At 37.1% G+C, this 229,724-nt stretch overlaps 4 protein-coding genes across 9 annotated transcripts; 1 reads left to right on the top strand and 3 right to left on the bottom strand.

Annotated features, from left to right (window-relative positions):
* Positions 1-8,525: 8,525 nt before the first annotated feature.
* treh (trehalase (brush-border membrane glycoprotein)) lies at positions 8,526-35,211 on the bottom strand. The gene is made up of 15 exons (XM_056478979.1): positions 35,112-35,211; positions 34,569-34,669; positions 34,334-34,481; positions 30,631-30,718; positions 30,432-30,532; positions 25,471-25,563; positions 23,725-23,841; positions 23,505-23,627; positions 21,466-21,515; positions 21,119-21,319; positions 18,418-18,635; positions 15,430-15,541; positions 11,651-11,763; positions 9,301-9,354; positions 8,526-8,892 (listed from the first exon to the last, which is right to left on the bottom strand). The coding sequence occupies exons 1-15, from the start codon at positions 35,189-35,191 to the stop codon at positions 8,752-8,754; spliced, it is 1,740 nt and encodes a 579-aa protein (XP_056334954.1). The 5' UTR covers positions 35,192-35,211; the 3' UTR covers positions 8,526-8,751.
* Positions 35,212-35,860: 649 nt separating this feature from the next.
* On the bottom strand, positions 35,861-52,671 carry ddx6 (DEAD (Asp-Glu-Ala-Asp) box helicase 6). Its single transcript, XM_056477925.1, has 14 exons — positions 52,560-52,671; positions 46,105-46,729; positions 45,963-46,026; positions 45,766-45,870; positions 43,452-43,581; positions 43,203-43,349; positions 43,016-43,110; positions 42,803-42,925; positions 41,772-41,900; positions 41,561-41,677; positions 41,335-41,398; positions 41,126-41,227; positions 39,702-39,886; positions 35,861-39,615 (listed from the first exon to the last, which is right to left on the bottom strand). The coding sequence occupies exons 2-13, from the start codon at positions 46,305-46,307 to the stop codon at positions 39,711-39,713; spliced, it is 1,455 nt and encodes a 484-aa protein (XP_056333900.1). The 5' UTR covers positions 46,308-46,729; positions 52,560-52,671; the 3' UTR covers positions 35,861-39,615; positions 39,702-39,710.
* A 15,524-nt stretch (positions 52,672-68,195) lies between these two features.
* Positions 68,196-72,945, top strand: LOC130245225 (C-X-C chemokine receptor type 5). Its single transcript, XM_056477846.1, has 2 exons — positions 68,196-68,313; positions 71,673-72,945. The coding sequence occupies exons 1-2, from the start codon at positions 68,281-68,283 to the stop codon at positions 72,747-72,749; spliced, it is 1,110 nt and encodes a 369-aa protein (XP_056333821.1). The 5' UTR covers positions 68,196-68,280; the 3' UTR covers positions 72,750-72,945.
* Positions 72,946-73,076: 131 nt separating this feature from the next.
* On the bottom strand, positions 73,077-177,678 carry bcl9l (bcl9 like). 6 transcript variants are annotated; one of them, XM_056477841.1, is made up of 10 exons: positions 177,329-177,678; positions 162,138-162,312; positions 107,339-107,403; positions 101,617-102,007; positions 85,676-85,801; positions 78,473-78,647; positions 78,096-78,180; positions 75,371-77,783; positions 75,007-75,264; positions 73,077-74,808 (listed from the first exon to the last, which is right to left on the bottom strand). In XM_056477841.1, exons 4-10 carry the CDS (start codon positions 101,927-101,929, stop codon positions 73,577-73,579), a joined length of 4,602 nt encoding a protein of 1,533 aa, XP_056333816.1. In that variant the 5' UTR covers positions 101,930-102,007; positions 107,339-107,403; positions 162,138-162,312; positions 177,329-177,678; the 3' UTR covers positions 73,077-73,576. The 6 variants fall into 6 exon arrangements, with proteins under 6 accessions (XP_056333816.1, XP_056333820.1, XP_056333819.1 ...); XM_056477845.1 differs by lacking the exon at positions 162,138-162,312 and having other exon boundaries at positions 75,371-77,780; positions 85,676-85,798; XM_056477844.1 differs by lacking the exon at positions 162,138-162,312 and having other exon boundaries at positions 85,676-85,798.
* Between the last annotated feature and the right edge of the window lie 52,046 nt (positions 177,679-229,724).

The following is a 229,724-nucleotide window of genomic DNA, read 5'->3' on the forward strand; positions in this document are numbered from 1 at the left end:
ATTTGGAACCTCACCTGAGGTGGTACTAAAAAAGTACACGGTACAAAACACCCCCAAAAGTGAGCCGAACTGAACTGCAGTGGAAAATATAGTGAAGTCTACTGAGGAATTAACTTCAGTAACTGACAAATTTCAGCAAATGATGTTTTTTTTTTTTTTTTTTAAGTTTTTCCAAAAGTTCCCACTTAGATATGCTTCGCGTTAATAGCAGGTTTGGCATGCTGTCCCGGGAGAGAACCCTGAGCTTGGGGATACTTGAGCCCAAGGCTCCCGCTCAGTCAATAAGCATATAAGGGGATCTGAGATCAGGTAGGTCTCAAGAGCCCCCCTTAGAAAAGGGAGGAAAAGGAGGAGATGGGGTTGAAGGGGGGATTCTTCCAAAATGAAGATAGAGCAGTAGGGAGAAAATGATCCATTTATAGTGAGCTTGGGTCACTCTGATTGGATTATTACTGATTACAGATGAGAAGCCAGGGGGCTCAATCATATCATGTGCTCCTCTCGAAATTAGTTTGTGAAACTTCACTTAGTGACATGCTAAATATTCTTATTCTACCTTAACATTTAACTGAAGTTCAAGAGTCTCAGCTCAACACATACTGGCTCTCAGCCCTGGTGTTTTGCTCATCTAACATAAAGCAATAGCCGAGACAAAGTGGCCTTTGGAATATCAATGTTTCCAATTCAGACTCAGCCTAAAAGCCTCAAAACGAGAAAAGCAGGTCGAAAACAGACACCATGCATGTCAATGGCCACAACACAAACATATTGATATTTTAAAAACTGAACAAACCCATGATGAATGTGACAACAAACTTTAGAACAATGGTCTTCGGGTGAACAGATGCAGATGAAAACCGATCTGAAGGACTTGAATTATTTTCCCGATCAATGCGGTTTTATTTAGTGCGTGTGTTTAGATTAAAATTGGTTTTCAGAATCTACTTTTTCATCCATTATCTCTTCTCTAATTCTTCTATTGTAATGAATACGAAATGGTTCACAGGCCACGGTCAATCGATGCAGCTCTGCCTGATCTTTTAGCACCAGTGGGCTTTATTCAAACACATTTGAGGTCAAAGCACTTAAAGCAAACTAGTGCTCAAAAGAATGGCCGATGCACAGGTATGTTTAAACAGGACTCTATTAGTAAACTCAGTGTATTCAGCAGCTCTCGTGTATTCATGCTAAAAGAGAGAACTATTGATCAGATTAGCCTGTGCATGGAAGAACATAGCGATTGGTTTTCCTTATACGCATCTCGCGCGCACATACATCCTCTCTCTTTTGAATGAGGATGTACTTCCTGTAACACTTGAGACAACACGCTGTATGTAATGACCTCCATATAGGATAACTTATATATACACTGCCAGTATATTTCAGGCCTTATTCCATTTACTTCCTGAAACTGGAATGACATACAACAAATGTATAATTTTACCTGGATTCATTAATAATGTAAAATATAATCAAATAATGCAAAATATGTACATGTAATAGGGAACAGTTGACATTTTTCACCATTTTGTGTTTAAGCTTAAAGGTGCAGGATGTAAGTTTGACACCCAGTGGTTGAACTAGGTATTGCACTCCTGTTTTAAAACACATTTTCACTCCACCCCTCCTCTGACAACTACGCGCAAGTGCAGGTTGCCAGATTGACAACACCAACAGGAGCGAGCCTGACTATCAAGCCTAAAGGCTGATTTAAGCCATGTTCTAAATAAAAGCTACAGCATGCGATAAGAGTTTTTGTCCTAATCAACACCTGAAATGTATATTTTAGAAACGGCTTCTGTGTCTTGCAGCTGAACAATAGGATAAACTGACAATGATCACCTCAGGTACACCTTATGTGCTTTATTCAGTGTTGAATGCTAACAATGTGAGTTTGAATGCCATTTTATATGACATTTATTGCCATACTACTGAAAGCAGCAGCAGATCATTCACCTCAGATCTTAAAAAAAATAATAAAATAAAAAAAACGTTTGAAATTGAACTTCAGAACTGTGACTTAGTGCAAGCCAACACATATCAGTGATTCAGAATGTTCATTTAATAAAGTTAAAGTGGTTTAATATGTATTAATTACATTAGAAACCTTACCATTTCATTAGAGTGCAGTGAGTGCACTATTCTGTGTTTGTGAATGGCTGTTTTTTTAATGTCTATCGTGTTGCGTCTGGTGCAAACAGCCAAATTAATTATCACTGCAAATCTCGTCACGTAGCATGTTGTTAGGACACAGGTTTACAATGTAACCTGCTCACCTAATGTTTACGTTCGTAATATTTATATTATTTGCTAATTAACAATCACCTCATGAGGAACTCTAAATCTGCGTCTCATTTCACCATCTGCTGTCAACTGGAGGTCACATTTTGGTAGCAGACGCATACTTTGAGAGCCTTCATGACTGAATAAATGAAATTCGCTGTTTTCCAGCAAGGCAACAGGGGCTGCTGAAATATAATTGACTAAACTGGCATTGGGCGGGTTAAAGGGACCAAAACAAAGACAGCCATTCCGGCACGTGACGCACATGTTCAAAGCAGAATATCTGACTTCAGCATTGTTTTTCAGTGAAACAAGAATGTGCACTCAGCATGTTTCTTAAATATCTGCTAACATATTATGGTATTTTTATGCTTTAAAACAGTCAAAAACAAATACAGCATCTTTAAAGATGAAAGCAATCGGGAGCAGTAATATAGTGTACTGTCGCTTTAAGAGCCACTTCAGCATTGTATTTCAGATAAGCAAGAATGTTCACTTGTTTCTGAAATATCTGTGAACATATTGTGGTATTTTTATACTTTAGAAGAGTACATACAGCACCTTTAAGATGTTAACCTCAAGCTAGATAACACATGCCAGGTCTAAAACAGAAATAAAAATTATAATGCTTTAAAAATAGGTTTGACTTTTTATAACTAATATAACAGGGTTGACCATAACATAGGAACTGACACAAAATGTTTATAACTGAAATCACAAATAATACAGAAGTAGATGTTTAATGCAAATGTTCATATAGCTTAACCACAAAAGAAAGATGAATTGTGAATCTCATATACTTTTAGAAACTGGTGGGCAGCTCCGCACAGTTTTGTTCCAACCCTAATCAAACACCTCTGATCCCAGTAATCAAGTTGTTCATGACTAGAGACTATTAGGCAGGTGTGAGTTGAAGGTGGTTGGAGCTAAAGTGCGCAGAGCTGTGGCCCTCCAGGAATTGAGTTTGAGACCATTGTTCTACAAATAACAAAAATGTTTAACATGTAAAATGGCAAATTACTCTGAAATTATCAGAGTATCATCAGTTATCATCTCTGAAATTTATTTTAATAACCTGTTGTTTAGATTTTACCTTCATTGAAGTCTACATGCAAGCCTCACTATCAGATAAAAATGTGTGAATCCCAAGTGAACTCACACTCTCAACTCTTCTGCGAGGTATTTCTATTTACAGCATTAGCATGATTATACTTAAAACATGAATTAATGATAAAGTGAGTTCACTTTAAATAGCAGTTTAATTTTGTCATGTCATTCAGATTCAGTGTGGACAGAATCAGTGGCTACATTAACATCGACATCTTTTAGTTCACTTATTTCAAATTATTTGCCTTAATCTGAATAAGACAATAATATGATTAAGGTGTTTACATGAGTTTCTTTTTGAATGTTCCTTTCATGATCCCGTGTTACATGTAATAGTACATTATTCGATTAATGTCATTGCGTAACCATGTTATCCACATTTCCTCCGGAGTTTTATATAATTTGGGTGTTTCAAATTTGATTTGTCGACTTTAAATGCAGTTCAGCACCTTCACTTCCATTCAGGAACATTTCATGCATGCCCCCTGTGACAAACCAGATATTGGATGTGAATATGAAGTAAATGCGGTGAAAAGTCCTACACGACAGTAATAGTTTGATTGCAGTGTTTACATGTCTGTACTGCACTTCAATAATGTGACTAAAATCGGCATACTCCACGTCCATGTCTTAATCCGATTATGACTTTAATGGGATTAATCAAAAATTGCTGTTTACATGGTCGACTCTTAATCAGAGTATTGCCGTAATTGTATTCAAATCAGATTATTGGTGTCCGTGTAACAGTACTCCTTGATACATCCAATTGTAATGTTTAGATGAACGCTAAATAATACTATTACATAATTATAAGCTGTTTATCAACTCTTTAGAGGCATTTATGTAACTGGTTTTATAAAACCTGCACATGTTTGTTTGTATATATCTTGTTATACACATTTTAAAACGGGCTCCACTGTATTAAGCTTTCAGCATCTGTCAGTGCTGATGCACAATTATTTGACAGGACCATGAACAAGCACTAAACATGATGGAGAATTGTTTTTCTGGTTTGGCTAATATGCTTCTGTAATCTAGAATTTTCAACATTAAATACCCTAAAATGTCTGACTTCAAGGGCTTCAGTGTGTGTGATGGTGTGAGAACAGCGTGCAGCCATCTTTGATAAAAGGATCCATTTGGCAATGAAATACACAGCGATATGATCAGACATGGTTTGAACTCTCCACATTAAAGCATAATGGTGCCTCACAGGCAGCTCAATTCTTATTCTCCCCACATTTCAGGGATTGGTTACTCTAATAATGTTCCCACAAAGAAAAACTGCCCCCCTCCTCAGCTCTTTCCCTCCCTTGCAGACAGATCCGCCTTCTCTCGACGCTCTGATTAGGTTTTCCTTGTGCTGAAGATGCTCATAATGTGTGACTTATCACAAAGGGCTGGCTCTAAACGCGAGCCGCCGCAGACAACTAGTGAATGGAAAATGGAATCATAACGCAGACCGTCAGGCTTTGACTATCAATTTAATTACAGGAATATTGATACACTGGTATGATCTCAGAAAGCCCACTGCACTCATTGACTTACTGACCTCTGGAGTGGCATAAAATTACTTTTCAAATGGGTACTATTAGTGTAAGTGTGTAAAGTGGGTACTCTCTGCCCCGATAGCGGCACTAAACAGTATATAACTTAATTTCAAAAGCAAATCTTAGTCTGGTGGGATGCTAGCATGTTGGTGTGGGTTGCTATGGAGTTGCTCTGTTTTAGTTTTAGCTATATTGTTTTATTTGCTCACTCACTTTCCTATTTTTTTAATTCTCTCTCAATTTATATCATCCAATACACCCATACCACAACTTTGGACTGTGGAGAATACCAGAGCACCAGGAGGAAACCCACACAGACATGGGAAGATAATACAAACTCCACAGAAAGGCCAGCCAAGACTCAAAGCAGGGACCCTCTGCCGTGTTTACTCACCAGTCTAAATCAAGAGTCCAACTACAAAGTAAGTCTTTTATTTATAGGTACAGGGCATGCACCACTGCAGTCACAATCACTGTTAGCAGCCAATTTATGATGAAAAGCTTGCATATGTGTGTGTATTGTATGTACACAAAATAGGTATACATGCAAACACAGATGCATGTACACTAACATGCATGCATACATACAACCCACACATAGATACGTGCATACACATGTATATACAAACGCATACAAACATATATGTGCGCATATAAGTATACATACACACACAGTGCAATCACGAACATGCATGCTTTCATGCATGAATGTGTATACACACAAATATATGCAAACACACGTATGCATACATACACAGACATGCATGTACACATACACACAAATACATCCATATATACAAATATGCACAGACATATATGCACATACACATGTATTTATGCATCAATGTTTATTTATATGCATGTACACACAAATACATGCATATAACATATACATTCATAATATTTATAGCTGTACCATGACTATATTTAACATATGCATTAATGATAACATTTGTTTATACAAGGTGTGTCATGATATTTCTTGTTGTATGATATATTTCAAGAAATGATATCATTGTCATTTAAACATCCCTATTATATAATAATATAACAACATCACGGTGCAAGTGCACTCTTCCAAAAAAAGAATATTTCATTCAATTATACTCAATTAGGCACTGGAATCGGAATGTGAAAACGCATATCCTAAATAAATAAAGGTTAACAAAAAAAGTGCAAGATAAAAAAATATCAGAGGCTGTGATATCTGCTGCCAGATCTATTTTCTGTTGTCAGACACCAACATGAAAATATACTATAGTAATTTATAGTAAATACTACAGTTTAAGTACACACACACAAACGCACATATACTGTATGTGCACACACGCATAGCACATACATTTACAAACACACACATGCAGGCATTTACACAGACTTATATGCACATACACATACATACAGGCAAGCATAAATACATGCCCACACACAGACCAACATGCATACAAAACTGTATATGTACAAGCACACACATACACATGTATGCAGACATACACAAAAACAAACATGCGTGCACAGATACATACATGCTCACACAAAGATATGCAGATACACACAATGCATACATACACATACAACACATGCACACAAACAAAAGTACATGCACACGCATTCACACATGCATACATATACATGCATGAATGTGTACGCACATTTACAATACACAGACATATACATGTGTACACAAACAAATACATGTGTTATACATAGCGCATGTGCACAAACATACACGTTTGCATGCATACATACACCAAAACAGATGCGTTCACACACAAACAAAACTGCATGCTTACACACCCATATGCATACATGCACACACACAGAGAAAGGCACAAACATATGTATGTGCATGCATGCATGAGTGTGTATACATGTACAGTATACATGCATATACAAATACAAACACACACGTATCCATACATACATGTACACAAACGCATGCATACAAATATGCATATTTGTCTGTGTGTGGGCATGTATTCATGCATGCATGCATGCATGCACACAAAAACACATTTATACATTCCTGCATGCTCACACACAAACATTTGCATAGATACACAGATGCATCCAAACAACACACACATGCATATACACACACACACACACACACACACACACACATATACTGTATACACATGTACACATAGCATATACATGTGCATACATGCTTTCATGCATGAATGTGTGTATATTCACGTATATACATACAAGTACACACATACATAACTCTACATTTTTAGATGCATACAAATCTACACTACCTGACAAAAGTCTTGTCGCCCATTCAAGTTGTAGGAACAACAAATAATAACTTGCTTCAGGTTGATCATTTGGTATCTGAAGTGGTTTATATCAAAGGCCTAATGCATACACAAGCATCCATGCATACTTTGACGCATAATGTAAACATACATGCACACATACATGCATACAGAATGTGCGCACACATTCATGCATGTATAAGCCATACAGTTCATGACTGATCCTACGTGTATAAACAGATAAGATAAATGAAAACACTTCACCCATCATTGTGTTCCTGCAGGTATGACGATGAGCAATTCCTGCAGAATCAATCACTTCATCTTTCCTCTTTCTTTCTTTGGCTCTTCTGGGACATGTTTTCGTGATAATAAAAGAAAGGAAGGAGAAATCTGACAGGTTAGCCATTCTTTTGATTTGGCCTGTGTGACCTTCACACACACTACATTGCAGAAGACGACCCGAAGAAAGCCCAGAGACTAAAAAGAAAGCAAATGTCAACACGTGCACACTAGCACAAACACACACTCGATCACACTCACGCATGCACCCCCACACACACGACCTCCAAAAACAAGTTCACTTTAATGACCACACTTCTCATAAGCATCATGTGCAAAGTTCCGATCAGCATAAGTCTTCTAATTGGATTAGAGCAAATTACCATTTGTAATGTCAGCTCAGTTTTAGTTATGATGATAATCTTCTGATCCTGCCGGAGTAGAGACATTAATTATAACCCAAGACAATGAACATGAAGAAAAAAAACACTATCTACTGTGTATAGTATTATCAGATGCACATTAATAGCACAGCCTTTCAGATCTGATGGAAACATGCAGCCTACATGAAGCGGACATCATCTAAAGCAGTGTTTCTCAACCACGTTCCTGAAGGACCGCCAACTCTGCACATTTTCCGTGTCTCCTTAACTAAACACACCTGATTAAGATCATCAGCTCATTAGCAGAGACTGAAATGCATGTAATGTGTGCGACAGACAAAGGAGACATCCAAAACATGCAGTGTTGGTGGTCCTCCAGAAACGTGGTTGAGAAACATTGATCTAAAAGCAACTGCTTATCAAAAGGAAAAAAATAAAAGATGTAGTTTTGACCCTAAGCCCATCCAAGATGATGTTGGCGACTTTAATCAATAGTATCAGAGTCAAAAAATAAAATACAGGCAAAACAAAACTAATACCCAAGGCTCCTAACAATAGACTGACATCTTATGAAGATCATGTCAAATAAATCTATGTTAAATTAACAAAAGTCTAATTATTCTATTGTTAGTTTGTGTGAAAAAAAGGACTCAGTGCACCTTTAAGTACAGTTTAATGTTGAAATACGCAAGACTGGGCCTTGAAGTACACTCAGAGAAAGGTGAATTGATTCTGCAAATAAATGGCACACCAGGAGGCCAAAAGGCTTGAAAATAAAACAGAAAGTCATTGATTGAACTCAGCTTCAACTGTTGAATAGCAATGCTGGGTTTTCTCATGTGTTTTTTCTTGTTCAGCCTCCAGACATATCACAGATGAGGATCAGAATAGAGATTTTAAGACAGGATAGACCAGTCCAATTAGAGCGCATGAACACACCGGGACACGCCCTCCAGAGCTCAGCCTATCACCATACTGATCCAACAGCTGCAGAGCAACCCCATTGGTCCATCCAAATCCCAACTATGACCAATAAAAAAAAAAAAAGTCAGGTCAGGTGTGGGTTATCATTCTTGTCTCTTCACAAACCGTGCGGGACAAGTTATCCACCAAAGTTTTGAGGGTCCAGCAACAGCCTGCAACACTAATGTCAGCCTGATAGAAAGATCTTTTGAGGTGTACTCTATGAACTTGCAATTTGATGATCTGAGCTTCTATTAATTTGCCGTTTCTTCTCTAGACACTCTATTGGTCCTTGGGGTCTGGGAGAAAATGAGATTCTACATTTCAAGAATGGTTCTGCTGGGCTGAAGAACTCTAATTTACCCCTAATTCCTCCAGAGATTAAAATGTCTCGGAAGCTCTGTGCCCGGCCTCGGAAAAAGCAGATTTATGAATTTGAATATGTAAATATGAACAGACCATTAATACCTGAACTTCATACTCGCCACCTCCTCCGGGCTTTCCATCACCGTTGACATCGTACTGTAACAAGGACAAGGCATGAAGAGGATCGCAGTGAAAAAGAGAGAGGGAAATAGAGGGAGTTTTGAAAACCAAATCATAACTGAAATAAAAATACATCACAATAAATGGAAAAATAAAATGAAACTAACGACAATCACTGTAAAAACTGAAAAGTTGGGACCTTTTTTTAATGCAAAAAAATCAATAATATGCAATTTGCTGATTTTCTTAAACATTTAATTGACAATAGTACAAACAAAAAGATGTCTAGTGTTTTCAGTGAGCAACTTATATTATTATATTAATTGTATTCTGGAAATAAAAACAAATTTACACTACCTGAAAAAAGTTGTCGCCTATACAAGTTTTAGGAACAACAAATAATAACTTGACTTCTAGTTGATCATTTGGTATCAGATGTGGCTTATATGAAAGGCAAAGGCCTTAAGATTATGCTTCTTTTACCTAAATAAAATACGATCATGCCTTGATTTTTTATTATTTAATTAGGACAGTAAAGTCTGACTTTGCTTAGACAAAAGTCTTGTCACTTAACAGAAATAATGTACAGTACAGAATATAAAGTCATGGTGCAGTGGAAAAAGAATAATATTGTATATGACTCCCGTGAGCTTAGAGGACTGAATCCATACATCTCTGGAATGACTCAAATAACTTCATATAAAGTAACTCAAAAAAGTCATCTGGAATGGCAAAGAAAGCATTCTTGCAGGACTCCCAGTGTTCATCAAGATTCTTTAGATTCATCTTCAATGCCTCCAGCTTACCTCAGACATGCTCAATAATGTTCATTTCTGGTGACTGGGTTGGCCAATCCTGAAGCACTTTGACCTTCTTTGCTTTCAGGAACTTTGATGTGGAGGCTGAAGTATGAGAAGGAGCACTATCCTGCTGATGAATTTGCCCTCTCCTGGGGTTTGTAATGTAATGGGCAGCACAAATGTCTTGATACCTCAGGCTGTTGCCATCCACTCTGCAGATCTCTTGCATGCCCCATACTGAATGTAACCATGGCTGTTTCTCAATTCCAAGAATGCTGAAAACGGACTTGCGTTCTTGTGGAGACCGGTCTTGCCAAGTTACCTCGGGAGACCACGAGAACAGAGAACACTTCCTGTGAGAAATGAGATGCTGCATTCTTTCCTGGTATAACACGCACAAAAAACCTTACAAATATACTTTGCACAAAACAAATAAAACCGATTTTAATACTAATTTCAGCAAATAAACACCCTTTATGATTTTCATGGTAAATGTTTACTTCTGTCTGTCAGTCTTTGTTACAGAGACAAATAGATCTCTGAACTTTAATAATAAATCTATATTAAATGCTGCGCTTCCTACCTCTTTATTCGGCCGCAATGACTTCTGGGACTTAAAGCGAGTTTTGTGCTCAAGTCTGCATTCACGCAAACTCGATAACAACAACACATCTGAAAACTTTCACACATCCTCCGTCCTTGCGGTCTTAAGTTTTGGAACTGATCTTTGGCACTTGATGACGTTACACAAGAATACAAGATTGCTGAAGAACACGTGTTGAAAAACAGCCCATGATTTCTTTCCTTCACCAAACTTGACCGAATACTGTGAGAATCTTGGGTTCATGTGGTTTTCAGTAGGTCTTCTGCAGTATTTGTGATGATTGGGACGCAGTTTAACAGGTGATTCATCGGAAAAATCGACCTTCTGCCACTTTTCCAAACGATCAACTAGAAGTCAAGTTATTTGTAGCTCTTACAACTGTGATCGACGACACTTTTGTCAGGTGTTGTAGATTTGGTGCAAACACAAAAATTAGCTCTGGTCAACACTGAATGTGTTCAGTTTAAATAGAATTACTAAAACAAACTAAATATATAAGAACTAAATAGAAATTGTGATCATAAATCTAATGAAACCATTAATGAAACAAACAAATATTAAACTAAAATATACAGAACATGTTATAATATCAAATAAAAACAAATTTATAAAAATGCATGTTTTATTATAGTTTTAGATTTGTGAATTAGTGTTCATTTACAGACAGTTTTGTTGTTGACCTTTTTGGCAGTAAATAGGTATTTATTAAGTGCGACCCTAACAGTAAATGGATTTTCTCTAGCAATTGCCAATTTACGGTTCATTGGTTGTACACTCACTACTGAGTTTCATTATGGGATTCAATGAGTACATTGGATTTTGACCACAATGATTCCAGATAAAGCTATAGATGGATTTTCCCCTCAAACACTACATAAAAGGTAATGTTTGACAGCCCAGAGATTTGGAAAATTATTGAATTTCTCACCTTCTCAAACATGGCTTCATATTTGATGAATGCCCGCCAGTTGGTCTGAATCCACCGCTGGGCCAAGCTGAAGGCGAGCTCTTGAGCGTGGGCTGAATGGAGCCCGGAGAGACCTGCAAACACATGATGGATGGGCGAGAAGTGGGAGGGTCATTTAAATGGCAAATTCACCAACTACTGAGAATCATTAATCACGTCCTAATAGTCACTTCCCAAACTCGCAGACAAGATTTGACAGCAGGTAAATTGAATTTTGAAGCAAATGATGTGATTTAGCGAACAGACTGAAGAATCTTCAGATGCACCGCTTCAAGTTATAGCTGAAGTGGCTGATGTGCAAAATGCTGATGTATTAGTGCCAACCTGCGCCTTTGGATAAACAGTAAACATGCTGTTAGAAATTGGAAGAAAACCAAACTGTTATTGTCTGCAGGATCACACCGTTCCCTTTTCTCAAGGATGTTCTCTCCCAATAATTCGGCTTCCAGGATTTTCAGAGAGAAAAATAAAAATTGCCACTTCATAGAAGCTTGCCAACTTCGGCAGATGCCAACAAATTTGCACAACATGCCCTCATCCTCAATAACAAAATATGCAGAGAAGTAAAAGAATATTTAAAACTGTCATTTTAATGTCGTACTACCAATTTATATCCAAAGTAATATGTAATAAGCAATGGTCTGGCCAGCAGGAGATCAACGTATTCTTGTTCAGATGACCAGATGACCTTGTGTTCTTACAATTAGCCTGGATGTTTGGAAATGTTTAGCCCAACAGATGTAGCTCTTTATTTAAGGTTTCAGTTCTATTTATAGGGCACAGTCCACCCACTCTTATTACATAAGGCCGCACATCACACTGCTGCTGGCTTTTCATGAGAGTAAAAGTGTGAATCACAGTGATGCTGAGTTAAGATGATTAGTTAGTCAAATATACTAGAAGATAAGGACAATCTTCCCAGTGGAACAATAAAAATAGTGACTTATTTTGTGGACAACCTTTGTAAAAAAAATATGTGCAACCCTATACCCATGCATAGAGTGTGCTCAAGAAAAGACATATATTTGAGCAATATCACACAAAAACCTGTGCGATAAGGCTGTATTTTGGAACTGGTGGGAGGTGTGCATTGGCTCAAGGCCGCAGACCGAGTGTTCCTCCAGTGACAATATACAGCCATATTGCACTGCTACGAGTGTGACATTGCATTTATACAACAGTTCGACGGCATAATCGTGTATATAAAAAAGAAAATCAAACACAAAAATCCTTTTTTACAAGGAACTACTTTCTTCCACCATTCATTCACATCTGCAGCTGACTTTAGAACAGCAGAAACCGTTGCTTTAAAACACATCACTTTAGAGCTTGTATTTGAATGATTCTCTTGCGTAATGTCTAAAGTGATGACAAAACAGTTTTACTCACATTTTAAGATTATAGGGCTGAACAGCATAAAATGCCATCAGTTTACAGAGATTTCCCAGCATTTCTCTGTTGCTATCGGGAGATCACAATAATTAACCCCGAAAAAGCCAAAACCAACAAACACCAGCAAATTACTATGTTATAAATACAGCACTACAACATACAAAAGAGAGAGATCAACTTAGAATGTCACTTACCAGATTCATAATGATTTGGTCAGCTGTAGTTTGAAATTACACTGAGGTTTTTCTCCTCTGAGAACTTATTCAGTCTCTGTCGCCATCTTGTGGTGCAACAGTCTTTGCTCTGCTCAGTATGACAGGCCAATAGCCGTTGATGTGAGGTCTCTCCGAAATTATAGATATTTAAAATATATATTAAATATATTATTTATATATAAATATATTAAATATAAAATATATATTATATATTAAATTAAAATATATATTTATAATTAAAATGCATCGTTGAGATCTTAACAACTACATTCTTGTCCAAAAAAGCCTCAAAAGTACATTATGTTGTCCAACAGCTGCAATATTTGTCAAATTATAGTGAGTTTATTGATTTGCTTTTATTGATACACGAGCGTGAAGAGGCTGTACGAATGCTGTTATTGCAGAATATTGCACCGCTATCAGCCAATCGGAATCAAGAACCAGACAGAACTGTTGTATCAACTCGTATATAGAGAGAGGAAGATAGAAGAGATGTGCAATATTTACTATCTATGACAATATCAATTGTTGTTTAATGATATGCAAGCTGATATTTGTGTCACTCGTTTTGCAAGAAATAAAAGCCAAATATCTTGATAGTTCAGAAGTATTGACTGCATGGTGAAACCTAATGAAATTAAAATAGAATTTTGAAAGCCAAAAAATAAATGATGTGTGGGCTTGTTTTATAATATTTATAAGATATAGAGGTTAATTTGATGTGTTAAGTAGAATCAAACAAGCAAGAGTGCGGTTTCTCTGAATATCTACCTGATATTCGCAAATATAACATTGATTTTAGTGAGTAATATTTTGGACAGAGAATTGTCATTTTTCTCTGTTTGCTCAATGAAAGTGGTTCCAAACAAAACCAGAACAAAACGTATAATTTGTTCAAATTCAGATAAGTCAATGATTGATCCATAAAGTGACATGGCCCAGTTTCTAAATGAATCAGTAGTTTTGAATGAATCATTTAAATGTATGGCTCAGTGAATCACTCATTTTAACAATTTTAACAAATGTATCCCTGACAGGTCTAAACCAGCCAAGTTAATAGTACAGAAACACATGTAAATAAAATGTAGCTAATAATCATTAAAATCCCAGCTCTTTACGCAAGAGTTGAATGGATATAAATATTACATTTTATGATTTTCTGGAAAGTACCACAACACAAGCCACAATGTAGGGTTTTTTTTAAGAGCAGAGGTGCCCAAAGTAGGGCCTGCAGGCCAAAGTTGGCCCATGGCAAACTTTGGTTTGACCCGCCATCCCATCTGAAATTAGAGGAAAGGAGAATGATGGGGAGTTGGTTGGGGTGCATGCCTTTGACAGAGATCGTCATTTCGAATTTAATGTATACCCCTTTGTTTCTTTAACAAAAATCAAGTTTGGTATTTGGCCCTTCATAAGAAAAAGTTTGGGCACCCCTGTTTAAGAGAATGAGCCCCCTTTTTAAGGTCATGCCATAGCATCTCAATTGGAGTCAGAAGAGGACTTAGAGCGGGCCACTCCAAAGTCTTCCTCTTGTTTTTCTTCAGCCATTCAGAAAGTGGACTTGCTTGTTATCATTGTCTTGCTGCAGAACCCAAGTTTGCTTCAGCTTGAGGTCAGAAACAGACAGCTGGCCATTCTCCTTCAGCATATTTTTGTATACAGCATAACTCATGGTTCACAGCAAGTCTTTCAAATCCTGAAGCAGCAAATCAGCCCCAGACCATCACACTTACACAACCACATTTTACTGTTAGTATGGTGTTCTTTAGGGTGTTTGAAATGCAGTGTTACTTTTTTCACCACACATAATGTGGGACACACCTTTCAGAAAGGTTAAATATAATATATAATAGTATGGTGAGGAGTTCAAAACACTCAAAACTATATACCAAATAACCTGTTTGATTATTACATCATCTTTAAATGTAAACTATATTAATCCTCCTGCTCTAATGTGCTTAATACCTAGACTACAGCATGAAGATATAAATATTAATTGTATGATTTTCTATAAAGCAGCTTTACTGGGGAAAAAATGTGCATCATGAAAAGCATTGCTCAAAAAAATAAATAGACTTGACTGAGTCGGAGTCATGAGTTTGTTCATATTTATGCCACGAGAATCCAGATTACCTTCAATAATGATGTGCTGGAGTGGAGGCCAAGCGTTGGGCATGTCCCACTGCTGACCACTGTCACTGAGAGAGGTGGGAATCCCATTAGGATAATCCAGACCTCCACTATCCTATACACACAGAATAAAAGACCAGCATGAGGAGATGGATGTGAAAAGTTAAATACTGTGCAAAGACTGCCATCTGCTGCTAAACATGAAGTTTGCATCTGTACCAAGTAGGGAATTGCAGCCTCGCTCTATTTGATTTCTCACCTTCTCTGTGAAAGCTAAAAATATTCTTCTCTTGAAGATTTAGGAACCATTTGCGATTCAACAGGGAACAAATGGTGAAGAACAGTGGTGTTTCTCAAGTGGGAATACATTAGATATGAAGGCATTGCAATATTAATTTACCGAGAGTGTGCACGGGAGGTGATAATTAAAGCAGCATTAGGTCAGATGCAGAGACATCTGGAGATTATCTGCAGGAAAAAGGAATTGTTTTAAATAAAAAAACATGAATTCACAATTAAGTTATTTGTGTGAACATGCGAGACTTCAGGTTCATTAGCCACTATATGTAAATAACTAGACGATTATTATGTGCAGGAAAGTAAACTATTTGCTACAAACCAATGTGCTTCAGGGTTATTATAGAAACTAAAATGTCATAAAGAAAGTTACATAACATTAATTCTCACTTGAAAAATGGGGGAAAGCATAAGAGCAAAATTAAAATGAGGATTAAAAGGAGGAAACAAATGTATGTAAATACTATTCCTTACTGTTAATAAAAATTACAGGTCACACTTTATTTTGATGGTCCGTTTGATGAATTGAAGTTACATTGCATCTACATGCTAACTGATTCTCAGATTATAAGCAGACTGTTAGGGTTAGTGTAAGTTGACATGTACTTGCGGTTTCTTTTAGTCTGGTAAATGTCTGTTAAAGGAGCAGTATCAACAGATATTAAGCAGACAGTCTACTAATACTCAAATGGACCATCAAAATAAAGTGTTAACAAATTACAAGCTACTCAATCACACTTAACCTAAACTGCAATTAAGTAAAAAAAAAAAATTAAAATTATAAACACCTAGTTGTTTTGACCATACTTCCACACTTTTGCAAAACATTATTGTACTTTTAGTTCTGAAATCGTATATTTAAATATGCAAATAATGCATTATTTAACCAAATATGCACTCATTTGCATATATTTCTACAAATCAGACTTAAAGTCTTGTTCTTTTGATTATTTGTTTTTATTTAGATGTGTTTTTATTTATAGGGCACCCGTTGAAATACTCGTCAGAGAAAAGTGTTTCTGGGGGGTTTAAGACTTTTGAACATGACTTTTTTTTTTTTACTATTTTAATCAATAGCTATGTTTCCATCTAAAGATGCAAATTAAATTCATACGCAAAACTGTAATATCGCATAAAAGACGTGCGAATAAAGCAGAGTTTCCATCCAACGAATCAGAGAACAAAAATCATCACTTCCTGATTATCTGGCACCAAATATCACAAGTAAAACGGAATTTGCAGCAATAAGAGAAGCTGCCTCAATCTTTTCTTTATTTAATAAATGACTTGCGCCTCAGAAGACGATACCGATACGCAATGAACACATGGTGGCATTTGAAGGCGTGAGACGCGGAGCACAGACACTCTCTTGAGAGTTCTGGAGGACATTAATAATATAATAACACTAATACTGAGATGGTTAAGGCATCTTAAAAATGTCCAAAACAACATTTCAGATGTTTTACAATGTGCTCAGCCTGCTGGATTGTCCATTCACACACACATTATCATCACATCATCGCTCATAACAAAATCACATGACTTGCGCATACTGGAATTTGTACGATAAAAGTGTTTCCATCATAGTTTATGTGCATCTTTTCTTATCGAATAAAAAGTTTATCCTACTTAGTTATGTGCTTATGTTTTAAGCGCATTTTTTAAAAATTGATGCGCTTGGCGTTTCCATCAACTGATTTTTATGTGCATATCCAAAATACAGATAAAAATAGGTGAATGGAAGCATAGATAGTGTCAATGAAGTTATATATGTTTTTTCAGGTTAAAGTAGGAACCTTTTTGTAGAATAAAATGTTCATACTATTTTGTGTTAAGACCTTTAAAATTCTTTAAAGTGTATATATATATATAAACAAAACTGAAGTCTGATGAAGAGTGCTGCTGAAGAGGAGAAAAAAAATAATTTTGACAAAAGAAAATGTGTATTATATTTGAGAAGTCCCTATAAAATGAACACTTTAGTGTATATTTTTGATGTTTTCTTTCCAATAGACTGAAAAAAAGCACTTTATTAAAACCCCAAAAGCCTCAGATGCATTAATGACAGATGCATTAACAGGCTGTCCACAGTGTCTTAACAAATATTAAAAGTTGATAAATTTAGATTCATTTAAGGCCCTTAAAATGTCTTAAATTCTATTTTACAAAGTATTACATTTTGCATCATTTTTGATTATGTAATGTCTAGTTGTATGCAACATTTTGCCTGAATATAATCTGTAAATATTGGGATGCCGTGTTGTTTATGAAATCAATTAAATCTCGCTAGATTTGAGGTCACATTGCTTTACTGCAGTAGACAATATGATGCCATTATTTCTGCTGTTCTATAGATCCCAACTGCTGGATTAGCATTTTTATTCATGATATGAATAATGTTTTAGTTTAGAATTAGTTTCTTACAGTCAGAATTTAGTAAATATACTGCAAGTTAAAATGTGGCCAATGTTATGTGGCGATGAGGTCTTAAAATGTATGGAAAGAGTCTTAAAAGGTATTGAATTTCACTCTCTGATTCTAGCATATACCCTCATTAAAATAAAATGTTTTCTCACCTAAAATGACCCTTGTGTGTTTATGATTAAAATATAAGTAGCTGTTTGCACATTTTAATACAAATAGCCAGAGGAGCTCTAACACTAAGGTTGATGAAGTGTCTGGAATTTTGCTCACCTGCAGGTAGTGGACAGCCTGATCGCTCATCTCCGGCTTAGAGTAACACTGTGCCCAGAGAGGTGCTAGGTTAGACGGGTAGAAGGAGTGGTGACGGGTCTTGTTCACCAGGTTGTAATCAAACCAGGCCCCTTTCTCTGCATCCCACAGCAGACTCTCCACAGCTTTAATTCTAGCAGAAAGAGCCTTCTCGTATTCCAGTGCCTTCTCTTCATTACCTACAGGAAAATATTGCACAGTGCTTATAATATACACACAAACCACATCGTTCACTATTTATCAATTTTACACAATCACTGAAATGTTTGGGACCAATTCATGTACTGTCCTAATTTTTTTTTAAATGAATACATCGACCACAAAAAACAAATAAATAAATAGTATAGCGGCAAGTAAGGGCCTTTATGACACTTATGTCTTTGACAACACACAATTTAAGGCTGACACTAAAACACATCCAAGAAGGAATGTAATAACTGGAAAAATATAATGCATGTTAGCTTGAGTATACATCGATTTAATCGCACAACACTTGGATATTACCTCAGTCATTTTTGGTGATGCAAATATAAATATAAATGCAAATATAAATTATATATATATGTATATATATATATATATATATATATATATATATATATATATATATATATATATATATATATATATATATATATATATATATATATATCTCATACATAAAACCAATTCTAGCAACATTTCAGCTGATTGTGCAACATCTCTGTTTCTATTGGAGGTGTCAGTGTCAGTATGGTTAATAAAACACACTATAGAATTTACTATAAATTACTATAGTATATTTTCATGTGGGTGTCTGAAAACTGAAAATAGATCTGGTAGCAAATCTTGCAGCCTCGGTTCCATTTTCCCCTTCAATTTTTTGTTAACATTATTATTTATTTAGGATATGCATTTCCACAATTTGATTCCAATACCCGATTATTAAAATGACAAATTAAATTTAATATTCTTAAGAATAAAATATGATATGTGATATCAGGCATTATATGAGTGGCATAAAAGGGTTTAAAAATGACAATAATAGTCGGCGCCAATAGCCTGGTGGTATTGTGTGCTGACATATAGCACTGACATGCTCACGGCGACCCACGTTCGATTCCCGGCTCGAGGTCCTTTGCCGATCCTTCCCCTCTCTCTCTCTCTCTCTCTCTCTCTCTATCTATCTATCTATATGACAATAATATCATTTATCACAATATATTTTGGTGCAATATATCATATGACAAAAAATAGATATTGTGACAGGCCTAGACAATATGTGATTCAGAATGATCTTAACTGCAATGTCAGTGACTTCAAACTCTGAGGAAAAAAAAACAACTCTACAAATGCAGTAACCAACAATAAGTGGTATTATGCTGCCATCTAGTGGCCAAGTTAAAAACTGAAAACCTGTGTTTTGGTAAATAATAAAATTTAATAATAAATGCTGTTGATTTGCTTTTTAAAGATACCTAAATAAATATCGGCAACTGTTTTCAACTGTAAACATCATAAGAACAAAATTTAGATATTTGAATGATTCCTGTATGATCGCTAAATGATTTAGTTTTTAAAATATCCCCTTTAAAATCTAAGTATTTTTATTCTAATAATATTTCACACAGTTACTGCTGGGGGCTTAATGTCGCCTCACAGCAAGAAGGTCACTGGTTCAAGCCTCAACTGGGTCAGTTGGCATTCCTATGTGGAGTTTGCATGTTCTCCCTATGTTCATGTGGGTGCTCCGGTTTCCCCCACAAGTCCAAAGACATGCGCTATAGGTGAATTGGGTAAGCTAAAATTGTCCGTAGTGCATGAGTGTGAATGAGAGTGTATGGGTGTTTCCCAGCAGTTGGAAGGGCATTTGTTGCGTAAAACATATACTGGATAAGCTGGTGGATCATTCTGCTGTGGCAACCCCTGATTAATAAAGGGACTAAGCCAAAAAGAAAATGAATAAATGACAGTTACTGCTGGTAGAATTTGGTTGGCTTCTGAATTATGAAAAGCAGATACATATAAAACAAAAATTTGAACTTCATTTACTCAGAGTAAATACCCACATATATAAATATCCTGAATAAAGTGCCCAGAGACAGATGTCCATCATCCATCCTTAAACTAATAACTTAGAATTATTATTCGTTAATTACATTTATTAAGATAAACACATTAACTACAAGTAAAATACAAATATTCAAAACCAAAGTATAATTTAGAGCATATGTTTAATCTTCTGACTTTTAAATAATGTTACCTTAGTAAATCTAAAGGATAAAACGCTAAGATTAAAATAATAACTACAAAAAAAAGTAAAAGAAAAAAAGACCAGCATGACGAAATACTGCAGATAAACAAAGCAATGTGGGTTTAAAAGAAAACTGCTGACTCAATTGACAGTGAATTCAGACAACTGCAAAATGACTGATTGAGTAAATTATGTAATAAAAATAATAATTTTGCATGCGATTTTCTGAAAAACACCAATTTCAAAAATGTTTAAACAATAAATACTTTGTTCATTTAAACACATTTTCTTAGTTCATAATACAGTAATGCTAAAAAAAGGAAATTGCATAAAATGGAGAATCAAGTGAATGCTTACTTTACTAATCAGTATTTCGAGATGACTATAAGTGTGTGTAAATGCACACAAGTGTGTTTTTGTCTCTTTTACCCAGACTCCTGTGGAAGGAGGCCAGCAGACGCTCATTGCGGCACATGATGGCGTTGAGGTCAGCAGGCAGGATGGCGCTCGTCTGTGTGTCTCTTAGGCTGCCGTTGTTTCTGCCTGTGTCGTCAATAAACCAGCGAGAGGAGAAATCCCAGCCAGACTCCGCACCAGACGTCAAGTCCATCCAGAGTTGCTTCTGAGCCTCTGAAACACAAACATTTTTGATATTGATATTTGATATATTGAGATAAAAATAGCCTTTTATATATGCCATTTTAAATAAATATTCATCTTATTGTGATACATGTCACTATTAAATATGAATCATTGAAAAACAGCTGGATTCCTACCTGTTGGCAGACCCTCAGCCAGCTCTACATCGTCACTGTAGGACTCAGGCCTGAAAATAGTTTTACACTGAAATGCATTACAATGATTAGCAGAAATAAATAAAATATACTTTGAAAATTGAAGTATTTTTTATTCTAATAATATTACACACGGTTACTGTTGGTTGAATTTGCTTAGCTTCTGTAACAAAAAAAAAACAAGCAGATAATAAACAAATAATGTTCACTTTATGCTGATTAGTGAGTGGCACATTATTAAAAGGTCAGATATCTTATGCTACCTTATATTAATGCAGACTTTTAAAACAGATTGTAAACAGGACTGTGACTTTCACAAATTATATTGTTTTTATCGGGAATAATATAATAATAAAGACAACAACCCACTGAGTGATAAAGCCTAACATATAGAATGACATTAAGCAGCAAATTCAAGATAGTTGTGGTGAGACAAATGATGCCAGAACTGTCACTTGAGGGTTTTTTCTGAGGGGTTTTTCTGAAGTTCGTCCTCCAAAATGCTGCTTTTTGTGTTTATTTATCAAACAGTTTGTACGGTTGCATTTCTTCTCACAGTTCTACCTTATCACGCACTCAGGAACCACAAAGAAAGGTTTCTTATCTTGCTTTTCAACGCTCATTCACTGTCACGAACAATAAGTTGTACTCGCCTTGATTACACACACCTGTGTGTGCCTCTCTTCATGCTTGCCCATATCTATTCGCCATTCAGAGCTTCATCCAGTGGTCAAGAGAAGAATTACATTACAAAAGAATACAAAACCGCTCTTACAATACTGGAACAATGCAATTATTATTATTTATTTATCATTTGATAGTATTAAACAATTTGAAAAAAGAGCAACCATTTATATCTGACTTTTTTTTTGTCCTGAACAGAAAATCAGTCAATCAATTAAAGTTAATTCTGTTATATTTTAGACACAATATTGTCTTTATAAGCATAAATATTAAGCACCAGCAAGACTGTTGTATTTCTGAATGAATCCAAATTATGAGTTTATCAAAATGATTCAAAAGTACATTTATAAAGACAGCCATATTTAATTTAAACCTAAAATATTTGATGTATTTGGTTTAGTAGCCAAATTCAATGTAATTCATTAGATAAATAATAAATAAAAGCATTTCCAGCCTGGTTTCCAGCCATTTCCAGCTTGGTCTTAGCTGGTCAGACTGGAAAATGACCAGATAAAGCAGCTTGACCAGCCTGGTTTAAGCTGGACATAGCTGGTTTGGCTGGGCTCCCAGCCTGGCTAGGCCGGTCAAGCTGGTTTTAGCATGCATTGTTTTGCATAATTTCCACTACAACAGTGTAACTATGCAATATAATACTACTACTACTACTACTACTACTACTACTACTACTACTAATAATAATAATAATAATAATAATAATAAGGTGACGCAGTGGGTAGCGCTGTTGCCTCACAGCAAGAAGGTCACTGGTTCGAGTCTCGGCTGGGTCAGTTGGCATTTCTGTGTGGAGTTTGCATGTTCTCCCCGTGTTCATGTGGGTTTTCTCCGGGTGCTCCGGTTTCCCCCACAGTCCAAAGACATGCAATAAAGGTGAATTGGGAAGGCTAAACTGGTAGTAGTGCATGTTTGAATGAGTGTGTATGGGTGTTTTCCAGTGATGGGTTGCAGCTGGAAGAGTTTCCGCTGTGTAAAACATATGCTGGATAAGTTGGTGGTTCATTTCGCTGTGACAACCCCTGATTAATAAAGGGACTTAGCCAAAAAGAAAATGAATTATTATTAATAATAATAATAATAATAATAATAATAATAATAATAATAAAGTATTAAAAATCAAATAATAATAGACAATGATAAGTCAAATTATTTGGGCAAAAGTGTTGATTGAAGCTCTTGAACTTGAAGTCAAGCTTTTTGAATAATATTTCAAAGTTTTTAAAGAGGCTTACAAACTGCCATTATTTTAACATGCAAGTTATAGTTTCTCATTATTAACGTTTTCTTTTAGCGTGACCGTGAGTGTTAACAAGTGCTCTCACCTGGGATGGTCCACCGGCACGTTATATCGATTCAGGATGTGAGTCAGTTCACTCGTCACCACATTAACCGAGCGGTTCTGCATCCAAAAGCTGTACTCTCTTTCCAGCGCTGGCAAAACCTGCCTGAACCACCGAGCACATGCAGAGCAGAGGTGTTATTCAGCGCAGCAACTCAATATTCAACAGACCTGCAGGAGGCCAATTTAGCTGGAAAGGTTACCTGAGGAAGTCTTTGTCTCCGGTGGCCTCGTAGAAGCTTTCCACCATTAGAGGAAGAAATGGAGGCTGACTGCGCCGCTCATAATAAACACGACCACCGTTTGGGACAATGCCGTATCTGAATGGAGACGGAGAGGACAAATGTAACAAAATTAATGACGATGATATAGAATTTAATATCATAAACTGATGCAATAATTTGTCAAGAAAATGACTTTGGGAAATGAGCATATGATTGTGAGGTTATTTTCATTCAGTCTTTTTTGTGCTATTTAATGGTTTATTTTTGAAACTGTTGTACAGTTCAAGTCAAAATTATTAGTGATTTTTTTTTAATATTTCCCAAATTATGTTAAACAGAGCAAGGAAATTTTCGCAGTATGTCTGATAATATTTTTTCTTCTGGAGAAAGTCTTGTTTGTTTTATTTCAGCTAGAATAAAAGCAGTTTTTGATTTTTTTATAAACCATTTTAAGGTCAATATTATTAGCCCCCTTAAGCAATAATGTTATCGATTGTGTAAAGAACAATCCATTAATGATTTGCCTAATTACCCTAACTTGCCTAACTAACCTAGTTAAGCCTTTAAAATGTCATTTTAAGCTAAATACCAGTATCCTGAAAAATATCTAGCAAAATATTATGTATCATGTCAAAGATAAAAGAAATCAGTTATTAGAAAACTATTATGTTTAGAAATGTGTTGAAAAAAAACTGTCCGTTAAACAGAAATATACAGAGGGGCTAATAATTCAGGAGGGCTAATAAATCTGACTTCAACTGCATAGGCTCTATTTAATGATCTAGGTGCAAAGTCTAAAGCGTAGGTGCAAAAGCATTAAGGGCATCTCCGAATCCACTTTTTCCATTTTAAAGATGGAAAAATACGCTCTGCGCCCCGGGGCATAGTCTAACAGGGTTGTGCATATTCTCTAAATGTGATATGGGTGTGCTTTCAGCATAATGTGCATTAAACCAATCAGAGTCTCATCTTCCATTCCTTTTAAGAGTCAGTTGCGTCACGCTGTGGCACATTTGCTATTTACATGGCGTACTCCATAAGTGGAAAAACTGAATGCTTCACTAGCAAGAAAACAGTTAAACAGATCTGCAGAGCAAGGATAAAGAATGAGCCTCCACCATTCGGCCTCTTTACTTTCTTTTTACTTTAACTCTTCTTTTTACTACTTTCGGTGAAAAGGAAACAGTGAAAACTCAGTTCACTGAAGACTCCATTAGCCTACATATTTAATTTTTTTTTGTCAAGCGCAAATGTTTGTTTTAAAACCATTTCTAAATTCAGTTCTAATTTCCAGCAAACGAATGAATGAAGAATAATAACGAAGTATGGTCAAAAAAACAAGTTATATCCAAACATACATCCTATTCTTATGCTGCAAATGGTGATGCAGATGTCTCCAAAACCCGACAGGTGGACAAATCTGAACTTGTTTTTATTCAAACAAATATAAATATGCATATAATAAATAATACTCACAATAATAACAACATTACACAAATTCAAATTGTCATGAATAAACTGAAAAAAGCCCCAGCTCAGATTGGAACACCCAGGGCCCACAAAGTGCAATAGATTTAATATTTAAACAACATGAAAAATTAAAGTTGCGCTGGTCTGAAAATAGCAATAAATCGCACCAAACACGTCTTGCGCCTTATTGCGCTGGGTGTATGATAGGCCCCAATATGTCCGTAAGCATTTGAAAACAGGAGACAATAAAAGTACCTTTCCACCAGGTACGCAAAGTTGAGAATCATTCCTCTGGCTGTCTCAGTCATCTCAGATAAAAGGAGGCCATTAATTACCCAATAGGAGTCCCTGAGAGAGGAAGAAGAAAAAAAAGAGATATTAACCAAATTGTATTGCTTTTTCCCAGCACAGAGCTCAGGATTAAGATGTTACAGTAGTTGTCAGGCTGCTGTGTTGTTGTTGTTGTTTTAAGTCATTATGACCATGTGTGCACCAGAGTGAAGGTGCTGTCACACTTTTCAGTCCACTGACTTCCATGATCTCTGCAATAGCAAGTGACAATCATCCTGTCAATATCCATTAGACAAATGTCTTCACTTTTTCTTGTTCAAGCAGTTAAACTGAGATCAAATGTTTTGGGACTATTTTAAACTACAGTCGTGTCGTTTTTTTAAACAGTCGAATTCAGTATTGCCACCTTGTGCGCATATTACTAAGTACAAATTTGTTAGTAAGACAATAGGTTCAATCAGGTTTTAAGGCATATCATAGTACTGCGTCTGCACTGCTACACGTGATGAATGACATTTTGTTATTTAGGAATTCGGAGCACTCTGTGATCCTTATGCTTCTTGGCTTTACTTCAGCTTTTGACACTATAGACCATGAGATCCTCATTTCCAGTCTTGAGAAATTGGTGGGCATTTAGGGCTCTGCTCTTGAATGGTTTAGATCTTATTTGTCAAACAGAAGCTTCTGTATTAATGTTGGTCAGATCTTTTCATCCTCCAGACCCCTGATGTGTGGAGTTCCGCAAGGGTCCATCCTTGGACCCATTTTATTGTCTTGACATATTTTACCTTTAGGATCTATTTTCCGAAAATATGGGGTGGCTTTTTATTTTTATGCTGATGACACTCAGATTTATGTCGCACTTTAAAATAATGATGAAAATGGCCTTGACTCCCTTATGAGATGTCTAATTGGGGTTAAGACCTGGCTGTTGTCAAATTTTTTAAATTTCAATGAGGGAAAACAGCTGGTCTGGTTCGGAGATCCTGTCTTACTGGAATTATTAGGTTTTGGTGAGCTATCAACTTACCAAAAACCTGTTGTTAGAAACTTAATGTTTCATTTCGATGATATTCTGAAATTTAACAAATTTGTTAAATCCAGGTTTTTTTTTTTTCCCATTTACGACTTGTGGCAAAAGTGAAGACATTTCTTTCTTTTAAATGACCTTGAGAAGGTGATTCGTGCTTTTATTTTGGGGAGACTTGATTATTGCATCTCTTTGTAAGTGGGTATCAGTCAAAATGCCCTGAATAGAATACAGTTATGCAAAATGCAGCTGTAAGACTTCTGACAAGGACTCACAAGCATGAACACATCTCCCCAGTTCTTTTCTATATGGGCTGGCTGCCTGTTAGGTCACGGATTGATTTTAAATGATTAAATTTTGCTTAGAAATCCTTAAATGGTCTGGCATATAGTCTTATTTATCAGATCTCCTATAATCCTGGGAGGTCACAAAGGTCTTCTGATCAGTTTATTCTTTCTGTACCAAGGTCCCACTGTAAGCGACGTGGGGATTGGGCTTTTGTCGTTATCAACCCAAAATACTGGAACAAGCTTCCACCCCACATTAGACACACACCAACTTTATCTGTTTTTTAAAACCTTCTGAAACGGCATCTTTGTTCTTTAGCATTTGAGTGTTTTCATGTTGAGCGGTTTGTCTTTTGTTTTAATTGTTATGTATGTGCTGTATGACGTGTTATTTTACTTAGTATTGATTGTGTACTGCACTTTGGACAATGTTGTGTTGTAAAAAATGTGCTATATAAATAACCTAATTAACAATATGCAGTTGGAATATGCACCATATACATGACAAAGACAATATTTAAAATAATATACCTTAGCGGATAAAATCATATCTGATATACATACAGTTGGGGTCAGAATTATTAGCCCTCCTGACTTATTAGCCCCCCTGTTTATTGTATTCCCAATTTCTGTTTAAAGAAAACACATTTGTGAACATAATAGTTTTAATAACTCATTTCTAATAACCGATTTATTTTATCTTTTTCATTATGACTGTAAATGATATTTTACTAGATATGTTTCAAGACGCTTCTATACAGCTTAGTGACATTTAAAGGCTTAACTAGGTTAATTAGGTTAACTAGGCAGGTTAGGGTAATTAGGCAAGTTATTGTATAACGATGGTTTGTTCTGTAGACAAATCAAAAAAAATTGGCTTAAAGGGGCTAATATTTTTGACCTTAAAATGGTTCATAAAAAAATAAAATCTGCTTTCATTCTAGCCGAAATAAAACAAATTAGACTTTCTCCAGAAGGAAAAAAATGATCAGACATACTGTGAAAATGTCCTTGCTGTTAAACAACATTAAAAAAATATATATTCAAAAAAGAAAAAAATGCTTATGTAAATGCTGTCAATGGAATTGTCTGTATCTAATAGACAAGTAGACTGTAGTCAGTGTTGGGCAAGCTACTTGAAAAATGTAGTGAGCTAAGCTATTAGCTTCTCTACTCAAAATGTAGCTTAACTACACTAAAACTAGCCCCTGAGAAATGTAGCAAGCTAAGCTAAAAGCTACATGGCAAAAGTAGCTTAGCTACATCGAAGCTATTTTTACAATTTTCATTTTTAAAATCGAAGCAACTTAAATCCAAGTCAATTATATCTTAGTGATCAATAAAACTGTCAATGAATCATGAGGCAGAATAGTTCAGTTCAGTTATTTACTGTAAATTATATGCTGTACTAAACAGAAACGCATTATAGTATATAATAGCTAAAACAAAAAAAACAAAAAAAAAAAACAGATGTTACACAAAGTAATATAGTAATTTATAGTAAAGGGAAATATTTTGGAATAAGCATTATATTTGTATAATAATATAAGTTATTGCATCTTAACGTACTTCTTGAGGTATGGTCATGAGGAGTCCTGCTTAATAAATATCTCTCTCCCTCAGTCATCTTTCCATCAAGCAAGTTTTGGTTGGTGACGTCGGCAGTAATGCACCAAAAACTTTGAACACCGTATAACAGGTAGAAGAAGAAATCGTCCATCTCGCCATCATATGGATTTACTTTCATCGGCTAGACACCGGCCTCACAGCTCCGTAAATGTCGGTGCAGTCACTTCTTGATCCGCGATCAATAAATGTAGCTTTAATGCGCTTCTTGACTAATAAAATAACTTCCCTACTAAAAAGCTATTTGATTTAGAATGTAGCGACACTACCGCCACGCTACTGAGAAATGTAGTTAAGCTAGTAGCGTCACTTCTTGTAGCGATGCTTCTGCCCAACACTGACTGTAGTACTAGACAAGGCACACAAAAAAAGGAAATAATTGAGCTGTTGTGATGCCAAACCCCTCGTCAAAGAAAGATGGTGTTTAAAATGTGACAATAGCGACTTTTTCATTGGAGGAACCTTATTACTAGAACTATTGGTGGAAGCACATGTTTTTTGGTTGTTGGTTTTTTTTGTTTTTTTTTTTTGAACAGTGAATATTTTAGTTCTCAGAAGAAAACTTGATGGATAAATGGATGGATGAGTTTGACGTATGGATGGATGGATGGATGGATGGGTTTGACTGTTGTTTGGTTGGATGGATGGATGGATGGATGGGTTTGACTGTTGTTTGAGTGGGTTTGACTGTTGTTTGGTTGGGGATGGGTGGGTTTGACTGTTGTTTGGTTGGGATGGGTGGGTTTGACTGTTGTTTGGTTGGGGATGGGTGGGTTTGACGGTTGTTTGGATGGATGGATGGGTTTGACGGATGGATGGATGGTTTGACGGATGGATGGATGGTTTGACGGATGGATAGATGGGTTTGACAGATGGTTGGGTGGTTTCGACTGTTGTTTGGTTGGATGGATGGATATATGGGTTTGACTGTTGTTAGGTTAGATAGATGGATGGTTGGGTGGGTTTGACTATTTGGTTGGATGGATGGATGGATAGATGGATGGGTTTGACGGTTTGGATGGATGGAAGGATGGATTTGACTGTTTGATTGGATGGATGGATGGATGGATGGATTTGACTGTTTGATTGGATGGATGGATTTGACTGTTTGATTGGATGGATGGATGGATGGATGGATGGGTTTGACTGCTGTTTGGTTTGTTGAATGGATGGGTGGATGTGTTTGACTGCTGTTTGGTTGGATGGATGGATGGGTGGATGGGTGGGTTTGACTGTTGTTTACTTGCATGGATGGATGGATGGATGGATGGATGGGTTTGACTGTTTGATTGGATGGATTGATGGGTTTGACTGCTGTTTGGTTCGTTGGATGGATGGGTGGATGTGTTTGACTGCTGTTTGGTTGGATGGATGGATGGATGGATGGTTTGACTGTTGTTTAGTTGGATAGATGGTTGGATGGATGGATGGTTTGACTGTTGTTTAGTTGGATAGATGGTTGGATGGATGGATGGATGGATGGGTGGGTTTGACTGTTGTTTGGATGGATAGATGGATGGATGGATGGGTGGGTTTGACTGTTGTTTGGATGGATGGATGGGTTTGACTTGTTTGGTTGGATGGATGGATGGATGGATGGATGGGTTTGACTTGTTTGGTTGGATGGATGGATTAATCTGTGGTTTGGTTAGGGTTAGATGGATGGATGGAAAGACAGACAGTGAGATGGATGGATGGATGGAAGTGTTTTATGAGTCCAGGCTTTGTAGTTGCCAAGAGTAGCATGATGCTAACTAACGAGTTGGCTAAAATATGTAGCGCAGTGCTCTATTTAGCAGCACACAAAACCCAGCTATCTGCTGTGTGGCTATGACACATTGCTGATCACTTGTTTAGACAAGCACTTGGTTAAGACACAGTGCGAGTATGAGCCATAATAATAGTGATATTGGCATTAGCAAGTCCCACTAATTCTTGTGCAAATACTTCTATGTGTGTATGTGGTAAAGGGAAGCACTAACCAGTAATAAAGTTCCCTAAAGCGCCCCCCAGGCACAACCACTGGGTGTGGGGTATAAATCTGCGAGTACAGCTCTGGGTGGTCTCTGACATCATCACGGATCTACACAGCCACACACATATATATATATATATATATAAGCAACAAGATAAAGATTAGTTAGCACTACACAGTGTACATTCATGAAAATGAATATTTACCTTTCGACCAAGCGACTTCCACAAACTGTGGAGCTCTTCAGCCCAGCTGCGATATTTTGAGTCAGACACCTTAGATAAGAATTTTGGCCTGTGGAACAGGAAATAATACATTGTCACGTCTTCATAAACTAGCTTGACTGCTGCTTGTATTTCTTCATACTGACAGAGAATGTTGACTGAGGCTTTAAACATGCTAAATTTATCCTTTACTGTTCCAAAAAACTAATGCAGGCTAATTTTACAAGTCCCCAATCTCCGGGTCTGGCGATTTTAGCTTAGCATTGATCATTGAATTCAATTAGACCATTAGCATCTCACTCAAAAATTAACAAAGAATTTTAAATATTTTTCCCATTGCTTGACTCTTCTGTAGTTACACTGTGTACTATGAACAATACTCTATTTCTGGTGTAATAATAAAGAAAATGTGCTTCTGTGCCATGGCAATGATATAACTGTGCAGTTACTCAGCTGGGGACTACATTTAGGCAGTCGTGTAATATCATAGTGCCTGCTGCAGCCACGATATGGCAGCAAAGATCCTTGAACATTACGCTAAAATGAGAGTATTGTTCAGGGGTTCTCAATGTCGACATCAAATGGTCCGAATCTGAATTTTTATTAAGGTCAAAGGTCTGGAACAATCTATATTACATAACTTGTTTTAATAAACTTCCACAACATGCATCACTGGTCAACACTATTCATTTCTCTTTAAATAAAGTGGCATTTGCATTCAAAACATATTAAATACAATGTAAATGTGGCAAAACCACTAATATGCTGTACAGCAGGGGTTCCCAAACTTTTCAGCTCACGACCCCCAAAATAAAAATGCCAGTGACTCGCGACTCCTAATATCCTCTGATGTGGTTTTAAATACACAAACGCGCACACACCAATAGGCCCAAATAAACTAGATATTGGATAAATATGGTAATTATAATAGTTTAATTAAAGGAATTAGATTTTTGGAAATCACCAAGTGACCCTTCTTGATTGTCCTGCGACCTCGTGGGGGTTCCCGACGTTTTTATAGTGCATTTTTATAAACAAAAAAACAACAAAAGGTAGGCCCAATAGTATTTGGGTGCAGACATGATAATACAAGCTGAGATTAAATATCTTAGAGATGCACTGTCAGACACAATTCATTTAATGGAGCTAGTGACGTCACTGTGAGGGGTAGGGTTAGGTGTGGGCTGCACCAGGTCTGCATCCAGACCTTTCTCCAAAAAAAAAAAAAAAAAAAAGTGAAAAATACAAGGTGTGTAATAAAACTTTAGTAGTTGTCATTTTGTGGTCCTTATATCTAAATTTTGTGGATGCTGTCATTTAAAATGTTATGTTTCTTTTCACATTTTCCACTCTTTACAACTCCAATAGTCTCATTACAAATCAAGCAGGATGGCTTTGTGCTGGCTTGTGGCATAATAAATGCATATTAGTCTCTCCATTCAACTTTGAATGGTCTATTCTCTTCATCAAGTTTTCTTCTCAGTGAGACTGACATCATCCATTCAAATGATCGTTTTGCTGCAGCATGTTAAAGCAGGCACGCACAATTAGCCACTCGAGAAAGTGAAGCCTTGTATGATCACATGACAACAGCGTCACTAGTTATTTTTGGAGGCTTCTAAGCTGTTCTCTGATGCCTCAGATCTATTAAGTTAATCAATCCAAAAGTGAAATAATGGCCATACACCAAATAGACGATATAAGTATGGTGGGAATACAAGTTAAAAAGGCAAGATATTAGGTATTGCAGTTAGCAAATCAACCTCAGAACAGATTACAAGAAAATTTCACAAAGGCTACAAAAGACAAAAAATATCTTTAATTGTTGGCTCCAAAGGAGTTTATCTGTTCAAGGTAGAGTGCTGATCTCAAAAGCTGAAGGTATTTCCAGACTTGTATACCCTGCACTGTCCGTTCATGTAGATGTGTACCACAATTGACAATGTTATGCAAGTTTATTCGGAGAGGCAAAACGGAGTATGTTAAAAGAAGAGCAATAGGAATACATCAGGAGGAGGATTAAATGCATTAGATTTTGAAACTATTAACAAAATCTTTAAAATCAATTGGATCAAGAATTGCCTTTATAGCAACAATTCCTTTAATAAATTCCTTTACAGCAATAATTCTTTATCACTAATTTTATCTTTAACAATGTGGCCTCTGCTTTTTCTAACTTGTGATTTCCTAACTGAAAATCCTAACTGCAGATAAAAGTGTTCTTCCAATAGCAATGGTTAAATGGAAACAAGCCTTCCCTTTATTCACCCCCCCAAAAAAAATCTGGTCAGATATTAAAAAATACATAATTCCTAAAAAAGTAAAAGAAACATTTTTTAAAATATTAAATAGATATCATCCTTGTAATGATTTTATTAGCACATTTAGGCAAGGTTTTTCACTCTTGTGTTGTCTTGATAAATTGGAGCCGGAAACAATTCTTCATTTATGAATTGCAGTTACACAAAATGGTTTTGGTCCAAAAGTTTATTATAAATTTATTAATATAACTGATGAAATGGTTTTATTTATGGATTGTATCTCTGGATTATTGAAAACGGACAAAAATAACAAAAACCACAAAACCTTTGCTGACTGTACCAAATTGTACACTTTTTCATTGATCTAAATATTTTTTGATTCCCTGACTTCTATACAGAGTAATACCAAAGCTATTAAGACATCCCAACTCCTAAAAAATACTTAATGTACATGATTAAGTTTTGTTGTTAATTCCCTTGTATACTGTTTTATGTAAAATTCTGTACTCCCGTTTAAATCAATAAAAAAAAGACGAGTCGCGCAGGAAAACTTTAAATATTTGGCTTCGATTTTAGTTCGGCCTGTATTTTATTTTTTAAACAAAATTACAAACAAGTAAAGAGTTAATTTACAAGGTTTATGCATTTATCAAAGAAGGAACTCCACAATTAGAATCCTTTACGCATGGTTTTGCAATATGAAATGGTGTCTGGTCTGGATTGAATACCTTCACAATCTGGATGCGAACCGGAGTCCGACTTGGAGAAGCCCTGGTATAGTTCCTTATAGTTTTTGCATTAAGCAAGATTCTAATCCGATTCATTGATCTATATTGTAAGGTAGGCTAAATGTGTTCCCACCAGACCCAGTAATCAGCCGAATTAATTCAAAAATAGTGAAAAATATGGTTTAACTCTAGGGAAGTGTTTTCCAACTCTGTTCCTGAAGGCACACCAACAGTACATATTATTGATGTCTACCTTATCGGACCCATTCAATTCAGGTTTTGGATTATCTTCAAATGTTCTGATCTGTTGATTCAGGTGTGTTTGATTAGAGGTTGAAATTTTGTACTGCTGGTGTGCCTTCAGGAACAGTGTTGGAAAACACTGCACTAGGACAGGGTTTCTCAACCACGTTCCTGGAGGCCCACCATCACTATGTTATGGCTGTCTTCTTTGTTACACCCATTATGGGTCTTTTAGTCTTGGCTGATGATCGGAACCAGGTGTGCTTGGTTAAGGAGAGCCTTGGAAAATGTGCAGAGCTGATGGTCCTCCAGGAACGTAGTTGAGAACCAGTGCTCTGGGGGAGTTAAAAAATGAGCCTATTTGTAAGTGTCCCTTTAAGATTTTAGAATTAACTACTCTTGTATTCCCTATTTAACATGACAACAACTCAATTTCTGTATCAATGTTCTCACTTTGAGTGCCAGTCTGAAGGTGTCCACTGCTCAAATTCATTGCCCGGCTCTTCAAAGTATGTTTGCAGGAACGTCTTTATCTCGGAAGATGGTACAGCCTTGTCTGGGAATTCTGAACTCAGATTGGCAAAAGCCTCCAACACGACCTCTATGGGCAAGCAGGGGGAAAAACTCAGGAAGTCACTGATTGGCTTCTCAGACATGCATCAAAACAAATCAAACATGTTCGACTCACCGGGAGCTGTAGTTAACTTCATATCTACAAAGTACTTGTCATCATCAAACAGTTTAGCCATCTGGACCTGTCGGAGGACTTCTCCGGTGCAGTAGATCTGACTGGTGGCAACAAAAACATGTCAGACAGCTGATGCGCACAGTAACAGAGAAGCTTGTTAACCAGCCCACTTCTTGTCTGGCACTCACAGGTTAAGCTCATAAAACCAAGATCAATAACACTCTCTCTACTAGGGTTCTTTGATGAAGGTTCAAAGCTCAGCTTCGCAACATTCAACACTCCACCTGCTTTGTCACGGACTCAAAGTTCAGTCATAATGAAAATACCATCTGGTGGCTCTTGAAGTCTTTTGTAACACATTGAGGACCATCTTTAAAAGGTCAATGAAATGCAGAAGACATTAGGCAAGTTATAAAAAGATATTCGCAAGGGTGTTTTGTAGGAACTAATAACAACCTCAATATTTTAATGGTGCAATTTCATTGGCTAATTTAGAAAAGCATGATGAAACCCTGACCATGAAGGCTGGTTATGGGAACTAACCTGTCACAGGGAGCAAGGAGTGCATCGCCGAATGAGAAGAGAAGGGTGGACGAAATGATTGTCACAATTAAGCAGTGCATCTTGGTGAGCTGAACTATAGTCAGTAGTAATGAAGTCAGTAAACTGTCACCAGAGATTTAAAGCTTGAGCTGTTTTTCAATGATAGGAGGGTTAGAGGTCAGCTGTACTACACCAATGAATCATTTTCAATGGCGCATAAGCCTATCAGTATGCAGATTGCTGGAAGCAGCAGCATTAAAAGGTTACATAAGGGCAATGTTTACTCTGACATTCAATCCTGAACTCAAGAACAAGCACATTACTAGCTTTTACTACAGCATACAAAGATAAAACAGATGTGGTTACCAACTCTCCATGTATAAAACAAATATTTTATATTGTCAATAGTCCAAGTGTCTAACGCATTATGGAGGGTAACTGTCCTTTTTGGCTCCAACAAAACAAAGTTTACATATTCAGAGTCTATTAACTGTTCTGCAAATACTTATGTGGTAAAGAGAAGAAATGAGGAGTTAGAGTGCCCTAAAGCAGCCACCGGGCACAACCACTGGGTATAAATTAGTGATTACCACTCTGGGTGGTCCAGAAATGGTGCTGGATCTACTTCATCCCAAACTCTGCAGGACACTGACCCTCCATGAGCAGTAGTTTCACAAGTGCAAAATGTTTTGTATTTGACAGTACATTCAAACATTTTCTACAAAATAAAGACACCTTAAAGACATACATGGAACTTCAGTGAGCTTTATTATCAAACAAAAACCATGACAGATGTTAACCATTGCATTCACACATCTCAACTCTTTAAAAATGCAGCATCACTGAGAAACAAAAGAAAGCCAATTGAAACGGTCCAAATTGAAAAAGGAGAAACAAAACAATACTTTGGATTTCTCTTGAGTTTAGTTGTTCATTTGCAATATCCAAACAGAAAGAAAACAAACATCTCAAATTTAAGGGCAAAGGTTAGAGATTGAATTTTCCTCACCCTGAACTCCTGTGTGTTCATTTTTAATTTTTCTTTTAAGCCAAATTTAACCCCATCCCTCCCACCCACTAACCCAAACTGATGTATTCAAATACTTCCAACACTGAACACATGGGAATGGTAAAGTGCTGGAATTAGAACAATACATCAGAGCAGCCAAAAAAATAAATAAAAAACCTTCCCACCCAACCAAATACAAAAAATAAATACAAATAAATAAAATAATACACTGAAGAATGAGTGGATTTCCATTATGAAATTTGCTGAAGCTTCCGAAAACAACTCTTAAACAGGTGAGATGTTCTCCAACTCTATTCTTCGAAATGAAAGGGAAAAACAAAGCTTAAAATGAAAATCAAAACCCCAACCACCATTGCAAAGACCACAGCACATCCAATCACATGCTGATTTACAGCATCACAAGAACGAACTGTGATTTCCACAGCAAGTGGTTACTGAAAAACACTGGGCTGCTGCCAAATGCCCAGAAACTCACATTCTCCTCTCTAGAGCAGATCTGTTTTAAAAAGCCCCCAGAAGAAACTAAAGCGGATTAGTTGGGTGAACAATCTGTGCACACCAGAGGGGAACGCTATAGAGAAGAGAATATGAGGCCGGATTCAAGCATGGCTACTGTGGAAAAGGCTGCATTTTGAGGATTGTGAGAAATTATAATCTTGGCCAAAATTTGGGTAACCAACCACACGGTTGGCACAAATGTCCTTAATTGTATCAATAGCCTTCACAGTCGGCAATGCCAATCCAAAAATGGAAAGAAAACAAAACATCTCACCTGTATTTGACTTTCTAACGGGGACGTTGGTGATGTTTAAGTCCAACGTAAAAAATTCAAAGCAAATTGTGCTAATAATCACAAAAAGGCATAAATTGTATCCCTCCCAACCTTCAACCCACCCCATATAAAAGAACACCCTCAAAACATCACGGGTCAAATGCATAACTTAGTGAAAAAGCAGCAGAAGGGCTAAGGCAGGGGTGTCCAAACTCAGTCCTGGAGGGCCGGTGTCCTGGAGAGTTTAGCTCCAACCCTAATCAAACACACCTGAAGCAGCCAATCAAGCTCTTACGAGATATACTGGAAACTTCCTGCAGGTGTGTTGAACCAAGTTGGAGCTAAACTCAGCAGGACCCCGGCCCTCCAGGACAGAGTTTGGACACCCCTGAGCTAAAGTGTCTCAAGCAAGCCCATTTCAATCCCCAGAGAGGGGGAAAAAAATAAATCACTCAAATCTTTAAAGGCTATTAGTGTTTAGGGGTGATGGGGATGAATATTCTGCTGCAAAGAAACAAAAATAATAAATCATTTGGTTATCAGCACCCATGAAATACCCACATCCCACATTAAATACCCTCATCCCTGCCACAATTCTTCCTCAAAAAAAATAAAATTTAAACTCCCCTATGGTCTTTACACCTCTAGCCTAAATGAGGAAGTGCTCCAAGCCTGTGTGCAGCCTGTATTATTGCCCAACCCTTGAACTAAGTTCAAACTTAAGTGCAGCTCACACTGCAAAGATTTAGATTCTTCTGTTAAGTCTGTGCAGCATCTTAAGATCATGGTCTTTTTACAAAACGAGAAAAAAAAAAAAGCCTGCTGACTCACAATGCACTGCATGTTTCTGCCGCTACATTATGTCAGTCCATCAAGTCTTGGCATCCAGTTGAGTATTTTTTTGTCCATTTTTTTCCTTTTTCCAATGGGAACCACCAAGTCTTTCAATCCTCCCACCCCTAATGGTCTGTTTGAAGTCATGTCCTAGTGCCGATGGCAGTGAACACAGACCCATGTAACAGCTACACATCTCGCTTAGAAATTCTAGATTTTTGCACGTTGCCAATTTGAGCTGCACTGCAGCGAGTAGCACTATTACATGATGAAAATATTAAATTATCTCTATGATTAGAGTCACCCAGGCTCAGGGACCCCGCTGAGTGCTCATAAGTCAGTGTTACAAGCAAAAGGCTGGAAAGCAATTAAGCCTCATGTTTTCACAACGCATAAATGAGGCTATTTATTTGAGCGACCCATGTCAGGAAACATGTCAACACTGGAAAACGGATGAGTTAATAACTGCAAATCTGAACAACTGCACCACCTGCTGAAACCACCAGAGAACGACACTCAAAACCATTGAACAGAGTTTTGAGTTTTAAAATAAAAATAAAGCAAGTGTGAACTCATTTCTTGCGATAACAAAACAACGGTGGCGCATTACCTGGAAGGTTTAAACTTCAAACTTATTTCCCCATGAAGGGGGATGGAAAAGGGGAAATAAGCAAACAAAATGGTGCCAACCAGTGCTGACAGGATCCTGGATTTTAAATATCTTTCCAACATTCTGCTCAAATGTTCATCCAGCCTTTTAGCTTGTTTTAAAACAATCCATTTAAAAAAAAATAAATGAAGTATTTACAAAATGTTTACAAATGTGCCAGATCTGTATAAATGGCACATTTAGGACAGAGTGCCTACCCAAGAATGCAAAACTGCACCGAAATCAGGATGAAATTGGAAGAGGATAGAAAAAAAGAAATGAGGGAGGGGTCAAAAAAAGAGAAAGAAATCCACATTAGTCTCAAAGAGAGATTCCTCATGGCCAATGAGAAAGGCTGGTCTGAGTCTGGTCTAGTCTTAGTGTTGGCCCGCTGAAGACAGAGGGAAAGAGTTATGGGTCTCTAGAGGCATGGCATGTTCCATGAGCAGATGAAGGGGAAAAACAAAATCCTTGTGAATCCTTGAGCCGTGTGGGACTTTTGAAAGCTTGCCACAAGAAGATCAGACCCCATCATTGTCATTATGCTCACTGATATCATCTCAGTTCTCCTGCAAGGGGCTTCTTTTTACAACATAGTCAAAGTACAGCACAATTTGCTGCCTCATCCTTTCTCCCACTGTGCAATCCTTTTCTTTGCTGCCCCAATAAACTACAGGTGACAAATGCAAAATTATTCTTCTGATGCCAAACGTGTTGGGGCAGACAAGCAATACTAAAAGCCAAAGAAGGGGAGTTAAAAAAAGCGATGTCTTATGAGGGGAGAAAAAAAAATCATCAGGTTATTACTTTTTGAACAAGTTAGACTGTTAAGGCACTTGTTTCAAATGACTAGAAACATGAATATGAGCAGAGGGACAGAGAGACTGTGGGGTGTGGATGTGCTTAAAGGCGATGAATTGTTTCTTTTCTTGGGTGATAAATCCTCATGTCCCCTCTTTCCCTCCTCATCATGTGATCTGAAGTCTTCAGGATGAAAATATTGGTGCAGCAGTCCTTTAGTGGGCCATGAGTCCTTCCCGAATATTGGGCCATCGAAACATTCCTTGTGGTGGCACAAAACAGAAGAAAAAAAAAAAAAAAAGGAGGGGGAAGAGGAAGACAGAAAGAAGATATAGTTGAAAGAAAAAAAAAAATCCCCTATTCCCTTGACACAGTAGGGAAGGAAAAGGGTTGGGATAGGGGACAAAGGATTGGTGATCTGGAGAGAGTAAAAAATAAAAAGAAATGATTAATATCAAACATGTATGCATCACAAATGCTGATTCATCCTAGCTCTGAACTCACCTCTCCTGCTCACAGTTTAACCTCCTCTCCGCTCTCACTGTGGTACTCGGCCACATATAGACTCTTGTCAATACTGCTGGGAATGGGCTTGATTTCAGTACCCAGCTGTTCTTCAATACCTTTCAGGTTAAAGCGGTCATCATAAGTGATCAAGTTAATGGCAAGACCCAAGTGTCCAAATCGGCCTGTGGGAAGAGGGCAGTTATATACACAGATACTTTTTCCAAGTCAAACAGCAAGATATAAGATGCAACATTAGATCTCAGGCCTCATTAACATCTAATATTAACATGCGCGTTTATTAAAACCAATCAGGCTGTCATTTATGGTCCATTTAAATTGTGTTTGGATTTAGTTGATTCCCTTCCCTCTTTTTTCCCTCACTCTATACATCACTTTCAGAAGAGTATTCAGTGGAGACTAGGGCCAGACCGATAAACTATTATATCGAATTATAGAAAAAAAAAATAAATAAATAAATAAATAAAAAAAAATGTACTTTTTTTTTTTTTTTTTTTTAAATAAGATTTGGACGTTTTTACCCTATAATGAACAGAGCCAATCACATAGCAGAAATGAGCAACAACGGCAATCTAGATATTAGAGATGTACTGAATTTTCGGCCAATGAAAATGTATCAACAGTATGAATGACCTCATGTTACTATGGCGTGGGTAAAGATACAGATGTACAGTTCAATTACAGCAACTTATGTTATAAACAGTTAGTTCATCCAAAAATTAAGACTGACCATCATGTTGTAACCAAAGAGATAGACACCATATGGGCTCATTGGGGGGAAGGGGGGGGGGCATTCTTGATCATCTGTGAGGTTTAAGGGGGCAAGATGGGAGTCCAGCTAGAAGAGCATTGCAGTAGTCCACCCTCTCAGGTTTCTGTGATTCCCAGAAGAGAGGGTGGACAGTAGAATCTGATGATTCACCTTTATCAAAATCAGCAGACCGGTCCAGTAAAAGCAGAAGAGATGAATTAGCACCTGCTTTGGAAATCAGCAGGGCTTCAGAGACGGAGTAGTGCAGTCTCAGTGGGATGTCCACATTTGAAGCCTGATTGGTTTGCATCCAGCAGGTTATTAAAAGGTGTTAAAACATGGATATTTGGTTGCAAACAGCCCTTTCAAGTGTTTTGGCAATATTCTAATAGTTTAAGGATATCCAGATTGAACCGCTGAAGGCATATGATCTGTTTTGAGGATGGCTTTGTTTGGTATTTTTTTGAATATTGAACACGTCAGAACTACTAGGGGATGGGGGGGGGGGGGGGGGGGGTTTGCACTGAAAATTGTAATCTAAAATCACTCCAATAACAGAAGCATGCCTAAGCAGTTTGTAACAATAGGAAGGTGAGTAATAAGGAGAGTAATAACAGGAGCTAGGGGGAGATCGAAACTAAACACTACTCACCAGATCTGCCAATGCGATGGAGGTACGTCTCCCCAAGTTTGGGAAAATCGAAGTTGATCACCACATTCACAGCTTGAATATCAATTCCTCTCGTGAAGAGATCTAATCAAAAGTTTACAAGCCTCAAAAAGCTGATGCAATCCAGCCAACGAATGCATGTTTATACTATGATTTAACTAAGCAAAGCACTGATTTTCAATTTTGCTTACCAGTGCAGACGAGATTTCGACATAAGCCGTTTCTGAAGTCATGGAACACGCGGTTTCGGTGTTCCTAAATAAATAAATAGATAGAAACATGTTGGCAAAAACCACAAGACACAGAAGCCCCAAATCATTTTAAATTCCATACACACTTCAGAAATCAAACACTTGCTCAGTTTCAGAATTGTGCCAACAGCAGTGCAGTCACACCACATGCCCTCTTTATACCCACCTGCCTCATCTTGGCATGAATGTAGAAACAGGAGTACCCAAGCTGTGAGATCTTTTTAGCCAGGAGTTCCACTCGCTGGGACGAATTGCAGAAGATTATGGACTGATTGATCTGGAGCTGAAAAGAAAACATTAAAGAGATCAGATCTGCATGTTCTGAAATGATTAGTAGTAATGAATCAGATGAGGTATTGCATGCACAGCGCTTTTACCCTAGAGAATAGAGTATTAAGACAATGGACTTTCTGCCTTTCAGTCACATAGGCGTAATACTGAGTAACCCCCTTCAGGGTCAGCTCCTCCATCAGGTTTATCTCATAGGGCTTCTGGAGATGAGAGTTCTGTTCACAAAAATAGAGAATGCATTATTTCAGAAATCTAATGATGGAGTACAATTACATTCAACATTTCATTATAGCCAAAAGAATTAAGATGTTAGAGTTTTCTGTAAAAAACTAAAGCAACATGTTATTATGGTGGCTTGAATGGCTTAATTATTTAGCATTTTTGTTCGTTTACGTTTATGACGCAAGTGAAAAATGTTATGCAAAAAACAATAGATATTAGGGTTTGATCAATAGAAGATGCCATCAATCAATCGCTGATAGACATCACGATTCTCTGCCCCACAACCATGCCCACTCGCTAAAAATACACACTTGGGCCCAGTTTACACTAACAAAAATGATCCACACTGGCGTTTCACCTAGAGTTTCTGAACAGCCCTCAGTCCACACTATAACGCTGAAAATGCACATCACTTGACCAAGCACAGATGCCTGAGCTCCAGGCAGTCAGCGGGTCAGTACAATGCTTCAATCTTTCACGCTTACAGTTAGTAATTTTAGCGAAAACCTCAGATAATGTTGGTTGGTTCCTGTGGGTTGTGCACCTTTTTTACCAACCAAGTTTGTCAATGCCATAATAATAATAATAATAATAATAATAATACAGATCACTCTGCCTATTCATGCCCACGAAAAAAATGACTGACAGGTGATAATTTGTGTGTAACTTATCTTTATTTATCATTTGGTTATTGGTAAAACAAAGACTATGCAGGTCAGGTAGTTGAAACGGTAGTCTACAAATAATTAATTATGAATTAATTAGTTATTCATAATTAATTAAATCACTGCCACCTACGAGGACACTATTGTCCATCACAATGTTTCACATTAGACATCGCACGATACCAAATTGATCATCAGCCAACCCTAATAGATAATAGAAGTGAGCTTACCATGAACTTTTGCACACTCAGTGGGAATGTGGCCGAGTACAGCAAAATTTGCCTTTGTTTGGACAAAGAGCTCAGCATCTCCTCCATCATCTGTACAAAATCCTGTGACAAGAGCTTATCTGCCTACTCAAAACAAGAGCAAAACACCCATGAGATGTGAGAATTGCTTTCAGCAATTAGCCTAACCACAAGATAAAGCTCTTATTCACACACCTCATCCAACACGATCATCTGTACTTGACCGACTTTGGCCACTCCCTTTTTGATGAGGTCTAAAATTCTTCCTGGAGTGGCGATGACGACGTGCACTACAAATAGAAGAACCCAAGTAGTTCCAAGAGCAATTCAAACAGAATATCAACATTTAATAACCAGTGCCCTCAATTAAATGATCACTTACCCGTTTCGTCAAGTCTCATGATGTCATCACGAAGGTTGGTGCCACCTGTAGTTGCCATGACCTTGACCCCGCCCATGTGTTTGCTGACCTGGATACAGATCTGGCTCACTTGAAGAGCCAGTTCTCTAGTGGGCACAATGACCACCGCTGCGAAAAAGCAATGAAAGGATGAAGTCACTTACAACGAGTAGAGAAATCTCATATGAAAGCTAATAAAGCTCAAACCAAATGCAAGACCTTCCCACTGACCTTGTATGCTGTCTTTCTTCAGGTCTATGCGTTCAAGTAAGGGAATGAGGTAGGCGCCACTTTTTCCTGTGCCGTTCTTGGCTCTGGCCAGAATGTCCCTCCCAGACAACGCAATGGGAATGCTCTCCTCCTGCAGGAACGGTAGAGCACAGCATAATGAGCAGATGGGTCTGATTAAACACACTTCTCTAGTATGTGGATGGAAAACTCATGGTGACTGATAAAACAAAGTCAATTTTCTTGTTTTAAAAACAAGTCAATTTTATTCACTAAAATGACCATTGATAAATCATTAAATTCAGACTTAGACAGCCACTACAAAAAGTGACATTTACACAAGTACTCAGATATGCATGAATGGGAAGTGAGGTTTGATCTGCCACACAAAGAATTTTCATTTTTGAGTGAACAACCGTTTTATTTCTTCTCTTGATCACAAAAGCAGATATAGAGAAATACTGATAGTTGGCAACCTATGACGTACATGACTATGGACATCAATACGTGGCAGCTACCAAAATATCTACTTTGATGATTAATAGAAGAAACTCAAAAGGTTTAAAACCACATGAGTAAATGATTGTTTAATACATTGCCAGCTTCTATGGCCATTTTCATAGTGAGAAATGGTATACTTGAGAGAGTTATATTAAGGCTTTTTAATTTATTTAACGGTGTTAAAAATTGCTTTAAAGAATGAATGGAATAAAGAAAAATGAATCATTCTCACAGAATTAAAACCAACACAATATGCTTCAAGTTTAAAGTAATTTTACAAATAAAACAATGTGGGAAGATCTTAAAGTATTAAAAACTCGTGCCATCCTGGAGTGACCAATTCTACAATGAGTAAAAACAATCTGGTCCCACTGTATGGAACATTTATATAAAGTTTCTTTCATCAACATTAAGCCAATTTCATGCAGATCTCATTGTTTGTCATTAATGTATGAACAAATTGTTTTTTTTTAGATTCAAAGGAGGTACTGGGCAAATTCTCATTTTAGATGAACTATCACTTTAAGCATCCACTGCCTCACTATGAGGACACGCATCATCTCCAGAGCTGCTCCAAGAGTCACTACGCAAGCATTTCACAATTTCATGTGATAAAAACACTCATCACAATCACTCAGCTAAAAATGTCTTCATTAGTCAAACAGTTTGGTTTAGCTTTATATAAAAAAGTAAGCATTTCCAGAATTTAAATTTGAAAAAAATGGGAATGGGAATTTTTTACATTGAAATCAACAATAAACCAGTTGCAAAGTAGCTTTACATTTGTTGGACTACTGGGTGTATGCGGAAGTATGTGGAAAGACTTTTAATTTGTCAGTAACCTGGGTTAAGCGCTTCTGGTGAACTCTATGCCATTACAAAATCATTGCATTTAAGGTCTGTTTTCTTTAAAAATCAGCAATCTCCACTGGCTGAGTGATATCCAATATAAACTGAGTCTCATATTGTACAAGAAGCACTCATTAAATTACATTTTCCCCTGCCATGTCTTTAAAATATGAAGATTTTTTTTCTCCAGTATATTCAATGGAGCGTCTGCGATAGCCTGCTAAACCTGATGGGCACGTGCGAGTAAACTGCTTTTAGTCACGTTTTACACTAGAGCAACTAAATGAATGCCAAAGTCTATTTAACTGATTATATTTTAATTGCATTACAACATCGTTACGGTAAAAGGAACCGTATAAAAATGGAAAGTCAATTTTTGGTCAATTAACCGTTCACCAGAAGTTTATCAGTATGGGAAGGAACACTAGCTCTGCATATACACTATTGCAAGGTCAGGCTCTCATTCGATTATGTCATTTCTACCAATAAATTGATTGAATGTCTATAAAAGACAGCTTACAAAAAAAATCTAAACGTGCACATGGTTTGAAAACTTAAGCTTTAAAATGATTGATAAATTAAATAGATTTAATTAAAAAAAAAAAAAAAAAAAAAATTTAAAATTAGGACTACAAAAAAGATAAAATAAATTTTTAAAAAGGCCCTACACATAGCATTAGTGTTAAAAATGCTTAACCCTTTAACTGGCTGCTCTACTAAATGGTTGACCATATTTTTACTTTTGAATGATGTTAAAGTCACTTAAAGAATGACTGTTTTAAATAATAGTTTACACGCAGCATTGTTGGTTTACCAAAAAAATAATAATAGTAAAAAAAAAACTAGCGACATTAAAGTTAAGAAATGCAATTTTTCTTAGTGGCCCAGTTTAAAGGGTTAAGATGAAGACTGCTCCCTTCAAATAAGAGGAAATCCTATCATCCAGTGTGCTCATTTTGTCTCTTGCCTGTATAGGTGACGGTTTCTCCCAGCCCATTTCAAAGATGCCCATAAGCAGCTCTCGTTTTAGGCAATAATCTTCAAACTCATTTCCCTTGGTCGCCGTCACGTCCTGCAAAATTCACAATTATTGAGATTTCTAGAAATGGGCCAGAAATCAAAATTGCATTGCGTTTCACACAAACAAACTACAGAGGGACGTACTGATGTTTTCATCCGCAAATCTTTTGGAGGAAGCTTTAGATTCTTCTTCCAGTCATCCCCAGGCCTGATACAAGTGAGAAAAAAGAAAAAAGTTAAATCCCAAATCATCCCTATAAAGCAGCACACTGTCATTAGAACTTACTTGATGATAGTGTTGGCTGTGGGTACAGGCTGGGAGTTGCCATTGTTGACTGTGCTAGAGGCTTTGACCTGGGCAGGCTGCGTTGTTTGGGACCCTCCTCCACCTCCACCGGGACCCCCTGCTGGCTTTACAGAGCCTCGCATTTGGCCGTTCTGATTTGACAGTCCCAGAATCACTGGGTTCTCCATTCTGGCTGTACTCATGACTTAAATATTCTCTCTTGAAACAGTGAGCGACAAGAAACAACAGTGGAGATAATCCTTTCTCTTGATGGTCTTGCAAAAAAATTTGCAAGTCGTCCTTCCCACAGCTTTCTCAGTGTCCAAAGCGCACGAAAGCAAAAAAAAAGTTAAAGCAATATTTTTTTTCACCAGTTGCTTGTTCCTCAATATGAAAGTCTCTTGTGGAACATCTCAATATGAATGTCACTCAAGCAACAGGTCACAGATGTTACAAGCAGGAAGCTTAGCGTCAATTATCCTTCCATTAATGAGCAAATTTCTTTTCTGCAAAAGGAAAGTTTCACAGACAAGGGGCCAGGAAGCCAGTGTTAGTCTTTTCAATTGTTCTGTCCATTCCGTTCTTTCAAATTAGTTAACATAGGCAATTTCAAAAGGTTTTCCACCTGTGTGCGAGAGAGAAGAGCATTATCATGTGAAATGTCAGACCAAACCACTACTCCATTTCAGTCAACGAAAACACCAGTTCTGAAGAATTGGGGTTTTCGCAGTTAGAGGATTTTCCAAAAACAACAAAACTGCTATTATGCCACATCTTACCATGGCCGAGAGAGCTTAACGTGCTGCAATTTAAGCAAGCATGTGCAATGTAAACACATTAAACGCACTGCATTCACAACACTTGCAAAAATATCAGAACACAACAGAAATGTTTCAATGGGACCCTAAAATGTGACGGATGCCACTGAGTCTTGACTATTGCTTAGTAAAGTAATAGGTGATCTTTAAAAGGTTTTTTGTGTTTATTTTAACATCCTGATTCCCTTGTCTTTTGTATTTTATTAACCTAAATAACCACAGCCTAAATAGCCAGGTCTAACATGTTTTAGAGTCCTCTTGGAACATTTACCATCTGAAAGTGTCGTAAGAAAATGCAGACGTTTTCGTAAATTGTTTGCGTTGTGACGAAATGCAGCACGTTTTATTCATTTGTTTGCGTTGTGAGAAAATGCAGCAGGTTATATTAAATTGTTTGCATTGAAAAAAATGCAGTGTGTTTTTTGTGTGAAATTTGCAGCTTGTGCTGTCAAATGGATGAGGAGCTTTCTCTTTATCGGCCACCGTTATATCTAGCAAAAAACTTAATCGTTTATTTAAGTTTTAGGTTTTCTGAGTGGCTAATATGACACTGTATGCAAATTGGCAAACATGGACAGATTTTGTAATATACAAAGGGATATTAAAGTGCATTATTGAAGTGCAGTACAGACATGTAAACACCTTAAACTTCTACCAGGGCTCAAAATTGCAACCTTTTATCTGTGCGACCTCAAAATATATTTAGGAGCATTTGTGCAAGCATAAAATTGCTGCCGTGCGACGGTCACCACATGCGCAGATTTAGAAGACATTCACGCAGAATGAATCTTTGCTCGTAAAAATGTTAAAACGCAGCACACAGGAATAGTTTAAAACAGTTGTCATGTCAATTTACTACAGTAAAAAAATCCTGCAATGCTTGCCCCGCCGTCAACCTCTTCTGATTGGCGTACTGCTCTAGCACCGAACACGAATGGATTGGTTAATATCAGAGCAACAGCCACGAAAATGTAAAGTGCTGCAGATGAGAGAATGAAAAGCACACTGACAGATTTTGCTTTAGAAACCACTTAAGTTACAAATAATGGACCATGATACACTTTAAGAGTGGATAGGACTCAAAGCCATTCACCGTAAAGTCTGAGCTTTCAGGTAACAGCGTTTGCCACTAAATAGTCACATTTTAAGCGTGAGAGGATTCTATTTAATCCTTCATTTAATCATCAGAATGCTGTCAGTCATGCAAGTGGCAGCTATAAGTGAAATTTAACACCACCTACACCTTCGCAAAAAGGCTTGCATTCATGTCAAGCAGGGTCGGTGGGCGCATGCCGATTTAAATTTTTTTTTGTTTGTTAGCGTTGATTTCCAATGCAATAAATCTGTTAATATAGAATTTGTAGTAACGGTGCACATAATTCTTGGTGGGTGCGACTATATTCTGGCTGGTGCACCAATGTTTTTAAAGTTAGGAGCACCAGTGATAGCAAAGTAAAAATGTTTATTTCGAGCCCTGACTACCGTTGTGTAGGATTTGCGACAGGACATTCCATACACACAGGGCTGTTTGACACTATTCTCTGCACCTACCAAGTCAGTGAAGGACCACAGACACCTGCATTGTGAAATGTGCTTTTTCTTTGTTAGTTTATTCCCTTGTGCAATATCAGACTCCATTAAAACAACACTCTTCCAGCAGTTCATACTCGCATCCAATATCTCGTTTCTCACGGGGGGCATGCAGAAAATGTTCATGAATGAAAGTGCCAAACTGCAGTTAAAGTTGACAATTAAAAATTAAAAACCTGAATTTACATGAAACTTGAGGAAATGTAGATAGCGCAGTGACGCAATGATGTAAATTGAATTGTGCCATAACATTTAAAACAGGATCATGAAAGGAACATTCAATAAGCAACTCATGTAAACGCCTTAATTATATTATTGCCTTATTCTTATTAAGGCAAATAATTTGATTACTGATGTCCATATAAACAGTCATTGACTGCTTGGATCGAGCAATGTCGACCAATAAGGCATCTTATGATGTCTAATGTGAAACTTTGTGATGCAAGATGAGATCAGAGTTAAGGGGTATGGTTAATGAAAGTAAATGCTGAATCTTATACTGGCCAATGTCTAGTCGAGACACCTCTCAAAAAAAAATAACTACACATTGCAATGATGCATAGTGCAAGCTCTGTGATTGGTTAGTTTGGTATCGTTGAGGAGTGTGGGCAGGGCAGAGAGAGTGGTGCGAGCCTGTTGAAGCGAGTGTTTACAAGTGTCGAGTTTTGCGGAGGACTTTTGTTTTGGGTTTACCTTATGATTAAAGTTATTGCACGTCCGCCGGTTTCCGCCTCTGAATGAGAGTTTGAGCTACTTCTACATTAAGGGTCGCGTTCAGAAAACAAACACCCGTGAAGAGGCATGCGTTTGAAAATATTCTTTACAGGACATAAATGTGCTATTTTATTTAAAAAATATATATACTGCTTATATTCTAATTTTAAAATGAATAACATTTAAAAGTATTTTGTTCACAAAAGCCCAAGTTATTCATTTTCACTTTTTATAAGAAAAAGGTGACTGTTGGTTTTAGACAACATGCGTTTTAATTTCAGTTGTTCAAAGTTGATGTTCAAGAAATAATCAAAGATAGTAGATAGTGCGCGTTTTCTTCAATTATTTTAAAATAAAGTAATGCACCATTCATTTAAAAATCTCTCACTTGTAATGTGTGTGCATAATTACTGTACCAAACCTGTCAGTGAACTATGAGGGGGAAAAAATTAATAAAATAATCATTCATTAATCATAATAGATTAATCATAATAAAATGTTCAATTCATCGATATTTAGAGTTTAGGCCAAATAGCAGAGCCCTAATTTACAGTATATGAATGCAATATTACATGTCATCGCAGCGATGCATATAGAAACAAATATGATCATCATCATCATCATCGTGAGACAGCTGCAATCTTGAAAGTAAATTTTTTATTTTGCAATTTTATACCTTTTGTTCAGCAATATTTTATGTTGGACCTGTAATACTTGGTTTTTGGAGTGTTTAGCCATTTGTACATTTTTAATCAAACATTTGCCCTGAAGCTCTTAATAGTGTGAATATCACATGAATGAAGTTGGAGTATAGGTTGTTTTCAATCACGCGGTTCTGGTAATGCGCAAAATTCAGACGGACGACAGGAAGTAAAAAACTGAATGGGAGACAGAGGAAAGTCCATACTTTTGCGATTTATACCATATTTCAAAGGCGATACTGTTGGGCATGACCCTATCATGAAGAGGGCCAAGTTTTCTACTGAACTAAAACATATTTGACTGTCATCAAGATACTGTATAAGCGATTACATTACATGAAAAATATTATAGTAAATACTATAGTGTTTGGAAGCATACTATAGATAATTACTTGAATTAAACGGTCTCAGTAATTATATTGTTGCTGTGGTTCAACAACTGTAGTAATAAATTATTCATTAGGCTTCAGTTGTCTACGCTATAATTATACACCATCACAATGCACTACAGTTTACACTGATGTTATCAAAGTATAACAGAGTTATACACATTACTCACTTTACTATGTGGTTTAAAACATGTTTATTATAAATTAAATTAATTAAGTTTTTCCCCCATGCAGATATCTTCCAGACATCACGAAATAACAGATGAAAGCATTCAAAAGCATGGACGAATAGTCTACATTATTATTCATTCATATCTGTAAGGGGTAAGAGTGCTCCACAATAATAACAGTCTAGTTGTCGAAAGGGTTGCATTTTTTTTTTGTTCTGTCGATGAACTTAACCATTAACAAACCTTCACCACTGCTGTGCATCTCAATGTTCACATTAGGGTTGTTTATTCCATCAAAACACCAGTAAAGAAATGGATTGCAAAACGAGACATATTTGATTTCAGTGATTACATGACAGGGTAAGTTATATTCATCTAGATTTTGTATATTTTTGGTGGTGTTTGTATCTGATTTTTTGTTAACATTAATATATTTCTACACATAGCCTGTATATAATCTTTATTGGTGCGGTCAATCGTCAAATTATCGCATTCAAAAAATAAATAAATTGTTTGTACACACGAATGTTTTGGAATAAAAATAGTTTATTATGCCACCTTTTCTTCCATTTTTCAGCCAGTTTCTTGAATTTCCCCCCTTTATGAGCAAATACTTTTGGAAATCTATAAACGCTGTTCTGCCTTTCTTATTTTGGCTGATTTAAACAATTATAAACAAAACCGAAACATTTTGACACTTCCTAAGCAGAAGAATAACTTCCTGCCCTCCATCTGAATTTTGCACATCATCTGAAAACCATATATATATATATATTTTTTTTTTTTTTTTTTTTATATTTATTTATTTATGCACACAGGCATACACACACACACACACACACACACACACACACACACACGTGTATCAGGATGAGAACAAATCTTGATATGAGACTTTTGTCATTTGCACAACCAGCTTCAAATTCGGTTTGATAAAAGGTTGTCATTTTTTTTTTTTTTTTTAACAAAAAGTGTGCCAATTGTTGTGTGCATCTTTAACACAAAACCAAAGACGACATTAATTTAGCACTAATGCTAATAATGCTGAACTTTCACAATAAACTGCAATGTTACAGCGTCAAAAGAGTTAACACACTAGTGCAGAAATTACACAGTCAAGCTCTGGTAGAAGTGTCAAGATAAAAGTCTGTTGAATTCGTAACTAATTAAAACGTTAAACAATTTTAGCGCTCTAAATATAGATCATAAAAGTTATTAGATGTCAAATGCAAGTTCAATAATGATGGCAGCAGCACCTGGCACAATGTCAACACGACAGGCCTCATTTTAAAACAGCCTCGCGTGTATTTTAAAGTATTTACAGATGACAAACTTCAATAAATGTGAATTCAGTGTTGTTATGCATCTATAAAAAAACAGGTGAAGTTGCACGTTGACTAAACAGCTGTGGAGCTTAAAATTAGACTTAAGAAATGTTTAGCTAGCTTAAGTTAACCGAAAGGCTATAGTTCATTAAACTCACTCTATGAACACTGAAAAACAATGTAATGGTATACGTTATAACCAATGTCACGCTGTAGTTGTTAAGCTAAAACTTACATTTTAACGTTAACCATGTTGATTCCACAACGTGAAACTCGGCGTCACGCAGCTAACGTTAATGCTAAAGTTTAGCTACGCAGCTACCGCTGACGGCTTCATGTCAAACACATATTAATAGTCGGCTACATTTTAAATATTTAGCAAACACTGTTATGTTGATATGATTTGAATATGTGGCTTTTATTATGAGCAAATCTGAATATTTGAGCTGTTAGGAAGGAAAATATTAGCAGTGCTCAAGCTCGTTAGCTTTTGCCTTGCACACAGGCCGCACGCGCATTTACCTCAGATTCACAATTGTCGGCATCGACAACCAAACACTCGTTTTAAAAAGGATAAGACATAGGCTAGAAAATGTGTAACTCGTACAAAAGCAACTACACAAACGTTGTAAGTGAGCCAAAAATAAGACAACAGACAAATATGTAAACACTAAGACACAAAGAAACCCACAAAACCGATTTAAAACCACAAAACACAACACGTAGATTTGACGTTCAGCAAACTTACCAAACGTGGCAGAGAATATCTTTCAGTGTGTTTGTGTTTGTGAATTATAGGTGTAGAGTTCTGACATATATTTCGGGGTGTAAAGCGAGTGTGTAAGATGGCTTCCAGTCATCTTTAAACCCTCCCATAATCAGTCACATGAGACAGAGCCCTGTCTAATCCACACAAACGCAACGCATATGACGATTGTTTAGAAAACGCTATTTAATGCTGCTGTCATTTAAAATGCGTTGTTAAACAGTTTACACGTTTATTTTCTTAATAATACATATATTAATAGCTCTTAGAATTTCGTTTTATTTGTTTGCAGGCGGTTGAGGTCGTCACAAATATACATTTAGCTTTAAAAATGTCCTAATTACACAGCAGCGCAGTTTAATTCTTACCTGAGCTTGTTTTAGTCTTGGCTGAATCACGGCATGTGAAGGGTGTCATTTAATTAGCTCAACGTGTTTATACTTGACTAATTGGTGTAAGGACTCGTGGTTTAGATATGTTATTTTTTATTTGGATCTTTAAAAACATATTTATTATTAAGAGTTATGCTTGTTTTATGATTATTAAAGAGACTTGAAGTGCACAAAGTAGGTATCTGCTGATAGGCACACCTGTGGTGTTTAGAGGTAGTTGATTAATTGCCTTAAGTAGTTGAATGACTAATTAGACTTACTTATGTGGGTCAAAGAAAGTTGTTTCAACGCAGTGGTTCTCAAACTTTTTTCTTCAAGTAGGCTACTACCATCTCAGAAATAATTGTCTCTCCAAGTACCACCATAATGACCAGTATTGAAATACAGTTGCATAGGAGTTAAGCAGCTACAGCTCTGCACAGTTTAAAAACAGATTAACTACTATTATTAAGAATGTTTATTATTATCAGCCACTTTAAACCTTATAGTTTGAACATTAACACTGTACTGTACTTATATGTAAAATAAATAAAATGTCAACGTTTAAATTAAAATGTGCTTTTAAAATTGTAGTGTCCTGTACTTAAATGTAAAGTGTTAACCTATAGTATCCTATTCATCAAAATCTGGAAATGTTGCTTGGACCTCATATATATAGGCTATATGTAGGGCCAGACGGAATCTGCAGACATTTTTTGCTATTTCTGCACACAATTGTGTTAGAAATCTGCAGATTTATGCTTAATTATTTTGGGAGTATCATAACTAAAACCTTAATATAATAAAAGCAAAAAAACAATACCTTTTAGACTTTTATTTAATGTCCACAATGCAAATCCAATTAGATCCACTTTATTTGGTAAAGAAAGCAAGTCTCTAATATAATATATCAACTAAAAGACAGAAAATATTACTTTACAAAACTGTATTGTAAATAAATCAAATGAATATTTTATATTAGTCAATAATATTACTGAAATTAATTTAAAAACTGAATAAATATACATTTACACACAATTACTCAAGTAAATAAACAGAATCAATGATGGGCTAAAAATCTGCTGAATTCTGTGAAAGCGGATTCCGTGTGGGCCTAGCCTATATGTCATCATATTCATATATGAACCATTTCTAATTAATTTTGAAATATACGTTGCCTGTACATATGACATTGGATTACTCTGCGTACCACTAGAAGGCAGCCCGTGTTCCACTTGTAGTACACGTACCACAGTTTAAGAACCACTGTTTTAACATAAAAACAATTCAGTTTACCTAGTATTCAATAGTATGTGTCCTGTTATTTACATAGTTTTCATAGCAGGTAAAAAAACATTAATTTTGAGCACAATGACGCAGACCTAAGTGTCCTTAAGTTTGACATATATTTAATATACATTAATAATAATAATTCATTTGTTCATTTTCCTTCAGCTTAGTCCCTTTATTCATCATGGGTCGCCACAGCAGAATGAACTGCCAACTTATCCAGCATATGTTTTACACAGCAGATGCCCTTCCAGTTGCAACCCAGTACTGGGAAACATCCATGTACACTAAGGCCAATTTCATTCATTTATTCAGTTTCTTTTCGTCTTAGTCCCTTTATTAATCAGGGGTCACCACAGCAGAATGAACCGCCAAGTTATCCAGCGGATGGCCTTTCAGCTGCAACCCAACACTGGGAAACACCCATACACTATGGCCAATTTAGCTTATTCAATTCACCTATCGCGCATGTCTTTGGACTGTGGGGGAAACCGGAGCACCTGGAGGAAACCTCCTGCGCGGGGAGAACACGCAAACTCCACACAGAAAGATGAACTGACAAAGCCTGGGTTTGAACCAGCGACCTTTTTGCTATGAAGCGATTGTGCTTCACAGCAAAAAGTGCCCACTGTGCCACCGTGATGCCCAATATATATATATATATATATATATATATATATATATATATATATATATATATATATATATATATATATATATATATAAATATACTTATACATATTACTTTTATCATATATCATATGATAAAGATTTTTTTCATATATCATAACAAAGAGGGAATCTGGAACTAGAATAGGAACTGCCTATTAAGGTAGTCTATAGTCATTTATTAAGCAAATAACAAACTAGCTAGCACATTGTACTTTCCTCAGTCAGAATTTAGCGATTTGAATAATACATTTTTTTTTACATGATAATAATAATAATAATAATAATAATAATAATAATAATAATAATCTAGCCTCTCTTGTAAAAAAGTAATAAAAGTAATAAAAAAATAATTAGTATTAAAATGAACTTTTATATGCTTTAAAATTGACATTTGGTGCTTCACACCTCATTTTCTTTAAAGAATAAGGTCCAAAATGTAGAATAAAAGGTATTTGTAAAATGTTTTCTCTGTATAATAACAAAAAGGTCAGTAGTGAGAGATGATGCTACTTTTGTCAGATTCTTCTCGGTCCTATGGCTCGTTTCCACTGACTGGTACGGTACGGTACGGTACGGTTCGGTTTGGTACGGGTCATGGGACATAGGACAAATAAAGGGTCATAGGACAAATGAGCTCATGTATGACCAGTGGTGTAAAGTAACTAATTACAAATCCTCAAATGACTGTAATTGAGTAGTTTTTCTCAGAAATTGTAATGTACTAAGTAGTTTTAAGAATGTGTACTTTTACTTTCCCTTGAGTACATTTTTAGTGCTGTATCGGCACTTTTACTTCTCTACTTTTCTTAAAACTCCAGTCACTACTTTATTTTTTCTTGTCTATGGGGATTGGCTGAGTAGTCTTGTGATTCCTGTCCAATTAAATCACACATAGAAGGTAAATCACATCATAATGAACTACCTCAAGACATGGGTGCTTTGTAATTTCAGCAAACTGTTTGGAAGCATTAAAAGTTTCCAAGAAGATGTCCAAAGTCTTTACACGCATTGACCCAGAGACTGTTTAGATGCATGTCACTGATGACAAGATGATGGATGTTTACTGTATGATGACCAAAATGGCCTTAAACACCTAGCAAGCACAAGGCGTCAACATGACTTCTGATTGACATTGTACAGCATTGTGGGGACGTTGCATTTTGGAAATAAAAATAGGGTTAACATCAGAACCCAACGTCAGGCCGACGTCAATGTCCAACGTCCAACCTAAAATCAAGCACATGTCAACGTCTAATGATGTAACAGCTGGACGTTGTGTGGACGATACTACTATGATCTCTATCAGCCGTTGGATTTTGGTTGCCATACTGATGAATAGATGTCAGTATTTACGTCAATGACGTTGGTTTAAGATGTTGGCTCGACGTTGGATTTTGGTCACTTTCTAACATAATCTAAATCCTTAGACGCTGGCTAGACATTGAATTTTGGTCACCTGACGTCACAACTTAAATCTAACCTAATATTAACGTCTTATGACGTTGTGTATCTGCTGGGCAATAACTGAATTCACTACAGAATGTTACACTTACACACATCCACAAAATACATGTAAACGCATAAACTTTTTACAACGTAATACTCACTATTCACTACTCTTGAGTACCTTTGAAAGGGCTACTTTTTACTCATACATTGAGTAATATTTACAACAGATACTTTTACTCTACATTTTATAGGCAAGTAATGGTACTTTTACTTAAGCATGAATTTTCAGTACTCTTTCCACCAGTATGTATGAGACAAATTCTGGATCTTTGTCTGTGGGTGGGTGGGTCTTTCGTTTTTTTCCCTTCACTTTCGTCAATAGGTGAAGCCTGTTCCTCGTCACTGTTGCCACTGGCTTGCTTGATTTAGGACTTGTGGACAGTGGCGCCCCCAGAAAATTTTCTTAGGGGTGGCCAGAAGAGGCCACTCCAAATCTTGGGGTGGCACACAAAAAATTATGTATTCAGTGTTATATTCTGTATGAATTCAGTGTTCATATCATATCGTATCATATATATATATATATATATATATATATACAGTGTTATATTTTTGTTTCTGGTAAATGAAATGTGGTTTTAATTCATTTAATTAATTACTCTTGAAATATTGCAATTTATTGCTTGAAATAATTCAGCAAGTGCATGTGCAAACCAAATAAAAATCAATATTTAGTTTAAAAAACACTTTTTATATACATAAATAACTTTTCAGCTATTTTCACATACTTTTATTGTACAGCATACAGTATGCCATGTCTAAAATGTATGAAGATTAATGAGTTATTAATGGGTTAATATTATTAGATTAATAAAACAAATGAACAAACTGAACAAAATGCATTACTATATACACACACACTCACTATACAGACCCTAATAATATAATTTATCCATATTCCTTTTTGAGCCACAATATTACTAATACAGCTTCTTCTGTTGATGTACCTGAGGGTAAATATTAAATCGCCATTGCTGTCTATTGAAGGTGTGTGTGCTGTCAACAAGTAAGTATAACAATTTATCTATATTTATTCTATATATGTATTTATATATTATATTTATTCTAAATAAATACAATTATTATTAATATTATTATACAATTATTATTCTAAATAAATAACAGAAATCAAACCTAAATGTTACTAGAAAGTAACAACTGGAGTGACATGCTAAGATCACTTAAGAAACCTTTTGCATGAATATTAATTATGACAATTCTATAGAATACTAAAAAATATTTTATAGAATTATCTGTTGTCTTAGACCCGACTCATGGCCGACAATTAATGTTATGAAGTCTTACCTCCCTGACTCTTTATCCCTCCTTTCTTTATAGCCATGCTTAGTGAACGTAACATCATCGTCATATTATATAAACTTTAGTTTTGTCGACTTGCAAAACTCCCTGAATGCCGACACCTCTGCATAAAAAGGCTATTACTCCGGTTTCACAGAGCATTAGCGGCGCGTATTTTATCGGCGTGCATGCAAACAACCGGGATTCACACAGAAGTGCGTGAGGCGCACGGGAATGGTTTTCTGCGCGCATGCGTCAGTTTGCTTTCACCAGCGTTGAACCAGCGCTGATGGGGAGAGGTAGTGAATCAGCTACATAAACATTGTACGTCAGTGGCACCAACAATAATTTTATATATTTATTTATTTATTGAAATATTGGGAATTTACGTAAGTACATTTAAATTAATAAGATCAAAAGCAAAATCATATTGGGGCCAGAATTTACCCAGGGGTGGCAGTGGCCACCCCTGGCCACCCCTTGGGGGCGCCCCTGCTTGTGGAGCTGTGCATTGATGGATTGCTCTGCAGTGTTTGGACTTTCAGCAGTGAAATTTAAACCACATTGAACTGAACTGAAAACTGGACTGACACATTAAATTTACTAGAACTTCTATAGAAATAAACATGAATCTTTAAAACCCCCAGAACCCTTCCTACGGCCCTGTATACCTACTATCCTTTGAACCGCTGGGTTTTACCCATTTAGCAAGAAGTTTTTAATGAATTTACTGATTCTTTTTTGTTTGTCATGTCACATATACTGTAACATTTTTCTTTGCCCACATTTTTTTTTATTTCCAAAAGTAATTTGAAATACTAAAGCAGACCTTTTACTATTATGCTTTCTATGTAAAGTCTGTTTAAAATTTGAAGCAGACATCAAAATTGGATGTCTCTGTCTGAATTTAGACTCAAGATTTGTTCAAAGACAACAGATGGATGGTCTTTAAAATTCAAAGTAATAGTAACATTGAGCACTTCTGCATTTTTATTGGCAGGGAACTGAGAATGATTCAGATGAATGAATATTTTTTAACAACTCAGTGATCTTGAATCCTTCCGTTGTATAAATTTATTTAAAAAAAAAACACGTATTTGGTTTTACACTGTCTGTGTCCAAAAAGTAACAGCTTTCGCAAAAAAATGTTCAATCTTTTTTTCAGGACATCTTTATACCTCAGCTTGGGCCTTTTTTGCAGACAGACTCCCTCCTGTGCTGAATTGCATTGCATATGCAGCAGAAGAAGGTTTCTGCTATCAATAATAAGCCCTTGAAGAAATGTCTTCATGTGAAATGGAACCACTCCAGCAAACTTCACACACTCGAGCATTTTCACAAGTAGGTTTTAAAGAGGGGGAAAAAATAAGAAGTGCGTGCCTTTGAAAACTTGCTGCCACAATGGAAGAGTTTTGTAGGTGGTTCCCTGATATTTACATTTCTAAGGTACATCCAGCAGACAGATATGACTAATACTGAAAGTGTGTCTGCTTGTTGACATTTATTGAACCTAGATTTAACATTTATGAATTGAAATTCATTTTGTCTTGTAAACATGAGAATTTCAAGAGTTACACGTCTTAAAGGGACAGATTTGGACACGTTACTAACCTTTACTCACACACCTGTTGACTTCCTTTTTTCTGTTGGACACAAAAGAAGATAGTTTGAAGAAAGCTGGAAACCAGTAACCTTTGACTTTCATAGTATTTGTTTTCCCTACTATTAGTGTCAATGGTTGCAGGTTTCTTCAAAATATTTACTTAAATGATCAACAGAATAAAGAAACTAATAAAAGATTTGGAACTACTTGAGAAGGAGCAAATAGTAGGCCTAAGTAAACTAACCCTTTAAATGTGTGTATTTGTTATATTAGGACTCAATGCTTCATTAACTGTTAACTGCATTACACAATATATTTAACTAACAAAGGAAATACTTCTAAATCGGTTAATCTTAACATTACTGTATTAATTTTTAAAAGATGTATATGTTATAGTTGGCATTTCTGTGTGGAGTTTGCATGTTCTCCCCATGTTCGTGTGGGTTTCCTGCGGGTGCTCCGGTTTCCCCCACAAGTCCAAAGACATGTGCTATACGTGAATTGGGTATGCTAAAATTGACCAAAGTGTATGAGTGTGAATGAGTGTGTATATTCTTACAAGATGGCGCCGATGACGATGGCCGCCTTCGTGTCGTGCTCTGCAGAAGTGTTTGTGTTTTTGTTAGTTTGTCCTGTCTTGAGTCACATTCAACTTGAGTCACAACAACCTTCTCCCTATACACGAATGACTGCACTTCAAAAGACTCCTCTGTGAAGCTCTTGAAGTTTGCAGACGACACCACACTTATCGGCCTCATTCAGGACGGTGATGAGTCTGCTTACAGACAGGAGGTTAAGGAGTTGGCTGTCTGGTGTAGTCACAATAACCTGGAGCTCAACACGCTCAAAACAGTGGAGATGTTAGTGGACTTCAGGAGAAACCCCCCTGCTCTCCCCCCACTGAGCATCATGGACAGCATTGTGGCAGCAGTGGAGTCATTCAGGTTCCTGGGCACCACCATCTCTCAGGACCTGAAGTGGGACACTCACATTGACTCCATTGTCAAAAAAGCTCAACAGAGGCTGTACTTTCTTCGTCAGCTGAGGAAGTTTAACCTTCCAAAGGAGCTGCTGAAACAGTTCTACACCTCCATCACTGAATCAGTCATCTGCACATCAATAACTGTCTGGTTTAGCTCAGCTACTAAATACGACCTCCAAAGACTACGTCGAAAAGTTCTAACTCTGCAGTAGTGTTGTAGAGACAAATTGTTGGACATTCGGGCACATACACCACCAAATATTTTTCCATACCTGGATTTATCTGATGTTCTGTTGGACATTGTAGTCGGAGGAGCCGCAGTGCTGCTCAAACGCTTTCAAGCGCGCAGACGAGGAAAGCGTGCAGGTGCGCTTGTGAAACTCAGACAGCGTGGATTTCGGACCGCGTTGCCTAGCATCCATCTGGCAAATCTCCGCTCTCTACCCAACAAAATAGACGAACTCATTCTGCTCTCTCAGACAAACAGGGATTTTCTGCATTCAGCTGCTCTGTGTTTCACGGAAACCTGGCTGAACGACACCATACCGGACAACGCGCTTCACCTACCGGGCTATCAGCTGTTCAGAGCGGATCGCGACGAAGAATCAACGCGGAAATCACACGGTGGTGGGACGTGCTTTTACATAAATGAAAGGTGGTGTACAGATGTAACAGTTTTAAAGAAGATGTGCTGTCCAGATCTCGAAGCACTGTTTATTAACTGTAAGCCTTTTTACTCCCCGCGCAAGTTTTGCTCGTTCATCCTCGTCAGTGTTTACATTCCTCCGCAAGCGAGCCTGGCGATACAGAAACAAGCTGATCAGATCACGGTGATAGAGCAACAACACCCGGAGTCTGTCTTAATCATTCTCGGGGATTTTAACAAAGCAAAACTGTCCAAAATATAGACAGCATGTTACATGTCCCACAAGAGACAGTAATATACTGGATCACTGCTATACTACAATAAAGGATGCATACCGCTCCGTCCAACAAGCAGCTTTGGGACACTCTGACCATTGTTTGATTCATCTCATTCCAACCTACAGGCAGAAACTGAAAACAGCCAAACCTGTATTAAGATCTGTGAAAAGATGGACTAACGAAACAGAGCGGGATCTACAAGCCTGTTTCGACCTCACTGACTGGAGTGTTTTTGAAGCTGCTGCAAACGATCTGGATGAGCTCACAGAGACTGTAACATCTTATATCAGTTTCTGTGAAGACGTGTGCATTTCTACCAGGACGCAACTAACATACAATAATGACAAACCATGGTTCACTGTAAAACTCAGACAGCTACGTCAGGCCAAGGAGTTTGCTAACAGGCATGGGGAGGGGGCCTTGTATAAGCAGGCCAAATACACACTGGAAAAGGAGATCAGATTCGCAAAAAGGAACTATTCTGAGAAACTAAGGAGTCAGTTCTCTTCCAGCGACTCAGCATCCGTGTGGAAAAGTCTGAAAAACATCACAAACTACAAGACACCATCCCCCAGCACTGTAGACAATGAACGACTTGCAAACGACCTGAATGAGTTTTACTGTCAGTTTGAGAAAACCCCCCACACCCACTCTGAACTGCTCTTTACGCCACCATTAACACCTCCTCCACCCCCGCCTCCCCCATACCTGCACTTCAGTTCAGTGAAGATGAGGTGTGCCAGGTCTTCCGGAAGCAGAAGAGGAAAAAAGCACCAGGCCCAGATTTTATGACACCAGCCTGTTTAAAATCCTGTGCTGACCAACTGGCCCCCATCTTCACCCTGATCTTCAACAGATCACTGGAGCTGTGTGAAGTGCCCTCCAGCCTCAAACGCTCTACCATCATCCCCATCCCAAAGAAACCCAAACTTACAGGACTAAATGACTACAGACCGGTGGCGCTAACATCTGTGGTCATGAAGTCTTTTGAAAAACTGATGCTGGCCCACCTGAAGAACATCACTGAACCCTCACTGGACTCTCTTCAGTTTGCCTACAGAGCAAACAGGTCTGTGGATGATGCAGTAATTATGGGACTGCATTATCTTCTGCAACACCTAGACAGACCAGGGACCTATGTGAGGATCTTGTTTGTTGACTTCGGCGTTTAACACTATCATCCCAAAACTTCTCCTGCCCAAATTAACTCAGCTCTCTGTGCCCACCTCTGTATGTCAGTGGATCAACAGCTTCCTAACGGACAGGCAGCAGCTGGTGAAGCTGGGAAAATTCTCATCTAGTATCCGCACAATCAGCACTGGCGCCCCCCAGGGGTGTGTCCTCTCCCCACTGCTCGTCTCCCTGTACACGAATGACTGCACTTCAAAAGACTCCTCTGTGAAGCTCTTGAAGTTTGCAGACGACACCACACTTTTCGGCCTCATTCAGGACGGTGACGAGTCTGCTTACAGACAGGAGGTTAAGGAGTTGGCTGTCTGGTGTAGTCACAACAACCTGGAGCTCAACACGCTCAAAACAGTGGAGATGATAGTGGACTTCAGGAGAAACCCCCCTGCTCTCCCCCCACTGAGCATCATGGACAGCATTGTGGCAGCAGTGGAGTCATTCAGGTTCCTGGGCACCGCCATCTCTCAGGACCTGAAGTGGGACACTCACATTGACGCCATTGTCAAAAAATCTCAACAGAGGCTGTACTTTCTTCGTCAGCCGAGGAAGTTTAACCTACCAAAGGAGCTGCTGAAACAGTTCTACACCTCCATCATTGAATCAGTCATCTGCACATCAATAACTGTCTGGTTTAGCTCAGCTACTAAATACGATCTCCAAGGACTACATCGAATAGTTCGGACTGCTGAGCGAATCACTGGTACAACCCTTCCTACTGCCCAAGAACTGTACTTATCCAGAGCGAGCAGAAGGTCTGCCAAAATCACTCTGGACTCCTCACACCCAGCACACTGCCTCTTTGAACTGTTACCTTCTGGTCGACGCTACAGAGCACTGCGCACCAGAACAGCCCGACACAGAAACAGTTTCTTCCCTCAGGCAATCCATCTCTTGAACACTTGATAATAATTGTGGAACCAACATCACTACTTGCTATACACTTTTATACACATATACACTTATTTAACAACACACTTTACATGCCAGTTTGCACATAACAGCTGCTCATATAACATTGTATATAGTAATATAGCTGTACATACACTTGTCAATTTGTATATTTGCATTCACTACTTACTTATATATATTTTTAAAATATATTTATTATCTGTTTTTTGTCTTGTCTCTGTAATCCTGTTGCACTGTAGAAGCTCTGTCACGAAAACAAATTCCTCGTATGTGTGAACATACCTGGCAATAAAGCTCTTTCTGATTCTGATTCTGTATAGATGTTTCCCAGTGATGGGTTGCGGCTGGAAGGGCATCCGCTGTGTAAAACATTTGCTGGCTAAGTGTTCAGCGGTTCATTCCGCTGTGGCGACCCCAGATTAATAAATGGACTAAGCCAAAAAGAAAGTGAACAAATGAATGAATATGTTGATATTATTTAACAGACCTAAACCTATCATAAACTAAAGATAAATATCTGTATATTTTATGAACTATTCATTAAGAGATATATAAAATAAAGCCACCGAATTCCAAATTGCACTGTAAAAAGCTGACTTTGTTTAAAAAAGGTAGTAAAATTTGCATAATTATACAAATTAAGTTAAGCCATGTTACAGTGGGTAGGTGGAGCGCGGGGCACAAAGTAACGCAGGGTTAAATGGAACACGAAGTTTTAAGGTATTTGCTCAGGGTTAACCATGGCATGCTTCCGAGGTTTTCACCACAGTGTTGCCAGACGTCTTCCAGCCAATTATTGTAAAAGTTTGGCGAAATTTGGATGAGAAACACAGGAGAAACCATTTTTGCTGCATGTATTTTTTATTAAAGTCACTATTTTTTTATTTTTTAAAAATCTGTGTAAGTATGACTGTAAAATCTTATATTGTTGTGACCACCGTCTTCTAGGCTAAAAGTTGAAACCATTTTGAAAGATGTAAGAAGTTTTGAAGAAAACACGACAGAGCGGGGTTAGTTGTAACAGGGTGTTAAAATTAAAGGGCCCATAGTTTACCTCTTTTTTATGATTTAATATTAATATTATGGTTCTTCTGAGTGTGCCAGTTTAGGTTCAGTTCAAAACACAATTCAGATTGTTTTATTATAATGTGTTAAAGAGTGTCATGTTGGGGGCGTGTCCACAGTTCGCTGATTTATGGGTGTGTTGCTTCACATGTAGATTAGTTTCGACTTCCCGCCAACGTAACAAGGGGGCGGGGCCATGAGCTCACCCGCTCTGCGTTTGCAACAGAGTCTGACAGGCACACTGCGAGAACGAGCTGAAGTGAGAGGATCAGCAATCAGTCGTACCTGTACATGTACGACTCGGACACAGACCAAGCAGAGAGTACAAAATCATTTGTATCTTTGTACAGTTTTACAGCCAACTGTGTGCTAGTTTCAAGTGCCGAGCTTGTACACAGAAACTAATAACCACGCACACTGAATTAACTTTGACTGAGGCACCGGATGCGCCGCTCGAAGCCGCGACACGGCACACCAGACACTCTCTGTGGCGCGGCAGAAACATGAAGTGTCCCGAATCGTTGGGCCACACATTTTTGAATTCTAAACATAGGTTTCTGCAGCGGTCTGCGGCGCCCAGCCGTCGACTTGAGTGTACCCTGATAGAAACCTGTGTTTAGAATTCTAAAACGCATGCTAGTTAAGATCATAGGGAGCTTCTGGGATCGCGAGAAATGCAAACGGCTGAAGTATAAGGTAGACTCAATGAGAAGTACACATGTTTGCAAACCTACCTAAAGATACAACCAATAATTCCGATTAGAGCGATAATGTGGAGAATATTGATCTTGTGTTGAGCCCAATGAGCCTTGCATCTAAAAATAGAGCAAGGGTGTTTCTTTAGTGATATCGCTTCGACTCACGCTGAAAATGGCGGACGTGAATCAACAAACTGAGGATATGATGACGCGCCTGTCAATCAATATTGGTGGGCAGGGGGACCGATCTCCTACGTAAAGTTGCGGTCGATCTGAAAACCGCTCCAATTGGTCCACCGTTTTTTATGTTGTTAAATAAAAAAAAAAAAAACTGGGTGTGCTTACATCACCCAAATATGACAGTCTATACACCATACATGCACATATGTCTGTCCAAACAGCTTGAAAAGTAGATTTTTTACCATAGGTGCCCTTTAAGCCACACACTGTTGGACACCAATTAAACTAACAGAATATTTTCTTTAATTTTGAGTGTAATGTTGAGAACTTTTTAAATAAAATTATTTTTTAATACAATTTTCTTTGATAGACAACAGGCAAACAAAGGCATTGTATAATAATGGATAATAATCCAAATAAATCCAAATGTGTTTATCCAATAAATAAATAAACATACTGTGCTATGTAGAATAAAAAATAAATTAAGCTAGGTACAGAGAAAATATAGCTACTATTTAAGTAAACTGGATTTAATTAATTGTGTGTAATCTGCCTTTTTAAGCATGTGTTACAACTAACCGTCGTCTGTTACAACTTGCCCCGCAGGTGGGGTAAAAAGTAACATTTTTACTCCTGGCACTTTTGGCAACACTGCACAGGAACTATAGGTCCGGCGATCATACTTTCAGTGCTCATTTGTAGGAGAGGCTTGTGTTTTGTTGGTAAAAAAACAAATGGTTTGTCTAACCCCATTACTTTGTTCATTATTTGACCAAAACCAAAAAGTGTTACTTAGTGCCCCGCTCTCCCCTACACTGTAAAAAATTATATGATCATTAGTCACAACAACATATGTTTTTAGTTCATTGTAACTTATCAAACTAAGTTAATCCTGTTCTAACCTAATTATATCAGTTACTCAAGCTGCTTTAAGTCAGTTTAACATAATATAAATTCAATAGTCTCATAGGGCCCTATCATACACCTGGTGCAATAAGGTGCAAGACGTGTTTGGCGCAATTTGTTGCTATTTTTAGACAAGCGCAACCCTAATGTTCTTGCTTTGCACTACGTTGTTTAAATAGCAAATCCATTTGCGCCGCATTGTGGACTCATGGGTGTTCTGGTCTAGAAAGGAGGTGTGTTAAGGCACATTAGGTAGTTAGTTGAGTGCCTTAATTTTACACATTGCTTAATACACACAGGATGTGCAGCATTATACAAATATCTTTACAAATAAAAAAATTAAAGGTTTAAAATATTACGAAAAATATTATTTTCTATACATAAATATTAAAAAACCACTGCCTCCATGCCTTCTTCAGGTCGGGGAGCTTTTTTCAGTTTATTCATGGCAATTTGCATTTGTATAATGTTATATTTATTAGCAGTATTATTTATTATATGCATATTTATATTTGTTTCAATAATAACAAGTTTAGATTTGTCCACCTGTCGGGTTTTGGAGAAGTCTGCATCCCCATATGGGGCATAAGAATACGACGTGTGTTTGGATATGACTGCATATTGTTCATTTATTAGTTTGCTGGAAATTAGAAATTAATTCATAAATATTTTTAAAACAAACCTTTGCGCTTAACAAACAAAATTAATATGTAGGCTAATGGAGTCTTCAGTGGAGTGCGTACAACACTGTTTCCTTAACCACGAAAGTAAAGGAGTAAAGAGTAAAAGTAAAGTAAAGAGAAAGTAAAGAGGCCGAAAGGAGGAGGCTTGTTCTTTATCCTCGTGCTGCAGATGGTCTGTTTAATTGTTTTCTCGCTTGTGAAGCATTCAGTTTTTCCACTTACAATGTCCGCCATTAAAATAGCAAATGCGGCATGGCATGACGCAAGTGACTCTTAAAGGGAATAGGAGATGAGACTCTGATTGGTTTAATGCATGTTATGCTCAAAACACACCCATAACTCATTAAAAAAATAAGCACAACCCTGTTAGACCATGCGCCGAGGCGTAGAGCATATTTTTCCATCCTTAAAATAGCAAAAGTCGATTCAGACATATCCTTAATGCTTTTGCGCCATGTGCTTTAGACTTTGCGCCTAGATCATTAAATAGAGCCCATGAGGTTAATTTGATTCAGCTTAAAAATTTAAGGCAGCCAGTATTTTTTTTTACAGTGTACTTTATTTTTAATTAAAGTCAACTCGTAACTTTTAAGGCACACACTTTTTTACACACTTTAAGTAACTAATAACTTTTTAGGATTATTTGAACATTTGCCTGTTTTTTTAATTGAATTAAATTAACTTTTCTAGTAATCTCAACTTACATCAATTAAACTGACTAAAATATTAAGGTAAACTTTGTATAACTTAAAGAGTTGAAACCTGATAACTTAATAAAATAAGTTCAAGCAACATAAATATTTTTGTTTTTGTGTACAGCGTGGTAAACATTAATTAAATGCAAATGTGCGGTGACTAAAGGGCATTGTATTGTAATGACATTTAAAAAAAGTTAAAATATACATAATTAATTAACAAATTCTTCATGTTATATTTATGTGCAGCATAGATACTTCCCAGAACAAAAAGTAGGTTACTTCAGTAAAGAATTCTGAATAGGTTTCTGTAAGCAGGCCATTTTGCTGAGAAAGTAGCTAAGGTGCCAAGTTTTGGTTAACCAAGTGCTAAAATGAAAAGAAGGAAGGACCACTGTTACTTTCATCAAGAAATAAAGACTATTCTATATGCCACTTTCACTCAATAAAGAAAAATCATGCCAAGTCTTAATACTGTAAATCTGATTAAACTGCAGGATTGTGGGTGATGTGTTTGTTCTGTAAAGGAAATGTGTGGGTTCTTTGTTTTCGTACAGAATTCAAATAAGGTAAATGCGAGTCCTTGAGGAGGTAAATTTCAGAGGTGTGTCTTGACACTGTGAGCGCATTCATGGGTCGGTCGTTCTGAGGGGTTTCAGCATTGAGACGCTGCTGGAGTTTAAGGTGCATCTCTGTTTCTAATGCATTGCCATCCACATCAGGACAAATATGAATTATGAAACAGAGAAAATTACTTTAGAGGTGAGCATTTCCAAACTCTTAACTCACTTTGAATGATTTGATTTATTTGAAAATTCTGGTTATTCTGAATATTCTGTACACTGTAAAAATGTATATGAAAAATTAGTCATGACAGCATATGTTTTAAATTCACTGTACCTTATTAAGCTAAGTTAATCATGTTCTAATTTAATTTTATAAGTTATGCAAGCAGTTTTAAGTGAGTTGAACGTAAGATAAGTTCAGTGGACTCATAAGGTTAATTTGATTCAGCTTAAACATTTAAGGCAACCAGGATTTTTTTGTAGTGTGGTATCAATCTGAATCGTGTGAAAAAAAGTTTGAACATGTTTAATGTTGCAGTTATATCAATGATGATAATAATAATTGTAAATATCGATATGACAAATATTGTGAACAAAATTAAAAATGTATTAGTATTATTGATATCACTGCTAAAATACTGCAGTCAACATTAAACATCTTCATATTCTTTGGTAATAACTGTCAATAATGTTTTATTTGTTAACAACTAAACTGGTTAACATAAAACAAATGTTTACTAAAACTTTAATTAAAAATGAACGTTAATAAAGATTAATAATTGCAGTAAAATATAAATTGTTCAGTTTTATATGCAATTTTAACAAATGAAACCTTGTGAAGAGTCACCTGTGAATCATTTTGTTTTAATATGTGCTACTACTACTAATTATTATTAATTATTATTTTCGTGTAACACATACAGAAAAAAAAAAAACAGGAAGTGATACTTCCTTTAAATAACTTCCTGTGAACACCACAGGTGGACAAACTTTTTTTTTTAATTGCAAATGAACAAGCAATATGATTTCATTATGCAATATATATATATATATATATATATATATATATATATATATATATATATATATATATATATATATATATATATATATATATATATTTTTTTTTTTTGTTGTTGTTAAATATTTCCCAAATTATGTTTAACAGAGCAAGGAGATTTTCACAGTAATTCCTATAATATTTTTTCTTCTGGAGAAAGTCTTATTTGTTTTATTTCGGCTAGAATAAAAGCAGTTTTAAATTTTTTTAAAACCATTTTAAGGTCAATATTATTAGCCCCTTTAAGTTTTTTATTTTTTCGATAGTCTACAGAACAAACCATCATTATTCAATAACTTGCCTAATTATCCTATCCTGCCTAGTTAACCTAATTAACCTAGTTAAGCCTTTAAATGTCACTTTAAGCTGTATAGAAGCATCTTGAAAAATATCTAGTCAAATATTATTTACTGTCATCATGGCAAAGATAAAATTATTCAGTTATTAGAGATGAGGTATTAAAACTATTATGTTTAGAAATGTGTTGCAGAAAATCTTCTCTTCGTTAAACAGAAATTGTGGAAAAAATAAACAAGGGGCTAATATATATATATATATATATATATATATATATATATATATATATATATATATATATATATATATATATATATATATATAAAATTACTGTATATATACAGTGCTCGTGATAATTGAGTACAATATTTTTAGTTAATATTTTAAATATTAAAACAAAAACAAAACAGAATTCCAAGAGATATATTTATTAAAATAACATTTTAGTGACCAAACATATTTAAAATATGAAAGTTAACACATTTAAAATATTGCTAAAAAATAAAATTAAATTACAACCTACAACATTTAAACGTTTTTGCAAATTACCAACAAAATAGTTTTTGCTTCTCTTGATTTTTCCTCTTTTTTAAATTTGTATTTAATATTTTTCTATAACATAAATTTGGCTGTACTAGTTTTTGGACCGTTATCGTAAATTATTTAGTTAGATAAGCTCCAGATTTGGCTTCAGTATTGACTAATCTAATGTAAATGCAAAAATGTAATATTGTATAGCTTCCTATTAAAAATATGAATTTAAAAGATAAATCTGTGAGGGGGGTACTTGTATTTGTGTTATAACTTAATTTTATCTTTGCCATGATGACAGTAAATAATATTTGACTAGATATTTTTCAAGACACTTCTATACAGCTTAAAGTGACATTTGAAGGCTTAACTAGGTTAATTAGGTTAACTAGGCAGGTTAGGGTAATTAGGCAAGTTATTGTACAACTGTTTTTTTCTGAAGACAAACGAAAACAACTAAGCTTAAAGGAGCTTATACTTTTTACCTTAAAATGTATAAACAAAAAAATAAATAAATAAAATCAGCTTTTATTCTAGCCGAAATAAAACAAATGAGACTTTCCCCATAAGAAAAAATATTATCAGACATACTGTGAAAATTTCCTTGCTCTCTTAAACATCATTTGGGAAATACTTAAAAAAAAGAACAAAAAAATTCAATGGGGGGCTAATAATTCTGACTTCAACTGTATATTGTCTGGGTTGGTGTTGTAAATTATGTTTAAAAAATCATCTAATAAGCTGCCAGTTATTAAACTTATTTTTACAGACTTATTTCTCTCTATATGTTTTCTTATACATAATATTTTTTAATTACTAAAATGTCAATAAAAGTCTTTTACATTTTTTTCTTAAACTGAACAGAGCAGAGATCAAGATTTATGACCATAAAATAAACGTAAAACACTTGTGAGTCACAAAGTGATTCACAAATAACAGAAACTGTTAATTAACCAATATGTTTTACAGTGGCTGTGTCTCAATATACTTTCTTGTCTGTACTTGCGACTTTCTGTACTTTCTTGTCATCACCCGTCGCCAAAGAACTGTTCCAATTCAAAAGTTCACATCATGCCAAGATCAGATAAAATTCCCGCATGTGTACTTGCTCTGCCCCTTTTGCCAAGGGGCTGTGCGAACTTGCGAAGCGTAGGTATCGCAGAATGCTTTGCAGCCCAAGCACGGAAAGCTAATGTTGGAGGTGAAAACACGCACGCTTTTAAAAATACTCCTCTGTTGTGTCCCAAAATAAAGTTTTTAGAGTTTTTCAGGTGAGAATGTAGCAGTTTTAAACTTTAATCGGCAGTTTATTCACAAAGATAGCACATCTTTGATGATGTGCCTCAGCTTATGCGGACTCTGACCCCCAGCCTCTCAGCGGAAGCCTCATCCTTACCTCCCCCACCGAGAGCAGCTTTAATCGGCCAGTTCATCTCGGATATACCGCTGGATCTCACCTCTCCATTGTAGTTAAAACGTGCTATTTAATCCATCTTGTGTATATCTAACAGACAGTTTTTGGTCATTTATATCTATTATTTGTTCTCAGGTGTATTATTTTAGCAGTGTTATTTTGTTACGTTTTATAATCATCTAGTGTGTATTGGAAGAAACATGCTGCAAATATTCAAATGTCTCAAGTTAATAAAACTCAATTGTATTTTCAGAATTTGGACTTCTCAAACTACTACTACGGTGAAAATATGACAGAAGGACCTTCTGATGAAACACAATACATCTGCGAAGTCAAAAAGGACCCACTGCTTCTGTTTCGCACCGTGTTCCAACCGCTTATATTTGGTGTCGTTTTTATCACCGGCCTAACAGGCAATGGTCTGCTTTTGATAGTCCTGTTAAAGCGGCGACACAACCTCCGCATTACAGAGATCTACCTGCTACATCTGGCAGTGGCTGACCTGCTCCTCCTCTTCACTTTCCCATTCGCAGTAACCCAAAGCATAGCCGGATGGCTTTTTGGAACCTTCCTGTGCAAGCTAGTGGGTCTTGCTAATCGCTTAAATCTGGTGTGTGGCTGTCTCCTTTTGGCGTGCATCAGCTTCGACCGCTACCTTGCCATCGTGCATGCCATCCCAAGTCTCCAAACCCGCCGGCCCAGGACTGTCCACCTTACCTGTGGACTGCTCTGGCTCCTCTGCCTACTTGTGACCATTCCCAACTTGGTGTTCTTGTCTGTGGAGAAGGACAGCAACTCAACTAGGCTCTCTTGTTATTACAACAGCTACGGCCTCCATGGTAGTAACTGGAAGCTGACCAGCCACTTCATCACACACCTGTGCTTCTTCCTGCCTCTGGTGATCATGGGCTACTGCTACACCTTTGTAGTCATCACCCTTCGCCAAAGCCATAGAAGCCTGGAGAAACAGGGAGCAATTCGGCTGGCCCTACTGGTTACAGTGGTTTTCTGTCTGTGCTGGCTACCATATAACCTCGCCATTCTGATGAATACCCTTGTGGACCTGGAGGCTATGCCTAAGCTGAGCTGCCCTGCGCAGGACTCACTGAATCGGGCAATTATAGTGACCGAGAGCATTGGCTTTTCCCATTGTTGTCTGAATCCAATCCTGTATGCCTTCATAGGGGTCCGTTTCCGAAGAGACCTGCTGCAGTTGCTTGCGAAAACAAAGTGTCTGCGTGTTTGCTTTTCAGGTGTGCGCATTAATAATCTGAACAGGGTGTCTGTCACAGATGCTGTAACTACAACAACGAGTAGCCAATACATCTAATAGCGGATGAATATTTCTGTACATATATATATATTTTTATCCCAGCTTTATAGAAATACCTGCATACTGAGCCAGGAACTGGACAACTGCAAATAATGCAAGTGTGTGAGACCAGATATTTGGACAATCAGTTAAACATTCATACCTGATCTGCATTCTGCTTTGGATTGTTGTCTTTTGGTTGTCTTATATTAAATTCAATGCAAATGACATGTGATTCTTTTGAAAAATAAAAAAAGCTCAAAATTATTCTTGACGTCTTGATTCTTCCTTTGTGATGTGACTGTCGCTGAAAATGTCTCCTCACACACATCAAAACAAAGCCAACACCATTCATATTTGTTATTAGATTTCTAATAAAACACAGTATACAGAACAGTTGCAAACAAACACAAATTGCATCTTATTTACAGCAACTATGTATATATATATGTATGTATGTATGCATATATATATACATATATATTATATTTATATATAGATATTTATATATTACCTTCCACAACAGTTTGGTAGCCAGAATGTAATTAGAACATAGAAACCCAGATGCTTTTTCCTTTCACCTTTGCAATCAAACACAATGATCTGAAATGTACATATTTTACAAATATTTTAAAAAATGGCTTCAGATTTTGTTACTTAACGGTAATGTTAACCCTCAATAATTTCAGCATCTCCCAAAGTTAAATTCAGCATCGAGATTATTACTAAAACCAATATTTTTTAGCATTTGATCAACACAGTTAGTCAATGGCATTAAAAACATGTCCAAAATGAGAAAAAGCCAATAAGAAACAAGGTTTTTACAGTCTTTTAGAGAAACCGGATTAAAAGGGCATGTTGGCCATACTACCAGGTCCGTAGCCCAATGGGCTGTCCAATGACATGCTCCGTTGTCTAAGACTCTGGGGACCCATCATGCCAGTCTGTGAATGTGGAGGCCCCATCATAGGCCCCTGAGGGGACATGAGGGCACCCTGCTGGCCAAAGTGCTCCCCAGGGAGAGCCATGCCTCTCTGCTTAGCCTGCATCATCATTAGATTCTGCTGAGCGATGAGATTATGAGGATGCTGCTGTGGAGACAGCATGCCACGAGGAGGGTGGGACGGGTGTTGTAAAAGGTTATTGGCCATCATGGCCTGTTGCTGCTGATGGTGGTGTTGTTGCTGGAGCTGCTGTTGTGGAGACATGCCTGTCCTGCCCATCATGTGCCCTGGGTGGCATATGGGCCCCATCCCACCTCCTGATCCCATGCCCCTTGAGCCGATCTGAGGCATGCCCATGCCTGGACGCATCCCACAGTGCGAGTGTGAAGGATGTAGGGGCAGCTGTTGCTCAGCCATCATGTTCTGTAGGTTAGCAATATGAGGGTTGGAGGAGGGGATGTTGCCGTGGGGAGGTCCAGACGAGGAGAGTTGTTTGAGAAGTTGAGCGGAAGAAACCTGTGGAGGAGGCTGGCCCTGGTGAGGATTCTGCTGTGGCTGGGACATGGTTTCACTTTTAGGAAAGTACTGTAGGGTGCTGCTCGGCTTGTCTGCAGGAATGATACGGGAAAGATCAAACTCAGGAATGCCTGTATGTGTGGGCCTGATGACCTCACTCAGGTCTGGACCATCACCCATGGGCATTGACGGAAAAGATTCTGGTTGATGAGGTGGCCGCTGGTGAGACATGCCTTTGCTTAAAAGATGCATCTGTTGGGGTGGTAACACATCATCAGGACGTGGTGGGTACTGTTGCCCCATACCACCAATAGGGGAGTGTAGAGGTCCCTGAATGCGAGGGAATCCTCCCATTTGGTTTTGTGTATGCATTGGAGAAACATTACAGGGTCCTATTCCATCTGGAGGGCCCCCTCCACCACCCATTATTTCTGAGGGCATTCCTGGTATCCCCATAGGGTTAGGGGATGGGAGCATAGGTCCAGGATGATCATGGGATAACGGCGGGCCTCCTTGAAGTACCATTCCCATCGGACTTTGTGGACCACTGTGAGGTCCCATTGCACCCTGTGAGGAAAGGAGCATCTGCGCAGACTGGTGGTTTCCCATGCCGCCTACTGTAAAAAAGGTTAAATTAGATATTTTTAAATGAATCATTTTGATTTTATTTAATCATGTCTATATCTTAAATAGTCATTTGTCTATACAAATAGGCAATTTTACCAGTAAAATTACAGAATTGGTCATAAAATGATGAACTGAAAGGGACAAAAAATATTTATTTTATTCTGTTCTGGATTTTAAAAAATCTGTACCTGACATGTTGGTTCCAGGTAGAAGGGGTCTATCAGGTAGCATCTCATCGTCTGATGTGGCGATTGTCTTGATAGCGTCATGGTAAAGTGGAGTGGAACTAGGCATGGCATATTTTGACATCTGAGACATTATAAGCGACAGAGGATTTTGGGAGGGAGGTGCATCTGGTGATGATGTGAAAGGCATGCTAGGATTGATAGAGTTGGAAGGCTGACTGATTGGTGTTGAGTTGGAACTCCTAGGTGGCAAGGACATACCTAATGTAAATAAAAATGGTGACATGTAAATATGTAAAAGAATAATTATACACAACATTTTAAAATTTATATATATTTTTTAAATACATTTCAGTAAACCTTTTACCTGTATCAGTGGAGCTGCTGCCTCCGTTGCCTGTGACCTTGACACTAGGAGGCCCACCAGGGCTTGGCATAGCAGTCTTGGGTGAGGCAGTCCAGCCAGGTGAAGCGACAGGCATGGATGGAGATTTAAGATGTCCCGGGGAGCCAGATGGTGAGCGAAGACCAAGCGAAGGTCCCATTACCTGGGGGGACTTGATTGAGGTTGAAGAGGGTGTTCCAGCCCCAGAGGCTGCTGGTAGGGGAGGGTGAGTTGGACCACTCTGTGGTAACTGGCTGGGTGATTTCAGTCCTGCTGCAGAGGGTGAGGGCATGAGAGGCGATGGCTCCTGACTAAGAGAGGGGGATTTGAGCTGGTGAGATGGTGGAATAGCTGGAGAACCCATTGGATTAACACTAATAGGCAGGTCAGGAGGGTGTCGAGCCCCAAGGTCTGTAACCCTTGATCCAGTGTTCATGGGAATGTGACTAAGTCTCGAGGTGCTGCTCAGATGGTGAGGACCTGGCTGGTCTGGTCCATACATATCAGGGCCTGGCTGCTGTAAAAATGAGCCATCAACTTGACCGCCAGAAAAGGAGCTCTGGTTTGGGAACTGAAGAGGTCCCTCTGGGCCAGGGATCATTGCTTTGTTAGCACCACCCCGGCCATTTTGTGAAGCCCTAATGCGGGAGATGTCTTCAGCATTTAACATCTCCCCAAGAACACCAGGACCTCCCCTCAACTTCTGAGCCAACAACTGTTGCTGTGGATTCATATTCATTCCCATATTCATATTGAGGTTACCCCCTAAAGGAGAATCAACAATGTCTCTCATTGTGGGGCCCCCGTCACCACCCACTCCACCAATAGGAGAACCCATTATAGTCCGAGAAACAGGAAAGTCCATTGGATCACCACGAGAGGTCGGGCCTCCAGTCATGCCAGGATTAGGGAAGCCCGGTCCCCCAGGGTTATCCATCATTCTGGGGCCTCCAAGCCCTGCTTGCTGTTGCTGTCTAGACATTTGCTGCAAGTCTAGTCGATGAAGTCTGCGGTACATTTCTTCCCGCGTCATAGGGCGATCTAAATCACCCTGGAAGTGCTGGGGAGGCCCCCCAGGTCCCCCTGGAGGATAGCACCCGTGAAATGGACCTCCACCACCCATGTTTGGAGGAATTTCCTCTAACCAGCCCATGCCTGGTCTTGGAGGTCTTTGAGGCCCCAACCCTTCTACACCTAGAACACCTCCTGGGCTTTCTGGATAACCCCCACCCCCTGAAGGACCTCTCATCTGTCCAAGAAACCTTGGCCCGCGAGGACCCTCCTGATTCATGTCCATCATTCGTGCATTCCCTCCCATTCCTCCCCCTACCATTGGACCAGGCCCCCACTGCTGATCACCAGGTTTACTATGGTATGGTGGTGGGGGACCCCTCATCAGCATTGGAGGTCCCCCAGGCATGCCCATCTCTGGCATCATGCGGAAATGCTGGGGATGCTGGTGGGGGTTCATCTCATGTTGTCGCCTTTTCTCCTGATAGTATTCTTCTTGTAGCTTCCTCCATGCTAGCTGCTCTGGTGTTACACCTTCAGGTCCAAGAAGGGGCACCATGTCTAATCCTGAGGGTGAGGAGAGGTGGTGGGAATGTGGTGGCATACCATGGTGTGGGCCCATCAGAGAGTCATCCAGTCCAGGCCCACCAAGATTCTGTGTCTGTGAAATAATGGACTGTAATGGCTCTTCATACTTTTTCATTCCACCAACAGGGGGCATACCAGGCATACCAGTATTGTTGATATGGCAATTACCAGGAAGGCCCCCACCAATTTCACCATCTTCCAACCCCCTACCTTCATCATTACTATTATTGTTATTAACATTAGTGCCATTAGGATTGCCATTAGGACCTCTTGGATCCTCTTGGGCAACACCAGCTCCACTACGAAGAAGTAGCCTCTCAATGTCTCGAAGAGTCTGCAGAGAGCGTTCACGATGTTCCAGTTGCTCCTTAGAGAGCCCATCTGTGTTTCCCGGTCCTCCACGTTGGCTTAGTTCACTCTGACGAAGTGCAGATAATGTGGAGGGACTTGTGGAAGGAGACACACCAGCACCATGGTGGGGAATTGTACCTGGCCTATCTACTCCTTCTGTTCCAGAAACCCCTACAGACTGTGGGCCTGAATTTCCTGGGCCCAGTGTATGAACTGCAGCGCGGCTGTTGCTGCTGGATGTTCCTCCTCCTCTGTGGGTTTGAGCTGGTTCACTGTCTGGATGGCCAGTGGAAGAAGGAGTACTGGTACCAGGAAGGTGTCCAACTCCACCAACAGAAGCTGGCCTGGGAGTACCACTTTGAGATTTAGGTGTGCCAATAGGAGGACTGTGACTAGAGCTGATGTGCTCTGCTAGATTGGAGAGTTTTCCAACACCAGTAGACTGCTAAACAGAAACAAAAAAGAAGATAAAAGAGAGAGAAAGATGTGTACTCTTAGTTCAATACATCAGAAAAGACTTCAACTTTCTCATCAACACAGAAACAGGAACAAAGATGAGCATTGTGATTTAAATAGCCATTTAAACAAATGCACTGCCTCACGCCATGCAGCACCTGCAAGTGTGGATGCTTTGTTATATAACCGCGTCTGTGCTGCAGACATAAACAAATCCCTCCAGCCTAAACATTTTATAATAAAGTATCACAAATATATGCAGGCATTTATGTACACTATGTACTCCTGTATAAAGATATACCTGGTCGAGCTTGGTACGAGGGACATTCTGCTGGTGATACAAGAGGATGGAGTCTGTGTGGCCATGCATCACTGCCTCTGCAGCACTGCAGAAAATAAAAATAGATTGTTGAATCAAATTTCCAAAATGAATATTAAAAAGAAAATATTAGTTTTCACTTTGATGATAATGGCGGGTAAAAGCACACTGCTAAAAGTGTGTGGTGGAAAATTGGCAGCTTAGTTAATGCAGCATATTAGTCAACTCCTTTGTTGTGGTTTTCACAAACATTTCCGGCTTAGACATGGCAATATATGGTAAATATCCTATCTGTTCATTTAAAAACAGGATATTAAGCTGCAAATCCTATTTGAACAAAATAGAGAAACCATACTGACCTATTAGCTAGGCTGGTGGTGAAGACATACACTACTTGCTGAGGGGGCCGAGAATGCAAATCTGTGCGAATGCCAGGTCCGTGGCCAGAACCTAATCCTGGACCTCCCGGATCACTTACGTGGCCTGTGGTGGATGAACCAGAGTGGCCCTGACTAGGACACATCACATGCTCACCTGCAAAATAAGGAGAATGATACAAAGTTAATAAGTAAAAGAACTTTTAAGTTTTACATAAGTCACCTGAAGCTATTTATCAGTGTTTTAGTATTTTATCAGTGTTCAAGTTAACATTAAAAACCCTTTTTATTCATAACTGACAGTTATACAGCAAACAAGCAATAATTTAAAAAAGAGAGTAATATCAAATAATATATTTAAATAAATAAATCATTTATTATTAATAATTGTATAGATAATAATAATTAATAGATGCACTGTACAACCCAAGAGTCAACTTTATCAAATGAAATGAGTGTAGTTAACTCTAAATTTACTGAAAGTTAATTCTACTCATTTGAAAAGAGTTTTGAATTCAATGTTGAAAATAATGAGTTAATTAAATACCTCATTACTTCAACTTAAATGGAGTAAGTTCACAGTACTCATTTGGATTCGTTTTTTTAACTTAAATGGTTTGTTGCAATCGGTTTCCTCAAACGGTTTGAGTTGACCAAACTTATTAAGTTTTACAATACTCGGTTGGTTTGAGTTTTCTTTATTTATTGGGTTTTACTGTGCTCAATTAGATATAGTTAATTAAAATAATGAGTTAATTAAATACCTCATTCCTTCAACTTAAATGAAGTTCATAGTACTCATTTGGATTAGTTTTTGAACTTAAATGGTTTGTTGCAATTAGTTTCCTCAAATGGTTTGAGTTACCTTAACTTTTGGGATTTTACAGTGTAATAAATCAATATCCAAACCTGTAACACGATTTTCTTAAGTGAGAAATTTGGATGCTTGAAGCTATAGTTTTATAGCTAAAATAGGATGGCTTTGGCTGGTAAAATAAAATGATGAATTAACAATTGTTACACAATATGCCAACCTGAAGAATCACTTGTTTATTATATAAGACTTTTAAATCCATTATCCATTTTTTATCCATTCAGCAGGTATTAATAAATAAATCTGTAGTTTCACTAATACATTCAAACTTTACAATGATAACATGATCAGGTTCAAGAACGTAATGATACTGAATGGTAAAATGTAGTACTACAGTACTGAGTAATTACCATATATACACTGTAAAACCCACAAATTTAAGGTAACTCAAACCATTTGAGGAAACCAATTGCAACAAACCATTTAAGTTCAAAAACTAATCCTAATGAGTACTGTGAACTTAATCCATTTGAGAAAACGAAGCAATCTGAGCACAGTAAAACCCAATAAATGAGAACTCAAACCAACTGAGTCCTGTAATACTCAGTACATTAAGACTCAAACCGTTTGAGGAAACAGATTGCTACAAACCATTTGAGTTACAAAAACTAATCTAAATGAGTACTGTGAACTTAAGTTGAAGTAATGAGGTATTTAATTAACTCATTACCTTCAACATTGAGTTCAAAACTCTTTTCAAATGAGTAGAATTATCTTTTAGTCAATTTTGAGTTAACTACACTCATTTCATTTGATAAAGTTGACTGTTGGCGTATAAAATAAATTTCCTCATTCTTAGCGTTAATAATAAATTTGAAACGAACAATTGTTTTAAGAATAAAAATGTAAATCCAAAAACCTACATGTCCATTTCTAAACAAAAAAAGGGGGAAAATCTTCTGTAAAACCACAAGGAGGAGCTAAATCCCACAGAAAACTTCCCAGAGCGTCAGTTCCATTATGAATATCTGATAGACGTCATCAATTTATGTGGGCAGATATAAAACGCTCAAGATAAACCAACAACCAGGCGCCTCATGTGAATTTTACACAAAATTAATGCATATGAGCAGTCACAGCACTAAATATAATACCTAGATTTACCCTAAAGTCTAAAATTCGGATTTACAGGAAATTTTCCTTAAAGGGCAATCCAAAGCCTGCAGAGGGTGTCGTGTTGCCCTTGTAGAGATAGGTTCACTACACACCTTCAGTCAGGTCTATGCACAGTTAAAAAAAGCAGAGCTTGTTACAAAAGGGAACAATAGATCTGAAAGCTCAACAATTGTGCTGCTTACACAATTAATGAGCAGTTCACAGTGAAATGCGAACATTACATTATTAAAGTTATACTTTTTTAAGCTAATACATGTCTGAGAAATAAATAATAAAGCATTTTTAATAATACTTTGATATGACTGTTTATGTCTACACTGTAAAAAATGCTGGCTTCCACACAATTCCTTCATGTTGATCCAACACAGATTAAGCTAACTCAATTGTTTTTACAAATTTAATTAGACTGAATATAAAACACTTAAGTTGTCCCCCCAAAAATCTTAACAATTGTGTTGTTCCAACTCATTTTAATTAAGCAGTTTAATCAAGAAAAAGTAATTGTTTGAGTAGTATTATGAATATGCAAACTGCATCAAGCATACAGTTTAAAGGCATATTTTACCATAACTTAAAATGTTATTTACTTAATTTATTTATTATTGATTACTTGCTCCAAACATCCATCAGATGACATGTTAGCATGTTTTTAGACATGAGGGTTTGTAATTATAGTAATAGGAGAGAAAAGAAAGTAGGGATGCATGATATGAATATCAATAATAACTGACAATTAAGTCCTCCTCAAGACTGATTCCAATATAGATACAGTGTACAAGTTTTTTTTGTCTTTGATTATACACCCACCGGCCACTTTATTAGGTACACCTGTCCAACTGCTCGTTAACGCAAATTTCAAATCAGCCAATTACATGGCATCAACTCAATACATTTAGGCATGTAGACATGGTCAAGTCAATCTGGTGCAGTTCAAACCGAGCATCAGAATGAGGAAGAAAGGTGATTTAAGGGACTTTGACCGTGGCATGGTTGTTGGTGCCAGACGGGCTGGTCTGAGTATTTCAGAAACTGCTGATCTACTTGGAGTTTCACACACAACCATCTCTAAGGTTTACAGAGAATGGTCCAATTGTGGGTGGAAATGCCTTGTTGATGCCAGAGGTCAGAGGAGAATGGCCAGACTGGTTCCAGCTGATAGAAAGGCAACAGTAACTCAAATAACTAGTTGTTACAACTGAGGTCTGTAGAAGCACAACACGTCAAACCTTGAGGTGGATGGGCTACAGCAGCAGAAGACACAACGGGTGCCACTTCTGTCAGCGAAGAACAGGAAACTGAAGCTACAATTCACACAGGCTCACCAATTTGGCGTCAGAATTTGGCGTCAACAAAATGAAAGCATGGATCCATCCTGACTTGTATTAATGGTTCAGGCTGGTGGTGGTGGTGGTGCAATGGTGTGGCCCACTTTTCTTGGCACACATTAGACCCATTAGTACCAATTGAACATCTTGTCAATGCCACAGCACGCAGAGTATTGTTACTGGCCATGTCCATCCCTTTATGACCACAGTGTACCCATCTTCTGATGGCTACTTCCAGCAGGATAACACACCATGACATAAAGCCTGAATCATCTCAGACTGGTTTCTTGAACATGACAATGAGTTCACTGTACTAAAATGGCCTCAACAGTCACCGGATCTCAATCCAATAGAGCACCTTTGGGATGTGGTGGAATGGGAGATTCACATCATGGATGTGCAGCCAACAAATCTGCAGCAACTGTGTGATGCTATCATGTCAATGAGGACCAAAATCTCAGAGGAATATTTCCAGTACCTTGTTGAATCTATGCCACGTAGGATTAAGGCAATTCTGAAGGTAAAAGTGGGTCCAACCCGCTACTAGTAAGGGGTATCTAATAAAGTGGCCGGTAAGTATAAATACGTTGAGAGTTGGCTTATTTTGTTTGGGTTTTTTTTTTTTTTTTGCAGTAAAAACAATAAATGCTTCTTTCTCAACTATTCTCTAGTTCAAAATAGCAAGTAGTATAAGGTGCAAACAAACACACACAGGATTTGTGGTCACCAACTGTCAGATGCAGCACCACCTCGCAGACACAAACACAGAGAATACAAGGCTTTGATGAAGTGGCCTGTGTGGTTTGTAGAGGAAGGAGAATGACACCTGATGGATAGCCAACATTTTAACGGTGTGCAATTATTCTTTCTTTTCCTGTGTGAGATTTATTATCAATGCATTTAGCCGTTTAATTACATCAATATCAAACAATACTTGTACAGCATTTAACAATCATAGTTCAACATTTATAATGCAGTATTAACATCCACATTCATGCTTGTTAACATGAGTTAATGCACTGTGAGTTAACATGAACTAACAATGAACACCTTATTTTTATTAACCAACGTTAACTTCAGGGATCTTAAAAAGTCAAATTTAAGACCTTTTTAAGACCATTATGAATGAAATTTCAGACTTACACAAGGCTAAACGTGAAGGTATTTATCTGATGGCCCAGTGAAAACATTTTAATAACCATTAAAAACTAATGTTTTTGTAAAGAAGTATTATCAATAAATAATCTTTTGTTAAAATGTTTATTGAGATGGAATGTAAGTGATTGGATGGGTGTTGGCCTGATTATGTAGCTTTATATGAACAGAGAAAAATTAGGACCTGATTAGAATGATTTAAAGAGCCCCTATTATGGGTTTATGAAAATGACCTCCATTCAGTGTGTAACACAGCTCTAAGAGAAGTGAAATATCCAGCTAAGGCTTAAATCTAAGTGCAGCGTTTTTAAAACTATTTATTCATCTATAAAAGAGTCAACTCATAGCGCTTCAAATGAATCGTGTCGATAACGAGTCTTTAGCCAGGCTGGTGTGATGTCGATACGAAACTCAAGCCCCGCCTATTTGTTGCACACGCAGACCCAGGAAAATTGAAAACCCCAGCCCCGCCCACAAACACAGTGAAAAGAAAAAGAGGAAGACAAACACTTTAGCAGATCCCGTTTGAATCATGTCGTAAAGATGCTGTGCTCTGAAGTGTGAGGGAAAGTTTGTGTTATTTTCCAGACCCAAAGATGAGGCTGTGAAGAGTCAGTGGTCGAAGTTTATTTTTGCAAAAATACCTCAGCATTATAGCCCCAGCCCTGTGCTGTGTTCATGCCATTTTTCTGACGAGTGCTTCAGCAATCTACGCACTTACAACCTGGCATTCGTCTGCCGTTATTTAAAGGAAGGATCAGAAAAGACTATGGATGTATGGGACTTTGTCAGACCTTGACAGGAACTTCACAGTACACAGTTCATGGATCAGACTGTTGTCGGAGACCCCTAAAACAAAAATATGACCTTTTGCATAATGCATAATAGGGGCTCTTTAGGTAAAATAAAATTCAGTCTACAATTACTTTTTATGTTTAAAATATGCCATTTTGTGTGTTTTTTTTTCACCAAATTAGTGACATCATTTATAAAACTGGCAATCAATGAGTTAAAATCTAGCAACTTTCAAAGCAATTTAGTCGTTTTGATTAGGAATGAGATTGATAATAAGATTTATGCAAAAAAAAAAAATGTATATATTTATTTGATGCATTTTTCAGCAGTTTAATTCAGTGGATGTTTTTATCCTGGACATAACAAAAGGGTAGTAAATTTGCCCAGAGTGTATTGTTGAGTTTTTCACCAAAAAATATTCTTTTTGGCTTCGTTTTGGCTTAATGAAAACTCAAAATCACCATGAAAACATCCCCAACAGTACATAAGGATTAATAATATTGAGTTATTCATATGATGAAGACTTTGCAGTGTTATTTTACATTTTATTTTTCAATTTCTGTGCCTGAACAAAGTTAGACTCTCCCCAGAAAACCATCAAGCACTGTTTGTTTCACTTTAATATTTGCTCCATTGTGTTTATGACTGTGTTTTATGATATGTATATAATAAATGACATAAAACGATATGTGAGCAATTCCAGCGTTATGGATGTGACATTTGCAGTAAAATCTCAAAACATAAATTGACAGAGGAAGTATATGTTAACATTATATTGAAACATCTCTTTATATTTTTCAAAACAACTAACCACAGAGTTATGGGAGCAGAAAAATATCAATCTGACAACATTTTTTATATAAACGCATTATGGGTGTGATGAAAAAAGTCTGCAAGTTTACAGTATACAACATGCTTTGTAGAAATTCTGTGAATTGAACTGCACAACCCAAAAGAAGTGATGCTAATTAAAAGGATAAGAGTTGGATCACTATAGAACAAACATGACTGATTTTATGCATTTATGAAGAAAAAGCTCCGTTATGGATGTGACGGATGTGAAATTGCCACTTGTGTGATTTTGGTAACTTGAATATAATTGTTTAAAACCACTGATAGAGAGATTTTTGAGTATTTTTAAAGCACTGTAAAATACAAGCCTACACAAAAAATGCAGAAAAAGTTTTGCTAATTTGCCGAAAACTAAATTTTTTTCATGGCAATGTTTATATTTGCATGGAATTGCTCATTTATATTTTAGCCCCCTATAAAAACCATCCCAATCAAGCTAAATTAATGACTTTTCAAATAGAGCTATTTACTGTACGTATCTGGTGAAATTATACATCATACATATACATATAATTATACATTATACATATATACATATACATCGCAGAGCAAAAAAATAACGCAATGTCAAATTTATCCAATATCGTGCAGCCCTACTAACTCTCTCATTGGTTGAATTTTCTGTACACTATCATAAGTTATGTATTTTTCCCTCACAATAACAAAAATAAATTAGCTGAACTAATATTTTACCCTTTATTAACAACCTCAGAGCTCAGCAAATCTACAAGATCACAAGTTCAAACTCAAGTTTCCCTATGAAGAGAGTATACAAGTGTGCACTTGCTACTTCTCCAAACCTGACTACTGTACTCTATTCCGTTTAGAATTCATATTTTTTTCTGAAATATATGTGAGGCGAATTACATTTAGCAACTTTTTTTCCTTACTGAATCAACAGCACTGCGTGTTTTTACGACAACGACGTCAACCAGACGTTTGTGTAAACAGTCTACAGGAAGAAACATTCATTAGGGTTTATAAAACCGTGTTTATGTACAGAGAGTCAGTTCCAGACTGGAAGGGGCTACTGTATGTGTGTGTGTGTGTGTGTGTGTGTGGACTCACGGTGTGTGGCAGAAAGGGGTTTCTCATCCTCTTCTTCAGTTTCGGCTCCTGAACACCATTCATCACCGCTGTACGGCTGCTTTCTCTCCAGCACACACCGGCGTTTGCTGCGCATCACACCCTCTACTGGACACCAGCAAGAAAAACACACACAGACAAGAACATAACCATCAACTTCAGGTCAACTATCACATCAGCTCCACAAGGGCATTGCAGGATAATCTTTTTCAGATTGATCAAGTCTAATAACTATTTATTTAATCATTCATTTATTCATTTATCTATTCATTCATTATTTTCCATCCATCTATTTATTCATTCATTCATTCATTCAATCATTTAGAATTTTCTATTTATTTATTTATTCATCCATTCATCTATTTATTTATCTACTTATTAATTAATTAATTTATTTATTTATTCATTCATTCTTTCACTTAATATTTTCCATTTATTTATTTATTTATTCATCCATTTATTTATCTACTTATTTATTAATTAATTAATTCATTAATTTATTCATTCATTCTTTCACTTAATATTTTCCATTTATTTATTTATACATTCATCCATTCATCTATTTATTTATTTACTTATTAATTAATTAATTAATTAAGTTATTCATCCATTCTTTCACCCAATATTTTCCATTTATTTATTTATTTATCTATTATTAATTAATTAATTATTTAATTCATTCATTCATTCGTTCATTCATTTAGTATTTTTCATCTATTTATTTATTTATTTATTTATTAATGGATCTACTTAATTATTTATTCATTTATTTATTCATTTATCTATTTATTCATTCATTCATTATTAATTTTTTTTTTTAGGGGTTTTTAACCTTTAATGGATAGAATAGTGCAGAGAATTGACAGGAAATAGTTGGGAGCAGAGAGAGGGGAAGGGTCGGCAAAGCACCTCGAGCTGGGAATCGAACTCTGGTCGCCGTGAGCACCATGGTGCTATATGTCAGCGCACTTAACCACTAGGCTATTGGCGCTGACCATTTATTTATTTATATATATATATTTATTTCATTTATATATTTTATTCCTTTATTCATTCATTCATTCATTTTCTTTTCGGCTTAGTCCCCTTATTAATCCGGGGTCGCCACAGTGGAATGAAAATGTTCAGCCCATGTTTTACGCAGCGGATGCCCTTCCGGCCACAACCCATCTCTGGGAAACATCCATACACACTCACTCACACTCATACACTACAGACAATTTAGCCTACCCAATTCACCTGTCTTTGGACTGTGGGGGGAAACCAGAGCACTCGGAAGAAACCCACGCGAACGCAGGGAGAACATGCAAACTCCACACAGAAACGCCAACTGACCCAGCCAAGGCTCAAACCAGTGACCTTCTTGCTGTGAGGCGACAGCACTACCTACTGCGCCACTGCGTCGCCCCATTCATTCATTATTTATTTATTTATTCATCCATTCATTATTTTCTATATATTTAGTATTCAGTGTTTACCTCTTAACCCCACATAGTATAAAGATATCTACTGTACCCACTAAATATCATACAGATACCTACTGTCTCATATTTGATACACAGTACTCTAAATGATCAAAATATGTGATCAGTGACAGACAGTACGCTTTTTGCCATGTTGGGGATGTGTCCATCCACTCTGGGGTGAATTTGAGTCTTAATTTGGCTTAACTTTTTTGTGTTTCAGCTAGCAGAATGATTTTGGGTGACAAATTGACATATTTTGGAAAAATGCTTTGGGAAATACAAAGCATAAATGTATACACAGTCTTTGTTTTTGCTTACTACATGTAGTTCTGAGAGATGAGGTACATATTTTGATTTTCTCAGACACATCGAGGTAAGTGCGCAAAGGTCACACTCACACACTTTAATTTGCTGTTATACGCCATATAACTTCATAAAAAAATCAAGAAACTAAGCTTTTTTTTGCTCATCTAAAAGGTTAATGGTGCGATCTGATGATCAACTGTAAAAATGACATATTTACACTTTCCCAACAGGGAAAACCACCAACAATCAAAAATGCATGATTATATGATGTAATGGCTTTTAAATCAAAAAAATTTTGTTATAATGGAAGCCAATGGGGCAAAAACAGCAAGCAACAGTATTAGGGAGAAAAAAAAATTGAAAATCTTATGCTGCACAAAAACTAACAATGCATCAAAGGCAGTGTTGCTACTAATCTTTCACATGTCCAAGACTGTGATACAAAGTAAAAGAAAATCCAGTCCACAATTCCTTTCTATATTGAAAATAAGTCATTTTGTGTGTTTTTTTCACCAAATCAGTGACATCATTTGTAAACTTGCCAATTAAAGAGTTAAAAATCCTGTAATTATTTAAACATTTAGTAGTTTTGATCAGGACTGTGGTTGATTAACAGATTTATGCAAAAAAAAAATGTATCTGACGTATTTTTACAGCAGTTTAATTTAGTGGATGTTTTCATCCCGAACATAACATAAGGGTAGTAAATTTGAACAGTGCACAAGAGTTAAGCAAATACCACAAGCTGTCTCATAAAGCACATTTAAAACTGCCGTCGTCTCACACACTCCAGAAATGTTTTGGAATTTCAATGGTGTGATCAGACACAAGGCCTCCAAAGCCTTGAAACCTGCCCCAACCTTGAACGGCAGACACAGTGAGGGCGAGCGAGTGAAAACGAGAGGTTGTGGTGGCGGCCGGAGATAAAGAGGTGACCTTTTCTGCATCCTCTTTTGTTCCCAGCAGACATGAGTTTACGTAAATGAGTGAGTCAGCTCTCAGTCTCTGTGTCTCTGCTTTCTCTTTAATCATCGGCCTCTCCAGGTGTGCCCATCGAGAGCATGGGGGCGACTCGCGTGGCATTTCATTTCAATTCTTTCTGTTTGCTTTTCTACAGGGTGAACAATATTTACAGAGAAAGAGATAGAGAGAAAGACTGAGGAAAGCTTCCCGGAAATGAGCTGGATAGGGATGGAAGGGTTATTGTCCTTTTGATTTCTGATCCTATTCACTGTGTGCACTGCTTTTATTGGCTACTTATAAGCGAACTAACTAGAATTAGCAGTTCCTTAACACTTTTACCACTGAATTCTATTAATTGACAGCTTTCTATCATTACTGTTTTGATCTTAAATATTAAACTAAAAAAGTTTAGGTGATCGTGTAGTAGTTTAGATTGCAACTATGTACTTTATTTATAAGGAGAGTGTCTATTTTAAAATATGTTTGCATAATTTCGAAGATTCGGCAACCATCAGGCTGTCATATTGAGCAGAGCAAATCAATTGACGGTTGACGTTTCACCACAAGATGGCGACAAAGACAGCATAATAAATCCTTAGAGGGAGATTTTCTCCAACTCCACTGAACAAATCATTATAGAGCCGGTAAGTGACATTCTAGGACGATCTCTCTTTTGTATGTTGTAGTGCTGTATGCCATAGTAATCTGGTGATGTTTGCTTTGATTTGGGTTTTTTCAGGGTTAATTATTGTGATATCCCAATTGCAACAGAAAAATAGTGGAAAATCTCTGTAGACTGATGGCATTTCATGCTCTTCAGCCTTATAATCTTAAAATGTGAGCAAAACCACCTGTTTTGTCATCACTTCAGACATTACGCAAGAGAATCATTCAAATACTAGCTCTAAAGTAAATTAGTAATGGCTTCTGCTGTTCTGATGTCAGCTGCAGATGTGAATGAATGGTGGAAAAAAGTGGTTCCTCATACAAAAGGGTTTTTGAGACTCTCCATGTTTGATTTTCTTTATTATATACACGATTATGCCGTCAAACTGTTGTTTAAATGCAATATCACACTCGCAGTGCGATATTGGCTGTATATCGGCACTCCTGCATGGCCTGCGGCCTCAAGCCAATGCATGCCTCCAAGCAGAGATACTGCCATATCGCACTGCTACCTGTATGATATATATATATATATATATATATATATATATATATATATATATATATATATATATATATATATATATATTTCTGGCGAATATAAATTGCCAAACTAATATGATAATACTATACTATAATATACAACTATACTATAATATTTATTAGTGTACTCAATATTTAAACTGTAAAAATTAAATAAATTGTAAAAGTATAATCTTAGTTTTTATTTAATAATAATGCCTTACATTCATATTGTGCTTTTCTGGACACTCAAAGCTTTACACAATGTGGGGAATCTCCTCATCCACCAGCAGTGTGCAGCATCCACCTGGATGACGCAACGGCAGCCATACTGCGCCAGACCACACACCACACACCAGCTGATTGGTGGAGAGGAGATGGAGTGATGAAGCCAATTATGATATGGGGCTGGTTAGGAGGCCATGATAGACAGGCCAGTGGGCAAATTTGGCCAGGATGCCGGGGTTAAACTACTCTTTTTCGAAGGACATGGCCCTGCTTAGCTTCAGTGGGTGACCATGTGAGAGTTGCACAGAGCTAGCACTATCATTGGCTAAAAATCTAAATCGTATTTTTTAAAGTCTTTTTTTAAACACACGTTAAAATAATAATATAAATTAGCACTGCAATAAGTAGGGAATATTTAGTCACCTAGTACATTTATTTTATAATAATTAAACAGATGGGAGTAAAATTCTCCACTTGTACTATAAACATATAGTTAAGCATTTTGTTCTGTTTTGATTTGACTGCTGAATGATGTACAATAACTGAATGAATAACTGAAATCCCTCAGCATAGTGATATGGAGCAAGAATTTATTTAAGACCTGCCCGGAGTTACTTTAGCCCTTCACTTATCTAAAAATGATTGCATGCTTTCTAAAAATTAATAATAGTTTTTAAAATATTTGAAAAAATAAGAAAAAAAAAAATAACATCAATGTAAAATCATATTTTCAAAACTATAATAACCCCACCATTCACACTATTATAAAGACAAACTGGTGTGAGCGTTTGTATACACACACACTGAAGAGCTTCAGTGTTATTACAGGAAGCCCAGATGACTCAGTTTCTCAAAATCACACCATTGCTCCGTTATTTCCCCTGATCTCTCTCTCTCTCACTCTCTCTAATACACGCATGACATACACAAAGCACCAGGCAAATGGAAATAAAATAAGAAATGGCACAATGAACCAAACAAAAAGAAATTACACACACACACACACATACACACTGTAAAAGAAAAACACGCCTCCGCAATCCAGGAAGAGCAGGCCTGTTATTGCCTTTATATTGGCCAGACGCTGTTCGGGTGAAGCTCACGAGACCTGTCAGGAACACACACTCCGATCGTATTTCATCTCCAAATCATAACACAGAAATAAGAAAGGATACTTTGCAGAGATGATGTGTTTTTCATGACAATTATGTGAAGATGCACCAATAGACTGGCCCGGAATTAAATATGCACAGCCTCACAATTATTTTATAGTACAAAGCTTTAAAGAGAGCGCTAACACTGGAATGGCTGATCACTCACAGAAAAAAAACAAACAAATAAAAAATAAATGTATTAAATGCTTTCAAAAACAGTAAGAAAATAGCAGCATATTTGTTAATTTCATGTGTAAAAAGCTCTATCTAAAGCTAGAGTAAAACAAAACAAAACAAAAAAATCCTTCAATAGTATGTTGACGTTCTTGATTCTGATTGGTTGGAAGGTGTGCAATAAGTTAGGGTACAGTATATCCAGGAGGTTGTTATCGCAGAATAAATCACCACAGGATTATCGGCAGGCCAACGCAAAACATAACACCACTGAATAAGACTGAAGGGCTTTGTTCTGCAAAACAACTATCCCTGATGTACTTTATCCAGCTTATTACATGGCTACTTGCCACAAAACATTAAAATTAGACACAAAACATTGTTCTGAGACATTATAGTTTATCAATTCTTATATTAAACACATAGCTTGACCTAAGCAGCTGACTGAAGATGATGAAGCATACAATAAACTGCACATTATTCAGTCACAAGATGGTGTTAAACAGTCAATAACGCAAAGCTGACAGAGACTAAATCATCTCAATAAAGCATATACTAACCTACTTAATTACTCATTCACAAGACGGCACTTTATTCTGTGAAAACAATCATCCTGGATGTACTTTATCCCATTTTTTGCATGACTACTCGCCACAAAACATTAATATTAGACACAAAACATTGTTTTGAGCCATCCCTGCAGGCACAGGATGTCAACATGACTCACATATTGACGTTGTACCTCAATATACCCCAACGTCGTGAGACTTTGTTTGGAAATGAAAATCGGGTTGACGTCAGAACCCAATGCCAGGCCAACCTCAATGTCCAACATCCAATCTAAAATCAACCTAAAATCAACCAAATATCACAGTTTAATCATGTTACACCTTGACATTGTGTGGACGTTACCACTATGACATCTATAAGACTTTGGATTCTGGTCACTTTCCAACACAACCTAAAAGCTACCAAATATCAACGTAATTTGACGTCGTTATTGGACGTCAAATTAATGTTGCCCTTAGATGCTGGCTAGACATTGAATTTTGGCTACCTGACGTCATGACTTAAATCTACCAGCTGAGTGAAGATGAAGCATTCAATAACCTGCACATTACTCAGTCACAAGATGGCGTCAAACAGTCAATAACGCAAAGCTGACAGAAACTTAACCACTTCAATAAAACATAAACTAACCTACTTATTACTCATTCACAAGATGGCATTTTATTCTGCGAAAACAATCATACTAGATGTACTCACTGATACTGGATGTATCCCACGTTTTACATGACTACTTGCCACAAAAAATAATAATTAGACACAAAACTTAACTGTTAATAAAACATAATAGTTTATCAACTATTTATTTAAATGCAAAGCTCACAAAAACGAAACAGCTGAATGAACCTAAATGGAATATACACTAATCTGTGCATTATTCAGTCACTAGATGGCGCCAAACAGTCAAAAATGTGAAACTGACTGAAACTAAAGGCTGGTTTATACATCTGCGTCAAGTGATCGGCGTTACCCACGGCGCATGCCTTGTGCGTAGTCGTGCATTTATACTTCTGCATGCTGTTTGTATTGCTTTGCATTACCACTTACGAAATGCTAGTTTCTTCGCTGGTGTTTTGTTTTTTCTAAACACTACCTTAATGCACAAGTAGCATTCTGAGGCGGAAACCGGCGGATGTGCAACAACTTTGATCATAAGGTAAACACAAAAAAAGTTTCCGTCTGGAGTTCCTTCATGGGACTCCACACTTGTAAACACTCGCTCCTATAGGCCCGCGGATCTCATCCCCGCCAGCACAATCAAGCGGACCAATCACAGAGCTTGTGCTAAACGTCGTTGTGACGTGTAGTTAAATTTTTTTGAGAGGTGCACGTCAGCCACGGTGAGGGGTATGTGATCCCACGAAGGCAATTGAAGTATAAATCAGCCTGAATGGAGCATATACTAACCTACGTACTATTCATACACAAGATGGCGCCAAACACTGAAAAACTGTCAACAACTGTGGTGTGACAGGGAAGCTGATCCATATGAATGTGGATGTAAGTATATGGATATGAACATATTTTCTGATGGTTAAAGTCATTCAAAGTTCCCGAATGAGCCTGTGTTATTCAGCAGTTGTTATCTCAGAAAAACACTTGGAATGTCTCGACTGACCAATCAGAATCAAGTATTTCAGACAGCTATGTAATAAAATTGTTTATACAACAGTTCTGTCTGGTTCTCAAATCTGATTGGCTGATAGCCGTGCAATATTCTTCAATAAGATCACTCGTTCAGCCTCTTCACCCGTCTGTATTACTCCACCCACCAAACAAACACGCCACCAATTCGCCCTCGTTTCTTGCCTAAATTTAAAATAAGAGGGAAAATTTCAGAAAGCTGTTTCAGAATTGGCTAACTTTAATCGCTTTCAAAAAAACAACAATAGTGCATTTCTACATTTAAGCACAAGTGGCACCCTTTCATGCTTATATGGTCTCAGACAGACGGACACAATGGTGAACAGCTCAGCACATGTTGACTCCTGCTTCTCACATGGCGGCATTTCATATACAATAGCTCTTTCAGAAAATACTTTTTAGTGGCATAAAACGAGTTAGCCTGGCATAATGCTGAACAACATCTTAGCGCTAGGGACATTGTGTTACTATGGCAACCAGAATTCGAAGCGCAGACTAGCATCCGATCAGAACAACGACTGCTGACATGCAGAGGTGAAGTCAGTGGTGGAGTGAAGAGGGCTTAAATCAGGATTTTGGGGAACGATTTACAAAAGCAGTTTTATAATACATCAAATACATTTTTAAGAAAAAAATATTATTTCACACGTACATTGGTGTAAGAATATATTATACTTTAAATACATTCACCGGCTACTTTATTAGGTACACCTTACTAGTATCGGGTTGCACCTTATTTTGCCTTCAGAATTGCCTTAATCCTCCGTGGCATAGATTCAACAAGGCACTGGAAATATTCATCAGAGATTTTGGTCCATATTGACATGATAGCATCACGCAGTCACTGCAGTTTTGTCGACTGCACATCTATGATGTGAACCTCCTGTTCCACCAAATCCCAAAGGTGCTCTATTGGATTGAGTTCCGGTGACTGTGGAGGCCATTTGAGTACAGTGAACTTATTGTTATGTTCAAGAAACCAGTCTGAGATGATTCAGGCTTTATGACATGGTGTGTTATCCTGCTGGAAGTAGGCATAAGAAGATGCATACACTGTGGTCATAAAAGGATGGACATGTTCAGCAACAATACTCAAGTAGGCTGTGGCATTGACACGATGCTCAATTAGTACTAATGGGCCCAAAGTGTGCCAAGAAAATATCCCCATCATCCTTACACCACCACTCTCTGTAAACCCTAGAGATGGTTGTGCGTTAAAATCCCAGTAGATCAGCAGTTTCTGAAATACTCAGACCAGCCTGTCTGGCACCAACAACTATGCCACTTTTAAAGTCACTTAAATCACCTTTCTTCCCCATTGCTTGGTTCGAACTGCAGTGGATCGTCTTGAACCATGTCTACATGCCTAAATGCACTGAGTTGCTGCCATGTGATTGGCTTTTAGTGAGCAGTTGGACAGCTAATAAACTGTACCTAATAAAGTGGCCGGTGAGTGTATATGCAACTTCAAACTGTTTTGACAGGATTTTCGAGTAGGTGCACACCAAATGTAATCCTTTGTTTACGACCAGATCAAATATAGTTGGGTAACACTTTACAATAAGGTTGTATTAGTTAATGCATGTACTAACATGAACAAACAAGGAAAATACATTATTGCAGTGTTTGTTAATGTTATTTAATGTTAATGGACTAACCCGAAGGAAAATGAAATAATAAATTAATAATATTATCAAGCATGAATTTGGATTTTAACAAGGCAATAGTACATTTTGAACTATGATTAATTAATATTGTACAAGCATTATTTAAACTTAGGTCATGTTTTTAAATACATTAACTAATGAAACCTTATTGTAAAGTGTGACCCATAGTGTGAACCAACGCAAACACATTAAGAAAAAGTACACAAGATTCATGTCTGTCTCACTGTTTGAGTGCACCACAGATACAGTTAACTGAGTGGAGCCTACATCTGCAAATGTTAATAACAATAAAAAAATGACATTCATTTCATTCCTCTAACTGTACCAAAACTGAACCAAACCATCAGTTAAAAACCAAGATGTGTACCGAACCATGAATTGTGTGTACCAGTGCACTGCCAATTTATAAAGTTAACACATATAAAAATGATCTAAGACATATACTTTGCAAAGTTTAGCATAATATCTTGCAGTTATTATAATATATTGGGAAAAATTATGATTATCTATACTTAGTTACTTACTCCTAGGGCCGTTTATATATCGAAGTTGATACTTAGGTGAACCATGTTGGTGTTTTGTAACATCTGATTTTTACGAGGTGGGTTGTTATCCCAACGCTCAACCCCTAACCTGGAGGACCAGGACATACCCCATACGCTACAGACAATTTAGCTTACCAAATTCACATATAGGACATGTCTTTGGACTGTGGGGGAAACCGGAGCACCTGGAGGAAACCCACACCAACGTAAGGAGAACATGCAAACTCCACACAGAAATGCCAACTGACCCGGCCGGGACTCGAACCAGCGACCTTCTTGTTGTGAGGGGATTGTGCTAACCACTGTGCCACCATGACAGCCAATAATAATAATATTAATAATAATAAGAATAACAATAATAATTAATATTAAAGTGATTTCTGAAGGCTGAAAGTCATTAAAGTCACTGGAATAAATTATTAAATTTAATTAAATTAAACTACTTTTGAACAGTTATTTTCTAGTGCATATTTTCTTGTTTATATATATATATATATATATATATATATATATATATATATATATATATATATATATATATATATATATATATATATATATATATATATATATATATATATATATATATATATATATACATATATACATACATACACACACACACACACACAGTTGAAATCATAATAATTAGCCCCCCTTAGAATTTTTTTTCTTTTTTAAATATTTCCCAAATGATGTTTAACAGAGCAAGGAAATTTTCACAGTATGTCTGATTATATTTTTTCTTCTGGAGAAAGTCTTATTTGTTTTATTTCAGCTAGAATAAAATCAGTTTTTAATTTTTTTAAATCCATTTTAAGGTCAAAATTATTAGCCCCTTAAAGCTATATATTTTTTTTAACTGTCTCAAGAATAAACCATCATTATACAATAACTTGCCTAATTATCCTAACCTGACTAGTTAACCTAATTAACCTAGTTAAGCCTTTAAATGTCATTTTAAGCTGTATAGAAGTGTCTTGAAAAATATGCAGTAAAATATTATTTACTGTCATCATGGCAAAGATAAAATAAATCAGTTATTAGAAATAAGTTAATTAAAACTATTACGTTTAGAAATGAAAAAATCTTCTCTCCATTAAACAGAAATTAGGGAAAAAAATAAACAGGGGGCTAATAATTCAGGGGGGCTAATAATTCTGACTTCAACTATATATATATATATATATATATATATATATATATATATATATATATATATATATATATATATATATATATATATATATATATATATATATATATATATATATATATTTACTTATTTATTACACGTGTTTTATAAACACATATGTGTTTATACATAAATGCATAAATATATACAGTACATCTGTATATATTATGTAAATACAACCTTTTGTCTGGGATGCGATTAGTCAATTTTATTCATTTGACAGCACATTATAAACAAACAAATAGTTTTTTAGTCTCTCTTGAGTCACACTGGAGATCAAATAAAACTGTACATATTCCAAACACTTCTATTTAAACTATAACAGTTTAAAGCTAATGATGTTTAAAGCTGATGTTTATTATCTACAATTTTAAGTTCATAAAAAGCGCATTTACCACACATATATTGCTGTTGAGAACATTATAATCTTGATTTTAAGCAAGTAAATAAATAAACAAACAAATCAAGAGTAAAAAAAAGTTTTATATATTTATATATAATATATTGTATGGTTTAAATATTTATATATTTGCACTATTAATGTACAGCCTTGAATTTTACTACATATACATATAAAAACAGACCCAAAGACCCATGACATTATTAATAATTGAACTAGTTTGAAATTATAAATTATATTATTGTTTCTTTTTTTTTTTTTGCCAATTTCTTGCTTTGGTTTTGGCATGAAACTGAGCAGGACATATTCAGTCAGAATTACAAAACCACACATGGGAACTTGAGCATGAGTGTGTGTATGTGCATATTTACGTGTGTGTATACATGTGTGCTCTAGGGGACCTGTTGACATTCAGGAACCTGTTGGCGTTAAGCCTCCCTCCCCCTCAGTCTCTATTCTACTTCCTGTCTGAGTGTCAATGTCGCTCTGCCTCCTCTCAACTGACACACACACACAAAAGGACAACTAACAGGAAAACACACACACACACACTCGCGTACACGCGCATTCCAGGAGCGCGCACAAAAACACAAATACACACACTCAGAAAGGTCAGGGCATTTTGGGGTTGTGGAAAACCTGCAGTTTCATCTTTACTGTGTTTCCAGTTGAAAGGGGGATTCCAGAAGTGTAGCCTTTTCTAGAGCGTCAATTCATGTAAATTAGTCAAATGAATGCGTGTAGTGCTGACCTTAGTTAGCATAACCGGACAGCAATTTTATTATTAACAATTTTTTTAGGTTTTCTGCTTTCAGGTAATGGAGGGAATTTGGCCAGAACAACCTACTCTTTACGAGAAGTGCCATGGCATGAAATAAAACATTTACAAAACTGTATTTCTGGAGAGAATGAACACAGTCCTATTTGAAATATATTATTCACCAAATACTTGTATTTTGATGAAAGAAAAACAAACATATAGCTATCATTTTTAGCCCAAATTTAGAAATTTTAGGCATTTAAATGTACTTTACTGTTTTTTCCGCACCACTTTATAGTGATATGTAGAGATTTTATGAAGATAGCATATTGTTACAGATGCAGTATGTAGTATTAAAGGCCTCATTTAAAACATTGATTAGGGCTGCTCGATTATGGAAAAATTGGAAATAATTGTAATCACGATTATCAGATGAAGTCAAAATTATTCGCCCTCCTGTGAATTTTTTTAATAAACATTTCCCAAATGATGTTTAACAGAGCAAGGAAATTTTCCCAGTATTTCCTATAATATTTTTTCTTCTGGAGAAAGGCTTATTTGTTTTATTTCGGCTAGAATGAAAGCAGGTTTAAATATTTTGAAACCTATTTTAAAAGCTTGATATTATTAGCCCCCTTAAGCAATATTTTGATTGTCTGCAGAAGAAACTACTGTTATACAATGACTTGCCTAATTATACTAATTAAGCCTTTGAAGCGCACTTTAAGCTAAATACTACTATCTTGAAAAATATCTAGTAAAATATAATGTACTGTCATCATAGTAAAGATAAAACAAATCAGTTATTAGAAATGAGTTATTAAAATCATTGTTTAGAAATGTGCTGAAAAAAAACGTTCCATTAAACAGAAATTGGGGGAAGAGAGTCGCTAATAATTCAGGAGGGCTAACAATTCTGACTTCAACTTTATAGATACAGTTATTTTCCTCCCTGTAAATAAGTAAAGGGAAATAAATACAATAGAATAAAAATATGAAACAAACTGTGCTTAAGGCATCTTCACTGTAGAAAAAAAACTTTAAATAAAGCTACAAAAGTCCTTCAGTCAAGAGCAGTGAGTGATTTTCTCCTTTGGTTGTTTTGATTAGTGATAAAAACAGTCGGCAGCAAGAGTATAGCGCGCTGTCACTTTAAGAAGAGTGCAGTTCAGATATGGTTTCCCTTTCACATGTCTTTTGATTCTCAACTTGTTTGTTTATTACACAAATGAGGGTTTATATGAATAATTGAGGGTTAATATGAATAATGCATGCATTTGACCATTAAAGTGCTCGCATTAAGATGCGTCTCTGAGGCTGAGCACACACACACACACACACACAACAGCATGCGATCTCTTTCGCGCTTTTGAAAACATGAATGATTCGAACGTACATCAATGAATGATGCGCATATCGTGCTGTAAAAGTTACATCACAGTACATGCTTTTAGTAATTTTCATGTGAAACTGAGCTTTGCAGAGCAACAAATGTGTACAACTAGAAAGGGGGCGGTATATGATGCAATAATCCTTTTATCTCGATTAATGCTTTTTCATAATCGTTAGAAGCCAAAATCGAAACCGAATTTTCGATTAATTGCACACCCCTATAGGAGATGTTTTTTTCCACCTAGCTCCTTTAACGGATTCAGGTTGCCAGATTGAAGACGCCAACAGATCGAGAGCATGCCTGAAGATCAAGCCTTATAGACCCTGTTTACACTAATACGTTTTAGTTTTAAAACAGAGTTTTAGAATGAAAACTATCTGTGACCACACTGGCGTTTCATCTAACATTTCTGAAAAGATCTCCGTCCACACTATACCACTGAAAACGCACATCATGTGACCACACACTGTCATGCGCTGTACCGTATGTCTGAGCTCCAGGCAGTCAGCAGGTGCTTTGAACACATCTACCCAGATGAGAGCAGCGCACGTCAGACAGTTAATCAAGGAACTACCGCTAGATCTCATCTCGCTATAGTTGTTAAACATGAGATTTTACTCTTTGGTCTTTTCAGTCTATCAGGTAACGTGTTTTGGCTGAGCGCAAAGATAAGTTATATTAATTTATGTAAACCTGTACAAAGATTCTGCAAATTTGACTGATTGCTTGCCTTTTATTCCATATATTGTATAAACTTATTGTATATTATTCTTTTAAAAGGGCCATTATTGATTATTAAAATTGATATTCAGCAAAAGAGACAGGGTATGTTTCAGATTTTTCAATAAAAATGAAAGGGGGCAGTTATGTTATGTTATGTTATAAATATGCATACAGTGAAGATGACGGTCATATAAATATGTAGCTACACATTTTTGGTGTCTGTTAAGTTAATATTAAAATGAAAATAGGCAGTTTCTTATATCAGATTTTATTGTTAAGAAAGTGAAACAACGTAACCTGAGTGATGTAAACTATAAAGTACACTGTTCCCTTTGAAGATTTACCCGACGTGTCCTCGGGAGTTTGTTTTCCATATCAAACTTGCGGAGTCTGAACTTACAAGGAGAGGATGCAGGACTGAACTGTGTGCACTTAATATTGAGAAAAAGCTCCAATCAGATAGGCGGATGTCTGCAGCCACCCCTTCATTTTCAGATGTCTTTGTTTTCCCCATCCAAACTGACACGGAGCAGCAGATTTTAAAACCAAAAACAGCCTCTTCAGTGTTTCCAAAACGCTCCATTTTCAGGGCTCAAAAACTCTGGGGTAATGTGAATGGAAGGCATAATCGTAACAAACCTTATGTATTTTAAAGCTTAAACATATTAGTGTAAAACAGTGTCTTACACTATAAGCTGATAAGCAAATGTTTATCATGCTAATATTCGAATTGTTTACAAAATATAAAACACCTTGGATTTTTATAACTCTGAATTGCATCTCCAGAGCTCACATTTTGGACCATGTCCACATATATTGAGGCAGCTGAAATGAAATACTCTGTCTTTTCCACCAAGGCAACAGGTTTGCTTAAATATAATTAGGTAAACTGGCAGTGGGCTGGTTATAGAGGCCAAAACAATAACAGACATTCCTACGTAAAACTTACATTTTCAAAGGAGAATATCTGACTTTAGCATTGTTTTTCAGATAAACAAGTACTGTATGTTCACTTAGCATATTTAGCATCCTTTTTGCAGATATTTAAGATATGCAGAGATTTTATGAAGATAGCCTATTGTTAAAGGTGCAGTATATACCATTGAAGTCCAAATTGAAAACATTCAAGGTTTTTTCCATCCAACCCCTTCGACGACGAGGACAGATTGAGCAAACGCAGGTTGCAAGATTGAAGACACCAAAGATCGTGAGCATGCCTGAAGATCAAGCTTTTCACAATAAGCTGATCAGCTGATGTTTATCTTCGTAATATTTGAATTATTTGCAAAATAAGAAACACCTTGGGTTTTTATAACTCTGAATCGCATCTCCAGAGGTTACATTTTCGGCCACATCCACATTCATTAAGAGAGTTGAAATGAAACAGTCTATCTTTTCCACCAAGCCAAAAGGTATGCTAAAACATAATTACATAAACTGGCAGTGGGCTGGTTATAGAGGCCATAACAATGACAGACATTCTGAAACAAAATGCACCAATGCAAGTCGCTGAACTTTTTTGTAAACATAAACATGAAAGGAAAACCTACCTTTAGCATCTGGCTCCAAAACCGGGGTGAGTGACTCTCTCTGGTCTCCCGTGTCGATGGAGACGCTCCGCTCCCTCTTCGCTTTGGTCTTCATCATTCCACCACCGCCGCCTGACTGGTTGAGGCTCTTCAGTCCAGGGTTTCCAGGTGAAATCTGGTTGGCTTTGACTCCATGATTTCCAGACGCGCCGCCCTTTGACCCTTGGTTGCCAGCAGGTGCTTGCTGCTGCGCCTGGTTTACATTGGGGAGCTGTGATTGGGCCCCGCTTGTCACTTGCTTTCCATGATTGGATAGTTTATTTTCAGAGTGCATTTGATTGGCTGGTGATGGAGTGGAAACGGCGGGGGTTGGGTTGCGGCAATATGTCGTGTCTGCCTGTCAGTGAGACAGCTGAAAAGAGAGAGATGACAGAGTCAGAGTTTGGCTTGTAGATTTATTAGCTACGTCATCTCATATGATAAACATTTATTAGGGCTGAGCGGAATAACATTTAGTAACTAGATGTGGACATTCATTCATTCATTTTCTTTTCGGCTTAGTCCCTTTAATCATCCAGGGTCACCACAGCGGAATGAACCACCAACTTATCAGCACGTTTTACACAGTGGATGCCCTTCCAGCCACAACCCATCTCTGGGAAGCATCCATACACACTCATTCACACACATACACTACGGACAATTTAGCCTACCCAATTCACCTATAGCGCATGTATAGCACATATTTCCAGTCAAATGTAATGTAATGTGTGTATTTATATAGCGCATTTATCGTGTATGGCCATACACCCAAATCGCTTCACAATCATGAGGGGGTCTCTCCATACCACCACCAGTGTACAGCATGTTGTGACGGCAGCCATAGGACAACGCCGCCAGTGCGCTCACCATACACCTGCTATAAGTGGGGTGGAGAGACAGGGATAGAGCCAATTCAGTGGATGGGGATGATTGGAGGCAATGATGGGGAATTTGGCCAGGACACCGGGATTACACCCCTACACTTTACGAGAAGTGCCATGTAATTTTTAATGACCACAGTGAAACAGGACCTCGGGTAAACGTCTCATCCAAAAGAGGGCGCTCACTGACAGTATAGTGTCCCGTTCACTATACTGGGGGCGTTAGAACTCACACAGACCGCAGGTTGAGCACCCCTGCTACCTAACATCACCTAGTTTTTTCATGTGGTCTGCCATTCAAGTACTGACCAGGCTCAGCTCTGCTTTGCTTCAGTCTCAGGCTGCAGAGTGATACAGCTGTGGCAAAGACAATAGAATACACAAGACATGTGACTCGTGTAGTTGAATGGGGAAAAGTGTAACGGTAAATACGGCTAATGAAGTCCCGTCTTCTAGTACAGGAGCCAATCATCGATCACTGACTGATGATTCTCAGTGTAATAGGCTCAAACCAGACGCTAGTCTCCGTAGATTTTGTGTGATTCGAATGTTTAAAAATGAAGCTAGAGACAGTTGTTGTTTTATTTTATTGGTTATTCCTAATATGACATTTCATAGTAAGCTTGGCAAGCAATTTTGGAGAATTTGATGTTTCCCAATTCAAACAGAATGCCAGAGAGGTATTTCAAAGATGGCTGCTGAGTGAAATGACTTGCCTTAAAGGGTCACGAAACACCAAAACACATTTTTTTGAGATGTTGACAGTCATATATATGTTCCACGTTGCTAAAAACAGTATTAGAACACATATATTTAGCTTAGGTTATTATTTTTGCGTGTTTAGAGCAAATTCGTTCTTACAGTTTAAAAAGAATTTTTCAAGCAACGTCACGGTGATGAGATCCTTGTGTAAATTCCAGCGTAGTGATTGGTTATCTGTTCCGGCTGATACAAAGTGACGTCATTGAGTTTTCAGCATATCTGTTCATTAATTCGTGAGAAAGTCTTAGTTCGAACCAATCAGCGCGGTCTATTGTGAACAAGTCGATGCAACTTCATTAATTTGCATGAAGCTTTGAAGACTCCTTTTACCTGTTACAGTGTTCAAAGAGACGCCACATTCTGTTGCCAACAGTAATTCAAACAAGTACAAGAAGAAAAATTGTTCGGAGACATGGGGTGTTGTGTTTATAAATGTGCCGCAACAAAGGTTTTGTTTCCATTTTCCGGTGATTAGAGCACAGCTTGCATGTGGACCCACAAGTGTGGATTACAGTGGTCTGCTAACATGCGAGAAAATGATGTTTGTAAGGAACATTCTGTACCCAAACTTTTTCGAATCTGGAGATGGTGAAATCCAGATTTGCTACTCGTCTTCTTTTAAAAAAAGACGCAGTTCTAGTTTATGTTAACTGTCTTGTCTCTACGAATTTGGTAATTGTGTGATCAGTGTTCTTTGTTTATGTTTTTTCAGATGGCAAATTTAGTTTCGTCAGCAGTACTCTTTCAGTTTTTAAAGACATACCTTAGTCAAAATCATTCAGTTACTAAGTTTACAGTAATATCTTTACAATATTATGGACTGAAAATCCTTCACTTCCACACAGCGCTCAGAACCGCTGCTCTCCGAATCATTCTCTATCTCCCCTGCATCTGTGTTTGTGTTGCCACTGTAGTGCTTGTAATGAAACTCTCCTTTTCATGCTGGGTTTCACAGCCCTTTTAAGGCACTTTGGTTACAGTATTGCTAGCATGATGCTAACATGATTTAAAATTAGTTGCTAACTTCACCATCATGAAGTCATAAACATTTTAAATGTTATGTTTAATAGCAAGATACTCACATTTACCATCACTCAAACACTGTGTCCTAACTACACATGACGTCACAAGATTCCATTGACAAACAATTTGGCTGTCTGCACCAAACGCAATGCTACATTTAACTATAGCCATTCAGAAGCCCAGAATAGTGCATTGCACTCCCAATGAAATTGGTGTGGTTATAATTAATACAGGTGGTGTGGTGGTGCAGTGGGTAGCGGTGTCACCTCACAGCAGGTGGTCACTGGTTCGAGCCTCAACTGTGTCAGTTAGCATTTTTCATTACATGTTCTCCCCGTGTTGGCGTGGGATTCCTCCGGGTGCTCTGGTTTCCCCCACAAGTCCAAACACATGCGCTATAGGTGAATTGGGTAGGCTAAATTGTCCGTAGTGTGTGTATGTGAATTAGTATGTATGGGTGTTTCCCAGTACTGGGTTGTGGCTGGAAAGGCATCCGCTGCGTAAAACATATGCTGGATAAGTTAGTGGTTTATTCCGCTGTGGCGACCCCAGATTAATAAAGAGACTAAGCCAAAAAGAAAATGAATGAATGAATAATCAATACATGTTAAGCCTCTTTTAACGTTATACAAAGTACATAGGTTACTGAGTGACTGATGTTGCTAGTTTGTTGAGTCACAGTTCTGACTTTCACTTTCAAACTGTTTGCTAGTTATTTTGAGATCTCCTTCCGCTCCTTCAGTATGGAAATAACTGTCACGTATGTGGTATTCAAACTCACACTGGTAGTATTTAACAATGAACATGCACTTAATCAGCGGCTGAGGCGATTTGCATTGCAGTTTATGCTGTTGTACTGCCGCGACGTCGTTTATATTGATCTGCTATTTATACAGCATTTACAATAACTTATATACAGTAACTAAAGGTCTGGTGAATGTTTTTATAGACCATTTGTTGTCATTATAATATTACATAAAAAAATGTTAGACAGTATATTTATATTTATCAAGGTGGTTACTATTGCATAGTAATAAACAGATGTCTGTTATTTATAGTCATAGCCTTGCTTTCTAATTTTTTTTTACTATCTGTATTTTTTTACTATCTGAAACATGTATTGTACGCTGATGAGTCCACCTTCATTGTCTTTGCCACATCTGAGAGAGTTATGGTGTGGAGAAGCCCCAAAAAAGCATACCACTCTGACTGTTGCATGCCAATTGTGAAGCATGGGGTGGATCAGTAATGGTCTGGGCTGCAATATCATGGCATTCCCTACACCCAATACTTGTGCTAGATGGGTGCATCACTGCAAAGCACTACCAAACCACTCTGGAGGACAACGTGCACCTAATAGTTCAAACATTGTATCCTGAAGGTGGTACCAAGTATCAATATGATAATGCACCAATACACGCAATGCTGCATTTAACATTAGTAAATAAAAGAATGAATGAATGAATGAATGAATGAATGAATGAATGAAGCAAGTTCACTAACACCATCTAGCTGCAAGCCAAATTCTGAACTTTAACAACCATATGCCCCTTATATTTCTTTCTTGTGATTTTAATATCAACATTAACAACCATTTCATCCATGAGATAATTCACCTAATAAAATAAACACATCCTGAACTTTGAGTTGTGACAAGCCACAGCAGGACAGAATTCAAAACTCTGTTTATTAAAATGTAAATGATCCAGTTTTGCATGTCAGCACATTAATGTCTCCTTTGTATGGGGTGTAACAAAAAAATTCCAGTCATAATACTCAACTCACAACATGGTATCACAAAATTTCAAGCCAAAGTAAAGAAAACAACATTTGCTAAGAATTAGGGTGGTCAACTTGAATAGACTTAAACTTGGTTCTGTTCCCAGTTAACAGTGCAGTGGTGATATCAGAATACAAATTCTCATGAGTCTGAAGCTGTGTTATTAATCATGTTAATCATTAGGCACTATCACTAACAACTGCATATACTGTGAATAAGCAATTTTACATGTAAAACCAGACATTCGTCCACTATTAAAACAGTAAATTCAAATTTAATGAAATAAACCTTATAAGATACAGTAAACTGACCTCTGGATAAAACCAACTCTTTATAATGAATCATATTGGGAAACACTTTATTTTGATGGTCCTTTTGAGTATTAGTAGACTGTCTGCTTAATATCTGTTGATACTGCTCCTTCAACAGACATTTAATTGACTATAAGAAACTTTGCAAGTACATTTCAACTTACACTAACCGCAACCCCAACCCCAACCTAAAAGTCTACTTATAATCTAATGAGAATTAGTTGGCATGTACAGTACAGTTGAAGTCAGAATTATTAGCCACCCTGAATTATTAGCCCTTCTGTTTATTGTTTCCCTAATTTCTGTTTTACAGAGAGCAGATTTCTAATCTTAATAGTTTTATTAACCCATTTCTAATAAATTTCTAATATTTTATCTTTGCCATGATGACAGTAAATAATATTTGACTAGATATTTTTCAAGATATATACAGCTTAAAGTGACATTTAGGTTAAAGCTTAACTAGGTTAATTAGGTTAACTAGGCAGGTTAGGGTAATTAGGCAAGTTATTGTATAACGATGGTTTGTTCTGTAGAAAATCCAAACAAAAAATTAGCTTAAAGGGGCTAATAATTTTGACTATAAAATAGATTTAAAAAAATTAAAAACTGCTTTTATTCTACCTGAAATAAAACAAATAAATTTCTCCAGATGCAAAAATATTATCAGACATACTGTGAAAATTTCCTTGCTCTGTTAAACATCATTTGGGAAATATTTAAAAAAGAAAAGAAAAAAAAGGAGGAGGAGGGGAGGGGCTAATAATTCTGACTTCAGCTGTACATGCAATGTAACTTAAATTCAACAAAAGGACCATCAAAATAAAGTGTGACCCCATATTGTTTACCACATTGCCTTACAACATCACAAGACGTAAATAATGATGATGTATCGTTATAGCCCTATTGATTTGCATTGGATGCTGTGGGTTTGATTTACGCACCTCACTGGGTGGAAGATGCAACAGACGAGTGCATTTCGACGTCTCGTCACTGCACACACACTGATCTGTAACACAAACACAAGACAGAGGTTTAATTAGGCTTTAATTAAATATAATCATGACCACAGTCACATAAAAACAACATAATTAGCTATTTGTAGTATAATGACTAAAGAGAAATGAAAACCTATGAAAGAACTTCTATAATAATAATAATAATAATATTTATTAGATGGTCTATATATATATATATATATATATATATATATATATATATATATATATACATATATATATATATATATATATATATATATATATATATATATATATATATATATATATATATATATATATATATATATATATATATATATATATATATATATATATATGGTTTAATTTTTCAACAAACTACTCTTATTCTCTGCTTTTTCTCATTTTCTACTCCCATTCTTTCTTTTATAGTCATTCATCTGTGTTTACAAATGTGTGAAGTGGCAGACACTTTGTGATATTTGCGATATTTACATATATTTGCATCTACTTCTAATATTTACATAGGACCTAAAAAGGTCTTTGTGGTGTACTTAAAACAACAACTCTAAATACGCTTAGCAAATGGGTTAAAGATGACAGGTGTTTACAACAATTTAAATTTACAAAAGTGATCTTGTGTACATTTATATACAAGTCAGTCCCAGCAGGATTGGGTCAGTCAAAAACATTTAACAAGATTTTTGTACACTGTAAAATAATCCAACACGAAGGAATTAGGTTAACTTACTCGTTTTTAAAAATTTAAGTGGATTGAACATAAAACAATTAAGTTGTCCCCTAAAAAAACAAGAAATGTGCTGTTTCACCTCATTTCAAACAAGTAGTTTCAACAATCAGTAAACATCACTTCTTGAATCTTCACAGCAAAACAAAAATTTAAGCAAGTTTTGAGAGAAGCTATCACAAACTCATTTTAGTCTGCAGATATATACATAAAAAAGTCAACATGCAGTATCCTCTCAGCAGGCACAGGACATCAACATGACGCCAGATTGAAGTTGTACCCCAATGTCGTGAGGACGTCGCATTTTGTTTGGAAATGAAGATCTGGTTGACGTCAGAACCCAACGTCAGACTGACGTCAAAGTCCAACCTAAATTCAAACAAATATTTATGTCTAATGATGTTACAGCTTGACGTAGCGTGGATGTTACCACTATGACGTCTATCAGTCGTTGGATTTTGGTTGCTATAACTGACAAATAATGTCAGTATTTCACGTCAATATGACGTTGGTTTAATATGTTGGCTCGACGTTATATGTTAGTCACTTTCCAACACAACCTAAAATCAACCAAATATCAATTATTGGACGTCAGAATAACGTTTTCCTTAGATGCTAGCTAGACATAAAATTTTTGTCACCTGACGTCACAACCTAAATCTAACCTAATATTAACGTCTAGTGATGGTACAGGTTGATGTTGTGTGGACATCACCACTCAGATCAGATGTTGGAGTTTGGTTTCTATACCTGACGAATAAATGTCAGTATTTGACATCAATATGACGTTGGTTTAAGATGGATTTTGGTCACCAACACAACTTAAAATCAACCAAATATCATTGTTGGAAGTCAAAATAACGTTGTCCTTAGCCGCTGGCTAGACATTGAATTTTGGTCACCTGACGTCACAACCTAAATCTAACCTTATATTACCGTTATATGATGTTGTGTGCCTGCTAGGCTAAAGTACATGTAAGGTGTCTACTTTAATATCTCAAATAATGTTTTACTGTATTTCAAGTTAAAAATATGGCTGAAAACAATTTATTTTTCACTAAATACCATTTTAGTTGTATGTATTCTGTAAATTGCGCTAAAAATGTGAGAAAAATTGTTCTATCATAAAAAGGCGCAAGACTTGTTGAAATTTTCAGACCAGCCCAACCCTAATTTTCACGTTTTGCGCCATGTTGTTTAAATAGCAAATCCATAAGGACCACTTCGTGGACTTATTAGTATTATTTATTATATGCATATTTATACTTGTTTTAATAAAATCAAACTTAGATTTGTCCACCTATCTGGATTTGGATGTGTGTTTGGATATAGCTCTATTCAATGTTTTTTGACCACACTTCGTTATTATTGTTCATTTATTCGTTTGCTGGAAATTAGAACTGAATTTAGAAATAGTTTTAAAACAAATCTTTGCGCTTAACAAATCAAATTAAATATGTAGGCTAATGGAGTCTTCAGTGGAGTGAGTTTCCTTATCCATGAAAGTAAAGGAGTAAAGTAAGGAGTAAAAGTAAAGAGAAAGTAAAGAGGACGAATGGAGGAGGCTCGTTCTTTATCCTCGCGTTGCAGATTTGTTTAGCTGTTTTTTCGCTAGTGAAGCGTTCAGTTTTTACACTTATAAAGTCCGCCATGTAGATAGCAAACGCGCCATGGTGCGACACAACTGACTCTTAAAGGGAATGAGAGACAAGACTCGGTTTAATGCACGTTACGCTCAAAACACATCCATAACTCATTAAGAGAATAAGCACAACCCTGTTAGACCATGCTCCAGGGCGCAGAGCGTCTTTTTCCGTCCTTAAAATAATAATAAAAAATTGGATTCATACATCTCCTTAATGCTTTACACTTTGCGCCTTGATCTTTTGAAATAGAGCCCAAAAAGTGTATTTCAATTCTGGGAGTAGACTGATGACTCAGCTCGCACTAAGGGGCGTGTCTATTTTATTTTCTATTGTTTCAATCAAATTATTTTTGGTATAGAGACTGTCTCTCCATCGTATACTACTTATAAATGACTAGAAAAAGCAAATGCACTATATGCAAAAGGCAATTAAAAAAAAAGAGACAAGTCACTTCTTGTTTCAATGAGGAATTCAAGATAGGAAAGAAACACTGCATTCGTCAAACCGTGTCATGGGCTCTTTGCGATATATTTACAGAGTTTTATCAGAGGGAAAACAGAGCTGAAACGAACTCACCACATTCCAAGAGTTACCGGAGAGACCCAAACAAACACACACTCACACACACACACACACACACACACACAGAGACACACAGACGCAAACACACACCTCATAGATCTCAGCACAGCTGCCAGGGCTGAAATGTGTGAAGGATTGGGTTTCTCTCATGTCAATGAAAGAGAAACTACACACAATACCAGCAGCCACCTGTCTGTGTCCGTAACCTGCAGAGTCAGACCTGTCGTGTGTTTATGTGTGTGTGTGTTGAGGGAGTTCCCATGCTGTCGTTGCAGGTCTGTCATGTAGGAGAGACATGCTGTAGATGTCACACATACAGGTCTGAACAGGACACCCTGACACCTGTTGCACAAGACCCATTCATACACACACACACACACACACACACACACACCCAGTGACACCATGCAAATGGTTGAAAGAAACAGGCCTTATTTTACATATTCTAAAAGTACAAGAGCAAAAAAAGGGGTTTGTTGTGCTTGCAATGCTGCGTACTTTGTCAAAATGGAATGCCAATATAGTTATAAAATAGTAGTTTTGGTAATAAATAAATAAATAATAATAATAATAATATCATTCATTTGTTCATTTTCTTTTCGGCTTAGTCCCTTTATTAAACTGTGGTCACCACAGCAGATTGAACCGCTAACTTATCCAGCATGTTTTACGCAGCGGATGCCCTTCCAGCCGCAACCCATCACTGGGAAACATCCATACACACTCATTCACACACACTCATAGACTACGGTCAATTTTTAGCATACACAATTCACCTGTAGCGCATGTCTTTGGACTTGTGGGGAAAATCGGAGCACCTAGAGGAGACCCATGCAAACACGGAGAGAACATGCAAACTCCACACAAAAACGGCAACTGACCCAGCCGAGGCTCGAACCAGTGACCTTCTTGCTGTGAGGCGAACAGGTGACCCACTGCGCCACCGCATCGCCAATAATATAATAATAATTATTATTATTATTAATAATATTATTAAATGAACGAATAAATAAATATTATTATTATTATTATTATTATTATTATTATTATTATTATTATTAAATAAACACATAAATAAATAAATAAATATTATTATTATTATTAAATAAACTAATAAATAAATAATAATAATAATTATTATTATTATCATTAAATAAACACATAAATAAATCAATATTATTATTATTATTATTATTAAATAAATAAAATAATAATAATTGTTATTATTATTACTATTATTAAATAAACACATAAATAAATATTATTATTATTAAATAAACACATAAATAAATACATATTATTATTATTATTAAATAAATAAACTAATAAATATTATTATTATTAAATAAACTAATAAATAAATAAATAATAATATTATTATTATTATTATTATTATTATTATTAAATAAACACATAAATAAATAAATATTATTATTATTAAATAAATAAAATAATAAATATTATTATTGTTACTATTATTAAATAAACACATAAATAAATAAATATTATTATTATTATTAAATAAATAAACTAATAAATATTATTATTATTAAATAAACTAATAAATAAATAAATATTATTATTATTATTGTTAAATAAATAATAATAATAATAATTATTATTATTATTATTAAATAAACAAATAATAATAATAATAATAATAATAATAATAATAATAATAATTATTATTATTATTATTATTATTATTATTATTATTATTAAATAATATTGTTGTTATTAGTATTATTATTATTCATTCATTTTTCTTCAGCTTAGTCCCTTATTTATCAGGGGTCATCACAACGGAATGAACCGCCAACTATTCCTGCATATGTTTTACGCAGCGGATGTCCTTCCAGTCACAACCCAGTACTGGGAAACATCCATACACTCTTACATTCACACACTTAGCCCAATTTAGTTTATGCAATTCACCTATAGCAATTGTACTCAAGACACCCAAACGTGTAGATTCTGTATTGTATAATAAATAATCTGATGAGTATTTTGAGCTGAAACTTTACAGACACATTCTGGAGACACCAAATGTTTTTCTTACATCTTATAAAAGGGGTCAAATTTGTGCCCTTTAATATTGATTCCCATTTACTTTGATAATATTATTAAGCCATCCTACAATTTTTGGATTTATTTTGATTGATTGTGCAGCCCTGAAAGCTCCTATTTTACATCTTTATTTTACAAAAACGCGAAACTAAAATGTAAAATCATCAATAGGCGGTTTATTTTACACACAAACACTTCCAGTCAGAAATGAAGCTAACGGGGTCCCACACATATTTCCATCCCGGAGGCATTGAAGCTATTGACCTCAAAAACAAAAGACACATTATTGGTTCTTCTCACACCCCCTCAGCAGCACCTCTGCTCCATCACGCTCTCCGTCTCTCTTTTCCACTTACAAACACCCTCACCTTCCTCCAACAAGACTTATTTACACACTTTCGTCCTCTCAGGCTCAAACAACACACTCTTTCCCTCTTATTCTCTGAGAGGGGTGTCATTTCTGAGCCACAGCGGCACCAAACGGATGCCAAAATAGTTTGATATCTGTATCTTCTGAAGGATTTGTGAGTATTGTTGGTTACACTTTATACCGATAATGTCAAGCAGGCTCTTTGGAAATACATTTGACTTATTAGCCCTCCTGAATTATTAGCCCCCCTGTATATTTTTCCCCCAATTTCTGATTTTTTCAACACATTCCTAAACATAATAGTTTTAGTAACTCATTTCTAATAACTGATTTATTTTATCTTTGCCATGATGACAGAACATAATATTTGATTATATTTTCTTCAAGATACCTGTATTCAGCTTACAGTGACATTTAAAGGCTTAAGCAAGTTACGATAATTAGGCAAGTCAATGTATAACGATGGTTTGTTCTGTAAAAATGACACATTTTAACTCTTCCCAACAGGGAAACCCACCAACAATCACGAATACATAATTATGTGTGGTCATGGCTTTGCAATCAAAACATGTTGTTATAATGGAAGTCAAAGGGGCAAAAACAGCCACCAACATAATGAGAGGGTAGTCAATTTGGACAGTACAAATCCCCTGAGACCTTTGTTCCTCTTCAGAAAACAAATGAAGATATTTTAGGTGAATTCTGAGAGCTCCCTCATCCTCCACAGACAGCAATGGCCCCTTTCCAAGTCCAGAAATATACCAAAAACATCCTCAAAACAGACCATAAGTCTTCAGTGGTTCACTCAGAATATTATCAAGCTATGAGAAAACTTATGTACATAAAAAACTACTTTATTTAACAGTTTCTTTTCCTCAGTGTCAGTATATTGCGCATGCCACAATCATGAGCACTGTGCAGTGACATCAATATTTTTATGAATATAGTACTTCGACGAACTGTAGATTTGATTGTAGTTTCTATGTCAAATTAACGCTTAGGGGCAGTATGATGCCAACAACTTTTATTCCTTTTCACGGTTGAACAAAAAAAGCAATGTAAAATCAAGGTAAACTATCAGTCGCAGTGCACTTTTCTCTTACATTTGCTTTGAAAACACTATTGGTTGGGTTTAGGGAAGGATTTAAATCAGTGGTTCGCTACCGCCAACCTGATTTCACCAAGTAGGACATGTTCCTGGATTAACATCTATGTTGATCCTGAAACAACATTCCAATCAGCCCATCAGAATTAAGGGATACGTTTACAGTTTATGTTAAGTTTATGCACTTCGACATGAGTGTTATCCAGCTATCATTCCCCTCTAATTTTGGGAATAATTTACAATTATGGTTGGGTTTAGGGGTAGGGAATAGAATTACATTTTCCAACACAAATTATGTTCCAGGATCAACATAGATGTTATTCATGACGTATGATTCGCTACACTGTAAAAAAATGAACATGAAATTGACAAAAAGTCATGACAACAAATGATTTAATGTTATTTTAACTTATTTTAATAAGTTAATCAGGATTCGACTGCATTTTAACTTAATATAAAACTTAACTTAATTTGTTTAGTCAGTTTGATGTAAGTTGAGATGACTTAAAAAATAATTTATTCATCTAAAAGCTGCAACATTTTAAGGCTTAAGGCTGATTTATACCTGTGCATCAAGTGGTCGGTGTGACCCACGATGTGCACATGCCTTGCGCATAGTAGTGCATTTATACTTCTGCGTGCTGTTTGTGTTGCTCTACAATAACACTTCCGAAATGCTAGCTGGCAGTGGGTTTTATATTCCTCTGTGTCAAGTTTCTTCGCAGATGTTTTGTTTTTTTCTGGATGCTACAAGTAGCTAAAACTCGCTCATTCAGAAGTGGGAATGCAACAACTTTAATCATGAGGTAAACACAAACAAAAGTTTCCATCTAGAGCTCCTTCACAGAACTTAGGACTTGAAAACACTCGCTCCATCAGGCTCGCGGTTCTCAGCACCGCCCATGCTCCTCACCACTACCAAGCCAACCAATCACACAGCTTGCGCTACGTGTTGTTGCGACGTGTGGTTACATTTTTTAAGAGGAGCGTGTCAGCGTAGGTGAGGGCTATCCGACCACATGAAGGTTGCGCCAGACCATATGCGTGCGCTAACATAAGTATAAATCAGACTTTAGGTGATCTGTAAGACAAGCTTCGCCTTCTCATGAATGTGTGGAAGAAGGACGTGTATCTGATAGGGGCTGAATGACTTTTGAACGTCAACTTTTACGTTTTTAAAGTTGACATCGACTAGTCTCTGGTGACGTCATCAATAAAACACAAGATGCAAATGTTTTGCTAGGACAATTTCTATTTATTTGCAGGAAAAAATATATATATATACATGATGTTTCCCAATTGAATACAATTTTAGTGCGACTCGGCGACGTCAATCAAAAAGCGTCATGGCAGAGCATTAAGTGAAGTTTATTTATAAACTAATTTCGAGAGGATCAGGTGCTTAAGATTGCTTCCCGCATTATCCAACTTATGATTCACCAATCAGATGATTCCTAAGCCATTACAAACACCCTAAGTTACTAATAACAGCCATCTTCGTTTTGAAGAATCCCCCCTTCCACTCCTCTTCTTCCTCCTTTCCTAGATAAGAGACATGGTGGCCCAGAGGTTAGTACTGTTGCCTCACAGCAAGAACGTCACTGGTTCTAGTCCTTACCAAGCCAGCCGACGCTTAGAGGATTTTACACGTTCTCCCCGGTGCTCACAAGGGTTTCGCCCAGGTCCCCTGGTTTCCTCTCACCGTCCAAAAATGTGCTACTTAAGTTAATTGACTAATCCAAATCGGCACCATAGACATGCTCCAAGTAAGTAGTTATCTCTTAAGAGCAATCACTATCTGTTCATTAGCTACTACAGCAGGGGAGTTCTCGAGAACTACCTAAGCTCAAACTCCCCTCTCGCCTTGCAAACGGGAGGGAGCCCCGGACTCGAGGATCTTATGAGCTCAGGGCACTCTCCCAGGACAGCATGCCAAACAAGCTTTATAATCTATCGTCAGCTAAGTGTGAACTCTTGAAAGTCAACTTTAAAGTCAAGTATTCTGTGCTACACCTAGTATCTGAAACGTATGACAAAACACACCCCAAGTAACGCATTTCAGATTCACAAAAACATAGACCTCTAGTGTATTTTTTATCTGAAATGTGCAACAAAACATACCCAGATCAATGTATGTTACATTTTGCAAAAACACATATTCCCAATGAAATTAGGTTGCAACATTTTATTCATAGATGAAAAGCTCCTAGTAAAGGGACATATACAGTAACTGTAGATAAAATAAAATAAAACCTTGTATAGTTTCTTTAGAGAACCTCCATTTGGATTTCGAAACATTTCGGGACATAGAGTAGCCCCTCCCATTTTTGCATTTTGTTTTTATTGAGAGAGTGAGAGTGGTTGAGCTTAAGCGTATCAAATGAAAAAGCAAATGAGGAGCTTATTGAAGGGGGCGGGGCATGTCAGACACTAGAGAGCATTTGATTGGTCAAGATTTGATGAGAAACTGAAGCATGAGGTGATGAATGAGGTGGAAGTGACAAACTACCAGCTTTCAATGTTTATATTAATATATCTGTATATGTATATTTGTTTATAATGGTATATCTTATAAGCGCAATTTTGTCATTGTTTTGTAGCACACTAGCTAATAGATAACCTTAAAACTAACACATTGATAACATCTAATAAGCGTTTTATTTTCACTGGACCTTTAAATACTTCATGTCTTTAAATGAATTCTCATTGGCTGTATTTTTTTATTATTCATCACCTGTTCAAAAAACGATTCCAATGTGTCATTATAGTTGTGGCTTTGACTTTGCTATGCTTGACGAATTAGAGCTAGTATTAATAGTTTTACACTAGTAAACATTCTAGTTATCCTCCGTGTGAACGGGCCTTTAGCCAGATTGTTATTGTGCAATGATTAAGATGCTATGAGTGTTTTTGTGCTGTTGCTAGGTTTTCGGTGGAGATTACACTTGTTTTAGTTGGTATACATTGTTGTGTGGTTGCTAAGGTGTTCTGAGCTGTTTGTATGCATTAGTGTGAGGTTACTAAGGTGCTTTGAATCGGCTCATGTTTACTGCTGTTGCTAAGCTTTTGTGAGCAGTTTTTACACTTTGTACAGTTATTCTGACTGTTGTTAAGGCACCGGTTTCCGGTTGCTAAGGTATTCTAAGAGGTAGTATGTTGGTGCATACATAGTTTTTTGCTAACCAAGGTCAGACAGATAGGTCAGTGCTCCAAATTTTCAGAGAAAATGGAAATCTCTGGACAGAAAACTGTAAAAAATGTAAGCATCATACACTGTAGAAAATACCTGGTAAGTTTCTGTATGTTGTGTTTTCCATTTATTTGCAGTTATGAACATGAACATTTATGTCACACATTTGCTCTAAATGGGGGAATTTATGTAATACATATATATATTTCATATCGCAGCCTCTTGCAATTAGCTAATTGCAACGTTTCAAATTTCCATTCAATTAATTGCACAGCCCTAATACCACACTGTAAAAATATCCGTAAATTAGCAGCTAGAATCGGCAGCTAGGATGCTGCCAGAAGTGGAATTAGTGAGGCCAGCAGGGGGCACTCAACCTGCAGTCTGTGTGGGTCCTAATACCCCAGTATATTGATTGGGACTCTATACTGCTCAGTGAGCACCGTCTTTCGGACGAAACTTTAACCGAGGTCCTGACTCTCTGTGGTCATTAAAAATCCCAGAATGTACTTCAAAAAAAGAGTAGGGGTTTACACCCGGCATCCTGACCAAATTTTTCCATCATGGCCTCCTAACGATCCCCATATCAAAATTGGCTTCATCGCTCTGTCTCCTCTCCACCAATCAGCTGGTGTGTGGTGTGCGGTTTGGCGCAATATGGCTGCCGTCACGTCATCCAGGTGGATGCTGCACACTGGTGGTGGATAAGGAGATTCCTCTCAAAAATGTGTGAAAAGCACAACATTAATGTAAGAAATTATTGTTATTGTTATTACTTTAAACTATTTAAAATGTCAATAAAAGTCACTTTTTAAAACTTTTTGAGGTTAAAAGTTGTTAACGAAAGATCAAGGTCCCATTACGCAATTTAAAAGCATAAATAAATAGGGAAAAAAATAAATAAATAAAACATGAATCATAAAATACGGAAAACTACTAATTTACGGATATTTTTACAGTGTAGTATTAAGGCTGTGCGATTAATCGGAATCGAATTGCAATTTGAAATGTTGTGATTAGCTAATCACAAAAGGCTGCGATATGAAATATATATGTATTATATAATTTCCCCCACACAGAGCAAACGCGTGACTGACGTCTGTGTGTGACAGTCTTACTAGCCAATTGAGTGAGCACACTTTCTTTCCGCCCAATCAGAATTGAGCAACCAAACTTTGCGGAAAGCCCACAATAAAGTAAACAAACAGGAACGCGCGGACAAGTGGGATAATGGCATCTGCTGCTTCAGAAGCATTAATAGACGAATTCATAATATTGGTATATTTTAGGTTTCAAAGTCACAGACAGCGAACAAAAACAGGTAATTTTCACCATGAGGAAATACAACAACCAGCACCAAAAAAGCACCACAGGTGGCTATATTAGGAATGTCCTGCTAAAAAGTCAACTAAAAGTATTGCCAGTGACACTCAATCTAGTAGCAAGCAACAGCAAAGTACAATTTCAGAGTTGTTCACGGCTGTTACACCATATGAAAAAACATCATGAAGGCACCAGGAGATAACTAATGCCATAGCTCACTACGGTTTGCTCTAGAGAACAATTAGTGTTTAACTTCTGAATATTTAAAAACTTATTTGAATAAATGTTTAAGTAAGTCAATATTTTTTTAGTTAATTTTTGTAAATAACACTCACTGCATTTTAGCAGTAAGAAGCTACTATACAGAATATTGAGCTGAAGCTTGACTGCGAAATTAAATCAAAAATCCAATAGAAATCACAATATCTTTTTAAAAAAAATTCACAATTAGATATTTTCCCAAAATCGCACAGCCCTATGTAGTATAGACCAGTGTTTCCCAACTCTGTTCCTGAAGGCACACCAACAGTACACATTTTCAACCATTTACTGCCGCTGCACTGATGCCCCTATCAGTATCACGTTCCATCTTTCCCTCACTCTTGAACAAAACCCCAAGATACTTGAACTCCTTCACCTGGAGTAAGGACTTTCCTCCAACCTGGAGATGGCAAGCCACCTTTTTCTGGTGGAGCACCATGGCCTCGGACTTGGAGGTGCTGATTCTCATCCCAGCTGTGTTACACTTGGCAGCAAACCGCCCCAGTGCATGCTGAAGGTCCATGTCTGATGAAGCCAACAGAACAACATCATCTGCGAATAATGCCTCAGTCACAATAGCAGCGACTTTATAGCTCGACACGACCACCTGGTCACCAACGGTCAGTGTCGCTTGCATAGACGGAGGTCACCTGAACTCGCTCACTCTCCATTGAAATGACTGGTCTCTTGGTGCCTTACGGATGCGAGTTGCTCGTAGTGTGAATGAGGCTTAAGGGTGCGCCCAGCCACCTAGTGAAGGAAACTCATTTCGACCACTTATATCAGAGATCTTGTCCTTTCGGTCATGACCCAAAGCTCGTGACCATAGGTGAAAGTAGGAACGTAGATTGTCAGGTAAATAGAGAGCTTTGCCTTTCGGCTCAGCTCCTTCTTCACCACAACTGTATGTCGACCACATTACAGTTGCCGCTGCACAGATCCGCCTGTCAATCTCACGTTCTATCCTTCACTCACTTGTGAACAAAACCCAAGATACTTGAACTCTTCCACCTGGAGTAAGGACTTTCATTCAATCTGGAGATGGCATGCCACCTTTTTCCAGTGGACCACCATGACCTCGGACTTGGATGCGCTGATTCTCATCCCAGCCAAGTCACACTCGGCAGCAAATCACCCCATGCATGCTGGTCCATGTCCGATGAAGCCAACAGAACAACATCATCTGCCAATAACAGAGATGAAATCCTGTGCTCCCCGAACTGAACCCCCTGCGGCCCAAGGCTGCACATAGAAATTCTTTCCATAAAAATTATGAACAAAATTGGTGATAAAGGGCAGCCCTGCCAGAGTTGCACTGGAAACAAGTCTGACTTATTGCCGGCAATGTGAACCAAACTCCTACTCTGTTCAAACAGGGATGAGACAGCCCTTAACAGAGCTTAACAGGGGCTAATAATATTGACCTTAAAATGGTTTTTAAAAAAAATTCTTCTACCCGAAATAAAACAAATAAGACTTCCTCCAAAAGAAAAAATATTATAGGAAATACTGTGATCTGCAAACTCCGATAAAGAAGTGAATGGTTCACTTGTGGTGAGAAAGCAATCCAACCCAAAGGACTAACTAACCAGGTTTTATTACACTGTGTGATGAATTACATACACGGTGTAAAAATAGTCGCACTTGTTTTTCTAACACCTCTCAGAATAAAACGTGGGTTAACCTGGAGCAAAGATGATAGAAATGTCTAACTGAACTGACAAGCATATTTCAAAACATCAATCTACATGAAAATACAGACAGAGCCTTGACTTTCACTCAAAATAATAAGGTAATATAAGCAATAGGTCTATAATATAATATAAAAGCCCACAATAAGCATAAGGAGACGCTGTCTATGTAATTTGGTGGATCATTAACATGAGCAAAGTCCTGAAACATAAACAGTTGTGTCCTGACCAGTGAGATGAGGGTTTACCAGCACATTACAAATTATGATCAGTTTATAAATAATAATGCCTTGTAAAAGTGAACTGAACATAGAACTACAACGCAGTAAGAGTTTTCCTCCCTGAAGTCTCCTGCTATTACATTCAACAAGTGTTTGAGTACTCACTATTCATCTACACAGGAACTAAGCATTTAGTACCATACCATACCAACCTGATTTCACCAAGTAGGGCATGTTCCTGGATTAACATCTATGTTGATCCTGGAACAACATTCCAATCAGCCAATCAGAAATTGTGCACAGTTTCTGCATTTTTAAGTAGTTGGAGTGTTGTAAATACTCGTGCTCTCCTCCCTCACCTTAGTAAGCTAAGCGACATAGCGCATATGAGATAAATGACGTCAGTACACAATAACCGGTTAAGATTATTACTGAAACGATACCGAATTGTCCGTGTCTGCATCGCGGTGCACCGAAGAAACAATTAATTTTGACACCCCTAGTGGTCACAGGTCACAATGCACTTTTCAGCCCATAAACTTCCATTCATACGCATGCGAATGAAGTAGACCAAAACACAAACTTGCTCAATAAGTTTAGCTGCAAACTTAATGTTTGCTTTTTAGGTTATGTCAATTTATGTTTATTAAATATATTTATTTATTTATTTAATTATTTAGGTTATGTCAGGTTAAATTGGCATAACCTAAAAACCAAACATATGGTTTGCAGCTAAAAATCAACAACAAATGAAACTGAAAGTGAAACTGAAAGTGAAATTGCGGCGAGTTGTAAAACCATAACAAAATGCTTCAATCGAGTGCAGTTGGTATCAGTGTATCGAGACTGATAAAAGTGATCCTGTATCGGTTCAAATACTTCAGATAACACTAAACAGTAGTGTTATCTAAAATATTTGAACCGATACAGGATCACTGTACATTTTTTCTTTAAGCGAGTGGTTTGATATTTCCCACCTAAACTTCCTCAGTGAAATTTTTCTTTGCGTTAGTCATTGTTTGTGTGTGTGTTAAGCCTCTAAAGCAGTAATTACATCAGTGTGTCTGAATAACTGTCTTAGAAGAACACAAGTACACATCATTGAACTGTGTGTGTGAAAGAGAAAGATTAGCGAGAGAGAAAGTGAGACGTGGGAGAGAGCAAAAGAAAGACAGACACAGAAAAACTGAGAACATCTTAAGAGAATGACCCAGAGAACCCTGTGAAAAGCATGATTTTTTTTCCCAACCGCTTCTTCTCAATACTCGGCTATTACCGCTTGCCACTTTGATCCCATTTAGTCCAGAAGAAATGGGAAAGAGACTGATATGAGAAAACGAGAGCTCAAAATGGGAGTTTGTCTTTAGCAAATGGCATCTGAATTGAGAACATGAAGGTGACGTCAGATGAAGAAACTTTCCAGAGATTCAAAGTTTTGTTTGAAAGAAGCAAAATGAACATCTGAGATGATTGATTTTGGAGGGGAAATTTGGAGCACATGTTTGATGCTCACAAAACAGAGGGAAGCTGATGTCATGGGGGACCACCAGCACATAAAACCACAATATCGCAGAATAGACAGAGTCAGAATTCCCAATTGTGCATATGTGTGTGTGTGTGTGTGTACATGTATATTTGCTTTATGAGGACACATTCAAAATTTGCCACGTTTCCTATGATGGTTGGGTTTGGGGTAAGAGTAGGGCCACACAAATATGTGTTAGTGTGTGTATGAGTGTGTGTACGTGTTTTTGTGACATATTAGGACATTTTGTGACCAATCTGAATAACTACATGGGCATGACACAGGTATTACAAGAAGGTGGTGAATTATGGAGACATTGCAATGTCCTCATTTCTCAAAAAGCTTATAAATCATACAGCAAGAGTTTTTTTTTTCAGAAAGTAAACGTGTACACAGTTCACAGACTTGACTGTGAGGGTTGGGTTTAGGGGTAGGGTGATAGAAAATATAGTTTGTACAGTATAGAACAGGGGTGCGTTTCCCAAAACCATGGTTAGCCAACTAAGATCGCAAGTTCCGTTGTTACAAACATAGTTTGTTGATTTGGCATTTCCCAAATCCGTCGTTTCAACGAACATTCGCAAACCGCGTCGCCAAATTTTACGCTTGCAATTACACCTCTCAAGAATAGTTCCTGGCTGTGTTCTATTTCCAGTTATCCCCCCTATGCCCTATGCCTTTCGAACATTCCAACATTTAAACTTAGAATGATTAAAAAAAAATTAAAGTCATCTCTCTATGGTTTAATTTGCTTTCAAAGTATTTTTTACAGTTCATTTTTAGTGATCTTCATATTGACAATGGCGCACCCTTCATAGTGCACTTTGAAAATATTAGCCATTTTGAACGCAGCCGTGGCTTATGACGAAAGCTAAAGGTGGCCTATTATTAAAAAGCGGAATTTAGTCCTACGTTATGTCTCCAAAGCTTGTAAAAAAACAAAAATATATAGCATAGTAATGGTTTTAATCTATAGTAGGCTGTTTATTAAGAAATGTGTCTGTAGCCTACTGTATATGACATGAGCCTGTTGGTTAGAACATTTATGCAGTGGTTTGAATGTGGCACAGTTGTAAAAGTAGACTTAAAAAAAGTAATAAATAAAATAAAAAGTAAATAAACAAAATTCTACTTAATAATAATAATAATAATAAAAATATTAATAATAATTATTATTATTAATATTATTATTATTATAACTTTTCTTAATAAATAGCCTTATGTAAATTACAACAATTCACAATTTATATGATTTATATATACAATTAGAGTGTTAGCTAAGTAGTTTTATGTTTTAGCATAGAATATGGAATATTCACACTAATATTTGTAAAGGAAACATAAGCCCTGTATGTGCCATTTACATACTGTATATTTCAATTAATATGGAAAACTAGTGCATGTTTTGACCAAAATTAATATTGGATTTTTTAAGTGGGTGTGCTGTTAAAACAATGTAATTTTATATAAAAATGATGGTCATTTTCTCGAAACAAGTTGTTACTCCGCCCCGTTTAGAGTGTCATTATGGAGGTTTTACATAATAACTAACATGGTACAAACGATAAATCTGAGACAAAAAACTACGGGTTTTGAGAAAACACTCGTCACTACATTGTTCATTTCCCAAATGATGCATCGTACTATGATGGTTCAGTCATGAGTTATGTCGTTGTTTGGGAAACACACCCCAGGGCTATTTAATTGGTGGCCTGCGGACCGAACTTGGCTCTTAAGGCAATTTGTTCCGGCCCTCCAAATAGTGTGACCAAGACATCAAAAATAAATTTAGTTCAGTCGAAAAACGACTACAGTTACAGTTATGAAGTGACGTGCGTCTGTTCAATACAGCACGAGCTGCAGTTGAAGGCTGTGCAGAGCGTGAGTCACCTGATATTAAACGAGTGATTGGTGCGAGCAGCCGAAAACATTTGGATACTTAATCGTAAAGGCTTCTCAACGTCGCGTTTCTGTTGCACGGAATGAAACTGCTGCAACTAAACAAAGTTATGCCACCTGTGCGCTAGTTTAAAGTTCCGAGCTTATACACCGAGGCTAATACACACACACACTGGATTAACTATACACATAGTTAAAGACACATTTCGCATCTTTTCCGTGCGCAAGTTCATTATTTCCAATATTAGAATATATGCCAATATGTGTGCGCAAGCAGAGCGATTCGCTTGTGTCTCCCAGACGCACCAAATAGAAAACATCTCACGCCGAGGCAGTGAGAGTTGTGTGTGGCTTTCAGTGTAAACAACAGATTCGTTAGAAGAATTATTACAAATTAAATGATTATGTATGTATGAATGCAGATGATAACAACAGTTCATTTAAATACTTACCTAATATAAAGCTTAAATTTACAGTAGATATGATAACTGCGAAACCATCATTATTCTTTAGACTATATAATCGTACAACCAAAATCTATAATTGTTGCATCCATAATTGTTATGCAGTTCAAAACAACATATGAATGTGTCTGAATGTAGAAGTCTACTTAAGCTATGCACTGCTTTTGTTGTGTTTTGAAATACAACATTTGAATGTTTGTAAAAAAAAGCCACATTGTACAATATGCACTAATGTTATGTAGTTTCAAAATACAATATATTAACATTTTAATGTAGAAAAATAGAACGTGTGTGTCTTAAGGAGCAAAAATACAACATACGGGCTCTTATATGCTGTTGTGTCATCACTCATATTGCAAGTCTTATCTCTCCGGCCCCTCAATTGGGATGCTTTTTATGAACTGGCCGCCATGACAAACAAATTGAATAGCCCTGGTGTAGAACAATGGAAACCTATGTAGTGTCTCCAAAATTCACAATTTTGTGATTGTGTGCTTGTAAAAAAAAGAACAGAGTAAACTAGACCAACTACACAAACAAGCTTGAAGTTAAAGGGATGTAAAAGTTAAAGGTGGTTCTAAAACCTAATATGTTGTCTTGTGTTTTTCATATATATAGATTTTTTTTTGTGAACGATCCCTATTGACAACTACAACTCTACATATTCTTTATAATTATGTGAGAACAGGGAGGTTTACACCTATAATGATAACAACACAAAGGAACAGATATCTCTATGATCCTTCTCAGAAGGCTGCTATACAGTGGGGGTAGTAAGTATTGAATATGTCATGTTTTTTTAGTGGGAATAATATTTCTAAAAGGAGCTGTTGACATGGAACTGAAACAGATTTTGGTCAAAACCCAAACAATACAAACATAAACATAAAACAAAAGCAAAAAAAATCTGACAAATGAGTTATGTGTAATAATAAAATGACACAAAGAGAAAGTACTGACCTACTTTATTTTGTATTCTCTATTAGATTCAGATCAGGTGATTGGCTGGGCCATTCCACAGCTTAATTTTCTTTCTCTGAAAGCATTTGAGAGTTCCCTTGGCTGTGTTTTGGATCATTGTCTTGCTGAAATGTCCACCCTGGTTTCATCTACATCATCCTGCTAATACAGATGTTGGACTGAAGCAGCTAATATTCATTTATAATGAGGAAGGGCAGAGGGTTGCTGAAGAACTTCTGAGATTTCAGCTGCTGTCTGGGCTTTCCTGCCTTTCTACACCTCCCTTTCTTCATGTGTTTCAGATTCAGATCAGGTGATTGGCTGGGCCATTCCACAGCTTAATTTTCTTTCTCTGATAGCATTTGAGAGTTCCCTTGGCTGTGTTTTGGATCATTGTCTTGCTGAAATGTCCACTCTGGTTTAATCTTCATCTGCTAATGTAGATGTTGGACTGAAGCAGCTGATATTTGTTTACAATAATGAAGGTCAGAGGGTTGCTGAATAACTACTGAGAGATTTCAGCTGCTGTCTGGGATTTCCATGCCTTTCTACACTTCCCTTTCTTCATATGTTCAACACTTTTTTCCTGTGTCCTATCATTTTACTACATGTAAGTTAATTAATAAACTAATTAGATTGGTTTTCTTTGCAAATATGGATTTATTTGGTTGTTACCAACATCCGGTGCACATTTCAAGTCAACAGTATCTTTAGAACTATGTTTTCTGAGAAAAATGGTGACATATTCAATACTTCCCCCACCATATGTTAAAATATGGAATATAATTGTAAGTGACAGAAGACTGCAGCATGTGTATCTATAATAAGAAGCTTATTATTGTGCATTGGTGTGGTCTGTGGACGCTAATGCAATTATTGTTATGGTCATCATTCTTTGTGTGGATGGTCTTTAAATCTAACCTTTTCTGCCACATATTATTGATAAACAGAGTAAGCGAACAGAAAATCAAAGCAGGAGATGAAAAGGAACATGACCAGGGCCAGACTCAAATCCAGGTCTCCCATGAGCACCATCACTCAATATGTCGGAGCACTTTCACTGACCACAAGGACACCACTCGGATCCATTCGGTATTTATTTATTCATTTGTTATTTGTTGTTAGTAGCTATACGTCAGTGGATGTAGATAAGTGGGGGTGTAAGTGAGTGGAAGTGAGCATCATATGTTGTGATATTACTGGAACAAATCAAATCAGCAATTGTGAATCACTGAGTCATATAAATTGTCAATTGAATCGATTTACAGTACTATGATTAACACGGTTTTCTTAATTCATTTTTTAAATTGAGTTAGTGTCTATGTCCTGAAATTAATTTATTAATAGCAATTCCGATGCATATTTTGATTAAATAAAGTTCTTTTTTTTTAAAGATTTATTTTTGGCCTTTTTGCCTCTATTAGATAGGGCAGTAATGAGGCAGGATACAAAGTGGGAGAGAGAGGGGGGGGGGGGTTAAGGTTGGGAAATGTCCTCGAGTTGGGATTCGAACTGAGGATGCCCTGACGTGCTACTGCACTATATGTCGGCGCGCTAACCACTAGGCTATTGCACCGACAAAGTTCTATTTTTGATCATTTTTTATGCATATGGTGTGTTTTGACAGCCATATCTCACCTTATATTATCAGGATATATTGTATTATAAGCCATGTATATGTATTAAATAAACACTCTCATTGTGCTCTATTTACAGAGGTTTGAACTGACTTATGGTCCAGGGTTACAATGGGCTATATGCATAGCTAGTGTTTTTCAGCCAACGATATACTTCTGGTGAAAGGTTTATGTGACTATTTTCAATTTCATAAGGCTCCTTTTACAGCTTTGATGTTGTAATGCAATTAAAATACAATCAGTTAAGTAAACTTAGGCATTCATTTAGTTGTTCAATCACAAAAGAAGATCAAGCACTGTCAGGGTAGTGCAGAAACTCCATTGAATTTCTTCTCCATGACACTTTAATGGTGTGACTGGAAACGCTTGGGCTGGCTAACTTGAAATAAGAAGTCCTTCTCCATATACACCATTGCAAAAAAAATGAAAATAAATAAAAATAGAATAAATTAAATAGCCAGCCCATATAAATCTCATTTTAAGCCCTTATTATATATATATAATGACTTGCATTATTTGAATAGAGAAAACTAAACCAATCAATCATACTCTGGAATATTAAATGACAGACAGCCACTGTCTAGGACAGATGTGCCCAAACTATTTCTTATAAAGGGCCAAAAACCAAACTTGACTGAGGCTAGTGGGCCGGTAGTAAATATAGTTGCCATGAGTGATTTCCTAATTTACTTAGTAATGTTTAAAAATGACTAGAAACATGCTTTATATTAACTAATACAGCATTTTTTTTACATCATATAATGAACTCATTACAGTAAATAAAAATAAAAATCTCATTTATAACAGAGTTACATTAGTTTTTGCCTTGATGATGTCTTCTGCATAGTCCTCTATGCGTGACATTTATAAAAAAGCAGGTTCATTTACAACATTTAATTCAAACATTTAATTTCAGTTTGCTTTTTCGTGGCTTAAAAGGTTACGTCAAATTAGAAATGACGATCTCTGTGTTAAAGGCATTCACCCCAACCCTCTCCATCATATTCACTCTCCTCTCAGATGAAATGGTGGGCCAAATCAAAGGTTACAATGGGACAACTTTGGGCATCTCTGGTCTAGGACAGCAAGATTCTATAATCACTGACTAAACATAACAAATGTTTTTAAATCAGTGATTGGGATAATTTTATTCATAAATTATTATTCAAAATATTGCAATGTTTAGCTCATTTAATTTTATATTTATTTATTTATTTATTTATTTATTTATTTATTTATTTATTTATTTATTTATTTATTTATTTATTTACTTATTTATTTATTTATTTATTTATTTTGTTATGTTATATTATACTTTAAATTATTATTATTTTCATTTTATTTTATTTAAATAATTTTGTTTTGTTTTGTTTTGTTTTGCTTTGCTTTGCTTTGCTTTGCTTTGCTTTGCTTTGCTTTGCTTTGCTTTGCTTTGCTTTGCTTTGCTTTGCTTTGCTTTGCTTTGCTTTGCTTTGCTTTGTTTTGTTTTGTTTTGTTTTGTTTTGTTTTGTTTTGTTGATGTACGGTTGCCTTTACATCTGCAAAAATGTCTTAGGCTACATTGGGGCTACACAACACTGGAAAACAATACAATATGCCATGTTATTGCTTGTTGCAATAACGATATTTCTTACGATATAACCAACGACCAAAGCGTTACTTCATCAGCAATTTAAAAAAAATTATGTTATGACTAACATACTATAAAAAACACGCAATTAATATTTTTCTGAGCCACTTAAACTGTCAAAGTGCAAACAATCCTGATTCTTATTGTTTGTGAATGAAGATAGTAAAGGCGCCCAGATCTAATTAGCCAGAATTGGATGAACAACCTATGCATGCAGCGCACAAATGCTTGCCACATAAAACTGATTTCTTATATTGCACTATACTTTTCTCTAAAACAGATATTGCATATACTATTAACATGATTATAATGATAACGTTCCAATATACAGTATTACGCAGCCCTAGGCTACATCATCAAATACAAGTTAAACAACCTACAGAAAACAGAAACATACTTATTTGATGTTAAATAAACACCCACACTCTTATCCATGTAGTTTTGCAATCTAACAGCAAGCTTAAGTCAGCAGACAAGCACACACACACACACACAACTTACACTGTTGCACATTTTTAGCATGCTAAAGTATATTTATAGCCTCAATGCCCAAAGGAGAGCAGGAGAAAGTAATAGGAAAATTCTAGGCCCTCTCCTAAGACACACACACACATACACACACACACACTTTGCATTTGCGTCCTCCTTTATACTTGCGTAAACACATAAATCTCTCGCACACATGCACATAGAGCCGTACTGTAGGCAATACAGGGTCAATACTGTGACCAAAGTGTGTGACAGAGGAGTTAAACGTTAACAACACACACACAGACGCACACACAGTGAAGGCTTTATGACACTGGCCCCGGCTTAACAAACTACATTTGAGCACGGCGCCAGTGGAAATGCGGGGAGGGGAAAGACAGATGAAGAATGAAAGGGTCTGACGGCCGTCTCTGTCCCAGCCTGTCCACTTAGACTCGCTCTCTCTGGCAGACCAAATTGTTTGTTTCCAAAACAACAAGCTCTTTGACTTTTGCAGCTTAACCTCGTCAACGTTTCTGCCAGATTTAATTCGGCTGAGAAAATGGTGTGAGATGAGAGCTGCTCTCCAGTCCAATGATGAACGTGTATTGACTGGGGTATGCGTTGATGCAAGGACGTGATTGGACGTTGATGCAAGGACATAAATGTCTAGCAGCAACCAAAACAACAACGACAAAAACGTAAATTTAATGACCATTTTCACTGTTAACTATTGGCTTATTGGTATTACATTAAACGTGAAATAGTTTTGTGTATATATAGTCAGTAAAACATGTTCCAGTGTTTATTAAACTCACTTGCTCATTGTCTGTTTTCTTTTAAAGTCTTTAAATTTGATATTAAGCCTTGAATGGCAAATACTTAATTTAATTCCTGGGGCATAAAATTCAATAAATAAAGGTCAATAGTTCTTTTAAAGCAGGGGTCACCAAACTTGTTCCTGGAGGGCCGGTGTCCTGCAGATTTTAGCTCCAACTCTAATCAAACACACCTGAACAAGCTAATCAAGGTCTTACTAGGTATACTTGAAACACCCAGGCAGGTGTTTTGAGGCAAGTTGGAGCTAAACCCTGGAGGGACACCGGCCCTCCAGGACCTAGATTGGAGACCCCTGTTCTAAAGCATATTATTCAATAAACATTACCATATTAATAACATAAAATCTGCATTGGACAAAATATTTCGCACAGCCTTGTATGCTTAATTCCAACAAGAAAATGTGTATCCTAAACATTAAATAAATGTTATAGAAAGCAAAACATTATTTTCTCAAGCATCAACATATTGTTATTGTTTTTTATTGTATTTCTTGAAAAGTAATGCTTTAATCAATGATCTGCCAGATAGAACCTTATAATTCCAAGCGGAAAATGACTGTTTAGAATTAAAAGGTTCTATCTGGACTTAAAAAAATTGGAAAAAATCTGCAAATGTAAGAGAATTTTGATAATTTACATTTCAAGAGTTCACACTTAGCTGATGATTGATTTTAAAGCTTGTTTGGCATGCTGTCCTGGGAGAGTGCCCTGAGCTCATAAGATCCTCGAGCCCGGGGCTCCCTCTCATTTGCAAGGCGAGAGGGGAGTTTGAGCTCAGGTAGATCTTGAGAACTCACCTGCTGTAGTAGCTAATAAACAGATAGTGATTGCTCTTAAGCGTTAACTACTTACTAGGTGCATGTCTATGGTGCCTATTTGGATTAGTCAGTTAACTAAAGTTGCATGTTTTTGGACGGTGAGAGGAAACCGGGGAACCCAGGGGAAACTCACGTGAGCACGGGAAGAACGTGTAAACTCTGCACAGAAACGTCGAATGGCTTGGTAAGGACTAGAACCAGTGACGTTCTTGCCGTGAGGCAACAGTGCTAACCACTGGGCCACCGGAAAAGAGGAGGAGTAGGGGTGGAAGGGGGGACTTTTCAAAACGAAGAAGGCTTTTATATGGAACTTAGGGTGTTTATAGTGGCTTAGGAATCGTATGATTGGTGAATCATAAACTGAATGATGCAGGGCCGAATGCAAGCAATCATAAGCACGTGATCCTCTCAAACATAGTATATAAATAAACTTCACGTAGAGTACAATTGGGGTCTCTGTAATGTTAATGTATGAAAGAGACACATACTGTTTACACACATATTGTTTGCTATATGAAATGCAAAAACTTTGAAGCTCAATATCTCAAAATCATTTAGAACGCAGATAGATCCGTATAATTCCAAGGTCACGAAATTCCAAGGTCACCAAATTTTTTTTTTACATTAAGACCTAAACCTATGAAAAAAAAAAAAAATTAAAAATTAAATAATTAAAAGTAAAAAAAATTCCAGTAAACTATTTCAACAAACCCCTGGCAAATATATTCAGCAAACAGTTTTGCTTCTCACAAATTATGCGCAAGATTCCTGCAAATAAACACATTTTGCCAGGCTATTACACATAGAGTACATTTAATCAATACAAATCACAGACATACTGTAGGGCTAGTACCTGTGACAAAAGTGTATGTACACACACGTTGTCAACTGTGTCCTATCTGGCATTGAGTTCAAAGGGTCAGCGGCACTGTACTTAATCCCACTCCATCACCTGATGGCACGACCTTTGCTCACGCTACCGAGCGCAGTAAAGGAAAGTTAAACACACTCAAGCCAGCTACCATGCTGAAAGCTCTAATCATTCACCTGCTACTGGCATTTAAAAGCCTATAAGCACACGGGTCACAACTGAGCATTCGCCGCCGCCAATCAGGTCTTTCCACTACTGCATGCTCGGCTAAGCCTAGAAATGGCAGTGTGAGATTAATTAAAGACACAACATGTAAGGTTCTCAAGCTAGAGGTCGCTTATTCAAAACACAAACAATAACGTTAGCTTGATTAAGCCATGAAAAAGTGGAATCCTGGGAATTGTCATAATCATTTGATAATATTAAAGTCATATAAATTTGCTACATGTTATGAATTGATCTTTTAAATTCACATTAATTGATTATCTAATCACTAACTTTATTTGACAAGTTATATTTTTTGTAGTAATGCAGTTGTTTTATGTGGCTGAAGCAATTATAATGATATAAATAAATAGAATTAAGAAAAAATGTAATTAAATTATATTAAAATTATAAATAAATAAATAAATAAAATAGAAATAAAATAAAAAATAATTTAAATTTAAAATAAAACAAAAAATTTAATTAAATAATAAACAAATAAAAATAGAAATTAAATGAAATAAAAAAATAAAATAGAAATAATATAGAAATAAAACAAAATGTAATTAAATTAAAATTAAAATTAAACAAAAAATAAATTATATTAAGCTAAATAAATAAAATAAAATAAGAATAAAGAAATGTAATTAAATTAAAATTAAACAAAATGTAAATAAAATAAAATAAATTAATTAATTAATTAATTAATTAAATATAGAAATAAAATAAAACTAAAACTAAATTAAAATAAAACAAAACATTTTATTAAATTAAAATAAATACATAAACAAATAAATAGAATTAAAATAAAAATTCAAATCAATTACATGAAAATGATAAATAAATAAATAAATAAAAATAGAAATTAATTAAAATTAAATAAAAATTCAAATAAAGCAAAATATTAAATAAAATAATAAATAAGTAAATAAATAAAAATAGAAATAAATTAAAATTAATTAAAACTAAATTTACAATTACATAAATAAATAAAATAACACTTAAATAAAATTAAAATAAAACAAAAAAAAATTATTAAATTGAAATAAATAAATAAATAAAATAGAAATAAAATGAAAATTAAATAAAATTCAAAATAAAACAAAAAATGAAATTAAAATAAATAAATTTAAATTAAAACTAAAACTTAAATTAATGTAAAATAAATAAATAAATAAATCTAAAAAATATTAACATTGAATTTAAACATTGTTGGAAACATTTAGAATAATACAAGTACACGTCAAGAAAATATATCAAATTATTCTAGTGGCTTTTGAAATTTCCATGAAAAAATCATCTATATTGTGCCTTTAAAGCAGATTCATTCATTCATTTTCTTTTCGGCTCAGTCCCTTTATTAATCCGGGGTCACCACTGCGGAATAAACCGGCAACTTATCCAGCACATGTTTTATGCAGCGGATGCCCTTCCAGCTGCAACCCATCGCAGGGAAACATCCATACACACTCATACACTACGGACAATTTTAGCGTTCCCAATTCACCTATACCGCATGTCTATGGACTGTGGGGGAAACCGGAGCACCCGGAGGAAACCCACGTGAACGCAGGGAGAACATGCACACAGAAACGCCAACTGACCCAGCCGAGGCTCGAACCAGCGACCTTCTTGCTGTGAGGTGACAGCACTACCTACTGCGTAACTGCGTTGCCCCTTTAAAGCAGATATATAATTGTATTCTCATTGCTGACCTATTTTTTATAAAGGTCACATTAAATTATTTCTTATCATGTCTTTGATTATGACTCAAGAATTTGGGTGGGGAATTGTAATACTAAAGGCTCTGTTCTCTCTTTCTAACACACACACAGGCACAAATGCAAACAAACACACACTTGTACAGCTATCTTCATGAAGACTTCCGCTATAACGTCCGTCATAACGATTTTATACTGTACAAACTGTATTTCAACCCCCTACCCAAACCCTACCCCTAAACCCAACCATGACATACAATCTGCTTTATAACAGTTTTCAAAATAATTCATTCTGTCTGATTTATGAGCTGTTTTCCTCACCAGAAAGTTCCAAATGTACTAGTTTTGCTATACTTGTGGGGACATCTGGGCCCTACAACATGAGGAATACAAGATATAGCACATCCACACACATAAAATTCTGTCACCACTCACCTTCATATCTTTTGTAAGCTGTGTGACTTTCCCTCTTCCATAGAGCTCCTGATATTTACTGATAGGCAAACTTGTTAACCACTGTGACTGGATCAGTGAGTCAGCTGGTAGATCTCAAGAAATATTCAGCTACAGGTTTAGTAGTATTAGTTGGTTTAAGGATTGGTAAGAGGTAAAATGTAGGTCAACAGAATAATCACAGAAGTAGTTACAGAAACTACAGCTTTTTAAAGTGGATATTTTGTTTTATTTGTTTGTACATTTAGTATGAGCACCATTTATTTTTAATTTGCTAGCAAAAAAATTATGACTATAACACATTTTTATCATGATTTACAGAAAATGTTTCTTAAAATGTGAGTTTTTATATATACAAAAATCTTGTTAACAATATTTTGAAAAAGAATCATGTGATGACCCATTAAAAGACTCACAATTCAGCCCTAAAATACTACTAAAAGGGGACCTATTATGCAAAAATCACTTTTATAAGAGGTTTAAACACAGTTGTGTGGCAACAGTGTGTGAATATAGCCGTAAAAATGTATAAATTCTATTTTTTATAATCACACAGACCGTCAAAAGCAGTCTGCGGAAACACTGATTGACATTCTCCCTTTGTTCATGTCATCGCAAAGGGAAAGCCCCGCCTATTAGTGATGATCTTTCCCTCATTAGCATAAACAGCCCTGAGTGAGAAGCAGCCATTCGCCATTAGAGTTTTGAATCTACCAGTATGCTAACACATTTGTAGCTCCACCCTCTTTTGAAAAGAACACAATCTCATTTGAATTTAAAGCGACAGTCACCACAATGCCACAATTTGGATCAAAGCCTAAAAGGGGCAGATTCAAAGAGTTATAAAACATTATTTGTGGGTTATTTTGGGCTGAAAACTCACATACACGCTCATCAGACATCAAAGACTTATTTTACATCTTGTAATAAGGGGCATAATAGGTCCCCTTTAACAGTCAATTTAAATCTTTATATCTTGCAAATATTTTTTAAATCACTACGTTTTACTCGTTTTTATTATTTCAAATGCAAATGTGGTTTAGTAATAAGCGTATAAAATCAGGATGAATTCATATTTTATATCTTTGCAATGCAATCAAATAGAAGTCACCAGGGGCCACATGTTTCAACGCTACGTACGCACAAAAACTTTTCGTACGCCAGATTTGACGCTCACGTTTGGATTTACTAACGATGAAATTAACGTGAAAATGTGTGTTGGTCTACGCCAACTTCATGTCTGGCATACGTGTATTTCTTGTGTGTTTGTTTTATTTCTACTGGCAACTCCTAGTGGCAATTATGTTGAATTGCACACTACAAAGTATCTTTGAGCCGTGCAATGCCAGCTGTATGGGACAGGATCATCCGCATGTCTAGCAGGTTTATAAGGTTTTCATACCATGCAGTTGACCAGCCAAACATTAAAGCTCAATTGCAGCGATCGCCGGATTTCCCAATGTAATCGGAGCGATCGACTGGATGCACATTGCTATAAAGATGCCATCTGAAGACAAATTTGCATACGTGAATCGGAAACATTTCCATTCAATAAATGTGCAAATAATATGTGATGCTCAAATGCGCTTAACAAATATTGTAGCAATGTGGACTTGGTCAACCCATGATTAATCCATCCTCACAAACAACATGGTTGGAATGAGGCTCCAAGGTGATTGGGCAGCTGAAAAGCCGGTGACGCTGCCTTGATAAGAGCGGAGGGGTGCTGCTATACCGCCCTAACAAAGTGTTCTTCTAACACATCTGTGACCAGTTCTCTTTTTATTCACTCACAGTGCGATGTTCAGACCCCACTGTGTTAACCGTGTCAGCTAAACTCTCCCACTCTATTTTTTTTCTTTTTTTATTAATTCCGGAGGACAAACTTGCAAATAACAGTTTTTCTCCAGTCTACCTCCGATAGGAGCACCTCCAATTCACAATCTGTAAAGTTTCTCTTTTTGCTTGCTTTTGGCATCACTTTTTCGTCATTACCATATTTATTCGGGGGAGGAGGCAGGGAGGGGTTTTGCGCTTGTGCACGTGCGCTCAGTTACACGTTAATTCGGATGTACAAAGAGAATATGCGTGTTTCATACATCTGAATTTTTAAGTTTGACACCCAGTGGTTGAACTAGGTAGTGCATTCCTAGATCAAAACAAATGCTAATAATGCGAGTATAAATGCTATTTTACATGACATTTATTGCTATACTACTGAAAGCAGCAGGAGATCTTGAAAATAAAATAAACCATCTGAAATTTAGAACTGTGAATCAGTGCAAACCAACACATATCAGTGATTCAGCATGTTCATTTAATAATGTTAAACAGGTTTAAAATGTATTAATTCGACAATAAACCTTACGGTTTCATTGGAGTGCAGTCAGTGCACTATTCTGTGCTTCTGAATGGCTGCATTTAAATCATGTTGCGTCTGGTGCAAACAGCCCAATTTCTTATCACTGCAAATATTGTCACGTAGCATGTTGTTTGGACACGGAGTAACCTGCTCACCTAATGTTTACATTTCTAATATTTATATTATTTGCTAAATAATAACCTCATGTCGAAAACTGAAACTGCGTCTCATATCAGAGTCTGCTACAGTCCACCGGAGGTTGCATTTCGATCGCGGACGCATACTTTGAGAGTCTATCTGAATGAATGAAATATGTGGTTTTCAAACAAGGCAACGAGAGGTGCTAAAATATAATTGGCTAAACTGTCAGTGGGCGGGTTAAAGAAACCAAAACAAAGACAGATGTTCCGGAACTGGAAACACATCAAAGCAGAATATCTGACTTCAGCATTGTTTTTCAGCTAAACAAGAATGTTCACTTAGCATGTTTCTTAAATATCTGCTAACATATTATGGTATTTTTATGCTTTAGAAGAGTTAAAACCTTACATACAGCACCTATAAACGCTGTGTATATTACACAATCAACAAAAGACAAGCATACAGGTAAGATGTACTGAAATTAGCCTGCTTTCTAACACCTTCGACAACTTGAAATATAATACTTTGTATGTGATCCTTCTTAGGTTTCTTTTGTGACTGAATGGAATAAAAAAAGATCCTTTTAGAATCAACAAGGAATAGATGACATGGCAGAATTAACAACATGATGAAAGTAAATGAAGATTATCATCAGAGGGACAAACAACAAATTTGGTGTACTCTACAAATGGTTCAGAATCGAGCACACTTATGGCACTACCATAAAAAGCACTCGCCCCACACCCAGATTAGAACCGATGACTCAGCATTCGAGAGAAACACACAGAAGCGCAATTGTTGGGATCGTGTCTTGTCCGAACATGAAACTTGCCGAGCAGAAACCCAATTTCCCACACGTCACCTGAAACCACCTGAGTCCAACACGCTTTCATCCTGTGCCTGACTAATATGGCCACAAACGGTGACTATCTCACTTTCTTACTTTCCTTAATTTCTTGCCTTCCTCAGCAGCGGGGACTACTTCACACACATATCCACCGTCGGCACACTTTTCCCCCTCCCCGGCGCTCTCTATTTCTGTCTCGGTATGTGTTCCGCTCATTCCCTAATGAAGTGTGTGAAGAGGGAGCCATTAAACACATTTTAAACCATGTTCAAACCCATTATTCATGCTGCCTGTAGGATTGCGCTTGACATTTGACTGAGCATCAATTATGTTTGACAGCTCTATAAACGATACACAAAGGACTTGTTGGTGGGGGCGAGCGCTACAATTACGATTGCTCACACTTACGGTTCGAGCTTCATTCAGAATTCCAACTTTCAACATAAATTACACATTAGAATTACACATGCTATTTCTAAATGCTAAAAATGGGCATAGAAAATGTGGGAGTTAAAAATTTACAGGTTTATACTTGATATTAAAGGGAACATAGTTTACCTCTTTTTTATGATTTAATGATAATATTATGGTTCTTCTGAGTGTGCCAGTTTAGGTTCAGTTTAAAACAAAATTCAGATTTTTTTATTATAATGTGTTAAAAAGTGTCATGTTGGGGGCGTGTCCACAGTTCGCTGATTTATGGGTGTGTTGCTTCACATGTAAATTAGTTTTGGCTTCCCGCCAACGTAACATGGGGGCGGGGCCATGAGCTCACCCGCTCTGCGTTTGCAAAAGTCTGACAGACAGATGGAGAAGAGAGAGGATCACAATTCAGTCGTACATGTACGACTCTGACACAGACCAATCAGAGAGTACAAAATCATTTGTGTCTTTGTACAGTTTTACAGCCAACTGTGTGCTAGTTTCAAGTGCCGAGCTTGTACACAGAAACTAATAACCACGCACACTGAATTAACTTTGACTGAGGCACCGGATGCGTCGCTCGAAGCCGCGACACGGCACACCAGACACTCTCTGTAGCGCGGCAGAAACATGAAGTGTCCCGAATCGTCGCGCCACGCATTTTTGAATTCTAAACATAGGTTTCTGCAGCGGTCCGCGGCGCCCAGCCGTCGACTTGAGTGTACCCTGATAGAAACCGATGTTTAGAATTCTAAAACGCATGCTAGTTAAGATCACAGGGAACTTCTGGGATCGCGAGAAATGCAAACGGCTGAAGTATAAGGTAGACTCAATGAGAAGTACACATGTTTGCAAACCTACCTAAAGATACAACCAATAATTCCGATTAGAGCGATAATGTGGAGAATATTGCTCTTGTGTTGAGCCCAATGAGCCTTGCATCTAAAAATAGAGCTAGGGTGTTCCTTTAGTGATATTGCTTCGACTCACGCTGAAAATGGCGGACGTGAATTAACAAACTGAGGATATGATGACGCGCTTGTCAATCAATATTGGTGGGCGGGGGACCGCTCTCCTACGTCAGGTAGCGGTCGATTTGAAAACAGCTCCAATAGGTCCACCGTTTTTTTATGTTGTTAAATTGAAAAAAAAGCACTGGGTGTGCTTAAATCACCCCAATATGACAGTCTATACACCATACATGCACATATGGCTGTCCAAACAGCTTAAAAAGTAGATTTTTTGCCATAGGTGCCCTTTAATGTCTTTGCTGTGATGCAATCACAGGTGATCGACTGAGATACATTACTATTTCTTTGGTATACAATGGTGTTAAAGGGATAGTTCACCCAAATGAACATTTATGAAAATTATTTCAATGGAAATACATGTATATCACAAAAAAACAAATATCGCAATGTCCGATGTCGTGCAACCTTAATATGACCATCTTAATATAAAAAAGCTTGCATAAATAACAACATATACTCTCAAATTACTTACTTTTTAAAAAGTAACTTAAGATTGCGATATATTACTTTTAAACATAACTGACCTCTTCTGTTTTGCCGGCTACTTTTAAATGTAAAACTTTACCCAACAAGTACCCAAGTCAAATATTTTACATTTACATATTAATAATATTAGCATGACACTAAAAAAACATTTCTTGTCACTATATTTGAATCTTTAAAGTCTACAGCTTCCCTTAAAAAGACAATCCTTTTGTATTCCACTGCGAAAATAACAGCAGGTTTGGGATGACATGAGGATGCCTAAATAATGATTCCATTTTTGACTTTTCCTCGGGTTGTATCTGTAGCGAGGGTGTTTATATTGTCTCCTTTCCCTTTGATTGCTCCACACGTTCTCCTTCAGACTGCAGTCCATCTTCTGGTCCTCTTAAATAAACAGTATTCTTTCATTTTATTGTGCCCCTGTTTCTTGGCGCAGAGTTTTCAAACAAACCCGGCTATGAGATCATTTCCCCCTGACTGTGTCCGTTCTTGCCGGCTGTTTGTTGTTGTGTCATCATCCAGTCTGCTTTTCAGGCCTTGCGTTTTTCTGTCCTCTCTAATGCTGCTTTCAATCGTTGAGACCTGTGTCATGCGTAGCCACAACATTAACCTGTTTCAACCCTCAACAGGCTAATGTTTTGACTTTCACCTGTGCAACGTCGCCACAATGCACTGCGCTCACAACAAGTTGTCTACATAATGCACTCTCTTTCAGCTCCTTTTTTTGTTTCGTGAATGCCAATCATGTTTATTACAACATGATTATGATTAGTTTGCATTTGCAAATATCCTGGCATGAGGCGCACATATCCAACTGATTCTGAAAAAACTGGAAGAGAAGCTTTCAGTAATTATGGATAATTACCAAATTGGCTTTTGAGAAAAGTAATCACCTGACGATGACGGAAAAAAAAGTGATTATAATTTGTCGCGAGTTGATGTTGATTATGTTATTTATGAATATTTTTCAGCGGGGTGTCTCGGATGTTCACCACACACTCGTGTAATGATGTTATTCTTTTTTTAAAAGGCCAGAATTATTATTTACACAAATATAAAAATGCAGATCATACATTTATTGGTAACATTTTAGTTTAGGTCACAGTTCATGATATTTGCTGGATTATTATTACATGCCTATTATTTAGATATTATAAACTGTTCATTAGTAGTCTTATTCTGCATCCCTAGTCCTACCCAAAACTTAACCCAACTTCTACCTTACTAACTACTAATAAACAGCTAATTAGTAGTTTATTAAGCTACACTCTCAAAAAAAAGGTACACAATGGTAGAAATAATATTCCTTGAGGAACAGTTTTGTACCTTTGTAAAAGTTGTGCCTTATATGGTACAGAAAAGATCTCTTATGATACTGTTCTGTATTTTATGGTACAATTGAATGAAGGTACAGAATTGTTCTCATAAAAAGGTACATGAGTGTTGGACAACTCCTCCTTTATTACAATATCTATGAAAATAAATATGACTGGAAAGGCAAAGTGATTTTATGAATAATTTCCATATTAAAACATGAATCATCTTTTAAAAGCATTTTTAAAGAAACTCATTAACATTAATTTTTAGGTTCTATAATACAAAACAACTGGTAAAACAAACTACAGGAATTGTGAACTAAACATTTAAGGCATTTTTAATAAACATTTGGTACGCATTTTCAGATAAGTGAAGTTTATTTATAAACTAATTTCGAGAGGATCACGTGATTAGGATTGAACACGGCTGGTTCTGCATTAGCTATGTATGATCCACCAATCAGGCCAGTCCTAACCCACTATAAAGAGCCAGGGTTTCTCACTACAGCCATCTTCGATTTGAAGCATCCCCCCTTCCACCCCTACTTCTCCACCTTTCCCTTCATAGGCGGCACGGTGGCCCAGTGGTTAGCACTGTTGCCTCACAGCAAAAACGTCACCGGTTCTAGCCTTTTAACAGGCCGGCTGTCGTTTCTGTGCGTAGTTTGCATGTTCTTCCTGTGCTCGGGTTGGTTTTCCCCGGGTTCTCCGGTTTCCTCCCACATTCTAAAAACATGCACAACAAGTGAATTGATCAATCTAAATTTAGCACTACAGTCAAACTCTCATCCTGCAGCATATCGCTTCATAGCATTCATTTTAGTCATCAGCTCTTATCAAAGGGGGAGTTGTCGACATCTACCTGAGCCCAAGGCTCCCCTCTCGCCCAGCAAACGGGAGGGAGCCCAGGGCTCAAGGACCTCTTGGGCTCAGGACTCTCTCCCGGGACAGCATGCCAAACTTGCTTATAATCAATCATCAGCTAAGTGTGAACTCTTGAAATACATTTTCATTATTGATATTCACACCTTTTGGCGTTTGCCTTCCTCTACGCATGTGAGCTGTCAAAAGTCCTGCATATGCAAAGTGTTCATGCAGACATTTTAGTATTGTAAAACTAATCAAACATTGTGCATATCTCGTTACAATACTTTTGCATTATTCTATTTCTATTTTAAAATTAAGTAAATTAAATGAACTGTTAGGTGATTACAAAGGTATTGTGTGAAAATCGGAGACATTTTTTATATTGTACGTGGGAGAATGTGTTTCTGTAACATTTTTGTGGAAAGTGTTGTGAAATGTTTAGCGAAAAAAATTGATCTTCTGATTTATGTTAAAGTAATATTTATACTTTATTGTAAATGGAAAAGGTGACTTTACACAAAAATAAACTTTAAAACATTGTATAATAAATGTATTTGATGTTTAATATTTACTAAAAATAAATTGACACATTTTGGATACAGCAAATGCCTTTAAATAGTTCTTGAAGGCACACAATTGACACTGTTAAGGTACAAAGTGTCTTGTCACTGTAGTGGTACCTTCATGGATCAGATTTGTACCTCTGATGAAGGTACAATATTGTATCTGAAGGTTTTAAAAACTGAAGGTACATTTTGGTTTCCCATGGTACAAATCATGTCCTTAAAGCTACAAACTGCAATGGTACAAATTCATTTCTTTGTCTTAAGGTACAGTTTTGTTCCATTAAAAGGTACTGCCCCAGTGACAAGGCTTTTGTACCTTCTTTGGTACAACATTGTACCATTTTTTCTGAGAGTAGAGTTAGTTAATGGTTTGTTAATACCGTACATTGTGACCTAAACTAAAATGTTTCCGATTTATTTTCTGTGCAGACGCTGAATTGTGTGTTATAAGTTCGGAATTGTTTAATATGAACTCGCAATTTGGATTTTTCTCTTAAAATTTCTAATTATGTCTTGCAGTTCTAACTTTATACTATGCAATTCACAATTCTAAAAATATAAACTTGCAGTCATTGAAAGAATTACAGTTGGTTTCGGAACTGGACTTCATAAAATATAGCTGTGAAATCAGTTTTTGTCTAAAAATTCTAAGAGGGAAAAGTGAGAATTATGAGTACAATAATGGAGATATTGTATTCTAATATAAGATTATCTAAAAATATATATTTATATTTATACACATTACCTGACAAAAGTCTTGTCGCCTATTCAAGCTTTAGGAACATCAAATAATAACTTGACTTCTAGTTGATTATTTGGAAGTGGCTTATATGAAAGAGCCTCTAGATACACTTATTTTACCTAAATAAAACATGATCATGCCTTTATTTTTAATTATTTATTTAGGACAGTTGTCACTTAATATGGCAGTCACAAATGTATGACTCCCATGAGCTTGGAGGGCTGCATCCATACATACTCTGCAAAGACTCAAATAACTTATTAATAAAGTCATCTGGAATGGCAAAGAAAGCATTCTTGCAGGACTCCCAGAGTTCATCAAGACTCTTTGGATTCAAGCAAGGTTATTGTAGTGAACGAAAAATTTTATATCATTTTCTTTAACTGAAACAAACATAAAAATGAGAGTTTATTAAAAAACTAGAACTAACTGAAATTGAAGATAAAAAACTAACTGAGACTAACAAAAAGGGCTTTTTCATCTTTGTAAATGTATTTAATACACACTGTAAGCCTTTTGAAAGTAAATCTATATACTTCACACTGCCAGGTATTTGACCCGTACGGCACCCCAGAGTAGGTAATCCTCTGCCATTGGCTAGATCAGCCGATCCTCGCTGTTGCTCCAGTGACAAAAACAACAACTGGACATGAATGTAAAAAAAATCTTAAATATACCGTAGTAAGGGTATAGCAGAAAATTGAGGCGGTTTTAATACCTTGACTATTCCAAACCGTGTTATACCTTGAAAAAGGTTATCGTTCCATGCCTAGTGTTCTCTGGATACATGTTTCAAAAAATGTATCTTCGGTTGAGTTTTTATTATACAATATCTATACTGATGATTTTGAAAATTGCACCTAACAAATATCCTAATTTACTAAACAACATCAACAAATAATACCGAAACAAAAAAAAATGGTCGTGCCCAACTGAGTCTGGTTTCTCTCAAGGTTTTTTTTCTTCACTTTCACCAATAAGTAAAGTTTTTTTTTTCCCTCTCCGCTGTCGCCTCTATCTACGGTAGAGCTGCACATCGATGGATCTGCTCTTCAGTGTTTGGACTCTCAGTAGTGATTATTAAACCACACTGAACTGAGCTAAACTGAACTTAAACTCTGAAAACTGAACTACACTGTTCCAATTTACTATGACCTTTTATGTGAAGCTGCTTTGACACAATCTACATTGTAAAAGCGCTATACAAATAAAGGTGAATTGAATTGAATTGATAAACACTAAACTAAAACTAAACAATTTTAAAATATAGAAAATAATAAAAACTAGTAAATCTCCCTCTAAAAACTAAATAAAACTAACTGAATTTGAAAACAAAAGATCAAAACAACATAAAATAAACAAACTAAAACTAATTAAAAATATAAAACTATTGGATTAGATTCAAGTGGGCAAATTTGGCCAGGATGCCAGGGTTAAACTCCAACTCTTTTTCGAAGGACATCCCGGAATTTTTAATGACCACAGAGAATCAGGACCACGGTTTAATGTTTCATCCAAAAAAACGCTGTTCACTGAGCAGTATAGTGTCCCCTTCACTATACTGGGGCAATAAGACCCACACAGACCACAGGTTGAGCACCCCCTGCTGGTCTCACTAACACAACTTCTGGCAGCAACCTAGCTTTCCCATGTGGGCTCCAATCCAGGTACGAACCGGGTGCAGCCCTGCTTTGCTTCAGTGGGCGAACATCACAAATAAACAAACAAACAAACAAACAAACAACTGTATCATAAAAACCATTTGGTCAAAAGTCTTTCAGATTAGATTTCACACCCAGATTGTGATGCAAAAACTTCAGCCGGTGACATAATTAAAAGAAAATGAGATCCGTGTAAGCGAGCAAGTTCTTGATGCATGCAGTCCTAAAGTCTAAACGTTGACCAAACATCTCCAGGAGGATAGAAGTAAAGTCTGGTTCATTTCTGCTAAGGTCCCTCACCTGCAGAATCACTGTAGCTCCACATACAGTATGACTGTTGCACTCTTGTAACCTTTTGTTCTCCTCGAGACTGCACTGCACTCACTCCCACGACCGACAACATGCGACTGAAAAACAAACGGCCTGTTGCAGCGGAAGAACAATGGACTGAGTGAAGACCGAAGACACACAGCTGAACAGAGAGAGAAAATTACTAGATAGACACACGTTTGTAGGTAAACCTTCTATTGTGGTGAAAACAGCATGTGACGATCTAACCCGGTTTTCACGAAAAGTCAGACTGGGAGTGTCCAGCTCCATTATTTTCCATATTTACTCAACTCTTAGTTGTATAACATTCATTTTTAAAGCCTACATGCACTAAAGTATGTATTGAACCAGTTGTGCTCGAACATGATTCAGCAGGAAAGAGATTTCTGTGACCTACTGACCTCCTCTTTACTCAAGCACGTTGATTTCCCATCAAAGTGACTACACTTCTGTATGCAAAACTTTCCATGTTGAAGGCAGCGTGTTGCTGTGTGGTTTTAGCATAACTGACTAAAATGAAAACGGTGCATTACCCAAAACATGGTTTAGCTGAAAGAAAATACAAAATGCTAAGTAAATTACAAAGGAAAAGTACTTGCAGTTGAAGTCAGAATTATTAGCCCTTCTGAATATTAACCCCCTGTATATTTTCCCCCAATTTCTATTTAACCTGTTAGCCAGCACTCACTTTTGGGTGACTTTTTCCCAGTTAAACTAGAAAGTAAGTTACTGGCTAAAAGTTGACTGACAGATAGCATACAATGCATCTGGAAAGTATTTATAGCGCTTCACTTTTTCCACATTTTTTTTGTTACAGCCTTATTTCAAAATGGATTAAACTCATTTATTTCCTTAAAATTCTACACACAATACACCATAATGACAATGTGAAAAAAGAGTTTTTGAAATTGTTGCGAATTCATTAAAAATAAAAAACTGGAAAATCACATGTACATCAGTATTCACAGCCTTTGCTCAATACTTTGCTGATGCACTTTTGGCAGCAATTACAGCCTCAAGTCTTTTTGATATGATGCCACAAGCTTGGCACACCGGTCTTTGGGAATTTTTGCCCATTCCTCTTTGCAGTACCTCTCAATCTGGTTGGATGGGAAGCGTCGGTGTACAGCCATTTTCAGATCTCTCCAGAGGTGTTCAATAGGATTTAGGTCTGGGCTCTGGCTGGGCCACTCAAGGACATTCACCAGGTTGTTGTGAAGCCACTCCATTGATATTTTGGTGGTGTGCTTTGGGTCATTGTCCTGCTGGAAGATGAACCGTCACCCCAGTTTAAAGTCAAGAGCACTCTGAAGCAGTTTTTCATTCAGGATGTCTCTGTACATTGCTGCATTCATCTTTCCCTCTATCCTGACTAGTGTTCCAGTTCCTGCTGCTGAAAAACATCCCCACAGCATGATGCTGCCACCACCATGCTTCCCTGTAGGGATGGTATTAGCCTGCTGATGAGTGGTGCCTGGTTTTCTCCAAACGTTACGCCTGGAATTCACTCTAAAGAGTTCAATTTTAGTTTCATCAGACCAGAGAATTTTGTTTCTTATGGTCTGAGAGTCCTTCAGATGCCTTTTGGCAAATTCCAGGCGGGGAGGGGCTTCCTTCTGGCCACTCTACCATACAGGCCTGATTGGTGGATTGCTGCACAGATGGTTGTCCTTCTGTAAGGTTCTCCTCTCTCCATAGAAGAACGGTGGAGCTCAGACAGAGTGACCATCAGGTTATTGATCACCTCCCTGACTAAGTCCCTTCTCCTCCGATCACTAAGCTTAGATGGCCGGTCAGCTCTAGGAAGAGTCTTGGTGGTTCCAAACATCTTCCACTTATGGATGATGGAGGCCACTGTGCAACTTTCAGAGCAGCAGAAATTTTTCTGTATCCTTCCCCAGCCTTGTGCCTCGAGACAATCCTGTCTTGGAAGTCCACAGACAATTCCTTTGTCTTTATGCTTGGTTTGTGCTTTGACATGCACTGTCAATCCTGGGACCTTATATAGACGGGTGTATGCCTTTTCAAATCATGGCCAATCAACTGAATTTACCACAGGTGAACTCCAATGAAGCTGCTGAAACATCAGAAGAATAATCAGTGGAAACAGAATGTACCTGAGCTCGATTTAGAGCTTCATGGCAAAGGCTGTGAATACTGATGTACATGTGATTTTTCAGGTTTTTTATTTTTAATAAATTTGCAACAATTTCCAAAAATCTTTTTCACATTGTCATTATAGGGTATTGTGTGTAGAATTTTGAGGAAATAAATTAATTTAATTTTGGAATAAGGCTGTAACATGAAAAAAATGTGTAAAAATGAATACTTTCCAGATGCCCTGTATATATATATTGTATCAAAATAATACAATATTTATATAGTGTGTGTATACATATATATATATATATATATATATATATATATATATATACACATAGTATATAAATATATAAATTATATAAATAGTCTTTTTTTTGCCCTTGACCTGTATATATAAATTAAGATGTGAAACACAATGCAAACAATATACCTCTGTGTTCTACAGCTATGTAATGTGAAATTTTTTAGGTGTATGATTCCATTTCACTAACATCACCAATACAACTTAAAAAGGACTCTGCAATCTTTCTAGATTTACCAAACACCCTCTCTTGAATGTCATTGGACAGACATACGAAAACAAATCGTGCCCCAAACTCAGCCGATTGGTTAAAGCAGTGTTGCTGTGTCAGCCAGGCAGAGGCATTTTTTCATACCCAAATCTTTTTGCAAAAAATGACTACAGAGGGTGTGAGGTAAACACGTATGCACTGGCTTACATGCATACAAACTGACCAGAGTTTCTTGGCGCACAAGCCATGTGACCCTCATGAGAACTGAAAAACAGAGAGAGAGAGAGGACGAGTGACACTGCATACAGCATAAACAGATTGTCATGGCCACAGAACAGCAGTGTGTATGTGTGTGTGTGTGTGTGTGTGTGTGTGTGTGTGTGTGTGTGTGAAGCCGCAGTCCCTTGGTGAGCTCTGCAGTCTCTTTCTCGGTTTCATTCTCTCTGTGTAAAGACAGGGAAGAGCTGGGCTCACTTTGCACGAGGGTCAAGGGTTGTATCTTTTCCAACACACTCTGGGCCTTCAGCCAACTAGAGCAAGGAAAAAACAGCAAACTGCAAGCAGGAGATGGAGAGAGTGAGACGGAGAATAGCTGTTCTGTACATGTGCAGTGTGAAAGACATGCAGGAAAGCGAGAAGTGCATGTGAAGATTACATTTGTACATTGACTCGCAGAAAATGCGAGTGCGGTTTTTGCCTGGGTAAAGGTTGTTGCTATAATGCCAGGATGACCTAGGGGTCAAAAGAACCCACTGCTGGGACTCTACAATGTTATGGTGTGTGGATATAACTTAAAACTTTTAAGTAAAAAATAAAATGCAATGCTGCAAGAGCAATCAGTTCAAGAAGATTTTAGAGATGATTTTAAAGTGTTTAAAGTGGAAATGAACTCTCTGTAGAGATGCACGATATATCGGCGGGCATATTGTTATCGGCCGATAAGTGCTATTTTTAAAGTTATCGTTATCGGTCCAATGTCAAAATTAGGCTGATATCTTTAAGCCGATAGATTACGTAATTGTATGAAACTGCCTGCCTTGCGCAAGCGTGAGTGGAACTTCTTCAGATTTGTGCTCTATAGCGAAGCTTTCCTCACATTGTTTATTCCTTCAAAGTCCGTTCTTTCTTTGCGTGGTATTGCTGTGCGTTAATAACTCAGTAAGTAACCATGTTCTTACCACTATAGATATGTTTGATATAGTGTCGTTGTGTATTTTGCTTTAAATCGCCTCAGGAAAAATATTACATGTGTAAACATAATAGCAGCGAAGCACACGTGCTAAACAACTCGTTGGGTTGTTTGTTATCTAATATGATTATTTCTTATTATTATCAACGCTTTGCCTACCATGTTGGTGTAAGATTGTATTCAGTTTGACTGGTATATTCATACTGATTATAACGAGTGCTAGAGCTGCATGATTCTGGCTAAAATGAGAATCGTGATTTTTTTGCTTAAAATAAAGATCACGATTTTCTCACGATTCTGTAGATGTAAAATAAAGCTTAATATGAGTCTGCAATTATTATTGTTTTTTTCTCAAACATATGGTAAAACAACAATAATAATATTATGTCTAGGTCTACTGGTTTCTATAAATAATTCTATTGTACTTATAATAATTCTGATGTTGAATTGTGTTTGAAATATAGACCTATGCTTGCAATCTGTCATTGACAACATTATTAGACCATTTAATTCACTGGAAAAATCAACATTATATAGGCTAGAGTAGTTATACTGACACTGTAAACATTTATTTTCATGCACAACTGTGTGTTTGCTATGAAAGAAAAAACATATCAAACGCTTGTGGCAATCATAACTCTAAAATGCGATATGATCATTTAAATGATGTGCACTCTTTGCGTTTCATTTTCACTGCTAAGTGCTGTTCATACTTCGCGCGCGGCTCTCAAACGATCACTCTGTGCCACAAACTGAATATTATTTACAACTTTATTACCTGTTACTCACAGCCTATGCAGGTTCTGTTCACTAAAGTAGACGCGCGCGCGTCTATCATTAAGTAGGTTGCCCGCCCACCCTCTCTGTGATAACAGCTCACGGTCAGCAGCTCACGTCACGTGTGATTTCCTGGCCGCAAATACAGCAATATATGAAGCCAAAAATGACATTTTTAGGAGAATTATACCTTATAAATACAGTATGTGACACTTTCAACATCATTTGGAGGTGTCCATGTCGCTGAGCAATGTATGTGAAATAATGAAAAGACTCGTGCAGCCGCCTTTGCTTCTCTCCTGAACTTGAAAATATGATTGGAAGAATCGTAGAAATGCTGGATTAAGATCGTCTAGGGGGTCGAATCGAGATCACGATCTTTTTCTGATTAATTGTGCGACTCTAACGAGCACACGTGAGGGCTATCACCGCGCACACACACACACACACACACACGTGATCTGACAGCCTTCACAGCAGCAGGGGGAGAGGTATGCCAGTCACTGAATCCAGCATAGGGGTTCTCAACGTCCGCCACATACTATCTTTATATTCTACTCTGTGTTTGTCATAAATTCTCAGGTGTTCTATCAAAATCTGACTCTGAGAACAAATCTGACTCCGCTTCGTGTGTACGTGTGTGACATGTTACACAGCACCTACAGTTAGTTTGAAACTCACACTGGTTTATCATAAACCTTTCATCGATCTTTTTTTCCTCAATTGTCTGAGAAAAAGACACTGAATTGTCCTCAGTGTCTGACTGAAAAGCAGTACCTACATGTGTTCAAAAGAATCTAAAATGTGAAATGGGACGAATTTATGCAGAATTTTCTAAAGTAATCCTATCTGTATTTAGCTTTTAGCTTGTACAGTGGCTCTGAACTGTCAAAACCCCTCTCAAAACGCTTTTTCAGGACAATACATATTTCTACATGTGTACATGACTGTAACATGTTTTATTCAAGAACATTTGAGCTGGTTTCAGTCCTTAGCTGTTTCATTTTCATTTTATTTAAAATATATTTAACTTGCTTGTTAATTAAATCCCGTTTTGTTATTTAACAAAATTATTTTTATGCAACAGTCAAGTTGCATGTTAATTAGCTATGCGAAGAAAAGGAAATCGTTTATTTTTGGCATGCTGATATATCTGAAGTCATGAATATAGGTCTATATAATCACCTTGCTATTTTTAAATTATAGCTTTTTTTTGCTTCGAGTACACTATTCAGTTCATAAGTCAGTTCAAACTTTTTAAAGTTTTCAAAATAAAATCAGTCGCTCACTTTATAAAAATATAACATTTGAAATATATACATTTTGGCCTATATACAGTTGAAGTCAGAATTATTAGCCCCCCTGAATTATTAGCCCCCATTTATTTTATTTTTTTTGGCAATTTCTGTTTAGCGGAGAGGAGATTTTTAACACATTTTTAAACATAAAAGTTTTAGTAACTCATCTCTAATAACTGATTTATTTTATCTTTGCCATGATGACAGTAATAATATTTTACTAGACATTTTTAAGACACTTCTATACAGCTTAAAGTGACATTTAAAAGCTTAACTAGGTTTATTTGGTAAACTAAGCAGGTTAGGATAATTACGCAAGTTATTGTATAACGATGGTTTGTTGTGTAGACAGTCAGAAAAAAAACTTAAAGGGGCGAAAAATTTTGACCTTAAAATGGTTCAGAAAAAATTCAAAACTGCTTTCATTCTAGCCGAAATAAAACAAATAAGACTTTCTCCAGAAGAAAAAATATTATCAGACATACTGTGAAAATTTCCTTGCTTTGTTAAACATCATTTGGGAAATATTTAAAATGAAAAAAAATTCAATAATTCTGACTTCAACTGTATACATATATATGGCTTTTAAGTCAATATATATTTCATATCAAGAAACAAACATGTTATCTAAACAAAAACCTATGTTTTGTTGTTTCCAAGTTATTACATCACATTTGATATTAAACATTAAAGGTCCTATGAAGTGCTTTGAAACATGCATTTTTATTCGAAGGTTTGACGTAATCTCGACCGAAACATGAAGAGAGGGTGGGACATAGTGTAGCTCCTCCCCTTTAAAAAAAACAGCCAATTGCGTTTTGTTTTATCACTGCTTTGCCAGTGACAGCGGTTGAGCTCAAGCATATCAAATGAAAAGCGAATGAAAAGTGGAAGAGGCATGTGAGATACCGGAGAGCTTTTGATTGGTTATGATTTGAGGAGAATCTGAAGTATGATGTGACGTAAAAAAAGTCCATTTAGGCGGAAGTGACAAACAACAAGCTTTACATGTTTATATCAGTTTTATGTCTTCTGAACATGAATTTTGTCACATGAATTTAGAGCACAATAGCTTATAGATAACTTAAAAACTATCAATACTGATCCTAACATCTAACAAACTTCATTTTAATTTCATGGGACCTTTAAAAGTTTTACTGTTTTTGTTATTCTACTCTAAGAATAGTACACACCAAGGTTTTTGTAAATTTATATCAACAACTTGATTATCTACAATCACCATGAGTAAAAGAATACAGTAAATTTTCTATAATGAGAGATGTTGCACTCCTTCATTGGTACGTAAAGCAAAATATTTAAGTGTTAAATTAAGCCAGTGTACACACACTCCTCCATGCAGCCAACAGCAGCTCTGGAGGAACACACTCAACAAGAACACACAATAATTTCCATCGCACCTCAAATGTAGGGCAAAGTTCTACCTCGATTCAGCCAAAGAGTTTGTACAAAAGGAGAAAAAAAAGGCCTGTGTGTTTAGCCTGGATCTCACAGCTGGGTGCTGTTGTTTTCGGCGTGCTGAAAGCTTCTCGATATCACATTATTCTTTCATAGCTCACCTTCGCACCGCCACTTGTAACTCATCTGGAAGCTCTCAGATCACCTGACCAGATAAGAAACACTTTGTTCCAAATGCAGGATCTTATTGTCCTTGCAGCGCACTACAAACGGCCTTTAATAGACCCAAAACACAGATCTACAACCGATGACACTCCTCACCTTCCTCTGCATTCGTCTGGCCAATGATAAGATAAAGTTGCTGCCTCGTAAAACCATCACTAAATTGCTGTTGATTTTATGATGGGCTCAAAGAGTTTTTTTGCATAACATAAGCTCCATCCTAAGATTTTTGTGATGAGATTTTAGTCTATATGTCATAATTTTCTTGTAATAACATTTGTTTTGCCAATGAGTAAACAATTTTTTTTTTGAAAAACGAGATCTTCCCCAACTTTGGTAAGTCTATATGCCCCAGTGCTCCATAGAGAGTTTTAGAAGATCCTTTATTCCAACTGCTGTCAGGTTTTTAATGTAGTGGAGTAATTTAATTTTAATGTGGTTAATTTAAGTGGTGTAATTTGTATGTGTAGCTTTTTGCGATAGCAATAACAACAACAACAACTTTTTAGGTTGTTTATGAAAGCATGAGGACTGTTTTTTATGTGAAGGACAAAAAAGGCGGGAAAATGAAAAGGTGGCAAATGTGTTTCCCCTCACAGGGATTAAGTTCTCTATTATTATTTTTACTACTACTACTTCTACTACTACTACTACAACAATGTCCTAGGTTGTTTATGAAAGCATGTTGGCTGATTTTTATGTTTCTTCTTCTTCTTCTTCTTCTTCTTCTTCTTCTTCTTCTTCTTCTTCTACTACTACTACTACTACTACAAGTTCCTCAGTTGTTTATAAGTGAAGTTTATTTATAAACTAATTTCGAGAGGATCACATGCTTATGATTGCTTGCGGTTGGTCCCGGATTATCAAATTTATGATTTACCAATCAGACAATTCCTAAACCACTATAAACACCCTACGTTCCATATAACAGCCATCTTCGTTTTGAAGAATCCCCCCTTCCACCCCTACTCCTCCTCCTTTCCTAGATGGGTGGCACGGTGGCCCAGTGGTTAGCACTGTTGCCTCACAGCAAGAACGTCACTGGTTCTAGTCCTTACCAAGCCAGTTGACGTTTCAGTGCGGTTTTCACTATCTGTTCATTAGCTACCACAGCAGGGGAGTTCTCCAGATCTACCTGAGCACAAACTCCTCTTTCGCCTTGCAAACAGGTGGGAGCCCCGGGCTCGAGGATCTTATGAGCTCAGGGCACTCTCCCAGGACAGCATGCCAAACACGCTTTATAATCAATCATCAGCTAAGTGTGAACTCTTGAAAAGCAAGTTGACTGATTTTTATGTGAAGGATTTTGAGAAGAAAAAAGGCGGGAAAATGTGGCAAATGAGTTTCCCCTCATAGGGATTAATAAAGTTGTCTACTATTACTGCTACTACTACAACTTCTTAGGTTGTTTATGAAAGCATGTTGACTTATTTGTATGTGAAGGACTTTGAGGAGAAAAAAGGCGGGAAATGAAAAGGTGGCACATGAGTTTTCCATCACAGGGATTGATAAAGTTCTCTATTACTCCTATACTACTACTACTACTACTACTACTTCCTGAGTTGTTTATAAAAGCATGTTGACTGATTTTATCTGAAGGACTTTGAGGAGAAAAAAACGTGGGAAAATTAAAAGGTGGTAAAGGAGTTTCACGTCAAAGGGATTAAAAAAGTTCTCTATTACTACTACTACTACAACTACAACTTCCTAGGTTGTTTATGAAAGCATGTTGACTGATTTTTATCTAAAGGACTTTGAGGTGAGAAAAGGCGGGAAAATAAAAAAATTGGCAAATGAGTTTCCCTTCACAGGAACTAATAAAGTTATATGCTATTACTACTACTACTACTACAACAACTACTATTATTGCTATTACTACAATGTGCATGAATGCATGTTGACTGATTTTAATGTGAAGGACTTTCAGGAGAAAAAAGGCAGCAAAATGAAAAGTGACTGCATGTGATTCTGTCTTCTGTTTTACGATACAAGAAATAAATGCTCAGAGAGAGCTTAGGACAATACAGAACAAAGTCGTTTGAAGTGAAATCTGTTTTCTATTTTTCCACAAATCCTATTTTCTTTCCTGTATTTTTTTTTATATACATAAATACTCCATTTAAAATAGCGTCATAACCCATTCATTAAAATTCAGAGTTTAACTAAATTAAAACTTTAGGAACCCTATAAAATTATAACATTTTTTTTCTCAAATTAAACAAAAATTAACCTAAACTTTTATTTTGATGGGCCGTCACAAGGAAGCTGTGAGTTTCCATGTGTATGAACTGATGATGGCTTTTCTACATAAAATAGTAAAATATCTGTGAAGTGACCCAACTGAAGTTGTTTAAATGTGTTTATATCCTCAAACAGTAAGTGCTTGCTTGTCAGTGTCCTAAACCAAACTGTGCCATTCATTCACAAATTCTAAAAATTGCTAAATGCTAAAAATTCATATTTAATTAAATAGCAACCTCTTGCTTTTTAACATTTAAAGACGATCATAAATCCACATTGTTACTGGATTAAATATAAAACAATTTTTTATGTATTCATCCAAAATTTTACAATAGTTCTGTTTTAGGATCAGATCCACAAATCTTAGAATCTTTCAACACATCAGTCAGCCATATTGGAAGCACAGAATGTAAACAATTCTACTGAAATAACCATAAACGTTCATATTATGCTGATTATTGCTGCTGAAAATTATGAATTATTGTCATGTTTAGGCTTTACTAATCGATAGAATCTGAAAACAAAAAACATTTAGAGTCCTAAAGACTGACAAAAGTTCTAACAAATCAAGCAGAAAATCTGTCTAAGGAACAAAATGTGTGTGTGGTTTGCCAAACTGAAGCAAAAATCTTGATGTCTGTTCTAACCTCTAGTCAAGTAAGTAAAATATTAGGCTAATATCTTAATCAATGCTGCTCATAGATATTTTTGACCATTTATTTAAATTCAGTTTGCCAAAATACCTCCCTTTCCTGCTTTACTAAAGCTGATTATCGTACCGAACCACTCTAAGAACAGTCAATATAGTTCTAGTTGTGTTTCTTTGTAGGTCTGGAACAGCGCGGCATGCTTAAAGACAGTTCTCTGCAAGGTTAGACAACCATGCTGGACTGGTGTGTATTCATGAAATTGCCACTCTATTGCATAGCACCGGTTTCTTCATAACTGGCTTGACAGATTTTTTACTTAAATTATGCTTATTTTGATTAACAACAAAAAATGAGTCCCAAAAACATAAATATTAGATAATTGTCCATATCGCATTTTATTTACATTACTATTGAATCACCAAGGCAACAACTGGCGCATTTGTATTGCATTCTAAAGCTTTCATTTTCAGTGGAAAACGAAACCATTTTCATGCTGACTGGACCGGATCGGCATGGAATAGATTGGTTAAGCAAACAGTACCGTTCGGCCCGATAGTGGAAAGACAGCTTAAGTCCCTATATGCATGACCTATCAGCTTCTACACACTTTTCCTCTTGAGTTAGATGTCATAAATAAGCATAAAACATGTTCAGTAGTACATTAAACACGCAATTCATGCTGTTATTTACATCCGAGTATTGCCAGTATGGCAGCACATAAGGGTAACCTGAACAAATCTTGACGTAAATGAAAACCCTCAATTCAGTCCATATTGTAGTTGTACACATTACAAAAGAAAAATAGGGCCCTAATTTTGACTGAAAAATTGGTCTGCATATCTATCAAGCAGTAGAAATGCCCCACATCCCCCTTTTAAAACACTGACATTTTAATGAACTCATGCAGTGCAGAGCATGTGTAAACATGTCCATATCAGTACGATCAGAAGCTTTCTGAACTGTGGTTTTCTCACCTGTCATTTGTGTGTGTGGTGTGTATGTGTGTTTGTGTGTGTAGGGACAGTATCCGCATGTTTATTAATAGTATGTCACTGCAAAGGTATTTTCAATTCTTTTTAGCTAGAACTATAATAACTACACTGCATCCTAACAACATGCAACATCTGGCGACATGCGATAAAAGGTTTATTTTCCATGTTAAAAAGAGATTTGTCTATCCATCCATAACACCAGGTTCTATTTTAGAAATGATTTTTATTTTTACTATGTTCCAGTTGAAGACCAGCATATCGTACTATGGCAATAATGACCTCAGGTACTGATTATGGGCTTTATTCTGTGTTAAATGTTAGTATTCAGTATACACTAGTATTCAGCTTAAAGTGCAATTTAAAGGCTTAACTAGGCTAATTAGGCAAGTCATTGTATAACAGTGGTTTGTTCTGTAGACCAGGGGTTTTCAAACTGTGGGGAGCGCCCCACCATGGAGGCGCCAGCAACTTTTAAAGCGGTCGCGAGACATTAAGGCGTGCACATGAGTAAATTATGATGATGATTTTTTTGCGTTCACTAGAGGGAATAATATGATCAACGTTAGCTCCACAGCTAACTATCAGGCACCTGTAAAGTTAATGCGTTGCAGTAAAATATGTACAAATAAAATGGACCGGGTGCTTTTTAAAACGAATGACGGTGAATGAGTGAAACCGGTCAAACCGGTGAGCCGTCTGACAAAAAAGTGCCCTTCTGAATCAAATCAGCATGAAGCCCATCTGGATCATTCACTTACTTTGAAGACTACTGACTACGTTTACATGGACATCAGAAATAGTTATTTGCCTTAATCTGAATTAGACAATAATATAATTACGTGAAGTGCTTTTTGAATGTTGCGTCACCAGGCTATTCACGTCTGCAGAGTCTCATGTAATTTTGGGTGTATCATCTTTAATTTCTCGACTTTAACTGCAGTTCGGCAGTTAAACTTTCACTCATGAACATTTCATTCATGCCCCCGTGACAAACTGGGGTATTCGACGTGAATAAGGACTGGTGGAAGAGTTGTTTTTATTGATACCGCATGTCGAATGGAAAGAAAAAAACTTCCGCATTTCGTGATGTGGCGGCAAAAGGTTCTACATGACGGCATGACGGTAATAATTTGATTGCAGTGTTAACTTCAATAATGCCACTAATATATGCATACTCTACGTCTTAATTCCATTTCTGTTTAGTTCAATTATGACTTTTGTCAGATTAAGGTAATCAAAAATCACTGTGTACAAGGTCGATTCTTAATCAGAGTATTGTCTTAATTATATTAAAATCGTATTAAGTATTGTTGCCCATGTAAACATACTCAATGTTCAACTCAACCACACCATCAGGGCTCTGCGAACTTAACTTTGCGAAGCAGCATTTTCTGTATGTACGTATACATCAAAAGCAAGTATGCTATGGCTCATGCTTATTGACAGTGTTAGATGATTTAAAGTTAGTCATGTCAGGAATCCGACCACAGATTAGCAGGTTGTCCTCACAGAAAAAGCCACCAATCTGAATCAGGTAAGCTGTATATTTATGTTGTAATGTAATTAATTCTACGCACTTAAAACGCAGTAATATGTGAATGATGTTAACGCATGCATTATAATTTTGGCTCGAGGGAGGGGTGCCTAGGGTGGCGCGAGTGAAATAGAACATGGGATGGAGAGGGTGGGTGAGTCCTAAAAGTTTGAAAACCCCTGCTGTAGACAATCGAAAAAAAATGTAGCTTAAGGGGGCTAATAATATTGACCCTAAAATGTTTTTTTATTAATAAAAACTGCTTTTATTCTAGAAAAAATTAAACAAATAAGACTTTCTCTAGAAGAAAAAATATTATAGGGAATACTGTGAAAGATTCCATGCTCTATTAAACATAATTTGGCAAATATTTGAAAGAGAAAACAATTCACAGGAGGGCTAATAATTTTGACTTCAGTATATTTTTTTCAAGTAACGCTTCACAAATCCATCACTTCCTAGAAAGCTGGTACAAATCAACAATAATATAAGAAGAAGCTACTCCAACAAACAAACTCTTGACCCAAATAATAAAGAAAAACGTTTCATCCTCTTGTGCAGCAGCAGTAATGGTGATCCTGTTATAATGCTACATAATATAAAAACCTTAACTTTACTGCAGATATGTAGGCAGTACTCTTTCTCAATTGTTTATGATTTAATAAACATGAAAACTAACATGGAAAATTAACCAAGAAATAACCAGATTTATTAATAAAGTCTTGTAAGGGGTTTACTTGCATTGTAAGGTTATTTGGTTTGCATGTAAACCGGGACAACAGGTTATTTCAGTAAGCTGATTTCTGTTAACAGCCACTGTGCATGCATATAAACCGTGCACTCGCTTTTTTACCTGTTGTTACCAGGCAATAAGCAACTGCTGGATGATGCGGCTGACCAATCAGATTTAAGTATTCAGATGACCATGTAACAAGACACTCGGATCCATGCAGCACGGCCTCGCTCTGTGACTGGAATAATCAGCTGACGCCTATCATAGCTGTTGTTTTTAATTTCCCCAAGTCTGTTATGAATATACATTCCCTGAACGCTTGTCTGTGTGCCTGAGAGAATGTACAATTATTCAAATGACATGGAAACAGATGGAAGCGTAGGGACAATCACTGTGCTTTAGCAGAGGTGATCTGAAGTGTAGCATCACACAGTTTCAGGTGAGAGGACATATGTTTATGTTACGCTAAAATCTGCACAGGACGGCATGAAGCTTCGGCTCTACGGCAGAGGAAATTAAGAGGCATTAAAAATGACACACAATGAAACTAAAAGCAGTTGAATTCTGACCTCATAACATGGCAAATCATGCCAATTACACTCATTTATAATCAATGGAGATGAATGTGTGTATACTGAGCCGTTTAGCTTAAAAGGGACCTATTATTCCCCTTTTTACGAGATGCAAAATAAGACGTCCCTAAAATGTGCATGTGAAGATTCAGCTCAAAATACCCCACGAATAATGTACCCAACGAAAAACTCTTTGAAACTGCCCCTTTTAGGCTTTGATCCTAATTGTGCTATTTTGGTCTATTTTGACTGTCACTTTAAATTTAAATGAGACTGTGCTCTTTTCAAAAGAGGGTGGAGCTACAGATGCTATGGCTGCTTCCCAAACCGCATACTTCCATACTATACAGTATGCTAAAATCAGAATGCAAGCTGAGTAGTACGTCCGAATTCATAGAATTCGAAAATCAGTATGCGAGAAGTACGCGGATGACCTACTACTTCCAGTGAGATTCTGAATTGCGCATCCCATATATGCTGCGCCATCCCATGATGCCCCACGAGAGAATTCATGAATGGGAGTGAAGCAACGCAACTGACGCAGGTAGGTCACAATGTCCATGATAAAATGGCAAATGTAGTACGTCCGAATTCCATTCATATTTCTTCCATTCATACTGTATTGAGCATACTTTTCTAACGGCCGAGTAGTACGTTTAAATTCAAATGCAGTACCTACTGAGTAGTAGGCGGTTTCGGTCGCAGCCTATGTGTCAGCATAGTGGCAGATTCAAAAACAAGACTAACATCGTCCTTTGCTAATGAGGGAGAGATGGTTACTAATGGGCGGGGCTTTCCCCCTTTAATGACACGTACAAAGGAAAAATGTCAATCAAAGTGTTTCTGCAGACTGTTTTTATCAAATGTGATTATTAAAATAAAGAAATTGTACATTTTTACCATTCAAAGCTGGTTAAATTCACACACAGTTACCACACAACTTTGTTTAAACTCCTTATAAAGGGTATTTTTGCATAATAGGTCCCCTATAACTCATCCACATGCCTCAGAGTTACTCCAGCTACTGTATTTTGTGGACAGCTACAATATTAGACTCTTTCCTGTTAGGGTTAAGGTTAGGGTTATGGTTAGGTCAGTCCATTGTTCATTTAGGTTAATGTGAATTTAATTGTTATATATAATTTTTAAATATATATATGTTACTATTAGATCATAGCTAACTCATGTTTTTAATCGTATATTGATTTATTTTTATTATTGTAATCAGGTTAAGTAACAATACTAAATAAAAATAAGTATTCAATACAAACGTTAACGTTAAGTTAAAATTAACTGTTCTATTCTAATCCTTCACACGCAGTCTTAAAAGGATAGTTCACCCAAAAATGAATATTTTCATTATTTTCTCACCCTTCCCTTGTCAGAAACTGGTTTAAGGTTTTTTATTCTATTGAACAGAAGTTTTTTTAAATATTTTGAAAACCGGTAACCATTGACTTCCATAGCATTTGTTTTTCCTACAATGGAAGTCAATAGTTACAGGTTTTTAACATTCTTCGAAATATCTTAAAAACAAACTCAAATTGGTTTGGAACAAGTCAAAGTTGAGTAAAAGGCCTTGTTTACACTGTCAGGTCTTGATGCCCAATTTAAATGTGTTGCCTATATCTGATTTTTTTTGCCTGTCCGTTTACACGTCCTTTTAATTGTGACCCATATCTGATTCATGGGTTTACACTTGCCATACAATTTACGGCGTCGTGTATGCGTAAAGGCGGGTTCTAGCATCTGCACCACACTAGCCACGATGGAAGAAATTGTCTTGCTTTTAGCTCTGCGAAATATGCGAAGTTCGCCCAACTTTAAAATGATTTTGAGGTGGAGGCGGAGGGAAAGGGCCATCTTTTCAGCTTGCATCTATGGTTTATATATGTGTCCTCCACCAATCAGAGGAATTTGTGGCTACGAGAGAGATCTCAGGTCTGGTGGAAACAAATTGTGGAGACTGACCAATTTCCTCCTCCATGTTTCCTCTGTTGTTGTTGTTTACAGAGTCTGCGTCAACACACACGCTCCTCCTTCTACGTCATTAAACCGCAGAGAAGTACCACAATGTCACAAGTTTAATGACGTACAAAACTGAATGCCTCAATAAATCCGATCTGCCTGTTTACATGATAGTTGCATTGTCACATATTGATATCTGCTTCATTTCCACATATGAAGGAGGCCTGAAACCGATCTCTGAATTTCCAAATACATGTGTTTTTTTCATGTTTACACCTTCATAGAACAGATCCGATCTGTGTCACATATGAGCAAAGAATCTGAATTGGGTTTAACTGGCAGTGTAAACGGGGCCAAAGAGTACATTTCATTTTTGGGTGAACTATACCTTTAAAAATGTGTCGATTAAAGTTGGTTTGAAGTTTGTATATGGTTTATTAAGGATGAATTAAATAATTAAAAAGTTAGCACACACACACACACACACACACACAAAAATAATCACTTAAATGACGCATTTACCTTCAAATCACAAATGAAAACACATTAAAAGGGGCTACATACAAAATGTTTTCTTTTCTCCATGCACCAAAAAGGATGATGCTTCAATAAAGTCAGATAGTAAAGTAAAGATATTCACATAAACTGATTGACTTACTCTGCTGATTCATCCATAAACTATGTTTGACGCACATACCTCGACATACCTATGGCAAACCAAACCTTGAAGTTCAACTGTGCTTTCTTGACACACTAATTAAAGACAAAGCAGCAGCCTTTGCCAACAGGTTGGTTTGGCCGCAGGCTAAATGAATGTGTAAACTGTAGATTACAATCCCACTGCACTGTATCTAACACTCACCTACCAAATTGTGCCTTTCAGCAAATCAGTTAAGATGAATGTAACAATTAATATTGAACATTAGTAGCTGATATGTAAACTTCCTGAGAGCTGAAGACGTGAAGAGCAAAAGAAAAAACTAAAAGTGTTGCAATGTATGTAGATTTTAACCCTTAAATGCATACCTTGTGTGTTTAGCCTCCCAAAACACCATTCACAACTCTCAGCACAATTCATTTTGTATACTTACACTTATATTGGTTGTACTTTGTTTTAAGGTGTCCTCATTACAGTCCTCATTAGACTTAAAATGCTGGTTAGGTTTAGGGTTGCTCTTTGACGTTCGGTTTGAATCCAGATTGCGTCATTCAGTGATCTCACTTCCTGCTGTTTTCCCTCTCATTTCCTTATTCATCTCTCTCTCTCTGTAAAAAAGTTAGAAATAATCTCAAGAACTCATAGGCATTATCAGATAAATGCTCCTTCTTGCTAAAACGTGATGTCACAATGTAGTCTAGTTTAGTTCCTTAAAGCGTTTGTTTGTCTGTTTCTGCAGAGGGGGAAGTGAATTGAAGATTTTAAATTGAGGTTTACTGTAGTCACTCCAACCACACTCATGTCCTCAGTTAACTCACAATTGTCCTGAGAAAAAGTTGCTGTTTTTTTCTGTAACACACAATCCAGTTAATGAATACTGCTAATTTTACAAATATAGGCAGATTATGGTTATTAGCTTATGCTTTGCTGAATTAAAAATGCAATAATTTATTATATGAAGCTAAATGTTCTATACAGTTTAAATGTTAATAATTTTTAAATAATTTTTACATTTTTATGCTTTACACAGTAAGAACATTTCACAGTATTTCACATAATATATTTATTCTGCAGAAAGTCTTATTTCTTTTAGTGTGGCTCCAATAAAAGCAGTTTTATTTATTTTTTTAATAATTATTAATTATTAAGAAAATTATATATATTTTTCAATTGGCTAGAGCAATCACTGTCCTCATTAACCTAATGTAACCTTGTTAAACCTATATGTATATCTATCTATCTATCTATCTATCTATCTATCTATCTATCTATCTATCTATCTATCTATATATATATATATATATATATATATATATATATATATATATATATATATATATATAGTGAGTAATAAGTATTGAACACGTCACCATTTTTCTCAGGAAACATATTTCTAAAGATGTCGGATGTTGATAACAACCAAATAAATTCATATATGCAAAGAAAACAATATTAATTAGTTTACAAATGAAGTTATGTGTAATAAAATCAAATGACGCAGGAAAAAATTATTGAACACATAAAGAAAGGGAGGTGTAGAAAGGCAGTAAAAGCCCAGACAGCAGCTGAAATCTCAGTAGTTCTTCAGCAACCCTCTGCCTTTAGTCAGTGTAAATGAATATTCGCTGCTTTAGTACAACATCTACATTAGCAGGATGATGATGATGAAACCAGGGAGGAAATTTCAGCAAGACAATTATCTAAAACACAGCCGAGGAAACTCTTAAATGCTTTCAGAGAAAGAAAATCAAGCTGTAGAATGGCGAGACTCTGTAAGAGAAGTCTGTGAAAAACTCACACCTAAGCAATGCATGTGACTTCATTTGACTTCATTCTCTCTCTCTCTCTCTCTCTCTCTCTCTCTCTCTCTCTCTCTCTCTCTCTCTCTCTCTCTCTCTCTCTCTCTCTCTCTCTCTCTCTCTCTCTCTCTCTCTCTCTCTCTCTCTCTCTCTCTCTCTCTCTATATATATATATAGTCACAATCACGAGCGATCTAATCCTGGCAGATAGCTGGTAAAAACACATATAGCTAAAAAACTACAAATCCGCCGTCACATGGACTAGAGATCCAGTCATGCACCATACACTCACACCTGTTCCGGTTGTCTGCTGATTAACACACACATCTGAAGCTGTTCAGAACTGATGACATGGATTTTAAAAGCAGCACAGACACACACACTAGTTGCTGAGTCTTGTTTACCTGTTTATTGTGAACATTACGACGCGTTTGCCTTGCCTTGCCTTTCCTGACCCTCGCTTTGTTTTGTTTGTTTACGTTGCTTGCTGCCTGCCTTTTGACCATCCGCCTGTTTTATGACCACGACTCTGGAATGCCTGTATACAACTGTTTGCCCCTGTTGGCCTAAGTTGGCTGTTCATTCCGCTATGGCGACCGTTGATCAATAAAAGGACTAAGCCGAAAAGAAAACGAATGAACTAAATAAACTGCATTTGTAGAAGAGGAAATTCAAAGTAATAAAAAAAAAAAAAAAATATATATATATATATATATGTGTGTGTGTGTGTGTGTGTGTGTGTGCGTGCGTGCGTGCGTGCGTGCGTGCGTGTGTGTGTGCGTGTGTGTGTGCGTGTGTGTGTGCGTGTGTGTGTGTGTGTGTATTATAATATTTATATATGTTTTTTTTTCCTTTTATTAAAGAGAATTTTTGTGATATCAGCACCATTTTACCACCCTGGCTTTTTATTATTATTATTTTATATACACCTTAATGTATAAGAAAGATTATTTTAATTCAGAAATAAAATTATCCATAAGATTATTCAAGTCACTGATTTGTATGTGTGTAATTTAAAGGAATAAAACCAAGTCAAATGTTTTATTTATTTATTATTATCATCATTATTATCATCACATACAGGGTAAGGTATAAATTAAATGTTCAATGAGATCCTGTTTTCATGGAACTGGTTTTCAGTTTAATTTACATTCAGATTATTTCTTCTATCCAGAGTCTGCAGAGAACTGCAAGTATGGAATTTCTAGGTCGATTCCTCTGAAAAAGTGTAAACACTGTGACTCTGTGGCGCTATGAAAACATTGCTCTGTTTATCTAAGAATCCCAAGCAGCCACGACGCAGCAGTGTTGACTGCACCAATGGGTTGGGTTCGAGTGGACAATCTGTTTGCTCAGCCAATCACAGATGGAGGGAGTGTTCAAGAAACCTGTTTGCTAAAAGCATTGAATGACAGCACTGGAAAGAGTTTGCAGGAAACCCTTATATGGAAATGGTGTTGACACGTATTATGCTACTGAACTAATTGGTGACATTCTCCCTCACTAAGAGGAGCAATCTCGATTTGACAACTTGGTGATTTAACATGAGGATTTTGATTGCGCAAATATACATTGTGAATTCACCAAGAGTTTTAAACAAATGACAGGAAATACATATATTTCAATCTAGTTTAAAAATGTGTCAAGGTCTGATGAAGGATAAGAGTGTAATTTTCTTGTTTTAATGTTTTGGTTTCTTAAGGTTTAAAAACTTTTAGATAATTTTAACATATTACAAGTGATTGAAAAAATGAAATAAAATTTCCTTGAATTTTTCAACGTCTCTACACATCTTATTCTGTTCCTAATATCGTTAAGATATTTAAAATATATCTTATTGCTATAATATTGCTAAAATATGTTTCATTGTAATGTTTTTAGTGATTTTTATAATTGAGTTTATTTTACAGATTTATTTAATATATATTGAATAATTCATTTATTATATTATCTATTATTTATAAAATAATATTAGTTTTTAATAATAATTTAAATAAAATAAATAATAGATATTTTTATGAATTATATTTAAGCATTTTGAAGAATAAGTTGGCACTGAAACTGAAGCCATGTCACTGATCATGCTGGATTTTAGAAATCTTAATATTATATTTGTTTTGGGGCGACATGGTGGCTCAGTGGTTAGCACTGTCGCCTCACAGCAAGAAGGTCACTGGTTCAAGTCCAGACTGGGCCAGTTAGCATTTCTGTGTGGAGTTTGCATGTTTCCCCCACAGTCCAAAGACATGTGGTATAGGTGAATTCATTCATTCATTTTCTTTTCGGTTTAGTCCCTTTATTAATCCGGGGTGGACACCGCGGAATGAACCGGCAACTTGGTAAAGGTGAATTGAATAAAACTAAATTGGGCGGAGAGTATATGTGTGAATGTGAGAGTGTATGGGTGTTTCCCAGTATTGGGTTGCAGCAGGAAGGGCATCTGCTGGCAAAACATATGCTGGATAAGTTGGCGGTTCATTCCGCTGTGGCGACCCCTGATGAATAAAGGGACTAAGCCGAAGGGAAATGAATGAATGATTATTTATTTGTTACGTTTAATAAACTTTCAGTGTTTACTTACTTTACATACTTTATGTTTAACATTTAATTAATACTTTATATTAAATTAACAATTTTAACCTTTTTTTCTAATATTTTAAATTTTAATATATACTGTGCACAAATAGAAATTTCTGTAGCATAAGCAAATAAACAAACAAATAGAATAATATTATTGTATTTGTAATTGTATTAAATTGTATTGTATAAATCGACAGTAGTGTCTGTGAATGTGTGTGTGTGTTGGGTGTGTGTGAATGAGTTTGTGTGGGTGTTTCCCAGCACTGGATTGCAGCTGGAAAGGCATCCACTGTGTAAAACATCTGCTGCATAAGTTGGCGGTTCATTCTGCTGTGGCGACCCCTGATGAATAAAGGGACTAAGCCGAAGGAAAATGAATGAATGAATGAAAATAACACTGTATAGTCTTCATTGTGTGTATATATACATAAATAGAATGAATCTTTCTCAAAGTACTTTCCTAAAAGCCTCATTTCTTATGCCTGAATACTGACTTAAATGATAAAAACCACACAGAAATGATCAATGTTTTGGTAACTTTATGATTTAAAGGTTGCAATGACTCCACAATCATGAGCGTTTTCAAACATGACTCAATTATGATCAATTATAATAGTGATTCCACATTCAGATTCAGACTATTGCGGATGAACACACTGCGATACCTATGCTGAAACTATATATTGTGCAGCACTAATGCTAATTGATAAATTAGATGAAACTGCCAAGCAAGCATTTTTTGTTTTTATAGATGTCTAATAGATGCCTAATAGACGTCTAAACATAGTCGTGTTGGCTAAAACAAGGCTAAATTTGGGCTGTCAGTGAAAATCTAATAGACGTCTAAGAATAGGCCAAAACTAAACTAGTCCTCAAATAAACAGAAATGAATGACTATACATATAAAGTATGTTTAATCTGTCTATTTGACGACTAGTCTAGTTTTGGGCTATTCTTAGATGTCTATTAGATTTTCACTGACAGCCCAAGTTTAGCCTTGTTTAAAACAAGCTGTCTACGTTCAGATGTCTATTAGATGTCTATTAAACACAAAATTGTTTGCTGGGTAGCATCACGTCATTGATCTATGAGTAACTCCATTTCCATACAGTCACTTTAAATGTAGATTAAAAAAACTGAACGGGGTAAACACCTAAATATTATCTCCTGCATGGTAAAATCCCTCCAACATGATGATAAAGAGTCTAAAGGGTCAGACAAGGGTGGGCGAATTTCCCCCATGCAGCAATCAGAGATTGACGTCACGTTCCCCTGATCTCTGTGACGTCAAAAGACATTATAGATGATCCAGATCACGGTAAAAGCACATCTCTTGGGCGGATCGCTCTAAAACATTCGCTGATGTCTACGAGGTGTTGAGCCAATGTGGGGCAGAGCGCACAGAGAGCCTTGGGCCTCAAAGACAATTCAGATCAAGTTGCAAACTCTGTGAGCTGCTAAAAATAGCGTGCTAGGATATCACGCTCGCAGCTACAGCTAATGGCTTGTGTGGCCAGTGGGCTAAAGAGCAGCCAAAATACTGCCAGAATACACTTCACACATTCTCCCTCTAAACTCGCACTATACTGACGGTCGGTAGGCGTCTTATGATGGAGCGGATTTGGGGGGAAAAGATGCGTTTAATTGAAAGCGACCGCGGTGCCGAAACTATCAGGAGAAAACATTATCAGCTCTGTCTGATCTGGGGTCAGCTCATAGTATCACTATCTCTGCCTCTATCACACGCACTGCACTAACTTAATCAGCTTGCGTCACTGAGGCCCTGGAGATCTGACAGGAAAAAAAGAATTATGTGAGCGTTTCAGTGTACACAGTGAACAAACAGAGATTTCTGTCGCATAAGCAAATAAACAAACAATTAAAATAATATTGATAACAATTAACAACATGAGGGCTTATTAAAAAAATCTATTTGAGTTAAGGTGTAACAATACATTTTTTAACGTACATATATTTTAATATAATATATGTAATATATTACATACATTATTTATTCAAACATTAATAAGACATTAATAATAAGTTTTATTAATAATAAGTTTATTTTTCAATGAAATAACAAGTATTTAAGTAAGTAAAAAAGTTTTTAAAAATAATAAAAGTTAAAAATAATTGTTTTAATAATTTATTACGTTTTTTTGGACAACCAAATTGTTTTATGTTCAATACACTTAAATTTGTAAAAACAATTAAGTATCTTAATCGGTTTATGTTGCGACAACATGAAGGAATTGTATGACATTTTTTCAGAATAGTTTTTATAGACTGGGTTCCACACAATTAATAATGATAATAATAATAATTCCTTATATTTATATAGTGCTTTTTCAGACAAAACGCTTTACACATTTACACAATCTCCTCATCCATCACCATGGTTAGGAGGCTATGATGAACAGAGGCCAGTGGGCAAATTAGCCAGGATGCCAGGGTTAAACCCCTACTCTTTTCGAAGGAAATCCTGGGATTTTTAACGACCACAGAGAGTCAGGACCTCGGTTAACGTCTCAGCGCTCAGAAAGACAGCGCTCAGAGCAGAATAAATTCCCCTTCACTATACTGGGGCATTAGGACCCACAGAGACCACAGGTTAAGCACCTCCTGCTGGTCTTACTTACACCACTTCCAGCAGCAACCTAGCTTTCCTATGTGGTCTCCCATCCAGGTACTGACCGGCTGCAGCCCTGTTTAGCTTCAGTGGGCGACCATGTAAAAGTTGCAGAGAGCTAGCTACCAGCCTTTATGTTGTCCCAACACAAATTAATTAGGTTGACTTAAATGTTTTTCACAAATTTAAGTTGGTTGAACATAAAACAATGAATTTGTCCCACCAAAAAACCTCAATAATTGTGTAAACTCAACTCATTATAAATATATAGTTTGAACAAGCAGCAAAAAAATTTTTTGCAACATAGGCTCATTCTGAAAACAGACCCTGTTTACATTTCTGGAGATTGCAAATTATGTAGCCAGAAGTACGTATGGATTTCGTCTTTAAAACGAACGCTACGGGGCGGTATTACTATGGTATTGCTACGGGACGCCGTTCCTTTTCGCCCTTACCTCCCGTTTCCAGTTTGTCCAGAAAGCAGGTGAGACAAAAACAAAAGTCCCTGAAGGCTGTGAGAGCTTTTCTTTTTCTGAATTGGTTTTTAAAACACTGTTCATCAGGTTTAGGGAAGTGTGTGGGTGCTAGAAATTGGACGATAACCAGTTTCAAGGTTTACAGCCATTTTGAAAAGTCAAGGTTTCTAAGGTACTTGTATTTTTTTACATGTTTTTTAACAACTATTTTATTGAGTTTTGTTTAGAGCAACACGATCTCCAGCAGAAAAGAACCCTTCACGTCAAAAGCTATGGGTCAGTCCATGACTCAGGAAACATTTGAGTGACAAATCGCTTATAAACCAACATCCAAGCATGCTATAGACTTGAACATTGCAGTGACTTAATTTATATCCAAAGAAAAGAAAGATATCCAAAGATGCCTTTTCAAGTTGTAAAGAAATCAGTGTTTTTGAAATTAATGAAGACAGCAGAAGTCAATGACTTACTTTAATTATTTACCCTGGCATGTTTATTGTTTCAAAATATTTTAAATGTTAAAATTAAATATACCGTGTTCAGTGGGGGGAAAAGGTTGCTGTTTTTACCCACACATTTAAAAGGAATATATTTTAGAGCAGTAATTATAATATCGTGAAATCGTGAAAATCGGGATTTTTATTGAAACGAGGGTCGGGGATCAGTTGGTCAGTCAATCAGTCAGTCAACAGTGGCCTCTGGTGGATTTACGCAAGAACAGCAGGCACGAATGACACTCACAAGAGAATTTTGAGCTTTAAAAAAGCATACACAGCGGCCTCTGGTGAATTTGCAAAAACAAAAACTGCAAAAAAATATAGCTCCTGGGACGTATTTGGTGCTCTCCAGAAATGTATATAGGAGTATGTATTCAGAATGAGCCTGGGTTGTTTTTTTTTTTGTGTAGTGCACGTGATGGGAACTTTTATTCAAATGAAAAGACTACATTACTAAATATCACTTTAAATGTTCCTGATTTGCTAAAAAAAATTGTATGATTTTGCCGTTTCTCTAAAGAAGCAAAAACTACCCTTTCCATGTGGTGATGTCATCAAGTCCCACTTTCTCAATCCAATCAATTCTCAGCAGATAAAAACATCAAGCTTCCATATGCACCATTCTCACCATATACACTTTCATGCAGAAATATCGACTTTTAATGCACATTTCAGACCAGAAATGTATATTATTTATGTATATTATGTATAAAACTACATATTAAGAAAAAAATCTGTGTACACATCTAAGAAATTCTTGAAGTCGGGTGCTCGATCAAGCCAAACACAACAGAAAAAGAAAAAAAAAAAAAAATCGGCCACTTTAACTCTCAAAAGACAAATTTAATAGGACTATTTCTATTAAAACAGCATATTAACTATATATATATATATATATATATATATATATATATATATATATATATATATATATATATATATAATGTATATTATTTAACTGATGTATATAATTTATTTAATAATGTATATCATTTAACTTGCTGTTACAATCTTCCATGATTCTTTCTGTAAAATAAAAAAACAGATGTTTTGCAAAACGTCACAGCCACTCATTTCCATAAAGCAAAATAAATAAAGGTGTTATGTGCCATATTTAAATGCATGCAAGTTTAGAAGAAAAGCTGTCATATAATTCAAATTGAGTCAAATATTCATTTGAAATGGACTACTGAAACTTAATGGACTACTCATATGCTAGTTATGTATCTTATGCATATTATATATGATTTACAAAACAATAATATCGATGGGCTTCTGAAACTACAACTGTTTTGTGGGATGTCTACAAGCTCCCTATTTCACAATCCAATCAATCCTCAAGAAAACCGAAACCAGCCCCAATCTGCACTATCCCCAACGAAATACACCGTTTCAAGAAGAATTCTTAATTCTCCATAACTTCTCTCCGTACAAAACAATACATATATATATTGCAAAAGGTCTCAGCTGCTCATTTCATACAGCGAATATAAATGAGGGTTTCCATGTGCCATATTTAAACACAAGCAAGTTTCAGAAATAAAGCTGTCATATATATATAGCTTCCAATATAGTGCACAAGTTTCATGGACTATTTTATGGTGTCATGTCGGAAGCTTGAGTGGCACTAACCAATTTTGCAAAACAATTGTGCTCCAAGGATGAACGCTTTTGGTTAAATTACTCCTTCAAGACTGTTATTTGCCATGCCAAAGTCAAAAAAAAGAAGCTAGTGCTGCAGTCAGGATGAATACGGCTGCCAAGGACACAATCATGTCTTCAATAATAGAGAACCATATTTTTAAGCATAAAGAAATAAAGCAGTAAAGGAAATTCTATGACTTAGGCCCAATCCCAATTCTATGCCTTAGCCCTTACCCCTGGTTTCCGTGTTCACATGAAGAGGTAGGGGTGTCTCAATTCTATTCAGTTTGAAGGCGTAGGGCTAAGGGGAAGGGCTAGATCAGGCATGTCCAAGCTCGGTCCTGGAGGGCCGGTGTCCTGCAAAGTTTAGCTCCAACCCCAATCAGACACACCTGGGCTAGCTAATCAAGCACTTACTAGGCTTTCTAGAAACATCCATGCAGGTGTGTTGAGGCAAGTTGGAGCTAAAATCTGCAGGACACCGGCCCTCCAGGACAGAGTTTGGACACCCCTGGGCTAGATGGTCCTCCAAGGGGTAAGAAAATTTCCCAGAATACAACATTTATAACGGCAACATGGCTGCACACGGAAGTAAGGAGATTAGCATTTTTGTGATTATTGCGAATTTTTACAACAAACAAGCACATGTTTTAATATATTCATAACCGCGTTCGTTTCACCAACATGCTTTAAAAAAAAAGCTAAAATAAAAACCGATAAATTTTATTTATTTTAATGTTATTATCTTTAATCCATAGTAACTGCTGTACAGCAGTCCCACAACATTCTGTCACTCGATGACACTTGAATACCCTGTCAGAAAAGTCTAGTGGCTGGGAATGAGCTTTTTACAGTGTCTGGTATAATGTTAATGTTGTTTTCGTGTGTTTAGATCAGGGGTGGGCAAACTCGGTCCTGGAGGGCCGGTGTCCTGCACAGTTTAGCTCCAACTCTGATCAAACACACCTGCTTATAGATAATTAGTGATCTTGGAGACACTGATTAGCATGTTCAGGTGTGTTTGATCAGAGTTGAAGCTAAACTATGCAGGACACTGGCCCTCCAGGACCGAGTTTGCCCACCCCTGGTTTAGATGAATATGGCCACGGTGTAAATGCACAGTACAGTTACAAACTTATTGCAACATTATATCCTTATGATAACATGATATTGTTGCCTTCAGTGATTTCCTCAAGATAAATACTGTACCCACACATAACACAACTGGAATAACTACAGCAGTCGCGATTAGGCATGGGCCGGTATAGGATTCTGACGGTGTGATAACCTTGGATAAAAACATCATGGTTTGACGGTATTGTGATTACTGCTCTAAAATATATTATTTTTAAATGTCTGGGTCAAAAACAAACACTTTTTCCCCCTAAACAGTAAACATGTCAGGCTAAATAATTCAAAATGAATCATCTTTGGATATATTTTCTGCTGGAGATACAATACTCTTGTGCTAAAAAACAAAATGAAAAAAGTATATAAAATATCTAACATATACCCTAGGAGGGCGACGCAGTGGCGCAGTAGGTAGTTCGAACCTCGGCTGGGTCAGTTGGCGTTTCAGTGTGGAGTTTGCATGTTCTCCCTGCGTTCGCGTGGGTTTCCTCCGGGTGCTCCGGTTTCCCCCACAGTCCAAAGACATGCGGTACAGGTAAATTGGGTAAGCTAAATTGTCCATAGTGTGGGTGAGTGTGTATGGATATTTCCCAGAGATGGGTTGCGGCTGGAAGGGCATCCACTGCGTAAAACATGTGCTGGATAAGTTGACGGTTCACTCCGCTGTGGCGACTCCAGATTAATAAAGGGACTAAGCCGAAAAGAAAATGGATGAATGAATGAATGAATATACCTTAAGAACGGTATAGCAGAAAATTTTGGCGGTTTTAAAACCTTGACTTTTTCAAACTGCGGTATACCTTGAAAACGGTTATCGTCCCATGCTTAGTTGCGATCGTCGATCTCATACGAAAAAGAGATCGTAATGATATATGTTGACGTATGATGAGGTGTTGTAGTGCTGTCCCATTTCTTAGGGGTCAATTTTGAAGCCGTTCCCCTTCACACGTTGTTTCAAGGGCCAAGGGGAAGGGGTAGGAGTACAAGAAGAGAATTGGGATTGGGCCTTATGTCAGGGCTTGGCCAATAAACGATATTATATCGAATCATGATCAAATGTATGTCAATAACTATGATAAGCTCTGGACTTCTTTACTCTTTATTGATCTAAGAGCCAATTACATAGCAGAAATGTGCAATAATGGGAATCTAAAAGAGTGCTGATATTAGAGTTTCCCGAATTTTCAGCCACCGATAATTTATCGGATGAAAATATGTTATGCCATTTAATGGACCCTCTAATTTTTATGGCTTCAGCCATTTTTGGGGTACTCTTTTAAATCTGGAAGCATTAACAACTTCTAGGCCTGTGTGATTAATCGAAATCGCAATTTGAAATGTTGCGATTAGTTAATCGCAAGAAATTTTCTGCTTCAGAAAATTAAACATGCTAGATTTCTGCGATGGTGTCGTGATGCAGCGCAGACATGGTATCTATCGGTTGTCGTGAACTAAGCATGGGACGATAACGGTTTTCAAGGTATACCGCGGTTTGGAAAAGTCAAGGTTTTAAAACCGACAACATTTTCTGCTATACTGTTCCTTCGGTATATGTAAGATTTTTAATTTACGTTTTTTAGGACAACAGTGTCTCCAGCAGAAAAGATATCCAAAGATGTCCTTTTAAATTGTAATGAAATCTGTTCCAAAATATTTTAAAGTTTTCTCAAAATAAGATCAATGGTGTTCAAAGGGGAAAAGAGTTTTGTTTTTGACCCAGACATTTAAAAAGAATATATTTTAAAGCAGTAATCACAATACCGTCAAACCGTGATATTTTTATCCAAGGTTATCATACCGTCAGAATCTTATACCGACCCATGCCTATCGTGAACTATGCCACATTACACAAGAAGAAATGATTGAATCTTGACGTCCATTTGTCATTTACGACTCCCCACGACTTCCCTACGTCAAGGAAATTGTGTGATCTGACTAGGGCTTTATAACTAACCAATTGAGTGAGCCAACTGAACTATGCCCATAATAAAAAAAGAAAACAAACAGGAAAACACTGACAACTGGGATTATGGAGCTTCAGAAGCATTAATAGACGAATTCATATCAAAGAAAAACAGAATTTGTAATAGGTGAATATTTTGGTTTCAAAGTCACATACACTGAACAAAAACAGGTAATTTTTTATTTCTAGAGTTAAAGCTTAAGAGCTGAAGGCTCGAATAAACTAAAATCAGCTTGAATTAAATCGTAAACCAAATCGCAATATCTGTCCAAAAAAAAAAAATCACAATTAGATATTTTCCCCAAATCGCACAGCCCTAACAACTTCTATCGAAATACATATGGTTATCGTTCAATATAGAAAATAATTAATGAGATTGCATTTTGGCCATATCGCCCAGCCATAACTAATATTAATAGCAAGTGTTATATGCATGCATGGACTTTTATTTGATATGTTTTACATGCAAAGCACAGCTTGTCTCATTAAATACAGTTATGACATGATTAATGTAAATGTTATTATATTTTCAGTAATCAGTTTGTATTAGTATTGTTTATATATATATATATATATATATATATATATATATATATATATATATATATATATATATATATATATATATATATTTCAGTCATTTTTGTAGTTTTGTACTTTAATCTTTGCTCTCTTTCGACATTAAAACTGATCCTTTGAGCTGGAATTTGTGCTCTGCTACTGTAAACAGTAAACCTGTCCACTTTGATTTGATTGGTCATCGCAATCATTTCAATCACTCAATCAATTTTTTTAGACAGCTAATGCAGAGCAACATACAAATCCTTTTTGGTGATCATAACAACAAACAAGCCACTGTATAATGACAATTTGGCCACATGTAAATATTGGGGGATGACACACCCCCTCAATGTCTATAGTGTTTACTAAATCATCATGAACATCCATAAAGCTTGCATCTTTATCAATTAATCAATCAAGCATGTGCTTTTTCATAGGAATATCTGATAATATATTGAGGTAAACAAATCTAAAGTGATCCAGAAAATCATTGGAACACTTGTACTTTAATTCAAGTCTATTAGAAACTAAAAACATCAACGGAAAGGTCATTCTCAAACAAGAAATGCACTTTACTAAATCGTTTCGCAGTTATTTTCCTGGTCAACCACCAATTAAGAGTCATTTTAATTGACTTTCCCTCACATTCACAAAGGTGTAGTTAGTATTAATTCAGCCAAAACATCAATTTTGACATTACTTTCAAATCTATATGACTTACATCTTCAATGCAGTATGTGCTGATCACTTTATGAATAACTAGGCATGCCAAGCAGCAAGATTGCAAACGAATCTGGATAAAAGTACCATAAAAGTGGCCTATACAAATTCCATTATTGGTCTTCTGAAACTATACAACAAACTTGTGTGGCTAAAAGAATACGATTTAAGCCACTGCTTATTGAATATCTCCACATCTGCCCTAGTTCTCCTTGGCACATTCACAAAACTTCATGAATGAATTATTCCTTTGAGTGAATGAATCTGCTGATCGAGTTCACAAAACCAGTTTGAATGATTCGAAAATTGAGACTTGATTTGAACTCAATGATCCCTTCGCAGAGCTTCACTGGTGGTAAATTTGATGCATTTCCTCACATAAATCTGTTTAAAGGGATAGTTCACCCAAAAATGAACATTTACTCACTGTTTACTCATCCTCAAGTGGTCCAAACCTTTTATAACTTTCTGTTGAACACAAAAGAAGATATTTTGAAGAATGCTGAAGACCTGTGATGACTGACTTATAAACAAATACCATGAAAGTCAGTGGTTACAAGTTTCCTTCTAAATAATTCCTTTTGTTTTGAACAGAATAAAGAAGGTTCACACATCTTTGGTAAGTTTTGGTGAGTAAACGATGACAGAATTTGTAGTTTTGGGTGAACTATCCCTTTTGTAAGGGCTTCAGAACATCATCCATGTGTCGTACAGTATATGAATCACTTTTACAATATTTTGGTCTCCTTTTCTAGCTCACAAGCTTCAATCCCCATTCATTACTATTGCACAGAAAGGAGCGAGCGCTTCAGCTGAACTCCAAAAATCTGCTTTTGTTTTTCCAAGGATGAACGTAAGTTTATAATGACATAAATGAGGACTCTAAATCTGAAAATGCTCATTATTAAGCTATGAACATTCACATTCAAAACAGTTTACGTATTTTGTGTCTGTGTTTGGCTTACAAACAGTGCTTGTGCTCTCTTTGTTTACAGTAAATGCTTCTTGGATTAATATTTTGTTATGTGATGCAACGGCCACTGTGTGTGTGTGTGTGTGTATGTGTGTGTGCACAACACTCATTTGCACAATATTCAAAATGCAAAGAGAAACAAATATTCGGCATGCATGCCCTGACAGTTCGCAACGCACTTTCCACAATAAGAAAAGCTAACGCCTGACAGTATTACTACCGCTTCTCTATTGACTTGATGGAGAGCAGCGGCCACATTCACCGTCACATTCTTCAAGTGCCTGCCTCTTTCTGCCAATCAGTCGCGACATTGTAACAGCCTCGCGCGTTTTCCTCAAACCCAGACCTTCAAACGACAGTCGAAAAGCCCTAACTCGCTCTAAAGCAGCAGCTACAAGTCTTTCCTGTCTTTTTACGGTCACATGGAGACGGGCCCGAGCCTATCGTCAGCTCATTAGCATCCATTGCACTGAAGAGGCAGTTAGCAGGCGAGGCTAACTCCAGGATCCCCTACAGCTGCTGCTGTGACGGCGAGTTCAGCGCCGGAGCGCAACGCTACCGACGCGCCGCCATACGTGACAGTTCGACGCGGTCTGTCAGGGCATTTTTACGCCGAGCTTGTGTGGGTGCGTGACCGCGGAGCTTTCCTACCCCATTCCGCCGTGCGTCCTGCGAGCAGAGGCCGATGTCAAGAGTGACGGCCAGCCGACATCACCCGAAGTGTCCGCCGCCACTGCGCAAGATCCTCCCCGGCTGCGTTAAAGCGACCAATGCGATGGCCCGAAGTAAAGCCGCTGGTTCAATATCAGATGCCTCACAATGGTGTGTCGGTGGTTCTCCGAGCGGAAGACGAGTCCCGGGGAAGACGGCGGATCATGACTCCGCTGCTGGAGACGCTGTCTGCTTATTCCAGCCTGTACTGTAGAGGTAGCAGAAGGCGCTCAGACAGACAGCCGTGCTCGCGCTCATTACTCAACTCACTGTACACACATATGAGTGACACACTCTCTCTCTCTCTCGCTCTCTCCCCCCCTCTCTCTCTCACGCACGCACACACTCACACACACAGAGCTGCTTCCTGCCGTTTCAATGAGCTGCTTTCTTATTAGATCATAATAATATTCCATCACCTAAAAAGAATAAGTACTATTATATTTTGTAATCATTTTTACAATCAGAATTTTTATATTTACATAATATAATACTATTATTATTATATTATTATTATTATTATTATTATTATTATTATTATTATTATTGTTGTTGTTGTCATTTAAATATTATTCTGAAAATTGTTGTTTACAATAGTTTTGCAGCAATTGTGTTAATAAAATCATAATAAAGATTGTAAATAATATATACTGAAGAAAACATTACGCAAAATGTACTTGCATATTTATAACAAGAATATATATATATATATATATATATATATATATATATATATATATATATATATATATATATATATATATATATATATATATGAAGTCAGAATTATTAGCCCCCCTTTGAATTTTTTTTATATTTCCCAAATGGTCTTTAACAGAGCAAGGAAATTTTCACAGTACTTCCTATAATATTTTTTCTTCTGGAGAAAGTCTTATTTCTTTTATTTTGGCTAGAATTTAAGCAGTTTTACATTTTTTAAAAACCATTTTAAGGTCAAAATTATTAGCCCCTTTCAGCTGCTTTTTATTCAATAGTCTACAGAACAAACCATAGTTATACAATAACTTGCCTAATTACCCTAACCTGCCTAGTTAACCTAATTAACCTAGTTAAGCCTTTAAATGTCACTTTAAGCTGTATAGAAGTCTCTTGAAATATGTTTAATAAAATATTATTTACTGTCATCATGGCAAAGGTAAAATAAATCAGTTATTAGAAATGGGTTATTAAAACTATTATGATTAGAAATGTGTTGGAAAAAATCTTCTCTTCATTAAACACAAATTGGGGAAAAAAATAAATGGGTCTAATAATTCAACAGACTTCAACTGTATATATATACATTCATTTATTTTCTTTTTGGCTTAGTCCCTTTATTAATCCGGGGTTGCCACAGCGGAATGAACCGCCAACTTATCCAGCATATGTTTTACGCAGCGGATGCCCTTCCAGCTGTAACCCATCATTGGGAAACACCCATACACTCTCCTTCACACACATACACTTAGGACAATTTTTTAGCTTACCCAAGGAAACCCGAGGAAACCCATGCGAATGTGGGGAGAACATGCAAACTCCACACAGAAATGCCAACTGACCCAACCGAGGCTCGAACCAGTTACCTTCTTGCTGTGAGGCGACAGTACTCCCTACTGCGCCACCACGTCCCCATATATATATATATATATATATATATATATATATATATATATATATATATATATATATATATATATATATATATATATATATATATATACGCCTAAATCTAAATATTACCCTATATGCTTGTTTATAATAATTATAATATAAAGTAATGATTAAAATAATTAATTGAGTGACATATAAACTCACTCTCTCTTTCACGCAAACACACAGAGAGAGAGAACTATATAAGTACTGCTTCCTGCTTTTTCAATGAGCTATACTTTCAATTTAGATCATAATAACACACCATCACTTAAAAAGAGTAGTATATAAAATTATATTAATTATTTAGGCATTATCCTGTTGTAATAAACATTTTAAACATTTTTTTTTTACAATCAGAATTATAACAATATCAAGAAATAAAACAATAAAATAACGGGTCCCACTTTATATTAAATGGCCTTAACTAATATGTAATTGCATCAAAAATAATTACAATGTTATTACTGTGTTTATAATGTATTGCAGTACACATCTGGTGCTCTTGAGGTAGGATACAGCGATTAGGGACAGGTTTAGGGGTATGGGTAAGGGTATGGGTGAAATAAGATTCAAGGAATGGTCAACAGTGTAATTAAAGATGTAAATGAATTACAGATGCAATTACATGCATGTATATAATCAGTCATAAGCAGGGCCAGACGGAATCTGCGGATGTTTTTTTGCTATTTCTGCAGGAGAATTTGGGTAAAAATCTGCAGATTTTTGTGGAATTATTTTGGGAGTATCATAACTAAAACCTTAATATATGAAACAAAAAATAATACCTTTTTAACTTTTATTTAATGCTTAAATTGCAAATCCAATTAGACTCACTTCATTTGGTAAACAAAGCTAGTCTCTCATATAATATCTCTACTAAAAGACAGAAAATATTACTTTACAAACTGTATTGTAAATAAATCAAATGAATATTTTCATATTAGTCAATAATATTACTGTACTTAATTTAAAAACTGAATAAATTTAGATTTACACACATTTACACAAGTAAATAAACAGAATTAATGATGGGCTAAAAATCTGCGTAATTCTGCGAAAAATTTGCGGAAAATCTGGGGAATTCTGCGCGCGCAGATTCTGTGTGAGCCTAGTCATAAGTAAAGACAGGTATTTACACAATAAGTACATTGTAACAAATTATTAATTTCGGTATAGGTACAAATCAGTTAAGACCAATTAATAGAAAAGTGATACCAAATAACGATTAATACATAAATACAAGAAATGAACATGTACATGTATATTTGTTCTGGCTCTCGAATCTGATTGGCTGAGATATATATACACACACACACAGTTGTTTATTTTTTTCCCCATTTTCTGTTTAACAGAGAGAAGATTTTTTCAACACATTTCTAAACATAATAGTTTTAATAACTCATCTCTAATAACTGATTTATTTTATTTTTGCCATGATGACAGTAAATAATATTTGGCCAGATATTTTTCAAGAGACTTCTATACAGCTTGAAGTGACATATAAAGGCTTAACTAGGTTAATTAGGTTAACTAGGCAGGTTAGGGTAATTAGGGTTATATATAGGTAAATATAGCTTAAAGGGGCTAATAATATTGACCTTAAAACGTTTTTTATTTTATTTAAAACTGCTTTTATTCTAGCCAAAATAAAACAAGTAAGAATTTCTCCAGAAGAAAAAATATTATCAGACATACTGTGAAAATTTTCTTGCTCTGTTAAACATCATTTGGGAAATATTTTTAAAATGAAAAAAAAAAATAAATAAATAAATTCAAAGGTGGGCTAATACTTCTGACTTCAACTGTATATATGTATATATATATATATATATATATATATATATATATATATATATATATATATATATATATATATATATATATATATATATATATATATATATATATATATTTATTTATTTATTTATTTATTTATAGGGGGGTAATAGTAAGTGTTTACTTTTTGACCTACAATTAAATCTAAAATAACGTTGGACTAGCATAAGTGCAACTGATCAAATGTGCCTGCTTTCTGACCAAAACTTTGAGGAACACAGTTCTGTGGTTTGCTGAATGGAGCTCACTTAGACATCAGACACATAACCTGATCTGACAACAGAGGTATCAGATGCATCAACCCTCTTAGATCACTCCTTACCTGGCATATGCCTGATCAGGGCGCTGTCCCTGGGAGGCACGAGACCCTCTGAAACATTTGGACCCTCAACTGCTGGTTATTCAGTCATCATTTCACAGGTGAGTACTCCCTCTGGTGGTGCACCAAACTGTTCAAAGTCCAAAAAGTCCCTTTAGTGAAGCCCTGATGAATTTACTCATTTACGGATATGTCGTCAAACCATCCAAAACAACACTAGGATTAGTCCTGAAGTGAATTAACCACAGTTTCATATCCGACAGGCAACCAAAAGTTGCACCACCGAGAAATCAACCACTTTTTAAGCTGAAATACAAGCTAATCTAATTGTGCGCATACAAATAGCTCCTTTATGAGCTGCTTGTGTTTATATTTTTGCACCCCAAGGAAGTGTGTGTTATAATCTCATATACATGATGAAACTAAGAGAAATGCAGCGATCTAATTATGCTGTTAAATTTGTGTAGTAAACCCTGCTGAAGGACAGAGTGAAAAAAAAAAGATATTTTGTACTGGCAAGAGTGTATTCCTGAAAAGAACTGGGCTCTTTCTTTGTCTCCCAGATCGGGTGTTGTGTTACACTCTCCAATGCCAAGCCTGAAGGAGAAAGTGGCAAAGAGAGAGAGAGAGAGAGAAGAGAGAGAGAGAGAGAGAGAGAGAGAGAGAGAGATTATAATTGTTATATTTATATATTTATATTTATCAAATATATTATCTGTTTGTTTGTTTTTTTTTTTTCATTTATGTCTTATTTACTGTATTATTATAATTTTTATATTATTATTTAATGATTTTAATATACTACATACTTGAAGTGCTTTGGCAATACTGTATTGAATGTCATGCCAATAAAGCAACTTGAACTTGAGAGTAGGGGAGAGAGCGAGAGAGAGATGAATGAATGAATGAATGAATGAATGTACTAAGCATCTTCATAGAGATACAAAATTGTGTCTGTTTAGTGGACTCAAAATAATGTGTTTTTGCTGCTTGTTCAACTTAATTCCTTCATGTTTTCCCTACACAAATCAATTGTGTGAAATCCAGCATTTATTACAGTGTGTCCGCTGCTTAAAAACACTTAAATGGGTAGTTCTGACATAGTTTACTCACCCTTGTATACTCTATAAAAGAGTACACTATAAATTTTATTTTTTTGCTGCTTGTTTAAACTACTTATTTAAAATGAGCTGAAACAACACAATTCTTTTTTGGGTGAGACAATTTTATTGTTTTAATCAACTTCAGTTTTTATTTTTCATGTGTTTGTATGTGTTTTTCTCATTACTTCATAATGTCTAACTTTTTTTTATCATGAAACTTTCTAGACCATAGTAAAGAAAGTAAAGAAGTGTCTTCTTTCCAGTGATGCCTAATTTTTGTTTGTAGCTCACTGGGGTGAAGACCTGTTACTATTTAAAATTAGGTAGGTGTAAATCCCCACAAGTAAGTGCTGACTAACAGGTTAAACATAATTTGGGAAATATTTGGAAAAGAAAAATCGCAGGAGGCCTAATAATTTTGACTTCAACTGTATATGCAATTAAATCTAAAATTATTCTAATAAAAAGTCAATAAAAAATCATACCGCCTCAGAGTTAATTGCTGATTTTTTTTGTGAACTATTCCATTAAAGGCAAACCAGGCTCATTCTGAAAACGTACCTCCATGGACGGTTCTGGAGACCGCGAAATACGTCCCGGCGGCACGTTTTTCAGCAGTTTTTGTTTTCGCGAATCTGCCAGAGGTGGCTGTGTACGCTTTTTGAGATCTCAAATTTCCCTCGCGAGTGCCATTCGCGCCTGCTGTTCTCGCGTAAACCTACCAGAGGCCGCTGTCGACTCACTTTTTGACAGACTTTCTGACTGACTGAGCGAACGATCGGCTGACCCACCCTCTCCCTAAACCCAACCAATTTTATCGATTGACCCGCCCACCCACTTCCCTAAACCCAACCAACACGTTTCAAAACCGATCCAAAAAATAAAAGCCTTAAATTTTTTTTATTTAACACGTTTTCAGATTTTACCACATTCTCACCCTGCTATTCACCTGTTTGTTTTATATTTTGGATTCTGTTTTTGTCTTACCTGCTTTCTGGAACCGCTCTTCACCGGACTTGAACCCCCGTCTTCGTGGTCAACTCCTCTCTGCATCTCAAATCCGCCGACGTACATGGCGCGTTAACGGGACAAACTGGTTGCAGCCGGAATGCCGTCAATATGGAGGTAAGCGGTCAGCTGGTAAGCATGAAAAGTCACACCGCCCCGTAGCGTTCGTTTAAAAAAATTAAATGCAGCCATACATATCTCCGCCTACGTAATTCGCTGTCTCCAGAAACGTCCACAGGGCTACGTTTTCACAATGAGCCTGTGTTGATTAGAGGATAAGTATACATCAAAATGAAATCTCTGTCAATTGTTTACTCAACCTTACGACAGTCTGTATCTCCAGTACAAAAGCAATTAATTCAAATGTCTGGTCAAAAAGTGCTCTGAATGAATTGCTTTATATCATGAGCCATTTAATGCACTTTTGAAATATCGCATGAAACAGAAATGTCAAGATGCGCATCAATTTTGAAAATTTGCATATAAAATATAGGTGCTCAACTGAGTACAAAAAAACTTTATCCGATAAAAATGATGTGCATAAACTTCAATGGAAAAAACATTTACAGAATAAATTACAGCATGCACATAAAAAAGTTATGTGATTTTGTTTTAACAGATCATGTGATGATAAAAAAGGGTGCAATGGGATGGTATTCATGAACAAACCAGGAAACCAACTACTGTACATTGTAAAACATCTGAAATGTTGTTTTGATCATTGTAAAATCCCTCAGCCAAAGTCCATCATCAAAGTGGTTCAGTATTATTACCTCCAGAACTGTCTTGAGATTCTGCGCTCACAAAGAGCGTCTCAGACCTCTAAAAGCCACCAAATCATTCACTGCATTTCGTTATTGTCTTCTAAGATGCGAGTTATTTACAACCCGAAATCAGAAAAAGTTGGTACAGTATGGAAAACGCAAATAAAAAAAAAGAAGTGATTTCTAAATTTACTTTGACTTGCATTTCATTGCAGACAATACAACAGACATTATTTAATGTGTTCCTCATGATTTTATTCCAAATAAACACATATTCCGGTCACACTTTATTTTGATGGTGCGTTTGTTGAATTAAAGTTACACTGCAACTAGTTCTCATAAGCAGACTGTTAGCTTGGGGTTAGGGTTGGGGTTAGGGGTAGGGTTAGTGTAAGTTGACATGTACTTGCAAAGTTTCTTATAGTCAGTTAAATGTCTGTTAAATGTCTGTATTAACAGATATTAAGCAGACAGTATACTAATAATACTCAAATAGAACATCAAAATAAAGTGTTAACATATTCCAATTGTGGTTAAACAGTAAAGCAGTGCTTCCCACAGGTTTGAAATATACTTGCGTTGATAGCCGGATTGAAACACTTTTACCCACAGCACATAAGTGGTCAACTATGTGACAAACCAAAAAATAATGTGATTTTTAACTGTATTTTTATTTTTCATGACACTGTTATACACCTTTTTTTCAATGGGTTAAAGTTATTTAAAAAAGGTTGTTGAAATAAAAGAAATGCACTATATACTTCTCTTTTTTGCTATTTAGGAGCCATGTGCACCCGCTGACCAAGAAAGGATCTCTCTCTCTCTCTCTCTCTCTCTCTCTCTCTCTCTCTCTCTCTCTCTCTCTCTCTCTCTCTCTCTCTCTCTCTAAAGTTGGAATGACATTTAGTACAATATTGATAAAGCATTTTAGATGTGTATAAAGAATGTAATATATTAACATCTCAAATGAAAAAAATATACAGCAAATGAGAAATAAATGACAGAAAAAGGGAATAAAAATAGACAATATTGCTAAAAAATTATAATAATTACAAGAATAAAAAGTGTAGATTATTTAAATGAGGCAAATTAGTTAATTAATCATTTCTAATGGTGTACAAATATTTTGAAGCCAGTATAGATGTCATTTTGTTCTCACCGTGTATATAGAGTCATTTACTAAGTAATAAATCATATAATGGTTCTCTCATGGCTGTGCGTGCACAATCAGCTGTGAAAATGTAATGCAAAAACTCATTCAAATAAGGGCAACTTTAGAAAGTGAAAGCAAAAGCTCAGTTCCGGACATTTTAGGAGATTCAGAAACTACGGCCTGATGCATTTTGGCGCAAAAGGCACGTATGCAGAGCACAAGATGGTGTGTGTGAGTGTTGACGGTTCTCGCGCTCACAGAAACAGCAGTAGAAACCTTGCAGACTGAAAGAAGATTTTCAACTAGTTAATCGATCGTGAATGTTTGAATCAGAATCAGAAAGAGCTTTATTGCCAGGTATGTTCACACATACGAGGAATTTGTTTTCGTGACAGAGCTTCTACAGTGCAACAGGATTACAGAGACAGGACAAAAAACAGATAATAAATATATTTAAAAAAATAGAAGTAAGTAGTGAAAGCAAATATACAAATTGACAAGTGTATGTACATGTTTATTACTATATACAACGTTATATGTGCAGCTGTTATGTGCAAATTGGCATGTAAGTGTGTGGGTAAATAAGTGTATATGTGTATAAAAGTGTATGGCAAGTAGTGATGTTGGTTCCACAATTATTATCATCAAGTGTTCATGAGATGGATTGCCTGAGGGAAGAAACTGTTTCTGTGTCGGGCTGTTCTAGTGCGCAGTGCTCTGTAGCGTCGACCAGAAGGTAAAAGTTCAAAGAGGCAGTGTTCTGGGTGTGAGGGGTCCAGAGTGATTTTGGCAGCCCTCCTGCTCGCTCTGGATAAGTACAGTTCTTGAGGAGTAGGAAGGGTTGTACCAGTGATTCGCTCAGCAGTCCGAACTATTCGACGTAGTTTGGCTTTCTTGGGCAGATTCAAAGAGTGTAAATGGATGATAATAAAAGTGTTATTCATGTGTCACCACCAAATATACTTGGGCGACCGTTAAAATACCTGGGCAGCCCGCCCAAGTAAAGTCTATGTGTGGGAAGCACTGAGTAAAGCATTTATCACTTCGTAATGTTCCCATTCTTTCTCACAACAGTTAAAAGACGTTTTGGGACTGAAGTACATCAAGTGGTTAAGTGTTTCAGGTGTAATTTTCATCCCATTCTTGCGAACAAGTCTTAAGACTACAAAGTTCTGGCTGCGGAGGAAAAGGATACAGGTACTTGACTGGCCTGCCTGCAGTCCAGACCTGTCACCAATAGAGAATGTGTGGTACATTTTGATGCGCAAAATGCGACAATGAAGACCCCATAATGTATAAGACATTAAGACTTGCCTTCATACCCTAAAAGTGTTGTGATATGGAATGGCAACATTGCAAAGTGGTAAATACTTTACTGTTCCAACTTTTTTCAAATGTTTGGCAAGAACCAAAATTGCAATATCTGAAAAACAATAAAAATCATGTGGAACATATTAAATAACGTTAGTTGTATTGTTTGCAATGAGATCCAAAGTCAAAGGCGAAGAGTGATTTATCCTATCGCAGCAAATGCCCTTTTTTTATATTTGACACCAGTTTACCAGAAAGTGACGATTCTGTTTTTTTAACTAAATAAATGCAAAGGCTGCTTTAATCACAATGTTTATTCCAGTTTTGCGAAAAAGTTTGCATCTTTGATAGAAACATAATGACTAAATTCAAATGCTGTACATTGATCAGTAATCAGTGTTCAAAGAGTTTTGGAGGAAACTACTTTCAATAGAGGAACAAAATTTGCGTTCTGAAGATGAACACGGGAGTTTGCATGTTCTCCCCATGTTGGCGTGGGTTTCCAGGTGCTCCGGTTTCCCCCACAGTCCAAAGACATGCGCTATAGGTGAATTGGATGAATTAAATTGGCCCTAGTGTATGAGTTTGTGTGAATGCGAGGGTGTATGGGTGTTTTTCAGTACTGGGTTGCGGCTGCAAGGGTATCCGCTGTGGAAAACATATGCTGGAATAGTTGGCGGTTCATTCTGCTGTGGCGACCCCTGATAAATAAGGACTAAGCCAAAGAAAAATGAATGAATGAATGAAGATGAACACATTTGTTATGGGTTTAGAGAGACTGAATGAATTTGAGTAAAACTACCCAGGTAGCAAAGATATCTGGCCCAGATATGGCATAAAACTGGCACAGCATTCATTCGGCATTGGCATACATCATGTGGGCAAAATCTGACCCAGGTTGTGAAAAATGTGAAGCGCTATGAATACTTTCATAGTAAAAGGTACCAACAAACTTGGATGAAGCTAATGTATAGCTGAGGTTATGAGGTTATAAAAAAATGACCCTAAACCGCACGAAAGATATTAATATAGAATAATGTACAGCCAGTCGGTCATCATCATAAAATAAACACAAACAGAGTAGTCTTGTATCATCCCTAAGAGGTTCATTTCGCAATAACGACCAGCTAAATGGATATTACCATGCTTATTACATGGCTATTTATCAAATAAAAAACAGAAATTGACATGAAGTATTGACTTAATTTAAAAGAATTGTAATATGTGGGACGAAGGAGACCACAATGCAACATGAGCCGTTTAGGAAATTGGTTGCTAGGGATAATTAAATAGTTAGCAGCCATTAAACACAAATATTTGACCACAGAATGCAACTTAGACCAATCAGATTCAAGCACTCCAGAGAGCAATGCAATGATATTAAATGAACAGGGTCAAATTTCTGGAAAGTGCATATTAAAGACATGAGGGTTTGTTTTAAAATGTCTTCCCAAGATGTCTGTGTGCATTTTTGTGAGTAGTTTATATGGCCGTACCCAACAAATGTGATGATTAATATCATTCGCACAGTTATTTAATTATATCACTCATTTAAACTGATCCTTGGTCGGCAGACAGCAGCAAATAAAAGCGTCAGAGACCAGACAGCCTTTTTGAAAGAGAGACAGAGAGACGCCCAAATGATTTCCTCCTGGCACTGATCATTTAACACACAGAGAGCATGATGTGTGTTAATACAGACGTTTGAGATGCATCTCCCTCCTGCACGTCTCACTTCCTCGCCGTTACCGTGCCACGGCGGCAAGCACATCAATTAGGCAAGGAAATGAGAGTTAGACGCTAGAACCAAACAGAATATAAAGAGAAGGAAAATGAGACAGAAGAGGAAGGTCAAGAGTAAAGAAGGAGAGCGAAACAGTGGGGAATGAAAGATCCCGAGGAGGAGAAAGGGGAGAAAGAGTGCGAAAGCAGTGTTGTCATGGAAACTGGCAAGGATCTGAAGACCAAAACAAGAATGTAAATTGGTTTACCCTCCGCGAGTCTGATGGAATTGGATAACAAGAGCAGAGAAAAAGAGTAGGGGAATGATAAAAAAGGAGGAGTGATGTATGATCGAGGCAGAAGGGAAATGGTTATGAGCGTCAAAGTCGCGTATTAATCATTCATTCATTCATTTTCCTTCGGCTTAGTCCCTTTATTCATCAGGGGTCACCACAGCGGAATGAACCGACAACTTTTCCAGCATATGTTTTACACAGCGGATGCTCTTCCAGCTGCAACCCCAACCTAGGCTCATTCTGAAAACGTACCCCTATATACATTTCTGGAGAGCGCCAAATACGTCCCAGGAGCTACGTTTTTTGTAGGGGTTTTTTTGCGAATCCACCAGAGGCTGCTGTTGACTAACTGACTGACCAACCGACCGATATCCCACACCCCCTTCCCTAAACCCAACCAAAAGTGTTTTAAAAAAGCACCGATTGGCCCACCCATAGGGTTGGGCGATGTTGACTATTTTGACATTGTACGATGTCTAATGTGAAACATCATGATGGACGATGGCATCGGCGTCGTAGGCGGCAGTGAATTAATTATTTATGAATAATAAATTAATTCATAACGAATTTATTATTTAGGGGTGACGCAGTGGCGCAGTAGGTAGTGCTGACGCCTCACAGCAAGAAGGTCGCTGGTTCGAGCCTTGGCTGGGTCAGTTGGCGTTTCTGTGTGGAGTTTGCATGTTCTCCCTGCGTTCGCGTGGGTTTCCTCTGGGTGCTCCGGTTTCCGGAGTCCAAAGACATGCGGTACAGGTGAATTGGGTAGGCTAAATTGTCCGTAGTGTATGTGTGTGTGAATAAGTGTTTATATGTTTCCCAGTGATGGGTTGCAGCTGGAAGGGCATCCGCTGCATAAAACAAAGGCTGGATAAGTTGGCGGTTCATTCCGCTGTTGCGACCCCGGATTAATAAAGGGACTAAGCAGAAAATGAATGAATTTATTATTTGTAGCTTACCATTTCAACTATCTGACCCGCATGGTCTTTGTTTTACCCATAACCAGAGATGTATTGTAACGAAGTAGAAGTACTTCACTACTGTACTTAGGTACTAAAAGGCAGTATCTGTACTTTACTGGAGTATTGTTTATTTCTCCTACTTCCACTTTTACTTCAGTACATATTTTCGATGAGTTTAATACTTTTACTCCGATTTTTTTATGCGCTGCATCGTTACTAGGGGTGTCAAAATTATTGATTTCGGTTCAGTAATAGATCATAACTGGTTTTTACGTACTGATGTCATTTATCTCCTATGCGCGATTGTCGCAGTAGAATACTATGGCGAAGGAGACGAGGGCGAGTAAATAACGCTCTTACTACAATAAAGGCGGCACAGCACACGAGCCGCTATTTCACTACTACGGAGAAATGCTGTGAAACTCCATCTTTACCTCTTTCACTCTCACTTTGGACGTTTGACCTGCTGGCGTGTTTGTGAGTTAACTTTTCCTCTCCTCTTGGCTGTTAAAGCGATACTTGTGGAATTCTGACACGCGCGTGCCTGAGGTGCAAGTTTTCTTCACTGTGTCTATTATGGATTACCTGTGATAACCGCACATTATGCGCATATAGGCTCTAACCGCGGCTGTTCTCTCCGCCATCGGTGAAGAGCGCTTTCATTTCTGATCGCAGCCCTTCTGTTGCACATGGTGAAGAAAATAACCAATCATAGGGGTGTCTTCCAGTAGAATGTTTAGAACTTCCGTTTACAGCATGTACAAAAGGTAATTTGCGATCCAAAAATGGGTTTCAGTAGCGTTTTGAGTGGATTACGGAGTGTTTTAGTGACACACAACTTTGAAAGGTGTGTGTTCAAGCTGTTATAATCTGTCAGATCTGTGGTTCAAGCGCAAGAGAAACCAACAGGAACCAACCAATTGTATCTGAGGTTTTTGCCAAAATTTCTAAGTACAAGCGTGAAAGCAAAAGATTGAAGCGGTAAACTGATGCTGTGACACATTACCTGATAGATTCAAAAGACCGAAGAATCGTTAGATAGAGAAAAGATTAATTAAATATCACGTTTAACATCTATAGTGAGACGTGATCCAGCGGTACATCCTTGATAAACTGTCCGACGTGCACTGCTCTCTGGGGTTTGTGCTCAAAGCACCTGCTGATTGCCTGGAGCTCAGACGTGCGCACAAGCTGCTGCAGCGCATGCCAGAGTCTCTGTGTGTGTGTGTGATCACATGATGTGCGTTTTCAGCGGTGTAGTGTGAACAGAGGGCTTTTTAGAAATGCTAGATAAAACACCAGTGTGGACGGGGATCGTTTTCATTCCAAAATGCCATTTTTAAACTATGATGTATTAGTGTAACCGTGTCCTAAGTGTGTGTTTTTAGTGAGCGGGTTGCTGCTGCGACGGGAGTGGGGCAGAGGATCATCATGCCGGCTCAGCATCTACCCAACCCTACCCGCACACCCACTTCCCTAAATCCAACCACAGTGTTTGAAAAGCAATCCAGAAAAAGAAAAGCTCTCGCCGGATTTTTACCTCGATTTCTGATTTTACCACATTCTCACCGTGTTATTTACTTGTTGGTTTTATTTTTTGGCTTTTGTTTTTGTCTTACCTGCTTTCTGGAACTGTTGGGTTCTGGAAGTGTTTGGGTGTTCTGTGTTTGTCTGAGGTAATTAGTTTACTGAAATCTGTATATTCTATACAAGCTGAAGCTGATCGGCCATTTGTAACAAGACTCCCGCCATTCAGTCAACTGCGTGTGTGAATCTGGAAGGCGCAAGTGCGTCACGTCGCCTCGATTGGAAATAACAAACTTGCGCAAACTCTAGAAAACACGTGATATGTGAATGGCCCCTAAAAGGCCACTGTTATTTGCGATCTCAAACAGTTGATCTTCTAGCACAGACATAATGGAATCACCTGATTTGTTGACAAATGGGTGGCAGATCTATTTCTTGGCAGTTCGCAGGTCCTTCACTGGGCCTTTTCCCCTTAGTAAAGAAACTTTCCAAAGATGTCTGTTTCTTTCTCATTTTGCTGCTTGTGGGTTAAATTTGGGCTCTCAAGTGTCCGAGATGTAAGCAAAAACAATACGGTCATTTTTCAAATAAAATATTGTTTAGACTCAGAGAAATAAAACGGAAATAATTAGGCCCAATCCCAATTCTAATTTTGTACCCCTACCCCTTCCCCCTTAAAACTGAGGGTGAAAGAGAAGGGCTTTAAAATTTACCCCTAAGAATTGGGACAGCACTACAGCACCTGCACACGTCATAAGATGTCATCGCGATCTCTTGCTTCATATGAGATCAGACGATCGCGACTGCTGTAGTTATTCCAGTTGCAATTTTTTGGGTTTTATCTTCAGGAAATAACTGAAGGCATATATTATGTTGTTGTTACGATATAATGTGGCAATAAGATCGTAACTATACTGTGCATTTCCACAGTGGCCATATTCATCTATGTAAACACACCAAAAACAACATTAACATTATAGCAGACACTGTAAAAAGGTCCATTCCCAGCCACTAGACATTACTGACAGGGTATTCAAGTGTCAGAATGTTGTGGGACTACTATGCAGGAGTTATTATTAGGGATTATAGATCGCGAAATTTAGCGGTTTTTATTTTAACGTTTTTTTAAAAAGCATGACGGTAAAACGCGAATGCAGTTATGAATATATTAAAATATGTTCTTATTTGTTGTAACAATTCGTAATAATGACAAAAAAATACTAATTTGTGGATCTCCTTACTTCCGGGTGCAGCCATCTTGCCGTTGTAGCTGGTGTATTCTGGGAAATTTTCTTACCCCTTGGTTTCGAGTGTGGTCCTGAAAAATCTTCATTCGAAGGGGTATTTACCCTTCCCTTAGCCCTACGCCTTTAAGCTAAAAAGATTTGGGACACCCCTACCCCTTCATGGGAATGCGTAAAACAAGGGGTAGGGGTAAGGGGAAGGGCTAAGAGGTAGAATTGGGATTGGGCCTTAAATGATTTCTTGTGCGGCCCAGTACCAATTGATCCACAGATCAGTAGTAGTCCGTGACTCGGTGTTTGAGGGCCACTGACCTATAGTGCATGTCTTTGGACTGTGGGGGAAAGTGGAACACCCGGAGGAAAGACTGGGAGAACATGCAAACTCCACACGTAAGTGCAAACTGACCCAGCCGGGACTCGAACCAGTGACCTTATTGCTGTGAGGCGACTGTGCTAACCACTGAGCCACCGTGTCACTCTCGTATTAATCAAATCAACTTAAATAATCAAACCACATGCCACAAACATACCAAATCTAAAAACTGCTTAGGAGAATAGCTGGTGCAACAGGAGCAATTGGAAGAAACAGCATCTAATTACACAGCCAAATCAGTGACTTAAGTAATTACGAAGTGCTTTTAATTAGCCTTGGGAGGAACTGAGGTGGGTTAAAGAGAAGTGCGCGTGTGTGTGTGTGTGTATGTGTGTGTGTGTGTGTGTGTGTGTGTGTGTGTGTGTGTGTGTGTGTGTGTGTGTGTGACTGCGTTTTTTTGTTGTCTTGTTTGTCTTTTTACAAGTTTAATTTAGCTTGTTAGTGGTGGGGAGTTCTCTGGAGACCTGGAGCTTCCCCCACATCAGTGTTTTATAGAAAAATGAAATAACTCCATCACAGACAGCCACCGGCGGGAAAGAGAGAGCAGGCTGGATGAGTCCCTGTGGAAAACTGAAGATATTAAGCATAGAAAACAGTAGTTACACACTAATATTTCAGAGTCTTGCATTATGGTTATTATCAGCATATTTACTCAGATCTGGTTCAAGCTGCATTTGGAGGATAAGATAATATTGAATCACTCTTGTTATTCCTTTTAGGTTTAATGTGCAAGATATCAAGTCATTCTTCATTTTTGTATTTACAGTGCAGACATTGTTGTGTTTGATGGCAAGAGGTAAAATGTATGATCTAAAGTCATTCACAAGACATTACTTTCATAATTGACATTACTTTCACAAGACAATCTGCTGAGGTTCAAGTATCAGAATGAAGAAGAAATGTGATTTAAGTGATTTTGAATGTGAAATGGTTGGCAGAGAGTATTTCAGAAACTTGCAGGGATTTTCATGCACAGTAATCTTTAGGGTTACATTTACGTTTATTCTTTTAGCAGACAATTTTGTCCAAAACAACTTACAGTCATATCACCCTGCAGCCCAAGACTGGTTACTCACTGAAGCTAAGCAGGACTAAGCCTGGTCAGTACCTGGATGGGAGACCACAAGTGAAAGTTAGGTAGCTGACGGAAGTGGTGTTTGTGAGGCCAGCAGGGGGCGCTCAATCTCTGGTCTGTGTGAGTCCTAATGCCTCAGTATAGTGAAGGGGACACTATACTGTCAGTGAGTGCCATCTTTCGGATGAGATGTTAAACCGAGGTCCCGACTCTCTGTGGTCGTTAAAAATCCCATTCTTGTAAATTGTAGGGATGTTACCCTGGTGTTCTGGCAGAATTGCTTCCATCATGGCCTCCCAATAATTCCCAACTGCGGAATTGGCTCTATCACTGTCTCTACACTCCATCTATAGCTGGTGTGTGGTGAGCGCTCTGGCGCTGTTGTCTGTGGCTGCCGTCGCATCATCCAAGTGGATGCTGCACATTGGTGGTCGTCATACCTGCCACCACAGGTATGACAGGTTTCCTGTGAGTCTCCCATATTTCACCCCCCACAACAAACAGGCCTCAGCTTTTTGGTACAATCTATAACACCCCCGGATCTGCGATTTTGGTATAATATTCGATCGCACGAAACCCGGTGCATAGTACAGACACCTAGACATCCCCACCACTCGCCACCCACCCCACCCTGGTCTACCGGATTTTCAGAGACAAATGTTTGCAGGTATGGTGATGGTGTGGAGAGACCCCCCCTCATGATTGTGAAGCGCTTTGGGTGTATGGTCATACATGATAAATGCGCTGTATAAATAAACACTTAATTATTACTTACTAGTACAAGTGAGGATAATTAATGCACTTCTAATCACCAGAGAGGAGTAGTATGCCATGACAAGTCAATACGGCCCCTTTCACACGGTGATACCGGAAAATATCCAGAAAATTTCTGGAACCAATTTACTGGTAAGTTAAAAAAAAGCACTGTTCACACAGGCAGTAACGCTCCAGAATTTTCCGGGAAAATACCATTCACACATCCATTCCAAAATACCAGTAAATTCTGACATTATTAACCAGAAATGAGCTCTAAACGGCTTGCATTTGTAAACATAGAAGGGGGTCAAGGCTTTTGTTGATGGTTTCACTTTTATTTAAAGCTTTAGCATCGTGTCCTACAGGTGGTTTGTCTTGCCCACTCACCTGTGTGAAGCCCACTATAACAATTGCAAAATGGAAAAAAAAAACATGGAGTGTTGATAAGAAAGTGCCTGGTGCATATGTAGAGGCGATATTATGTTTTACTGGTGAAATTAAATGAGTGATGTCAAGTATGATTGCCCATATGAAAATCAGGGCTTTTGTCCCATCAAAGTGCTCACACACACATGAGTGAGAAGTGAGAATACACACAGAAGCACCCTCCAATCATTCACCCAGAGTTCCAGCACCTGGAAAGCAAGTGGGGGTTTGCTCAAGGGTACTTCAGCTTGGTATCAAGGGTTCAAGATAGTGCTGTTTGTTCACTCCCCTACCAATAATTGAACCTGCAACCTTTGGATTACAAGTATAACCCCCTAATCATTAGGCTGTAGCTGCCCCAAATCGCCCCAGGTGGTTTGTCAAGCCTAGTCACCAAGTGTCGAACACACTCAGAATTGCACAATGTTTTCCGAGTAGCTTATAAGACGGTGTCTGGTGCATTTGGAGTGGAGAATAGTGTGTCAGTGAATGGTCCAAAAAAGAGAAAATATCCGGAGAACATCAGTTGAAAATGTCTCATCATTGCCAAAGGTCAAAGAAGAATGGCCAAACTGGATTGAGCTGATAGAAAGGCTAAGGTAACTCAAACAATTACTCATTACAACCATGACAGATGATCACTGTATGCACAACATGTCAAATCTTGAAGCAGATGAGCTACAGCAGTGGAAGAAGGCTATAATTTGCACAGGCTTGACAAAATTGGACAGTATTGTAAAACTAATTCGCCAGATCTGATGAGTCTAGATTTTTGCTGTCAAGCACTCAGGCTGCTGCAGGTGATGTTATGGAGTGGGGAATGTTTTCTTGGCACACTGAGATTTAGTATAAACTGAGCTTTTTTTAAATTCAAAAACTGACCTGAATATTGTTGCTGACCATATTCATCTCTTTATGTACACTACCTGACAAAAGTCTTGTCGCTTATCCAAGTTTTAGGAGCAACAAATAATAACTTGACTTCTAGTTGATCATTTGGTATCAGAAGTGGCTTATATGAAAGGCAAAGTTCTTTAGATTACGCTTATTTTACCAAAATAAAACATGATTAAGCCTTGATTTTTTATTATTCAATTAGGACAATAAGGTCTTTGCTTAGACAAAAGTCTTGTCACTTAACAGAAATAATGTACAGGATAGAATATAAAGTCATGGTCCAGTGGAAAAAGAATTAATATTGTGTATGACTCCCATGAGCTTGGAGGACTGCATCCATACATCTCTGCAAAGACTTTAATAACTTATTTATAAAGTCATCTGGAATGGCAAAGAAAGCGTTCTTGCAGGACTCAGGAGTTCATCAAGACCCTTTGGATTCATCTTCAATGTCTCCTCCTTCATCTTACCCCAGACATGCTCAATAATGTCATGTCTGGTTACTGGGCTGGCCAATCCTGGAGCACCTTGACCTTCTTTGCTTACAGGAACTTTGATGTGGAGGCTGAAGTATGAGGAGGAGCGCTATCCTGCTGAAGAATTTGCCCTCTCCTGTGGTTTGTAATGTAATAAGCAGCACAAATGTCTTCAGACCTCAGGCTGTTGATGTTGCCACCCACTCTGCAGATCTCCCGCATGCCCCCATACTGAATATAACCCCAAACCATAAGGTTTTCTTCACCAAACTTGACTGATTTCTGTCAGAATCTTGGGTTCATGCGGGTTCCAATAGGTCTTCTGCAGTATTTGTGCTGATTGGGATGCAGTTCAACAGATGACTCATCAGAAAAATCTACCTTCTACCACTTTTCCAAATGATCAACTAGAAGTCAAGTTATATTTGTTTCTCTTACAACTGGGATCGACGACAAGACTTTTGTCAGGTAGTGTACTGTAATTTAGCAGTGGAATAAGCAGTGGCATCGAAATGTTTGAAATTGTACTGCAGGTTCTAGGTCAGGGATGGGCAAACTCGATCCTGGAGGGCCGGTGTCCCTGCATAGTTTTGCTCCAACCCTAATCAAACACACCTGCGTGTAGCTTTCTAGTGATCTTAAAGACACTAATTAGGGTGTTCAGGTGTGTTTGATTAGTGTTGGAGCAAAACTCTGCAGGGACACCGGCCCTCGAGGATCAAGTTTGCCCATGCCTGTTCTAGGTTGTTTCCACCATAAATCAAGGCACATTTGCAAATGTGTAAAAAAAATCTCATTATCATTTATTCATTCATTTTCTTTTCGGCTTAGTCCCTTTATTAATTAGGGGTCACCACAGCGGAATGAACCGCTAATTTATCCATCACATGTTTTACGCAGCGGATGCCCTTCCAGCCGCAACCCATCTCTGGGAAAAAAAATCTCATTATAACCTAGGAAATTAAATAAATCCTATAAAAGTACCATTCAAATGTTTCAGTGCACTTTTACAATGCATGGTTTACAAAAGTTGAAGTGGGAAAAGTGCTTTTAAAAAGTAAATAACGCAATTTTTTTAAAATGGTTGACTGAATCTATAGACCTCCTATAGATTTTGCATAGATCAATTTGTGGCAAGGTGATTTCATCTGGTCTGCTGCTCACTCTTTGTTCTGTGATTGTTTCTTTGATGAGAAATAGCAGCCACTCGGTGCAGTTTGTCCTCAAATACCGAAGGACGTGTCACAGATGATAGAAGGTTCATTCAAGGCTGGAACACTTCCAAGGCCAGGTACACTTCATACAAAGACTGGTGTTAATGGACATTTAGTCAAAACACTCTCGCTGAAGGCAAAGTGAGTCACTCCCCGCCAATTCATTCTCCTCAATGACTGAAAGCGCATTTTGTGCATGTTTCCAGTTTCAATACCATCAATCTCTGATCTTTTTACATTTTCAAAGCAATACTTTACTCTTCCCACAGCTTGCCACCCACCTTCCTTTCTTTCATCCATTCGCTCTTTCTCTTTCCCTCACACACACACTCAAACATCACGCAGATGTATTTTAACACTCGGAGCTGCTGGAATCCCATCATTAGTTGACACGCTCACAGTCTTGCCTTGATAGGTCAGTTGCCTGGCAACTAATGGTTTCCGTGGTGACAACAATACCCCTGCCATTGTGTCTGTAAGTCATCTTAACCTGCTCCTCGCCGTGAATGACCCTCGTTTCTGAAAGCTCTCAGTATTAGCCTGCTGCCGCTCTCATCTGCTGCCACATAAAAGGCAAAACTGCATTTTCAAGCATCTCTCAGCATCACAATGTTCACCTAAACTAGATGCGATTTATGGGCAGGAGTGCATGATGGCACATGGGTGGTAGATGATCCTCACCCCTGGCAAAAGCCTGTTAAACCTGGCCAGTTAATGGCACAATATGCAAGATTTTTCTAAAAGTCATTAGAACATTCATTCATTCATTCATTTTCTTTTTTCGGCTTAGTCCCTTTATTAATCTGGGGTCGCCACAGCGGAATGAACCACCAACTTATCCAGCATTTGTTTTACACAGCTGCAACCCATCACTGGGAATCATCCATACACACTCATTCCTACTCATACACTACGGTCAATTTAGCTTACCCAATTCACCTATGGCGCATGTGTTTGGACTGTGGGGGAAGCACCCGAAGGTAAGCCACACGATCACGGGGAGAACATGTAAACTCCACACAGAAATGCCAACTGACCCAGCCAAGGCTCAAACAAGTGACTTTCTTGCTGTGAGGCAATTGTGCTACCCACTGCGCCACCGTGACACCCTACCACTAGAAAAATGTCTTTTGTACTTACACTATTCCAGATGTTTTGAAGAATGTTTAAATCCAGAAATGGACCATGTGCTGTATAACCATACGAATGACATCACACGTCCTCAATTGGTTTTATAGAAAACAGTGAAACACCAAATATGCTAAATAAGATGCTAAATATGTTGTTTTTTTATTACTCTGCACCAGTGGTGGAAAGAGTACTGAAAAATCATACTCAAGTAAAAGTACTATTACTTGCCTAAAAGTGTAGTGCAAATAGAGTAAAAGAATCTGTTGTAAATATTACTCAAAGTATGAGTAAAAAGTAGCCCTTTAAAAGGTACTCAAGAGTAGTGAGTATTACGCTGTAAAAAGCTGATGCGTTTACATGTAATTTGAGCATGTGTTTGTAAACGTAACATTCTGTAGTGCATTTAGTTATTGCCCAGCAGGCACACAACACCACAAGACGTTAATATTAGGTTAGATTTAGGTTGTGATGTTAGGTGACCAAAATTCAACTTCTAGCCAGCGTCTAAGGACAACGTTATTTTGATGTCCAATAATGACATCAAATGATGTAGATTTTTGGTCGATTTTAGATTGTTATAAAGTGACCAAAATCCAACGTTGAGCGAACATCTTAAACCAACGTCATATTGACATCAAATACTAACATTTATTTGTCAGGTATGGCAACCAAAATCCAACGTCTGATAGACATCATAGTGGTAACATCCACACAATGTCAAGCTGTAACATCATTAGACGTTGATATTTGGTTGATTTTAGGTTGCATTTTGGACATTGGCGTCAACTCGATTTTCATTTCCAAAAAACAATGCAACGTCCCCATGATGTAGCATACAACATCAATCTGACATCATGTTGACTCCTTGTGCCTGCTGGGTGTTTAAGGCCATTTCGGTCATCATACAATAAACATCCATCATTTTTTCTTCAGTGACATGAAACAAAACCGTCTCTGGGTCAAAGCGTATAAAGATTTTGGACATCTTCTTGGACACTTTTAATGCTTCTAAATGGTTTGCTGCAATTATAAATCACCCATGTCTTGAGGTAGTTCAATATGATGTGATTTACCTTCTATGTGTGATTCGATTGGACATTCTAATCCCCATAGACAAGAAAAAATAAAGTGGAATCACAGGACTAATTTTTCAGACGCCTAAAATGTATTTATAACAGAAGCCTAAAATGTATTTAAGCACAGCCCTGCTTTTTCCCCATGTGATTACGAGCAGAAAAAAACAGAAGAGGTGGACTGTGGCATAATAAAAGCTCTGCTGCTCTCATGCCGGATCATATTCATCTCTCATCAGCAATTACTCTGCTTCATACTCTTATGATAATAAGGCCCAATCCCAATTCTACCCCTTAGCTCTTCCCCTTACCCTCTCTTTAGCTTGAAGGCGTAAAGCTAAGGGGAAGGGCTAGATAGCTATCAAAACGATGATTTTTTAGGACCACACTCAAAACCAAGGGGTACAAAAATTTCCAGCATACACCATCTATAATGGCAGCATGGCTGCAGACGGAAGTAAGGAGATGCACAAATTAGTATTTATTGTCATTATTACAAATTTGTAAAACAAACAAGCATATGTTTTAATACATTCATAACTGCGTTCGTGTTTTACCATCATGCTTTAAAAAAAAACTCTTACTATAATCCATAATAATATCTCCTGTATAGTAGTCCCAGAACATACAGTACTTTCACATCTCGATGACAATCAAATACCCTGTCAGAAAAGTCTAGTGGCTGGGAATGAGCTTTTTACAGTGTCTGGTATAATGTTAATGCTGTTTTTGTGTGTTTAGATGAATATGGCCATGGTGTAAATGTACAGTACAGTTATGAACTTATTGCCACATTATATAATTATGATAACATGATATCGTTGCCTTCTGTGATTTCCTGAAGAGAAATACCAAAAAATAACACAACTGGACCTTGATGCTTCCTTTTTAGACTAAGCAGTGTTGTCGGAGATTTGAGAGATTATTACAGCTAAAAATCTACAAAATATACGAACAACAGAAAAATGTACAACCAAAATGTTAAAATAAACAAAAACAAAAAAACTCACCTCACAGACCTCCAACAATATCGCTGACTCTAAACAGGAAGTAGCCTGGTTCATCACCTTTTGGGGTCCCCCTGTCTGTTTCAGAATATATTATGAAATCTGTTTCAAAATTGCTATCTATCTATCTATCTATCTATCTATCTATCTATCTATCTATCTATCTATCTATCTATCTATCTATCTATCTGTCCGTCCGTCCGTCCGTCCGTCCGTCCGTCCGTCCGTCCGTCCGTCTGTCTGTCTGTCGGTCGGTCGGTCGGTCGGTCGGTCTGTTGGTCTGTCTGTCTGTCTTGTTCAGGTAACTAAAAGTGACTCAAAATTAAGGAAATAGTAGGTTGTTCTCTAAATTTGATCTCCATCATCAAGGCACTTATCCAAGCAGAGCGTAAATTAATTCACATTATGTGTGTGTGCATACCCTAGCTAGCATATTAATTGCGTTATATGTGCAGGTGTGCAGGATGTCACATGGGTGGTATGTGTGTTCCTCAGTCCTGACTGGGTCTTGTAAAATTACCTGTTGATTGGCGTGTTAACGCTCATGCACTGTAGTGTTAATTGGGCTAATGTGAGGTTTTGCGGGGCTAATGAGGCACTAAATAATTCATGAATCTCCCAGCAGCCCCTGTTATCGGAGGTGGGAGATGTTCTGCTACCTGCAAGTGTGTCGCAAGCGTGTTTACCAAATAACAACACATTTTCTGAACCTGGTGGTTTGTTAATGAATATTACATTAGGCCTGTAGCCAGCCTGGTGAAAAGGGTGGTTCTTTTTTCTCAAAAAGTGGACCTTTTTGCAGTTATTCACCTTCTTTTCTATTAAATTATGAGGTTTAAATACTGCATTTTAGTGACATTTTAAGCACTATTTTTAGCTGGATTAGCTTGTCGGATGGTCATCATAATCACACTTTTTGAGGTACCAAAAAACATTTGTAATTTTAAAAAATATATATTTTAAATATAAATTAATTACATCATAAATCATTAGAAAATAAAGGAGTCTGTTAAAGTTTTGAATAAAAAGAAACAAAAACTGTAGCCAGGCGACGCGGTGCTGTCGAAACATATGCTGGATAAGTTGGTGGTTCATTCCACTGTGGCAACCCCAGACTACTTAAGTGACTAAGCCGAAAAGAAAATGAATGAATGAATGAATAAATGAATGAATGAATGAATGAAAAACTGTAGCCTATTGTCATTTATTGGTCAAATAACAAACTGGCCAGCACATTCAACTTTCCTCAGTCAGAATTTGGCCATCTGAATAATAAAAAAATTGAAACATATTAATATTACTATTTTTCTCAGTCACTTTGGTATATTTCTCAGATCAGAATTGAAATTTGCGAATCAGTAAGTGCATTTCTCAAAGCAGCACGTACAAATAGCAAAACACCATGGATTACCTGCAAAAGACTCTTGCTCAGTCTCTTGCTCAAAATCCTTAGTTCATCCCTCAAAACTAAATTTCTGTGTCAATGAACATGTGCCATCAGAATGACAAGTCCTTGTGTCATTGTGTGTGGATAAGATAGTCAAATTGCTTAGTCATGTTGTCAATACAACAGTGTACTCTGGAGGGGTGTTCTGATGTAAACTATGGCTAGCTATATATATATAGTACTGTCTTTTCCTTTCTGTATCACAATAACATGATCAGTCAACAAATGGCTGAACAAAAAAAAAAAAATATATATATATAATATATATATATATATATATTACTGTTTGTACTGTAATTTGTTGACTGATCATGTTATTGTGATACAGAAAGGAAAAGACAGCACTGCATTGCACAAAGTAAAAACAAAACAAAAGTAGAAATGTGAACATAGGACAATCTACTTTCTTTAGATGCACCTTTGGTAAAAAAAAAAGTCAAGATTCACCTGGGAGAAATTTACCAATTGTAGACAGATATAAGTATCTACAGATATATCATAAATATAATGACAACTTGTTCAGCCATTTTGAATGTAACGACTTATGCCATGAACAAACTATTTAATGTTGTGGGGGTGAGACTATTCAACAGAAACGAAAATAATACGTTTTGATCAACATGTCATAAGCAACTGATAATGTAGGAAACATCAGAGAATCGCACATAATCATTTGCATGGATGTATGCAAGCATTTGCAACTTGTTCAACCGACTGAGAAAAACTGTAATAATGTAGAGCTTTTTTCTAATCTCTTTTGCTAAAAAAGAATGTTTTGAAAGTTCATGGATAACAAAAATAGCCTAATTAGTATTTAAATTAACTTTAATATCACTTTAAGTGCTTTAAACCTTGTTATAGCTATTTTGTCTTCTTTTACAGTTTTTCTTTTACAGCTTTGGTGCATTTCTCACAACACTATTTACATTTGCACAGCAGTTGATGCATTTCTCAACACAATTAGTCACTTGTGCACATCATAGTAGCAGTTTCTCATTCCTTCCAACAAATTGCAAATGCTTTTGTACATGCATCAGTTGCTTTCATACAGCTCTCTGCTGTTTTATAATGTTATTATTTGCTTATGTCATGTCAGTCAAAATATTGAACTAGTTGTCAAAATCTGTCAAGCAAATTTTATTTAAAAAATATAATTTATTTCCTGAAAATGTCTCCTAAAATGAACAATTACATGATTTACAGACCTAGGTATGTTGTAGGTTCAGTTCCAATATGTACTGAAGTAATGTTTACAGTTGTGCACAGCTCTACTCAAAGAAGGTCAAAGTTCTTTCGAAGAGCCACGGCTGGGTCAGTTGGCATTTCTGTGTGAAGTTTGCATTTTCTCCCTTGCGTTTCACCACAGTCCCAAGGACATGCGGTACAGGTGAACTGGGTAAGCTAAATTGTCCGTAGTCTATGTGTGTGAATGCAACAATGTATGGATGTTTCCCAGATATGGGTTGCAGCTGGAAGAGCATCCGCTGCGTAAAATATGTGCTGGATAAGTTGGTGGTTCATTCCGCTCTGGCGACCCCGAATTAATAAAGGGACTAAGTCGAAAAGAAAATGAATGAATGAATAATTGGCACAGTGGGTATCGCTGTCGGCTCACAGCAAGAAGGTCGCTGGTTCGGGCCTCAGCTGGGTCAGTTGGCATTTTTGTGTAGAGTTTGTATGTTCTCCCCGTGTGCGCGTGGGTTTCCACCACAAGTCCAAAGACATGCGCTATAGGTGAATTGGGTAAGCTAAATTGCCTGTAGTGTATGTGTGTGAATGAGAATGTATGGGTGTTTTCCAGTGAAAACATGTGCTGGATAAGTTGGCGGTTCATTCCGCTGCGGTGACCCTGATTAAAAAAGGGACTAAGCCGAAAAGAAAATTAATGAATGAATAAATATTATAAGACAGATAGGTAGTATAAATAAATAAATACAAATGTGTGTTTCTATATTATAATGTTAGATAAATTATTATAAATTACGATATTAAAATATATTATTATCAAACAACTCTATTACATTTATCTTAGGCTTGTCAAGCAACAGTAAATTACTTATCCTTCTATTAGTGTGAGTAAATGCATAAGAGGTATATGAAATATATTACATTTATTATATTTACTTAAAATTCACTATTAAAATATGCATATCTGTTTATATCTGAAAAGTATTTTAAATATACCAGCCTTTTTCCATCTTAAAAACTCGACAAAGACCTCAAGGCCCTATTTGTAACTCAGAATCTATAGCCACAAGATGGCGATAGAGTCTTGTCTAAAATGGCTTGAGTATTAGAGCAGAACCTATCGTGAACTACAAAAACATCCAACCAGTTGCTGGAGGGCAACTGTTCCGCAGAGTATAATACATGGAGAATTAAATACCTGAAGATGCTAATCATGAACTTCAATCTCTCTAGAAACGTTCAGGTAGGCTAAGTATGTTGAAGCTGGTGGTTGTTGTTGAAGTCCGAAGGAAAACCATGGTTTACTCCAGTAAATAGACATCTGGAAATATAGCTTATACCTTTCCTGATTACATTTGTGATAGAACTTTGTAACATTCTAGCAAGTGATAGTGTTAGCGATATTTCTTTTATCAAAGCTGAACATTTATAAAAAAATAATTTAGTCAAACAACATAGGCTTATAGGCTACTGTAAAACATGAAAACTCCAAAATGTGTTAACAAAATAGACTTTTAAACTAAAGATTTATATTCCATCACAGTTACCCTCAAGTTAGCAAAACGCGTCAAGCAGCATAAACAATGACAAAATATGTTTATTCATGACAACACAGTAATTTAACTTAAGAGCTCATTATACATAACGAGAGCAATAAACGTGAGAACACATTTAACAACAAGTGTTGAATGTGATAAAACGTAAATGTGTAAGAATGTTAGGTAGCACATTTGAGGTTGCTAATGCTAAATGGTAGCGCTAAATGGTATTATTGAAATGTTTTATATTCGAATATTCAGTAGTAGTCTATACTGTCCTATTTCAGCAGTAATGGGAACTATACAACTTTTTCACTTGTAGGCTAACTTATTAGTCCTACGGGTAGTTTACTTTTTAAATACAATAGCATGATTAGTATATAAAAGTAGGCCTACATTTTGCAGTATATTGTCAATAAACCTTTTTATTTAGCTACATTTTATACTGCAAACTAACTTTCAGTTAACTTTATAATTCACTATCTCAATATTATTTTGCAGCTTTAGTGTACATGTTCATATTTAGAGAAAAAAAAATATAAGTTTTTATATATATATATATATATATATATATATATATATATATATATATATATATATATATATATATATAAACACTATATATATATATATATATATATATAAACATTATATATATATATATATATATATATATATATATATATATATAATGTTTATATACATATATATATATATATATATATATATATATATATATATATATATATATATATATATATATAAAATGTTTATATACATATATATATATATATATATATATATATATATATATATATATATAAAATGTTTATATATATATATATATATCACGTTTCTGGTAGAGTGTATTATAAGTGCCGTCTAAAATTTCCATTGAAAATTAACTTTTTTTTTCAGCCTCCTTTGTTTACGTTGAGTTATTTTACTTTAAAGACCATGTAACGGAATTATTCTTTGCCATAAAAATGATATTACTGAACCTCCATTCAGAAGCCTGATAAAAATGCTCATTTTAGAAGAAAATTTCAGACGGCATTTAGAGGTTTTTGCATCTATTCTATTCGAGTCCCGGCTGGGTCAGTTGGTGTTTCTGTGTGGAGTTTGCATGTTGTTGCATGCCCAGGTGAATTGAATAAGCTAAATAGGCCGTAGTGTATGTGAGTGTGTGCAAGAATGTGTGGGTGTTTCCCAGTGATGGGTTGCAGCTGGAAGAGCATCCGCTGTGTAAAACATATGCTGGATAAGTTGGCGGTTCATTCCACAGTGATTAATAAAAGGACTAAGCCAAAAAGAAAATGAATGAATATATATATATATATATATATATATATATATATATATATATATATATATATATATATATATATATATATATATATATATATATAACCGCCAACTTATCTAAGGTTAAAAGTATAATTCAAGTATATATATATGAATATATATATATATATATATATATATATATATATACTTGAATTATACTTTTAACCTTAGATAAGTTGGCGGTTCATTCCCCAGTGATTAATGAAAGGACTAAGCCAAAAAGAAAATGAATGAATATATATATATATTATATATATATATATATATATATATATATATATATATATATATATATATATTCATTCATTTTCTTTTTGGCTTAGTCCTTTCATTAATGTAACTATGTACATGTACTTATATGTACTTTTAACCTTAGATTTGATATAAATTCTCATGTACGCTGCCAATGAAGATCATGTTGAGTTCTATGCACATTTTATTTAATCTTTGTTCCTCCACATATTTGTTGTATTTTCGTATTATTTTCGTATTACGTATTAATTCGTATAACTGTACTCTCTCAGAAGAAATGGTACAATGTTGTACCAAAGAAAGTACAAACTCACTGGGGCAGTACCTTTTAATGGAACAGAACTGTATCTTAAGACAAAGAAACAAATTTGTACCATTGCAGTTTGTACCTTCAAGGACACGATTTGTACCATGGGAAACCAAAATGTACCTTTGGTTTTTAAAACCTGCTGATACAATATTGTACCTTCATCAGAGGTACAAATCTGATCCATGAAGGTACCACTACAGTGACAAGACACTTTGTACCTTAACAGTGTCAAATGTGTTCCTTCAAGAACTATTTAAAGGCATTTGCTTTATCCAAAATGTGTCAATTTATTTTTAGTAAATATAAAACATCAATTACATTTATTATACAATGTTTTAAAAAAGTTTCTTTTTGTGTAAATGCACCTTTTCCATTTACCTCCACATTGAAGGCAAACACCAAAAGGTGTGAATATCAATAATGAAAATGTATTTATCAGAAAATGCTTACCAAATGTTCATTAAAAATGCCTTAAATAATTAGTTTACAATACCTGTAGTTTTGATTTACCAGTTGTTTTGTATTATAGAACATAATAATAAATGTTAATGAGTTTCTTTAAAATGCTTTTAAATGATAACTCATGTTTTAATATGGAAATTATTCATAAAATCACTTTGCCTTTCCTGATATTGTAATAAAGGAGGAGTTGTCCAACTCATATGTACCTTTTTATGAGAAGAATTCTGCACCTTTTTTCTGAGAGTGTATGTGAAAAAGTATTTTATATGTTACTCAATCAAAAGAGTAAACTAAATTACAAGCTAAGTATATATATATATATATATATATATATATATATATATATATATATATATATATATATATATATATATATATATATATATATATATATATATATATATAATTATATAATTACTTTAAGTTCTGCACCTTCATGTAATCAAATTTACATAGACTTTAGAAGTATGTATGTATATATATATGTGTCAAAAGTATTTGTAAGTAAATCTCTGAGGGCATGCAGGTTCTACAGTATGTCTGAGCACATAAAAGAAAGACAGAGGAATTGCAAATAGCACACTTAAAATGATAGTTCACCCAAAAATTAATATTACTTTTACTTTGAATATTAATATTACTTTTCAAGTGGTTTTAAGCATTTATGAATGTCTTCTTTTGTAAATTTTCAAAATATCTTTTGTGTTCAACAGAAGAAAGAAAATCAAACAGGTTTGGGACAAGTGGAGAGTCAGTAAATGCTAACAGGATTTTAATTTTTGCATGAACTACCACTTAAAACAAAGTTATGCTTTGTAATGGAATCTTTGTTATGATAAATTAAGTCACTGTGATTCCAGGTTCCTTGCTTGCAAAAATAATTGTTGTACTATGCCTCATCTGGAGCGAGAGCGCCTTACAATCTGGCCTGCATTACTTTCTTTTGTCTCACTCTCTCTCTCTCTCTTTTCTTCCTTTCTTCTTCCTTTCCTCCGATTCCCTCCTGTTTTCTCTCTGTTTTTACTTTGTGCTATTCATATTCCTTTCATTAAGCACCGCTGCTCCCACAATGCACTGCTCCTCCTGGGCTGCCCGGCAGATGTTTCACAGTTTGTGGCTCCATGTAAGTTAAATCAGCGTGTGCGTTTTTCCAGATATTAGGCACGAATGTGACTGTTTGAATGAAGCATTAATGATTTTCATTCGCACACACTGAACATCTGCAATTTAACAGACACATATTTGTGTGTGTAATTATAGCAAGAGCGATCCCGCAAACTAATACAGCTGGCCTGTGATGCCTGAGTCCCTCATTAATTGCAAATACTCATAGATAAACCAACTCTATAGACACCGTATTTAAGCTTGAGGTCATAGCATTAGTAGTCAGTGTGTGTGTTTGTGTCTGGACGAAACTGCAGTTCTTGGTTCCCCTCCTCCATTTTTACTTTCAGAACGCTGTCCCCGTAATTGATCCCAGATTGTCTGTTTGCGTTGCCAGAAGCGATTCATATCGTTTTTATCTTTCAGACAAGCCCTCTACCGTTTCCAGATGGAGAAGGCACAACAGGGTTCAAGTTTGTTTTTCAGAAAATGTAATGCTATAATGTCTTTGACTCCCACAAAAAAACTGCATAAAGCAGCAGGTCTGCAAACGAGTACCTTTAGCTTTGGACAGATGGGAAGAGTGAAAGCATGTGCGAGAGAAAGAGAAAATAAGACATCTCTTTTTTTTTCTCTTTGTGGCTGCGGAATTCCTGAGAGTAATTTGTTTACTCGTCTGTTTGTTTGTGCACCAATGTTTGTTTGCTCCTCTAAGTGTTAAGAAAGCATATTATCCTTGTACATTTCAAACACTGTGTCATGGTTAGCGATGTGGTCTGGTTTCTATTGAGAGAGAAAATGTTGTGATGGTGGCTTTCAAGGGCAGTTCTGGTGTGTGTTGTTGTGTGTGTGTTTGCAGTCAGAGAAGCTGATGTGAAAATCTGAGTACTCGATTGTAAGACAGGACCTCTGAAAACATTGCGAAGCTCCAATAAAGAAACCTTCAGAATTCTTAACAAAAATGGCATATTTTATGAAATATTGTACTATTTTTCAAGAGCAGGAGTAATCTTAGCAGTAACTTTTATGATATAATGCTGTCAGTTACTTCAGAAATCATTCGTCATTCATTCATTTTCCTTCGACTTAGTCCCCTATTTATCAATGGTCGCCACATCGGAATAAACTGCCAACTATTCAATCAGATGTTTTACACAGCAGATGCCCTTCAAGGTATCACTATCATTACACACGTGGGTATTTAAGTCCCCCAGTAGAACCTAGGATTCAGGAGGTTGAACCTAGGATTGAACCAGGAGGAACAATGCGTTTTTTTGTCCTGGCCTTGGTACACTGGACCAGCTCTATACCCTCACCAGGGTGCTCAAGAGTTCATGGGAGTATGCCCAACCAGTCCACATGTGTTTTGGGGACTTGGAGAAGGCATTCGACCGTGTCCCTCATGGCATTCTGTGCAGGTTGCTCTGGGAGTATGGAGCTGCGCCGAAAGGCAAAGCTCTCGATTTAACGGTCAATCTACGTTCCTACTCTCACCTATGATCATGAGCTTTGGGTCATGACCGAAAGGACAAGATCTCGGATACAAGCAGCCAAAATGAGTTTCCTTTGCAGGGTGGCAGGGCACACCCTTATAGATAGGGAGAAGTCAGCTGAGGTGGCTTGGGCATCTGTCTCGGATGCGTCCTGGACGCCTACCTGGAGAGGTGTTCCAGGCGTGTAGGCCTCGGGGAAGACCCAGGACACGCTGGAGGGACCATGTCTCTCGGCTGGCCTGGGAACCCCTTGGCATACCCCTGGAGGAGCTGGAGGAAGTGTCTGGGGAGAGGGAAATCTATCCAAAATGTGCATAAAAATAGGTGGATGGAAACGTAGCTAGTGTTGCATGTTTTTACAAACTGGAACAATCAAATATTATTTTGCAGTAACACATCTGTCATAGATGCCCTTATCATTTACTCTAGTTTGAGATTTTCTTTTTAGACACAAAAAGGGTGGCATAATGGCTCAGTGGTTAGCACTGTCGCCTCACTGTGTAAAACACATGCTTGAATAGTTGGTGGTTCATTCCCCTGATAAATCAGAGACTAAGCTGAGAGAAAATGAATGAATGTTAGACACAAAAGAAGAAATATTGAAAAATGTTAGAAACCCTTACTACTTTGGAAGTCAGTGATTGCAGGTTTCCAACATTCTTTAAAATTTTGTATTACTCAATATGGTATGAAACAAGTAAAAGGGAGACTAAATGATGAAAGATTTAACATTTTTGAGTAAATTTATCTTGGAATGTTCCTTAAGGAATTTTATGTGTGTGTGTGTTTGTAAGAATGCAGTCCTGTTCCAGTTGTTCTCAGCACTGTCCTTGATGTCTCCTTATGGTGTCCTTCATCAGTTATCTAGGCAGGTGTTGAGAGTACAGGACCAGCCTGATCTCTTTGAAGGCTTTTCCGTCCGGCTATCCTTCAGATTTCAATGTGAAGCCTAATCTTCTCTCTTTATCCCAATGGCATTTATCCATGAGATCATCAGAAGCAACACTGGATTGTAAAGGCTAATTGCACATAATTGCTCACTGGCTCTGAGACCGAAACAAGCAGCTCTGGGAGCAAAATAGAGCCACTGAGCTGAGGAGATATGAGATAGACATCAGAGAGTTCAGGAAGTCATTTGCCCAAAGATACCACATTTTCCTACTGACCGAAGGAGGAATTGTAAAACTCCTCTTGTCTTGTGGGATCACAAAGGGGTCGCTAAGAATGTGAGAAAAGTGTGTGAAGTGTATCGAAGATTAAGCAAATGGCCGTGCTTGCAAAACATTTATACCCAACTTAGTCCCCAAGGAGCCGTTTTTTGTTTCACCACAGAGCGCAAATTGGGCTTCTCGTTTTTCCTTGGACCTTGAGTAATATGACATCACACAACTGCAGGAAATCCTATTTTGGAGCCTGTGAATGCTTCATATACATTTGGGCCGGCATGAGCCAAGAGCAAAGTGCCAAGATGTGAAACCAAAAGGGGGGAAAAAAGAACTTAATTTTCACAAGCTTCTCGTTCTCTCTGCCTTTAGCTTCTTTTGGCAAGACAGAGAAAAACAAAGAGGTCTGTTAAAGGCCACCTGCTCAGGGAGGATTGTGGGTAAGCACTTCCGCACACTGAACAGCTGAAGCGGAGCCGCTGAGGCAATGGCCCTGAGGGAGTCTTTTTCGCCGACTGGGGGTCGGCAAGATTAAGAGGAAGCAGGAAGCAGAAGATGAGGTCGTCGCGGCCACTTGACAACAGGCGTAGCTGTGAGCGGCAAAGCTTCTTCTCTCTGATGGACAGTAGATCGGTCTGCATGCAGTACATAAACGCTCCACGCTACATTAAAGGCCAAAGCCTTTCCACATGTTGTTTGCAGAAGGCCTCTGTGGTGCTTTTTCCCATCTGGCTCTTTCCAGGTCAGCTGGACCGCCCCCTTCTCTTATATACACGATCCCTGACTTCAACCTGTGTTATGCTTCAGAGCTGCTCCACCGAAACACAAGCAAACCGTCTCCGGGGTTTTGTGGTTCACACACTGGTTCAGTCTCACTGTGTCACGGGTCTCTCGCTCCCTCGGTGGCAGGTCAGCTGGGCTGTAAAACTCACTCTAGTGTATCCGCCGCTTGGCAGAGCCACAAATACATCCACGGCACTTTGAGAAGCAGTTAAGCTCATCCATTCAGAGCCTGACACACTTTGTTGACAGGCCACAAGCCCCTCTCCATCATTAGGAGCCAGAGTGGGCCTGTGAGAAGCCATTACTGTATTGCCCTCGGTGTCGCAGCCAAAGAAGTTACGTAGTGTACGGCAACTCTGCAACTGTGGATCCTGGGAAAATGTGGTTTGTGTGTACAGTAAGAAGAAAACACAAAGCTGTCAGCAGTTACGGTAATGGCCGAATCGGAAATGAATAAAAAACAGCCTGTCCGCCACCCTCCCTGAAGTTAGTCTGGATAAATTTGATGCTGCTGGAATGTCCCTTCGGGCATCAGTCTCCACTGTAATCCTTCTGTGGTTGAAAGTTATGAAAATATGTGCTATTACTTCCCTGCCTCCCATAGGCTGTCTTTGCAGTGCTGGACGCTTTTGCTGTCAAGCTTGCTCCATTTCTCATCATGCCTGTATTTCTGTCATCTGTCCCAACCTCAAACACAGGACAAAGGCAACTGAACCATTGCAAAGATGACAACTGAAAGTATGTAAAAAGTAACAATGTGAAAGAATATGAAAAGAGAGGAGACACTATGAGATGAAAGAAGAAGGATCTAAGAGAAGTAAATAAAATAAGATGAGAGATAACATGAGGGCATAAAAGACATATAATCAAATAAGGTAATAGAAGGTCAACAATATAAGAAGAAGAACAAAACAAAGGTATTCAGATTTGATGATGTAAGAGGCAAGGGGGGATGAGACACATCAATACAAGACTAGAAGAGGCAAGCTAAGATGAGAAGAATATATAGGAGGTAAGAGACAAGTGGAGAAAATAAATGAAACTGAGAACCTATGCAATACGTAACATAGAAGGTAGAAGACCAAAGAAGAGCAGATAAGAGAAAGAGGTGACAAAATCAGATGATGGTACAAGTAGACAAAAATGATGAGATGAAACAGTTGAGGAAGGAAGGTACTGTAGGTGGGATGAGTTTGAGAAGAGAAAAGTAAAAAGGGAAAGCAGACAAAATGGGATCGGGTGGAGTAGAGGAAAGAACAAGAAACAACAGGGAAAAGAAATGACAAGAATAGATGCTTTCAATGGATGCTTGGTCCAGCATCTACTGTAGGTATATGATCTTGTAACAGGGGCCAGCTAGTAGGAACTGCGCAATCAAAGTTCACAGTCTTAACACGAAGAGCTGGAGGGTGATAGTAGAAGCGGAGGGGATATACAACGATACCCCTGATAGGATGGCTCACCTTAACAGCTGGATAGTTAAATTGTAAACCTCACTCCTGTGACCTCAGGAGGCATTTAAAACAGTGCTACAATTTTTTTGGCAGGCTGCTAGTATGTTTTATGAGATGTCACAAAATGAGAATAGAGGAGCCAAGATCAAATGTGGAAAATAAATGTGATGAGCAAAAAGTAGACAAACAAATAAAATATTTTGAGAGATCCCAGGCTCAAATCCCTGACGAAGCCCAACTTTTACAGATCTTCTTTTTTAAGTCTAGGGCACAGGTGTCAAACTCAGTACCTGGAGGGCCGTAGCTTTGCACAATTTAGTTTCAACCACAATTTCACACACCTAATTAAACTAATTGAGTCATTCAGGCTTGTTTGAAACCTACAGGTAAGTGTGATGAAGCAAGTTTGGAACTAAACTGTGCAGGGCTGCGGCCCTCCAGGAACTGAGTTTGACACCCCTGGTCTTGGGTGTGTAACCAAAAAAGAGGTGCACTAGAAGCTGACATTAGAGGTTGTATTCTTCAACATTCTTGTTAATGAGCCTGCTAAAGCAGAGCAAGAGGAACCATAAGCATTGCATTGGGTAGGAGTAAAGTTATCTAGGTCAGTAATGGAGGCAATCAGGTTGTACCTTTGCAAGTAAGGCCCAATCCTAATTCTATTTCTGTACCCCTTCCTCTTCCCCTTGGTCCTTAAAATAAAGTGTAAAGGGGAAGAGCTTCAAAATTTACCCCTAAGAAATGGGACACCACTACAACACCAGGGTATTCGAGTGCAGGGCTCGAAAAATCTAGTAGCCTGACGTCCCGGGGCTATTATTTTTTTCAGTCAGGGTACCTGCGCGGGCACTATCTACACCATGCCCGGCGAGCTATTTATGAGCAGAACCAGGCACAGTGTAGATAGATTTTGGTAGCCTGACTGAAAATACAATAGCCCCGGGACGTCAGGCTACTAAATTTTGCAAGCCCTGGAGTATCAGATGTAAAAGTATTTTATGTTATGGGGCACCTTCAGGCTAAAGTGAAATGGGACACCCTTACCCCTTCACGTGAATGCGCAAAACAAGGGGTAAGGGGTAGAATTGACATTGGGCCTAAATCTAACTAATTTTGCCTCAAAAGATGAATTATAGGCATCTCCTTCTTTAGCAACCTTGTTGGTGCCCATGCCCATAACCTGATGTCTTCACCCTGTAATAGGAGATATTTTCTTGAAGAAAATAGTGTGCATATGTGTGAATGTACAGTGTAATTCTTCCTGGACATACTGTGGAATACAAGAAAGAAGTGGGAAACACAAAAGCATGTGGGTAGGGGGTATTTGCTCTTGGCTAGGGGATAAAATGCCAGGTTACATATTTAAAAACACAGGGAAACTGTGCAGCGCTGCATGCTAACTATACACAGAGCTTATAGCTTCATGAATTAATGACACTCAGAGTATCTGCACACACTCACCAATTACAGCACAAACACCATGTGATCCTGATACGGCATTCTTTAGTCAGTGTAAACGCATATCTTGATGCAATCATTTTCTGCAATCGTTTCAGCCGTGGCCAGACGTTGAAGTCATTATATGGTCATGTGATCACTGAAAAGGAAATCAATGGCAGAGATTGTGCTATCTGTTTTGCAGTTTTTATCTTTTAATGCATTCCATCAAGGCACTGCAAAGATCCGTGTCTCCACTTTATTTAAAGAAACATACTATGTTACTTGGAAAAAATGGTAATTTGAGGTAACTTAAGATCTAATTAAATACCAGTGATATGTGACATTCCGTGTCATTCAGAATTCATAAAATCACTGTGGTATCAGAATTCCATTCATGCTACACTTTCTTTGAGGACACTTTTTCTAATGGTCAGAGATTGTGTACCTTTCATGCTTTTCTAATGGTAAGATTTAAACCACATGCAGTATCCACTATATGTGATTTCAGATGCAATTGAGACACAAATTCATGATTTTATCACCAACTGAATCAGCTTGTCAGACTGAATTGCATGTTTACAAACTGAAACTTATCAGGATTTATTTACAAATAATGTATAGACAATTAAGTTCATAAAATGACTTAAAATGTACTGACAGTTTATTAGCAGGTTTATTAACAAAACAGGCAATATATCATTTCAAACTATTAAGTCAATAAAAGCGCTTTTACAAACTTTTTAACGTTAAAAGTTCTTGCAGAAAAGGTCAAGGTCTCATAATACAATTCAAAAGCATTAAAAAATTATAGGTATAATTATTACTTACTCCCAGGGCTGTTTATATCAAAATTGATATTTAACTGGACCATGTTTGTGTTTTCTAACATCTAATTTTTACGAGGTGGGTTGTTATCCCAATGCTCAACCCCCAAGCTGGAGGACCAGGACATAGGCATACACTACGGACAATTTAGCTTACCCAATTCACCTTATAGCTATAGCGCATATTTTTGGACTTTTGGGGGAAACCGAAGTACTTGGAGGAAACCAACACAGGGAGAACCTGCAATCTCCACAGAGAAATGCCAACAGACCCAGCCAGGGCTCGAACCAGCGACCTTCTTGCTGTGAGGCGACAGCATGGTTTTACGATCACTGTACCATTCAGCCATTTTAATTTCCTCATAGCAATCTGGGCCTCTCTCTAAAGTGCTGCCAACCCCCCCCCTGCCAGGCACAGCCAGATCTGTGTTGAAAGGGCACCACACCTGAAAGCTTTTACCCAGCAAACAGGCCCCAGATAAGACTCAGAGACTTGTAATACCTTCCACTCTGATCTCTCCAATCCTATCTTCACTCAATGCCATTCCCCCCTCTCAACGAAAAAAAACACCCCCAAAACATTTTTTTACAGCTCATATTTTCCAGCTTCCCTCCCTCTCTCTCTCCTTCCCTCCCAGGGCTGTAGGTCTGCCGGAGCAGATGTGTCTGGCCTCCGCAGTCTCAGACTGCTTTAATAAGGGATGTGTTTCACCGGTAAGGAATTTGGTCGGCCAGTCCGCCCATCTGAAGCAAGCCCACTCATCCTACTCATCACAAATCAACTCCGCTTTGGAATCTTTGCCTTTTATCTACCTTTCATCATTGTCGTTGTGTGATGCAGCATCTGCTGTAATAAAATGGCAGGGGTTGCTTTTTTTGTCTTTTTTAATGTGAACGTGGAGAGGTTTGATTTTTGAAAGAATTAACAAAGCAATCTGTAACTAGCAAACAATTATGTTGCAAAAAGTTAAATATATTTCTTTTACATTATTCTCGACTTGCATGATTTTTTCCTATGTGGAGGCAAGCAGACCCTCCATATTTTTCTTCTTAATATAAAAGCAAATAGCGATATAATGGTGCATTCAAGTCATATCGGACAAATCAAATTTACGAGTCAGATGCACATGAACACCACCATGTCGTTTTTTTTTAAGTGAGGAAACTTAAAATTTTCATTAGAAACCAGAGTTTCAGAGTTGGAAACGTGCCATAATCCATTCATTTTCCTTTGGCTTTGTCACTTATCAGTGATCACTACAGTGGAATGAACCACCAACTATTCCGGCATATTTGTTTTATGCAGCGGATGCCCTTCTAGCCGCAACCCTGTACTGGGAAACACTCTCACTTTCACACACACACACACACACACACACACTCATACACTACAGCCAATTTACTTAATCCAATTCACCTATAGCGCATGTCTTTGGACTTTGGGGGAAACCAGAGCACCTGGAGGAAACCTATGGCAACGCAGGGAGAACATGCAAAGTCATTTGGTGCTTTTGAAGACACTATCGGTTGGGTTTAGAGGAGGAGGGTGGGTCAGTCGATCGGTCAATCAGTTAGTCAGTCGACAGCAGCCTCTGGTGGATTTACATGAGAATAACAGATGCGACTGGCACTCGAGAGAGATATTTGAGATCTTAAAAAGCATACACAATGGCCTCTGATGGATTCACGACGAGATGATCCCAAGGTTTCCATGTCCTGGATCAGGCCGTATCCTGAGCAGCTAATGTGGTGGTCATGGAGGAGTGGAGAACATGAGACTGATTGCTTTGACGCTCCAGGGACAGACGAGTCTTCGCTGAGGCCAGCTTCCAGCCTCCGCCGCTGAGACTGCAGCTCTGCACAAGACGTTTGGCCAGCGAAGAAATTAAAATGGTCGTGCTCAACTGAGTCTGGTTTCTCTCAAGGTTTTTTTCTTCACTTTCGCCAATTGGTGAATTTTTTTTCCCTCTCCGCCACTGGCATGGTTTGGGATCGGCAGAGCTGCACATCTTTGGATTTGCTCTTCAGTGTTTGGACTCTCAGTAGTGATTTTTAAACCACACTGAACTGAGCTAAACTGAACTGAAATTAAACACTAAAAACTGAACTACACTGTTCCTATTTACTATGACCTTTTATGTGAAGCTGCTTTGACACAATCTACATTGTAAAAGCGCTATACAAATAAAGGTGAATTGAATTGAATTCGTGAAAACAAAAACTGCAAAAAAATGTAGCTCGTTGGACATATTTGGCGCTCCCAGAAATGTATATGGTGGCATGTTTTCAGAATGAGCCTAGGTTGGTAGTATTAGTAGAATATTGTGGTATTAGTAGACTGTTTTCATAATATCTGCTAAAACTTCATTTCTGACTAAAAACAACAAACTTTTATTGATTTTTGACTTCATTTACATGACGATGGCTTTTTGTGGACATGAATAGAAAACTAATTTTAAATTGTATAAAACTGTAGCCTGCCGTTATTGTCTCTTTGTAAATAAAAAAGTTTGCAGTTTTATACAAAATTTTTTTTTTTAAATGGCAAATGAAAAGCATTTTCATTTTTAGTACATCACTGTCAGATAAACACACTTAACCAAACAGTCTTGTACTCAAATGAGAGTCACTTATGGTCAACAAAATGTTGAGCACCAGCAAATAAAGTATAACCATAAAATTCTAAACTTATCAAAACTGTCTTTAACATCTTCCAAAAACTATTCAATCACTGAATTAACTAACTTGTTTACTTCTTTAAACTATAAATGTTGTCCTTGCCTGTGGGAAATTCTCTTTCCTCCAGTATTTTTTTTTAAACCTAAAGGCCTTCCGTCGTTCCACCAACACTCTAATTAACAGAGGCTTGATGCTGCACTTCTTCAGGAAGAGTTGGATATATTTAGAAAAGATATGGATCACAAACTTACAAACCATAATTGCTTCTGGGGTTATCGAAATGGTTGAGCAAACATGGGAATAATCCCACACTATTTACTTTGCCTGTCTGTATGTCTGACTCTCAGAGGTGCACCTTGTTGACAAAACAACATCAAATTGATATTAACATCAAAAAACATGGTAAGATCACAAATCAGTTTGATGTCAAAATGTTGACATCCACACATTGATGCTAATTTGACCACCAAAATATTCAATTATTTTCTTTTCGGCTTAGTCCCTTTATTAATCTGGGGTCGCCACAGCGTAATGAACCGCCAACTTATCCACCATGTTTTACGCAGCGGATGACCTTCCAGCTGCAACCCATCTCATTTAACCTGTACTGCATGTCTTTGTACTGTGGGGGAAACAGAAGCACCCGGAGGAAACCAACGTGAACGCGGGGAGAACATGCAAACTCCACACAGAAACGCCAACTGACCCAGCCGTGGCTCAAACCAGAGACTTTCTTGCTGTGAGGCGACATCACTACCTACTGCGCCACTGCGTCGCACCATAATATAAGAAAAGCGTTATTCATCTGAAAGCTTCAATTCCTAAATAAAAACATGTACATTTGATTTTTAGTCAATATTTGACATATTTTTGACATCAATGTTAGATGCTAATTTGATTGTTTTGACATCAAGTTTGTCAACTGACTTCAAAACAATTAGCATTTTTTAAATGTTTTGACATCAAAATGTTTTCATCTACCGTTATTCCATCTTTTCATTTATTGTAAGGACTATAAACATCAAAACTTCAAATGTTGGGTGTAATTAGTTACAAAGTAACTAGTTGCTGTAATTAGATTACTTTTTCAAACAAAAAGTAAGGGATTACATTTCATTTTCAGGTAATTTAAGTAGTTACTTATAACGTTCCTTAAAATTTAGCCTTTTTAAATAAACTAAAATGTCTTGTTTTGAATTCGTTGTCGTTGAATTCCTTTGTGTTGAGTCGAGTAATTATATAACTTATAGAGTTACTACATAGTACTTAAATTATGTAATTAGTAATTAATTACTTTTTTGAAGTAACTTAACATCAAATATGGTAAGTAAGGCTGATTTATACTTCTGCATCGAGTGATTGCATGATTCACGTCACCTGTTCTGCATTATACTTCTGTGTGCTCTTTGTGTTGCTCTGCAATAACACTTCCAAAACGCTAGCTGGCAGTAGGTTTTCATGTTCCTTTGTCAAGCTTCTTTGGGGGTGTTTTGTTTTTTCTGAACCCTACAAGTAGCTAAAACTCTCTCATTCAGAGGCGGGAACCAGCAGAGTTTCCACATGGAGCTCCTTTACGGAACTCAATGCTTGTAAACACTTGCTCCATCGGGCTCGTGGCTCTCAGCACCGCCCATGCTCGTCACCGCTACCACAACGACCAATCAGAAAGCTTGCACTACGCATCATTGCGATGTGTCGTTAGATTTTTTGAGATGTGCGTCAGCCACAGCGAGGGTTATGCGACCGTGTGAAGGTTGCGCCGGAATATATGCCTCTGCTTAATGCAGAAGTATAAATCAACCTTCACTCGCATGCCATGATTTTGCCAAGTACAATGCGATCTTAACAACTATGTTAATCCTGGAACATCATTTTTGTATGAAAATGTAATCCATACCTATTCCCTACCCCTAAACCCAACCAGAACTTTAAATTATTCCCAAAATCAAAGGGGACTTATACAATCATGTAGAAGTGCATAAACCTAACTAAGCCTAAATTAAACATGAACAGTAAACATATTCCATAATTCTGATTGGCTGATTGAAATGTTGTTCTAGGATCAACATAGATGTTAATCCAGGAATATGTCCTACATGGTAAAATCAGGTTGGCGAACTTACTCAACACAGTCTACCAGTGTTTTGTCATTGTTTTTTGGTTGTAAACACACACACACTTATATTGAGCACTGAACTGATGGTTTTCCAAGTATATAGTGTTTGCTCTTCTTATTAAATTCCCTGAACATATTCTTATTTGAGCAGGTAACAGTCAGATGGGATTTCAGAAAGTCCTGTCCCTGGGCCTGCTTAATAATGAATGATGCAGTGCCACCTCCAGACACACTATACCTCTCTCTCTCTTCAGAGAATGAAAGAAACCATGCGAGGCACACCAGGCCAATGTAAGGCACTAGTAAATTATTTAAAGTAACTGAGATGGAGTACTCTGTCAGTTATCTAAGTCCCAGTAGGCTCTCCATTGGAAGGTTCTGGTTTAGATCGGACATGAGAGAAGCTGTCCAAATGCCTGTTGTCTGTATGTCTGCTTTCAGCATTTCCTGAAGTTTGTGGCACCATGGGGATCGCGCGATTCTTCCTCCTGCTCAGTTGCTTCCTCTTGGTTTTTGTACAAGGTAAGGAGCGTAATGTCTGTTTTATGTTTCTGGACATAAGGTTGTCAGGAATGTTCTCGATATAAAGCGAGAGGGCAGAGAGTTCATGTTGGAAGAGGAGACATAAGTGGAGACGTGATGTACTGGCAGGTCTGTGTATGCTTTTGAGTTATTAAAACAGTCATATTTGCAAAGGGAGAATGCTGTTTGTGATGAAACCAAACACATCCAAAACAGATTTAGTTGTGCTATATTTTTGCAATTTAATGCTTTGCACTGCAAAGTTATTCAACTGAAATATTTTTACATGCATTTACACAACAATTGCACTTGGAGTGGTGGGCCAGAGAAGTCAATATACTCTGGCTTTCACGCAGCATTATGTCTTTACACAGAATTCTGAGCAGGCACTAAGCAGGTTTAACTTTGTTGTGTAAAGTTGCCTTAAATTCAACAAAGGTAGTGTGCATTCGGCCTAAGCAAACCTGATCAAATATGGCATAATGTGTTTTATGTTCTTCAGTCAAGAGTTGGTTCACCCAAAAATGTATACAGTATTTGTATTTGGTTAGTACGCACCCTCATGCTGTTCCAATCCCCTGAGAACTACGTTCATCTTTGGAACAAATTAAGATATTTAGATTAAATGAGAGAGCTCTCTGACCATCTATAGACAACAAGGGTCCAGAAAAGGAACCAAAATAATGTCAAAGATTTCTATGTGATTTTAGTGATTCAAAAAGAATTTTCTTCTTCAAAATTTTTTCCTTCCATGTCTTCTGCATCAGATTTTGTTGTATTTACTATGGGAAATATGGTGCTGGCAGTGGTATTGTACACAGTAATCGTTCACTCAGACCTTTCGCAAGAGAAAACATAGGTAAAAGAAAGTATTTTACAAGGGTTGGTCCTAGGATTTTGAATATCTTGGGACCGTCACAGTATATGGAGAGTCAGGGAGCTCAATTAATTTCATCTAAAATATCTGAATTGGTTTTTCAAAGATGATCAAATATCTCAGGGATTGAAACAACATGGTGGTGATTAATTAATAACAGAATGCCCATTTTTCGGGGGTGAGCTTTACTGGGAGAAAGTGCCCAATAATTGGGTTTACCAAAATAATCTCAATATACAGAAAGCTATAAATAAGCAGTTAACTTAAGAGATGTCAAATATTGTTAGCTAAACTCAGAATATGTATTGGACAGTGGCATTGGACAGGTCCTGGGGAGATACTTGGGCATCGGTGCCTTGCCTTCCATTTGTTCAGTCACTCCTACAACCTATTAATCTTGTTAGTGATTCTGAGAATTAAACATACAACCTTTGAGTTGCAAGTCTGACTTTCCAACCATTAAACTGCCCAACTTCAAAATAGCTACTTGAATATATGATTTCTGGAACTTTACTATCAAATTCACACCTAGTCTGTATTTGTGTAATCTTAGGTCTAGATATCCCTGACCCGGATGAAATCGAGTACTTCAGAGAACAGGAAGAAGCGACAGTAAACAGCACTGTGCACCTTCACTGTGGATCTGATGTTCCCACACTGTTCATCTGGGTCTTCTCCCGGCCTGGCACAGAGAGAAATGAGCCTTTGGCCTACAACTATGGCCAGGGTTCGAAACTCCTATCCTTAGCCAGCACCCTTGGAGAGATTTCCCTGCTCACTAACACAACCACTCTTGTGATTGAGGGCGTTTCAGAAGAGGCTGAGGGGGTCTACACATGCCAGGCCCTATATGACATGGATGAACCACCTAAGGTTAGGTTTTACTACACCCAGCTACATCTGCAGGATGAAGAGGAGAGATCCCGGGGTTCAGGATCTCCACCACCGGATAGTGACTGAGGGGCAGGTCAACTAAATAGAAAACGTATTTTGGACATATGAGTGTGAACTGTATTGAGAACTATATGGAAGTAACTTGTTAATAGAAGTTCAGGAGCGGCACCACACCTCGCTTTGCCTCCTTATCGAATCATTCACTTCTTAAACTTAAGGAAGATCAGCCCTCTAGCACTGTTCATCTCGTTCTCTCGAACCCACTCTCCCTCCCTACTTTTAACCCTCTCTTCCCTCCTTGGTTGAATTGGGGGAGTCCTAATCACCCAACTAAAACATTACAGAGATGCTACCCCTACTCTGAGTCTCTGGGCATCAGCGTTAGATGCCAAATCAATCTACATACTCTTTTATTATTCCATTACTTCCATTCCCCTTCAACCCACTTTTCCAAACTATCTCTTTTCATTACTACATCCCCACAACAAAGACTGCCTCAAAGTGTGGTGTGGTCGAGGCTGGTGAAACAGTATTTATGTGAAGGTAAATTCACTGCAATTCATTTACATTTAGAGGCAACATCCTTAGAGTAACTTGTTTACCTTTTAAGATATAAAATGAGTTTTAAATACAAATAAACTGATGTTCATTGTGTGATCTATTTACATTTTATTGTAATTATAGGTCATATTCTGTAATCACACTAGCCAGGTTTCCATCCTAACATGACAGGAATCTTTTCAAAGTTGGCAAAAAAAGAAAAAAAATTGCAAATACAAGTTCCCATCAGGTTGTTGGAGTGGCTGACTGTTGTATTGGCAACCTAGTAACCAACAGTAAAGAAGGCAAGCATAATAAAGGCAGCTGATTAGTCACATCGGTGTAATATTTGTCCAAACAAATCCAAAACCACTTCAATTGTTACAAATTGACTATTATTCAAAATTTGGCGTTTGCGTCCCTCGTTTCTCATACTATACGTCAAAATGTGCATTAACTTAGGATGATGGAAATCTACTCACATCCAACTCAATAACTTACACAGACCTCATCCATGTTTACATCCCTCCGATCTGATGAATAACAGTCATATCTGTCCCTGAATATCTGTGTAGCTAAATATTTTGTTTGTAGTTCACCACTAAGAAAATAACTATCCCTTAGTGTGGGAAATAAACAGCTCTTGGCTTTGAGTAATGGATCCATAAAACCACTATGTCTGGGCCTCTATGCTGCAATAGATCAGTCAGGAAACCAGAAGTACCGATATAAATATTGGTCACATAACTCAGTTATTTTTATGGTGGGGAATTCAGATTTGGCCATCGCTAAAGAAATGAGAATCCACCACAATTGTAGCACGTCCAAAATGATATGTCTACAAATTATAAACAACACATTTCACTGGGGTAAGGGATCTTATTTATTTTTTAGATTTGTTACTACTTCTCATATTGATGTCTGCATCATATTGATACTACTACTTGCCAGGTACTGCAGAAAATGGATCTGGGAAAATAAACAATCCTATCCTATTGGCAAACCACAACCCTAACCTAAACCCCCAATCAGAAGGAAATGATAGGTTGATAAGTCTTACATAGTTTGCCTAAAAATAGTTATGTTACCAATTACTCAACTTCAAGTCAGACACTTTTTCAGTAAATCTAGCTGGGTAGCTCCAATACAGTAGTAGTATTCCAAAATAGAAAAATGATGCATGAAAAATACACTCACCGGCCACTTTAATTGGTACACCTGCCCAACTGTTTGTTAACGCAAATTTCAGCCAATCACATGACAGCAACTCAAGGCATTTAGACATGTAAACATGGCCAAGACGATCTGCTGCAGCTCAAACTGAGCAACAGAATAGGGAAGAAAGGTGATTTAAGTGACTTTGAATGTGACATGGTTGTTCTTGCCAGACAGCCCGGTCTGAGTATTTCAGAAACTGCTGATCTACTGGGATTTTCATGCACAACCATCTCTAGGATTTACAGAGAATGGTTCGAAAAAGAGAAAATATCCAGTGAGTGGCAGATATATGGGCGCAAATGCCTGGTTGATGCCAGAGGTTAGAGGAGAATGACTAGACTGGTTCGAGCTGGTAGAAAGGCAACAGTAACTCAAATAACCACTCATTACAACTCTGAGCACACAACACCTTGAACCTTGAGGCGAATGGGCTACAGCAGCAGAAGACCACACCGGGTGCCATGCCTGTCAGCTAAGAACAAGAAACTGAGGCTACAATTCGCACAGGTTCACTAAAATTGGACAGTAGAAGATTGGAAAAACGTTGCCTAGTCTGATGAGTCTCGATTTCCGGTGTGACATTGAAATGGTAGGGTCAGAATTGGGCGTCAACAACATGAAAGGATGGATCCATCCTGCCATGTATCAACGGTTCAGGTAGGTGGTGGTGGTGTAATTATGTGGGGGATATTTTCTTGGCACACTGTGGTCCCATTAGTACCAATTGAGCATTGTGTCAACACCACAGCCTACCTGAGTATTGTTGCTGACCATGTCCATCCCTTTATGACCACAGTGTACCCATCTTCTGATGGCTACTTACAGCAGGATAATGCATCATGTCATAAAGCGTGAATCATCTCAGACTGGTTTCTTGAACATGACAATGAGTTCACTGTACTTAAAACTGTGATTCACTTCAACATCTTATAAAGATTTATATTCAGAATTGGGAGTGTATTTCTACCCCCTTCTGGACTGGAGTGTAAGCCACTATGGTTAAAAATAAGTCAATAAATAATGGATTTCACTTGCAGCATCAAGTTGTGATCGGAAAATCCTGTGAAGGCTGACTGAGGTAACGGCTGGTTCTGTCAGCGTGTATAAGTGACTTGTCATCATTGGTCTAATTATGAACAGAAGCATATACATGTGGAACACAGAAGTCTGACCTTAGGTAAGACAGAAAGCTTGTAAATTAACTTCACGAGGACTTCATCCCTTCCACACCACCGGAATATTGTGATAGCCGTTCATAATTCAAGCCCCATATGGAATAACAACCCAATCATCAGCTGATTTGGGAATTCTGCATACATTTCCTGTTAGCCGCAAAGATCATGGTCAAGAACATGGAGGTTTATTTGTACAACACTGATTATGGGTCTGAAATTTGCCTAAAATAATAGAGGTCTGGGGCAGGGCCAGAGTCCCGGAGTCTTTGTGTGGTTTTGTAACCTCTTGTGGATAAACGGCCTGGAAGCCGAGTCAAATCAGGCCACTCTCAGAAAAAGAGACAAGGGAAAGAGAAAGAAAACGCAGCCTAATTCATGAGTGTTACATTCATTCAGGGTGTGCCAAAGAGACAGGCGAAGAATGGTGGGCGGAGGAGGGGGTTGGAGAGGGCGCTAACAGGTCCACTCAGAGACTGGGGGAGGAATTTTGGCGGTGGACAATGGACACATTTGTTCCCATGGTGCCCTTATTAAGGGGTCCCGTGCAGAAGACAACAGGACAGGGTAAGTAGAGATCGACTTCAGACAGAGGCAGGTCTTTATCAGGAGGTTCTCAACCCTATCTTCATCTCATCAAATGACCCGAGACCTGTCAGCATCTCTTCTTTTCTTTCTTTCATTCACAGTCAACCTATTCTTTCTTGGTGTTCTTTTCCCATCCATTGTTTCTAAACTCTGAGTAGAGCAGGGATGGGCAACTTTGGATATGGTTTGGTTGCATATCACCTCTCTAGGGCTACATGATTAATCAAAGGCAAATTTCAATGTCATTTTGGATGTAAAGTCAATTCTGAAATCAGTTACACATCTCCAGAACCTGCTTTCTGATGGAGCAGGGTTTACTACACAGAACCATAGTTTATTGACAAGCTACACAAAACATTGTGGAGAATTTACTCAGCGTGATCCTGGAATCGAAGAGAATCATTCTGTGATTTGACAGCTGTTTGCGTCAGTGAACTATGGCTCTTTGCTTCTGCTAATGTTACTAATCTGAAGGCATGTGAAAATACCACATCTGATAATGTGTTTTTACTTCAAACTCATCCTTATAACTTCAGTCCGTGTTTGAAATGAATTCTTCTGTGAGATGTAGCTGTAGTTGTGTTTATTAGTCCATCAATCAAATCTGTTAAACCCTCTGCTGTTTGATTTCCTGTATCTCTTCTTCATGGCGTATTTGTAGTTATTCCTGTAGTTTGTGCTACAGGAATGACTTAGTGGCTCAAGCTCTACACACCACTCTAAAACACATCTTAACAATATTAAAGCAAATTCACACGACCTAAAGGAAAAATTCTAATATCACTGAGTGATCTGACATGGTTTCTGGGCCTATCTATGCCTGTTGTTTAGATCCTGGCTTTGGTTTTTCAGCTGAAGCCCAGTGGAACAGACGGGAAATTTTTAAAGTCCAGACACCGTAAGCTCAGCCAGGATTCAGGAAACCACCTTGAAGTGGACCGGACTGTGCGCTAAACGGTTTGCCACAATCTGGCAACAGTAAGACCTCCTGTCTTCCCTCCATCATCATTTTTTTTTCTTTCCAACACACAATGACAGATGGAAGCTTCATGATTTCAAAGGGTTTTTGTGGGGAATAACCAGCAGGCCTGGGTGTCTGGTGGCAGTGTTGGCCCAGTAATGGTGATGGGATCTACTTAAGACTGGTCAGATTAAAAGATGACAGCTCTTTAGACACCATCCACTACACCCAGACTACATCACTCAAGTCATGCGTGGGTGATAATGATGTCATGACATAGCAAAGGCGTAACTTATGACAATTAGGTCACATACCATCAACCTCCTTTTCATCTTTTTTAAATAGCTTGTTACATAAAAGATGGTCATTTGTGAGTGAAATCAAAGTTTTTAATCAGTGTTAAATGCTCAGATGATTAAAATTTAAACCCCCCCCCCCCCCCCCCCCCCCCCCCCCATAGAATGGAAGTCTATTGGGCAAAAGTAAAGTGCAGTGTGACCATGGCTTAAGTAGAATTTGCCCTGTGTATGTATGATGCATCTCCGCTGATGGTTAGAATTTAAAGTAAATCCACACTTTGCTTATAAAGCATTAGCCAACACTTTAGCAACAACAAATGCTACTACATACCTTGCAATTGCTGTGTGTTTGTTTGTGCTTGCCTTTAATCTTCACTTCCCATGCATTCATATAATGACATAATGTGCAAAGACTCTTATTTTCAGGTGTTTACATGGCTGTTGTTGTGTCCATGATTTTAAGTCCATTTTCAGATATAAGCTATGTGACGCGATGGCAGCCTTACTGCACCAGACCGCACACCACACACCAGCTGATTGGTGAAGCCAATTATATGGAGATGGTTAGGAGGCCATGATGGACAGAGGCCAGTGGGCAAATTTGGCCAGGATGCCATGGTTAAACCCCTACTCTTTTTTTGAAAGACATCCTGGGATTTTTAAGGAACACAGAGAGTCAGGACCTTGGTTAACGTCTCATCTGAAAGATAGTGAGTAATAAACTCACTGAGTAGTATAGAGTCCTCATCAATGTACTGGGACCCACACCGACCACAGGTTGAGCACCCCAGCTGGTGTCACTAACACAACTTCCAGCAGCAACCTAGCTTTCCCCTGTGGTCTCCCATCCAGGTACTGGCCGAGCGCAGCACTGCTTAGCTTCAGTGGGCAACCATTTGAGAGTTGCAGAGAGCTAGCTGCCGGCAATACTACATAAAGTATACTACATACAATATACTACATACAGACATGTGAACAGAAGTGTTTAGTCAACATACGGCCCAATTAAACATGCTTTGCATTCATCTAGTAGTAAGAAACCTTACTTCCGATTGACATGGGGCTTCAGCACCAACGCTTGATGGAGGGCATGTCTGAAGTTGGGGCTGACGCGATTGTCATAGCAGTGTCAGCCAAAGAAATTAGTCCACAACCGACTACTATCTGAGCTGGGGTATTTGCATATAGCGATCTGATTAGCTGACACTTCCATTTGCCGCTGATAAAGATAATAAATTCCCAACTTTTACAGTAAGCAACTCTTCTGAAGCGGTGCAGACAGATCCACAATTCAGTTCGGCAATGCTTGACGTCACCCATACAAAGTGAATAGGAAGCGTTGATGCTGACGCCCCGTGTGAATGGGGCATTAGAACTCTAGTGTGTGATAAAGTAACATTCAAATGTCAAATATTTCGGTATTATGTGACTTTGTGTCTTTACAGGAAGAAGTCACTATAGCCTTTTACAGTTCATTTGGACAACGTGTAAGATCTAAAAATGTCAAGTTTTAACTACTTTCTGTAGTAGTAACCATATAAAGACCACCTAGTTCATACACTCTTTTATTGCTAAACTAAAAGTCCACACCAAATATTATCAAATATTATGATTTACCAAAGCAATTTAAGGAAATCTCCCTGTGTTGGTGTGGGTTTCCTCCGGGTGCTCCGGTTTCCCCCTCAGTGGAAAGACATGCAGTGTAAGTGAATTGGATTAACTAAATTGGCTGTAGTGTATCAGTGCATGTGTGAAATTAAGAGTGTATGGTTGTTTCCCAGGGTAAAACATATGCTGGGACAGTTGGCGGTTCATTCCGCTGTGGTGACCCCTGATAAATAGGAAAATGAATGAATTTAATGAAAAGGATGGAGGATGATATTTGTTTGTATCTACAAAAACAACATCTAAATCCTCCCATTCTTCAGTGTCTGTCTGAAATCAGCTGTTAAAAGACCACAAAACATGACGATGCATCATCCAGCCTTTTGGCAATCTGCTTATGTAGACAGTCAACGCCAGTCCAAACCACATCTGAAGCTGAAACATGGAGACCACTATAATGAGCTGCAGCCAAACAAAAACACTCACATGACGTTAACACGGCCAGCGCTCTTCAACACTGCCTGAGATGGTCAAGGGTCATTCAGACACACTAATGTTTGTTTATGGTTGACAAAGAGACGCAGACAGGAGGCGTGGCTGAGAGACTTCAGGGATTGACTCTGGAAAACTTCAAAGAGCTGTTACATTTACCAGATACTTGAGGAGATACAGTATTTCTGATATGCCTTCAGGTACATCGTGGACTGCTTTATTGATTACAGTAAGAGTAAATCTAA

The sequence above is a fragment of the Danio aesculapii genome, chromosome 18 (assembly GCF_903798145.1).
Source record: "Danio aesculapii chromosome 18, fDanAes4.1, whole genome shotgun sequence".
NCBI lineage: Eukaryota > Metazoa > Chordata > Actinopteri > Cypriniformes > Danionidae > Danio > Danio aesculapii.

Bases quoted from the DNA above. Each gene is read 5' to 3' on its own strand.
- treh (XM_056478979.1), bottom strand. From the start codon at position 35,191: ATGCACTGCTTAATTGTGACAATCATTTCGTCCACCCTTCTCTTCTCA. The intron at 30,719-34,333 runs GTGAGAACATTG...CCTGTTCCACAG, and splicing joins CCTTCAGACTGGCACTCAAA to GCCAAAATTCTTATCTAAGG. The intron at 25,564-30,431 runs GTTAGTGCTTCC...TTCCTCTCTCAG, and splicing joins TTTAGGGAACTTTATTACTG to GGACTCCTATTGGGTAATTA.
- ddx6 (XM_056477925.1), bottom strand. From the start codon at position 46,307: ATGAGTACAGCCAGAATGGAGAACCCAGTGATTCTGGGACTGTCAAAT. The intron at 42,926-43,015 runs GTGTGTGAATAA...TGTTTTGAGTAG, and splicing joins AGATGATCGTGTTGGATGAG to GCAGATAAGCTCTTGTCACA. The intron at 41,399-41,560 runs GTGGGTATAAAG...TTATTTATTTAG, and splicing joins TTCATGCCAAGATGAGGCAG to GAACACCGAAACCGCGTGTT.
- LOC130245225 (XM_056477846.1), top strand. From the start codon at position 68,281: ATGAATTATGAAACAGAGAAAATTACTTTAGAG. The intron at 68,314-71,672 runs GTGAGCATTTCC...TTGTATTTTCAG, and splicing joins CAGAGAAAATTACTTTAGAG to AATTTGGACTTCTCAAACTA.
- bcl9l (XM_056477840.1), bottom strand. From the start codon at position 101,929: ATGCACTCTGAAAATAAACTATCCAATCATGGAAAGCAAGTGACAAGC. The intron at 78,181-78,472 runs GTCAGTATGGTT...TATTTTCTGCAG, and splicing joins ACCACCAGCCTAGCTAATAG to TGCTGCAGAGGCAGTGATGC. The intron at 74,809-75,006 runs GTACAGATTTTT...CCTTTTTTACAG, and splicing joins ACCTGGAACCAACATGTCAG to TAGGCGGCATGGGAAACCAC.